The sequence below is a fragment of the Camelus dromedarius genome, chromosome 9 (genome assembly GCF_036321535.1).
Source record: "Camelus dromedarius isolate mCamDro1 chromosome 9, mCamDro1.pat, whole genome shotgun sequence".
NCBI classification, from domain to species: Eukaryota; Metazoa; Chordata; class Mammalia; order Artiodactyla; family Camelidae; genus Camelus; species Camelus dromedarius.
Window position 1 is genome coordinate 24,041,065 of NC_087444.1, and position 286,257 is coordinate 24,327,321.

At 47.4% G+C, this 286,257-nt stretch overlaps 5 protein-coding genes and 1 pseudogene across 13 annotated transcripts; 2 read left to right on the top strand and 4 right to left on the bottom strand.

The window, feature by feature from the left end:
- Window positions 1–8,720: 8,720 nt before the first annotated feature.
- Window positions 8,721–21,491, bottom strand: KLHL36 (kelch like family member 36). 2 transcript variants are annotated; one of them, XM_031457958.2, is made up of 6 exons: window positions 21,365–21,477; window positions 20,897–21,009; window positions 18,845–18,923; window positions 13,568–14,641; window positions 11,880–12,037; window positions 8,721–9,414 (listed from the first exon to the last, which is right to left on the bottom strand). In XM_031457958.2, exons 3-6 carry the CDS (start codon window positions 18,905–18,907, stop codon window positions 8,859–8,861), a joined length of 1,851 nt encoding a protein of 616 aa, XP_031313818.2. In that variant the 5' UTR covers window positions 18,908–18,923; window positions 20,897–21,009; window positions 21,365–21,477; the 3' UTR covers window positions 8,721–8,858. The 2 variants fall into 2 exon arrangements, with proteins under 2 accessions (XP_031313818.2, XP_031313819.1); XM_031457959.2 differs by lacking the exon at window positions 20,897–21,009 and having other exon boundaries at window positions 21,365–21,491.
- A 23,127-nt stretch (window positions 21,492–44,618) lies between these two features.
- COTL1 (coactosin like F-actin binding protein 1) lies at window positions 44,619–86,260 on the top strand. Its single transcript, XM_010980511.3, has 4 exons — window positions 44,619–44,843; window positions 45,105–45,187; window positions 69,415–69,572; window positions 84,987–86,260. Exons 1-4 carry the CDS (start codon window positions 44,767–44,769, stop codon window positions 85,095–85,097), a joined length of 429 nt encoding a protein of 142 aa, XP_010978813.1. The 5' UTR covers window positions 44,619–44,766; the 3' UTR covers window positions 85,098–86,260.
- Window positions 86,261–114,268: 28,008 nt separating this feature from the next.
- Window positions 114,269–114,629, bottom strand: LOC105089460 (large ribosomal subunit protein uL29-like; annotated as a pseudogene).
- A 4,661-nt stretch (window positions 114,630–119,290) lies between these two features.
- On the top strand, window positions 119,291–166,333 carry MEAK7 (MTOR associated protein, eak-7 homolog). Of its 5 annotated transcripts, none has more exons than XM_064488916.1 (8): window positions 119,291–119,440; window positions 151,262–151,439; window positions 153,318–153,548; window positions 153,908–154,052; window positions 156,556–156,981; window positions 161,146–161,264; window positions 162,718–162,897; window positions 163,378–166,333. In XM_064488916.1, exons 2-8 carry the CDS (start codon window positions 151,287–151,289, stop codon window positions 163,492–163,494), a joined length of 1,371 nt encoding a protein of 456 aa, XP_064344986.1. In that variant the 5' UTR covers window positions 119,291–119,440; window positions 151,262–151,286; the 3' UTR covers window positions 163,495–166,333. The 5 variants fall into 5 exon arrangements, with proteins under 5 accessions (XP_064344986.1, XP_010978812.1, XP_064344985.1 ...); XM_010980510.3 differs by lacking the exon at window positions 119,291–119,440 and adding an exon at window positions 143,753–143,835; XM_064488915.1 differs by lacking the exon at window positions 119,291–119,440 and adding an exon at window positions 143,764–143,830.
- An 8,466-nt stretch (window positions 166,334–174,799) lies between these two features.
- On the bottom strand, window positions 174,800–230,412 carry ATP2C2 (ATPase secretory pathway Ca2+ transporting 2). Of its 2 annotated transcripts, XM_064488914.1 has the most exons (28): window positions 230,100–230,412; window positions 212,017–212,127; window positions 209,841–209,957; window positions 206,697–206,786; window positions 205,565–205,600; window positions 205,411–205,472; window positions 201,375–201,483; window positions 197,018–197,167; window positions 196,864–196,932; window positions 196,497–196,572; window positions 195,957–196,023; window positions 189,957–190,081; window positions 189,711–189,808; window positions 189,000–189,101; window positions 187,533–187,622; window positions 185,503–185,604; window positions 183,553–183,709; window positions 182,308–182,478; window positions 181,460–181,557; window positions 181,311–181,361; window positions 180,094–180,260; window positions 179,550–179,618; window positions 179,344–179,460; window positions 178,889–178,942; window positions 178,085–178,232; window positions 176,706–176,804; window positions 176,404–176,545; window positions 174,800–175,046 (listed from the first exon to the last, which is right to left on the bottom strand). In XM_064488914.1, exons 1-28 carry the CDS (start codon window positions 230,196–230,198, stop codon window positions 174,928–174,930), a joined length of 2,895 nt encoding a protein of 964 aa, XP_064344984.1. In that variant the 5' UTR covers window positions 230,199–230,412; the 3' UTR covers window positions 174,800–174,927. The 2 variants fall into 2 exon arrangements, with proteins under 2 accessions (XP_064344984.1, XP_031313822.1); XM_031457962.2 differs by lacking the exon at window positions 178,889–178,942.
- A 14,772-nt stretch (window positions 230,413–245,184) lies between these two features.
- Window positions 245,185–269,066, bottom strand: WFDC1 (WAP four-disulfide core domain 1). Of its 3 annotated transcripts, XM_031457970.2 has the most exons (8): window positions 268,960–269,066; window positions 268,608–268,798; window positions 257,944–258,127; window positions 255,246–255,329; window positions 254,233–254,373; window positions 248,448–248,489; window positions 247,120–247,192; window positions 245,185–245,623 (listed from the first exon to the last, which is right to left on the bottom strand). In XM_031457970.2, exons 2-7 carry the CDS (start codon window positions 268,749–268,751, stop codon window positions 247,134–247,136), a joined length of 654 nt encoding a protein of 217 aa, XP_031313830.2. In that variant the 5' UTR covers window positions 268,752–268,798; window positions 268,960–269,066; the 3' UTR covers window positions 245,185–245,623; window positions 247,120–247,133. The 3 variants fall into 3 exon arrangements, with proteins under 3 accessions (XP_031313830.2, XP_064344989.1, XP_064344990.1); XM_064488919.1 differs by lacking the exon at window positions 268,960–269,066 and having other exon boundaries at window positions 268,608–268,900; XM_064488920.1 differs by lacking the exons at window positions 255,246–255,329; window positions 268,960–269,066 and having other exon boundaries at window positions 268,608–268,900.
- Between the last annotated feature and the right edge of the window lie 17,191 nt (window positions 269,067–286,257).

Below are 286,257 nucleotides of genomic sequence, written 5' to 3' on the forward strand. Positions count from 1 at the left end.
CTGTGACCCCTGGGCAGATGAATCACTGTTGTGGCATGCCTGGTAAAACTGAGCCGAGCATGAAGTCCCAGAGCCAGCAGATGCTGGAGACCATTCAAAGAGCTGGGCTGCACCCCAGGGCTTCCTGCCCCTGTCAACAGGAAGTCCACAAACGAGGTTCACTTTCTCTGGGATGCAGCAGGTGTGTGGCCCTGTTGAGGTTTGCTCCAAGACCTCTCCAGCCTTCTCAAGCCCCAAGCCTCAGCTACCCTGGGGCCGGGTTGTACTTACCCAGAGAGAAGCCCCATGGTTCAGGTTTTGGCCAGGGCAAAACAGGCACAGCTGTTGGTGATCCGACTCAGCTTGGAAAGCCTATGGAGGCAGAAAGGAAGCAGAACCCTCTGGCGAGCAGTAATTCTCAGTCACGAGTTAGACTCCCCAGGAGGGCTCGTGAAAATACAGATTGCTGGGCCCCACCCCAAGCATGGCTGAGTCAGCAGATCTGGGGCAGGGCCTGAGAATCTGCATTCCTGACAAGTTCCCTGTTTGAGGACCACTGCTCTAGAGAGACCTCTGGAGGATGCCCTGAGTTCTGTACACACAGAATTGCTCATAGGCAGGCCCCAAATCAATGCTGTCTCTAGTCTTACCATTTTATCCCCAGCCTTAGGGGGAACCCAAGCAGGGAGGTTTCTATCCTGGCTCTCAACCTGTAGCTCAACACATAAAACTCAGAGGATGGGTTAAATTATTGTTTTAGTGTTGTAAAACAAATTTATTGTGATATAATTCACATATCACACAATTCAATGACTTCATATAGTCACAGATACATGCAACCACAACCACTGTCAATTTGAGGGTGTTTCCATCATGTGTACCCTTTAGCTATTGCATCCCTGTCCTCTTTCACCCCAACCCCAGCCCTAAGCAACCATGAATCTAATTTCTGTCTCTGTAAATTTACCTATTTTGGCCATTGCAAATAAATGGAATCATACAAGACATCATCCTTAGGGTCTGGCTTCTCAACTCAGCATAATATTTTCAAGGTTCATCCATGCGGTACCATGTGTCAGTGCTACATCTCTGTTCCTGGCAGAGTAATATTCCATTGTGTTGCTAGACCACATTCTGTTCAGCCATTCATCCATTGTTGGACTTTAATTTTCACAGGGAATAGTTCATTGGTTGTTTAATTTTGCAGAACTACACACACACAGAGTAAACTACTGGATGTTAATTTTTAGAAAAAGGACGTAGGCAACTTCTACTTCGTGTCTCTTAGAACCAGGTTGCCCTGAGCCCACCAGGTGAGAAAGGCCAGGGGTCCAGTCATCAGTCCCCAGTGAAGCCAGCCTTCCCCTCCAAAGCAGCCACAGGTGAGGCCATAACATGGAGGGACCCTGGCCAATGCCACGTGGACTGGTAGACTCTCCTCACTGAGCCCCACCTCAATTCATATCCAGCAAAATTGGAAGATATAATTAAGTTGTTTTGAACAGCAGCAGGAGGGAACTAGGGCAGCTGTCATGCATTCCCTCCAGAGGTTTACTGGGGAGTCTCTAATCCCAGCCACCACCCACTGCGCGGATGGCAGATGACTACACAGGCCTCTGGAGGGGGTCCCTCCTTCTGCCCTGTCCCTTACTCCCTCCTCTACCACAGGACAGTGCCTGTCAGTCCCTCCCCTCCTCTGCTCAAAGCCTCTGCAATGTGCCCCCAGCCCTCATTCTCACCACTTTCTATGCCTATGTTCCTCTGACCTGCCATGCATACTCCCCAGTGTTTTGTTTTGTTTTTTTAAGTTTTGTTGAGATCTAATTCACACACAGAACATTTGCCCATTTTAAGTGTACAGTTCGGTGCATTTACAGTGTATTGTCACCCTCCCTGCCTGGCCTGGATCTGCTGGTCTGTTTCTTCCACTGGGAAGTAAGGGGTCTTCACTGCTTGTTCACCACTGTCCCCCCCCCAGTGCCTTCAGACTACCTGCCCGGCACGGTGTGGACCTCCTTGAGCACTCAAGAGTTGTCAAGCTCCTCGGAGGATGGGGCGGGTCCTTGAGACAAGAGTCTTGGTCTCAGCCAACTCGAGGTGTGGACCTCACCTGTGCGTGGATCGGAAGAGGAAGGGTCCTCACTCTGCACTCCACCCAGCCCCCAGCAGACTGGCCAGTCCCACACCTGCTGCCTCTCTGTGAGAGGGACAGCAATCTTTGCTGACAGCTGAGTGGAAACTAGCAGCTTCCCTGGTTGGCCCCTCTGCTCTCACGTTTGTATCCCAGCATAACACCCCAGGCAGAGACTTGTTATTTTCTTATAGTTGAAAGAGCAGGTCTGAGCTGGCAGCTCCAGGTGTAACAGGTGCCTCTGGGATCCAATACAGACCCTGTGCCCTCCTCTGACTCTACTGCAGGGTGGCCCCTCATCATACACCGTGCTTCCTGCCCAGGAGTAGAGGTCGTTAGGGCCTCTGGGAGCTGCCCTGACTGGGAGGCAGAGGCCAGTAAGTGTTCCGACCCTCCTTCCTTGAACAGATGTGCAGTTTTCTTTTTTTTTTTTTTTAGTGTAGCATACTTTTCTTTTTTTCAGTGGAGGTACTGGGGATTGAACCCAGGACCTCGTGCATGCTAAGCATGTGCTCTACCACTGAGCTATACCCTCTCCCGATGTGTGGTTTTCAAACAAGGCCACCAATTCACTGATACCTCCCAGCAAGAGGTACCAGCCCTGTCACCTCCCACCTCCAACCAGGGGGGCTTTTGTGATGCCTTCAAGGAGCAGGATGCAGTGACTATTTGGCTGCTGCTAATCACACTTGGGACACTGGCTTTGGGAGACTTTGGCTGTCATGTAAGAGATCTTGGTGGGGCCACCAGGTGAAGAGATGAAGAGAGAGAAAGACCATGGCCAGGGGTGGGGAGTGGTGTGAAGGGGAGCAGAACTGAAGGAAAGGAAGGAGAAAGGAGGACCCCTACTTGGGCCCCATTGCGCAGTGAGCCTTGGGGAGCCACTACCCAGCCGGGCCTGTTGAGACCCAGGTGAGAGCTGCCTACCTGAGCCCAGGCAAACCTCAAGATTTGTTAGCAAAAATAACTGACAGTTACGGCTGTAAGCCACTGCTTGGGGGTGACTTACTCCTTGGCCGTAGATAAAGCACCTTCTAATCAGTTCTTCCTCCTTCCTGGTCTCACTCCAGCTTCCTGAGGACCAGCTCCCCAGATAAGCCACCTGCCTTCAGGTCCTTGTCTATGGTTCTCCATTCAAAAGGACCCAAACCTGCTGGGGAGGTAAGGTCATTCAACTTGGGTAAGATCATTAACCCACGCCTTGGGGGCTTCATCCAGAAAAACGGAAGGAGTATCATTTCTTACCTAAGATTCCTCTTGAAATGAAAAAATCCAGGTGAATTTAGCATCTGGCAGCTGGTGTCTCATTTGGGGCAGCTCACTGGCTGGGAGGCAAATTCTAATCTGGTTTCCAGGTGTGATGGTCATGGCAGGTACCTCCCGCCATCCTCCCAGAATTGAACTGCCAAAGGTTCAAGGAAGAAATGCCCAGCTGTGACTGGGCAGGTCTGCTGGTGGCCTTGCAACACCTTAGCAGTGCCAGGGAGCTATCTTCCTCCTCCAAGGCCCTAAGGGAAGTAAACAGACTCTGTTCTTATAGAAATGTTCCTGTATCTTTCTGATAAAGATAACACATGGCTTGCCTGTTTTTCTTTTCCAGTCAAATTACGCCAAATGACACAAAGTTAAGAAACAGTTCCATTTCAGGTTCCAAGATGTAGGGCTGCAATCAAGGATCTGAATGAAAATTCCTGGCAAAATACAGTAATTAGAATCATAATGTGAACAGAATTGAAATGGCCCAGCCTCCCACAACACTAAAAGACAGTCTGGTTAATTTCCAAATTATATTTGAGCTCAACATGCAATGGGTGCTTTTTCATTTGGGCAGAGAAAATAGGACTGAAGATTATTACAATAACCACACAAGACTAGGAATGTAATTATAAAATAAGCCATACCCTAGCAGGCAAATCAGTTTTAATGTGTTTCAAGAATTGAATACTCTTTATGGAATTAAAAACAAAAGGGGAAAGAAATCAACCTGCAGAAAATTAAGAGGTTAAGACACAGAAAAACTTTGGGAGTCATAAAATCACAAATACAAAAGCAACAAATTAAAAAAACAGCACACACACAATTACAGGTTTCAGTAACATTAGGAACCAGTACATACCCAACAAATTACTTAATCATCAAATAGCTTACTAATTTTGTAAGGGAGCTGGAAGTTGCTTGAAAGGACTTGATTCCTCCTTCCATCACAAGAAAACCTGTAAAGACTGCCCAAGTAACTCTGAAAAGTGGAGCTCCTTTTCTCAAAGAAAACAGAAATGGAAGGGTTTTTCTCCTCCACACACCTCCAACACCAAAATTTGTACATTCATTCAATCCTTTTAACTAAGGCAACCCAAGGACAATTTCTTGAGACCCTAAACACCCTACGAAACCAAATTCTATCCATGTAAAAAGGAAAAAGAAAAAAAGAAATGAACAACCTTCAAAACAAAGGGTGGTAACTCTACAAAGTACAGGATGTTCACCAGTATAGCTTTTGTGGATTTCATGTTAAAATGCCTGTAAAAGCAGGGGTGGCCAGGAGGGGGGTCAAGACCCAGCCAGGCCCTGGGTTGAGAAATGACACGTTGTAGAAAGGTGATACACAGATCAGGCCTCAGATACCTTTTCAACGCTGCATACTGCTGAGGTAGGAGCTTTAGAAGAAATGTAGAACATCTCAGGGAATTGAAGTATCCTCATACCAAACAAAGCACTGCCCTCTTGCTCGACTGGGGGTGTAAGAGGGCCACGTGTGACCTTACACAATTCAAGAGTTTTTGTACCAGATGCAGCCAAAAAGGAGAGAAAGCCCCAAGATACAGCCCCAGGAGGTGGGCAGGACCCTGGTGCTGCCCAAGGGATACCTGCAAACTCAAGGGGATGGGGTGGGAGGGAGGAGGAGAACCCCGACTGGCAACTACAAAACACTTATTAGCAAATGGTATCAAAAAAGTATCAAAACATTTAAAAAAACTTTAAAAACTGCCAGGCATGGTGGACACACAGGGCAGGCTCTCCAAGCACCTGTGAAGCTGCCCTATACTTTAGAGGTTTATCCTGGGGCTCAGGCTATCGCCCCTTCCCTTTTGAAGATGCTCAGAATCCACGGAGATGGTGAGGATATCCAGGCCAAACAGCCAGAACTGCCCCTCCAGGTTTGGGACCAGCGGGCTGAGATTCTAGCCAGAAGTTCTGAGAGCCAAAAGCTCGGTGAGATGCTGGCCAAGCCGCATACCAGGGAGGACCTGGGTAAGGGTGCAGTAGGAGGCTGCTGACTCTAAAAGGGGTGGTGGTGGAGTCCTTCCACTTTCCACGTGGCTGCAAATCACCAAAAGGTCAATCGGGGCTTAGAGGCCAGGCACTCTGGACCACAGGTTAACGCACCTGAACACAGAGGGGACCTTGGAACTGGGAGGGACTCTATTGCCCTTTGGCATTTGGGTTCCCATCCAAAACTGATCACCCTTTAGAGTTGGCTCCTGGGGTCCCTACTAAGTTGCCATGAGGTCAACTTATTCAGGGGAGGGGGAGGGAGGCATTCAGAATATAAACACACACATGAGGTTTTCTACCCAGATCAAGATCTAGAAGCAGTCTTACCTGGTAGTCTAGATTTCTAAAGTGGCAGGATGTTAAAAATACGAATTGAGCCATACGCACAAGCAAGATGCTAAAATAATCTCTGTGTTTATTTTTTTTTTGGAAGGAGGTGGTATTATTAATTTTTAATGGGGTACTGGGGATTGAACCCAGGACCTCGTACATGCTGAGGACCCACTCTCCCACTGAGCAGTATTTTAAACAGCAGGAAGACCACTCGAAGTAACGATTCTTCAGCTTTTCTACCCTGCTTCCCTTCTAACATTACATTAATGTCTTAAGCAAATGGGGTTCCAACTGGGGTGAGGCTCAAACTCCAAAACGACCACTAATGTGCAGTTAAAACTCCAGTTTTCTAAAAAGGAAGAAAAAAAATTAACACCTGAATAAAAGCCCACCCTGCTCATTTTGAAAGATCAAGATGATCCATGTGTTTCCAAAGGTCAAGCAGAGTAGCTCGGAGCAAGGAGGTTGAAGACACAAGGGCAAACGTCACTGTTTCTGTCTCTAGATGGCAGCCATGAGAACCCCAGCTTTGGTCACCAGGGTTTGAAACCACACTATCGCGATTCCTCAGCTCAATGGCCATCCGCCTGAGTACATCCCCAAGCTCTGCCCATCTGGGTTATTAATGATTCTCTTCCTTCTCAGCTGGACTGCACAGAAGGGTGCTTTCCATCTTCAAAACACAGGCAGCAAAAACCTGCCACATTCCAACCTCTCTGCTCTCCCATGTCCAGGCAGACACTGCTCACTGGTTGTGATGCTCCTTTCCACCGACGCTTATGAGCTCAAAAACCTTTCTGGGCACAGCAGAGCCACCACCAATTATCTGAAGTCGGTCTGCAGAAGACGACCTCATCAACCCTACCTTTAAAAGAATGCTCGCCACCTCCACCATATTAGATTCTAAGGCATGTATGTCACAAACATCCTTCATAGCGGCCTAGAGAGACATCACACAATATCAGGGGCAGGACACTGTATGTCACCCACAAGGCACAAGAAAATCAGAATAGAAACCATACTGTACCCTTATTTTGGGAAACATCCTGGTAGTCAAAAATACAACAGCTGGCTTTGGCTAAAAATTCATTGCTGTCCTCTTCCCAAGGTCAAAGCCTTCCTGCTCCCCAAAGCATGCATGCATGGAGTCTTTATACGTGCTCCTCTCAACCTGCCCCTGTATTCTGGTTGAATGACCATTTCTTTGTTTAAGACCTGGGCTGAGCTGGGGAGGACAGACCACAGGTCCTGTGCCTTCTAAAGGGTCTTCAAATGATGAAACCTTTCCTGGAATACGAAAGGGTTAAGCTACCTCACATTTGGCAGTGGCTCCACAAAAATGTGTTTTGTGGAGGGCTGGACTAGGTTTGAGACCAAAAAAACGGTTTCAGGCTCAATGAAGTTTGCAAATGCTGGGTTCATGGAGGGTTAACAGTTAATGCAGGACTTCTCAGAGCCTTTAATACACTGAAGTGTTGTATTAAAGAAAAGATCCAAGAAGAGTGTACAGTTTTTTGGTTTGACTGTTTGTATGCCCTGCAGAGCCCCTCAAGAGTTTGTAAGGCTTTAGCAACTTCCCAGCTAAACTCTGCAGACTGGTTGCCCAACTAGCAAGAAAAGGCAACAACTTGGGTACTGAAGCTTTCAGCTCCCATGTTGCTCTCATCTCTCCTGGTCACTATTGAAACAGGCCAACCAAAAATCACAGTAAACCTTCAAGAGAAAGAAAAGGAAGGGCAGTAAAAAGACAAAAAAAAAAAAAAAAGAAAAAAAGAAAAAAGAAGTATATTAACTGAGATCCTTACTCTAACATCAGTGTTAACAATAAATCTTATATTTTTTAATGGAGGCGCTGAGGATGGAACCCAGGACCTTGTGCGTGCTAGGCACGTGCTCTACCAGTGGGCTCTACACTTCCCCAGACAATAAATCTTGGCATGTTTTCATCTCTGCAATCGGATCTCTGCCGCGGTAGAGATCATTTGTGCCTCCCTAGGCTCACGACTGAAACCCAAGCCCATTCCTATGGTACTTGTATTACACAACGGCTTGGGCAGGAGTCTCAAACCCTCCTTACAGCACATGCACGACTGCTGTCTATTCCAGTAACCAAAGGAACCAGGGCAGGGTGGTCACACATCTCACAAGGAGGTGCTGAATACATTTTAATAGCTTATCCAGGCTGAAAGAGCTTACGCCCCAGAAGGAGCCTGGCCACTCTTTCAGCTAACCCTGTTGTTCAAAGCATGAGGAAACAGCTCCAGACTTGTTGAAGAAGTTGCCCAGCAGCACAAAACTCCTTCAGAGCAGACGGCCTGCCAGGACCAGGATCTGCCGCTGGAGTTGAGGGACAACCTCCTTATTGGGGATCAATGCGCCCTCACTGGTGCAGGAACTTCCTGTGGCTTCTCGAAGCTGCAGTCCAGGAAAACAATGGCAAATCCTAGATGCTCCCTTTTCCTTTCCTGAGAAATAAATGGAGACCTGTGGGGCTCAGTACATCAGTAATATGTGAAACAGTGGGTCCCAGAAAAAAGACACGAAAAAGTAAAGTAAAAAGACAAAAGCACAAATTACAGAATAACGCTTGTAAAGAGCCTCGTGCCCCACTTTTAAAAAGGAACACACTGGATTCCCAAATGTGGCTGAGGCTCAGTCATTCCAAGAACAAGTTAAAACAGTCTGCAGGCACTCCCTCTGCCACTCCTGATAGTTTCAGGTTTGGGAATTCTGTGGGGGGGCCCAGGAATCCATTTTATTTTTTTAAGTTCAGCCAGGTTTGGGGGAGGTGTGGACTAGGGGGTCTGAAATGTCCCATTAGAGCCCTTCGTTTCACTACGAAAACGTCTGCACAACCCCTGACCTGGCTACTCTCAGGAGATGGTCAGGACTGCCTGGGCTCCCTGCCCATCCTGGGGACACATCATGTGGGAAGCAGCCCAGCATGGATCCAGGGACAGTTGTTGCCTGGGCCCAGGTTTAATTATTCAAGCAAGATAATATGTAAATTATATAGAATATTTAATCAGTTACTGTGATACTGTAGAAATGCCAAGAATCATAAAAGTAAAAAAAGCTGCAAAGTTGTACATCACGGTCCAGGACTTGACCCAGGTACTGCTGGTCTCTGGGAGGGGCGGGTTCACTGGCCACGGTCCTGGGGTCTCTTGCCCTTGCCCTTCTTCTTCTTGTCCTCCAGCCGCGGCTTCAGTGCACACACGCAGGCGGACACGCCAGCGATGGCCTTAGGCAGGTCGGTGCCCCGGCTCCACTTGTCCTTCTCAGGGTCGTACACCTGCACCGTCTTGGAGAAGGCCGTGTTCTCCCAGCTGTAGCCGCCCAGGATGTAGATGCGGCCCTGCCACACAGCCACGCCTGACTCGCTATTGGCATGCAGTAGCGGCGCCACGCGTGTCCACTGGTTGCACTGTGGGCTGTAAGCCTCCACACCTAGCACATCGAAGCGCTCCATGGACTCGATGCTGTCGTCACTGCCGCCGATGGAGTAGATGCTGTCCTCCAGGCTGCACATGCTGTGCCAGCCACGCGCTGTGGTCATGGGCCGCCGCTCCTCCCACACGTCTGTCCGGTGGTCGTAGCACAGCAGGTTCTTGCGGTAGGGGCCGATCTGGTAGTCGTGACCCCCCGAGATGTACACGAAGTCTTTGTAGATGGTGCCCGCGTGGCCGTACGTGAACCTGCAGAGAGATAGACGGACAGACAGAGATAGAGCATGCTCAGTGCGGCGCGGGGCTGGGCCTCCGTGAGCTGGGGACCCAGTCTTTTCCTCCACAAAATGCAGACAAGTGCCCTCTGAGGGGGTCACGCGGGGAACAGGCACCCCCACCCCCTGCGCACTTGAGAGCCGCTGGGTGTGGACTAGAAGGGGCAAGCAGGGCAGGTTACACTCAGGCCCCTTTGCAGCCTAACCGCCTGGGCCAGAATCCCAGGTCTGCCCTCTCTGTCCCTGTCTGAGAGGTGGGGGTTATCACTAGAGAGTTACCCTTCTCAGCAGGGCTGGAAATGACCTGCTTCTGAGGCACATGTGTGTACCTGACTCAGGGATGTATCAAATGGGGACTGAAACAGTACAGCCCCAGCTACATGACATTCTGGAAAAGTCAGCACTACAGAGACAATCAATACCGGTGCTGCCAGTGGTTGGGTCGGGGGGGGAGGGATGAAAAGATGGAGCCTGAGAGATTCTTTGGGCACTGAGACTGTTTTGTGGGGTTTTTTTTTGGAGGGGGGTAATTAGGTTTATTCATTTATTTATTATTATAATTTTTCAAAACATTTAACGAAGGTACTGGGGATCGAACCCAGGAGCTCATGCATGTGCTCCACCACCGAGCTACACCATCCTGGCCACGACTGTTCCGCATGACCCTGTAACAGCTGACAACTATCATTACCCAACAAAACCTGCAAAATAACACAACCCAGAGAGCGAACCCTCACGTAAACCAGGGAGCTTCGGTAATGCTAGCATTATCAACTTTGGTGCATCAGCTGTAACAAATGTACTGGTCAGGATACTGCCAGACCAGATGTTAATGACAGGGGACACTGGGTGTGCTCAGGGGAGAGCATGTACTTTCAGTTCAATTTTCTCTAAACCTAAAATGGCTCTAAAAAAATGAAGTCTACTAGAGACAAAAAAAGAAAATAACAACAAAGTGCAAACAAAGGGGAAACGAAAAGGGAATGATGTCAGGACATTCAGGATGATGGTTCCTTAGGGGAGAGGCAGGAGGCTGGTGGATGGGAGGAAAGCACAGGGCAGGACCAGCCCCGGACAGACGGGAGTTACTGTTCAATGTCCTGGTTCTTGGGTTAGGCTGTGGGTTTGCGGAGGTACCACTATACAAGTCAGTCAATGAATGAAAAAATAAATGAGTGAATAAATGAAGTAAATGTGGGGCATATATGCTGTAATGATGACAGCATCATGATTATGTTTATTCCAACTCTGACCACCTGAGGTCCATTAAGGAAAAAAAACATAATAGGGTTATTGTAGTACTTAAGGTACATAAATCGCCCTGGCTGGCCCAGAGAAAGTGACAGCCACAGATATCAGATATTCTTCTCACTATAAATAAGCCTCACTTCTCCACTTGTAAAATGGACAATAAACGAGACCTCTGGGAGAACACAGGTCTTAGTTTGCACAGGACATGGGCAGGACTCACACCATTGCCCTCCCTGGGTTTGGGTGATAGATTACTTGGGCACTACCTCCAGCCCCTGGGTTAGTGTGGACATCAAGGGACTCATCACATCAAGCTCTTGGCCCAGGGTTGGCATGTGGTGATCATGACTGTCATGACTACTATCATGACTGTCAAATCATCTTATTAACAGGTGTCCAGCTGTTACTTCATTGGCTTCTTAGAACCTTTACATGAAGGTGGTAGTTACGAGGGACTGGAGGAGCTGGGAACCATACCCAGACGCCTAACCCATGCACTCTTCTAACTCCCAGGGACAAAGTCCCCAGGACGCCCAGATGTGTTACACAGCAAGACTGGCTCAAAGGTCCAACCACAAAGACCAGCAAAAGAACTGGCAGGCACCTTTGCTAAACCCATGGCAGTAATAAAGCAGTAAATGGACACCTCGATGCCAGGAGACTAGAGAGGCAGATGAGCTCCGACCCCGGGAGCATTTCCTGGGTGCCGGTTGGGAGGGGAGGAGACTCCTTAGCTCTTGTCCCATCCTTGCGACAACTCCACAGGGTTGGTATCATCATCACATCCCCTTTCCAGATGAGGAAACAAAGACAGCCTGGGGTGAAGACACTTGCTTGAGTCAGATCTAGGATAGATAACCTCCCACTTCTTTGAACTCCTCCTGCCCAAAATCAGAGAGATTATCAGGTAAATCTTTCACTCAGCACTCACTCCCCGAAACTCAGGAAGTAAAGAGACTAAAGTCACATTTGTCTCAGCGACAGAGCTGACACTTGCAGTCAAACAGCCTAGAATAGGCTCCCTGGCCCATCACCACCATGCCCTCTGCTCCTCATGGTCTACCCGCTGTTATTTACAAGTCGAGAGACTTTTCCTGGAGATGGAGGCTAAAATATCCAGAAAGGGAGGTGGGTTGACCTGTAACCTGAAAGTTGCCATGTTAGTACAGTCCACAAAACCCTGATCACCTTGGCAGGCCAGCCACGTAGGACCAGGAGTCAGTCTTGGGACTGTAGGTCTCAACCGAAGAGAGAGCTCCGTTCTCATTCCGGCCGCCAACAGCCACCAGCATGTCTTCAATGGAGGCAAGGTAGAAATCCACGCGGCGCTGGTTCATGGAGGCCACCTGTTGAGGCGAGATACCTGTACCTTCCCCTCCCCGACCCAGGTCAGCGTCAACATCCAACAGTGTGTCCCCAAACACATCCCACAGAAGGCACACCTGGGGAAGGTGGCCACATGAATCTGGGGAAGGGAGCCAAACTTGTAGAAAGAGGAGTTCCTTAAGTGGGAATTCTCAGAGCTCCCAGGAGCCTCAAAACATCATGAATCCCCAAGAGGGAAATGGAGAACTCGCTTCCCCAAACTTGTCTGGCCACATAGTTGACCTTGTGGCCTAGAATTCTGCAGGATGCACACAGTTCACAACTGCTGATTTACTGGTTTCCTGAAATAAAAGTTAATCTTTCCCCTCAACACTCCCATCAGATATTTTTAAAATTAATGCTAATCGCCAAACATGTTAACAGGCAGAAAGTGGCACTCAAAAGAAAATTTACAACAGAAGACCTAACTTTTTCTTTCTTTTTCAAATCACCCAAGCAGAACACACAAATGAACACGGTCCCATGGGAGATCATACGTTCAGGCTGCCACTGCTATGAAGGTTTGAGGATGGGCTCTAAAGCTGGGAGCCTCCTTCCAGTGGCAAGACCTATACCTTGGAGGGTGGTTTTAGATTTTTGAGAAAATAGAAAGGTCATCTGAGTCTGTTCAGAGCCTTGAGCTCAGAAAAACACCAAGTTAAGTAAAAAGACTGAGGTGTGAGTATAAAGACTGAGACAGACTTCGCAGGTGGCGGTCCCAGGTCCTCTCCCTGGGAGAAGAGGGGCACACCTGCCAATCAGCGTGAGCTACAACCGCTGACCCTGGAAGGTCAGTGTTCCCCACCCACATCCAGAAGGAGAAACTGGAATTGGGAGAGGGCAGGGAACTAGCCTGAAACACACCCTGGTCTGAAACACAATTAAGCCAAGTTGGGATGTGAACATGGGTCTGATGTCAAGACCCAGGCTCTGCCTGGAATCAGCCGCCACATCTGCCAAAGGGCCACAACTCCCACCAGGGTGAGCCCTCGAGGCCTCCTTAAACCAGCTCCTAACCTTTCCAAAAGAAGAGCTCGGTGGAGGCTCTGAGACAAGGGGAGCCCATTGGGACGTTGGGTCCAATCTCTAAACTGGTGCTATCCAATATGGTAGCCACGAGCCTCGTGTGGCCGTTTACACTCAAATGTACCTCGGTTACAATGAAATAAAATGGAAAACTCAGTTCTTCAGTCCCACAGGCCACACGTGGCAGGTGACTGCAACATCGGACAGCACAGATGTAGAACATTTCTGTTGGTGCAGAAAGTTCGCCCGGACAGCACTGCTCTGGACACTGACTGACCCTGCAGGAGGTGGCCAGTCAGCCCTCACTGCCTACGGCCAGGTGCGGGCGAGGGGCAGTGGGAATGATCTGGCTCATCACTATCACCACACCTCGCTTGGAAGCAGGACAGTGGTCAAGGCCCGCGGTGGGGGGTAGGGAGGGGCAGTCAAGGTTAAGGAGATCAAAAGTCCTCAAGAATAAAGAAATAATCTGGCTTTAATCTCACCTTGATCCACTGTTTACAGCGGGGGTCATACCTATAAAGAAGGTTGGAGGCCGCATCCCCTCCGTTGTCCCGCGAGAAGCTGCCACCAGCGATGAAGATGAATCCCCCCAGCACAGCGACACAGTGGTGGCTCCGCCTGGCTGGCAGGGGTGTCTCCTTGACCCACTGCTCACTCTGGGCGTCCAGGTAGCAGGTGTCATCACTGAGCTCCAGACACCGCTCGGAGACCTCGCCGCCCACAAACAGCAGGCGCTCCTCATTGGTGCGGAGGGCAGTGCGCTTGGTCTGCATGACGGGCTGGGCTGCCAGGCTGTTGTGGTAGCGCACGGCCTCCTCGATGAAGCCCTCGCAGTTGGCCTCCCGGGGCAGCAGTGAGCACACAGCTGGCTTAACACGGTGCAGCAGGTCATTCTTGGGGATGAGTGGGAAGTGGATGTTCTCCAGCACCTGGTAGGCGTGGGCCTCGCGCTCCGGCTGCTGCGTCAGCCACTGCAGGGCAGCCTGCAGCAGGTCGTGCTCACATTCCCGCTGCACCTCGCTGCTGCCCAGGTAGACGCACAGCTTCTGCATGGAGATGTTCTGCAGGAAGTCAGGCGTGAAGGACAGCGTGCCGAAGTGACTAAGGATGAAGCCATCAATGAAGGCATCCAGCCGCTTGAGGCTGTAGATGGAGGCCAGCTCCTGCAGGTACAGGTAATTGTCCTCGCTCACCTCCTGCTCCAGATACTCGCAGCAGAAGTCCACTACCGTCCAAATCTGCAGCAGGTGGGCCGTCTCCAGGATGTAGTCGATGTTGCCGCCGTCCAGCGCCAGCTCACCACCATAGAGGAAGTCTACCACAGCCTTGAGCCCGATGTAGGAAGCACCAATCAGCTCCACCTCCTTCTGGAAGGCCTCGCGCATGCCAATTGTGAACATGGAGTTGAAGTAGTCGCTGCACACGGCCAGCAGGTTGCGGTGGGCCGGCACACGCTGCTCGTCCGCCACCAGGATGACGTCGCAGAAGAGGCCTCGGAGGCGCTGCTCATTCAGCCGCTGCAGCACCGTGGTCGAGTGGTCGGCCCAGCGGTACACCTGTGGCAGAGAGCACAGGTCAGGACAGGGGCAGGGGAGCACGCCAACTTCCCACTCAACAGCTGCAGGGTCCTGGGATCTATCTGGTATGTCATGACCAGCATTTTCAAATACAGTGGAATGAGAGAGAACAGAAAATAAAGTAGCAGCGCGCCTCCCAGAACAGAAGGCTGTTCCTCCACGTGTGTGTCCGTGCATGTGTATTTGTATTATTTCCTTCTTTATAAAAAAATTCTTAACTCAATCTTTTTTGCTTTCTTTCTTCTCTCCTTTCTCTCTCTTTCCCTCTCTCTTCCTCTTCTCTTTTTTAATAAATAGAATTCCTGAAAGTTTTCCTCCTTCCCTCCTTCCCTGGCTGTGTGCAGGTCACGGCACATAGGCTTGAATACACTGTCCCATCAGGACGGTGGAGTCGCCTGGTCGTAGCCTCTAAAGTCAGACAGAAGCTGGTGGAACCCTAGCTCCGCCACTTTGCAGCTGTGTGATCTCAGTGAGTCGCAAGCAGCCGGGCCTCTGTTTCCTGTCTCATGAATGAGGATGAGGGTATTTACCACCCAGGTTTGGGGTTGGGGGGCTCATGAGACAGAACTTGGCACAGAGCCCACCCGAGGAGAGCGAGAGGGATGTCAGCCACTGTGATGGTCAGTTCCAGGGGTATGATGGGTCCAAAGACTTAGCAACAGATCCAGACTAACATGCTCTGGGGAATCTTACTTTCAGAAACACGGCTTCAATATTCAGTGCCCAGGGTTAAAAGATATGTCTACAAAACGCTCTTTTCCCAGGGGCTATATGTGTCACATGTTGTGCTGTGCTCTCATTTGAGTATCATGAGAACCCTCCAAGGGAATGCCAATTACAATCCCTATTTCCCAGATGAGGAAAACTGAGGCTCAGAGAGACTAAGACACTTGCCCAAAGTCCCACAGTGACTGAGGGGCAGGGCTGGGACTAGAACCTAGGCCTGATTCCAGAGCCCAAACCTTTAATCACCACACTGCTGGAATTAACGAATCAATTAATATGAATAATTAATATGAATTAATTCAATACATTCAGGGTGGTGGACATCTATTGACTGTTATCTGCCTGTCCTGGGCTTTTGAAGATATAAAGAAAAATCAGACCTAGACAATAGTTTCTAAATCCTTGGAGGACTAATTATGCTTTGGGCTTTCAGGATATTTCACATTGCTTTATTTATTCCCTACAAAAACAACAAGAAAATTCAACATACGGAAAAAGAGACCATTCGGAAACATCAACTAGGTAGCAGGGTGATTCAAGGCCAACTGAGGAAAAGGGCGAGCTGGGCAGTAAGCCCAAGGTGGGGAACTGGCGGTGGAAAAAAATACAGGTGGGTGAGGGCTCAACAGGTGTGAGCGCCTCGGTGACTGGCTTGCAGGTCCCTACAGGTTACTTCTCAATACATGCCCTCCAGCAGTGAGTTTTTCCTTCCCTTTCAAATCTGTTCTTTGCTGCTGCCAGTGCATCAGTAACTGGGGCCCTTTATTTCCCTGTGGTCATTCTTCATCTTACAACGTCGATCGCTTGGTCTATATGACACTCTCAGGCAACTCCCGCACATTCCAACGAGACCAAACAGATGTGTCCTAAAGCTTCCTTTCCATCCAAGGTTAGAGAGCCAGGCTCCCCTGCCTTACATGACAGGACAGCTTCTTGTAGTCCCATACTCAGACATCTCAGTTTATTCTGGTTATTCATTGAGAGACCCAGGCTGGCTGGGTTTTGGCTTCTAATTAGGCAGGAATCGTCTGGGCTCCAACAGACACTGACTCAGGGACCCTCCTGGGTGTGGACTGAAGAAAGAAAATTAAAAAGCACTGCAGGAGCAGGGTATCGAGTAACAGAGAAGGCAAATGTCCTAGAGATGCAAGTGAGGGGCACCAGGTGGGCTGTCAGCTCACCTGGGGCTTCTGGCTGTCTCAGTGGGGAGGGACGCTGGAACTACCACACTTAGATGGGGGTGTACCCGCCCCAGGCTGCGGTGTGGTAAGGGGAAGAGCCCTGGGGAGGGGCGGAGGCGACAGCTGCGAGGGGAACCATCTGCTCCGTGAGCCAGGCTGGGAGTGGGCAGCTGCTGCTCCTAAAGCTGGGTCTCCATGCTAAGTAGGCACCTTTAATTCTGTACCTGGGTCTCGACTACAGCCCGTTTCTGGTTACTATACTGCAGCAACAGAGATTTAGAGCTAAAAACAGACAGACGTGACTTCCCAATTTCAAAGGGGCAGCAGTAACAGAGTTGCAGCATTTCATGTAATTTAGAAACTCTGACCCTCAGCATTTTCTGATGGTACTAACCCTGTTCATTCTTCATTTCTTATTTCACTGCCTTAGTCAGAGGCTAGGCAAGGTGAGAGAAAACAAGGTACTCAAGATCTAGCCCTGTACAGAATGCAGCAGGTAGTGGGTATTTTATGTTTAAAAAGGATTCAGCATCAAAGGGGATCAACACATTTTAGAGTACCTAAAAGGACAGTGGAAGCCATACAATGGAAGACTCTGCTGTGCTGAGGGCACCACTGATCACCACACACAGCAACTGGGGTGAACTTCAGAAGCAGTGACCACAGCAAGGATCCAGGCACTGGGGGGCTCCATCCTCCTACTCCACTTATGTAAATTTGAGGCCAGGCAAAACTGCAGGGCTGGAAGCTGGGAACGTGGCTATCTTGATTATAGCAGCCAGAGGGGTTTGGTAAGTTTCTTCCATTTATCTGGGTGCTGGCCACGAGGATATATTGAATGTCTAGAAAAATCAAGATTTTTTGATTTGGGCATTTTTTAAATATAAAAAGTTAGGACCATAAATACAATGAACCAAAGGATAGAGAACTCAATTCCTAAAAGCTTTGATTCAGAGAGAAACAAGCTCAGAATCTGGCTTTAAGGGACAAAGATTTCCAGTGCTATCAAACTTAGAAAGCTACACTGTCTCTGCAGCCAAGCTCCATAACAAAGGCCCTTTGAGTCAGCAGCAAGACCTTTCTGGGGTTTCACAGCTGATAACGCCGGGCTTGGCAGGAGCCTTCTCAGTAAACTCAAATGGAAATAGGAGACCATTTCTCAGGAGAACCAACCTCTCCTGAAAATTACACCCTGCTTTTCTTTTACGCACACCTGTCGACCCTCGTTCCCTCTTTTTTTCTCTTCACGTCTGTAGGCTGATCACAACTCCCTTTATCTAAAATGGTATTTCTTAATCTTTTTTTATCTTGTTTTCAATCTTTTAAGATATTCCTCCCAATAGCTCACTATGTAATTTTAACCCCATATATATTCTGTATGTCTGTGCAGGTACTGTATGTATAACCGTGCTTTATATTTTAAAAGAATAAAATCCTTTCCACACTCACAAACACCAATTTCACATCGGGAGGGCAGTACTGGCCCCACTGAGAATGCATGTTCCAACGTAACTATAGCATTCAATCTTCAAAAAAGAATACTTTTAAAGGAAAGAGTATTATTAATATTTATAAAGAGACAGGTGTAAATGGGGACTGTCCCACAAATTGGTCCCCCAAGACTTATCTATAGCAGCTGTAGGGACAGGGGCCACTCCAAGTCACTTGAAGAGTTTGCTAAAACTATAGATTTCCAGGTTCTGCTCTCAAATTTTAATTTACCAGGTCTGGGGTGGGGCTGGGCATATGCAATTCCAATTAGACACCTTCCCCCTCCCCTTCTCCCTGGGTGATTCTGATGCAGCCAGTGTGACAGTGTGACACAGGTAGGTAGCCCCACCCTGGGGAACCCACCCTCACTCACTCCTAGGGTCCCAGAAAGTCATGACCGAGGGAAGGTTCTGGATCCTTAACAACCAGGTATTCAAAGTGTTGCCCTCACCATAAGGCTGGGGGCTGGCTTCTCAATGGATACATTCTTGGAGTTTTTGAGTCCCAAGTGGGGACGGAAATCCCATGGTGTGTACCCTGTCTGGTACACCTCTTAGGGTCGAGGTGTAGCATAAATAAATCAAGCTGTGTTTCTAACATCCCTCGTACCCCCAGCTCTCCCTGATTTTACGATTTTTCCACTCCTTCCACCTCTAGTCATCATTAGGGAGATTAACACCAGCACCAAGAATAGAAAATGTCTGTACAACGAAAATGAGCCCCTCCGAAAAATATAAGGCTTCTTTGGCAATCTGCATAGGTGGTGAGCAACTCATTCACAAACCTTTGAAGATTCACTGATCTTGTATGGCCGAGACACTCGCGTCTGCCGGCTTCCCTCCATCATAAAAGAGATTGCAGCCCTAGGACAAGAACAGAGTTTCTAAGCATGTAGTAGTAACTGGAGGTCATTCATTAATTGCAGGCTCTACTGGCAGGCATCAGTGACAGCAAGAGCAAAACAGTCACATGGAGGAGAGAGGGAGAGAGAACTATGAGCACAAAGAACTCCCCGATGCTGAAAGCTGAAAAAACTAGGTTGTTGGAAGCACACAGAGCATTTCACAAGTGTTCCTTTTTCATCTAAAATCCGAGAGCATCCTATCTCTTAGCCTACCTCCTACAAATGCCTACCTTTTGATGCTCCATCTGAATTAGGCCTTTTCCATAGCTCAAGATTATAATGACAACAGGTATCATTTCAGAGCCCAGACCCTGAACCTAGGGAAGGGATTTACCCGTGCTAGCTCAGTTAACATCCCTAACTATGCAGCCAGGCTGATGTCACTTAACCCATATGACCGATGCAGCTCTTGAGCTCAAGGTCACAAAGCTGGTGAATGGCTGGGAATCACACCACACCTGAATCTGTCCAGCTTCGAAACCAGGATGCTCTGCTGAATGTGGCCCAGTCTTTGAGCATATCATGCTTTAAAAATTTTGTGGAGTTAGGATGTGATGCAGTGATGACTACCAAGTATAAAATATTCTAGACATAGGCACCGTCTTAAGTGCTTTCCAGTGTCTTCACTGATTTAATCTCCACAACAAGTCCATGAGGCCAGCACTATTATTATCCTGTTTATGGAGGAGGAAGCTGAAGGGAAGTAACTTGCCCAGTGAAACACACACAGGAAGAATAAACCAAGGGAGAATTCCATGCTCTTAACCCCTAGGCTTTTCTACCTGGCCATTAAAAAAAAATGTCCACAGGCAGGAAATTTATGCTGGGGCCTATGCCCTGCCTGGAACATCCAAGATAAACTTGAACAAGCAAGTCAACCTCTCTAGGCTTTGTGGTCCCGTCTCTATAGTGGGCTGGTATACCAGGTAATGTTAAGGTTTCTTCTACCTTTGAAACGTCAAGTAAGTCGCTAACAGCACAGAGCCAGGCTTTAGTGGACTTCAGAGGACGGGGGCACACAAAAGGATTAAGCTAGCAATATGGGCACAAGTCACATCCTGCGATGGAGGGTTTAAGTGGGAACTTTTCTCCCTGCTGAGCTGAGAAGAGTCAATTTGGTACCTACTGAACAAACAGCCTTTTGCTAATGAAGAACAATGTGGCAAGCAGTCAGCACTGTGTCAAGATAATCAGGGACACATCCGGGGACCCCAGTGTTCCCATGGGGGCAATAAATTCAGGCAGTCAATCCTGCCAGCTCCCTGGGAAAAGGGACAACTAGATTCCTCTTGGCAAACTAGCAACTTTGTGACAAAGACCCTAACCCCGTGCTTTCTGACTGCCCCTAGGATGCTGGGGGGGCTCAGAGAACGGAGGGAAGGACACCAGCATTCATGCACTGCCAGTGCTCACTCCTGACTCCCGTTTCACCTTCATCCTCCAAGACAGGTGCCACCACCATTTCTGACACCCAGGCTCAGGTGGCCGTGGGGCTTGCCCAAGGTCACACAGCAGAAAGTCTCCACCACCCCAGGCAGCCAGCCAGGGCTCAGGTTTGCCTTCAGTGCTAAAAGCTTTCTTTTCTAGGCCAAGATTTCTAGAGAGAGTTTCCCCTTGCAGAGGCTCTCTTTTGTCTGCGGGCAAGTGGTTTTGGGACGATTCCTACAGGAGTGTTGGGTGTCAGCTGCCTCCTGTGCTTTCTGGAAGCAGGTGAGAGGGTCAAGCCCATCTGCAGGGACAGTGGCATCCCCAGTGAGGCGTAAAAGGTCTTTTAGCAAAAAGGTGAAGAGAGGCCATGTCGGGACGGGAGGGTCCCCAGGGAGCCTCCTCTCCCGGCTCCTTCCCAGGTTTCGACCCTGAAGCTGCCCAACCTTCAGCGGTCGGGGAAACACAGAGTCGTGGAGATGGACACGGATGCCCGCCAGCACTCACCCGTCCCGGGCCTCGCTGGCAGCGTCTCCGAAGACGCCGCTGTCGCTCGCTCCGACCCGGCACCCCCCGGCGGAACTGCCCGCACAACGGCCGCCCAGGCAGGCTCGAGCTGGCTGCGAGGAGGCGGAGGGAGGCGGAGTTGGGTCGGGCCCCGGGCAGGCGCCCGCAGCGAGACAGGGGGACACTCACCTGGGCCGCGCGGGGCCGGCCGCAAAGGCCGCACCTGTCTCACCTGCGGTGGCGGCGGCCCCCTCTCCCCCGCCCCGCCGCTGCCGCCGGCGTCCCGCCCACCCCCGGCGTGCTTGCCCTCCTCCCACCCCACGAGCACAAAGGGATCCCGGAGGCGGGGCGGGGGCGCAGCACGCGAGGCCAGAGACCCTCCTGAGGCAGGCCCGCCCCTCCGCCCCGGCCCCCGGACGGCGCGCGGCTCCCGGCCCGGGCGGGAGCGGAGCGCGCGCTGATGCCCACCTGGAAGGGCTCACTACGGGCGCGACGCAGGGACCCCCGGCGGCGGGGCCGGACGCACGGAGTGGCGGGGCCCGGGCTCGGGAGCCCGTGGTCTGGCCGGGTGCGCAGCCATGGCTCCGCCAGGAAGTGCGAGGCCGAGGGCGGAGGCGCGCGCGGCCAATGGCGGCGGCCGGGAGGAGGTGGGCTCAGGCGGCGCCGGGGCGGGGCCTGCGCGGGTTGGGCGGGGTCTGCGCGGGGCGGGGCAAGGGGGCAAGAGGGACATGCGGTTGGCGCCCTCCCTCCACAAGCTGTACCCCAGGCCACCGGCCTTCGTAGCCGCTCAGGCGGGCCGCACACAGTTACGCATCGCGAAATGCCTACTGAGTGTCGCCTGCTGTCCCAAGCGAGGGGACCCCGCATGGACGGGACAGGCAAGGTCCAAGGTATGGGGGACTGAGCGGTGTACCAAGACCTGAGTGCCGGGAGGGGACATCGCGGTGACAATTTGGCACCTCGGCTCCTTCCAGTCTTAGCTCGATATCCCCTGTGTTCACCCTATGGTGAGACTGACCCTCTGACCTCTGTGTTTCGAATCACACTCCCTCTCTTCATTCCCCTTCCAGCTTTCCACTTCACTTAGGTCGTACCACCATCTAATACTCTAAATCATTTTCTTACTCATTTAAATTCCTGTGTCTCTCCCCCACTAGAAAGAAACCCACCAGGGCAGGATTCACTGTCGGTTATATTCCTGGCTGGGCCCGCAGAGCTGGCATGTATTAGGCCCTCGATAAATATTTGTGGAATGAATTAATTTAACTCTTAGGGATCTATCATGGGCAAACTTATGCCGCAGCATGGATGAACCCTGAAAACATGATGCTAAGTGAAAGAAGTTAGACACAAAAGGATATGTTGTATGATTTCATTTATATGAAGTGTCCAGAAAAGGCAAATTCAGAGACAGAAAGTAGATTAATGGTTGCAGGGGGCTGGGAAGTTGGGGCAAAATGGGGTGCAACTCTGAATATATGAAAAACCACTGAGTTGTGGGAAAAGAGTGACTTTATGGTATGTGAACTGCATCTCAATAAAGCTGTTACAAAACCAAAGCCAAACAAAAAACTTCTCTCTCCCCCTATTTTTCTATTCCCTGCCTCCTCTGGAAAGGATTTTGAGTGTTTTAAAGGGCTGCTGTGTAAAGCATGGTCAGATGCAGCCACTGAAGGGGAACCAGAAAAGAATGAAAAACAAGGATGGAGGGTAGGTGGGACCTGGCGACTCCTGGAGGCCTTTTTTCCTTCTGTTCTAGACAGGACCCTCAACTTGGCTCCTTCCATGAGAAGGTTCCCAGCAAGGCACCACCTGGCCCCATCCACAGCCTTGGCCCCACCCTCACCAAGCCCCTCTTACCAGAGGCTACCTGCTGGGGGTTGGGGGACAGATCTCAGTCACCTCTGGTGCAGAGTAAGGATGTAAGGAGTATTTGTGCAGATCGAATGATTGATTGCCTTCTCCAGCCTACCGGAGGGCAGATTGACATAGGGTGAGCGCCATCCTTTCTCTGGAGTAAGCTGCACCTCCTGAGCCTCAGTTTCCCTGTCTGTGAGTGGGGTCTATAAGTCCACTGCCCACTCCCACCCTGAAAAGCCTTACACTTTTGGGACATTTTTTCTTTTTACCTTTCAATAGTTGAGATTTGTATTTAATATTAATTTGTTCAGAAATAACAGTATAGAAATTCTTTTTAAATTAAAGAGGGTTAGGTTAAAACTACCCCTGGAACCCCTTAGAGAATCCTTTAGATGAAGTTTTCACTGCCTGTATTGCTGTCCTCCATCTCTCTCCCCTTCTCCATGAGGACAAATACACATTCGTCTTTCAGTACTTTCTTCAGGCATCTCTTTACTCCAAAGCCTCACTTGCCCATCTTCAACCCCTCCAAGACCCCTCACTACCTCAACAAAGCTAATCTCACATCTTGTTCTGTGTCTGTATCTTGAGAATCTCCACTCTTACATGAGTTCAGGCACTCATTCATTCATTAATTCATTCTGCAGACATTTAGAGAATTCCTACTATGTGCCAGGCACTGTGGTAGGTGCCAGAGATAGAAAGAAGATGCTTTCAAGGAATTCAGGGAGGGAGGCAAACAAGAGCAATTACTGTATCACAAGCAGTCCTGTGTCAGGCTAACATTCAGAGTGCAATGGATGGGACGTCTTCTTTTTTTACAGGTATAGTTAAAGATTCTCCCTGTACAGACAGACATAGATAAGAACAGACAGATACGGATAAACAAAGATATGTATGGCTCTCTCTGTGTATACATAGATGTATCTCTGCCTCTATCTAGAGAGATTTAACTGTGTATTTTAACAGCCTATAACTTGGCATGGACGTCTGTCTCCCTGGTGTTGGGTTCTATATTAGAACTCATATGAATGAGATATACAACCTGAAAGGGAGGGCCTGGAGGAAGGGCTTGGAACATATTCAGGACTCCCCACGACTTTGACCTGAAAAACGTGCAGACTTGGACAACCTGACTTTATCTCGCTGTCCCCATCACCACTTTGGGAAAAATCCTTTCAGTTTTTTTTTCCTTTAAGTCACATTTTCAAATTAAAAAAGCATTGCACATGTAACTGGGAAAATACAGAAAAGTCTGAAAAGAAAACCACTCACTCCTGCACCATCCAAAAATAATCATCGTTCATATTGTTGTTTCTCCATATCTCACCCCTCCAGAACCACTTTATGTAGTTTCTTCACAATAATAACACAAGCACCACCACCAATCATATACAGCTCACTGTGTGCTAGACATGGCTCTGAGCTCCCTGAATTTATTATCTCTTCAACTCTTTGAGGGAGGTACTGTATTGCAAGTGCTCAAGGCCTGGCAGGTTCACAGATTTGGGCTGACTGAAGAACACTCATGGAGCTGTAGGTATAGCTGACATGCCTTTACTGCGGGCAGAATACACAGGCTTCAACAGCGGCAGCTGCCGGAAGTCCTGTCCGCCTTATATACCAAGGCAAGCAAAGCCGGCATCCCTCCACTATGAGCTTTGGGCTAACCAGTGCACTTGCGCGGCACAAGTCATTACGCAAGAGTACATGGGTACTGCGCATGCGGGATAATATAGCCCAGTCACTGGGCACCGGATGTCTGGCCAAGGAGCCTGACGAACTCCATTTTCCCTACAGGTACTATTACTTTCTCTGTTTCTAGAGGTGGGGAAACTGAGGCCTGGAATAGTTTAATCACTTGCCCAAGGTCACAGAGTGTGTAAGAAGTAGAGCTGGGCTTTGAAGCAAGGCAGTCGGGCCCTACACTCTGCAGGCCTAACCTTGCCCGCTGCACCATCCTGCCTCTGGCGATGCTAAGAGTGAGATCCGCTTGCTGCAGAGAACTTGGAAGACATTATCTACCCGAGGAGGAGAGCTGTCAGTACTCACATATAAATCCAGCCCAGTGTTTTCTCCCTGCCCGTATCCCTGCTCACTTACGCACCTGACACCTGTGGGGCAGGCCCTTTGGAAACCGACTTTCCCCCATCCCTCTTTTGCAAACATCATGAGCTTTTCTCTTGTCCATAAGTTCTCTTCTATTGGATTGTGAAGTTGACCCTCCTGCACTGTTGGGCATCTAGCTGGTTTCACTATTGTAATAATGCAGGTGAACCTTCTAGTAAACACGCCAGATGGTAAAGTGGAGTGGCTGGGTCAGAGAAGCCACCGTTTGTAAAGCTCTGACCTTCCCCCAAAGGCTGTCCTAGTCAGTGGCCCCTGACGGCAGCTCAGCACCTCATCACTGCTGAGGTTCAGGTATCATCAGATGGAACCAGGGCCAGCTATGTAATCTGCAGGATCCAGTACAAAATGAAAACGCAGGCTCTTGTTCACAAATAAGGAAAAAGGCTTTTCCCTTTCTTCTGAAGTCTCTCTCTCTCTGGGCCCGTCGTGGTGCTTTTTATTTGCTGTTTCATGCTGTGCTCTTTTGGACACAGGGGTGCTTATGGGACTCATGCAGACCCTCACAAGCACCGGGGGCAGTGGGATCTGGGGGAGCAGAGCAGAGCCAGCCCTAGGCCTTCCTGCACTGTGCCAGGCCCCCACTGGGTGACAACGATTGCCAGGCAGGGGCAAGGAAGTCTGTGGTCAAAAATGGTCCTGGGGGCAGGGAAGGTGGTGTTGGGATGGTAGGACCACGTGTGAACCTGCAGAGGAAGCTCCAAGTCCCCCAGCACATGCTCCATTGTCCCATCTGGCTTCACTTTCAAAACATGAAGTTAGAAGATAATATTGTTAAGAATGTCAGGACAACAATCCTAGAGTCTTAATCCCCAAGCTCGGGGACTTTCTGCGTGTGGGGCCCTATGTGAACATTGGCCCTAGATGGGACAATTGGAACTATCACCTGGACATGCAGAATGATACAAAAAAGGAGGGGTAGCAGACTAATTGTGTGTGATCCACAGTCCTTGGGCTAAATATTCTCCAGATCTTCTGTGGGGTCCTCTTGGTACCTTGTGGGTCCATGCTACTGTTATCCCCACTTTACAGATGAGGAGACTGAGGTTCTGAGTGATTGGCCAAGGCATCTCATATCACACAGCTGGGAAGTTAAGGAACCAGGATGAGAAACCCAGGCTAGCGCCCAGATAACCAGTTAACCAGCACCGGATGGGCTGCAAGCTGGTTTGCTTTCAGGCTACCTTCTCAGCTTTGACCTTTCTGGTGCCAGGAGGTCACAGCCATTACTAAGGGGAGGCAGGGGGAAGTGTCAGCCAGCTGCCAGCCAGACCCTGGAACAGCTGGGCCTGGCAGGGGTTGAGGGGGAGGCCCATGAGAACTGCTACTTGCAGCTGCAGCCCTGGCCCTCCAGGGAGTTTCCAGGTCCCTGAGTCTTCTGGAGAAGGAAGGAGGGAGGAGGAGGGAGGGCCGGCCCTTGAAACACTGTTCTTCTTACCCAAGTTTTGTCCTTGGCCCAGCTTGCCTCCCAAAGGCTGAGTAATCTAGAAAAATTGCAGCCCAGCATAAATGAGCTGGCCTGGGGGCCAACTTGGATTGCATCGCAAGCAGAATTCTTGGCTGAATCGCTCCTTCTAAGTTTGTAACCATTTAGACCAGAAGATAAGAAGCAACAGACTTGTAGATGGGTGGAGCCACAGCCAGAGTCTGGGCCCAGTCCTTGGTCCTTCCTAGTCTCAGACTAGAGAATAAAGGCCTCCTGTCAGGTGGCACTCGCTGCTTCCTCCTTCCTTTTCCCCAGGGCTTTTCTCCCCAGCTCTGCCTGGAATTGAGCCCTGGCCTGGCTGCTCCCTCACTTTGTGAACTGGACCTCAGCTTCACCTTACCTCCCTTTCCCATCTCCAGTTGGGGTAGCCTTTGTGCCTGTCTTACGGCATTGATGGTGAGTTAAACGAATTAATACATGACGACCACGTCTAACAGTACCCTTTACATAAAGCTCTGTAATTTGAGCTTTTGCTGATGATGCCTGATATTCTACCCACGAGAGAACTGTTCTTTGGCTGATGCCTTTGCTTTCTGTTAAAATAGTCATTGTTTGGAAATTGACTCTTTTCTATTTGTCATTTACACCTTAGTATTTGCTTATCAGCATCAGGCATGTGCTCAAGATCACGTTGTTGTTGTCCTGTGACTGGAGGCAGAGAGGTACAGAGAAGGAGGGAGAGGATGCAGGTACCACACAGGATATGTGGAGGCTCCCTCTATATCATGGTTTATCGTGGAACTGACCCTGTATTGGGGCCTGTCCCAGTCAGAACCGCTTGTCATTTAACCCCTGAGGTTCCTAAATAAGCTGGGATTGCCCACAGCCTGACTCTGCCATGGTCTGCCAGATTGGCCACATGCTTCTCTTTTTACCAACTGTTAAACTGTGGTGCTTGGGATTTCAGGGTTGCAAACCCGGCTGGGTCCAAGGCAAGTAGGTAACCCTGAGTGAGTCATGTCTCCTCTGGAATCTTTAAATCTTTCATGTGTAAAACCAGATGACACAGATAAAAGCCTTTCCAGAATTGTGGCCAAAAGATCACAAATGCAGTTGCTTGCAGGTTCACTCATTGGTTATACGCCCTCTCCTCCTCGATGGAATTATAACTTCAAAAGTCTCCATGTGTCCACTTGTGACTTGGAGAACCTGGGCTGCGTGTTCTCTAAATAGGCATTTGGTATCAGTCTAGGATCAAGCCATCAAGCTCAGATTCGTGCTGGGCAAAATGGTCACCATCAGCCACATGTGGCCATTTCAATTAGTTAAAATTATATGAAATTTACAATTCACTTTCTCTTTTGCCTTAGCCCCATGTTAAGTCCTCAGTAGCCACAAGTAGCTAGGGGTGGCCATATTGGACAGCACAGATTATAGAAGCTTTCTACTGTTGCAGAAGTTTCCAGAGACACTGCCCTAGAGCAGCTCTTACAAACTGCATGACTTTGAGCAAGTTATGTATCTCTCTGGACCTCAGTTTCCTCATCTGCAAAATGGGAGGTAATCTATTCAATAGCCAATACTTACAGAGTGCTGGCCACGTGTCAGGTACTCTTTTAGGCACTGGGGATAATAGCGCTAAACAGATAAATAAAATCATGAGTCACATGGAGCTGACATAGAGGAGGAACAAGAGCATTTGTCTCTGAGAGTTGGCTTGAGGATTAAATGAAATAGAGCAGGAAAATCATCTAACATGGTGCCCAGCACATTCAAAGTGCTTAAGAAATGTTAGCTGCTATTGTTATCAGCAATCTGCCCAATGCCCTTCTCCCACAGCCTTGTTCCCTGGGATGGTAAGCACGTAACATTCATGCCTCCACTTCTCGTCCAGTACCCATTGCAGACATTGCTAATCAATCAGAGTACTTCCCTACTGAGCGCAGAGGTACTGATGGAATTCCAGGAACTGAGAATTAGGCCACACTCTTAGATACATCTTGTCAGAACTCACAATCACCCTCTTCAACATCACCTCTAAATTCCCCTAGTAGCTGCATGGTGCCTACAATCTGGTATGCTGTCTGCCTTAGGTCCTGTCTGCAGAGTTCAAGCTCTGACTCTGACCCCAGGCCTGACCCTTCTTAGGGGAAAGTGCAAGTGCAGATCAGTACCTTGTCAGCTGAGCAGCTGGTCCTGCTTTGACCTCCTGCCAGTAACTGGCTTCTTGTTTCACTGCTTCTTGAAGTGGGGTCTGGCTGTGTTCTCACCAGGGCTGCTGCAGCCTTGAATACCGTTCCTCTTCTTTATTTAAGAAAAATGGATTGTTTCTGGGCTAGACAAGCAGTCCGGTCAAAAAGGCCTGACTGAAACCTGGCTCCGTATCTGAAGTAGGAAAGACAGACACGGGAACATGCACTTGTAACATGGTGAGATAAGGCGGAGAGCAGAGGCTGGCCCTTGCTGTGGGAACCTGGGGGAGGACAACACTGGGTCCCTGGGAATCTGCTTTTGGGGGAGTGCCCTCCTTCTCCTGCATTGGCAGCCAGACCCTTTGAACTGCCTGTCCTAGTCCTACCCTCCCCCACTGCAGGGTCAGACCTGGACCACCCGACCTGACTCAGCAGGGCTGCCCTTTCTCTGGATCGCTATCATTTTGATTCTGCTGGTCACATTCATTCACTCATTCAATTATTCGATCGGCACAGCGTGCTGTAACAACAGGTGTTGTGAAGATGTCTAAATTAAACTCTGGCTTCTGCCACTTACCAGCTGTGTGACCTTGGACAAATTACCTAACCTCTCTTTCCCTTGCTTTCTTCCTCTGTGAAATGAAGTTTACAGTAAAGCCTATCCGCCTCCCCTCTGTGGAGAGGACTTAGGATGATGTCCCCTATGCAGTATTGGCTCACCGCTACTGTCAGTCACATGCACACCTCTAGATCCTTGGAGTTTTATCTTTTACTCTGTTGGCATAGTTAATTGCATGAATGAAAACTTTTTTTCAAATGCTAAATTTTCCTGGCACCAGGGATACAGATTATCTGCTCATGATATATTAACTATTGGGGGAGTGATGTTTGAGCTGTGTTTAAAACGGTAAGTGGGAGTTTCCAGGAGAATGAGAGAGGAGAGGGAATCCCAGGCAGAGAGAACAGCATGTGCGAAGGCCCAGAGGAGTGAAGCAACAGTCAAGGAAGAACCCCAACTGGCTGGAATGTCAGGGTGCTTGCAGGGAACAGCAGGAATGACAGGTGGACAGGGGCGACTGGACTCCACGAGGTCAGAAACCCTTCAGCACTGAGCTGGATGCCTGGCAAGGGTGGTTGAAGTAGCTTTATTATAAATTCCACAAGCACACAATGAATTTTGGGAAGCGAAGCTCTTGGATCCTAACTCTGTTACATTTATATATATTTGTTGTCTGTGTCAAAAATTTCAGCAGCCTTGAGGCTTCTTTTTCCTATATAACCCACAATCCATAAGTAGAGGACGCTGCCCAGGCTGTGCCAGGTCCTGCCTGCTGTGACCATCAGTGCCTTCTCTCCTTGAGTGCCTGGAAGGTTCCAGCCTCCTCCCCTTGAGGACAGCCTGCAGCTAGCCAGTGGCTGACAATAAACAGGTGTGATGATCTGGCTCTTGCCTCAAGGTAGAGAGGACAGTTTTGTGGTTCTGTTCATGCTCCAGAGTTCCTCTGGGGTCAAGTTAAGGCTACTCTCCCGAGAGACCACCCCTTTGCCAGGCTTTCTTACTGCCCTGTGCTGCATCCTCAGCTCCTTAAATTTTCTCCTGAGAGCTGTCTATTAATAAGTCACTGCGTGAGAATCCAGGTGGCAGGTTCTGTGTCTTAGAAACCTGACCTAAGACACCACAGATGAACAAGTGAATGAAAGAGCAGTGATGTGGGTGACAACTGTTGTTTTTTTCTGCTTTTCCTTCTCTCCCAGTCCTGACCTCCCACCCCGTCTTCCCCTCCTTCTTCCACCAATCCTTTTCTCCTTAGTCTGAGTTCTCCCAGAAGCAGCCCCAGAGGCTAGAATTAAGCTTCAAGTAGATACTTTGGAAAGTACAGGAAACACTAATGGAGAGGAGTGTGGGGAGACAGAGAAGGAAAGAGGCCCTAACAGCAGAGGTCAAGCAGCCACTTCTGAGTATGGCTGGAACTTTACAGGGAACTCTGGGAAATATTGGAAAACACACACCTTAGAGCTTTCCCCTCCAAGGGTGGGGCAGATGGGGTACTTGTACAACATTCCTGGTGCGTATTGGCTGACAGCTGCTTGTTAATTAGCCTGCATTTCCAGCCTGCTGGGCCAGTGGGCAGAGCATCTCCTGTGAATTTGGAGCAAAGCCCTCAGACTCAGACCTGCAAATCCTGGCAGCTGGAGAAATAAGGCCCGAGGAATATGGATGGAACACCGACAGTAACAGTTGCACCTTCCTTTAGGGAACCATTCCTCTCCAAAGTCTTTCCAAAAGCTTCTGTTGAAGCTGCCAATCTGAGAACCTCACACAGCCCCAACCACAGGTGTGGTCACATGATTAATGTCTAGCCAATCATGGTAGCCAGTTCCTTGACTACCGTGATTGGCTGAAGGGGTGGACTTGTCATCCAAGCTGGGCCAATCAGAATTGTTCCCTGAGATTTTTATACAGTGTCTGGGAGACAGAAGTTCTCTCTTCTCTCTGTCACTAACTGGGGAGGGTATAAACTCAAATTCTGTACATGGAAGTAGCTCATTTGCAATAGAAGCGAATGTGGCCAACACTCAGAGAAACAGAACTGAGAGATGAGAGAGACAGAGGGAGAGAGAGGGTGAAGATGATGACATTGAATCCCTGGTCCTATTGTACCTCTAGTTTCTATCAGTGGTTACTTGTGCCTGTAAATTCTCCATCATTTTCCCCCATACCATTGGCTTAAGCTGGTGTGATTTCTGTTTCTCTCACTTGCAACAGCTTAGTCCTTACTAATGCAGAGTCTATTCATGTTTTAATCCCTTAGACTCAGAAGTGGCAGCATTTCAGGGGTGAAGACATATTTGTTGACTGAAAATCTTGGATTATGAGTCTATGTACTTGAGGCCAGGCCATTCCCATGCTGTTGGTTCCTGGAAGGCTGAGCTCAACTGGAAAATTTCATATTTTTCTTTTCCAAGTTACATAATACATGTGACTTCAGAAAGCGGAATTCAAGTTGGGGATGTGGGACAGGGAATCAGAGATTGTCGGTCAAGGGATATACCCTTAGGTCATCCAATGCTGGGGTGACTGTGTGGGACCTCTTGCGGAGCCCATGAAATGCATCTCAGAACTGTCCACCCAGGAGATGGAAGGATGGAAGGGGGACATATTTGTTTATTGATTCCTGCACCACCATTGTCAAGTTTAGCAATGGGAGTTAACCCCACCACCAGTTCCTGGGTTGTGCAATGTGATTCCCTAGAGGGCCATCGTGTTGAGAAGTCTGGGGACTGAAGGTGAGATGAAGGTTGGTCCTGGCTGTGAATCCCCATCATTTTGCTTTTGCACAAAATAGGTGAGGCCTAGGCAGAACTGCTAGCTGTAGAAATAGGAGTAAGAAGTGGGGAGAGAGGATCTGAAGCACTGCCCTCCAGCAAGTGACCATTTCTCATCTAGCAGATTGAAGACCACAGTCCACCCTTCCTGGGATTTTCTCAGATCAGGACAAGGACTGTAGAGTTGTCTCTGCCACAAATCTTATCTGATTGTTGAGCTTCAGTCCTTGCCAAGTCCCTTTTCTGGTCTAGGTGTCACCTTCTGGGCATCCAGAGATTTGGCAGGCCAGGGTTTGCATATTGGTTCCCTCCCCCTCCCCACTCCCTCTGACCCTGTTGGTGGACAGGCACCAATACTGACCTGGCAGGCATGTCCTCCCCTGGCCCCTTCTTGGGTCAGTCTCAGAGAATTCTTTTATTTTTTTTAATTGAAGTACAGTTAATTTACAATGTTCTGTTAGTTTCTGGTGTACAGCAAAGTGATTCAGTTCTACATATATGTACATATATTCTTTTTTCAGTTTCTTTTCCATTATAAATATATATGAATATATATATATATAAATATATATAATGAATATGGTTCATTCCCTGTGCTATATATTAGGACCTTGTCTTGAGAATTCTTAACATTGTAAAGGAAAAAGGAATTCTGACCCTATCAATTCTGCCACCCATTGGCAAGCAGGGTGGGCTGGTTATTCCCCATTTGTTTGCTCCCCAGATCCAGTCTCCACTTTCTCTCTCTCCTGGAAGTCTGACCTTGATGGATGGCATCACCTGGGCTCCCTCCCCTATGACTTCTTGTTGGGTTCAGCCAATGGGAGGTACCAGCTGGAGACTGGAGGGTGGGAAGAGAGAGGTTGGGGCATTTTCCCAGCTGCGTATACCCCCTGCTTTGGGCTGAAGCTCTATCAGTGGCTGCAGTGACCACAGCTCCTACCAGGCAATCCTGTTAAAGAGAAATTATTCTGACGCTTGCTAAAGATCCAAGATAGAATTCATTCAAGACTACTGCAACAGGAGAATCTCCGCTCACCTCTGAAAATAGCAGAGACAGCTAAGTTTTTATAGCAGAGTAAGAGGAGCTGTCAAAGGTTGGGAAAGTCTTGCTAAAGGCAGGCCAAGGACTTAGATATCAAAGGTAGGGGGTGAGGAATTTGACCAGTTATCAAGAGTCTGGAGAGTCTCCCTAAACTGACTTAGTGGGTTACTTTGCTAAAACTGGGGTCAGCAAGCCAAAAACAGGAGGGGGCCGTGGTCGAGGCCTTGTTGAGAGCCTGACTAAAGTCTGGCCAAGGAGGAATCTTTGCAATCCCTCCTCCAGGCTCCAGCCCCCCAGGCCCCAGTGATCCTCTTTCCTGCCTCTGTGTCTTCAGGCCCAGGGTGGTGACAGCTCCGTTCTTGCTAGCCCTGGGTACCTCAGTAGCCCTTGCTGGTTCTTTTAATGCAGTTCTGTACATAGTTCTCTTAAGAATTCCATCTGATGTGTTTTCTGTTTGCTGTCAGCACTCTGGCTCCCCCCACTGGGAAGATTTGTCTTTCAATCCAATTATCTGTCATTTTCCCGAAATGACTTGTAGAATTGTCTGCTTTCTCCCTCTTACTGTCAACATGGAGAACCTGAACTTCTGGTGAAAGGGGAAGATAAATATGAATCCACCACTTTATGTCAGGAAGACTGTGAGGATCTATAATCAGGAGAACTGGGTTTGAGGCCTGGCTCTTTTACTTTCCACATGTGTATGACAATGGACAGGTGGCTGAGCCTCAGTCTCCCTGTCAATAAAATGGGCACAATAAAGTGATCCTGCCAATCAGCCTGTGACAAGCATGGTGTCTTGTATTGTGAGGTCACAGAAGGAATATTTATTGAATGTAAGAAAGAGTGGGTGACTGAACAAAACAAACGAACAAAACGAATGCAAAAAATGCACCTCTACCTTCTAATGTCTAAGCAAATTTCAATTTCTTTCTTTTTTTATTGAAATATAGTCAGTTTATAATGTGTTAATTTCTGGTGTACAGCATAGTGATTCACTTATATGTATTGTATATATACTCCTTTTCATATTTTTTTCATTATAGGTTATTACAAGCTATTGAATACAATTCCCTATGCTATACAGTTGGACCCTGTTGTTTATTTTTTTCCAACTTATTTAAAAAAATTTTTAAATTTATATATATATATTTATTGAAGTATAGTCAGTTTACAATGTTGTGTCAATTTCTGGTGGGCAGCACAATGCTTCATTCATAAATGAACATGTATATATTCATTTTCATATTCTTTTTCACCATAAGTTACTCCAAGATGTTGAATATAGTTCTGTTTATCTACTTTATATGTAGTAGTTAGTATCTGCAAATCCCAAGCTCCCAATTTATCCCTCTAAATTTTGATTTAAAAAATTTATTTATTTATTCATTTTTGGGGGGAGGTAAGCAAATTTTAATTTTTCTACATGTATTTTGGAACATGCTCTCTCAACCACCTCCCACTTAACTGACTCACTAGATTAACCCCCTTGTCGCATTTCTTCCGTGAAACACACCAGCACACCTACCCCTCTACCTACATGCGTCCTCCCTACCTGTTGGCCTCTATGCTCAGGTAGAGTCAGTTGTATTTGCTCCCAAACTTGTTTATGGCCATTGTGTTTATTCTTGTCATTGACTTATTTAATTCTGTGTTATAGAAATTGTGGAAACATGAGGGTGAAGAGAAAGAATATTGTCTCTATGAAAACTGAGATGAGACATGGGAAAACTTGAAGCCAGTGGCTAAGGAAATTGATGTCAAATTAGCTGCAGAGACTGAGGAAGATGAGATGGAAGGGAACTGTGAGCCCCAGGAAGAGGGTGTCATTCTGCACCTAGGTGACTTTGAGAGCATCTTTAGGTTCTCCAGCAGCTATAAAGAACAGGAAATTGGAAATTGTGGCAGAAAGGTTGTAGACATCGTCCATGAAAGAAGAAAGACACAGGCCTATGTTAGCATGTGCTCAAAGAAGAGTGTACACTCACATATGTTACGTCAAGTCACATACACACTGTCTGGATGAATTTAAGGTGACTTCCTGGGACAACTGACTTCTTAGATTCACTGTTAGCTGATTGACCAAAGTCCTGATTTTATAGGATAAGAAACTAAGGATAACCTGTCTGTCTGAAGTTCTCTGTCTGCTTTTTTTCCCTTTTCTTCTGTTTTTTCCTTTTCTCTGCTATTTTTCCTCGCCTTTTCTCTGTCTATTATATGTCCAAATATGAAACTGGTTTTTAAATTTACTTAACTTCAATTTTATTTAATATTAAAATTGAAATTTATTTTTAACTTATAATATTTAATGAATTAAATGAAGTATTCTTTGTTAATTAACTTAAATAATATTTCTTTATCCACTGTATGCTGCGGTTATATGGTGCTTAAAGCCAAAGGGATGCTTGTTTTAACAAATACTGCAGACATTTGTGGCTTTTTATTTGCATATTGTTCACATTAATTTCTTCCTCTCTGTAGGCCTCCTCCATATAATAGCTTCCTTTCTCCAGCATAAAATAAACATTTCCAAAAAAAACTTATATGAACCTGAAAGTATATTTTAACCATTCTAGGGAAAATTGTTGTTTAAAAGAATTCAGTGGTAGTTTTTTTTTTTTTTTTGGTTTGTTTTTAGTGAAGCCAAGAACCAAGATTTTCATACACTGTGTTTGCTTAAAGTCAGGCAGATCTACAAACACCTTCCTGTCTGTGAGGAATTATAGCCTGTTAAAGGGAAGTAAGACAGAGGGTTTTTACCAGGCAAGTTTAAAAGTTTAACTGATGATACAAGATCTTCTGTGATACTGAAACTTCTTTGACAGGTCAAAAATCGAAGGTAGTCCAGAATGGTAACAGTCACTAGAACTAACTCATGATTCCTTTGTTGTGATGGGGAACTCACTACCTCACAGAAGAGCTCATTTCATCTCTGTTGGATAGAACTTCTGTATTGACTCCAACTCTGTCTTCCTGTAACTAGTTTTTTTTGTTGTTGTTGTTGTTGTTATTTTGGGGTTTTTTTTGTGGGGGGAGGGAGGTAATTAGGTTTATTTACTTATTTATTTTAGTGGAGATACTGGGGATTGAACTCAGGACCTCGTGCATGCTAAGCACACTCTCTACCACTGAGTTCCATCCTCCCCCTGTAACTGGTTTTAATCTGGTCCTGGAAGAGTCATAGAAGACTATCATAGGCTGCAAGAAAAAACCCCCTCTCAAATGGAGAGGCCATTCTCCTGTCCTCCAGGAAGCTGCTCTCCTGCAGGATGAACTGCATCTGTGTCTTCTCTCCCCTCCCAGTGTCAGCCAGGGTCCTCCGTTAAGCATAATCACCATACCAGAACACAATTTTCAAAGTGTGGTCTGACAGCTCAACCCTGTCTTCTCCTTCCTTGGTTCTGGGCATTAGTGCTGCTCCTCCCACTTGCCCTCCTCTGCTCGGAATGGCTGGAGGTGGCAGTGGAGTACAGGGAGACCCTTCCCTCAGACTGCTTTTCCCAGTTCCTAGTCAGAGGCAACCTATTGGGTCTGACAGTGGGAGACATGAGTGAGTGGAGGGTGGGAGGGAAGAAAAGGCTGGGCTATTTCTACCCCTCTCTGGAGCAAATCTCCAGCAGCCACACCTCCTCTGTGCTGCAGCATCCTCTGAGTGACCTTGGCCCCAGGGATCTAGTGTCCCCCTCTTCCTCTGTCTGTCTCTCTAACCCAGGGCTGGTTGCTAATCTCTGCACTGTGGCTGATTTCTGGTGGTGCTCCATCAATGTGCTCAGCTTCTCAGCTCTGCCATCCCTGCTGCAGCCAATACCCTGCATTCAATTCTTCCCACTTACGTACTTCTCTCTCTCACTCTTTTGATTATTTGTATATATACAGTTTCTGTTTCCCAGTGGACTCGAGTGCAGTGCGCTATTTCTAGGAAGGCAGTTTAAGATTGAATGCAGATTGGTGGGAGGGGGCTGCTGGCACCTAAAATACCAGCTGCTGTTATACCCTTTTACATGCATTTTCCACATGTGATCCTCAAACAGTTCCTCTGTGGGAGGTACCCACTTCATGGAGGAGGAAACTGAGGCTCAGGAAGGGTGTGACCAAGCCAGGATTTGGGTGAGTAGTTGCCTGAACCCTTAGCCATTAAACCATACTGCCCTACTCAGAGACCTAGACCCACCCTGCCCTTACTCACTGGTAGATAAAATCCCTCTTCCACTGTCTTCCTGCTGGATTTCTGGAACCTGACTGTTCTCTCTAAGCAACTCAAAGTTCCTGAGAAAGACCATTCAGGAGGTAGGTATTACACTCCCTTGGTCAATAGCTGAGCATCTTCATTTCCCACACGTTCCTGGGAGCCTCTTTTCAGAGATCTGACAATCAGTGAGCTCAGTGCCTGTTCTATAAATAATCATTTTCTATAAATATCCTTTCTGTGTAAGGCACCTGCTTCAGAATGACAAACACCTTGCTGAGAACAGCAAGTTTCAGGGTTATGTTTTATTCCCATCTCTAATTACAGCTGAGCTGGGATTTCTTTCTTTCTTGAAATTTATAGCACCAAGGAAAGTGTGGCAGCCAGGACACTGACCTTAAACATTCTGCAAGGTTTTTTTTGTTTCATTTTGTCTTAAAAATGTCAGCCCAAATGTTTCTAGTATCTCAGAGCACAGGTAGCTGAGCTACCCTGGGTCAATGTCACAGTCTACTAACTCTGCTTCTTGAAGGAGAGGCTCAGACCCCGGAGGTCACACTGCCTGGGTTCAAGCAGTGTCCCTGCAGTGTTCTTGCTGTGTGACCTTGGGGAGATGGCTCTACCTCTCGGTGCCTCCGCTCCCTCCTTTATGTTGGGGGGTTAGGGACATGGTCTCCTTGGGCTGATGTGAGAATTACCTGAGAAAATAGTTGTAAAGCATTTAGCATGGTGCCTGGCAGAGAGCATACCACCAGAAAACATTGCTGTCACCAGTACTGTATAATATAGTTACTATATCACATATAAGATATGTAATTACTATTATTACTAATGTATCGATATATATTATATAACTTGCCCATCTGCTACTCAAAAGAGGTAATAGTACCCATTGATGGACCTAGATATGATCGTACTAAGTGAAGTAAGTCAGACAGACAAAGGCAAATACATGATATCATTTATGTGTGAAATCTGAAAAAAATGATACAAATAAACTTATTTACAAAACAGAAAGAGACTTCCAGACATAGAAAAAAATTTATGATTACCAAAGGAGAAAGAAGGGAGAGTGATAAATTAGAAGTTTGAGATTAACATATACACACTATTGTAGATAAAATAGATAAACAAGGTCCTGCTCTATAGCACAGGGAACTATATTCAATATCTTGTAATAATACATAATGGAAAAGAATCTGAAAAATATATGTATGTAAATGTATGACTGAATTTCTTTGCTTTACACCTGAATCTAACATTGTAAATTAACTATGCTTTAATAAAAACAAAATTTTAAAAAGTCTTGTAATATCCTATCACAGAAAAGAATCTGAAAAAGGATTTATATGTATTTGTGTATATATATATATATATATATGTAAAACTAAATCACTTTGCTGTATACCTGAAATTAATACAACATTGTCAACTAACTGTATTTAAATGAAAAAAAAAGGTTAAATAGGAAAAAATAACAAATCAAAAAATTTATTTGTTCACTGTCTCACATCCCCTCCCCACTTGCTGCTCCCTTCTTCTCCCCTGCCTAATATTACAGGAATGGGTCCTAGCTTGTCCCATGCTGGTTGCTCCCCCTTTCCTGAAATGCCACCTCTCCTGGGCTTCTTCCTCCCTCTCTGGAAAGCCCTTCTCTACTTCCTAGGCTCCTTTTCCCTTACATGCTGGTGACCCCTGGGGCCCTACCATAGACCTTCTTCTACCTAAGAATCCTCCGCGGGTCCTCTCAAACACCTCCGCCTGATCACTACCGGTAGACCCGAGGTCTCCAGATCTGCATCTCCCACCCAGTCTCTGTTCTGAGTCTTTATCCTATAGCTCTTCTGGATGTCACCACTTTGATGTCCTATGAGCAGTTCAAATGCCACCTGTCTCAAGCCAGACTCATCTTCTCACTCACCCAGATGCTCACACCCCAACTCCAAACCCAGGAGGCTTCCTTCACTCTTTTTTGGGGGGCGGGAGGAGGTAATTAGGTTTATTTATTTTAATGGAGGTACAGGGAGTTGAACCCCGGACTTTGTGCATGCTAGGCATGGGCTCTACCACTGAGCTACACCCTCTCTCCCTTCACTCTTTTTAAAAATTTCATGGAACATTTTTAAATTGAGGTATAGTTGATTACAACATTATATAAGTTTCAGGTGTACAACAGAGGGATTGACATCATTAAACATTTTTGAGGTGTGCAGTTCAGTGGTTTTTCATATATTACAGAGTTGTGTGACCATCTAATTCCAGAATATTTTCATCAACACCCCCACAAAGAAACCCCATAATCATTAGCAGTCACTCACTGTTCCCTCCTCCCTCCAGTCCCAACAACTACTAATCTGCTTTCTGTCTGCATGGATTTACAATTCTGGACATTTCATATAAAAGGAATCTTACACTCTGTGGGCTTTTGTGACTGGCATCTTTCGCTCAGCATAGTGTTTTCAAGGTTTATCTGTGTTGTAGCAGGATCAGTACTTCATTTCGTCTTATGGTCAAATCATGCTCCATTGCATGCATAGACCACATTTTGTTTATCCAATCACCAGCTGATGGACATTTAGATTTTCACTTTTGGGCTACTGTGAATAATACTGCTATGAACACTCACATACAAGTTTTTAAAAAATTTAATTTATTTAAAAAATTTTTTCCACTCAAAATGTAAAAAAATGGAAGTATAGTCAGTTTACAATGTTGTGTCAATTTCTGGTAAAAAACAGCGTAATGTTTCAGTCATACATATACATACATATATTCATTTTCATATTCTTTTTTATAGGTTACTACAAGATATTGAGCAAGATGGACACGGTGCCCTCATGGACTGGATGTTCTTCTGGGAGTAAGCAGACAATATACAAGTGAAGAGAGACATGAAAAAGGTGATTTCAGATCACAATGAGTGCTAAGGAGAACAAAAGGTTATGTGGTAGAGAGTGACCAGGAGAGGTCACAGAAGGGGCTCCTTTATATTGGGATGCTGGGGAATCCTCTTTGAGGGGTAACATTTGAGGTCTCAATGAGAAGTTATCCACACAGAACTGGGGGTAAGGTGTGCAGGCAGAGGGGCAGAATTTGCCTGAAGATGAAACTGGCACAATAAAGAGAGCAAAGGAGAAACATGCAGAAAGATAGAGGCAAAGCCCAGATTAAACCATACCTGAATTCCGTTAGCTCTGGGCTTTCCCATCTTGCAACCATTGCTTTCTCCCCACTGTTTAAGCCTATTTGAACTGAGTTTTCTGCTGTTAACAGTCAAGAGTATTTATACCGAAGTTAACTTTTCTTCCCTTCTTGACTGCAATCCCCAGGACGGCAGGGAGCATATTTGTCTAGTTCAAATTTGCATGCAGGCAACTCTTACATGAAACATTTAAAAATTTTTATTGAAGTAGTTGATTTACAATGTTGTGTTAGTTTCTGGTGTGCAGCATGGTGATTCAGTTATATATACATATATATTCCTTTTCATATTATTTTTCATTATTGGTTTTTATAAGCTATTGAATATAGTTCCCTGTGCTATACAGTAGATCCTTGTTGTTTATCTTACATATAATAGTTTAATCCCAAACTCCTAATTTATTCCTTCCTACCTCCTTTCCCCTTTGGTAACTATAAGTTTGTTTTCTCTGTCTATGAGTCTGTTTCTGTTTTATAAATAAGTTCATTTGTGTCATATGATCTTACCTGCAACATTTTTATTGCCCAAGTTAAAAAAAAGCAAGAGGTTTCACAAACAGATCCAGATTTTTGGCTTTTCTTAGACAATTGGAAGTCTTGGCTCCATTATGCTAAGATTTCTGCATGGCAACCTGGGTGGATCTGAGAACCAGCGGCTCTCTTTAGACATCAGTTCTGAAGATGAAACTGACACCCAGAGGAGGATGACCTTGAGAAAAAATTTTCATAGGAGCAATGTGCTTGGCTCATTTACATTACATGCCTGCCCCCTACAGGCAAATGAGTTTGTGAACCCTTTGGACACTTAAGGGGCCCAGTGCCAGAGATGAATGAATGAATGAATGAATGAATGAATTTGTACACTTCCCCAATTCTTGACATAGTGTATAGCACATAATGTATCAAATATTTTGATATGATTTATCTTCTAAAGAAACATGGACCGAATTAGATTCAGTGTGTGGCTCTCAATTTAAACAAATATTCACACACAGCATTTATTTCTGGTGTGCAGTTTATTTTTCTGCCTTAGGTGAGCATGTTGGCCTCAGGGCACTCAAAATCACAGTTCTCCTTAAAACCAAGCCTTTACATTTTCACTCCAGTAGAGGGCGAAAGCAACCACGATTAAGTGAACGGCGGTTAAAGGTGGAATACCTTCAAGGCACGCCCCACCAAGGAACTGAGGAAGGAGTCATAGTCAGGATGGGAGCCACTTTGTTGCTGTTATTTAATATTCTTTTTTTTCTTTTTTCAACTTTTTCTTATTTTTAGGGTTTTTTGCTTGTTTGTACTTTTTCTTATTTATTTTTTTTGGGGTGGGGTGGGGTAGTAATGAGGCCATTTATTTATTAATGGAGGTACTAGGGATTGAACCCAGGAACTCATGCATGCTAAGCAGGCAGTCTACCACTGAGCTATACCCTCCCCTCCAATAAACCCTCCCCCCACTTTACCCAAAAGGTAGCAACACCAAAAGGTGTTTCAAACATACTGTTCTGTACTTTGCTTTGTTCTCTCATGATGTGTCTTGTAGAACCATCCATATCAGCACATAGAGAGAAGGCTCCCCATTATTGTCTATTCATCTGGCCCCCTAGCAATGGGGGACTTCCGCTACTAGAAATAAAGCTCAATGACCTTGAATATATTTTGCACACACTGGAATGTGTCTATAGCAGTGGCCATCAGCCCCCACTGCACATAAGAATGGCTGAGAAGGCTTTTAAAAAATCCCACCCCCTAAGCCATACCTCAGAATCTCTGATTGTGGGACCTGGGCATGTAAGGTGCCCTATGTGCTCTCAATGTCTAGGGGAAGTTGATTGGTGGCGATCATACAGATTTGTAAATTTGCTAGATATCAACCAATGGTTTCCCATAGCTGGTTGTGCCAACATGCCCTCCCACCGGCTTGGATGAGAAGGCCTGGGTCTTTAACGCCTCGTGCTGGTCAAACTGCTTTTTGCCAACCTGCTAATATCTCAGTCTTGCTCTAGTTTGCATTTCTCTTATTGGGGCTTGAGATTGAGTGTCTTTTCATGCGTTTAAGAGCCTCTTGGAGGTTGGGGGTATAGCTCAGTGGCAGAGTACATGCTTAGCATGCATGAAGTCCTGAGTTCAATCCCTAGTACCTCCATTAAAAAAAAAAACTCAAAAAAATGTTAAATGTTAATCTCATCCAAAATGTACCTTTTTGAAAACATCTAGAATAATGTTTGACCAAATATCTGGGCACCATGGCCTAGTCACATTGACACATTAAAAAACCAGAATATATATGCATATATATATAGCTTCTTGATCTGTCTGGTCATATCCTGTGCCCATTTTTCTTTTCTTATTTTTAGGTTGGCTTCTTCATATGCCAGCAAGACAAATTCTTTGTGATTTGAGTTGTAAATACTTTCCACTGCTTTGTCTTTTTTTTTTTCCCCTTTGAAGAAGACTTTTTATATATTTGAATGTATCCATATGGATTTTGAGTCATGGTTAGAAAGACCTTTTCCATTTCAGACTTATAAAGGAAGCTTCCTACTGTATAGTCCAGGGAACTATATTCAATGGCTTGTAGTAACCTGTAATGAGAAAGAATATGGAAAAGAATATGTGCATATATATATATATCTGAATCACTATGCTGTACACTTGAAACTAATACAACATTTCAAATCAACTATACTTCAATAAAAAAATAATAAAAAAAGAAGCTTCCCATGTTGTCTTCTGGCACTTTTGTGGTTTCCTTTATTTACAGGCAAATCTTTGATCCTTTCGGAATTCACCCTGATCTATGGTGTGAGGGGTGGACCCATCCTTGTTTTCCTCTCTAATGGCCAATTGTCCCACTACCTTTATTTAAGTGTAAGCTAGGAGCTGCTTTGGGCTGGGCTGCATCAAACTGGAATTTCTCTGTTTTTGTCTTTCTATTTATAGCACACCAGCTACTACTTTCCTGAAAATGTGGTCCCATCCACCACCCCCACCCCTACTTTACCTGTCCGTTGCTTGCTTGATTGATTTCCTTTTGTTTGTTACTGTGAATTTTATTATTAATTGGAAATTGTCCCTGACCTTTAGGGTTTCTAGTTAGATCTATTTTAGCTAATAACCAACAACGATGACCTTTTGTTGAATGTCTAGTCTAACATATTTGTTTACAAGTATCTGTTCCATTAAACCATAAAACAAACTTATAATGTCAGTACTATTACTATTCCATTGGAGAAAGTAATCTCAAAGTTTTTGGGACTTGTTCAAGGGCCCACAATTAGAGGCAGAACTGGACACAATTCAAGAGCTGGGTCTCTGGGGTCCAGCCTTTTTACATTGACCCTGTTACTGGTCTTTGTGGAATGACTGCAGGAGGGAATGAATGAGTGAGTCAGTGAGGGATGGAAGAAGATAGAATGAGTCAGCTCCAGCACTCAGAGGAACACAAAGGGGAAGATAAGATGTGAATGCAAATAACCAGAACACAAAGTAAACAGTGATCCCACCAGCGTTTTGGAAGCAGTCCACTTTCTATCCCCTCTTATTTAAAATGCTTAATTCTTTCCAACTCCTCTCCACCTAGAAACCACGGAGCCACACACTGGGGTGGGGGAAGTCCCCTTTGGTTTGATCCATGAAGTCACTCACTCAGAGGTCCCCTGTGAGGTCCCCTGTGGAGCGCAGCAGCCTTGCAGCCTGGGAGCGGAGGGAGGAGGGAGAAGGATATGGAGGAGGGAGACGCAAGGTGGGGGAGGGGAGAGGAAGGGAAGGAGAAGGACGGGAGGATTAGAAGGAGGAGGGGAGGCAGGAGGAGGAAGAGGGGAAAGGAGTGGAGGTGGGAATAGGTAGGAGGGACAAGGGGTCAGGGAAGCGGGAGGAGCGAGGAGGGGAGGCGGGGGTGGGGGGTGGGTACGGAATAAGGAGGAGGGAGAGGGAGTAGAGAAGAGGGAGGGAAAGGAGAAAGAGGGCTTGGGGAGAAGGAAATGGGGGGAGGAGTTGGGGGAGTGGAAGGACGAAGAGAGGGTTGGGGGAGGGAGAAGAGAGGAGATGGATTGACGGGTAGGGAGGAGACAAGGGGAGGGAGTGGGGGAGGAAGGAGGAAAAATCCCTTTCTTCAGCCCCTACTGCAGAGTTGCGCAACTCACCCGGGCCGGAATTGGCTGCAGGCGAGTAAAGACGCTCCGCCCCCGAGGCTCTACTACCAATGGAGAGAGGGGGCGGAGCGGGCTGCGTCCTGGGCGGCCAATGGCCGGAGGGGGGCGGGGTGGCGCAGCCTGAGTCTGGCTCGCGGTCCTTGTGCGCTCAGAGCCATAGCCGCTCTTGCCATCCGCAGACCGGGACCCAGCACCGCCACCGCCGCCGCCGCCGCCGCCGCTGCCGCCGCCGCCGCCGCTGCCGCCGCCGCCACTCGCCCTTGGCGCTTCCCCGCCTCGCTCCGCTCGGATCCCTGCAGCCGGCCCGGAGCGCGATCTTCAGTCGCTCCGGGCAGAGTATCCTCGTTGCAGCCCCGCGGTGATGGCCACCAAGATCGACAAAGAGGCTTGCCGGACAGCGTACAACCTGGTGCGCGACGACGGCTCAGCCGTCATCTGGTGAGGAACTTTCCATTGCTCTCCAAGCCCCACTCCCCGAGCTCGCGAGGGGCCTGGTGCACTGAGCCGTCTTCCAGACGGGGCGGATTAAGGGTCATCCGTGCTGTCTTTTCGCAGCCTTAACCCAGGACAGCGTGGAAAGTCAGCGCTGGCTTCTCCCTAGCCAGAGCATCTTTTAGATTGTCCTGCTGGAAGCTCAGCACCGTGCAGCTACCAACGCTGATATGTGTGTGTGTGTTTTTCTCTTCTCCCAATCCAAAGGGTGACTTTTAAATATGACGGCTCCACCATCGTCCCCGGCGAACAGGGAGCGGAATATCAGGACTTCATCCAACAGTGCACAGGTAGGGAGAAGCGCCTTCTGGGGAAATTCTCCGTCTTTTGGGAAATTGTCAAGGCCAAGGTAGGAGCCTGTGGCCACCCTGGGCTCCTCTGGCGCTGGAGGAACCAGATTTGAGCATATTAAAGCCTCATAGGTCCTTCTCCCCTCTGGACATCTAGAGCAACCACAGGTGACCACCTGGCTTCCTTGCTCCCACAGTACCCTTTAAAGGCACGACAGCTCTTTTGCCCCCTATAAGTCATTAGTTTTCCACCGTTAGCTCACTCAATTCCAAACTCCAGTGTCCAGCCCTCCCCGCTTTCCCTTTTCATTGATCAGTGAGCCAAAATAACAGTCTTGGAGTTTATTGTCGAAAAAAGAGACTGTCAGCTGTACCTTCCTTTCTCCTACAATCATTGTCCATGTGCTGGTGATGTGTTTTTATTCGTAGAATATAGAATCTACAGATATGAAAGTGTACTTAACATATGATTCAATTTACATGAAATTATAGAAAAGGCAAAGGTAATCTGTGGTGTGAAAAGTCAGAGTAGTGGTCACATTTTCCAGTAGATAGCCACTGACTAGGAGCGGGCACATGGAACTTGGGAGTGGGGATGGGTGGGGTTGGAAATGTTCCATATTTTGATCTGGAAGTTGATTACACAGGTGCGAACATACGTAAGAAATCATCAAGCAAAATACTTAATATTTGCAAACTTTGTGCCCTTCCCTGGGATGTGTTGAACCATTAAGGGGAATGAACGCATGGATGTGTAATCACAACCCACAGACAGAAGCAAAAGGTTCAGCATAGTTGGTAGTAGGGCCCCTTAAAGCTGAGATTGGCGAATGATATTTATACTGGTCTCTGGTCTCCAGCTTGGAAATAGATATATTCAGACAAAGGCAGTGAGCCTGGAGGTTAAGGTGAGGACTCAGAGTCAGCAAGGTGGGTTTGAATCCCTGTGTGACCACTTTCTAGTGGTGTGATTTAGGGCAGCTTAACCTCTGGGGGCCTTGGTTTCCTCACCTGTAATCTGAGAGGGCTGTTGTGAGGATGGGTGAGTCAGTGCGTGTAAAATGCTCAGGATAGTGCCTAGGCAAACGACACAGTCGTTTGTGAAATAAAGAAAAAGTACACTCTTGTGCAAAGGATTGTGTGACAGCCCCTTTCCTTTATTCAAGTGATATTTACTCTAATTCAAAGAATATTTATGGGGGGTGGGTATAGCTCAGAGGTAGAGCGCGTTCTTAGCATGTGTGAGGTCCTGGGTTTAGAGCCCAGTACCTCCAAAAAATTTTTTTTTATGAAGTGTCTGCTATGGGCTGGGTGGTACTAAGGTTTCTTTTCTTTTCTTTTCTTTTCTTTTCTTTTCTTTCCTTTCCTTTCCTTTCCTTTCCTTTCCTTTCCTTTCCTTTCCTTTCCTTTTCTTTTCTTTTCTTTTCTTTTCTTTTCTTTTCTTTTCTTTTCTTTTCTTTTCTTTTCAATATTCTCCCAACTAAAACATCTCCCTGAGAACTGCCTCTAGATGTTCACTCATTGCTTTTGTATAGGGTTGTTTAAAATATCAGATGTGTAAAGTACTATAACAACCTGTATTTAATGAGGTGCTCGGGGCTTCTTGTGGAGAGCTGGTGGGGTCAGGATTGGAACCCAGGCCCCTGACTCAGGAGCCCTGTCTCTCCACCACTTCTCTCCTTCCACCACCGTGATGCTTTTGCAAGTGGACTAAGTGTAGACTCCTGACTCTCCCGCGGTTTGGTGCAGAGCTAGGACGTTCAGCAGCTTTTTTTGCCTTGTTGGCGTGAAGCTTTCTCAAAGGCCAGCTTCCTTCCTCTCTCAACAGTAAAGTAGCACTTTCTTTCCTCCAGACTGCTGTTCATCACCCCACCCCCCACCAGACTGGAGTCCCCTGCTTCCCCCAAGCTATTGTTCTCCATGGAATAGTGGTCGAATAGTAGAAGGTGACCCGGGGAAGAAAGAGCATCCTGTCAGTAGATTCCAAACAGATGCTCCTGGCCATCGGGCAGGCAGGGAGGCTTTGGTCAGAGAACACTTCCTCCTTCCCTGGGGCTTTGTGGTTTTCTCCTCTGACCCTTCCCCCAATGACAGGGCCGGCAGTGGGGAGGACCTGGTGGGTGAACTAAAAATGTTTCCCCTGCTGCTCATTGATCTTGTGAATGGGCCTTTGGATCTGAAGGCTCCGTCTGCTTTGGCTGGAAGTCTGCCTTCCTTCCTCAGCCATCTGTTAGACAAATGTATAGGCGAGTGGTGGTTGCCGTGTCTGCTCTTGTTTGTCTTAGAAAAGCTTGTTGTGTCCCACTGCCATGTCCTCATCACCCGGTGACAAAGGATTGTGAATGCTGACTTGTAACTTTCTCTATGCCAGACACTGCCCTTGACAATGCCTTGTCTCCCTTACTGAGCTTGTTTCCCTTCCGTAGGGGAGGCAGCCAAGGCCCAGAGATGTTAAGTGACTTGCCTGAGATCACACAGGTAGGATGTGGCAGAGCTGGGACTCGAACCTGGGCAGGCTGGATCCCAGGCCTGTGATCTCGGCCTCTTCTCTCTAAGGAAGTGGTTTAGATTCTCATCTTCAAGCCAGGAGGCTCCTTCAGGGGTGCAGCAAGTTCTGATTGGGGCTTGGGGGATTGTTAGCAGGTTACAAAAGACACTTTTGCCCATTTGTGTGATGCAGGGAAGGCTCTTTGTGGCCCTAATTCCCAGCCAGATGTCTTGACAGGCCCTTGGGTCCTGAACTCTGAAGACATGCTCCCGCTCTGACACTGCCTTCCTATTTCCAAACATCTTCTCAACAAGACGCACAGTGGATTTGGAAACCTGGAAACAGGACCTGGTCTCTCTTCCATTGGCACTGGGGTGGCAGGGTGAAAGGTTTCTTCGTGGGCTCTCTCTCCTCTCTGACAGCCCCTCCTTGGGCATCTTCTCTCTAAAACCTCCTCCCCCTCTCTCCACCCTCTGGCTACTGTCTTCCTTCTCCTGTCCTTCCCCCAGGTTTTCCAGAAGGGAATCCTCCTGTCCAGCCTCTCCCTGTCATCTCTCCTCAGCCCCCAGGCTGGCCTCTCCTTGTCTGCAGGAGCTGTTTTCTGAAGGTCATGGATCTGGAAGGTTGCTGGGCCCTCACTCTCCTGTTTCTTTCTGCTGGCGGGATTTGGCGCTGTTTGTGCCCTGCACTAGGTCTTCTGGCACTGGGCTCGCCTGTCCCCACTCCTCTTGCACTAATCACTAGGTCACCACCTCTGCTCTTGCTTCTTGTCCCAAACTTCAGTCTGCGTAGGATGGTTGGAGATCTTTCAGGTGCAGTGAAAGAAGACCAGTGCTGTTAGCTTAAGCAAAAAAAAAAAAAAAAAATAGTCTATAGTTGCCTTGGTTGGAAAGTTTGGGGGTACTGCAGGTGAAACTGCCCAAGCTCAGTTCCCGCCTCTCCTCTGACTCCCAGCTCTGCCTTCCTCCTGTATCACCCCTCTTGGGGGCAGGAGGGCACATTCTCCCTAAGTGGTGATGTACACAGCCACTAACCACCCTGGCTTCCAGGCCACAGGCAGAGCCATCCTGATGGGGAGAGAGAGAGATTCCTCTGCCAGTGAATTCAGCAGAAATCTCCCAGACTGGCAGACTCTCTTTGGGCTGCCTGGGTTCATATGCCCATCCTGAACTAATTACTGGGTTTCTGGCTGGCTAGACCTGGGTCAGTGCCCACCCCTGGAGTAGGGAATGGGCAGCCCCACCCAAACCAGGAGACAGAGTAGGGGAGAGTGGTTTCCTAAGGGAAGAGGTAAGGGGGAGGCCATGCTGCTTCCAGAAGAGGGGCAAACCAAAAACAGGTCCATAGCCCCTCCCTCCACCCTGCTTTACTGCAACTGTCTCTTAGTCCTTGGTCTTTCTTGTCTCATATCCATTCCACCCCGCCTTGCTGGAGTAACTCTTCCTAGCGTGCAGCTCTAATCAAGTCACTCATTAACCTTCTATGGCTCCCCTCTACCCATTGCATTAAGCACAGGCTGTCTGCTTGGCATTCCAGTCAGTCTGTTCCCACCCACATCTCCTGCCCAGTAACCCCCCCATGCCCTTCTTTGTGCACCTGCAGCCTGACCCTGTATAACACCCCCAGCCATCAGGCCTGTGATTTTGGAGGTTCCTTCCAGGGGGAATTCCTCTTCCCTGTATCAGTCTGAGATTCAGCCATCAAACCAGCCTCCTGCAGTCTCTTCTGTATTTCAACAACCAGGATCCTTTGGAATCAGAAAAACCCTAGATTCACATCCCAACCCTGCCTCTTGCTGTGTGGCCTTGGGCAAGGATATTTCTTCCTCTGCCACAGTTTTCTGGTCTGTAAAATGGGAATTCTGTTGGTGCCTGCCTGCCTCTGATGGTGACTGGGGGTGTTAATTGAAATTAAATGTCTACAAATAAAAACTACAATGAGATATCACCTCACACTGCAGAAGGCCATCATTCAAAAGTCTATAAATAATAAGTGCTGGAAGGGATGTGGAGAAAAGGGGACCCTCCTATACTGTTGGTGGGAATGTAAATTGGTGAAGCCACTGTGGAGAACAGTATAGCGTTTCCTTAAAAAACTAAAAGTAGACTTAACTATATAATCCAGCAATCCCACTCCTGGGCATATATCTGGAGAAAACTCTAATTGGAAAAGATAAATGCACCCCAGTGTTCATAACAGCACTATTTATAGTAGCCAAGACATGGAAGCAACCTAAATGTCCATATATATATATATATATATATATATATATAAATATTAATCAGCCCTTAAAAATGAAATAATGAAATAGTATGTCTAAAACAAAAGCACAGCGCCCTGATGCACATTGGCTGTTGTTACTATTACTTTTTATATCATTTTTACTCTCATAGTGCTTATGATGACAGTGTGCTTTCTGACCTGAAGCATGCCAGCTCAGCACACAGTAGGCACTCAACTCTGGGTTTGCCCACTGGAGGCGCTTGACCCCAGGCTGGCATGCAGCAGGCATTCGGCCCCACGTGGGCATGCATCAGACCTTTGGCCCTGGGTCTGCATGCAAGAGGTGCTCAATACATGGTAAGAGGGTGGTTAGCACAGAGGTTAAAAGTTTGGGCTGCTTCAGATGGCCTGGGTTCAAGTAGTTGCCAGTCACGTGACCTGGAGCAGGTCATCCTTTTGCTATAATGTGGTCATTAGGAGGATTAAGTAAGTAAGTCCAGGGTGCCAAGGACACAGTAAATGCTCCATCAATGTTAATCACTGTGATTGTCATCTCATTGGTGGAATTTAACTGATGTGATTGTAGAGTATGTTGTCCGAGAGCAGGAAGGTAGGAGGGAGAAGAGATGATCGGGAAGAAATGGGTACTGAGCTGTGCTAGGGAGTCTCTGGTTCCCCTGACAAGAGCCACAGGGAGTTGGGGGAGCCAGGGCTCAGCTGGCAAGGGAAAGGAGCTGTTTGCCAGACTGACTGGCCATGTGATCTCTCTGATCTCATCAGAAAGGGCTCACAGATCACGTATACATATCAGAGCAGCGGCTTGGGCTGTCTATTAAATCGTGTTTTGTTTATGCATCTTCCAAGTAATACATATTCTTTGTAGAATATTGAGAAGACAAGAACAAGCAAAAAGAAGAGACTAAAAGCCAGATATGGTTCAGATATAGTTTTACCACTCAGAAATTTGTTCATTCATTCATTCACTCCCCTTTTCCCTCTCTCTTTGAATGTATATGAGCAGCTATAAATAGGCACTCTTAAGGCACTGAGGATAAATATCAGCAGAGAAAGTCCCTGTCCTCATGGAGCTGATCTTTTATTGTCATCACCCAGCCTTTAAAGTGACTCCAAATGTTCTCCTGTATAAATGTAACATTGTTTAACAGATCTTTTATTGATGGACCCTAAAGTACTCCATTGCAAGCAGTTTTATTTTAGCAAGAATCTAGGCATCTGGGAATGAATCCAGTTTTCTGTTGGTGCAGATTTTAGAGATGACTGGTTATGAGCATTGATGGTGGAGCCAGGATGTCTTGCCTTGACTTGTAGCCTTGCTGCACTGTGTGACCTTGGGCAAGTCTCCCAGATTCTCTGTTTCCTGTAAGATGGGGATAATGATTGCACCTAAGGCACAGGGTTGTTGTGAGGATAACTTGACGTGGTACACATAAAGCTTGCAGGGCAATGCCTGGTATAGAGTCAGTGCTCATAAATGTGGTTATTGTTAATGTAGCAACTTGGAAGGTGGTGCCCATCAATAGGTGGGTTGAAATAAACTTGGTGTGTGGTATGGCTACCAAAAAAGGTGCATGCATGGAGGGCAGTGTCAGCACAAAGCTTGACTTGGGGTGGATACTCTGTGGTATTGGCTGGATGATGGTGTATCAGGGTGCAGATGATATTCCCATGATGCTCTGGTGAGTCTGGAGTGTTAAGCTCAAAACATCACTCACAGAGAGTTGTGGGGTTCCATGTTTTTGTCTGTCCAGCATCCCATCCTTTCACTCTTACTCTCATTTCATAAAAATCCTGCACAGCCAATGTAATTCTGGCGAGGCTGACTCTGCTCCTTCCCACTGGGAGGGCTTATGACCCAGACCTAACCAATCAGAGTCAGCCATCCATCTGTTAACTGATTCGTTCAAAGTTAGGCACATGTGACTCAAGTCAAGCCAATCAGCTCCATCTCTTAGACTTTGGACAGTTATTGGGAAAGTGTCCTTTTGTCATTTTTCTGGGATCAAGCACAGTGAAGACTTGGAGCTTGCAGGGCCCATCAACCATTTGGAGAGAGAACTTGTCTGAGAACTCAGGAATAGAGCCAAAGATGGAGGGTGGACACTCAATAACATGGCTTAAACTCTTGGATCCAGCCATGCCTGAAGCTCTCTCCTTGGGCTTTTTGCTTTCATGAGTCAATTAAGTTTTTTTTTTCCTTAAGCTGGCTTGAGTGGGTTCTTTATCATTTCCCTCTAGAAGTCCTGGTCGTAGTCCCCAGGGTAGATGGCTGGGGCAGGCTAAGAGAGGAGAATCCAGGTTGGGTAAGGAACTCAACACATTTCATGTGAGAAATGACTGAGGAAATTGGGCATATGTAACTTGGAGAGTCACTTCCGTGGGACATGAGTGTTGTCTTTAGATGTTTGAAGGGCTGTCTTGTGAAAGGTGTGGATTTCTTCAGTGTTCCTACCCTTACCCCAACCCCATGTGTTAGGAGACCAAACAGCAGAAATTGCAGGGATAGATTTTGGGTTTGCCTGAAGAATTGGCCTCAAGTTGGAATGTAAGGTAGTGAGACCCCCATAATGGGACGCATGTCACAGGGGGCTGCCTGACCACTTGGCATATAGATGTTTAGGAAAGGGATTGCAAGTGGCCCTTCTTGACCATGCATTCTTCTCTCTCACGGCCCCCTTCTCTGGTCTGTTTGCTCCCGGGAAAAGTGACAAGTGCATTAGCTTAGGCCTGGGCAGTGCCCATTTGGGATGGGGTCAGCTCCATGGGATGGGGACTGAGTGTGGCAGTAGGATGGTTCGTAAGGAAAAAGGGGGTGTTTTTACTGTTGAAGAAAAAACATGCATTTTAACACTTGTTAATGAAGAGAAAGGCGGACTTTGTTCAGGGGGCTGACTGTTGTTACAGGTGGAGGGACCACTACAGGGGTTTTGCAGTAGTGGGGAGAGGTCAGGCTCCACTCTGAATACAACAAGAAAAAGTGGGAATTTATAGTCAAGAAGCAATATGAGGATCAGTGGATGGGAAGTTACCACGAGGAAAGGGCAGTGGGGAGGGGGGGATTCTGGCTAAACTGACCTAACAGGATTCTTGCTGAAGGCAGGCCAGGGATCAGACATCACCTGGGGCATGGTGACAGAGGAGGAGCCCGATGAGATATCGAAGGCAATCAGATATGGAGTATGAGGGACTCTGGCTAAACTGATTTAGCAGGATCCTTGTTAAAACTGGATTCTGCAGAGATGAACACAGAAGTCCAGAAGTTAAAACCTAGTTGCAAAAGAGCTCAGAAGAGCCTGTTTAGGGTTTCGTCAAGGAGAGAATCTTTGCTATTCCTGAAAAAGGGATGGGATGCAAAAGAGACAAAAACGCTTGGTGTGTATGGCTTCTGTATGTGCAGCTGTACCACACACATAGAAGTGGCAGTCTATTTATCCTGCTGTTCCACACTGGGACTTCTTCCTGACTAGTTGCACATACACCTTCCCCTCCCCTCAGCATCACTTATATTTAGAAATTTGAGTGAAAAGGGAAGGAGAGAAATTGTCCAGTGAGGCTAAGGGAATATGAGGTCAAAAGGAAGCTTTCAGTTGGTGACAGTGATCTGGACATTGCAAAGTGCTGAACAGTCTGTCAGTCATGTGTTCAACAAACATTGATTGAAAGATCTTTTCTGTTGCTCCAGAAACAATGTTGGGTGATGATTCTTAAGTGGCACCTGAGGGGCCATTGAGCCATTGCCTCCACAGTTTTTTGCAAAATTCAGTCTCCCACTGCCTTCTTTGTTCACACATCTGTGGCTGGGAGGGCCTGAGGTACTATATACCTTCTTTGTTTCATAAGATGTGTGGGCTTGGTGACAGCTCTTTTGGGGGTTATTTGTGCTTGCTTTTGAGTTTGTGGCTATGGAGATGGTTGCTAGATGTCCATTTTCTTGGGTGTCTCTTGTTTAGAAGAAGTATTTAATTTGTTGAGTTGAACTGAGTTTTTGCTTCTCGAAAATCTCGAGGAGGTAATGCAGAGTTTTTGAAAGCATTGCTTGTGGACTGTATAGATGTTATATCCATGTCCTCATCCCCAATCCTTTCTTCACCTCATTACATCCTGGTGTCCTCCCATAACCGGAGCATGGCGCCCCACGCCTAGGTCCTTAGTAACCTTCTGGTGGCCAAATGCAGTGACCGTTTCTTTGTCTTCATTGCACGTCCCCTCCCTCTAGCATTTGTCAGTGACTGCTGCTTACTGAGAAGATAGTTTTCCCTTCCCTCTGCTGCTGCACAGCAGAGCTCACTGAGTTCCCCTTTTATGTCTCTCATCTCTTGTTCTCATTTCCTTCTGCTGGTTCTCCTTCTTCCCTCCCCTCTAATAAGTGTGGGAGTTTCCTGGGCTCCACCCTTGGCCCTGGTTTTCCTTCTCCAGGACATTCATTGAGCACCAACTGTATCCAAGCCCTTTGCAGTGTGCTGAGTTGGCCCTTTCCCGACACTGGTGAACTCGCAGTCCAGGCTGGGGCGGGGTCGGGTAGGGGTGGGGTGCCTTCTCCACTGCACGTCAGCTGATATCACTTTCTCTCCCCTACACCTTTCATAGCTTTTGCCCATAAGGTCCAAATGCTTAGAGATGACATGAGCTGCCCTTCAGAATGGGATGCTTACCAGCTAACCCCACCAACGCACATCCCCCAAACATGATTCTGACCTCACTGGTACTAAATTCCAGGCGCTGTGGGTGCTTTGCATGTATTAACTCATCTAGTTTTTATTATCCATAAGGGGTATATGTGTAACGAGTACAATGGCACCAAAGTAGGAGTCATCCCCATTTTACTGATGAGGAATATGATAGTTTCCTTGGAGTATCAGAAGTCACTTGCTTGATAGACTCACAGATACAGAAATCATACTAGTGGTTACCAGTGGGGAGAGGGAAATGGGAGGGGCAATATAGGGGAAAAAAGGGGGTTATTATGGGATTATATGAAATCATGCATTTGAAACTGTTGAAAATTGTAAAGCGCTATAGAACTTAAAGAATTTTCCACTCAATTAAAAATTTTTTTTTGAAAGTTACTTGCTTGAGATGGCACAGTAAGTAGAAAAACTGGACTTTGAACCCAGATCTGTATCTGAGACTCCCAGCCTTTCCCCTGCACTGTGCTGCCCTGCCCTCCTCCTTCCTTGTGACCAGTGCACAGTATTCCCTCTTTTGGCCCTGTCCTTGTCCATTTTGCTTTCCTGGAGGACTCCTATACATCTGTCAAGGCCCAGTGCAAAAATCCCCTCCACTCAGATGCCCTCCTTGCTTTTGTGATGCTCCCTACATTGTGCGGAGGTTACGTGTGTGTCTATGTCTTCAATTCCACCGTGAGATCCTGGAAAGAGGCACATTGTCTCTCCGGTGGTGATGTCCTCAGTGGAGCACCTCCACCCTTCTCGGGTAGCTGGTCCCAATCTCTTTTCCCCAGTGGATGCGTCACTTCCTTGTGTGGGCCCAAGTCATGTGCTGTAGCACTTACCAGCTCCCCAAGTGACATCCACACAAGTGTTCATGTAACAGTTGTCTGACTCTCCCGCTGGAATCTGAGATCCTAGGGGCAGCATCCTGGTCTGTTAGGTTTTCTTGCTCTACTGTCAGCAACTAGAACAGCATCTGGCATTCTCCCCTGATGTATGTAGAAATGATGAATGAACAGGCCCCCGAGATACCTGAGAGCTGAGCTCACCCCGGAAGGTCTGCTGTCCCCTCTGCCAGCGTAACAGCCCAGTGACCCTTATGAATGGTCTGCAAGCGCCGAGGCCCCTTGCCTGATGCCCCTGCCTCCAGTGGCTTCTGGCCCAGGTCCCTGCCCTGGAGCCCCTGCATGGCTGCACTCCTCACTGATTTGACTTGATTTTCAGATTCTGCTCAGTGGCCTCAGCAGGGGCAGGTGCCCAGAGGCCAGCATGTGATGGCAGGGCTGTTACCTACACATTTTCTGTATTATTTCATTAGTGCACTTGAAATTAACATGCCTTGTATCCTGTTTTAGTTCTGGACTTAGTTTACAGTCATTCAGCTCTTTTTCTCTCATGCACTTTTTCTTATTTTATCTTCTGTGTATTTGTGTCAGCTTTCATGCAAATAGTAAGTAATAATAAAACTTAAAAAAATATCAGTAAACACTCTACCTTTATTGTGCCCGGAATTGTGCTGAGGTCATTGCATGAGCTTCCTGTGGCTGCTGTAACAAATTATCACAAACTCAGTCACTTAAATTAATACAGTTGTGTCATCCAATAGTTCTGGAGGGCAGAAGTTCAAAATAACCTCCCTGGGCTAAAATCAAGGTGTGGGGAGGGCTGTGTTCCTTCTGGAGGCTTGAAAGGAGGATCCATTTTCTTGCCTTTCTCATCTTTTAGAGGTGCCTGCATCCCTTGGCTCGTGGCCCCTTCCTCCAGCTTCAAGGTGGCAGTGGCTGGTTGAGTCCTCATGCTGCCATCTCTCTGCCCTCCTCTCTTTCCCATTTGAGGACACGTGATGACACTGGGCCCACCCAGATCATCCGGGATAATCTCCCCAAGCTGAGACCCTTAATTTAATCACATGGGCAAAGTCACTTCTGTCATGTTGAATCACATAGTCACGGGGTCTGGAGATTCGGATGCGGACCTCTTTGGGAGCCATTGTTTTGCCAGCCAGAGTCGTCTAGTTCTGATTTCATTTCATTGACACTGTGACTGAATGTGGTGGCCCAGTTGTCATTCCTATTTCACAGGCAGGAAAACCGAGGCTCAGAGCCACAAAGGCACCGGCCCACAGTTGTGCAGGGGCTGAGCTGTGCTCCTTACCCAGTGCCTGCACTCTTGGCCACCACTCTTGACACCCTGCTGCTGCCCAATACTTGCAACTGAAATTCTTTTGAAACAAGGAGGGAGGACCACAGGCGAGCTCTTTTCTTTTCTTCTTTCCTCTTTTTCTCCCCCAGTTTTATTGAGAAATAATTGACATACATCACTGTCTAAGTTTAAGGTGTGCAGCACAATATTTTGGTTTATATATGGTGAAACAATGACCGTAGTAGGTTTAGTGAACATCTATCATCTGATATCGATACAATAAAAAGAAAAGGAAAAAAAATTCTCCTTGTGGTGAGAGCTCTTAGGATCTACGCTCTTAATACGTTGCCGCAAGCTCTTTTCTTGGATGCTCAGGGGCAGACCTGAGGCCCATGCCGCCTGCTAGTGGCACTTCCGTGGGAATGGGCAGCTCAGAGGTACTTTTTCTGCCTTGGTTGAAGTGGAAAACCTGCGATGGTCTCTGGGGAGCAACCCTCCTTAATTCAAACGCCTCCATTCTTTCCGGGGAAGAATTCTGACTCCGATGCTTTTGACTGAAAGGATGTCCCTCGGAGGTTGGAGGTTGTCTGGTCTGACCCGGAAGTAGTTTTCCTCCCTCTTTTGGCTCCCATCTACCCTGCCTCTAGAATGGAGTATACTGTCCGTGGTTCGCAAATAAAGGAACGGGCGGGCCAGGGGCCCCTCTGGGTCACGCTGGGGCTTCTGGGGAGGGGTGAGAAGAGCCAGGCTTTGTGCCACCCCTGTGTTCCCCCCGACCGCTCCTGTCCAGTGGAGGCCTGTGTTCACTCTGGCGAGCTCTGGCAGCCTGGACTGGGATGCCACTTACTCTGTTCTTTTTTTTGCAACATGTAAACTAAAAACATTTTTTTTTTAAATTGAAGTATATATAGTTGATTTACAATGTTAGTTTCAGGTGTACAGCAAAGTGATTCAGTTATACATATACATACATGTATATGTATTTCCAGATACTTTTCCACTATAGCTTATTACAAGAAGTTGAATATAGTTTACTGTGCTATACAGGAGGTCCTCATTGTTTACCTATTTTATTTATAGTAATGTGTGTCTTTTAACCCCAAATTTCTAATTTATCCCTCCCCTCCCCCGCTCTGTTCTTGATTTGGCAAAACCTACTGCTGTGTCTCCGAGTTGGTGAAAGTCACTTATTCTCTTCTTTGGTGCTTTGTAATTACTCATTCATCCAACAACTAGAAATCGAGGACCTACTATGTGCCAGGCACTCTGGATCCTGGGAAGGTCGAATGATCTAGATCACAGAGCTGACTTTCCATTGGGAGTGCAGAGACAGATAAAAGGTAAGCTAGCAGTTCAGATCCTTTCAGAATAGATGAAGGCCAAGAAAATAAAATGAAGCAATGGGCCAGAGACGGACTGGAGGGAGGCCATTGTTAGCCAGGTGGGTCAGGTGAGTCTTAAAGAGGAGGTGACACTGAGGCCAGACCTGGATGAATAGCAGTTGGGCACGTGGGTGTCTGGGTGAGGAGTGGGCCAGCTAAAAGGGAGGTCCTCAAACCATATACTTGGCGATGGTCTGGCTTCCAGAGCATGTAAAGAACTCTTACAACTCAACAGTAACAGGACAACTAAAAGTGGGCAAGGGATTTGAATGAAAAAAAGAAGACATACAAATGGTCAATAAACACATGAACAGATGCTCAACATCATTAGTCATTAGGGAAAGGCAGATCAAACCACAATGAGCTAGCACTTCACACCCACTAGGAGGTTATAATATCAGGTGTGGGGAGGATGTGGAGAGTCAGTACCCTCAGGCCGGGCTGGTGGGAGAGGAAATCTGTGCAGCCACTGTGGGAAACGGTTTGGCAGTTCCTGAAAGGTTAAGCCTAGCGACCCTATGCCTTAATATCTACCCAAGAGAAAGGAAAACCCACAAATACTGGTACATGAATGTTCACAGCAGCATTATTCACAATAATAGCTGAAAAGTGGAAACCACCCAGATGTCCATCAGTTGATGAGTGGATTAGGCAAAACGTGGTCTGCCCATCAGTGGAATATCATTCAGCCATAAAAAGGAATGATACACTGACATGCGCTAAAACAGGGATGAACCTTGAAAACATGATGCTGAGGGAAAGGAGCCAGTCGTGAAAGGCCACATATTGTGCAGTTCCATGTATTTCAGGTTTCCAGAATGAGAAGATCCATGGAGATAGACAGCAGATTTGTTGTCGCCAGGAGTAGGGACTGGGCAATGAGGAGTGACTGTTCATGCGCCCGGGGTCTCTTTTTGGGGTGATGAACATATTCTAAAATAGACAGTGGTGATAGTTGTACAACCTTGTGGATGTACTAAAATCTAGTCAATTGTACACTTACAAGGGGTGAATTCTACAGTACATAAATGATATCCTAAAGAACAAAAGGGATGAGAGAGAGGGCAGAAACTGAGCCAGGTGGTGGCCCCGCCTGTGCAGGATTGTGGGGTCCGTGGTGAGGACTCTGATTTTGCTTGAACAGCATGCATTTTATTCCCACGACCTTTGTCCCACGACCTCCTAGAATTTTGCCATATGCCTTTCTGTGGTTAATTCGCAGGTCAGCATTTTTGGCTCTGCCACTTTTCTCTCCAGTACAGACCTGCCTTTCTCTGGGGTGATGGTCCAAGCCCCAGGGCCCAGACGCACTCAGCCCCACCCGCATGCTCCAGTGTGGACTTGATTTTGCAAGTTCTCCTTTCCTGCCACCTCTGTGTGCTCTGTCCTAATTATCTATGTCCTTGTCAGCATCACTGTCCGGTGTCTTTCGTGCCACTGGCTCTGTGCCAGGCCCAGTTCTGAGCCTTTATCCACAATTCTGATGAGAATTTATAGCCAGACCTGGCATCGGACCCCCCAGACCCACAGCTTGGTTTTCACCTTCCAATCCAGGGCCCGTACAGAGCTGGTGTTTAGGAGATGATTCTTTGCCTGCAGCCCTTGCATAAGAAATGGGTACTTAAAGGAAAGTGGACAGTCTGTCTCAGATATTCATGTGGGTTAAGTAAATGAATCAATAAAAGAGTGGCACGAGTTGGCTGTAAATTTGTGGGTGAACTCGAGGGCAGCGGGTGTCAACAGCCATGGGGATGAAAACCACATGGGTGTCTGTCCCCGCCACCCCAGGGCTCTGAGGCAGGCACAGAGAAGCCACCTCCTGCCTTAGCCCAGAGCACTGGGGATCCAAGGCGGGATGCCGCTGGGCCCTGGTCATACGATGGAAAGAGGCAGAGCTCGGACTCAAACCCGGGTCTCCTTGCTCTCTTAGGTTGTTGAGGGCTAGAGTTTGCTTTGCTTCTCTGGGACACTGTGCTTGGTGATGTGAGCATGGGAGGGAGAGACCCCCCAGGTCATGCAGGCATTGCTAATCCTGGCAATATTATGTTGTTGGGCTTCCCTAACTATGCACTTTTTTTTTTTAACCATTCTTTAAAAACTGAAGTATAGTTAATTTACAATGTTGTGTTGGTTTCAGATATATGGCAAAGTGATTCAGCTATATATACATACTTTTTCAGATTCTTTTCCATTATAGGTTATTATAAGATATTAAATATAGTTCCTTGTGCTATACAGTAGGTCCTTGTTGTTTATTTTATATATAGTAGTATGTATATGTTAATCCCAAACTCCTAATTTATCCTTCCCAGCCCACTCCCTTTCCCCTTTGGTAACCGTAAGTTTGTTTTCTACTTCTGTGAGTCTATTTCTCTTTTGTAAATAATTTCGTTTGTATCTCTTTTTTTGAGATTCCACAAATAAGTGATATTATATGATATTTGTCTTTGTCTCACTTACTCCACTTAATATGATCATCTCTAGGTCCACCCATGTTGCTGCAAATAGCATTATTTCATTCTTTTTCATGGCGGATTAATATCCCACTGTATAAATATACCACATCTCCTTTATCCATTCATCTGTTGATGGACATTTAGGTTGCTTCCATGTCTTGGCTATTGTATATAGTGCTGCTATGAACATTGGGGTGCATGTATCTTTTCCAATTAGAGTTTTCTCCAGATATATGCCCAGGAGTGGGATTGCTGGATCATATGGTAAGTCTATTTCTAGTTTTTAAAGGAACTTCCATACTGTTCTCCACAGTGGCTGTGCCAAATTACATTCCTACCAACAGTGTAGAAGGGTTCCCTTTTCTCCACACCCTCTCCAGCATTTATTATTTGTAGACTTTTGCATGATGGCCACTCTGACTGGTGTGAGGTGATACTTCATTGTGGTTTTGATTTTCATTTTTCTAACAATTAGCAATATTGAGCATCTTTTCATGTGCCTGTTGGCCATCTGGGTGTCCTTTTTGGAAAAATGTCTATGTAAGTCTTCTGACCATTTTATGATTGGGTTATTTGTTTTTTTGATATTCAGTTACATGAACTGTTTGTATATTTTGGAAATTAATCCCTTGTTAGTAGCATTGTTTGCAAATATTTTCTCCTAGTCCATAGGTTGTCTTTCATTTTGTTTATGGTCCATGCACTTTTATTTAAAGGACAAATTTGTCCAGGCCAGTCAATTGCTATCTGTCTGTTCCTATCTGATTATTTCTGCTGGTCTATTCATTTTACTCTCTGGAGGTAGAAACCACACCTTTAAAATCTGGGGAGAGAATTGGTTTTATTCTTAAATAAATAGCAGCCCCCACTGAAGTGACACAACTGAGGATGAGGCACTGAAATGCTTCTAAGCAGCTAGAGATGGGCTCAGGCTCCTCTTTTTTTTTTTTTTTTTTTTAATTGAAGTATAGTCAGTTACAATGTGTCAGTCAGGTTCCTCATTTATTCAAGAAAGATTTATTGAGCGTGAACAGTGTGTCAGGCATCGTTCTGGGCGCTTGAGACGTCATAGGGAGAAAGGTTCCTGTCCTCCTGGTGCAGGGATGAGCAGGCTGTCGGAGCCTTGAGGGATGTCATTCTGAGCCTTTAAACTCTTGTTTTACACAGAGTAATAATAAGCTAATTGTATGCCCCTCTAGCCTGTGGCAAGTCAGAAATAGAGAGGGCCTGGTAGAGGAAAGCATTTTAAATTTGCCTGTAGAAGCTGATGCTTTTGTCTGTAGAGTTCTGTCAGAATCTATCCCTCAAGTTATTAACTGTAGGCCCCCGCCTTCCTTGTTACCCTGTTAGCTGGATGAACTCTAGATCATCCTTCAAGACCCAGATCAAACATCACCTCCTCTGTGAAGCCTGCCCTAATCACCACCCCCCAGGCAGAGTTCATTTCTTTCTTTCATGTTCCCATATGTATTGTGATACCTCATGGCTATGGTACCAACTTCATTGTATTCACACACTGGTGTTTGGTTTTGTTTTTTTTGCCCTGCTAGATTGTGTATTTTTTGAGGGTTGAGATTGTGTCTTATTCAGCAAATTCACGAATTGCAACAAATGTTTGTCAAATAATTAACCAACAGCATTGGAAGAAAGAGCAAAGTTATAAAAAGTGGATACTAGAATGCCAAGCAGTGTACACCAAGGGCATCTAGGGCTCAGGTAATCAGAATACTTCAGTGTCCCCAGAGTGTCTCACTGTCGATGCTGCAGTGATGGCCTCAGAACCTCTAGGAACTGGTTGTAACCATTCTTCTCTAAGTCAGAAGGTGGAGTCTGGTATAACACACTGACTTCCATTTAAGGAAGTAAAAGTAATCGTTAAAAGAAAGGATCTGGTGCTTTGTCACTGGGGGAAAACTTTCACTATATTGATAATCTGGGTCTCCAGATCAGCCCATTCCCTGAAGTAATCATCTTTCTTTACCTCAGGGTATCCTGCACTCCATTTTCTCTTGTTCTCTGTCAGACTAGGGAAGCTGGGTCATTCTGTGTTTATGAAAATTCAGTGAGGAAGGAGTCATCTGGGAAGTCTCCTGCTTTGAGGAAGTGGTGGGACAAAGAAGTAGTCTGGATAGACAGTGTGATCTCACATACAGTGACTCGGTTCATATCCATGTGTACACATGGGCTGTAGATGACATAAGGATATAAAATCTCTCTTCTTCCGTTACAAGGAATAAAGAATGTCTGCTGGTTTTATTCCTAGGATAATGAGTTTTCTTTATTTATTCATTTATTTATTTTTATTTTTTTTTTCTGGGAGGAAGCTAATTAAGTTTATGTATTTATGTATGTATGTATGTATGTATGTATGTATGTATGTATGTATGTATGTATTTATTTATTTATTTATTTATTTATTTATTTATTTATTTATTTATTTTAATGGAGGGACTGGGGATTGAACCCAGGACCTCATGCATGCTAAGCACACGCTCTAGCACTGAGCTATGCCCTCCCCTCACTTACACATTTATTTTTTTAAATTGAAGTATAGTTGCAATTGTGTTAGTTTCAGATGTACAGCAAAATGATTCATTTATACATACATATATATGTATTCTTTTTCAGATTCTTTTCCATTGCAGGTTATTACGAGATATTGCCATTGGATATAGTTCCCTGTGCTATACAGTAGGTTCTTGTTGTTTATCTATTTTATATATAGTAGTGTGTGTCTGTTAATTACAAACTCCTAATTTATTCCTCCTCCCCAAAGTTCTCATTATTTTTTATACTTTTAAATATTTTGTGTAAATTTTTGAGTGGGACAGGAAGATTTTTTTGTTTCACTAATCAGAACAAACAAGAAAAGTCACTTTGAAGAAGAGGGAGAGAGTGACATGGGGCCTTTCAACAATGATAGCCCTCCCTTCAAGGGAAGGACTGGCTCCTTTAAGCCTCAGACCTCAGTCACCTCTGGCCCCCACAAGCCCTCATCCTCTGTGTCTGAGAGAGCGGACATTTTCCGCTTCCCTGGTCCTCATCTGTTGTTGCCTGGGCTCCCCCATCCGCAGCCCACTGGAAGTGAGTGAGGCTGTGACTACTGTCCTGCTGTCCCCATGCCCAAGCGACAGGATGTTTGAATTCTTTCCCATTTCCTTTCATGCCCCCTCCTGGGAGCTCACTTGGTGGAGGCTGACAGCTCAGCTTTTTGGTGTGTGGGTTGTTTTCTTCCTTACTGAACCTTGTTTGCTTAACTTCTCAGGGTGTCTATATAAGGTAAGGTCAGCTGCAGGCGAGCTGCAATCCTGCCCTGTTGTGCTCTGGGGCAATTTCCTGCTGTCTCCTTCCTCGTTTCTTTTGTCTTGCTCTGAAGTTCAGTGTTGGGTGGAAATTATAAAATGATTACTTCTCTCTCTTTTTTTTCTCTCTGTTGGTCAGCAGATATGTATTGGGCACCTCCTGTGTGCCTGGCACTGTGGTTGGTGCTGGGAAAATGTTAAGATCTGGACAGATCTCAGCTAAAAGATCAAAAAGACAGGTACCCAGACCTCCTGTAGAACACAGGGAACTATATTCAATTTCCTGTAATAAGCTATAATGGAAAAGGTTCTTGAAAAAAGATATATCAGTATGTATATATACAACTGAATTGCTTTGCAGTACACCTGAATCTAACATTGTAAATCATCTATACTTCTATGAAAAATAAAATTAAGAAAAAAAAGGACATGCAACCAAAGGTTTACTTAAGTGTTATTAGGGAGTTTACTTAGGTTTATTTAGGTGATGGACGCCCGCCCTCTTATATTTTGCTTGTTTGCACTTCTAATTATTCTACACACAGTATGTGTTCTGTGTGTAATGAAAAAAATTGTTCAAACCATTTGCAAAAGTGTGAGAAAGCCTCACACTGCTTGGCCCATGACAGATCCTCAGTCTCCTCTGGGTTTTGTCCTCCATCCAGTGCCAGCTTTGGGAAAGGGCAGAGGGGAAGACCAGGGTCTTTTAGGGGGCAAAGGCAAGGGTCCTCGATCAGTGTGGATCCTGTGTCGGGGTCACTGTGGTGAGAATACTGAAAGGGACTAGTCAGAATCTGCCCCTTGGTGATTCTGAGCCTCAGGAGACTTCAAGTCTGGGTGGGAGGGGTGGAGGAGAGCAGGAAGTCCTTGAGAATTTGGTAGGGATTATGTGCTGTTCCTAGTTTTTGGGAAAATTATTATTAGAGCAGCTCATCTTGGTGGCCTTGGTGATTCCACAGGAATCTGATTCCCCCTTTCTTCTTCATCCCTATTCTCTTGCCCTTGGGTCATCTCCCAGTCTTTGTGTCATTCTGTTTCTTCCTCCACATCCACTCCCCTACTCTCCCTCCTTACCTCTCTCTGTTTTCCTAAGTTGCTCTCTCCTTTCCAGCCCTAGACAGAGAGCTGGAGGAGGGAAGAGAGGGGTGGTAAAAGCAGTGGATAGGAGCAAGAGAGGAAATGCAAGGATGAGGAGGGGATAGAGGAGGGCCTGGGGAGGAAGGGGCTGCAGAGGAGAAGACACCTGGTGAACAGAGCCGGCATTTTTGAGCGCTAGCTGAGAACTTTACATGCAATGACTTTACACTGCAAATTAACTTCCTAAGTAGATAAAGGCGAGGAGCCTTGAAGAGAAGAACAGGACTTTGAGCCATGTGGTGTCTCTGGGTCCAGGTGGATCCTTAAGGCTGTGGGATTGGTGGGTCCAGGAGCTGTTAGACACTGATAATCAGTCATTGGTCTGTGATGAGGCTTCACAGACCAACCGAAGGGCCAAGTTCTTTTGAGAGTGGACTTATATTAACTCCCTATGAGGACCAACTTTTCATGAACAGGACTCTCATTGGGTGGGAAGGGGAGGGTGTCCACAGCCCTGAACTGGGAGCACCTAGCACCTAACGTGTAGTCAGCCTCAACACTGAGCCCATAGCGGGGGCCAGAAGGAGTGAGCAGTGGTGTTGACCATCCTCGGAGATGGGGTTCCTAACCTCTGTCATTGGTTGATGGCTTCCCCGAGAGGGGGCTCTGTGGTTTTGTGATGCATTTGGGACTCCTTGTTAATGATGGCTTATGTCAATTGAGGGAACAGAAAAACTCCCTGTTATCCAGCAGCTCTTTTTCTAAACACAGCTCTCCTCTGTGGGACTGGGGGAGAGAGAGTCTCTGGGGGGACAATCCCGATGGTCTTTGGCGGTGAGATGCTTAGGAACCACACTTAGATGCTTCAAATTCTGTAAATTTCAATGTTGAGGAAACAGACCATACCGGAAGCTCCTTTAGGCGATCACTTCCTTAAAATAAAACGGTGGGGATGGGGAACTGGGGGTGGGGCTGAACTCTGGGCACTTTAGCCCACAAGACCTTTTGTCTCGCCCACTTTCCTGGCTGCTAGGGAGCAGGTCCTCTGAGCTGAAAGCCCCATCCTCACCTCTTCTCACCGCTTCCGCTAGGTTAGTGGTTCTTGGGTTTTGGAGGCATCAGAATCCCCCCCAACCCCTCCCGCCCCCGCCCGAGGCTCATTCAGACTGACTTCCCACACCCCATTTTCCAGAGTTTCTGAATTCACAATTCAGTGAGTTCCTGGGCAATACTGTTGCTGCTGGTCCAAGGACCATACTTTGACAACTGCTGCTATAGACATAACCAGTTTCCATTGGGCAGGGAACCAGATGTCTGGCTCCAGATCACTTCACCTCTCTGAGCCTCAGTTTCTCCATCTGTAAAATGGGATTGTGAGCCGTGCTGACCTGACACAGAGGTCAGGCTGAGCAAATGGGCAGATTGTAAGTTCTTAGAATGGCGCCTAGCACGTAGGAAGTGCTCAGTGAACAGCCTATTGTCTTCAGGGCCCTCGCTGGTCTTCTCTGTGCCCACCCCAGTGCTTAGCCCTGGGCTTAACACAGAATAGGTCCTCAAGAAATACTCATGGGACCAGCAACTACATGACTGTGTGCACCTAGGAGCGCCCCTACTTTGAGACCCCCGGGGGTGAGCATGGTTTGGAGGGTACAGGAAGGCAGCAGAGAGGCTGGCAGGAAAGACCTCTGAGGGTCGTTTCACCACATGGCTGGGAGAGGAGAACAGTAACCATCCCCATCAGCCAAGCCTTACATGTCAATTTTTTCCCCCGTTTAATTCTCACAGCCTCCTTATGAGGTAGGTATTTGACCCGTTTTGCTAATGAGGAAACTGAGGCTTAGCGACATCTGGGAATTTGGTCTTGCCACAGAGCTGGTACAAAGTGGTGATGAGTATCTCAGGGATTCCAGGACTTGGACTCCACCTGGACGCTGTAGACGGGGGTGTCAGGGTGAACTGTAAAGGGAGCAGCAGGTGTAGGTAGCTGTGCTGAGGGCTCTCACAGAGGGAGCTCAGGGTTTCTGTCCCCTGGTGTGAGTTCTGGGCCCGGCTCCTTTCACTGGCCCGTTGGGGACCAAGTGGCACCACGAGGGTGACAGTAACCTCAAGTACTAACCTTCTTCTGGCCAGTTTTGCCACCGTAGTGTGTGTGCCCCCACACGTACATCCACACACATGCAAGAACATGCACACACATGCACCTGCAGTACAAGTCACCCCCACATACTCATATACACGCATATGATGGAGTTTAGCTCTGCCTTTCAGGTGATACACCCCGTGGACCTCTGCATTCCATCTGCCTCGTTTGTTCAGAGGAGGGAAATTAGCCTCAACCAGCGATTCAACTAGAACTTCCTCCTGCACTGAGCAGTTGGAGGTCAAATGAGTTTAGAACCTGCTTCAGGATGAGCGGTAGAGAGGTCTGTGTGGGCAGCTGTGAAAATGTTACTGAGACGAATACGTTTTTCATCTCAGACCTTCAGCTGACTTTTTGATGTCTTGCCAAATCCTGAGTGGCAAACATTTGTAACCATAACATGACTTGTGGATTTTCAAAAACGTCAGCAATCTTCCTGGCTGGATAATTTAAATGCAGTTCTGGAAGGTCTTAAAAGCCAAGTTGCCCGCATCCTTGAGGGTGGAGGAGAGACTTATGGTGCGTTGTCTTTACCAGGTCCTGGGCTGGTACTTGAAACGCATGGTTTGTAACTTTCCCACATGGAGGCTCTGGCCAGTGATGGGGCAGTTGGGATCCAAGTGTGGTCATGGGAACCCAAACATCCAGGCTGACCAATGAGGAAAAGGGAAATAGAGTGGTTGCCGTGGAAACAGACCAGGGGTTCTTTCCCTTGTATTGTCTCACATTAGCAAGTTGGGAGGCATCTGATGTGTGGCCCGCCTCCCGCTCGGGTCAAGGCTGCAATTTAATTAAACACTTTGGAGCTGGTTCTCCTGTTCCTCCAACAACACTACTCAAAACAGTGCGCTGGCTTCCCAAACACAGCCACGAGTGCCGGGAAATGCTAGGGAACAAAAAGGCTTCTCCCCCACACTCTCTGTCTGCACCAGCCATGCATGGCTGCGTGAATTTCACTTCCTCAGCCCTACCAGGCACATTTCCTGTGTGCACTCCCCACCTGCAGCTCCGCCCTGTGGCTCAGGCTCCAGGGAGAAGGTTCTATCATTTCAGTCCAGGCGGATTTCAAAGCGTCCTACTTAACCTTCATAGTTGACAAATGAGGGAGGTGTAAAATCACCTCAATTTGGAAAAATCCCAACTATCCATCAGTGGTTAAATGGATGAACAGAACAGAATGTGGTCTATCCATACAATGGAATATTATTCAACCCTAAAAGGAATGAAGTACTGATCATGCTACAATGTGGATGGACCTTGAAAATATGCTGAGTGCAAGAAACCAGACACAAAAGACCATATAGTGTAGGATTCCGTCTGTGAGAAATGTCCGGAACAGGCAAATCCAGACAGAAGGCAGATTAGTGGTTGCTTAGGGCTGGAGGGAGCAGGGGTGAAGAGGGACTGCTTGGGGGGGAAGGGATTCTTTCTGGGGTGGTGCAGATGTTCTGGAATTAGAGGTGATGATTGCACAACATTATGAATACACTAAATGCTGCTGAATTGTATGCTTTGAAACAGTTAAGATGGTGAATTTTATGTTGGTTGTGTGACTTTTAGCTCAATAAATTTAAAAAAGGACAAAACTATCACCCCATTTACAGATAAGGCCGCCGAGGCTGAGATGTTTGCGGATTAAGTCAGATTCCCTGGGGAGTAGGAAATGGAGCTGACATGGTCTCTTGTCCCCTGGACTTCTCCTTCCTGACTCCTCGTGGCCTGCCAGTCACCAAGCATGTCAGTTTGGCCTGTGAAGTGTCCCTGAGACCTTTCTTCTCTGTCCTTATGGCCTTATCACTCACTGACCCCTGTGGTCAGGTCCCAGGCTGGGTGCCCATCACACTCCCATGGCTGGGAGGGGGCAGTGCCCCAAGGGAGAGGGGCTTGACAGATATGCCTGAAATGTCCCAGACCTCCTTCTGCTTCAGGCTGGCTTCATTACCTTGGGCACATCACTTGACCTCTAAGCCCCATCTACCAAATGGTTCTTTGGATGTCAATGAAGGTGACAGTGATGTCCCCATGGCCCACCTCCCAGCACCTTTACGAAGACCCAATGAATAGTAAAACACAGACTGAAAGATGCTGTGATTATGATCTGTTTTCTTTAAGAAATGACTGTCATAGAGTCCCTTGGCCTGGATCTAGAGTTTGAATCAGAGTCTGTGGCCTGCCGGGACTGTGACTCAGCTCCCACAGGCCAGATGGTTCCCCATCAGACGGGGTAGCTTGTGGTCCAGGGCACCCTCGTGGCTCAGAGACCCTTCTGGGGATGTGGATCTGGGGTGTTTTAACCGAGCACTGTGCCTTCCTTTTGCCGTTGGTGCAGATGATGTCCGATTATTTGCCTTTGTGCGGGTCACCACTGGGGACGCAATGAGCAAGAGGTCCAAGTTCGCCCTCATTACATGGATCGGCGAGAATGTCAGCGGGCTGCAGCGCGCCAAGACCGGCACGGACAAGACCCTGGTGAAGGAGGTCGTGCAGGTAATTGTCCTTGTGTTCTTTTAGGGCTGGGGTAGGGGGTCATAACCTATAAAGAGTCACCATTCAGCAGGGACACAGCAAGGCTGGGTTTGGCTCCTTGGTCTCTGACTTTGAACATGTGCTAAATCTCTGAACCACTAGCACCGCTGGTGACATGTACCCCAAATTGTTTTCAGGGTGTGGGCTAGGAAGTAGGTTGCTGCATTTGCGATCCTGACCATTGAATACCAGAAATCTGGTGGCTGGAGTCCACCTTTTTGGGTGGGGCAGGAGAGGGTGCTGGAGGGATGACCAAAATGATGCCCCTATCTGACTGGGTGATAGATGACTTCCAATGGTGGCCGTGAAGACCCAATGGGAGAATTCATGAGTGCCCTCTGAATAGTGTCTAGCATGCAGTAGGTGTTCAATAACACTTTTTGAATGAATAAATGTCAACCATATGAACACCAGTAGGGTTTTGATGGCCACAGAATAACAGGCTATATCAACCATGGTGCAGGCTCCTAGCCTGGGTAGCTGGGCCCTGGCCTTGGCTGACTTATACCTGTGTCTCTGTTAGACTGAAAGGAAGAGGAAAAGGTGGGTGTCCCTTTGTGTATGAACAGTTCTGCCTGTAGCAGTCTTTATTTTAAAGTCCCCCCCCCCCCCATTCTGGACATAAAAACTGACACTATCACAAACTTCCAAAGCAATTTATTTGGGGCTAGGACATAGGGTCATGCTAAGGAAAAAAAAGCAAAACCCCTAAATTCCAGAAAGATAAACCATGGAATAGAGGTGAACAGGAGAGTTTTTTCCTTACCAAAGGGTTCTCCATATTGCAAAAGGATTTCCCCAAAGCCAGGAAAGGGAGGTGGTAGTTAACATACATAGCGGTTCTCTTTGAGGTGATGAAAAGATTCTAAAATATTCTAAAATCTGTGGTGATGGTTGCACGTCTGTGAATATACAAAAAGCATTAAACTGTAAGAAATGAAAACAAAATGCACATACACGCAAATCGGCTCTATGCAACATGGTATCCTGGCTTGGCTCCTGGAACATAAAAAATGATGAAATCGGAGTGAAGTCTCTCCTACTTCTGCATGGCTGTGGTCACATCCTGCAAATCATGCCCTAATCAGTTTCTTCCTTTTTTTTTCTTTTCTAACATAATTTCATAATGTATGTGGCTGCAGAGTGTGGGAATGAATGCTCTTCTGGCGGCCGAGTGTCCAATTTCACAAGTGCACTGTGATTCCTGAAATTTCCCCTGGTGTTGGCTTCTTGAGTTGCTTCCAGTTTTTATTGTTATAAATAATGTTCTAACCAACATTTTAATACCCGTAGCTCCTTTCTCTCATCTACTGGATTATTTCTGTAGAATATGTTTTCAGGAGGTGGGGTTCCAGAGTTAATAGGGGTAGCAATCGTTTTAAAAAGGTAGAGATTGTCAGAGAAACTTCTAAGGGTTAGCACTGTGCCTGGGACATAATAGATGCTCAATAAATGTGTATTCCTCTGCCTAATCAGCATTACCAGTGAACACGGCTGTTGGCACCCTTCCTAGCACAGGCATCCTTACTTTGGACGGCCATCCACTTGACCCCATGGGCTGTTTTTCTCCAAGGCAGTTGGGGTTTTAATGGTTAACTGACTTTCAAGGGTCTCCTTTATGGTGGCAGTATGGAAAATGCAGAAGAATTGCATGTTCATGGCCAAAGGTCCCCCGCTGAACTCCACCATCCACACTTAGCCCTCTTGTTGGCCAGCCTGGTGTGGCCAGGGACACAGAGAACACAGGGAGAGACTGTTTGCTGTGGCACATCCAGTGGGGGCAGTCTTTTGAATCCCGCAGAGTGCCTTTTTTCTTTCCATTTTGATGACTGTGGTGAAATACAGCAACATAAAATGTTAGCTGTTTAAAAGTGTATAGTTCAGTGGCGTTAAGTCAATTCACAGTGCAAGCATCACCACTGTCTGAAAGTTCCAGAACTTCTTTATCATCCTCAAGGCAACCCTGTCCCCATTAGCAGTCTGCAGTTCCTTTTAAATCTAGACCTCTTCTCAGTTTGGTTAAGTGGGTTAAGAGGGTGATTTGGAAAGGTAATTCTTTGATAGAAAGACTCCAGTTGTGAGCATTGGTTATAATTCATTTGTTTGCAAGCTTAAATAAAATTGCAGCAAAGAGGGGAATTGCTTAGCTCTCTGACCTGGGAAGTGCAGGGATTGTTGAATCTAAGGCTGAAGCATTATCTTCTTTTCATCTCTCTTTTCTCTTTCCTCTGGGTTTGGCCTCAGATGGGCTCTGTGCAGCAGAAATTGTCCAGGTATAGTGGTTCTTCTGGGTCTTGATCCCAGGGGAAGAGAGAGCCCTCCTCCCTCAATGTCAATCATCCCCTTAAAAGGACCCAATTAGCTCAGGTCACATGTACATCCTGTGGGGCAGGGAGGTGGAGGCCTCATGACTGGCAGCTCCAGATTGATTCCACTTGTTAAAAGAAAGGGATGCTGATAGAAGAAAATCACAGATGTCCGCTTTGGTGGAGAAACTAGGATGCTGTCTTGACCATGTCCACCTCTGCATTTAAAAACGTTTATTACCTGAAGCTATTACAAGACCTCATATTTATCCTCCAGTTGCAGATACAGCCATAAATTTATGTTACAAAGGGTCAGTTTTGCTAGCATAATGGTGTCTTTGGACAGTCACTAAAATCATGCTGGTCCTCGCATGTCAGTTGTTCTCTCTGCTTGGTAGAAACTCAGAACAGATGTCTCTAAGGGGTCTCCAGATGGACCACTCTGGATTCCATGTCTTGGGGACAGGATCACATCCCCAGCTGCCTTTTACCATGATTTCCATGTGAAGAATAAATGGATTGAGTTTTAGTTAAAGATTATTAATAAATCCTGGGGTTTTATCATAATAAAAATATTATACATATGTATAAATACATCCTTATGCTTCATGTGAAACATGGAGAATATAAATTAATGTAGAGACAGTTAAATCAAGAAGGGTGAGTGTTTTTTAGTGAAGTTCAGTTGATTTACAATGTTGTGTTTCTGGTGTATAGCATAGTGATTCAATTATATATATATATATTATTTTCCATTATAGGTTATTATAAGATATTGAATATAGTTCCCTGTGCTATACAGTAGACTTTGTTGGTTATCTATTTTATATATAGTAATGTGTATCTGCTAATCCCAAACTCCCAATTTATCCTTCCCCCTCTTCCCCCTTTGGTAACCATAAGTTTATTTTCTATGTCTGAGTCTGTTTTGTAAATAAGTTCATTTGTATCATTTTTTAGATTCCACATATGAGTGGTATCATTTGATGTTTGTCTTTCTCTGAGAGAAGGGTTGGTCTTTACGCCACCTGCCTGCCTGTGGGCAGATCTCTCTCCCTTCCTGGGCCTCAGTTTCCCCATTTAGAAAATGAGTTGGATGAGTTGATTTGCTGTGTGATATTCTGTTTTGATATATTCTGAAATTTTTTCTTTCTTAAAATGGGGTCCTTTGTTTATGACAGCCCATTAACCTTATTTTTTAATTAAAAGATTTTTTTTCGTGTTACCTTTAAAGGAAGCTTATTTTACTTCATCAGACAAAGAGACGATGCGTAGTGCAGTGGTCCGGGGGGAAGCCTTTTGAGCCAGATGGTGTGAGTTCAGATTTCAGCCCCACCGTTGACTGTGTGACCTTGGGCAAGTTGCTCTCTCTGGGGCTCAGTCTAAAGCAGGGCTAAGCATAGGATCTACCTCTTGTGAGGGGTTTAAGTGAGCAACTCTAAGGCAAGGGCTCAGAACTGTGTCTGTGAAAGACCCAGAAGTAGCTGTCTTTGCTCCCAGCTTTCCTGTTTAGACACCACCAGGATGCACAGCTTTCTGCGCTGTGCCGTGTTTCCCTGGGAGCTGGTCGGTCCACATGCTAAGCGCTGGCACTGGCCTGAATCTTGTGATTGAACCACCCTGCCTAATTGTCTTGCCAATGGCTTGGACCAGAGTCACATCCATCAGCAGCCCTGGAAGGTCCTGGCCTCACCTCCTCTGGCCTCTGCTGACTTCAAACAATCCAAGCCTCCCCTATGACCTGCTGGCTGCATAGGTGCATCAGCCTGTGAGGAAACTGGGGTCCAGAGCCATGACAGGACTTGCCTCAGACCCACAGCTAAAAAGCAGCAAGTCCGGGCCTGGAGCCCAAGGAGTTAAAGTCAGCAGGTTTGACTCTGGGTGTCTTTAGTCTGAATTCAGAGCCAGGCTGAGCAACTGAGCTGCATCTGTGGCTGTGGAAAAACAGAACAAGAACAGCAAGGCACGGGCAGCAGAGGGTTGGACCAAGGCAGGCTGGGCGTTGATGACACCCGGACTTGAGCCCCAGGAATGTGCCGCGTGGACAGGGTGCAGGGAAGTGCCCGGCTGGTGCCGGCGACACAGTCCCATTGTCCTGGCGCCTCGGCAGGATTACAGGGACAATGCAGTTCCCCTCTGTTAGAGACCTGCCCGCGCCGGGCCGGGCTGTCTCGATTTAGAGCAGACTCGGTTGATGAAGCATCGTGCTGGCCTTGCAGAATCGCTTTTTTCACATAATCTTTTCATCTATTTTTTTTTTAAATGGAGGTACTGGGGGTTGAACTCAGGACCTTATGCACGCTAAGTATGCCCTCTGCCACTGAGCTCTACCCACCCCCCATCTATTTTTTATTTTTTAATATCATATGAATGCTCAGGGAGCCAGGTAACCAGAGGTACATCTCAGCTTTCAGCGCTGGGAAAAAGAACAGCAGGGAACGTTTGCTCCAAGGAGATGTGGAGGTGGGGATGAAGGGCTGTCAGTAACCACGTAGAACCATAACTGTAGTCTGTATTCCGATGGCTTTGGACCCCCAGGAGCAGAGGCGGCTTACATTCTGGACCCCCTACCACCCCGAGGGCCGGGACCAGATGTCCTCTCTTCTAGAAGGATCATGTTCGTGTATCAGTGTGGTAATAAGATGAATAATGAGTTTTAGTGTGCCCCTACCACATGCCCAGCACTTTCAGGGACTTGCCACATAGTCAAACCATTTATTTTTGGCAACAAGGCCAGTTCTGTCATTATCTCCATTTTATTGACGAGTTGCTAGGACCTGGGGAAGTTGGGTGAGTTGGTTAAGGTCCTCAGTGCTTGCAGACTGGCCCGAGGGCCCCAACTCAGTCATTTCACCCCTCTTCCTTTTTCCCCAAGTCCTCTAGCACCAAGCAGAATGTTCTGAGGCCACATGCATTTTGGAAGCTCTACTTTCATAGACTCACATGGTGTATTAAAGGCCCTGAGAAGTTCTGCAGGAAACAAACTTTCTACATTTATTTATTTATTTTTAATCTTTTTTGTTTGTTTGGTTGGTTTTGGTTCATTTTATTTTTTGGAGGAGGAGGTAATTAGGTTTGTTTGTTTATTTATTTGTCTTTTTTTTTAATGGAGGCACTGGGGATTGAACCCAGGACCTTGTGCATGCTAAGCACGCACTTTACCATTGAGCTGTATCTTCCCCCTATATTTACTTTTAAATTTACTGATCCGGTGCTCAATCTTCCTTGATAGTAGAACCCCCCTCCCCTCTTTTTTTTTTTTAAACTGGAAACTGAACATCATTGCCCAGTGCTTATTTAAAAAAAAAATGCTGCTGTGTCAAATGGGAAAGATCATGGGCTTAAGGAGTAAAACCCAAGTCGCTATTTCAGCTCTATCAAATTCTCACCCTAGGACCTTGGGCAAATAACTTTATCTCTATACTCTGCTCTCACTTACGAATAAGAGACTGTTCATTTTCATAGAGCTGTTGGAAGGATTAAAGAAAAGCAAAGGATGTGAAAAAGTTTCCCCTTTTGGTGACTGTTGAACTCCTATTCATCCTTCAAAATCCTGATTGTTTACTCCATTCTCCTACCAGCCTCAATCAGAATTAATTGCTCCTTTACGTGTGTTTGTACTATGACCCAAATTTCATGAATTATGGTTGTGACCCTAGAAGGACCATGCCCTCTGTATTTGGTAGTACTCCTCATACTTAGACAAGTACTAAAACTGAAAAAAAATCAAGAAACGAATGTGTTCATGTTTGCGTGTCTTGGCTGTGTTCATGTCATGGCTCTAGTCTGCGTCTTATTCTTTGTATATACCTAGGACAGAAGCTGGTAAATGTCAGTAACTTCTCTTTGGGCTGAATTAAATTGTGGAAGCCATTTACACTCAGGGAGGGATTTGGGGGTGGATTGGAATTTCCAGAGGCTCTGCTTTTGTTTCCACAGAAGGCAGAGGTGAGAGCTGGTTAGGTCAGCAGGGAGAACCCACGCCCCTTGGCCTAATGAGATTTACGGGGCTGCTGCTCCCGCTTGCAAAGCTCTGCTGCTGCCGGGCCCTTGGGGACCAGCTTAGACGCTTCATTCCTCCTTAAAGGGTTTTAGCTGTTTGTTTTTACGGGGAGTTTTATGCTTCTTCAAGCCCATGGTTCATGAAAAGTCCTTTTATTCTTCTCAGAACCAGATAGGGCCAAGGTCCTGGCAGGAGGGCTCCATCGCACATGTCATATATTCAAAATACAAACCACCTGATTCCAAATTCAAAGCTCCCATACAGCCTGTGATGGTAGTGGTGGTGCCGGGGATACTGTGTGGAGGGGCCGGTGCTGTTATTACACCCAATACACAGATGGGGAAACTGAGGCTGAGAGAGATGTGTCCTGAGGCCAAGGTTAGTGTTGAGACAGACTCCAGATGATGGGGATCAGAGATGCCTTTAATGGTGGGGAGGGCAGTGGGGAGCCCTGTGGCCACGTCTGCAGTCCTACTACCAAGTGGTTAAAAGCCCTGGGGAGAAAGAGGAAGATGCCCACACCCTGAGCCCAGAGGGTAAATGGAAACTGCTTTCACAAGCCAAGAGCTCTGCCCAGTGGGCTGTGGTCAGGTGCCCGTCACTAAACCCTAGGTGGGTCCCACCCTGGATCTGCTGGCCCTGGTGTGGTGCCTGCCGGGTCACCCGCCAATGCCCAGCAGTAGTCCTCCTGATGCCCCACGTAGTGATACCTGACACTGTCAACAGCTGACAGTTTCCAGGCTGTGAGGATGCCAGATTAGAACATGTGCAGGTCTTCACAGAAGGAGCCCAAGCAGGAAGTCCAGGCAGGTCCCCATGGGTGACATGCACACCCATGGTGCTTGTGGGGGCTGAAGCCTGTCTGCTCGCTTTACCTCTGGAGTCTTTCACGTTTTCCCTCCCTCCTTCCCACCCCTTCCATTGTCGTGCTCCCACTTTTGTCCTTCTCTTGTCATAGTTTGTCCCTGTACATCCTGCTCATTTAGAGTCCCTCCCAGAACAAGCGACAGGCTCTCTGTTCTCCCCATTCGTTGCTTCTCCCAGGGCGTTGTAGTTTTGACAAACAGTTCAAACAAAATTAAGGAATTAAATGACAATCAGCCACAATCCTCCACCCAACACCGTGATTTTCGTGAATTCCCCTGGAGCCCTGGCCACGTGGTACGTGTTAGGACAAACCTGCTTAATCATAGCAGAGGTACAGTGTGTTTCCTTTCACTTAACATTTCATCAGTGTTTTCAGTTTCCATAATTTCAGTGGCTGAATACTGTTCTGTTCAGTGAATGCAGGATTACATGTGCATGTGTGTGTGTGTGCGTGTGTGTTCACTTTCCTAGTAAAGACCTCTTGTGAAGTTAAATGTGGGTTTTGGTCCCAGCCCCACCACACACTCACCACTGTGTGTGTGACCTTTTGCTGCCTACTTCACTTCTCTGAGCCTCAGCTTTCTCTGAAAATTAGAGATGATGATATCTAACTTCTGGAGTTGTAAAAACTAAATGAAATACTGCATATCATAAGTACCTGCTATATATGAAGTGTTCAAAGTAGACATGATTCACTCATTTACTCATCTTTTGTTGGGAAGTGGAGGTAGTCTGGTATTTACTGACAATGAACATCTGTGAGTATACGTGTTGTAATTGTTAAAAGATTCTGTTGAATTATTTATTTGGGAAAAATTCCCCAAAGTGGGCATCACCAGGGAACAAGAAATGCTATGTACAATTTCCATCAGGCAGAAACTGAAGTCCTAAACCTGGATTTGGTATTGTTTGTCAGTTGAGGGATAGCTGGGACTCTTTGGAGGTCTGGGTTAAGAAGGATTCTGAGGTGAAATCTGGACTCAGTGGGGAAAGTGCCATGATTGATTTGTGATGTCTGCCACAGATACAGGAAGAGAGAATAGAGTTTGTTTCCCACATTCTTACCATCCCTGATCTAGATAGAGCTATAGACAGAAATCAGGCAAAGGGGAGTCAGAGCTTCTGTAAATGTTCGTGGTCAGGAAAGCAGGGGTCAGAATCCAGGCAGTCACCCAAATGCTAAAGAGGTGGGTGGCCCTGCAGGGGTCAAGATTCAAGGCATATGGACAGCTGCCCCATTTGGTTTGGACCTAAACCTACCCCAGCATGCAACAGGACAGCATGCCTTCCCGCCATCCGTCTATGTTGGGCAACTGCCTTGTGTCCACTCAAAATGCCACTGCAGGCCTCTCTCTCATCCTTTGTCTTCTCCCTAGTGAAACATGGTTGTGTCATTTGTGACCTGTGCCGGTGAGGCAGGTGCCTGTGTTCCCAAATCTGTCAAACACTAGGCCATACCATTTTGATCTATTTGTTTTTCCCTTGTCTGTGATGACTCATACCAGTTAAAAGAACCTGTCCTTTCCGAGTAAATTACACCTTGCTGGAAGAATTTTGAAAAGCTTAGTCTCTGAGGTGCTGTAGAGTAGTTGTAGGAGGGAAGGTGTAGGGGGCCCAGGAGGGGCTGGCAGGTTTGCTGCTGTGCATTTTCATCTGGCTCGTGTTTCTTGAAGGGTGCCTTTTCTCCTTGCAAGATGCGGGCTGCTGAGCACTGACTGTGTTTCTTCAGCATGCCAAGGTCTTTGGTTTATAATTAATCTTTGCCCACTTGCGGAAAAGATACATTATCGTGGCCAGCATGTGTCTTGTCCGCCCCTATCCCACCTCACATATGTGGGAGGGGAGAGTCTATCCCCTACTTTTTTGCAGGAATTTGGGACTGGCCTGAAGCTAGCACACAGCCTTTCTTTGGAGAGCCATGCTCTAATCCCAGAGTTGACTTTTCTGTGTCTGATTCCCCATTGCTGCTTGGCTTTGGTGTCCAAGGTGGAACTTTGTCCCACATGATTTGGAGGGTTAAGTGCAAATCTGTGGATGGCTGGTGGGGAAAAGACTGGCAAAACCTGTTGTCAGCCCTTCCCTTACCAAGGTAGAAACCAGGGCCCAGAGCCATTGACTGCTTCCTTCAGGGCATTTTAGAGCCCCCTGCTTCTCTTTTTCTGCCCTTAAACTCTCAGAGGGACCCCTATCGACTGGATTTTCATTTCCCAGGGCCTAGGAGAGTGTCTGGCATATAACAAATGTTCAGCAAGCCTGTATGTATTGGAAGAATGAATTGCATTAGCTCTTACTGTTTTTGGATACAATGAAGGTCAGTCACCTTTCCCCCCTGGCCCCACTTTGTAGAAACGTACATTTCTGGCATCACAAACTCCCCACTTACTTTTTCTTCCCAGACTTCCCTGCACCCATGTTCTCCGCGGAGGGTAGCAACCCACCATAGTCCTAATGTTCTAGGTAGAAGACCAGACACTCCTACCCTGACATCCTCCCTCCCTGTCCTCCCAGGGCTAACCCTGTGCTCAGCTTTTGGGTGGGAAGCTGGATTGCTGTCTCCTTTCTGCATGGGCGAGAGGAGCTGGTGTCACTACCTTGGTTATTCTGAGGAATTCCCCAGATTTCTCTTCTTTAAAAAGTAAACAGCGGGGATGGAGAAATCTGTGGGTGAGAGAAGAGGAACAAGCCACTCCCTGTGCCTTCACTCTGAGTATTTCAGAAAACTTTTTTTGGGGGGTGGGGAGGGGAGGTAATTAAGTTTAATTGTTTATTTATTTATTCATTCGTTCATTCATCTTAATGGAGGCACTGGGAATTGAATCCAGGACCTCGTGCATGCTAAGCACGGCGCTATACTACTGAGCTATACCCTCCCCGCAAAACATCTTTATAGCTCAGACTCCTCTAACACCCCTTTGAGAACAAAGGTAACCCAGGATCATTTAAAAATACTACCTAATCATTCTTGAGCACTTCTTCTGTGCTAAGCACAGTCATCAGATGCTCATAACCAGCCTAGGACATAGGTTCTCTTATTGTCCCCACTTGCAGATGAGGAGACTGAGGCTCAGGGATGGTAAGTTTCTGGGGAGGGTCTGCAAATGGACAGCTGTCCCTACTTATATTCGGCACAAACTACTCCCAGCCTGCTTTGGGACTGAAGCTGGGGTTTAAACCCAGGCAGTTGGGAGCCATCTAAAAATGAGATAATTTAAAACCAAGGGTAGGAAAATACTTACACACTTTTTAAACCAAGCTTGCAAATAAATTCTTCACTATATACAGAGCCCCAGGTCCTAACCCCAGTCCTCCTCTAGAGGCGTCTTCCTTGGAAGCAGACCGATGTCCATTTTATGTCTTTGAGTCATGAGCTGAAATGCAGTTGAGAAAAGTCACAGGGACAGAATGTGTCCTGAACTTGATTGGTATGTGTTTCCAGACCATCTTGGAGTTCTATTTAGCTGGATGGAGACTCTTTGAAAAGTCCTGCCCTGGTGAAAAAGGGAGAGACAGGGTCTGGAGGCAATCAGCCAGGGGCACTGAGTTCCTAGGCATGACAGAGAAGATCTTTCTGGAACCAAAGGTGACAGTGCCCCCAGTCCGGCACATTTTGCTTTGAAGTCTTCGGCATGTGGCTTTGGCAGCATTAAGGGTATGACGGATGCTGGCGTGGGAGGCACAGGCAGCCTGGAGCAGCCCACTGGGTGGGATGCAGAGGATGCTGAGGAGAGAGGACCTGCCCCCAGGGCCCCGCCTTGAGGCTGCTGTGTGTCCTGGGAGGGATTGCCTCCCCTCTCTGGGTCTCTTGCTGCTTCTTTATCAAATGAGAGGGTAGGGGGTGAATGTTGGGGTTTCAAAGGCTCTTTCAGCTCAGTTCCCCACATCCCAACCTTTTTTCTTAGCCAAGGTATAATTTACGCAGAGGAAAACGCACATCTTAGGTGCAGAGCTTGATAAAATTTTTGAATTGTAAAATTTTGAATTTTTGAACATACCTATGAATCTATTGCCCAGATCAAAACATGGAACATTTCCAGCCCCACCTCCCCCACTGAAGACTGCCCCTCCCCGACTCAGATCAGCTCTAATGTTTTGGGATTAATGATTCTCCTTTACCAAGCGCGATATTCTTTCAGACTCTTTCCTGTTCTATCTAGACCTGGGCTGCCACTGGCAACGTGTGGCTGCAGAGTAGAGGAGGTGTGCCTTGTCAACCCTGCTGTGCCCGAGAATAAAATACACACCAGCTTTCTGAGACTCAGTGTGGAGAACACAATGTAGAGATTTTACTAATGGTTTTGTATATTGATTACATGTTAAAATGACAATATTTGGGGTGTAGAGTTCGATGAAATACTATTACAGTGAATGTCATCTGCTTCTTTTTTTCTTTTTTCTTTTTTTTAATTGAAATATAGTCAGTTACTATGTGTCAATTTCTGGTGTACAGCATAATGTTTCAGTCATACATATACATACATTAAATATTTTCGTATTTTTCATTATAGGTCTTTTTTGCTTTTTTCAATGTGGCTACTGAGAAAATTTTAATTTCCCTATGTGTTAGTGTTGTTCTGGGCCCTGACAATCTCCTTTCTTGCTGGAATTCGGCATCTCGCATCTCGTAGCCTTCCGTGTTGCCTGCCTCTGCTCCAGGAGGTGCTGGGTGGTGCGTGAAGGGGGCCAGGGACAGTGACTGAGAGTGTGGAGGTGAGAGTGTGGCGGGGAGGTAACCTGCTGTGTGCAGATGTGTTCTTTGTGGTTTTCTGCACAGGTGAATCCTTGCAGACCCCTCAGGTCCCGGGTGTTGTTCCCAGGTCAAGGTCTTGACTGTCCACAGAGCTGTTTTTGCTCTGCTTCTGCCTATTTTTGAACACTCACATTTAAGCCCACTCCCCAGAGGTGTTGGTTCCTCCTTTGTCATGTGGAAGGCCTACTATGTGAGGACCCTGGAAGGAACAGAGGTGGAGAAGTGTACATGTCATTTTGAGTTGTGTTTAGTTTGACTCAGACCTTTTGGGGACTTTTTTGCAGAGTCCACACCCTGTAGGGAAGCGACATCTCACCTTTGAAGCCTCTGCTCCTCCCCAGCCCCGCATCCTGTGATCGGGGAGGCCCATAGCCAGCCACCTCCTGCCTGCCCTCTGCAGGGCTGGGGCGGGTTCACATAGTGGGGGTGGGTGAGGTTTCTTTTCTGTATACTTCTGTTTCATAGAATCATTTTTTTTGGCAAATCTTTTGGTTTTAAACATGTCTCAGATGTATAGGACTTGGGGCTTTTTTTTTTTTGTACTTTCAGACATAGGTTTTTGTTTTTGTTTTTGTTTTTTTAGCTAATATTGTTCATTTACATTTATTGTTATGTTACATCTTACTGGGTTCTGCTATCCTGATTTGCTCCTTTTGGCTATAATTGAATTTCTCAGCCTTGTGGTTTTCAGGTGGACTGTGCACAGCTCCAAGTGCACTTCGATTATGGATTTCTCAGACCTTATCAAACTTCTTAACCCAAATTGTCTAATGGCTAACAGACACAAACACCACTTGTTTCTCTAGATTGCCTTATATAGCTATCATGGGGCAGAGGAACTTTGGACTTCCTTCTATGGGCATCTTGAGCTGTGGGCCTCCTCTTCCTCCTGGTCTATACTCTTCACTCCTCCCTCTGCAGCTGGGGCTCAGGTTGAGAAGCACGTTACTTCTGGGTTCCCCTTTCTGGCTGTGCCATCCTGCTTGTGTTCACTTGTGTGCTGATGACGTACAGAGACACTCAGTAGCACAGCATGGCAGACTGGGAGTAGAAAGGATTGGAAGGATGCTTAGTCATCTGGGCTACTTACACAATCTCTCCAAGCACAGCCCATGGGTCTTATCTTTGAAAAAAAAAAACTGATAGACTAAGGGAGGATCAAGTAAGAAAATGTGTGAGACTGTACCTGGCACATATTAATTGCTTGATAAATATTAACCCCCCATTTCCTCCTTGTTAGTTTTCTTGATGGCTTGGCATGGTAGAGGTTTTGTCTTAATGCTGTGAAACTTGACCTTGAGAGCTCTCTTGGTTTAGTCATTCTTTTTTTTTTCCCTTAAATTGACGTCAAATTCACATAACATAAAATTAACCACTATTTAAAAATATACAATTCAGTGGCATTTAGTACATTCACTATGTTATGCAGCCAGCCACCCCTATCTAGTTTCAGAATATTTTCATCACCCCTAAAGGAGATGGCGATGCTTTAAAGAAGGCTAGCTTTATTGGGGGAAGGTAGAGCTCAGTGGTAGAGTACATGCTTAGCATGCGTGAGGTCCTGGGTTCAATCCCCAGTACCTCCACTTAAAAAAAAAAAAAAAAAAAACCTAATTACCCCAAAAAGAAAAAAAAAGAGAAGGCCAGCTTTAAAGTCAGCTGGACCTACTAGCTGTATACCCTTGGGCAAGTGTCATAATCTTCAGCATTTATTTTCTCTTTACAATAGAAATAATATTGATCATTTTGCAGGACTTTTAAAAAAAACACAGCAGCTTTATTGAAGTATAATTTACATACCACAAAATTAACTCATCCTAAGTGTACAATTCAGTGATTTTTAGTAAATTTACACAGTTGTAAATCCACAACTTGTGGTGTGCTATCACCACAATCCAATTTTAGAGCATGTCCATCATTTTCTGTTCCCATCTCTAGCTCCTAGAAACCACAAATCTACTTTCTGTCCCTCTGGATTTGCCTTTTCTGGACATTTCCATATAAATGTAATTATGCAATATGTGGTCTTTCATGTCTGGCTTGTTTCACTTAGTATAATGGTTTTGAGGTTTATCCCGGCTGTAGCCTGTGTCAGTACCTCATTCCTTTTTAGGGCAGAATAATATTCCATTGTATGGATAGACAATGTTTGTTTACCCATTCATGTGTTGATGGGCATTTGGAATGTTTACACTTTTTGGCTGTTAGGACTATATGTGTTTACAAGTGTTTGTGTGGACGTATGCTTTCATTTCTCTTGAGTAGATCTCTAGGAGTAGAATTGCTGGGTCATACTAAAAGGTTGGAAGAATTAAGTCTGCTAATGTGTGGCAGTGTCTGGTACACATAGATGCTTAATAAGTGGTGATAAATGTTTACCTTATTTCCTTGTGGTCTTTTTTTTTTTAATGTGGATGATTTTCTGACCTTCTAACTTGTTATTCATATTTTGGCAATTTTTTCTGTATTCTTATCTGTCCCTGTCCTGAAATTTTCCTTGTTTATGGAAGTCTTGTGATGCATGTATTAAAGTAACTCTTGATTCTTCATGGCTTAGGGTTATTTGATAAGTCAGATCACTTGCTTCACTCATTCACGCCACAAGCATTTATGAGAGCCACATGTGTGCCAGGCTGGTGGGGTTTCATGGTTGAAGCTTGTGCACCTGAGAGGGCACAGTGACTTTATCCATTTTGCTAATCTCTATAGCTCCATCACACAGCATGGTGATTGTTGAATGAACACAAACAAATCTCCTGCCTTCTACTAAATGAGTATAGCTGAAGAGCCCAGAACTTATTTCAGTGTGTTCAGTGCCCAGGCTGATCACTCAGACCTGGGACCGGAAGCCCTGCATCTCTACGACTGGGGGACTTGGGGGTGCCTGAACCTAGCACCAGCAGATGACAGCCAGTCATGAAACTTGTTCACCTGTATACAGTGACATCCTATTGGTAGCTTGTAATCAACCACTGTGGGACTATTTACACATGGAAATGGGCAAAAGCTACAAATTAGGGCTCCCCCAACCCCTTTTCTTTTGGACAGCCAGGTGTTAAACATTTATCAGCACACCAGCCTGCCTTTTCAACTTCATCTTCTTTTATTCTACTGACAAGATGAGTTTTCACAGATGAAGAAACTAAGGCACAGAGATTTGAAGCAAGTTGCCCAAGGTCACTCAGCCAGAAAACAACAGAGCCAGAATCTGAACCCAGACCTGACCTTGGCCTATCCTCATGGTCTTGGGACCAGTATATCAACTTTAGTCATTTTCAGATCTCTGGTCATGTTTTTTGTTTTCCTGCCAAACCATTCTGCCACCAGATTTTCATTTTGATCGTTTCTTAGTATTTTAGGTGCCAAAACTTCCCGGTGTGTTGCCTGAGCAACGCTCAGATCCTGCCCCCTCCTCTTTAACGGGAACTCTGTGTTTTATTTTGTTCTTGCAGAATTTCGCTAAAGAGTTTGTGATCAGTGATCGGAAGGAGCTGGAAGAAGATTTCATCAAGAGTGAGCTCAAGAAGGCGGGAGGAGCCAATTATGATGCCCAGACGGAGTAACCCCCCCTTGCCAAAGTCATCCGCCTGCTCCCCAGGGGAGGGGACCACAGCCTCAGCTACCAGCCCACCAGCCCATCAGGGAGAGGAGAAGTGATGAGAGGCAACGCCCACCACCCTGGCCAAAACCCAGCTCCCCTCCCCGCTTCCCTTGTGCACCTGCTGTGTCCTAACCTATGAAGCTCATGGAAGATCTTTCTTTTATCTGTTTTTCTTTTTACCCCGCTTTCTTGTTCTAAAGAAAAATCATTTTGATGCCAAGGTCATGCACTTCATCAGGTTGGAGGCGCCTCCCGTGGTGACCGCGCCTGGCATTTGTCTTACGCACAAGCAGCCTGCTTGGCCTCACCCACCAGCCTCGTGTCACTTCTGGCACCGGGGCCAGGGCCGCTATCTTGGTTTTCTCTGGCGCCTGCCTGCTTCCTGCGGTGGGGGGCAGCTGTGCCAGGAGCTGCACCCTCGACAGCGGCATCTGTAAGCACACCGTGTCCCGCTGGCCAGGTTCACCCCTCCGAGAATTGCTCCACCGCCCCATTCCGAGTTGCCTAAGTTCCACGTCCAACAGAGACGGTGCTTGGTGGAGATACCTGCAGGCCTGACTCAGACCGAACGAGAAGAGAGAAAATTTGCCTTAAATGTTGCCTGGCTTGGCCACTGGTCTGAAGCAACCCATTCCCACCCTTTCGATTGAAATCTCATTATGGCACGGAGTGGGGCCAAGGTCTGAGTCCAGATTTGACAGGAGGAGTCTTTTCAGGGTTCATTTTCCGGGCTCCCCCAGTATTGAGAACATTTGGGAGAGAGGCTCGGGACACGGGATGGGAATCTAGGTCGAACAGGTCCTCTGCCTGATGGCAGGGACAGCCAGGGACAGAGGCCTCCTACTAGGCCACCTCAGCCACGTGTGCAGCAGAGCCCTGCCCTCCTGGGACCAGAAAGTGATTTTCATCTGAGGTTGCACCCCCGCGGGCAAAAGGATTTTCCTTTTTTTATTTTCCTCAAAGATAGATGAGATTGGCTTGGTTCTCCAAGAGCACGTTTGGTGGCATTCTTTTCTCTTTTCCTTGCTCGTTTCATTGGGGGAGGTTTGTGCTGTGTTGGGGTTGTGGAGGGCATGAGCACTCAAATGGTTTACAGAAATAAATGTTTTTTTGTTTTTCAAAAAACGAGGTTGGCTGATGTGTGTCACAAAGCTCCTCTCTTTACTGGAAAAATGACGGTGGTTGTCACATTCAGATGTAATAGGCATTCGTGGAGCTATTGGGGGCTAGGCATATTCAAATACGGTGGCTTATTTAATTTTTAGCAACAACCAGAAGAAATAAGTGCTGTTGGCATCCCCATTTTATGGAAACTGAGGCCACCCTGCTAGAAAGTGGAAGAACTGGGATTCGAACCTGCATCTCTGTTTGGCCCTGGGGCTATAGCTTGGGAGGGGAGGGGAGGAGAGAGACCCCAGGTTTGACAACGGCAGGATTGTCATGTTTCTTATGTGGTCAGAACCCTTCAGACTGTCTATTCAGGGAAAGCTGGGAAAGAGCGTCCTCCTCACTTGGGCTGTGACATCCTTTCTAAGGTTGTCCTGGAGCTTAGAAACGGGACTTCCAGCACGCCAACCCCAGTGGGAGCTCAGAACGAGGCCGGAGATGTTTCAGACACACAAACGGATTTGGAGGAGTTGAGTGTGGTGCGGAGAGGGTGTGGGAGAGGGCAGAAACCAAAATCAGAGCAGGAAGGAATCCTGCAAGATGTGGGTAAGGCCAGAGGTCACCCTGGGCTCACAGCCAGCCATGCTTCTCTGCTCATAGCTGTGTGGCTTTCGTCAAGTTAGTCAACCTCTCTGGGCTTCAGTTTCCTCAACCATGAAATCCTTAAGGAGCAGCAAGGATTTTGAGGGTGTCAGTAAGGCTCAGTTCTCATCCCAGGAGGCCCGCTCTGAGGTCTTCTTAGCTCTCCGTGCCTCAGTTTTTTCCTATACCTAGAACAGAGGGAGCTGACGTAGGTCTCTGGCTTCCTGGCCTAAGGGTTTAGCTCCTGTCAGAGAATTTGGGATGATTACAAATGCGGATAAGCCCCCCTGGGAAGAAAAGCCAGGTTCTATGAGAGAAAATTACAAAGGGATTGGGCCTGGTTAGGGGCATCAAGGAGGGCTTCCCTGAGAAGGTGACATCCACACCAGAAGAGAGGAGTGAAGCAGGACAAGGGGACCAGGCATAAAGGCTTTGCAGAGTGTTTGCCGAGGGGAAGAGCAAAGAGGGTGGAGCCAGGTTTATCTGTCAAAGAGCCTGATTTTAATCGAAAGCTGCAGCTCAGGCCTTGGCTGGGATTTCAGAGGGCGCCTGACGGGATCTCGAGGTCTTCAAGGGCAGAGAGACCTTGCCTTTATCTCTTTATCCCCTGTAACTAGCATCTAGCAGGTGTCCAGTAATGTTGCCTGGAGCTGCCTCCACCTGCTCCTGTCTCTGCCCAAGGCCCGGACTTGGGGGTGGGGTGGAGCTCTGGGTCCTTGAGTCTGCTTGCTTGCATATATTCTGAATTATTTGACACATTGTTCATTCAGCCACTGTCCCAAACTGGATGGTGTAAAACAACCATGTTAACTTGCCCTTGATCTTGTGGAACAGGAATTTAGGAGGGGCCCCACTGGTGATCTTGCTAGCAGGATCTCTCCTCTAGTTGCGGTCAGATCGACTCTGCTGGACATCCAAGCTCACGTGGCTGGCAGCTGATGTCAGTGCTGGTCTGGGAGCTCAGCTGGGCTGTGGATTGGAGCACCCAGCAAGGTCTGTCCCACACGGTAGTGTCAGGGCTGTGGATTTCTTCTCTCAGAGTGGGCATCCCATAGGACCAGGGGAGGCTGCACGGCATTTTCTGACCAAGCCTCTGTTGTTAACAGGGCAGCATTTCTGCTGGACTTTATGGGAGAAAGTGGTCATCAGCCCCCCAAATTCAAGGGGAGGGGACACTGGTCCCTCTTTTCAGTAGAAGGAGTGGCAGTATGTGTGACCTTCTTTAAGCACCATGCTGTGACCAAGCACTGCCCTAGACCTGGGGCGCCTTGAGCTCAGGGGACCTACATGAGGTTGGGGGTGGGGTAGAGGAGATCTACAAGGAAACAAGCCAGTAACTGTAAGCAGCGTGGCGTTTCTGTGCCCTCCCCGGGGTTGCTGCTCCTAGCTGATTGATCCCTGGGGGAGGCTTCTGTTTCTCAACTCTGCCCACCTTCCTGATGGCCATTTACTTTCCAGGAGGCTATCTGAGGCCGAGAAAGGAGGCCAGCCCCTGGATGCCACCCTGGTCTGGGGTGGGGGCCTCCTGCTGCCCCCACCCCCAGGATGAGTTGTCCTGGTTATCAGCTTCCTGCTGCTTCCTGTCCCCGTGTCTTAGTGAGTCACAGAAGAGAGGTTAAAAACAAGAACCAAAAAAGGTCCGCTGTGAGGACATGACTCATCATGGGACTGGAGGCAGCTCTGTACTCAGGTTGTGTCAGGTCGGATGTGGCCAGCCAGGTGGTCTGGACCAGTTCCTTCACCCCTCGGTGCCTCAGTTTTCTCCTGATGGCACGGGGAAGGTAAAAGGTTCAAATTCCAGCTGTACCACCTACAGGCTGTGTGACCTCAGGTAGGAGGCTTGACCTCTCTGAGGAGTAGCCAGGCAAGTCATACAGTCAGGATGAAGTTCAGCGGGGCAGGGATATATCACCAAAGTATTTGTGAACAGAAATAGAGTCCATCACACACACCTAGTAAGTGGCTGAGTCAGGATTTGAACCCAGGCAGCCCTGGGTTCAAGCATCTTTTCATCAGCCTTTTCTGTGGGGTTGCCCCAGGAATGAATGAATGAGCCCACAGGAATGAATGAACAGGTGAGCGCCAACATTCTGTCCAACAGGAAGTGGCTATTTAGCCTCACCTGGGTCCCCAGCTACCCGCTGGCCAGGACAAGTCCCCTTGGTAGGTGGTCCCTCCAAGGTGTAGGCAGGACAGAGCAGGAATTCCAGAAATTGGGCTCCAACCCAAAGAAAGACAGATAAACATCAGGCAGCCAGACACCACGATGACCATGGTGCCATAATGGCCTGAAACCATCCCCTTTTCCCTCCAGTTTGAAACAAGAGTAAAGGAAAACTAAAGGGGTGTCACGGGTACCACATGATGCTTTATCTGGGGGCCAGACAGACATGTGGGACCACCTTATAAGACAGACCCAGAAATGTCACTGGATTGTGTAATCGGTTTCAACTGCTGAAACCCAATGTTGGTTCTCCTCATATTGGTCCAAGTGTCACCACAGACGCCTTAGAAATCCTAACGTAGAGATGTCAAGAATTTCGCTGAAACCCACTTGTAAATCTGGCCAAAGAACAGGTACAATGCGCCCTTCCACGAGAGCACCTAGGTACAACCCGTGACGTCATCAGACAAGGCCCAGCTGTGTCCGACATCTGAGGCATCCTCTGAGAACTCCATTCTGATGCAGGATCAGCTCCATGGGGTGGTAGGTACTGACCCATCTTCCCGCTTCGCTGTGAGTGGATATGTGTCAGAACACCCCCAAATCTCAGGGGGCAGTTCCAGCCTCGTGGGATAGGGAGGACAAAGCGGGAGGCACTTGGGCTACTGGACGCCACAGTATCCGGTAGAGGAGTCCTGTAGCGGCTGCTCTCTCACGAGACTTGGAGGGATAATCCCAAATCAGCGTCGCGGCTTAAGCTCTCCGCTTCTTCTCAGCCTGAGCTCTGGGAGTCTGACCGCCTTGTAGCCTGCAACACGGCTTTTTTTTTTTTTTTTTTTTTTTTTTAATGTAAATTCCTAAGGCAGGAAACTAAGAGAAAAACATTTTCAGAGCTGATTTCTTTTCAAGATGATGCTTTAATTTCCAGCCTTGCCTATCAGAAAAGCTCATCCTAAAATTAGAAGAGAATTTCGCCCCTACCTGCAGCCCAGTCTTCGCCCTTTGCTAACGTCCAGCTATGAGCGCTTTGTTGCCCTGTGATGAAGTTTCAACTTCCGAACGGGGGTCCCGGGGCCCTGTTTGTCTCTCCAGCCGGGACCCTGTCCACTTCCTCCTTGGTCCTGGATCTGGCTGCCTTTCATTCCTTCACTTTCCGGAAGGCCCGCTCCCTCCCTCTGGAGCGAGACTGGTCCCTACTCAGATTCGCTTTTTCAAGAAGGATGTCCCACACCCTGCCTCAAAGATTCATCCAGAACCTGTCCACAGGACCTTACTTAGAAACAGGGTCTGTGTGGATGTCATCAAGTTAAGGATCTCCAGGTGAGAACATTCTGGATTTAGGGTGGGCCCTGAATCCAATGACAGGTGTTTCTTATAAGAGAAAGCAGAGGGAGACTTGAAACAGAGACACAGAGGAGGAGGCTGTGGGAAGATGGAGGCAGAGACTGGAGGGATGCGGCCCCAAGCCAAGGATGCCTGGAATCACAGAAGCTGAAAGGGACAGGAAGGATCTTCCTGAGAACTTCTGACCTCTGGAGGGAGCCCGGCCCCACCATCATCTTGATTTCAGACTTCCAGCCTTCAGAACTGTGAGAGAACACATTTTTGTTGTTTTAAGCCCACCAGTGGTGGTCATTGTTACAGGAGACTTCCCTCTCTCGTTAGCTTCTACCCCTCCCCCACTAACTGTGGCCCTGTCAAGGACAGAGATGGTGTCCCCAGGGCCTCACACACAGTAGGTGCTCAGTAAAGAGTCTGTAAGCAGGGCTCCACTGGAACAGGTGTGCCAGGTCTCCGAGCCCCACTCAGAACCCAAGTCTGCCTAGATTGGGATCAGACCTGGTTTGTGCTTGACTATGCAAAGAGGTCCTGGGGCTTCCCAGCCTCCTCCACCCAGGACCTAGCTTTCACCTCACCTCCCAGAGGGCAGTACATACCTCATGTACCTGTCTACCTCTTTACCTGTCTCATGCACCTGTGGCGCTTCTCCATAGCTGGGGGCTCAAACCCATTATCGTGATTGCTTCTCACTTATAATCATCTCTGGAGGATTCTTTTTTTTTTAATTGAAGTATAGTCAGTTTACAATGTTGTGTCAATTTCTGGTATACAGCACAATACTCCAGTCATATAGGAACATACATATATGTTTTCATATTCCTTTTCACCATAGGTTACTACGAGATATTCAATATAGTTCCCTGTGCTATACAGTATAAGCTTGTTGTTTATCTGTTTTATGTATATTAGTTAGTATCTGCAAATGTAGAACTCCCAACTTATCTCTTCCCACCCGCTTCCCTCCTCCCCCGTAAATATGTTTGTTTTCTATGTCTTTGAGTCTTTCTGTTTTGTAAATAAATTTGTCTCTCTCTCTCTCTTTAAGATTCCACACATAAGTGATATCGTATGGTATTTTTTCTTTCTCTTTCTGGCTTACTTCATTTAGAATGACATTCTCCATGTCCATCCATGTTGCTGCAAATGGCATTTCTGAATATTTTTTATGGCCGTATAGTATTTCATTGTATGAATATACCACAACTTCTTTATCCAGTCATCTGTCAGTGGACATTTAGGTTGTTTCTCTGTCTTGGCTATTGTAAATAGTGGTGCTATGAACATTGGGGTGCATGTGTCTTTTTGAATTACGGTTCCCTCTGGATATATGCCCAGGAGTGGGATTGCTGGATCTATGGTAAGTCTATTTTTAGTCTTTTGAGGAATCTCCATACTATTTTCCATAACAGCTGCACCAAACTAAATTCCCACCAACAGTGTAGGAGGGTTCCCTTTTCTCCACACCCTGTCCAGCTTTTATCGTTCATGGACTTTTCATTGATGGTCATTCTGATTGGTGTGAGGTGACACCTCACTGTAGTTCTGATTTGCATTTCTCCGATAATTAGCCATATTGAGCATTTTTTCATGTGCCTGTTGTCCATTTGTATGTCTTCATTGGAGAATTGCTTGTTTAGGTCTTCTGTCTGTTTTTGGATTGTGTTGTTTGGTTTTTTTTCTTATTAAGTTGTATAAGCTGTTTATATATTCTGGAGATTAAGCCTTTGTCAGTCTCACCTTTTGCAAATATTTTCTCCCATCCCGTAGGTTGTCTTTTTGTTTTGCTTATGGTTTCTGTTGCTGTGCAAAAGCTTGTAAGTTTAATTAGGTCCCATTTGTTTATTTTTGCTTTCATTTCTATTGCTTGGGTAGACTGCCCTAGGAGAACATTGCTGAGATTTATGTCATATAATGTTTTGCCTATGTTTTCTTCTACAAGGTTTATAGTGGCTTATCTTATGTCTAAGTCTTTAAGCCATTTTGAGTTTATTTTTGTGTATGATGTGTAGGAGTGTTTTAACTTTATTGATTTACATGCAGGTGTCCAGTTTTCCCAACACCATTTGCTGAAGAGACTGTCTTTACTTCACTGCATGTTCTTGCCTCCTCTGTCAAAGATTAATTGACCAGAAGTTTGTGGGTTTATTTCTGGGCTCTCTATTCTGTTCCATTGATCCATATGTCTGTTTTTGTACCAATACCATGCTATTTTGATTACTGTAGCTCTGTAGTATTGTCTGAAGTCTGGGAGGGTTATTCCTCCACTTCATTCTTTTTCTTCAGTAATACTTTGGCAATTCTGGGTCTTTTGTGATTCCATATAAATTTTAGGATTATTTATTCTAATTCTGTGAAAAATGTCCTGGGTAATTTGATAGGGATTGCATTAAATCTGTAGATTGCTTTGGGTAGTATGGCCATTTTAACAGTATTAATTCTTCCAATCCAAGATCATGGGCTATCTTTCCATTTCTTAAAGTCATCTTTAATTTCCTTAGTGAATGTTTTGTAGTTCTCCGCACTGAAGGATTCGTAAGATACCATGAGGGAGGCTGCTGCAGAGGCTGGAGTGTGCCCTGGGGCCAGGGCCACTGGGGGACTTTGGCTCCCTCTGAGTGGGACAGAAGGGGCAGTTGTGGCCCTTCAGCCAAGAGCCACACTAGTGAGTCTGGGCCCTGGACAGGATGCAGCCTGAAGAGACTTGCAGGTCTCCTCAGGACCCATGCTACGAGCCAGGGGAGGGAGTGGGTGTTCTGTCTGCTGGTGCCAGGGACCTAGAGAGGGAAGTCTCCAACCCTGGTTGTGTGCCCAGCAGCTGAGGGATAAGGGAGAAAAGAGGCCCCTTTGAACTGAGGGCTAACAGTCTGCCCAGGTTATTTCTGATAAATCCAAAAGAAGTAGTGCAGTCATTGGCATTCCCTGGGCTCATCCCCAGTAGGCCCCAGGACTGATGTCACTGCTGAGGACTTGGGGAGCCCGTGGATGTCACGCACAGGCGTGACAAACTTGTTCTTCCGATAAATCCCCAAACATGAAGGTGGGTGTAAAAGGCAACTTGCGAAACGATGAGGATATAGGATGGTAAGTGTGGAGTTAATTTTCACACAGAGTAACAGGACGTATTGGTTGTACATTGATACCCACGAGCAAAAATATGTCAAATGCTGTGAGAATGAAGGGTGAGCCCCCGGGGAGGGAGGGCAGGAGGGAAAGGTAGTGTCAGAGTGAGAGTCCAGCTGCGTCTGTTTGATTTCATCTATTTTTCAAAGAGCTGAAGGAAATATAGATGATAAAATGTAAGCATCTGTGTCATGGGCAGATGGGCATTTGTTAGATTTCCCCCCCTGTTTGTAATTCAGAAGCTTGGCAGTTTTTAAATAACAGACAAAAGAATTTGCATAGGGCACCCAACAACGCTAGGGAGGAATGTCAGAGTACTCACCTGGACAGGTGATTTTGTTTGAAGTAGAAGTGATGGAAGATGGGGGATAGGGTATAGCTCAGTGATAGAGTGAGTGCTCAGCATGCACAAATCGAGGTTCCCCAGTACCTCCATCCAACGTAAATACATTTAAAAACAAGAGAGAAAACTGATGGAAGAGTCCAGGGAAGCTAAGGGAGAAGCGATGAGTGTTCTCACAGAAGTCCGACCCAGAATGACAGCCTTGTTTGAAGAGTCCAACACCAACCAAAATAAGGCTGGTTGCTGTTGAGAATAATTTGTTGGTCTCAAAGATCAAGAGGAAGAAGAGCACCCTCTTATGCTCCCAGGGCCCTCCTCTAGGCTGCCTCCCTCTAAACCCGAGGCATACATTGCCCAGGCCCCCTGCCTCCTGTATCCCCCGCCCCCATCTCATCAGCCTTCGCAGAAGCCTTCTATTGGGTGCCTGCTGCTTCTGGCTCTGCCCCAGGATCACCCCTGGAGTACAGGGATGTGGCTTATGCATCTGTCCAGCTCCTGGCACGGTGCCTGGCTTACAGTAGGAGCCCACTTAATACTCAATAAATGGATACCACCTCAATGAGCTTGCCCTACACAGAGATGCTGTGCTTCTCAAAAGATGTCCCCAGGTACCCACAGCAAAACCACTTGGCATATTTCCTAACATGCAGATTCCTGGGCCCCAAGCCAGACCCAGTGAGTCATGATCTTTGGGGATCATCCTGGAATCTGCATTTTTCACAAGTTAACCAAGTGGTTCTTAGGCACTCTAATGAGAATGTCTTTTCAGAGGGTAGAGCCTAAAGATGCTTTTCCTCAGTAGTTCTTAGTGTTTATCGTCCAGGGACTGCACCACTGTCACCTGGGAACTGGTGAAAAGCAAATTCCACAAGCCCAGTTGCTGACCTATTGAGTCACAAATTCTGGGGGTGAGCTGGGAAGTCTGCATTTAAACATGCCCTCAGGCCAAATGCTGAGGCATGTTTGAGTTTGGGAACCCCTGTTTTGGACCCCAGCCCTACTTTCCACCCTTTTGCTAGAAGAGAGACTTTGATTCCATTTTAGCAGAATTTTTGAAATGAACTTAAATTTTTTCATTGTCTAAATATTACTTGCCATCATAAAAACGTTGAGAAAACAGAGAAAAAGAAGGTAAAGATTAAAATGATCTGATACTCTTCCTCCCAGGTACAACTCTTGTCCCAATGGGGGTCTGCCCTCCCAGACTTTTTAAAGCAGCATATACATTTTTATTTTCAAAAATTGAAATTATACTCTGTTCATGTTTCTGTAACTTGCTCTTTCCACTTATCAATATAGGATGAACATTCACATCAATAAATACTACTATACTTAGCATATTTTATGGCTTATATTGGATAGTTGGATAGCCATTGATTTAGCCAAACCTCTATGGCTGGATGTTTAGAGAGTTGAAATTGGCACGCTGGTGACCCACAAGGCAGATCTGGCTCCCTGATGGGTTGGGACTGCACATATGTAGCTGTACAGTGTGTCCATGCACAACCCAAGGGGACACTGTTCCCTTGAACTTACATGAGACTAGTGACCCCAGAGTTATGCAGTGTACAGCCTGCACAATAGTACTCAGAAGCTCTACTCCAAATCTTGAATTGGTTGCCAGTGTTTAAAAATGGAAAGTCTTCACATAAAAACCCAGCTCTCAACTTTTCTTGACAAAGTCGAAGATCCAATAACACTGGGATTCTGTTCCAGCAGAGTGAGAAGGGGCTGGGACTGAGACGGCTGCTCTTACAGATGGGGATATGTGTGCACTCTCCAGGGTCCTATAGCCCCCAACTCTCTGGTTAATTCCCCTGCCATTCATTTACATGAATTCCTTTATGTTAACGGTCTTATCCTATAAGTGTTTCAATTTGCCACCCCTGGATGACACTTTTAAATGCTGGTTGAATGAGGGAAGGAATCACTTTTCAAAGCCACAATAGCCTGGAGACAGAAGATTCTTCTTTTATTTCTTTTATTTCATTTAAATAACGCAGATGGGGAGTTGCTATAGCAACTCTGGGACCATGTTGTAGATTACTTCAGGGAAGCTCACAGAGCATCCTCCAAGAAGCAGCATCCTTGTCTCTCCCAGTCCCCGACTCCATGGGTAGTCACTTCCAGCATGGCTATAGTTACAGCTGCTGTTTCACGGTGGAGAAGTAGGTGTGCTTTTAGAACAGAACGTTGGCTCTGGAAGGAACACAGGTACCATTTAGTTACTGTAGATCCTGGTTTCTCCTCCACAAAGGATTCCTTTTATTACTTACCTCCCTGTGCATTCCATGTTTGGGAACAATTGTCTTCCAAACAAACTGCACTTAGGAAGAACAGATTTGTTTTCTTATTTAAAAAGAAAATTAAAGATGAGTAGTGGTAGCCCATGTCAGGTCGTGGTTAAGTCAATAGGTTTTAATCCTGGTTCTGCCATTCACTGGCTATGTGAACTTGGGCAAGTTTCAAAACCCCTTTGAACCTCAGTTTCATTACCTTTTTAATAATAACAATAATAATAACAATAGCCCCCATCTTATAAGGTTGCTGCAGAGGATCTGATACATGGTAATGCATGAAACACTCAGCACAGAGCTTGGCTAAAAATGGTAGCCACTGGACAGAGAATGGCCATGAAAATTTTGATATTAGCAGTAGTCACTGTGTGAGTTTAGCAGTTAATTTGCATAGTCACACAGAGAAACATGGCCCCCATTACTACGGTTAAGGACCACTGGGATCATCCACGAAACCTCAACTAGGGGCCGTATCAAGGCTCTCCTTGCTGCCTTGTGAGTGTGTTATTAGGCCTTGGGACAGGACTCTGCCCTGTCTCACAGGCCCCCATCTGAGTCCTTGACCACCTGTGATGTTGTCCCTCTCCTGGGTAATGACCCTGAGTATTCAATGTTCATTTTACCCCCTTTGAAAAGTTAAAAATGAATTTCCCAAACTCTCTTGGAGCTAGGGTTCTGGGTGTGAATTTGGTTGTACCAATTAGATGTGTTCTCAGAAGATTTGGAAGATGGGAAGGAAATAGAAGCTGTCTCTCTGCATCCAGTTTTCTCTCAGCCAGCAGGGTTGTGGTGATACTGGCATTCAGTCTCCAGCTTTGGGGGTGTCTAGAGGCAGGTGCAGGGCACCACTGGGGGCTCTTACCCCTGGACTGCAGCTCTGAAGGTATGTTCCTGATTCAGCAGTCCCCTTGGCAGCTTTCTGATTCTAGCCCTCCTGATTGTGGCAGCTCCCCTGGTGGGTCAGTTTTGCAGCATCTGGGTGGAATCTGACCGCAGCTGAGCCTGGGGCTGCTCCTCCAGCCAGCCATCAGTTCCGTAAGTATCTAGTACTTTGTACTAAACTTTCTGCTGGAAATGCTTAGAATTGTGTCTGCTTTCTGCATGGGGCCTGACTCATACCCCCACCCATCCAGGTACCCCATCTTTGCTGGCCTGGTGTGTGTGCCTGCCCTGCCCTTCCATCAATAGTTGGGTCTGACTCTAACCCTGACTCAGATCTCAGGGGCTGTGGCTTACCTCCAGTGTAGACTACCCACTCAGACTGTGGCCCAGAGGCATTTGAGCTCCTCCTCAAGAACATTGTATGGGGTGTGGTTCCAGGTTCTCACTCCACTCGGATTCCTGAGAGCTCTCCCTTAGCAGTGAGTAAGTTCAGGAGTCACTAAGGAATATTTCAAAACTAAAAATGATGTGTCTTGCTTGAAAATTACTCCCAGCGACATCACATCTTAAAGGCCTGGGGGCAGGGACGGTGGACTACTTTTCTTTTATGTTTCTTATGATCTCATGACTCCAAGAGTGACTAAATCATGAGCTTTTTCTTTTTAACATTTTAATATTTTTAAACTACGAAAGTAATAGATATTCAGTGTAACTAGTCCTAATAGTAGAGAACTATGTAAAATCAAAATCAGGAAGAATACAGACTATAAATTGTGGGTACCTCAACCATCTGTACTCTTCCAGGCTTTTCTTGTCCTTGTACATATGCAAACACACACGTATATACAGGCATGCATAGATAAAATTTTTTGATAAAATGAAGTTACATATAAGTGAAATTGTACATACATGACAAATTCTACATATACTACATCTGTATGTAGTTTTGCAGTGTTTTTCACTTAACAATGCATAAGGAAGATGTGCTCCATCATTTTATTTCATTCTCTTCAGTTTTGCAGATCATGGAGGTACAAGAGTTTACTGGGCTTAGTCCTCTGTTGATGGACACTGTGGCAGGCTGAATTTTATGATGACCCCCGCAGGGACCTCAGCCCTTATATAGCCCCATTCCCTTGAGTGTGAGAGGAACCTATAAATGTGATGGCATGTCACTCCTGTGACAAGGGTGTGTTGTATGGCACTGTGGATTTTAAGAAAGGGAGATTATTCTCAGTGGGCCTGACCTAATCAGGTGAGTCCTTTAAATGGACAGATATTTCCTGGTGGGGAGATTCTCCACTGCTGAGGGGTAGTGGGCATTTGGAAAGGCCTGAGAGATGTCCCCTGGAGCTGAGAGCCACTCCTGGCTGATGGTCAGCAAGAAAGGGGACCTCAATTATAAAGCCACGAGGCAATGAATTCTGCCAACAAACCAGATATGCTTATAAGAGGACTGTGACCTCCAGGTGAACCTGTAGCTTGCTGACATCTTGATTTTGGTCTTGATACCTTGAGCAGAGAACCCAGCCAAGTCGTGCTAGTATTCCTAACCTTCAGAACCGGGAAGTTCTAATGGGCAGGGGCTTGGAGTTTCCAAGTTGAGGGTAATTTGTTGATGCAACAATAGCAAACTAACGTGGCATTTAGGTTGTTTCCAGCTTTTGTGTGTTTGTTCGTCTTTAATTAACAGCTCTACCTTGAATCTCTTTGCACACACATATTTATTCCACAGAGTTTCTAAAAGATTTTTGGCTAAACCATTGAGATTACGACATGGACCACCAAATTGCCCTCCTGAAGCCCTGGGCTAACTTACACTTAACCCCCTGTCCCCACACCCTCGCCATCACTGGACATTAGCCATCATTTTTATTGTGGTGAAATGCACATAACCTAAAATCTACCTTTTTAACCGTTTTGAAGTGAACAGTTCAGTGGCATTACACACATTCACAACATCATGCAACCATCACCCCATCTAGTTCCAGAACTTCCCATCACCCCCAAAGGACACCTCATACCAGTTAAGCAGTTGCTCCCCAGCCCCACTCCCACCCCACCGGCAGCCACTAATCTGCTTTCTGTCTTATTAGTAATCTTTTTACTTTTTGTCAGTCAGATATGCAGATAGGGGTGTTTATTTCAAACTGCTTTGATGACAGAATAACGCACCCTCTCTCCATTGTGTGTTTCAGTTGGGGCTCAACAGACACCAAATAGACACCTCCTTGCCCTCTGGGTCCTCTCTGTGTTCCCCACCTCTGTCAACCCCATCTTAGCATCAACTCAACCTCCCAGCTTAAGACCTCTGCGTGTCCTCCCTCCTTTCTTTGTCCGAGGGCTGCTGATTCTAACTGGGAAAGCCTCCTGCTCTCTGGGCAGGGAGCGGGGGCAGGGAAGGAGGCTGAGTGCCAGGGAGACCGCAGCGGGAGGCGGGGACTGTGGCTCCAGGGAGGTGGGGGGAGGTCATACCCTTGTAAAGAGGGCAGCTCTTACCCACACTATGGTGGCTGTGTGTTCCCAGGTCTTCTGATTTTCAAAAGAAGCCCCAGAGCTGAGTATTTATATAAAAGGGATTGGTATCTCATTCAGAAAGTATGCTCCCTGTTTCTGGACCACATGGGGAAGCGGGGGTGGTGGGGAGCCCGGAGTCATTTCACCTCACAGACAGCTCCTTTCTCCAAAGGATGAGAAATGTGGGGACAGTGGGTTGCTGGAGGCTTGAAAAGCCCCAGACAGATGCCCTTGGCTCTGTCTCTAGGCCCAGCTCTCTCCTGCCAGGCCCTTTAAAGATTCGGGAACGTTCTTTCTAGCTGCCCTTGTGACTGTTTCCATAGCACTGCAGGGCTCCTATGTGTCACTTTCCCAGAGCAACTCAAGACCCCTCTGGGCCAAGCACCATACCCTGTGTGACATGGAGATGCTAGTCAAGGAGGGGGTGTCCCGGTGGATTTATGAGCAGCTGCTCCAATCTGCCCTGCCTGGTGAATTGTGCTGAGAAAGGTGTTGGGGACTAGGGCCATTCTGGGTTGAGAGAAAGAAAACCCCAACCACAGGCCAGGCTTTGGGAGCAGAGCTAGGGGCACACCAGCTGTTGGGGAGCGGCTCTGGTACCCCAGGTACAGGCGGCCCTCCCAAGGGCTGCTGAGCTAAGGGTGGGCAGGAAATGCTGGCCCCGGCAAGCTGTGGGGGACTTTAGAACCTGGCTCCTGCTTGCAAGTTTTTCTTTCTTTTTTTTTTTTTTTTTTCAATTTTTTAATTGAAGTGTAGTTGATTTACAATGTTAGTTTTAGGTGTACAGCAAAATGATTCAGGTATACATATACATACATGTATATATTTTCTTTTCAGATCTTTTCCATTATATGTTATTATAAGAAATTAAATATAGTTTCTTGTGCTCTATGCTCTCAAATTTTTCTAAAAGGCTCTTCTTGACAACAGCCATTAGGCCCAAAGATCTGCTGTCAGGATCTCAGGTTTCATTGACACATGGGAAGGCATTAGCTCTAGGCTCCCAGGAGACCACCCCCTAAAACCTCTGTATGGAGAAGTCAGCAGAGGAGGTTGGTGGAGGGGAACAAGTGGCCCTCCCTTGAAGGAGGAGCTAGCATTTTCATCGAGGGTCTACCATGGGACAAGGGAGTGTCATTCTCATCTAGAAGGCATGTGATATTGTTAAACCATTTTACAGATGTGGAAGCAGAGGCTCAGAGAGGCCAAGCTACTTGCCTGAGGTCACAGAGCTAGGAAATGGGGATTTGAACCCAAGTCTGTTGGCTCCAAAGTCCATACTTAAGTCTTTCTCTCCTTCCTGCCCTTGCTCTTACTCTCCATCCTTCCTTCCCTCTCTTTCTCTCTTCCTCCCTCCCTCCCCTTCTCCTTCCCCATCCCCTCCAGAACCATCCATCCTCTGGTCTTTCATGCTCCAACTTGGATGTTCCACAGGCTTCTCAAGCTTAGCAGTTGGAGCTGGTCCAAGCTGCCACTGTCCTTCATATGGCTCATCACCACAGTCTCCTGACTCCCCTCCTTGCCTACTGCTGTCTATTCTCAGCCAGCAGCCAAAGTGAGGTTTTCAACATCTAAGCCAGAAAATATCCCTCCTCTGCTCAGGTTCTGCATGGCTCCCCATTCACACAGAGCAAAACCCAAAGTGGTAACAATGGCACCAAGGCCAGATGTGACGGACCCCGATGTCTCACCAACCCCACCGCCTACCCCTTGCCCCACCACCTCTGATCTAGGTGCATGAGCCTCCTCACTGTGTTTCATACTCATGTGATACAGCCTCAGGACATTTGCACAGCTCCCTCCCTGCGCCTGGAGCTCACTTACCCGATTTTCTTGTGCTAGATCCCCCATTCACACAGCTCTCCGCCCAGTGTCACTGTATCAGAGACACCTGCCCTGACCTCTATTCTAAAACAGTACCCTGCATGCTTCTCCAGGCCCTGGGCCTGGCTTATTTTTCTTCAGAGCACCTGTCACCACCTATACCAGATGTTTGTTTGTTTGTTCACTGGCTGCCTTTCCCATCTGGAGTGTCATCCCCAGGGGAGCAGGACTTTATCCCATTCCCTGCTGTTCCCTCAGCACAAAGAACAGTTTCAGGCACAGAGCAGGTACTGGAGAAAACCCATTGAATGAATCTATCTCGGCATCTGTCTGTTTGCATCTATATCTACATCTGCATCTGTAGCTGTTTCTATATCTGTATCTGTATCTCCACCTTATTCATATCTGTCTGCATATCTATCTGTAACTAGAGCTATGTAGATACATAGCTTAGGGGGTTTAAACAAATGCTTGCAGTTCTATGACCTTGTTTCACCTTGTTTTGGTGCCCTTGATACTTCACTGCAGACAGACCAGTGATCGTCAGCCACAGGTGACTTCACCCCCTAGGAAATGTGTTGGCAATGTCTGGAGACATTTTGATGATCTTGACTGGTAAGATTTGGGGGTGGTACTTGGCATCCAGTGGGTCGATGCGGTAAATGTCCTCCATTGCACAGGGAGGCTCCCACCACAAAGCATGACCCTGTCCCAAATGTCACCAGTGCTGAGACTTAGAAAGCCTGGTGTAGACATAGCATTAATTTTTTCTTTTGCGTGTTTGTTCATTGATTCGTGCATTTATTATTATTATTATTTTTTAAATTGAAGTATAGGTGATTTACAATGTTGTGTTTGCTTCTGGTGTACAGCATAGTGATTCAGTTATACATATATATATTCTTTTTCATTGTAGGTTATTGTAAGCTATTGAATATGGTTCCCTGTGCTATACAAGAGAACCTCATTGTTTATCTATTTTACAAATGGTGGTTTGTATCTGCTAATCCCAAACTCCTAATTTATCCTTCCCCTCTTCCCCTTTGGTAGTCATAAGTTTGTTTTCTATGTCTGTGAGTCTGTTTCTGTTTTGTAAATAAGTCCATGTCATTTTTTTAGATTCCACATATAAATGATTTCATATGGTATTTTTCTTTCTCTTCCTGGCTTACTTCACTTAGTGTAATAATTTCTAGGTCCATCCATGTTGCTGCAAATAACATTAATTCATTCTTTTTATGGCTGTATAGTATTCCATTGTGTTTATATATTTACCACATCTTTTTTATCTAATCATCTTTGGATGGACATTTAAGGTGGTTTCCATGTCTTGGCTACTGAAAATACTGCCATAGCATTCTTTTTTTGACAATATATTCCACAGAATAAATATACCATAATTCATTTAACCACTTGCCTATAGGTGAACATTCAGGCTAGTTCCAGTTCTTGACCACTGCACACACTGCTGCGAGGACTGTCCTGGTGTGTGCCTCCTTGGGCCCCTGTGCAGGTATTTTCTGAGGACATGTAGCCAGCAGAGAGTGAAAGGAGGACATGCCCCTTTGAAATGGGGAAGGTCCTGCCTTGTCACCTTCCAAATGGGTTGTACCAACGTCCACCCTGATGCAGCATGGGAGGGCACCCATTCCCTTCGTGCTGTGGGCAATGCTTCCAGACCTTCTCCAGGGGCCACAGCACAGTGCCCCCTAACCAGATGGATAGTGGGGCCGTGGGGGGAGTACGGGCTTGTCCTGAGAACAGAGCAAAGGAAGTCACTTGGGGTCTCTCCCTCTGAGTGCCAGCTCCTCACCACGCCTCTGTGAGTGTTCACATCTTGGCCCTGCCATTTACCAGCTCTGTGACCTGGGTAGGTTGCTACACCTCACTGTGCCTCATCTTCTCCATGAAAGCTAACCAGAGCATCCCAGCTCAAGGGGCGTTGGGGGTTAACTTAATTAATACTGACAAAGCCCTTCAGCCTGCTGAGCACACTGTGCACATGGGCTATTTGTGTCTGACATTCTTCTAAGGCAGCTCTCTGCTTCTATTATATTGTGATTTATAATGCTGACCAATCAAGGCAGCCGGATGTCCCATGGTAAGGGAAATGCCATATGCTTTATGGGACTTCCCCTACGTGGTATGATGGTCAGGCTTTACCAGTGGTTCTGGGACCTAAAGCCAGGGCTCAGTCAGGAGGAGAGGAGAAAGAAAGCAGCCCTGATGAAGTGAAAATCCTGAACTGACTGAGGAGTTGCCCCAAAGAGGCTTTTAAGCCAGAGGGGATATATCTCCTTTCGCTTGGGCCAAATGCCATGGACCAGGGTCTTCAACAACAGACATATATTTTCTCATAGTTCTGGAGGCTCGAAGTCCAAGATCAAGGTTCTGGCTGATTTGGTTTCCCGTGAGAGCCTGCTTCCTGGCTTGCAAACGGCTGCCTTCTCACTGTGTCCTCACGGGTCCTTTTGCCCTGTGTGTGTGTGTGTGTGTGTGTGTGTGTGTGTGTGTGTGTGTGTAGAGAGCTCTCTGGTGTCTCTTCTTATGAGGACACTGATCTCATCAGATCAGGGTCCCACCGTTCAGACCCCATTTAACCTTAGTTACCTCCTTGGAGGCCCTGTCTCCAAATACAGCCACACTGCGGGGTTCGGGCTCAACATACGAATTTGGAGGAGCACAAACGTTCAGCCCATAACAGGGTAAATTATCTTAATGTGCCAAGATTAACAATGTTCTACTCCCGCATAGCAAACTGAGCGCAGTTAGAGAGAGATAAATTTCATTTTTGCACATTAAAAAAACAAGATTCTGGGACTCTGCCAGAGGAAGTGCCTGGAACATGTGACATAGGAGACAGTGGGCATCCCCTAGCCCTGGACCCCAGGCCTGTAAGTCCACCTGTGGGCTTACAGCAGATTATCTCAGGCTGTAATGGGCTGATTTAGTCTCGTGTGTGCCAGGCTGCCCACTGCTTCCCGTCCACTGCGGCTCCATCTGCCCCTTCCTGTCTCTTTTTCTAGCACCTAGGAGGGCGCCTGGGCCATAGTGGGCGCTCAGTAAATGGGGGTTACTGCCTTTGCCCTAAAATGTCAGCAGTGTGACAAGGATGGGGAGGGAACGTGGGAACATTTGTAAACCTTGTGTTGTCTAGGCTTTGTGACATCACATAGGGGGCTAGTTTGTGTATCAGTTTCTCCCAAGGCCAAACATGTGACTTCACTAGTTATTTGTACTGAAGTCAACAGCATCTTTAATAAACCTGAAAGGAGAGGGGGGATGTAGGGGTGAGGACTCTAGGTCAGGAGGAGGATGGTGCCTGTGATAAACTGTCCCCCTAGGGGACCCCTGTGGGTGATGACTGACTCTTGGGGACCCCTGGTAGTAACAAACCACATCCACACATCCTCAAATGCTATGGGAACCCCTGGGAATCTATCCTAAGGATAGGACAAGGCAGCTATTTAATTATCATGATTAGAACTTTTATTTCAGTTAAAAAAAAGAAAAAGTTAATAGCAGAGGCCACCTTCGTGGGGCCCTTGGGTTCCACCCTGACACGCTGCTTCTGAGCTCTGGTTTCAGGGTCTGATTTCAACCCTGGATGATTTGAGCCCCTCTGCCTTCAGGTGCCAGGTGGTGACCCAGCGTCCCCATCTGTCACGCACTGGGAGTGGGAACCTGCATGCCTGGGGTCGTGCAGCCGGCAGTGGTGGAGTCGGCACTTGAATGTCTGACCCCTAAACTGGTGCTTTCTCATGTGAAATTGTGTTCCCTTCATCCGGTGGGCATTTGAGAATAAATGTACCCACCAAGACAAGAGAAGGCAGAATGCCAAAGTCATCAGGTCGACCCCAGGCATCACTGAGCGTGACCCTGGCTAGAGAATGGGTCGGGAGCTAGGGGGCCTGGCTCTGACCCTGGTTGTGCTGTGGATGAGCTGTGTGGCCCTGGTGCAGCCCCTCTGCTTCCATGGCTTTCAGTGTCCCGGAGAGTAGGTAAAACCCTCCCCCCGGATTGCTAGATATGAGACTGGCAATTTGCGTGGTGATTTCAGGGTACCTAGAGGAACTGTCGTTATGTTAATCACCCTATAATTATTGGAATGTATTAAAACATATAATAACAGGAACTAACATTTCCTCCCAATGTTCTGACACCTGGGCATGCACAGATCCCCCGGAGAGTGTGTTAAAATGAAGATCCCTGGGCCCACCCCTGGCGTTTCTGATCCAGTGGGACTGGGCAGGGCCCAAGAATCTGCATTTCTAACAAAGTCCCAGGGGTGCAGATGCTTCTGGTCTGGAAACTCCACACTGAGAATCACTGATTGACATAATGCTCCCTGTATGCCCAGAGGTGCGTTGGCTCTGGCTAGACCTGGTGCTCACCTCTCCCAGCTCCACCTTTGGTGATCTCACATCCATAGATTGAAATTGGCAGTGATGGAAATATTTACACCAGGGAAATTGAAAATCAGCAAACGCTGCAAATCAGGGCTCCCTTCAGAGCCAGTTTTTTTTTTTTTTTTTTTGGAGGGGTGGGATGGAAGGTAATTAGGTTTATTTATTTATTTTAATGGAGGTACTGGGGATTGAACCCAGGACCTTGTGCATGCTAAACACACATAGAGCCAGTTGTCAAACGCCAGCATCCCACTGCCTGTCCAGAGCTGTTCTAAGCACATCACATGGATTAATTCATTCAATCCTTTCAACCACCCCATGCCGTTCAGGCTCTTGTTATTTCCACTCTCCAGATGTGGAAACAGAGGCCTGGGAAGTTTGAGCAACCTGCCCAAGGCCACACAGCTGTAGAGGATCCAGGCTTTTCAACCTAAGCATTCTGGATCCACTGTCTGTATTGTTAATCACTCTACAGTGCACAGAAACCCTGATTTCACAGGGATCACCTAGGGTCAGGCTAAGGAAAAAAGACCACAGTGGGTTGATTTTTTTTTTTTAAATATGAACTAAATACTAGTACTGTTCTGTTGCAGACAGCAGTTATCCCAGATGGCAGGTGGGCTTTCCTAGGTTTCTTTATAAGGAAAATGGGTGCCCTCCTATGGAGGAAAGATTCCAAAGCATGTCCACAGTGAGAGTTGACAGGCTGGGGCAGAGCTGAACAAGTGGGGGACTCTTGGGGAATCAACGTGTTCAGACACTGTTTCTAGATTTTTCTGAGATGCACATGACAGCTTTGAATTTCAAATGGTGACGCCAGCTTGAACTTGTCCTAAAATTTGGGTCTATGCACATTCCTTTGAGATCTTATCAGGACATGAATAGAAAACAAGATTTTATTTATTTATTTTTGTATCTTAATGTACAGGGTATTTATTTGTTAGTTTATTTCTTAAAGTATAGTCAGTTTATAATGTGGTGTTAGTTTCTGGTGTACAGCACAGGGATTCAGTTATACATATATATTCCTTTTCGTATTCTTTTTCATTATTAGGCTATTGCAAGGTATTGAATATAGAAAATCAGATTTTAAAAATCTGCCCTACATAGTGCTGGGACATGAGTAAGTCCATCTAGGTGGCCTTGAATGAAGAAGTCCTTGAGATGCCATGTGCTCTCGTGGGACCAGAACCAGTGTTGACGGCACACCGCAGATGTCCTGAGTGTATTGTGGGTATTAACTGCATACATTACGTTATAAGGACCATCTGCTGACTGAGGCTCAGGGAGGCTAATTATAGAGAACTCCAGAAGTGAAATTCAGGACTCTCCGACCTCATGTTCCTACCCATCGATGGACGCCTGTGCTATCGCAGCGCCTCTCCATCAGCTGAAAACTCTGTAAGTCTGTTTAAAGACGAAGTGCCAAATAGTGTACTGTGCTCATACTACACGCCAGGCTCTGTGCCATTGCTGGGCTAGCAGAAGCAAACGATAGAGACATAGATGGAAAATAAAAAATAGGTAAATACTCCACATCATTGTAGTTAGTGCCCTGAAGGAAATAAGCAAGAGGGCGTGCTCAGGGCATAGTTGTGGGTGGGAGTCGTGCTGGAGCATCTTTAAACAGGGTGACCCTGAAAAGTCCCTGCAGATGCTGAAGTTTAAACTGAAATCAGAAGGCTGAGGAGACATTGTCTGTGGAAGATCCCAGGGTTTGGGGGAGAACTGTGGTAAACTGCATAACAGCCTTCTAGGATGTTCAGATCTTCATCCCCAGAACCTGGGAAATTCGTTATAGCCAGAGGGACTTTGTGGGCGAGATTAAGTTAAGATTCTTGAAATGGGGTGGCAGGGGGCATTATCCTGGATTATCCAGGTGGCCCTATGCAATCATACATGTTCCTCCAAGAGGGAAGCGGAGGGATATTTGACTACAGAAATCAGAGATTGGAGTGACATGGCCATGAGCCAAGGGATGTGAGCATCTCTGGGAGTCAGAAGAGGCCAGAAATGGACTCTCCCCTGGAGCCTCCAGAAGACACTGCTCCTGCTGACACCTTGACTTTAGCCCCGTGAGACTCATTTCAGGATTCTGACCCGCTGAACTGTAACAGAATAACTTGTATTTAAGCCACCGCGTTTGTGATTGTTTGTTACAACAGCGAGTAGTAAAGATTAACGTTGCCCAGTTTGGGAAGGTGACCTTGGAATGCCTGCGTAGCTTTGTTTACCTGGAGCATTAGGCCAGACTGTATCATCTTTGTCACCAGTGTGATCTATGGTGGGGGCGTTGGGCTTGACCTCTGGAGGGGCTGGAGGTTAAGGTCAATCATGTGAATGGTCAGCCAAGTCCACATGACTGAGCTCCAGTAAAAACTGTGGCCATCAAGGCTGGGTGAGCGTCTCTGTTTGGCAGTACTCTGAGTGTGCTGTCACATCAGTGCTGGGAAAAGTAAGTGCTGTCCACACAACTCCTCTGGGAGGGGGCGGTTAGGTGCTCGGGCCTGGTGACCCCTGGACTCTGCCCTTTACGCCTCTGCCCTTGGCTGATTTTCATTTGTATCCCTTCACAGTAGTAAATTGCAATCATGACTGTAATGGCTTTTCTGCGTTCTGTGAGCCTTCTAGTGAATTATCAAACCAAAGGGTGACCTTGGGGACCCCCACTTGCAGGTGGTGTTGGAAGTGAGGTGGTCTTGGGATTCCCAAGCTTTGTGTGCAGCAGTGGGAAACCACTACCACATGCAAAGGTCCTGTGGTAGGAAAGTCACATTATGCACTGGGAGCTTCACTAGAGCCAGTGTAGCCGAGACATAGAGAATGATGGCGGGTGGGGTCTGCCAGCCATGGAGACAAAGGGACAGCATCTCCACCACTGACCACTGCCAGTTTCCCTAGCAGCCATCCCTGCTGGAGAGGGGCCTCCAGAGCTCAACTATTACATGCCAATCCTTCACTTCTCTGCCTGGCTGTATCTGTGAGATCCAGAATCTGTTCTGGGATGTTCCCTGGGCTCCTCTTACATCTCTGCTTCAGCACTGGCTGCAGGGAAACTTCAGACAGTGTGTCCACCAGGCAGGTCTTGCTGTAAAGGAATCTGGATCAGTCTGGTGGATGTGTTTTAGCCCGGTGTGTCCTTGGGTAGCATGAGCCTAGGTTCCCAGGAATCTGTCCCTCAGGATGCTGACAGTTTCATCATGGGACCGCTGGGGGTTCCACGGGTCTGGGTAGATTGAGACATCGGTAATGTCAACAGGAACCACACACAGGACAGCATTTTGGGAGTTCTCACCCTGGGCAGACTGGGCGATGAGCCGCCCAGCCTCGCCCCGTTTGTTGATTATTCCCATTTCACAGGTGAGGGTCCTGAGGCTCAGAGGGGCAGTAACTGACCCTGGGAAGTGGCTCACATGTGACGGGAATCCCAGTCTGATTCCAAAGCCTGGCTCTTAGGCCACGATGTGCAGGGAGGCTTAACAGACCCCAGGAAAACTGTTTCTTCAGTGGTTTGCTCAAAAATGGTTTTGGAGTGCCCCAGCTGCCAGCCTCTGTGCTGGGGATTTCATGGTTGATTAGCTTGGGTTCCCAAAGCAACAGACCTCGAGGCCAGGATTCAAGTGCAAGGGTTTAGTTGATTTTTTTTTTTTTTAAAACAAGGCATTTTGCTGAGGCTATCACAAAGACACAGGGCCATCCATGATGGGGGGTGGGACCATGGGTCACATGCCAGGGACATCCCATCTTCACACACAGTAATGCACACAGGGAGCCTCACGCTTGTCACTTGTGGTCACATGAGCAGGTCACATATACCCTCATTCAACAAGCCTTTATCCACGTGTGACCGCAGTGTGATGGCCTGGACACAGCAGGAACTGAGCCACTGCCTGGGCCACACCCCAGGCCACTGCTCTGGGCAGGGCTGGGAAGCAGCTCCAAAGGGGTTGGTGGGTAGGCAGGATACAGGGGAGCTGGGCACAAATGCTGGTGATACAGTCAGGTCCGGGATACACTGGCAGACCCAGGACCGCAAGGGGTTCATTTGGGAGGTAGTCCTGGATACCGAGCAAGGGGGTGGGAACTGAGACAGAGAGGGAAGGAGCCAGTAACAAGAGGGGTTTTGATTGCTGAAGGCCACCCTGCGGGACACACCTGAGTGTCTTCCCACCCAAGGTCAATGCAGCTGGTGCTGACCCTCCTCTCCAGCAGGCATCGGCTCAGGACTACTCTCAGGAACATCACATCTGGTGGGCCAGCCTCTCAGGTGGGCAAAATGGGCCCCAGCCAAAGAAAGACCCACTGGGCAGAGAAATGCAGGTGCTGGTGGTTGTGGTCAGGTAGGGACATCACTTGATAAAGGCAAAGGGAGTCAGGGGCTGGAGCAGCAAGACAGATGGGGGGCATGCAATCAACATATAATTAACATAATTAACAGGGTCCCAAACTGCGACTCTGGGGCCAGAGGGACCACAGATGAGCAAATGGACTGAGTGGGAACCAGGGTGGCCAACTACCCCGGTTTGCTCCAAGACCGTCCAGTTTTAAAATTGGAAAGCCCACATCCCAGGCAATTCAGAATGGTTGGTCCCCCTACCTCCTGCCCCTTGGGGACTTCAGGGCTGTACAGAGCAGGTGCTCTCTCTGAAGTGACAGCCCCACCTAGCTCAGCAAACTTCAGCGGGTTGGGAGTATGGCACAAGTCTGCCAGATCATCTCATGTTTCAAGAAGAGTCAGAAATCGAGATTTTATGTGATATTTCTCAATTTTAATTGTTTGAAATTAATCCACATTTTAAAAGCTCTAGGTGTGTCTAGGGAGTGATGGGGACAGCTTCCCTGGTAAGCGGTCAGAGGTCGTGGCTTTGGTGAGCAAGGGGCACCAAGGGGGCAGGACCTGGGGCAGAGTGCTTTGTCCTTTGCTCTTCTGTCCTGCAGGCTGCCTGTGTCGGGGGTCATAGCCGCCCACGGGTGCCCAGAAGGGAGCCTGTGGGTGAGGCTGGCCCTCTCTGGGTCTGCGGAGCCCCTCAGAAGGGAGCTGAGTACCTCTGAGTCCAGCTCCTTGTCTCACAAAAGAGGCCCAGAGGCTGAGAATCCTACCCAGAGCACAAGAGCAAACTGTGAACCAGTGTAGTTCACACATCCCTACTTCTCTCTGGCCCCCATCCTCTCCCGCCCAGACACCCCTTTCATGATTTCTTTCACTCCATCTCAGATTCTTCTTGAACGCAAACACCATGGACGAGTAACAAGATCCTTTGGCAAATCGAGAGGGTCGAGGACACAGCTGCTCTTGAGGTTTTATTAGAAAGAGCTGCCCAAGGAAAGGGAGATCTTTCTAATTAATTCTTTCTCATAAAGGAAATTGCTGCTTGACTTTTTTTTTCCAAAACAAGGAAGCTAATAAAACATTATCTTTAGAAGAAGGATAAATATGCCCTTTCCTAGTTTATTTTTCAAGAATCTAACCATGGAGAGAAGCCAGATCTCCTCTGATGTTGCTTTTAACACATGATTACTTTAATTACAGAAGTTTGGGTTTCTATGCAGCCTAGACCATTAGTTCTGAATCCTTTCAAATACAAACCTGCTTCCTGCAAACATGGAAATTGGGGTTGCAGTCGTTAGCGTTGTTGGGAGCCACCTGGGAGAGCTTAAGGGTTGAATGGGGTAATTTATCCAAAGAAATGGGGTTGACTCCTAGTGACCAAGGGTGACAGGGCCTGAGGAGGGAGTGAGAGCCAGAGAGAAGTTCCATCAGACACCCTGGTAGTATCCCTTCTCCATCTTCTCTCCCTGCTAATCTGCTTACTCTCCTTTACCCACGGGGTCTGCCCCCAGCACCTGAAATTACAAATCACAAATCCAGGACACCATGTGGTAGAGGTGTAAGATCAGGGGAAGAACCTGATTGGCCCAGATTGAGTCAGGTGACCAACCCAGGTCCAATCACCTACAGCTAGGGCAGCTGACTCTCAAGGTGCAAATATGGCCACCAGGGTCCGTTCCGGTGCATCTGGAGAGCAGAGTCTCTGGGAGTTGGTGTGGAGGACAGAGGCCCGACCCGTGCTTTCTATCCTCTGGTGCTTCAGAAAATACCCAAGGACAAGAGGCCACAGCAGATTTAAGACACCAAGGGTAAAGGAGCATGTGTTTTATTCCTTTAAACTTCATTTACATAAATTTGTGAAATAACAAATATATATTGGAGCCATTTTAAAATTATGTTCATTAGTGGATTGCAGACCCATTGCAAGGACCCCACCCACAGCCTGAAGTTCAGGAATGGCCTCAGTTACCTTCTTGCAAAAGGGGAATGAACCCTTTGCCAATATCCTATCAGCCTTTCTCCCTCAGGGATACTCCACCTGTTTTGGCCCAGGGAGGGAAGAGTTCCTTCTGTCTGCTTTTTACACTGTCCCTCTGTGCTGCAGTAATTCCCACCAAGCTCGGGTAGGGAGGACCTGCCTGCATGTTTTCTCTGCATCCTTAACTGGGTTGGGGAGCCAGGAATGGGGGCAGGGAGGGGAGGGAGGAAGCCAGAGGCTCAGCAGGGGGGTTTATCAGCTAATCACTCACCTCCGCCTTCACTCTGATTACTCATTCCATTCTCATATTCATTTCTGCCAGTATTGTTGAGCCCACACCCAGCGCTAGGCACTGGGTGGGTGAGAACACATTTTCATGGTGCTGAGAGACCACTCTAATGTAGGGGTGTGAGGGCACAGGAGCTTGGGGAGGGATCTATCAGAGGCTTCAGAGAGGAGACGGCATTTGAGCTGAACTTAAAAGGTGCACTTGTTCATTCACGTATTCATGCAGTCACCAAGTCCCTAGCTGTGTGCAGACATTGTTCTGGATGCTGGGGACACATGGGGGAGATGGACAACAAGATCCCCACCCTTGTTACAGGCCAGGGAATTGATTCCACGAGGTAGGGGCACAGCCAGCTACCAGGGCTTGGGCCCACAATGCTTATAACCCAGCAAAGAGCTCATGGGCCCTGGGTCACAGAAAGCCCAACTGGCAGCAGGAGGTAGCAGCAAAGTAAGGATTTATTGCAGGGCGCCAAGCAAGGGAGTGGGAGACAAGCCTCAGGAGCACTCCAACTTTGTCTTTGAGTTAGGGGTGTTTTCAAGGGCAAGAACAAAGAAGCTGGGGTTAGTCATCGTCTTGTGGCATTCCTGTGACATTTTCTTAATAGTAGTTTCAGGAATCAGAGTATCTCTGGTTTATGATTCTCTGGCCAGGTGGTCCATGGCTAGGGGCGGGGGCGGCAGAGGGTGTAGTCTATGAGCTCATCTTGCCCTGGAGAAACAGCCTGAGTTTGCAGTTAATGATGAGGCCTATAATAGCAGCTTTAGTACATTAACAGTGTTATTGACAACAGCTGTTTTAGAACATTCGTGATGTTATCAACAACAGCAGTTTTAATCATCTGATTCTGGTTGATTAGTGTTCAGTTAGCACAGAATTAAGGCCAAAGGGGACAAGAAAGGGAATACAGTTTCGGGGAGAGAGATTAATCATAAACTGGGGAAGGAAACTGGTTTTAGAAGGACTCGGTTTCATACTCGGCTGGTGAGACTATTGGTGAGAATCCCCAGGCTGGGGTCAGCCCCTTCTCCCCAGCTGGCATTTATCGAGCACCCAGTGCAGGCCAGGCACCGAGCTGACTTTCTCATCCAGTCTTCACGCCTCAGAGGGCACGCATGTAAGCCCCACTTTGCAGATAAGGGAACGAAGGCTTAATGAGGTTAAGCGATTTGAACCCTCTTCCCACCTGTGTGATTTGCTGTGTCCCGTCTGCCGAAAGATGTGTCTGCTACGCTGTTATAGTTGTCCATCCATTCAGGGCTCTCTGGAGGACAAGGACATCCCCTAACATAGGAAGTGCTCATTAGGGTTCGTGGAGGGGACCAGTGCCTCCTTCACCCTCGGATCTCAGGTATCTGGCCCCCCACCTGGGAACACTTGCTCTCAGCTCCTTCCTCCACGGTGAAGGCCAAGGACTGATAGTGGCAAAGCAGCAGCCTTCCAGGAAAAGAGAAACAGGGACATGTATGGAAGCTTTTGTGCTGAAATTTCAGGATCAGGTAGGGGAGAAGATTTTAAGCCCCACTTTCCTTGCTTCCAAAAGTCGCCCCGTGGAATTGGTTGCAGTAAGAGTATACAGGTTAGGGAAGGATCTGAACCCAAGATTTTCCATGTCTGTGAAACTGATTTACTGGCCTGTGGGACCCCTGCCTGCATTGATGCCCACGGGTCTCCTGGATCTTGGGGAGGGTACCCTACGCTCCTGCTCTCCAGAAAGTCTTCCTCAGGTTAGGCAGGCATCACAAGGGAGTCAGTACCTGTTTCTCGGTAGGTCCCATTGCTTCAGTTTACTTTGTTCTTTAAACATTTTTTAATCTTTATGGGGGGGGGCGGAATTAGGTTTGTTGATTGATTGATTATTGCCAGTTTGTGTTATTGATGCCTGGATGCTCAGGCCTTAACCACGTAGCTCTGCAGTGGGTACAGCTGTTCCCACTGCTGCCTCTTGGTCTTCAGGTTGCTGCTCATTGAGCCTGTGGTGCATGGCACATATTTTCTTGGGCCACAGATCCAGGGGCTTGTACTTTTTGCTTTCGTAGAATTTCCTGAGGTTCTTTTTCTGAGTCTGGTTAATGATGGTGAGAACATGAGCAATGGATGTATGAACAACTTGGATCTTGGAGAGCTTAGAAGCCGCGCTGCCTGTCACTTCAGCAACGTGCAGCTGGGACAGGTCCACTTTCAGGTCCTCCAGTTGTTTCAGCAGCTCCTCCTCCTTGATGCAAAGGTCTTGAGCCTTAATCTTGGCCATGGCTGTACAAGCTGCCGCCATGTTTATTTATTTTAATGGAGGTACTGGGGATTGAGCCCAGGACCTCGTGCATGCCAAGCATGAGCTGTACCATTGAGCTATACCCTCCGCCCCACCTAGTTACTTTAAGAATGAGAGAAGAATCGAGAACTGCAGGGCTTGAAGCAACACACTTTTTTGGGCAATCAGTGGATTTCAAATCCAGCGGGGAAGGGCCCCTGGCCTCTGTTCACTGCAGTCATAGCAAGAATGCAGTTTCACCTCAAATGTGACGCTGCCTCCTTCCAGCCCAGATGAAATCACCCTGACTGCACAGGGTGACTCCTGAGGGCCCAGAAACCTGGGTTTCAGCTGTGTCTGTGCTCTGTTGCTGTGTGGCCTCAGGCAATTCACTTCCTCTCTCTGAGTCTCAGCTTCCACGCCTTGCAAGTGAGAGACTGCAGACTCAGGTGCTGCCAGGGGCCAGGGGCTGGATGAAGTAGAGAGTGAGTGAGCCTGGGAGACCCCTGCCCTTCCCATGCGGGGACCAGGGTTCATGTTTCTAGAGCTGCTGATTTTTCAAGAGAAACCAGAACTTTGGAATTTTTCTTTTTTTAATATTAAGGTTTTATCATCCTTGCTTTTGTCATTTTAAAGGTTTTTTAAAAAATTACATTAATTAACAACAGTATCCGTGCCCCCAAAAAGGTATTCAAGTCAAAAGTGTACAGCTATCACATGTTCATAAAACATGAAATTTCCAATCGTTACATCCTTGTGCGTTCATATTTTTTGGATCAAGCATCTTGAGTGAACTACGAGTTATTAAAAATAAAGACATTTTGTTCTTTCATTATTTGATAGGGTCCTAGCTTTACATGCTTATCAGGCTAAGGAGAAGGTAGGGCAAGATGGTTGAATCTATTTTCAGATAACTTATATCTATGAATAAAGTGTCTACATTATAGATCCTATATGTATCCAGCACTAGATACTTGGGTTTAAATGTGGTAATTCTTTCCCAATCCCTTGCCCTGTAGGAGAGAGACAGGTTGGCTGCTCAAACTTCATTTCTTAGGTATCATCAGAGATTGATTGACTGGCTCTGTTGCCTTTTCAGGAATGTGATAATCAGGGCATATTCTGTTGTATGTACCCTTGAGTCTTTGATCCTAAGACCACCCCTGAAATTGTTTAGGTTATTTACATGCACATGATAAACTTCTTGAGATTCTTTTTCCCCCCTTTGGCGGGATGGTGTCTTGCTGCAGGTAACTAATGAAGAAGTGGTCAACCACAGAGTCTTAAAGAAATAAGAAATTCTGTGCCCCCTGAAAGTGGTTCTTATTGGTGCCTTCATTTAGAAGAGCACTCTTTAAGATTAAAGCGAAATGTTTTCTGATAAAATAACAAATTTCATTTAGTACAGGTTCTTAGTAGAAAACAATGACAAATTGAGTATTGTTTGTAAAAGACTAACATCAAATCGGCTAGAGATAAATGTATCATGTTTTAAATTAGGTTTTGTGAGTAGACAGATTAAAATTCTATTTTATTTTTCAGCCGCATAACGATTTATTGAAATTGATGAGTAAACAAATCGTTTTTTAAAATACCTTTATTGTGGTATAATTCCTGTACAGTGAGCTACACATTTCAGATGTACACAAAATTCTATTTTAAATATAATACTTATAAAATAAATACTTTTGTATTCAAAATAAGTGTATAGCTATCAACTACACTTCAATAAAAGACAGATTAAAAAAAAAAAGAAGGAAAAAAGTGCATAGCTAGATGGATTTTTGAAAACTGAACACACAGTTCAGTTCAGCACCCATGTCAAGACACAGAGCACACCTGCCCTGAAATCCCACCTGCCCGCCAACCTCCTCTATCGCTGCCTCAGTGTCTCCCCCATCCCCAGAGGTGACTACTGTCCCAGACCTCTAACACTGGACGTCTGCTTTGTTGGTTTGTACTAGCACTTTACATCTGGGTATATATATATATCTTTTTTTGAGCAAGATTTTTATTAGTGAAGTAAAAAAAATAGTAGAAGATAGTACACTCCTGAGAATTGGGAGCGGGCCAATCCAAGAAAGAAAAAATGGCCCATCTGGGTATACTTCTGTACTGTATTTTGTGGTGTGAATGCACCACACTTGATTGCATCTTTGTACTGTGGTGGGCATTTGGGTGGTTTCATGTGTGGGACTAGAATGAAGAGGCTGCTATGGATATTTTAGACTGCACCTCTTGGTTCACATGCGAATGCATTTCTTTCTAATCCGTTCCAGGGGTGGAATTGCTGGGTCAGAGGAGGGCAAGTGTTCAGAGAAAGATGAATGTGATCTGAATTCTCCCTACTTCCTAGTGACAGAAAGCAATGAATATTTGTTTAAACGAGAATTCAGCCAAGTTAAACATTTTTCAGGCAGATGAGGCCTGCCGGCAGCCACTTCATAAACTCTAGGCTGGCCTGGGCCTGACAGTCTGTGTCACCCCTCCTCGTCTGCAATGAGCTTTCATCTGTGTTTTGTCTTTATTTCCTTTCCCCCCCAACTTATTTATTTAAATGGAGGTCCTGGGGATTGAACCGAGGACCTCATGCATGCTAAGCGCACATTCTACCACTGAGCTCTTACCCGCTCCCCCCTTTGTGTTTCGTCTTGCTTCTTAAATTTGTATAACATTTTTCATTATAAAAGAACTATAACTGCTACAGAAAATTCAGAAAATGGAGAAAAGTAAAAATAAAAAATCCCCAAGAGTTCATTCCTCTAAAGCAAAAAGAGTAGTATAGTTGTATACTGTGTTCTAGTGCTTTTTTCCCCTGTGGATATATGTCTTTTTTTCTTTGAAATTTGCAATATTGCTCTGCCTAAATTATATGGTCTGCCTTCTTAACTCCATCATAAGCATTTGCATGTTATTACAGGGTCTTCCTATCCAACCATGGTTGGTTTTAGATTCATTTAATGTTCTGGGTGGAGAGAAGACAATTCCAGTCTCTATTTTTAGATTTATCATTATATCTATAAATAAAAGGGCTGCTGGTAAGAGAGCTCAGTCTCCTGTAATAACAAGGCTTTATTCCAGGCGCATAGGAAAGTGGTTTTAAGAACGTGAAATCTGCAGCCCTACTACTTGGGTTCAGAATCCTAGTTGTCCTGATCCCCACTACGTGACTGCTCCAGGCCTCAGTTTGCCTTATCTGGAAAATGGGAACAATGACCAGTGTTTGCCTGGTACTTTGGTGTGAGAATTACGTGAGGCACATGCTTAGAACAGGGTTTGGTGCTTTGTAAGCATATAACAAGGGCTAGCTATTTATTCTTTGCTACAAAGAACTGTTTTTTAATGTGTACTTTTCCACATGTAAAACTAATACTTATTCATTATAGAAACTTAGGAATACTTAGAACCCTGCTAGGAACATTTATGTGTATATTTTGCCAGTCTGGTGTTAGTGTTTATGTAACGTGTGCATATCTACTCAAGGTCAAGATCACAACATCAGGGTTGTTTTGTGCCCTGTTTCTCAGTCACCCCATATTTCTTTCTCTGTCATTGCTGGGAGCTGGTTTCCATGGGCCTCTCAGGTTTCTACATGTCTTCAAGCAGAAGCATTGACCCTCTGTTCAGGATGTTTGTATAGCAGTGATCAGACAAGGTGCTTCCCTGCAAGCAAAGGGCAAGTTGTTTTCTGCTCACTATAATAGAGTCTCTTCCAGGACCAGGTCAGGCAGGCTTCCTGCCCAGTGGAAGAGATTTGGGTTCCCTAAGCCCACGGTTTCTCAGGGGAAGATCATGCATTGTGTACAGCTTCACTTCGCCCCGTGACATCTGCAGACTTGAGGCTTATGTCGCCTGCTGTGCTACGAGTGATAAAGTCCTTTGTCTCTGATCCAGGAGTCTCCTGTCTCCTCCAGCAGCTGTGAAACTGGCAGGCCACCTTGTGGGCTTGCACCTTAGGAGCAGTCTCTGCTCATTCACAGGCCTTGAGAGTCATTCCACAGTCTTCTCCAGCTTGATTTCCAGTGGCCACGTGGTAGTCCCTCGTTTTACTTTTCCATCACTCTTTGGACCAGTCTCCCATCACTGGAAAAATAGGTCATTTTACATTTTTTCACTATTTTAAACAATGTTGCAGTCCTGGAGCTAAGCTTTGCTGTCCTGTGACTGTTTCTGTACCATAAATAGAAATTCCGAGGAATGACAGGACACTGAGGTTGGTGTATCATTACACCCTTGGTAGATTGAGACCTAACTGATCCCGAGCCCCTGGGGTTTTCTCTGAACCAGATCCTGAGCTCTTTGAGGGCAGGGACATCCTCATCCTTGAGTCTGTAGTACCAAGCACATAATAGGTGCTCATCCAATATTAGTTGGACCCAAACAGGGAAACAAATAAAATCAAAGAGGATGCCACTGCACCATATTTCATGGCGTTGAACCTGCCGGTTCTTGCTCATCACCACAGCCCTCCAAGAGATTGTCTGAATGTCACAAAATCACATTTAGTGTAAGGAGATAAGAGACAAAGGAAACCTAGGGCTTGGGGGGCGGCACTAAGGGAGGGGCCCGAATCAGCTCCTTAACCCCCTAAATCATCCCCACAGTGAGCTCCTGGGAAAGGTTATTCTAATGTCTTACTTTTACTTTCTATTGAAATACAGTATCTATAGAGAAGTGTACACATTAGAAGTGTACGGCTCCACGTATGCTCACGCCCTGAACACAACCACAGGATCAGCACTGAGCTCAAGAAACCCACCGTGACCAGCCCCCCAGACCCCCTTGTGCCCTGTTGGACTTCCCCCACAAAAGTAAGTACTATCCTGCCTTCTGGCAGCAGAGATGCAGTGTCTTGCTTTTATACGTGGACTCGCACACACCGTGTCTTCCTTTGTGTCTGGTTCCTGTCCCTCAGCGTTATGTCTGTGGGGTCCAGCCCTGCTGTCATGTGTGCTTGCAAGTCATTCTTCTGTGTGGGTCCTGTCATCCAGAAAGACCTCATTTGTTTAAGGATGCTACTGTTGATGGGTACTTGGGTATGATATTTTCAAGGAGGAGTTCTTGTGAGCAGTGTTGCAAAGAATATTCTAGTACAAGTGATTACACAGGTAGGTGATCCTGTTAGGTGTACCACTGAGGAGTGGAATTGCTGGCTTATGGTATACATCTGTGTTCAGCTTTGTCGAAACTCCCAAATGGTTAGAAACTGTTTATTCAATGAATGACTTTGTTAAATCAAAGAATCAGGGTGATGGATAAATCAGACTAATCCTTACCGTCAGGGCTGGCCTCACGGGCAAATGGCTGTGTGCTCAGATGGGCCTGGGCTTGGGATTTAATGCTCTGCAGGAGCCTTCTTGAAATTTAAAAAAAAAATTAAATAAAAAAAATTTTACATGGAAGTATAGTTGATTTACAGTGTTGTGTTAATTTCTGGTGTACAGCATAGAGATTCAGTTACACATTATAGGTGATTACATGTTATTGACTTGAAATTCTTAATTTCTCTCTGCCTTTGTGTTTTGTAAGTGACGTGTGAGGGACAGTGGAGCATATGCTGGGGGCTGGGCGGTCCTGCCTGCTGCCATCTCCCTGCTTCCTGGGATGAGTTTTCAGCCACCTGCTCCATTGCCCTCTCCTTCCCCCTGTAATCACTGCTGTTCTCCACCTACTCGTCCCCAGAGCATCCTGTGTCTGAGGGAGCATGTCATTAAATAACAAATGAAAAACACCGTGACAGGTTGAGAGAGAGAGAGAGAGGAGAGGGAAAGGGAGAAAAAAAAAAAAAGATTTTTCTGCACATTTTCATGTTGCCTGGGCCCACAGATGATATAGCAGCCCCGGTGAGAGTTTTATCTCGTGCTCACTGTGGCCCAGGCCCTCAGTCAGCACTTTTACACACATGGTCACATTTAACCTCTCAGCACCTGTGTGAAATCAGCATTACTGTCATCATCTCCTTTTTGCAGACAAGGACCTTGGAAGGAACCCTCCTGAGTGGGAGCCAGAAAGTGGGCCTTGGGCAGGTTTGAAGGCAACTCTGTCAGCCCCCAAAGCCCATGCTTGTCGACCGCTAGGAACCCAGTCTCCCTGCAGGAGCCTGGAGGGTCCAGGGGAGCTCTGCAGTGTGTGGCCGTGGATGGAGAGTTGCCGTTTCAGAGCGTGGAAGGCTTCATGAAATGATTATGAGGTCGCGATTCATACTGCAAGAGAGGTCGGGTAGGGGCGCCTTGCCAGACACAAGGCTTTTGTTCCCAGTGCGGATTGCGGGGGCACTTTCCTCATAATCGTCTCAGAGAGGAAGGAAGCAAAGATTTATCTCCCAGAGTCTAATTAACTTCCTTTGGGGAGGCCAGTATCTGTCCCACACAGGACTCTGAGTGCCCCCCAGAGAATGCTTTGCAATGATTCACTAAGGGTCAGACTTTGAAGGGCCAAAGATACACAGTTTGCTTACAGAGTCTTCGAAAATATACGTTCTTGTGTGTGTGTGTGTGTGTGTGTGTGTGTGTGTGTGTGTGTGTATGTGTATGTGTATAGCTTCTTTCCAGACCAGCCATTCCCCAGATATCTGTATTGTTTACACTCCCTGCCTCTTTGTGAAGTTTTTTGTTTCGGTTTGTTTTTAAATAGGAGAAGAAATAAAGTGACCAGAGGGGATAGGATTTGCCCAAATCAATAGCTCAGCTGGAAATGGATTCAGGGTCAGAGGTCCCCTAATCAATCACCAGATGGGTTTTGAGGGGCTTCTGCCTAGAAGGGAAGTTCATGGGAGAGTGAGCACGAGGTGGTTAAGCCATAAATTCTGGGCCGCTGCAGCCCGGGGGCTGTTGACCGCGTGTCATGGGAAGTTTCAAGGCAGACTCGTTTCTTGCCAACTGCTGACTCTGTTTTCTGCTTTCTGGAAGCTGTGGGACCCTGCCCCCCTGGGCCAGCACTGATTGCACCAAGGCTGGACACCTGACCCAGGCTGGACCAGTCAGCATCTCTGCCCTGTCAAACTGCTGTCTGGACTGATCCTGAAACAGAGGAGATGAAGTCAGGTGGGGCCGGCAGCCATGATGTCTTGTCCACAGTCTTACCTTTGGGTTCTCTGAGACACCCCCTTGACTTGCCCATAAATCTCCTTTGGTAATTCAAGTTTCTAGAATGGCTTTATGCAGGTCCAGCCACATAAGGCATGGGGCTCAATGCAAATGGAAACCATAGGGCCCCAGGTTCAAACATTTTTAAGAATTTCAAGGTGGTGATAGCAGAGTGTGAAACCAAGTCAGGGCCCTGCTAAGCCAGGTCCTGTGGATGGTAAGGTTGCAGGCCCACGGAGCCGCCCTGGGTCTGTGTTACCTGCAACCTAAAGAGACTTGAGCAAGACAGACAGACCAGGCTGGAAAGGTTGTCTTCTGTCTCCCCATCTGAAGGAAATGTGTTTCAAAATTCTTCCCAGAACCACAGGCCAGGAGACCAGAAAGGACAGAAAAAGTCCAGGAAGACTGAATAAATGCAGGAAAAGCCATTCCCAGGGCAGGCAGAGAGCCCTGGGGTGGGGTGGGACTGGGAGCAGACTCCTTTAAATTCTGGCTGCCAGTCAAGTGCGGACCGAGCCCAGGGTCCAGGGAGGAAGGCTCCGAGGGCAGAGCAGTGCAGCCTAGGTGTTACCTTAGACTCCTTAATCAATAGAAATTGATAAGAGGCCAGGCAAGGAGTTCAGGCAAGGCTTTACTGGGACTTGTGCTGCAAGACAGTGAAAACAAGTAACAGGTTCCCGTGCTCCCTCCCCAAGTGACAGGAGGTGGGGGAGCAAACTGGTTCCTTAAATGGGGTAACAACAGGGGCAGTTGTGTGGGTTGGGCTGGAGTGGGTGCTTAGGTGGTCTTCCCATCCCCTTGGTGGGGCTGTGTGCAGGGATCATGTGCAGTCCCCTGCTTTTGCTCCTGACACCTCAGAAATGGCCATCGATTTGTGGCCTTTTTGTATCTCATTGTTCCTATTGCCCTGACTGTACATGTGTGTAGTTATTTTCAGTCCCTCATAGTTTCTTTGTATAGACATTTGTCCAGGTGCAAGCACTCCAGTAAAGGATCCCAGGTGCCAGCCTGTCTTACCAGGAGCGCCCCAAGGGGAACACCACTGTGCATAACAGTGAAGAAGGGGGTCTGGACCAGATCAGAGCAAAGGGAGAGAATGTTCCCTTTGCCCAGTGCAGCCAAGGGGCCCCATCAGCAGTGCAGACAGTGGGGGCCGCAAAGCACCATGGGCACCTCTCAGTGCACCTGCACATCTGTGCTTCGGTGTCTGTTGTTATGTTTAACTGAGGAATTTACTGAGTTCTCTACTCATTCTCCATGAGTTCAAGTATCCCATCTAAACCCCGCAAAGGCCCATCTCCAAATGCCATCACATTGGACATTAAGGCTTCAACATACAGATTTTGAGGGGACACAAACATTCAGGCCATCACATCCAGCTGTGGATCTTTCTCTTATGATCTGGCTGTGTAGCCTGACTCTGTTGCTGTAAATACATCTTCACCGTGACTGAGACCTGTGAGTTCTTCCAGTGAGTATCTGAACGTTGGTGTGGTCTTGGGAACACTCCCCACTGCAATGAGTGTGTGTGATTTCTTGCTTTTTGTTCCTGGAAGGTAGTTACATTACTTTCCCAAAGAACAAATAAATATGCTTTAAATTTTTGTCAAACGAAGCTGCAGCCATGATGTTTTTTCAGCAGCAAGGTCACGTTGTTGGTGCATCACCTGCAGTGACAGTTTCCAGCAGCTTCTCCGTTGCGTGGCTTCATTCCCACTCCTGGCCCTTGGCTCTGACAAACTTCCCTGATGCTGAGGTTGTCGGAACCTATGCCCACCTCTCTTCTTGCTGCTGCAGCTGGGAAGCGGCAGGGGTGTCCTGGAGTGAGGCCTTGCCTCTCGAAGGGCACCAGTTTGCAGGCAACAAGAAACCAGGACTCCCCAGTATAGGAGGAGGTTGTGAGCAGCCAAGGAGAACACTTCCAGGAACCGCACCATGGTCCTCAGTCGCTCCTGGGGAATTCCTCTCCCGAATGCTGAGGCGACGGGCCATTCTTTTCTGGAAAGGTCACAGTTTGCATTACATTCACTGTCTCATGACTGTCCTGGCTGCGGCAGTGAATGAGAGAATCAAATGGAGTGATTTCAGCAAGCAGAGAGGGCAAAAGGACGCGGAGCCAAAAATGCAAACCCGGCAGCCCAGATTGCTCAGAAATGTGCAAGGTGGTAACATTTCTGTGTCTCTTTGTTCGAGTTCTGGCTTGTCTGCTTGGAGAGCGTGTTTGTCCAGAGTTTCCCAACTGGTCCCCGGGGAGATGCTGCCTCTCCCGGCCTGTGGAAGTGAGAGCAAGCCCAGAGGTGGTTCTTAGAAACACAACCGCACAAGACTAGGATCCCAAACCGTGCAGGTTGAGTGACATGGCAGGGGGGCTGAGTGGTTAGAACATGAGCTGGGGCACCAGACGGACTTAGTCCCCACTGTCTGCCTCGGCCACAGTGAACTAGGACAAATCATGGGACCTCTCTGAACGTCTGTTTCCTCATCTGCAACGTGGTGACAGTAGTTTCTACTTCACTCTGAGGGTCACTGTAAGGATGAGATGCAATTGTGTATATAAGATGCAGATTTGGGGCAACTGTTGTTAATTGCTGTCTTCTCAGGGTGCATGGTGATCACATGTTGGGGGAGGGTGGGGTTCCTACCTTCCTGTGGGCAGAAAAGAAAAGGAACTAACTTTTCTTGAAGTCAATAATGTCATAGAAACTTTACATTTTATTTACTCTAAACGAGAATCCTGAGAGGCAGGGCAGGGCTTTTCAAAATGTACCGTGCGCAGATTCCCTGGAGGGTGTTGTTAGCTGTAGGGTCTGATTCAGCAAGTCTTGGGGTGAGGGCTGAGATGCTGCATTTCTAACAGTCTCAGACCATGCTGCTGTTGGTCCGTGACCACACTTTCCCGCGGCCTGGCCCGATTTCCCCCCTCCCTTCTGTCCATCTCCTTAGGCCCATCTCTCAGGTCTTGGCTTAACTCTGCTTCCTTAGGGAAGCCCCCACCCTCCCTGGCCTTTCCTTCTATGACACTTCCTCCTGGCCCTGTTATAGTCTCCTACATAGCACCTGAGCTTAAGTGATTAAGTATGGGATCCCTGTATGATGGTGTCTGTCCATTTAGAATGTCCTGGTATCAGTAACTATGCTGAATGTCTGCTGGTGCTTAGCAATGTGCCTGGCCTATCATTGGTCCTCCAGAAACATTTGTTGAATAAATGAATGAATGAATTAATGAGAGCTAAGGGGTCTAGCTCTCCTTAGACCCCTTCAGTCTCCAGCTCCTGAACCTTACAACTCACAGTGTGAACCCAGGGAGGAGCTCACTTCTGGGGCTCTGCTGTTGAAATGAGAGAAATTATCCATGGACACAGTTGTGACCCTTTGTGACTTTTTAAAAGTCATAGTCATCATAAGCCCCTTGGTCCACACATGGGCATCACTGAGTCAGCCTGGACAACTCTGATCTGGGGCTGCATTATCCCCTGAAAATTCACTCTGACTTCCAGAGAGTGATGAAGTGCCAGTGGTGGAGGAGGAGGTGGTGGTGGTGTGGTTTGGCGGGAAGTGTGGAATTCAGCAGAAACACAGGAATAATCCAGTTCACCTCTGTTGTGCTTAAGAGGGGCTGAGCGCTGTTCTGAGTGCCCCACTCACTTGGTGCCCATTGTACGAGGGAGGTACTGCCATCCCCACTTTCCAGATGGGGAAACTGAGGCCAGTTAAAGAGCGGACACAGGGCATATGGCTAGTGGATCTGCAGAGCGTGGCTACTTGGCCGCCTCTCTTTAACTGGAAGCTCTGCTGTCTGGTTGACGGTGCATCATAAGAGCTGTTCCATGCTACAGGACAAGGGGACAAGGTCTGTCCTTAAATTCAGTGCATTTGGATCCTGTTCATGAGCCAAACCTGCTTCTCTTTGTGTTTCCTTTCTGTTCTCTGTAGCAGAGGGCAGCAGTTAAGGTGACTGTTTCCAGAATCCAATGCCCGAGTGTAAATCCCAGCTCCGACATCCTTGTGCGATTTTAAGGAAGTCAGTTGCCTTCCTGTGCCTTGGTTTCCTCCGATGTAATACGTGACTAACGCCTGAACCTGCCTCAGAATTGTGCAGATGATCAAATGAATCACTGTCGGTGAAGGGCTCAGAACAGTGCCTGGGAGGTTGTAAGTGTAGTTTGTGTGCTTGGTGTTATTATATTTTAAAATAATGACAAATCTCTATTTGCTCGAAGAACAGATCTTTGTTGGAAAATTCTTTTGATTGGTTTCTGGGTGGCCAGACAAACAGTCCTCTCTGTTTAGAACAAGGGGCCCCGGTCCAGCCCTGGCCCCGGCCTTTTTAGCTGTGTGACGTTGGGCAAGTCCTTAGACCTTTCTGAGTGTCCATTCTCCCAAAAATATAATCAGGGGTCATCCTCCCCATTAGATTCCTGCGAGCAGTCAGAGAAATTCTGGATCAGAAGCCAGGGGCTGGACATGAGGGGCTCTTCCTGGGAACCAGTCATCTAATAAGACAAATACGATATTGGACAGGGACTTGTGTTTCTCTGAGTGGGGCATGTGCACCATTGGAGAGCCCCTGGGTCATTACTCTTACAGCCGCAAAAGCTGCAGCCACTGTCTTTTCCTCTTTTCCACCTCTTGGGTGGCTGAGGGGCTGGAATCCTCATCTCCACAGTGGGGTTGGTGGGTGTTGGAGGACCATCAGGAACCCTAATTCCTGACAACGAAGGCAAAGTCCCCATGGGGCTCCAAGCTGAGGCTTCCACTGCGCATGTGCTGGGGCATGGTCTGCCAGCCTCACCCTGGGTGTCACAAGGCTTTCGTGAGCCAGAGGTGCTGGACTGTCTGGGGCAGCCTCTTGGACTGGAGGGGCTGCTGGGGCTGGCAAGGGTGGCTTGTGCTTTCTGAGGGGGATTTGCATGGAATGTGCTGACCCTCCTAGCTTGGCTGGTGCGGCTGAAGGAAAGATGGAGGTAGGGGCCGCAGGGGTGGCACGTGCCTGCAGGGAGGCGAGGAAGGAGTTTGGGGAGGAGCAGGAGAGGGGAAACTGTCCCCTAACCTGGGGTTGAAACTTACCTGCACACAAGACCAGGGCCTGCCCACCAGCTCCTGTTGTCATTTCCAGTCCAAGGATGGGCTGGGAAGATGGGGTGATGGGGGCCAGAGCTAATCACTCAAGGGGGCACCTCTGAGACAGAGCTCTTCAAAGTGTGATCAGAGAACCACTGTCTGCTCCCGAGGAGCCTTCCTTAGGTTCTTCTGGGCAAATGGTCTGCAATTCTCTGGACTTTCATCTTTATGTAAAGTAGGAGATGCTTAGCTATAACTCAAAAAGCGAGTGTAGTATCATTAAGTTGGTGTCCATGGGCTGGGGAAAATATTAACAGAAAGTATGCACATCCTTCTCCACCCTTCCAAGTGGGACTGGTGGCAGGACAGATTGGCACACTCTCAGATCTTTATGGCTCTGATCAGGGAAGTGGGTAAACATTTATACAAGAAAAGGGCATGGTGAAGAGTTGCAGAAAAGGAGACCATATCTTCAAGGGGAAGGAAGGGTGGGAAAGAGGAGAGAGCAAGGGGTGCCAGGGAGAGAGAGGGATGCAGTCAGATGCTTGGAATGGGACTTTGGAGAGACAGATGAGCACAGAGGACATTTGTTATGTTGTGGCCACTGGTGTCTAGAATCCCATTCCTGGTTGGGGAGACACACCCACCAGATGAGTCCTGAACTAGTAGCCAAGTTGAACTCTGTACCAATTCACATCCCATGGGAAGCAGATGCCTGGTTGGAATTCGATGTGCAAGAGGCCTACTGGGTGGGAAGCCTGTGATGGGTGGGGGAGAGGGAGCAGGAAGGGAGAACCTTCTGCCCACAGTGCGGGTCTGACACCCAGGAAAGGGGAAGCAGAAAGAAGGAGGGTTGGGTGGGAAGAGGTTCAGTCCGCCAGGCAGCAAGGAGGGAGTCTCAGAGGGAAGGTAAGTTGATGGAGGAACCCCACATAGGGCCAGAACAGCCTGTTCCTCCAGCTCTGTCCTTGGTTGGGAGCAGGGAGGCTGCCAGGGTCTCTCTTGGAAGGAGATCTGAGCAATGCAGCCCCCTGGCCACTGCAAACCTGAGAGTATGGACAGAGTAGCCCCAAAGAGGGTGGGTTCTGGAGGCAAAGGTCCACTGCATGAGCCAGGCTTACAAGGTGAGAAGGGGTCTCAGGTTGAGGGCTGCAGGGGGCCCCAAGGGATGGAGGCAGAAGCACAGCTTCTCATGCCACTGTTGTTTCAAATAGGCTGCCACGTGGGCTACCACCTTGCCCTGCAGTTCTTAAAGATGGCTCTGGGTGCCAGAAGGCCTCACATCCTCCTGTAAAGCCCCAGCCAGGACGGCAACAGCTGGTGATGGCATACCTGTGGTTCCAAGGCCGGTGTGCGCTGGAACCCTGGGTACCTGAGCCCATCTCCCCGAGCTTCCTTTCAGGTGACCTCCAGCGCCCAAGCCCTGAGGCCTGGGGACACTTAAATTCAGTGGGTGTCATCAAACCAACTCCCAGATCCTTTAGTGTCGGGTGTTAGATGTTTCAAACAGCACTGCTGGAGGAACATCCTTTTCTTTGGGGCTGGATCGTTCCTTGGTGGCCTCTTTTGGGTATTGGTGCCCCAGTTTATTCCGTGAAATTTGCAGGCTGGTGGGTGGGGCCCCATCTCAAGGCCACACCCTCACCCCTGGGGGAAGAGCGTCACCTGGCAGCCCCTCTCTGGCCCTCGGTTTCCCCGGTAGGCATCAGAAGCCACTGGTGTTGTAACCGAAGCTGTCAGCACCTGCCTGGGTGGACGCAGCCTCCTCCACCAGCTGTCAGGGACTGAAATCTCTTAAAGGAGAACACAGCCTTTTTTCCTCCCAGATGAGAGTGGACACTTAAACATAAAACCTCCAGAGAAGACAGGAGTATATACTCATAGGTGTAAGCCACAAAGCAGACCTGTGGTGGGGGGACCCAAAAAAAAGTTAGGTCTCAGCCCTCATGCCGGACCCCTGTGCACATGATCTGATTTGGAAGTAGAGTCTTTGCAGATGTAATTAAGGATCTCAAGATGAGCTCATCCTGGATTAGGGCCTTAAATCTAATGACTGGTGTCCTGATCAGAGACAGAAGGCACAGCCTCAGAGAAAGCCGGGTGATGACGGAGGCAGAGATGAGTCTATCAGTTCCCTAGTGCCAAGGAGCGCTGGCAGCCACTAGTAGCTAGAGAGGCCTGAGATGGACTGTCCCTCAGCCCAGAGGGAACCCACCCTGCCAACACCTTGGTTTTGGACACTGACCTCTGGGGCTGTGAGAGAAAATGTTGTTTCAGCCTCATCTCCTCCCACCCCACCCCCAGTTTCTGGTGCTTGGTTAGAAAAACACCAGGAAATAATACAAGACCCATTCATGAAAAATCAAGCTCCCACATTGGAGGAGGACAGCTAACACCTGTGTATAACGAGGGTGGGGCAGGGCTGGGAGGCACAAGCCTGAAAGGCCACATGCGTTGACTGTGTCTCTGTGCCTTGCTTTTAAGGGACCAAGTATAGGCTGGACGATACCTAGTCACCTGGGGATCTTGTTAAAATGCAGATCCTGACTCAGTAGTTAGGCAGTGGGTGGCGGGGAGGTGTGCTGGGGGATGAGATCCTGCATTTCTTTTTTTTTTTTTTTAATTTTTTTTTTATTGAGTTATAGTCATTTTATAATGTTGTGTCAAATTCCAGTGTAGAGCACAATTTTTCAGTTATACATGAATATACATACATTCATTGTCACATTCTCTTTTGCTGTGAGCCGCCACAAGATCCTGTATATATTTCCCTGTGCTACACAGTACAATCTTGTTTTGGCAACCACAAGTTTGTATTGTATGTCTGTGAGTCTGTTTCTGTTCTGTATTTATGTTTTATTTTTTTTTAGATTCCACATATGAGTGATCTCATATGGTATTTCTCTTTCTGACTTACTTCACTTAGAATGACATTCTCCAAGAACATCCATGTTGCTGCAAATGGCGTTATGTTGTCAGTTTTTATGGCTGAATAGTATTCCATTGTATAAATATACCACCTCTTCTTTATCCAGTCATCTGTTGATGGACATTTAGGATGTTTCCATGTTTTGGCTATTGTAAATAGTGCTGCTATGAACATTGGGATGCAGGTGTCATTTTGAAGTAGGGTTCCTTCTGGGTATATCCTTAGTAGCGGGATTCCTGGGTCTTATGGTAAGTCTATTCCTAGTCTTTTGAGAAATCTCCATGCTGTTTTCCACAATGGCTGCACCAAACTGCATTCCCACCAGCAATTTAGGAGAGTTCCCTTTTCTCCACAGCCTCTCCAGCATTTGTCATTTGTGGACGTTTGAATGATGGCCATTCTGATTGGTGTGAGGTGATACCTCATTGTAGTTTTGATTTGCATTTCTCTGATAGTGATATTGAGCATTTTTTCATGTGCCTGTTGATCATTTGTATGTCTTCCTTGGAGAATTGCTTGTTTAGATCTTCTGCCCATTTTTGGATTGAGTTATTTGTTTTTTTCTTATTAAGTCGTATGAGCTGCTTATATATTCTGGAGATCAAGTCTTTGTCGGTTTCATTTGCAAAAATTTTCTCCCATTCCGTAGGCTGTCATTTTGTTTTACTTATGGTTTCCTTTGCTGTGCAGAAGTTTGTAAGTTTCATTAGGTCCCATTTGTTTATTCTTGCTTTTATTTCTATTGCTTGGGTAGGCTGTTCTAGGAGAATGTTTTTGAGATGTATGTGAGATAATGTTTTGCCTATATTTTCTTCTAGCAGGTTTATTGTATCTTGTCTTATGTTTAGGTCTTTGATCCATTTTGAGTTTATTTTTGTGTATGGTGTAAGGGAGTGTTCTAGCTTCATTGATTTACATGCAGGTGTCCAGTTTTCCCAACACCATTTACTGAACAGACTGTCTATATTCCATGGTATATTCTTGCCTCCTTTGTCGAAGATTAGTTGATCAGAAGTTTGTGGGTTCATTTCTGGGCTCTCTATTCTGTTCCATTGGTCCATATGTCTGTTTTTGTACCAGTACCATGCTGTCTTGATTACTGTAGCTCTATAGTATTGTCTGAAGTCTGGGAGAGATATTCCTCCTGCCTCTTTCTTTTTCTTCAGTAATGCTTTGGCAAGTCTAGGTCTTTTGTGGTTCCATATAAATTTTATTATGATTTTTTTTCTAGTTTTGTGAAATATGTCCTGGGTAATTTGATAGGGATTGCATTAAATCTGTAGACTGCCTTGGGCAGTATGACCATTTTAACAATATTGATTCTTCCAATCCAGGAGCATGAGATATCTTTCCATTTTTTAAAGTATTCTTTAATTTCCTTAATCAGTGTTTTATAGTTTTCCGTGTATAAGTCTTTCACCTCGTTGGTTAGATTTACTCCTAGGTATTTTATTACTTTGGGTGCTATTTTAAAGAGGATTGTTTCTAAGATCCTGCATTTCTAACAGGCTCCCAGGCAGTGTTGTAGACCTAAGGACCACACTCTGAGCAGTGAGACACAGGATGCTGTGTCTGTGACTGCTCCCTGGACCACATGTGCTGGGGCCTCCTGGAATGCTCAGGAAGAATGGAGGTGTCCCAGGCACCACGCCTGATCTACAGAGTCACTCTCTGGGATCATGGCCTGAACCAGCGTGTCTAACCACTTCCCCAGGAGAGCCTTACAACTGCTGAATTTAAGGTGCACAGGACCATGTGGGTTTCTGGGGTATGCTGGGCTGGGAAGATAGTGGCCCTATGCTGGGGGAGTCTGAGTGTCTTTCTTATTGAGGCAGGGAAAAAAGCATCTGCATTAAAAAAAATTTTATTTTGGTAGGGGGAAGTAATTAGGTTTTTTAATTTACTGGTTTAATGGAGGTACTGGGGATTGAACCCAGGACCTTATACATGCTAAGAATGGGCTTTACCACTGAGATACACCTTCCTCCCTTTCATTCTTTTTTATGGCTGAGTAATATTCCATTGTGTGTACACGTGTGTGTGTGTGTGTGTGTGTGTGTGTACAAATATACATATACAGGCATTACTTTTTTTTTTAAACATCCTTAGTCATTAAATAAGCAGGCAGCTCTTATCAGCCCCTTGGTGTTTTTAATTAGTCCGTGAAATCCACAAATGTGGAGACCTCAGTGTTCGGCCGTTGGTTTAAAGGTATACGCACAAGGATGCTTCATGCCACATCGTACATAAAAGCAAACAATGGGAAGCGAAGGAAGTGCTCACTCACAGGGGATTGGCTTAATCAGTTACATAGTCTCAGACAGCAGCATGTTACCAAAACAGAGGCTGTGCGGCTGCAGGATGGATTAAGTGGAGGAAGAACAGTTGTACAACTGTCGGTGGCTTCTGGAGTGTGTGTTCAAGGGAAATAGATGGATGTGAGGATGGAGTCAGAGCAGAGCACTGGGAAAATCCCCAAGAAGCTTCTGGCCATGGTGGCCTCTGGGGAGCATGGCTGGGAACTGTAGTGAGGAGATTTCCTTCCTCTCTTGGACTGTTCGCAGTTGTTACTGTGTTCATGTATTAGTGTTTCAACCAACAAGTTAATTAACAAGGAAACAAGTTAGGTGGAGATGTTGGTTAGGTCAGGAAGGACCACCCGACTTGTGGCCAGTGATGGATTTGGCTTCTTTATACTGATGATTCTTAAACTCCCCACGGCTGGTCCGGATCGAGGCTGTCAGATACACACACAGATTGGGGCCCACACCTCTCTAAGGCTCTGGTCTCCACTTCAGGCTGAATGGGGATCACCAGGAGAGCTCATTCAAACCCAGCTTTCCGGGCCCCATCCAGAGCCTCTGGGACAGGCCTGCCTGGGGCATCTGTGTTTCTAGCAAGCTCTCAAGTGGTGCTGACCTGCTGGCTGAGGACCTCAGGTGGAGGAGCCCTGCTTTGAGGGCTCCAAGCCTGGTGTTGGGTATTTCTCCCTCCAGATAACTTGCTACCTTTCCCCACAAAGCAGTAGGTAGTAGATGGGGGAGTTGCTGGCTGCTGTTATGGGTAACTGGGGAGGCAGAGTGGTGATTCCAGCCCGGGATGCACCAGGAATCCCTCCAGAGTGTTTAAAAATGCCTGCATCTGAGCCCCCATCCCAGACCGGGTAATGTCAGAACCTTTCCTTGTAGGCTTAGCCAGGGGTTGTTTAAAAAACACCGCAGGGAAGCTTTGATTGCAGGCTGTGTCTGAAGGTCCTAGGGCTGTTGCAGCAAAGTCCACAAACTGTGGCTTAAACAACAGAAATGGAGCCAGAAGTGTGAACTCAAGTTGGCTCTCAGCAGGATTGGTCCTTCTGATGCCGGCTGGGGAGGATCTGAACCAGGGCTTCTTCCTTGAAGCTGTCTTCTCTCTGTCTTTTCGCATCATCCTCTCTTAATGCATGCCTGTCTAATTTTAAAAATAAGAACACCAGTCATATTGGATTAGGGGCCACCCCAGCCATACCAGTGTGACCTCATCTGCACTAATTACCTCTGCAGTGACCCTATTTCCAAATAAGGTCACATTCTGAGGTCCTGGGGGTTAGGACTTCAGCATATGAATTTTGAGGGCCATAATTCAACGATAGACTGGGTGTAAGGCTTCCTTCTCAAACTAATGTGCCCACGAATTCTTGGGGACCTTGTGACGATGCAGACAGAGCAGGTCTGGGGCAAGGCCCAGAACTCTGCATTTCTAATCAGAGTCCAGAGAGTGAGGACCAGGTTGTATTAAGGAATTGATGTTAATGACATTGTGATTGGATAAGAAAGTGTCATTTCTTTTTTACAGGATATGTGGGCAGACATAGTTAAGGTTAACATGTCAGGATGACTATCATTTTCTTTCAAATATTCCCATGAACAATAAAGAGGAAATAGGGGCAAATGTTGACAAGTATTAAATCCAGGTGGTAGGTGTAGGAAGGTTTGTTTTGTTAGCCTGCTTTTCCTCATGTTAGAAATTTTTCATAGTAAGAAATTAAAAAAAAAAAAAGAAAGAAAGAAAAGCTTTCCAGGTAAACCTAAGGAGCACCTGGGGCTGAGTGGATGGTTGGATGGAAAGACAGATGGAGGATGCTTGGGCATCAGGCATTGGGTTCCAGGACTGCTCACTGGGAACAATAACTGTGTGCACCAGCATCCTCTGTGTGCACTTGATTTTTCTACCAACTGTCTCTTTTTCCTGTTTGCCTCCGAGTGAGTTCTGGGAGGTGTCAGGAAGGGGGTGGGGTTCTGGGATTGCTTATCTGGATTGACTGCTCTGGGAGCCGGGGACAATTCAGGTTTCTGGGCAACAGTCTTTGCTTCTGTGTCCCCAGCTCTTAGCATAATGCCCAGCACACAACAGGCACTCAATAAATGCACTGAATAAATGAATGAACGATTGTATACTTCCTCTGAAGGCCCGGTCTACTGCAGAGGAGCCAGGCTCAGGGAGGTCAGGTGACCCATCCTAAGGGCTGCACTGGGTCTGAACTTCTAAGCCTGTGCTGTCCATTGGAAATAAGTGGCAAGTCTCGTACATGATTCTTAATGTTCCATTGGCATGTTTTCAAAGTGAAAAGAAACGGGCGACATTAATCCTGATGATATATTTTGTTTAACCCAATACAGCCAGGATAATATTTCAGCATGTCATCTCTGTTTATGATTACAGAGAGGTAGCACAAGGGGGATCTTTGTGGCGAGGGAAGAGTTCCATATCTTGATTGTGGCAGTGGTTACATGAATATATACATATGATGAGAGGACACAGAATTATACACACATGTCAGTTTCCTGGTTTTGATTCTATACGATAATTATGATAGTTACCTAAGATGTCACTGTCTGAAACTGACTGAAGGGTACCCGGGACCTCTGCTTATCTTTGCAACTTCCTGCGAATCTGTAATTCTTTCAGAGTCAAGCTTAAAGTGTTTGCGGTATTTTACAATCAAAAAGAAATTTTAACTTAACATTAAAAAGTACAGCCAAGTCTCTGAACTCTGGTGTGTGTCCTACACTTAAAGCACATCTCAGTTGGGACCAGTTCAAAGGCTTGATGGCCACACGTGGCCCTGCGGCTGCTGCATTGAACAGCATGGGTGTAGCCTTTGCTTCTTGTCTTCAGCACAGTGCTCCTTCTCACAGGGGGATTCCTGGAGGCCTCTTCTGTGTCTCCTGCTTGCTGATTGTCTGATAGATAAGTTACTTCTCCCTTACATAAGTTAGTGCCTTCTGATAAGCCTCAGTTTTCCTTATCTGTAAGGTGGGACATATCCCATCCCAGCTGTTGTGAGGGTTAAGTGAGATACTGCGTGTTGGGTACTCGGTTAGGACCTGGCCCATCATTCACGGGAAGCCGACATTTACTAGTATTGTCATACTTGCAACCCCAACCTGCATCTTCACCTGGTTCCCCTAATGTTATGATACGCTCCTGCCTCTGTCTGCTGGCCTCCCCAGGCGATGAATGCCCGAGCATCTCCTCTGGTTTCCACTGAGGGGCAGGAGGTAGGATGACATCCCCATGGATCCTTGGCAGCCAGCTCCTGGTTAGATACCCTGTAGTGAGCTGGCTGCGGGCTTGGAGGTCAGACCTTCTGCAAAGATATGTGCAAAGCCTCTTGTGAAACTGAGGACTTCCTCTCTAAGCCCTGGGCTAAACCCACAGCCCAGCCGGCAGGCAGTTGCTTTTTGCCTTATAAGGCAACCCCTCGAAGCCGGTGCACAGGTGAGCAGGCAGCTGCAGGGGCCTTGCTTGGCTCAGCCCCCAAGGCGCTCCCAACTGAGCCTGTGCACAGAGGATCTCAGCAATGAGGGGATTTTGACACCTTTTATGGTTTTAGAGAAGAAGACACAGACCTGTGAACCACAGAGGCAGAAACCCAGAGCTTTATCATGGTGAGAAATGCTGGGGTGACCTCCTCGACACTTTCTGCAAAACCAGGATGTGACTAACCCCGCAGAATGGCTGGCTCACAGAATACCACTTAGGAGACTGTGTGTGCCCCTGGGTTAGCCGGGTGGCAAGAGGCAGTCACAGGAGTCAACTGCAGGATTTAAGCAGGGGATGGTGATGTCATTGGATGGGGTATAAACCCTACCTCCACCCTCCTCCGAGCCTCAGGGCTCGTCCTTGGGGTCTCCCTGGTGGTCAGGTTAGGTTTTCTTACATGGTCCTTGAACCCTGTTCTGTCTTCGCAGGACAGCACCCTCTTTGCTTCTCATTCATCTCGGCATTCACTGGTGGTGGGGATCTCTGGGAGATATGATCTGAGCTGAGGCCCAAATGGGGAGGGAGTGAAGAAAGTGGTACACTGTCCTGGCTGGAGTGGAAGGGCTGGTGTGAAGGCTCTGAGCTAGGGGGTCCATGTGCTCCAGACCCGATGGGTGGAGAGATGGCTGGGCCCAGGGGGCAGCGGTCACATGGTCTGGTCTGGATGGGACGATGGGAAGTCACTGAAGGGTTTTTATGCAGAAAAGTGTGATCTGACTTAGTTGGTGGAACCTCGCTGAGCTGCAAGGAGGACAGAGTAGGGGACAACCAGCCTCCACTGATGCAGTGGCTTTCTCTGTGCCCCCTCTGTGGGTGGGGCTTGGGGGACACACGCGTCACTGTGCTCTTGGGGACACTGCATCCTTGTGCTGCTCACAGGGCAGAGGGACGTGGTCCCCCTCACACTGCTGTCCCTGGCTGCCCTCCCCTGGGTCCTCCTTCCTGTGACCCCTTCATGGATAATGATGAAGTCTTACTTGGCTGATTGGCGAGATGGGAAGAGGCAGGAACCCCAGGTAACTGTCTTAGGCTCCAAACTGTAAACCACTGGGCTTCATGGCTTCAGTTCGTTCTCATGCCATGTCAGGGCCATCCCTGCCCCCAACTTCTCACCCCATCCCCACTGTCCTCACTATACCAGGGGCAACAGGAAATGATTTTGAAAAGGAAATCTTTAAAAAACACATGATCCAAAGATCGCGTGATGGAAAGGAGGAGAAAATGGAGTGGAGAAACTGGACAGAGCCGAGTGCTGAAGGCCAACAGCAGTGGTAAGGAGTGTCGGTGACAGCGTGCGCCTTTGGTGTGCAGCGATGAGAAGGGTGCTTGACCTCCAGGGTCTTCATCCCATCAAATCACAACCCCAGTTTAATCATGAGAAAAAGCTCAGGCAAATCCCGCTGGAGGAGCGACCTTCCAAAGCTGCCCAGGTCATCACTACGCTAGAACTTGTACTGTGAAAACCCTGACCAGAGCGAATGATTTTGCAGCGGTCATGAGCGCCACCTTGTGGGCAAAGGGCTGCAATAACTGTGCTGAGTGTAGGCAGAAACGCAGAGGTGCAGACCTGGCTTGGAACTCGGAAAGGCTTACCATCCTGCGGGGCAGCGGCTGCTCATCCATTGGGGAAAGGGCAAAGCAAATGAGGGATTCCTCGTTTCAGCAATATCTGTTTGCATCTTTACCTTTGGCCGGAGACGGAGCTGATCCAGCCCATTGTCATCAGTCCAAGACAGCCTGGCAGGTGCAGATGAAACCGGCTTTATTAACGGCTGCCCCTCCCACCTGCTCCTGACAATGGGCAGAGAGCCACCTTCTTGTCCTTGGATGAAAAGCCCAGACCTTTCCCTTGATTTTTTTCGCCCTCCATTCTTAGGAAATTAGGTCCTGGGGTCACTTGAGATTGACAATGTTCCCAACTCATTAATTAAACATGTCCAGTCCCAGCTAACAAAGCTTGGAGCTTGACTGAACGTTCAGTTCCTCCCCTCCCGTCTAGCACCTGCTGGGAATCTCTGGGGACAGCAGTTTTGCTCTGACTTGCTCCCTTCTGCCCCTCAGCTGCTGTTTCTGGCTAGGGTTGCCAGGTAAAACCAGAATGTGCAGTCAAATTTGTATTTTAGATGAAAAACAAGTAATTTCTTCGCCATCTAAATATGTCCCATGCAGTATTTGGGACCATTCATACTAGAAATTGCTCATTGTTTATCCAAAATTTGAATTACCTGGGTGACGTGTCATTATTGGCTACACTTGGTGATCCTATTACTGTCCCATCCAGGGTCACAGCATTGTTTCTCATTGCTGCTGGAACAAATTACCACAAATTTAGTGGCTTAAGACAACAGTAATTTATTCTCTTACACCGTTCAGGAGGTCAGAAGTCTGAAATCAGGGTGTCTGCAGGGCTGAGTTCCCTTTGGAGTTTCTAGAGAATTCCTTCCCTTGCTTTTTCCAGGTTCTAGGAGGTCCTTCTTTCATCCTCAAAGCAGCAAATATAGCATTTTCCAGTCCCTCCCTCCCTCCCCTTCCCACTCCTTCCATGATCACATTTCCTTATCTGACTCTGACCGTTCTGCTCTCTGTGATGACACTGGGCCCACCTGGAAAATTCAGGGTGATCTCCCCTCCTGAGGTTCTTACCTTCATCAGGTCACATATCCACAGGTTCTGGGAATGAGGATGTGGGTGTCTCTAGGGCTGTTGTTTGGCCTCCCATAAGGGGCAAGCTGGCTTCAGGTCATCTGGGCCTAGCCCATGTTTCCAGCAGCCTTTGATCTCGTGACCACTTCTGTGCATCCTTGGGAGGCCTCCTTGATCACTGCAACTCCCCTGCCTGGGCAGTGCCTGTCCTTCGGCTCCCAGTCTGCCCTGGGCTGGCTGACCCCCTCCCTGTGGCCTGTCACTGCAGGTCCCTGGGGAGATTCACTGTGACTCCAGGTGGCCATGCCCACTGTGAGTCCTGAATCTTGTCCCAGATCCCGCACCTCTGATGGTCTGCCAGGTGGCAGCAGGGTCACTGCCAGGAGCAGACCCTGCTCTGCTGCCCCCACACTCAGCTATGGCACATGTGACGTGGCCATCGGCTGGAGCTCTTGGAGGGGCACTGTTGTCCCCACCCACTATCGGAGCATCTACACAAATTACTGGGCTTTGTCAGAAAGGGAGGTTTGCCTCCTCTTCCATTTATTTAGTTAATCATGTGTCTATGAACATGTTTTATTAACTCTGCTTCCCAGATGCTTTCTGGGAAGCAACAGCTGTAGGCACAGGGAAAGCCTTAAGCCTAAGGCTATGTTTGACAGAGATTCATACACATTTCGTTACACACTACAGTCCAGAAACCAAAAAACCATTCATGCCTTCATTTCTTTGGGATTTATTCTAGAGGCTTTTAGATTGTTCTGTAGTTGAGAACTTTTAACCACAGAAGTGCCAAGTGGCACTGATGCAGCCCAAGGCCTGTTTCTTGGTCTTTCCAGTCACTGTGCTTCTGATGTTTATTTCAAATCTACACTTTAAAGGCAGGAATACATGTTCCAGGAGGGGCTGGAGGCCCAAACTGCACCCCGAATGAGCTCAGAAAATTCTGGGTATTTCAGACTTACTCTTAAGTCGAGTGTCTGTAGCTGGATCCACGTGTGCTGGGGCCAGATCTATAACTAGGTATTCTCCAAATAAACCTAGTTTATTTAAAAATACATTTATTTTTTATTGAACTATAGTTGATTTACAGTATTGTGTTAGTTTTAGGTATACAACAAAATGATTCAGTTTTATATATATACATGTATATATATAAAATCTTTTTTCAGATTATTTTCCATTATAGGTTATTACAAGATATTCAGTATAGTTCCCTGTGCTCTACAGTAGGACCTTGTCGTTTATCTGTTTTATATATAGTAGTTAGTATCTGATGATCGTAAACTCTTTTCCCTTTAGTAACCGTAAGTTTGTTTTCTATGTTTGAGTGTTTGTTTTGTAAATAAGTTCATTTGTGCTATTTTTTTTAGATTCTACATATAAGTAATATCATATGATATTTGTCTTTCTTTGTTTGACTTAGTTCACTTAGTGTGATAATCTCTAGGTCCATCCATGTTGCTGCAAATGGCATTATTTCATTCGTTTTTATGACTAATATTTCATTATATATACACATGTATAGTATATTTAATATATATTATGTAACATAATACTATTCCATTATATATACATGTATATGTGGTGTATATATATATACATTTATACACACACACACACACACACACTACTTTGTCTTTAGCCAGTCATCTGTCGATGGACATTTAGGTTGCTTCCATGTCTTGGCTGTTGTAAATAGTGCTGCATGTATCTTTTCAAATTAGTTTTTGTCTTTTCCAGATGTATGCCCAGGAGTGGGATTGCTGGATCATATAGTAAGTCTATTTTCAGTTTAAGAAACCTCCATACTGTTCTCCATAGTGATTGCACCAATTTGCACTCCCACCAACAGTGTAGGAGGGCTCCCTTTTCTCCTCACCTTCTCCAAAGTTTATTATTTGTAGACTTTTTGATGATGGCCATTCTGACAGGTATGAGGTAATACCTTATTGTAGTTTTTATTTGTATTTCTCTAATAATTAGCGATGATGAGCATCTTTTCATGTGCCTGTTGGCCATCTGGATGTCTTCTTTGGAGAAATGTTTGTCTAGGTCTTCTGCCCATTTTTGATTGGGTTTGTTTTTTTGTCATTGAGTTGTATGAGCTGTTTGTATATTTCGGAATTTAAGCCCTTGTTGGATGCATCATTTGTAAATATTTTCTCTCAGTCCGTAGGTTTTCTTTTCATTTTGTTTATGGTTTCCTTTACTGTGCAAAAGCCTGTAAGTTTAATTAGGTCCCATTTGTTTATTATTGCTTTTATTTCTATTTCCTGGGTAGACTGATCTAAGAAAATATTGCTACAATTTATGTCAGAGAACATGTCACCTGTGTTGTCTTCTAGGAGTTTTATGATGTCATGTTTTATATTTAAGTTTTTAAGCTATTTTGAGTTTATTTTTGTATATGGTGTAAGGGAATGTTCTAACTTCATTGATTTACATGTAGCTGTCCAACTTTCCCAACATCGCTTGCTGAAGAGACTCTTCTCCTTGGTATATTCTTGCCTCCTTCGTCAAAGATTAATAGGTATGTGTTTATTTCTGGGCTGTCTGTTCTGTTCCATTGATCTTTATGCCTGTTTCTGTACCAGCACCATGTTGTTTTGATTACTGTAACTCTGTAGCATTGTCTGAAGTCTGAGAGGGTTATGCCTCTAGGTTTGTTCTTTTTCCTCTAGATTGCTTTGGCAATTTTGAGTCTTTTGTGTTTTTGTATGAATTTCAGGATTATTTGTCCTAGTTCTGTGAAAAATGTCATGAATAATTTGATACGGATTGCATTAAATCTGTAGATTTCTTTGGATAGTGTGGCCATTTTAACAGTGTTAATTCTTCCAATCCAAGAGCATGGGATATCTTGCCATTTCTTTGAGTCATCTTCGGTTTCCTTTATCAGTGTTTGATAGTTGTCAGCGTATAGGTCTTTGACCTTGTTGGTTAGGTTTATTACTAGGTATTTTATTATTTTTTACTCAATTTTAAACAGGATTGATAGACCCAGTTTTAAAGGTAAACATAATAAAAATATCCACATTTGAAGCTTATATAAATATTATTCAAATGTAACAGTAACTGCAGTCACTGTTAAGAATAGGGGCTAGCACACCATGGCTTGTAAACCAAATCCAGCCACTGCTGCTTTTGGACAGCCAGTGAGCTAAGAATGATTTTCACACTCTAAATGATTGGAAAACAAAATCAAAAGAATAATATTTCATGACATGTGAAAATTCTGTAAAAGTCAAATTTCAGTGCCCATAAATAAAGTCACAGAGGAGCACACAGCCATGCCCAGCTGTCTCTCTGTTGCCTGTGGCTGTTTTTGTGTCCCAACATCTTTGAGTGGCTGTGACAGAGATGGTCTGGCTTGAAAAATCTAAAATATTTGCTACCTGGCCCTGTACAGAAAAAGTCTGCCAACCCCTGGGTTAGCCCAATAAGTGGCTTTTTCAGGGAGGAGAATGATATCACTTGATATTGCTGAGAATTGCCAGTGCTTGATGATAAAAAGCAGGCAGACTTTTAGTTGGTTTAATTGTCGTAATCTCTGCGGCTAGGCAACCCCCGCCCCCAGCCCTTCCATCACCACGCCCCAGTGCCCACATCTAGGACTGTCATCATGGCCCCTGCCCTGGGTGTGCTTTTGCCTATAGGAAATCGCCTTTTTGCATAGAATGCAATCACCCTGGATATTCCTGATTTATACCCCCAACGTTTGTGTGCCTAAGGACAAGGGATCTAATCCTTCTACTCCCTTGGCTGCTGGTGGCAGAAACCTAACTAGAGTGAGCTGAGGTGAAGAGTTGAGGTTACTCAATTCGTGTCCATGACCCACAGGAGGGTGGAGGTGGCTGGGCTTCGGGATGCTTGGCTCTCACAGGACGGCCTCAGTACCCGGACTGACCTCTCCACTAGAAACTGTGCCTTATGTCAGCAGTCAGGCAGCCTCAGGGAGCAGGCGGGAGGGGCTTTGCTTGGTTACAACTTGGAAAGGCATCTGATGAGCAGGGAGGATGGGGATCAGGGTAGACTAAAGAGCTTGGAAGGCAGACCCTTGACACACAAAAGGGAAATGTTCAGATGATCTCAGTTTTTCAGCCTGGAAATCCCTGTGTACGTCTTTCTTTCTTTCTTTTTTTAATATTGCTCATTGCAGTGTTATTTTAATAGCCAAAAGGTAGAAAAAACCTGAACCACCAACAATAGAGAAATAAACAAATAAGTTTATATGTGGTGGTAGCTACCAAAATGTCATGTTTTCCACGTAAATGTAGTAACATGGAAAAAGGATTAAAACATTGTATTTATTTATTTTTTATTGAAGTGAGGTCGATTTACAGTGTTGTTAGTCTCTGGTGTACAGCATAGTGATTCAGTTATACACATAAATATTCTTTTTCATTATAGGTTATTACAAGATATTGAATATAGTTCCCTGTGCTACACAGTAGGACCTATGTTTTCCCTGTGTATTTCTTAATATCCCACCTGCTTTCCCGACATAGCCTCTCACTGTTCTTGTTTTTTCTCTGCTTATCTTCCCCAGGCCTCCCATCCACAGACATATGCCCCCAACCCTCCCTTCCCCTCAGCTTAATCATTCCTCCTTCCCACTTACTCAGTAAGGTGGGACTGAATGATAAAGGATTGTGAGGGTGAGGACTGTGATCCTCCCAGAATAAAGTAAATAGGAGACTTTAGTTTTGGAAGGAAGAGGACTTGTTTGGGTTTGGCTGGGCTGAGGCTGAGGTATAGCCTTTTGGACAAATGGGCTCAGAGTGCAGCCGAGATGACCAGTTTGATGTGCAGGTTTAGGGGTCAGCACAGTAGACAGATGGGAAGTGAAGTCATCAGGAAGGCTGTCAGCAGGAAGGACGTTAGCTCAGAGAGGATGCTTGGGGTGAAAGGAGGGGGCCAGAGGGAAGGCATGAAGAGCTCCCGGAGAACAGAAGGCAGAAAAGACCGAGTGAAAACTACCAGGGAGGGCATGGGAGAAAAGCCAGGGCTGAGTGACCCGGATCCCCAGGAGAGAGAGTCTTAATAAGGAGGCGGGGATGCCGACTGTAGTACATCTGGACTGAAGGTGCCCGACAGTAGAGAGGTGGAGGGATGCCCCAGGAGAGTTGCCTGCGTCTTGAACCAGAGGCCTCAGTAGTGGAGGGTCCCTCGGCTGGGTTACCTGCCTCTCCCTTCTCTCAGTGTGTCTCTATTGGGCCCACGCTCCTCTCTTCCAGCTACGCTCTCATCCCAGCCTCACCCCAGCTACCACAGCCCAGACCGGACACTCTCCCATCCCAGGTGCTCCTCCCTGGCTCCTCCGCGAGTCGTCAGCCACTCTCTTTGGTCTCCAGCTCCTTTCCCAGCTCTTCCCCAGGTCTGGTCTCCAGCCCTTTTCCCAGCTCCTCCCGCAGCTGCGCGCAGGAATCCCACCTCCTTCCTTCCTGCCAGCGGCTGTCCGCGGGCCCCGCCCACAGCCCCGTCCCCATTCGCCTGCGCTGGCCCACGCCCCATGAGGTACATTGCTATTGGCTGGGTCGTTTACGGGGCTCCGCCCCCTAGGCGTTCACTTCTGCGACTGGGGCAGGTAGCCGTCTGTCAGCGCCGTCGCCTGGCAACGGGGTTGAGCCGTTCCGGGGTGGTGGTGGGAAATCTGTGGACCACGACTGGAAAGGCAGGTCAGGTCAGCGCTGGGGTGGAGGGCAAGGGCATCGGTGGGGTAGGGGGGAGGTCACTGGCCCGGGGGCTCTGGAAGGAGCAGCCCGGCTAGGGTAGGGATAGGGGCAATGGTCCTGGTCCCTGGAATGGACCTGGGCCCTGCCCCTCCCTGGCTGCCCGAGATTCTGTGCCCCTTGGTGGGGTTTGGAGTGGTGGGACAGCTCTGAGGAAGGGAGGGAAAGAGGGTCAGTTGGCACAGAAGCACTCCTCACTTTCTGCCTTTCGTGTGGTTGAGATCAGAGGGTTCCTGCAGATGCTTTCCCTAGGGTCTCCAGGGTGGAGGCCAGCTGTCGAGAAGGGGCAGAGAGCGAATGGACGCGGGAAGAACTGGGGAGCATCTGACGGAGGAGGCGAGGCAGGGGTTGTCCTGGAGTGTGTAGTGGGGTGGGTGACCTTCCTTCTTGTCTTCTGACCGCATGCTGCTCTCTGTCCCAGGAGAGTGGAGCTGATGGCTAAACTTAGGGGAGAGGAGAAGAAAGCACTCCCAGGTCAATACCCAGCAGATCAGCCAGTGGGGCCTCTGGAGGGAGGGAAGCCAACCTTGGGCAGGAGGACCAGTCACCTTCTGGCCCACAGGAACTCTGTGCATTGTGGGGCTGGCCCAGGCTCAAGCTGACCCTTCACATAAGGGCTGCTGGTTCTGGGATGTAAACAAAGCTTGAACCAGATAAGGTAGCTGGAGGCTTCCCAGGAAGTGGGTACTGAGGGCCAGGTGACTGCTCCCAGGACAGTGGCCCCTTGGAGATAGGGAGTCTGGGATGTCCTTGGAGGACAGGAGCCATCAGAGATGCTTTGAGAGAGTTGGCTGAGCTGTCCTAGGATGCCAGCAGAAACTGTGGCCCATTCTGCAGAAAAATGGCTCCTGGCTCCCTTTCCAGCACTGAGGGTGTTTGTTCCTTCCAAGCTGGGCTGTTTCCGTTGCTGGAAGTCGAGAACTCTACCTTCTGTTGCCTTGGGCTCAGCTCTCTCTCCTTCTCTGACCTCTAGAAAGCAGAATTAAATGTTCTGTTCCCTCATTTAATCCTTTCCACCTCGTTACAGGGCTGGTGGCCCTTTCCCAATTTTACTAAGTTTCGAAGAGACTTAGTAATTTGTCCCTGGTCATAACATCAACCAATGTCAGAACTTGAACTCAGATCTGCTCATCATGGCTTACACTGTAACTTCAGAGCCTGGGGGCCTCCGTGTGGGAGGCAGGCACTCTGATTATTAGTGCATTTCACTGCCCACCCTCCCGCTCTGCCCCACAGCCCCACATCTTTGGAAGCTCATTTCTCATTCCCAGCCTTACTGACATTTGGGCCAGGTACTTCTTTGTTGCATGGGGCTGTCCTGTGCATTGCAGAGTATTTAGCAGTACCCCTGGTTTCTATCCATTAGAAGCCAGCAGCACCCTCTCTCTGGCTGTGACAGCCAAGCATCATTGCCAAATGTCCCCTGGGGGACAAAACTGTCCCCAGTTGAACCAAGGTAAGCAGTCTGAAAGGAACGTTGAGGTGCGTTCTCCTGAAAGAAGACTTGATAGATGCAAACCTGCGGAAGACTCAGACCAGTGCTGGGTTGTTTTATACACAACTTGCCAGGAAAAAAAAAAGTTTATCCTGCATATGGAGGTGCACCCAGTACAGTCCGTGAGGAAACCATTGTCAGGAATTGAAAGAAAGTTCAGGGATGTGCATTTGGAGAGAAGTAGGAATGCATCATTGGAGGCTTTTGTTTCCTCCCCGAAGTTGGTTACAGAGATTTCTGTCCTGATTAAAGTGAGTCTAGGCTGGAGGAACTTGGAAACGCTGTATTGCTGCCAGTGCTTCCCTCTGCCTTGCGCGGGGTGCTTTAACAGGAAGTGGGGCATCCTTGGAGCTGTTTGGAGATGCTCACCTGTGCCCTGTGGGGGTGCAGGGTTGTGTTCTTAGAGGCTGTGCATCCTCCCACCTGTCATGGACTCCAGTCCTGTGGCTCCTGCTTATGGCTGCGACATCCCGTTCTCCCTTCTCCTTGAAAGAAAAACTGGTGTTTCCAGCTGTCTGGCTGCCTTGCTTCCAGGCCTTTCCCTGATGTCTCCTCCCGATGTTGTCCTGTGCCCACTGCACGCCAATGGTCTGCACCTCTGGCCCTCCCTGTTGGCATCTTTCCCAGCCACCGTTGTTTTTCATGGGCATCTGAGCCCCACGGAGGCTGGCCAGGCTACTGTTTTCAGACAACAGCGGAGGAGCCTGTTTCTGGTGGGACGGGGGTGGGGGTTGGGGAGGGCTGGAAGTGAGGGGCTGGGTGGAGGCAGACGAGTGCCCCCTTGCTCTGTAGCCTGCCTCCGGTACCCTCCCCACATCAGACCTCGCCAGGATGTGGGATGATGTTCCTTTCACCCTGTGCCTTTGTGTGCACTGTCTGACTTCCCAGGTGAACTGCCTGTGGGCACCCGAAGACCCAGCTGGAACCTGTCCCTTGGATGTTTTCTACTCTCAACCTCTGTTCTCTCTTCGCCCCAAGCCTGTTAATCCCCCGAGCACTTCTTGTTGGATGGGACGCCCCTGCAGCTTCTCTGTATGCCTGCCCTCTGCCGGGCATTATCTGGCCCAGGAGATGCTGTGTTACCTGTTGGAAGGAATTAGATGCCTGTGAGGATGTCAGGAAGGCCAATGTCCTGGAGGGGCTGAACCTGTGACCTCTGAGTGACACAAACCCTTGGCTGTGCTGATTCCTCAATTGTTTGACATCTGGGAACTTCTGAGGAGGGCCATTTAAGTGTTGGCAGCCTTTTAACTCCAGACTGCCCCTGAAAGAGGCTGGTATCCCCTTGGTAGAGAGATTCCTCGGTTTTGAGAAAGAAGGAAGCCTTCTCAGGATTTGCGGAATTTGAGGGGTGGCATTTAGATCGCTTCACCGTTAGAGAGGTGGAGGTGGCATTGGCTGGAGACCCTGTCCTTGCTGTCAGGTGCCTCTGGGCTTTTTCCTTCTGGGGAGCCCTTGGAAGCCTGCTTGGGTGGGCATGGCTGTCAGCTGGCCTCAAGGGTCCAGCTTTGATGTGAAGCTGTGCCAATGTCTCAAAAACCTTTCCCTCAAGGTGTCGGGAGGCCACTGTCTCTTCCAGTGTTAGGTGAGTCACAGGGTTGGTTTCTCATGTCACAAACTTTCAGGTGTTCTATAAGAAGTAAAATGTGTGATTGTCTTTGTTAGAAAGACCTGGAGAGTGAAATAGAATTCACTAGGGAGCATCTTCATACGCTGACATTTTCAGGATTTCAGCAGAAACGAGAGGGGCGCAGGGAGTGTTGTGTGATAAGTGTTTTGGTGACTTGATATGTTAACACAGATTTTGAGAGAATCTCAAACCTCCCTGGTTGGGGAGGGTATGAATCTAACCATACTTTTGACTAAAGCTGTCATGATTTACTGGTAACATAAATAAAGCTGGAACCAAGCAAAAGCAAAACCACGCTTCGTAGATGGATCGGGTCACTAGCCAGGGTCCCAGGGTAACCCACAGCCCCTTTCCTGGTCAGTAGAGCAGTGGAGCGTCCCTCCTAATTATTACCCTACCCCCTCTGTTCCTCCCGCATCCTTGATGAAAAGTATTGTCCAGTGCCCCCTCCACGCCAATGGTCACTGACTGAACGGACCCAGTCACTGACTGAACCTTCCCTTCTTTGAGCCTTCCAAGAAGACATCCCCACTCTACGCTCTCACCCAGGTCCCCCCACTTCCTTGCCACAGCTGACTGGAAATACAGCCTGACTACAGCCTCATCCTTAGCCAGTGGGCATCGACCTACTTGCTAGTGTGATTTCTCCTGGGCGTTGCCTTCAGACACTTAATACTTACAGCACAGGTTTGCAATAGGTAGAATATATTAAATTTATGGCAGAATTGATGATGTTCATACCTTCTTTCTGTCTTTGTTTGGCACTCTTTCCTGCTCCTTCCAGAACTGATGAGTATTTAGAAGTCAAACGACAATGGCACATCTCCTCATCAAGTCACAAGTGTTGACTTGTGACAGGTTGTTTCTTGGGACTCTCAGAAGAGTTGATGGAGAGGATGGATCTGCCTTGGCGTAGCTGCTTGAGCTGTACCTGCTGCAGGGGACCAGGCACCAGCTGGTGCCACACCCTGTATCTTAGAGATGAGGAAGGCTTTAATTAGGCTGGACCTTGAGCCCAAGGCTAGAGGTTTTCCTTCTTGACTCTTAATGCAGGTGAGAAACTTGAGAAGTGGAAGCATTTAGATCAGATGGCCCCTGAATGGCAGCCCCAAATGAGGTTGTGTAAGCCCCCATCTTCAGCCCACCTTTATAAGGGTGATATAGCCCCTCTCCAAGGAGCCTTCAGCTGGAGGCTTCCTGTTCAGTGCAGAGGGGTCCCCCAGCCAGAATGGCTCTGATTAAAAAAAAAAGATGGAAACATAACAAGAGTGTTGGAGAGGATGTGGAGAAATTGGAACGCTCATGCTTTGCTGCTGGGAATGTAAAATGGAAAATAGTTTGGCAATTCCTCAAAAATCAAACATCAGGTTATATGACCCAGAAATTCCATTCCTAGGTATATCCCCTTCAAATTTGAAAGCAGGGACTCAAACAAGTACGTGGACATGTATGTACACAGTAGCACTATTCACAACACCCAAAAGAAACAGCCCAGATGTCCATCAACAGGTGAATGGATAAACCAACCGTGGTATCTCCACACACTGGAATATTAGTCAGTCATAAAAGAATGATGTATTGATCATGCTACAGTATGAATGAACCTTTATTATTTTTTAAACATTTTTTATTGATTTATAATCATTTTACAATGTTGTGTCAAATTCCAGTGTAGAGCACAATTTTTCAATTATACATGAACATATATATATATATATTCATTGTCACATTCCTCTCTCTGTGAGCTACCATAAGATCTGGTATATATTTCCCTGTGCTATACAGTATAATCTTGTTTATCTATTCTACAATTTTGAAATCCCAGTCTGTCTCTTCCCACCCCCCACGCCCTTGGCAACCACAAGTCTGTATTCTATGTCTATGAGTCTATTTCTGTTCTGTATTTATGCTTTGTTTGTTTGTTTTTTAGATTCCACATATCATATGGTATTTTTCTTTCTCTTTCTGGCTTACTTCACTTAGAACGACATTCTCCAGGAGCATCCGTGTTGCTGCAAATGGTGTTATGTTGTCGATTTTTATGGCTGAGTACTATTCCATTGTATAAATATACCACATCTTCTTTATCCAGTCATCTGTTGATGGACATTTAGGCTGTTTCCATGTCTTGGCTATTGTAAATAATGCTGCTATGAACATTGGGGTGAGGTGTCATCCTGAAGTAGGGTTCCTTCTGGATATAAGCCCAGGAGTGGGATTCCTGAGTCATATGGTAAGTCTATTCCTAGTCTTTTGAAGAATCTCCATACTGTTTTCCACAGTGGCTGCACCAAACTGCATTGCCACCAGCAGTGTAGGAGGGTTCCCTTTTCTCCACAGCCTCTCCAGCATTTGTCATTTGTGGACTTTTGAATGATGGCCATTCTGACTGGTGTGAGGTGATACCTCATTGTAGTTTTGATTTGCATTTCTCTGATAATTAGTGATATTGAGCATTTTTTCATGTGTCTATTGATCATTTGTATGTCTTCCTTGGAGAATTGCTTGTTTAGGTCTTCTGCCCATTTTTGGATTGGGTTGTTTATTTTCTTCTTCTTGAGTCGTATGAGCTGCTAATATATTCTGGAGATCAAGCCTTTGTTGGTTTCATTTGCAAAAATTTTTTTCCATTCTGTAGGTTGTTTTTTTGTTTTACTTATGGTTTCCTTTGCTGTGCAGAAGTGAATGAACCTTTAAAGTGTTATGCTGAGTGAAAAAATCCAGACCCCAAAGGCCATTTATTGTATGATTTTGTTAATGTGAAATGTTCAGAATAGGCAAATCCCGAGAGACGGCATATTATTGGTTGCAAGGGTCTGGGAGGCCAGGGGACGGAATGGGGATTCAGTGCCAGTGGGTCTGGGGTTTCTTTTGGGGTAATGACAGTGTTTTAGGACTAGATAAACGTGGTAGTCTCACAATGTTGGGAATATACTAAATGCCACTGAGTTGTTCATTGTAAAATGGGTAATGTTATGTTACATGAATCTCAGCTCAGTAAAAAAAAAAGAAAAGAAATGTCCCAGCTGCACCCCATTTTCCCTTGAGGGTTTGAGCAGCCAGGTCTTGCTGGGCCTGTGATCCACGCTCCTCCTGCAGGGATAGCCTCTCCTCACCCACTGCCCCAACCAGCTTGCCCTGGTAGGGGACTGTGGGCTGTTGCTTTGGGGGAAGGTACTTGTCTCACCAGCAATTCCACCAATGCGGGTTCCAGATAAAGTCTAAAGACAGGAATTACGAAGTCACGACACTTTGCCCCTTAGGTGGTTTCATCTCTGACTGTGCTTTTATTATAATCCCTGGATCAGAAGGGACTGCTTTCTGTAATGAGGTCTGTGACCTGAACAGGGCCCCTGGCTGCCTTTGGATACCAGCCTCTGTTCAGACTCCTCCAAGAGACGGGGCACTGGCTGGGATCTCATGGCTCCGTTCTCAGCCCTTTGCTTTGGCCGACGTGTTTCCCAATCACAATGGTCTGAGAGGGGGGCTGTGATTATTCTCATTTTACAAATGAGGAAACTGGGCACAGAGAGTTTCTGTAGCTTGCCTGAGACAGTGTAGCTAGCCAGGTGGAGCCAGCATCACAAAGGAAGAACTTGTCCAACAGCATGTTTGCTCTGAAGGCAATATTTTCAAGGCACTAATTGTATTCACATACCTGTGAACATCCAGCCTTAGAGATCATTTTAACTTAGGTTTTTAAAAAATGAGTATTCAGATTAAAATACTGCTTTTCCTACCTTTTAGTTACATTATCTTAGAACATTTTCAAATAAAGAAATCCACTGTTGCTCGGCAATTAGGAGCAGGCTTACACGAGATGTTAGCCACTATATATAAAAATAGATTTAAAAAAAGTTTCTTCTGTATAGCACAGGGAACTATATTCAATATTTTGTAATAACCTTTAGTGAAAAAGAATGTGAAACATATATGTATATGCATGACTGGGACATTGTGCTGCACACCAGAAATTGACACACTAACTACATAAATAAATAAATTAATTAATTAATTAATTTAAAAAATTAGGAGCAGGCTTCGGGCAGTCAGAGGAGTCAGAATTGGGTTTTCCCACTTTCCTTATGTGGACCATTCATTTTCTGCCACTTTGAAGCAACATTGGTTAGCTCTGCTGTGTTTTAGCTGCATTTTACAACCAAATCAATATGGATTAACTTGACCATTTGTTTCCTAGGGTTGGTACCCTTTGACTTCTCTCTCTAACTGGGTGTTAACTTTTCCTCTGCAGAGAATCCCGCCAGCTAGAAGTACAGATGGGAAACAGCAGGAGTCACCTGGGGCAGGGTCTCAGCTCACAGTTTCTTCCTGAGGAGCAGGCTGAGATTGACAGGTTGTTTGATGCTCTGTCATCGGAGAAACTCAGCTCAAATACGTCACCCAGATCCTTCTCTCTGCAGGCACTGAAGGCAAGAGTTACCCTCGGTGGTTTGTGTTTATTTGGAGCAGGGGTCAGGCCAAAGTTGGCTGTCTGGTCCTGTAAGACAGATGTATGGGGACACTGAGAACCGTGTTTTCTGTAAAGGGACAGATAGTACCTGTTTTCGGTTGTGTGGGCTCTGTGGTCTCTGTTGCACCTACAGCAGTGTTTTGGGAACATTTCCACCCTGAGGTTGACTGGAGGGGCTGGCCTGCTTCCTGTCTCTGGGACCATCGTTTCCTGATTTCCTTGCGGACAGGAGACAGGTTGCCCTAGCTTTATTTGTGGGTCCAATAACTGCAAAGTTTCAAGCCTGCCTTTGCCTTGAGGATTCGTAAGCATTTGATGTCCTGGGAATTTTGTGGTTTTTGTTACAAAATAGCCAAGTTTCAGATTCAAGGGTCATCTGATGAGGAGTTAAAACTGCCCTTTTCCCCATCTTTTGGCCCCATTTCATGGGGCCTTTAACCGCATGTTTGAGTGCTCAGACAGAATGAGGCAATGACAAAGAGATACCATCAGCCCATCTTCCTGGGTGTTGGGGAGGCCACGCAGTGTGGGGAGGCATTTGAGAGGCTCCTCTTTTAGAACGTGCAGAATGGGAGCCGACAGCATTGGGCTGCCCCAACGTCCTCAACTTCCAGTAGAGGAAACTGGCTGAGGAGATTATTGGAGTCATAGATCCGTGTGTGTGTGTGTATCTCCACTAGACCAAAAGCACCCTGGTCTTCTGGGTCACCCCCTAAGCTGGAGCAGACAAAACCAGACAGACCAGTTAGGGACTTGACTGCAGAGTTGGTGACAACCTTCCCAAGTATTTATTAAAATAAATAGAGATGGAGGAGGGACGGTATAGCTCCGTGGTAGAGTGCATGCTTAGCATGCACGAGGTTCTGGGTTCAATCTCCAGTACTGCCAATAAATAATCAAACAAACAAACAAACCTAATTACCTCCTCCTCTCCCCTGTGCACACACAAAAAAAGATGAATAGAGTTAAAAGTTGATCAGAAAAGCTTGGTGACCGAATCTAGGTTCCTTTGGGAAGGAATTAACAGCTACTCTTCAGGAGAACTTTGAAAACACTGACAGAAGTAGGAAGACTCTTATTGAGCAGCGAGCTTGGGAACCGGCTTCCCAAGAACCACAGAATGTTGTCACTGACTGCATAGACATGGTGAAGTTGTTTTGGAAGTGTTCAGTGTTCAGATCCTAATGATTTAGTTCATGATTTACTTTCTCTCACCATGTATTTGCATATCCCTGGACCAAATAAGATTTGATGTTGGAGTCAAAGAGAAAAGGATATTTACAGAATATTACTGCAAGACAGTGAAGAACTAGATTTTAAGTTTAAGGAGAAATTGATGAAAAATGCATATTGAGCATAAAGGACTTGGATAAGAAGCAAAAGCTCACTGATATATTTGGAAGTTCCTAATACAGAGGAGACCAATTTTACCACTACACAGACCATGTGTTCCATGTCGTAATAAATTCAGGCCTGCAAATGACAGATACTAAAATCTAGAATGGAGAAGATGTTGTAAGCAGAGTGAGGAGCAGATAATGTCCAGAGGCAGGAATGACATGGCCCTTCTCGGGAGACTGGTAAGTTTGGAGGGCAGGATGGGAACAGATTATGGAAGAGTCTGATGGCCAAGATGAGCCATAAGCCAGAACATGTTAGGTATGTGTGTCCTGGGGTGGTGTGATGCTCTTAGGTGGGGACAGATGGTGCATGTAGGATTTAGGAAGGTTGTGTGCAGGTAGCAGTGGTTGGTCTTCGTCCCCTAGATATTTTTCCATCATCCCTACTGGGTTTGACTCACACCCTGTCTGGCCTTTTCTCCTGCTTGTCCCCACAGAATCATGTTGGGGAAGCACTCCCCTCGGAGATGGTCACCAGACTATTTGAGGGCATGCGGAGGGTTGACCTGATGGGGAAGGTAAAGGGGCCTAGTGAGAATGTCTCCCAGGAGCAGTTCACAGTGTCCATGTCCCACCTGTTAAAAGGAAACTCTGAGGAGAAGAGTCTCGTGATCATGAAAATGATTTCTGCCACAGAAGGTCCCGTGAAGGCAAGAGAAGTCCAAAAGGTAAGAGGCCCCCTTCGCAGCCATCCCAGGCAGTCTTGGTGTATGCACGTCAGGGACTGAGGATGATTAAACAGCGGATGGAGGCATTGTGGAGAGGTCCACTGCTGGGGGACCCTAGACCACATAACTGGTCAAGGTCCGAACGTCCGAACCCTTGGACAAAGAGGCTTTGGCCAACTAACCAGCCAAGGGTATCGTTAGAATAATGAATAACTACTCAAGTTACATGATCTTTTCCCACATGGTGGCCCATGACAGTTGGTCTTGAAGAGAGATAAAACCCTCTTCCCCACGTTGATATGATATAGGTCACAGGTCACAACAGAAACATGATTAATGGTAAAATTGTGGTTTTCAAGTTTACAGAGGATCTGGTTGGCTCTTTGGTACACGTGCTAAACTACAGACAGGAGCTGAGAGGCTGGACTCAGAAGCAAGCCCTAGGTTCCCTGCCCAGGGTGCAGGTGCTGGCTGCTCAGCTGATCTCCGAGATGAAGCTTCCAGGCAAGTGCCCTGCATCAGACCTTAGACCTTGGCGTCGAAGAGTGGTCCATGCTGTTTCGACTACTGTAGCCTTGTAGTAAAAATTTGAAATCAGCAAGCATGGGTCTTCCAACTTTGGAGGACTATTTAGATTATCTAATCAGTTGACATACAATTGTTCATAGTATTTCCTTATAATCCTTGTTTCTGCAAGGTTGGTAGTGATGTCCCGACTTTCATTTCTGATTTTAGTCATTTGAGTCTTCTCTTTTTCTCTTGGTCATTCTAGCTAAAGATTTGTTCACTTTTTGTCATTCCCAAAGAGCCAACCTTTTTGGTTTTGTGGATTTTCTTTGTTTAATCTATTTCATTTATCATCACCCAAGTCTTTTATTTCCTTTTCTTCTGCTTCTGTTAGATTTAATTTGGTTTTCTTTTTCTAGTTTCTTGAGGTAGAAGGTTAGGTTATTGATGTGAGATCTCCTTTTTCGTATAGGCATTTGTGGCTGTAAATTTCCCTCTAAGCACTGCTTTCACTGAACCCCATAAGTTTTGGTATATTGTGTTTGTTTTCATTCATCTCAGTATTTTCTAACTCCCCTCATGATTTCTTCTTTGGCCTATTGGTTATTAGAGGTATATTCTTTAATTTCTACATGTTTGTGAATTTCCCCACTTGCCTTCTGTTACTGACTTGTAATTTCATTACATTGTGGTTGAAAAAATACGTTATATGATTTTAGTTCTTTTAAATTTATTGGGGCATGTTTTATGGCCTAATGTATTGTCTGTTCTGGAGAATGTTCCATGTACACTTGAGAGGAATATGTATTCTATTGTTGGCTGAGAAACTGTATATTTAAATTTACTTGGGATTTAAAAATACCTTGTGGTGAATCTCTTTATAAAGTAGACTTGTTTTATAAAAGTTTTACTTTACTGTAAAGCTGCATTTTTAAACAGTTTGAAAAACTAAGTGAGGGATTTAGATTTTTTTGGTTTTGTTTTATTTTATTTAAGTATATTTGATTTACAATATTGTGTTAGTTTCTGGGGTACAACAAAGTGATTCAGTTGTACATATACATACATTCTTTTCAATTATGGTTTGTTATAAGATATTGAATATAGTTCCTTGTGCTATACAGTAGGATCTTGTTGTTTATCTATTTTATATATAGTAGTGTGTACCTGTTAATCTCAAACTCCTATTTTATGCCTCCCCCATCCCCTTTCCTCTTTGGTAACCATAAGTTCGTTTCCTATGTCTATGAGTCTATTTCTGTTTCATAAATAAGTTCATTTGTGTCATATTTTAGATTCCACATATAAGTGAAATCATATGGTATTTGCCTTTCTCTTTCTGGCTTACTTCACTTAATATGATAATCTCTAGGCTCATCGATGTTGCTATAAATGACATTATTTCATTCTTTTTATGGCTGAGTAGTATTCCATTGTGTGTGTGTGTGTGTGTGTGTGTGTATACACACACCACATCTTTATCCATTTGTCTGTTGATGGACATTTAAGTTGCTTCCACATCTTGGCTATTGTTCATACTGTTGCTATGAACATGGGGGTGCATATATCTTTTCGAATTACGGTTTTCTGTGGATGTATGCCCAGGAGTGGGATTGCTGGATCATATGGTAACTCTATTTTTAGTTTTTTTATGGAGTCGCCATACTGTTCGCCATAGTGGCTGCACCAATTTACATTCCCTAATGAGGTATTTGAACTTGGAAAGAAAAATAACATAGTATATGATACCCTGATATACATATGAAGTGCCAGTAGTTTGTCTTCTGACATTACGGCTGTTCTTAGTGGGTAAGAGATGGAAAGCAGGATGATGGATGCTCGTTGGAAACAATTAGGCATAATTTGTAGTTAATGAAACCCCTCTTCCCACATAAACTAGAGGGGTTCCCAGAAAGTTACCAACCTCTGCCCTGACTTGGCTGGAGGATAGCATGCTTCTAAATCCTTTCCAGATGACTTTGTTAGGACTAGTGGCTTTTGGTGTAGCTCTCTCAGGAAGGACTACTGGGGAGTTTTGGGGCCCTGGCATAAGGGTGTAGCTATCTCCTGGAGACTCTGAAATGCAGCTTGGAGCAGAGAGAAAAGATAGAACACTGATGTCGAATTGTTCAGATGATCACTGTCCAACAGAGATAGAACGGAAGCACCAAAACATACCACATGTGAAATCGTATTCTAATAACCACATGAAAATAGCAAAAGAAACGCGTGAAATTAATTTTAAGAATATGTCCAAAATATATTTAACATTGGCAATCAATGTAAAAAAATGATCAAGACATTTTACATTCTTTTTTCTTTCCATGCCAAGTCTTTGAAATTGGGTGTGTGTTTTACACTTACCGCGCATCTCAGTTCAGATGAATGGCGCATCTCAGTTCAGGCGAACCGTGCACAGGGCTCCCCTGCTGGACCTGGCAGTTTAGGTAAGTAGATAGGAGATGTAATTGCCCACTTGTACTGTTTTCTCTTCCCCTAGATGGTGAGAAGCTTCTGGGGCCTGAGCAGCTGGCACATGACTGTGACCGAGCAGTGATCGAGGACTGGGTGTTCAGAACCCCCCACGTGGCCGTGTTTCTGAGCGTGGTCATCCACAGAGGCTTTCTGCTGCACTTGTCCCTCGATTTGGCTACCCTGATCCCTGAGCGCCAAGTGGACCTGGGGCGGGAGTTTGCAAGCATCCTGGATGTCCTATCCGTTGTCTACATCAACTCCCACCTGCCCGGGGAGTGGCGGCACCGCTGGCGCCTGCTATTTGCGTCTGAGCTCCACGGGCACAGTTTTGCCCAGCTCTGTGGGCTCATCACACACCGGGGGCCCTGTGTCATGCTGCTGGAGGACCGCGACAGCCATGTGTTTGGTGGCTTTGCCTCCTGCTCCTGGGAGGTCAAGCCTCAGTTTCAAGGTAAGACTTGGCCACCAAAACCCCAAGTGGTAGCATAGTGCTCCTTACAGGATCTGGTCAGATGGCTGCAGCCTGGAGACCTCTGAGCACCGACAAAGGATGCATGTGTTTCTTCCATCTCCTCCCCCAAGTGTTTTCCTAGATGTGTTTGGGAAGCTGGTGACACACAGGGCTTCTGTATGGTGGTTTAACACTTCGTGGATTTCTTTATAGATTCTGGCTGTAGGGTGAGGTAAGCAGGAAAGGGATCCTCACCCCTGGATTTCAGATGAGGAAATGGCGTCTCAGCATCATTAAAGGGTGCCAGGTCCAGGCCACAGGAGAGGCTGGGTTGTGGATGCCGTGTGAGGGACCAGGGAGATGCCAGCTCTTTCAGGTGGAGGTGTGTTTTCCCTTGAGGGACCGTCATCCTTTCCTGGAATCACCTCTGTGTGCGTGCTTTGCTGCTTCTGCCTGCAGTTTTTCTGTTTTGTGCTTTTGCTGGAGATTGGAAGCTCTGTGCCAGACCTTGAATGCCCTGGATGGAAGGCCCTAAGTAAATCCTTCTGCTCCTCAAAGAAGGTGCTCCGATAAACGCTTTTAAAGGGCTCTTTGAAAACACTCACCTCCTGGCAGTGGGCTGTCCTCGTACTCAGAGGTGAACCTTCCTTCGCAAGATTGATGTCACTGCATGTTTCCCAGTGTGTGGCCTGGGCTGCCCGGGTCTGTTCTCACGAGGTCTCCTGGGGGCCAGTGGCTATGAGATGGAGGGCTTTTCCTAGTGACTCTGAGCAGCCAGATCCAGGCCCACCCTCACTGTCCTGGGCCAAATGAGACGGCCTGGCCGTAGCAGTTCGGGGCGGTGGGTGAAGGGATGGGACTAACACCCTCCACGCTGAGTCAGCAGAAGGGAGGACCCAAGGTTCTGAGATGTGAAAGACTGGGTAGAAATGCCCCATGCCCCTCTGGGGCGGGGTCTGCACATCAGAACCACACTGTCATCAGTTGCTGTTTATTCTGCCCGTGCCCCCTCCCTGCCCCTTTTCTCCACCCTGCTCTCCCCTGTGTTATTGCAGGTGCCTTCTAACTGGCCCTCAGCTCTTAGTCTCACCAGTCCAGTCCCTTTGCCACATCCCAGTATACCCAGTGTGGTGCTCTTCCCCTGGTGACCCTCAGACAGTCCCCTCACTGCACTCAGAATGGCACTCCCTTTATCTTCAGCCTCACACCCCTCCTTCTCTCCTGCACTCAGTGCTCAGTCTCACTGAACTACCTGCAGTTTCCAGAATAGGCTGCACTCTCGTCTCAGGACTTGGCACACATCTTTCTCCCTCTTCCACCTGTTTGCACAGCCAGCTCCTTGTCGGGACTCAGTCCAGGGTTACCTCCTCCAGGAAGCCTTCTGGACCGCACGAGGGCCGTGCGCTCCTTGTGGTCCTGTGTCAGATTGCATGCCTCTGGAATTGTTCCCATCTTCCCTGCACTAGAGAGAGCTTCTGTCAGCCGGGGAGCCGTGTCCAGGTGCAGAGGCGCCATTGTGGGAAAGGTTTTAGCAGCAGTGGGTGGCTATTGTCTGGGATGGGTGGAAGGGATCATGAAGTGACTGTTGGGAGCCTCTATCCTTGAGGTCTGGTTGTTTCCAGAATTTGGTTTTCTCTAGGTTTTAATCTAGTTGCTGCTACCAGCCCTCCCCTGCTGTTTCAGGGTCCACAAGACTGCTCACACATCAGTGTTGTACTAGGGGGACTCGGGGACTCAGCACACGGCTGTCATCACAGCGGGTTTATCACAGTGCGAGGATGCAGAGCATGATCCGCCCAGGGGACAGGTGTGAGGGGTGAGGTCCGGGGGAGCCTGGCTCCAGTCTCCAGCTCCTCCCCTGGGGAGTTGCACAGGACACGCTTAACTCCCCCAGCAGCACGTTGTGACAGCACATGTGCGGTGCTGTCCATCAGGGACACATTAGAGATTCAGGGCCCAGTGTTTTTACTGGGGGCTGGTCACGTGAGCACCCTCTTCCCGACATGCACGCAAACCCCAGACTCCCAGCAGGAATCTGGCATGAACCACACTGTTTGTACACACGATTTAGGCACGGGGAGCCACTCGTCAGTCCTGGGAGTGGGGGAGCCGTCCCCAAATCCAAATTCCTGGATACCAGCTGAGGGCTGACCTTGGAAGCAAGCCTTTCTGGGGACCCCAGTCTTAAGCCTGCTGTGGGTGCTTCTGCACACCTACCTCTCCCTGTCACAGTGTCACAGTGAGGGGGAGTCTGGGGAGTGACAAATTGGGGCTCATGTGATTGAAGGTGCTGCATTAGGATGTGGAAAAACTCCGAGAATCATTATTGTAGATAAAACTTCCACTTCTTCCAGCTCCTTTAATATTAACTCAGGGTCAGCTCTGCTGTGTCTTAATATTTTATTAACAAGCAAAATTCATCTTGAAGAACTGTGGAAACCATGCAGTTACCAAGTTTTCAAACTTGAGCTCATTCTGTTATGAAGCATGAGGATGGAATTCCAGCAGAGGGCAACCTAGCTTCACAGATTGTGGTCAAGTTCAGCACGTTCTTGTCCGTTTGTCCAGAAATTGTCACCTTGAATAGTTGAGCCTTGAAGTGATGTGACAGCCACAGGGTCACTTCATTCTCATTTCTGTTGTCCGTGGGACAACTGAAGGCCTGAGGCTCAGGGCTCAGCACACAGCCACTGAGTCCCGCTCTGTCCTGGGCTAGATGCTTAACGTTACTCTCTGGGCCTTGGTTCCTCAGAACCGTGGGGAACTGCAGCTTGTAAACCATCGGGCAGTGCGTGTTGTTGTCATTTTGAGAGTCGGGTGAGGAACCCTTCTGTGGGATTGATGTTTTCGCAGGTTGTGTGACTCCTTTGTCCTTGCCCTGCACCCTAGAGGGTCATCTTCTCCATGTGGCCGTCCCTTCAGAGCATGGACCTAAGGATGGACTAGAGTGGGGTCTTTTGTAGCCAAGGGGCCTACACTCTGTGTCACCTCACTTAGCATCCAGGACCCAGTAAATATTGATCGAAAGTCAGCCTTAGGATTGCAAGGCCAAGTGCCTGGAGCTGCAGGTGGGCCAGACAGTTCCCTGAGTCCAAACCCAACCTTCTAGGGGTGCATGGACTCAAGCCTAAGTCTTTAGCCTGGAGGGAATCCCTGACTCCAGGAACCCTTGAAGGAGCTAAGTCTCTGCAGAGGTCCCCCCAGGGCCCATCTGGATTAGAGGCCTAAGTGTTACTGGTCCTGATTGTCAGTCTAGGCCCATCTCCTGCCGAGGTCTGTCCTCCCCAAGGCCCCTCTGGGATTCCTATCCCCTTTGGTGTCTGCCTTCCACATTTGTGCTCCTGGTCTACTTCATGGAATTCCCTTCCCACCTAATGGATGGGCTGACCCCTAAGTACCTGAGCTCAGTCTTGTGTCAGGTGCCCTCACATTGTCACCATGAGGGGACAGTTCTTCCGGCCAGGATCTCATCACTGAGGGGAGCATCTCTGGTCTGGCTCCTACCTAGCCGGGAACTCCCTGGGTCAGGCTCAACCTGCATCCCTTTCCCTAGTGAGTGAATCAGAGAAGGGAGGAATCTCTGAGACTGAGGATGCTGTTCATTTCCAGAGTTCTGACTGGTACCGCCTTTGAATGGTGGTGTGCCCATGTCTGTGCCTTGGGTGAAGTTCTGATCACCTTTCATTGTGTATCCCCTTCCCTCCCTGGGGGCAACTGTGGTTGCAGGTGTCCTCTCCCCTCTGGATGATGTGCTCTTTTAGGCTGGGGCCAGCCGGACACAGTGTGATGTGCCTACCTGAGGCTGTGTGAACGCTAGGCCAGTACCATTGCCCTTAAGAGGAGACTGCATTTTGTGAGTCTGGGGAGCCACGGGCAGAGCTCCCGACTCCGCTCTCCTGGGTGGCGCTAGCAGGCGACAGCAAGCAGGTGTCACGTTCTTTTTTAGTGGTCACTCTCACGCCGCACCCCAAGTTCATCCTCTGGATCTCCAGGCAGTTACAGGGTCTAGGAACCTGCCCCCAGCGTCTGGGAACCCCATGCACACTGAGGACCTGTGCAGGAAGCCTGTGTGCTCAACCTTCTGAGCTGGGGCCTGTCTCCTGCTTCTTTCTGTGCCTGGCTCCGATGGATGATCCTGCTTCTTTTTGCTCTGGTCACTTTCAGGGGATGACAGGTGCTTCCTGTTCTCCATCTTCCCCCGCATGGCCGTGTATACCTGCACGGGCTACAATGACCACTACATGTACCTGAATCACGGGCAGCAGACCATCCCGAACGGACTGGTAAGGATGGGGTAAGGGCAGGGTATGTCCCCCACTTCATGATGTCCACTGGGATGGAACCGACCCTGACGTGTCCCACAGACACTCCACTGTGCATCAGGGTAGCCGTGTATGTTTGGTTCCATGCACATGCGCAGTCAGTTCCTTCTGCCTGGGGCTCAGGGTGGTGATGCCACGAGTGACAGCTAGGACAGAATTTCTATCAGAAAAACGGGGCCTCTGTTGGAGCGTTTCTGAGGTTTGTGTGCAAAGGACGGATCTGGCCAATTTTCCTGGTCTGTGACCTTCATGGCTGGAGACGCCGCCCTGCCACATGCCTGGGCCATGAGCCAGGGGTGGTGCCACGCTGGGACTGGGCTCCCTGGACCCATCCTGACTTGTCTGCTCCAAGCTCCAGCCTCGATTTGGCCACAGGAAGGAGAGGATGAGGGTGAAGACCAAGGGCGGTAGAGAGGGTGGGGCGAGGGGGACAGGGCTGGGATGGGCGCTCACGTAGTTGCTTAGTTTGGGTGAGAAATGTGTCTGCTGGCAGCATCAGCCTATTTCTTTTCCCTGCTTTGAAACAAAAAGCACCTCTTGGGTTAATCCAGGCCTGTGCCTGGAGAGCCGAGGGTGCAGGAGTCTGGTCCACTTGTCTGCATGCAGAGGGCCCCCTGCTCCTTCCCATGCTCACTGTGCGGCTCCCATGGGGCCGCCTGATGACCCAGATGCCTCCCAGAAAGGGCAGTTGTGTGATGACAGGGGCGAGGGCCTTGGCCTCAGAAGCAGCACCCAGTGGGTCCCCAGTGGTTGTCAGTAATGGACTGAAGGGGAGAAGTGACCCTGAGGTCGGCTGCATTTCCTGCCCTGGTCTCTTGCTCAGTGCTATCTCCTGGCCCCCAGGGCCCCGGGGAGAGGCGGTGGTGGAGGTGGCACCCAGAGCAAGCAATCAGAGAGAATGAACAGCAGTTCTGTTCCTGTTGGCTGCTGGCTTAGAGCCAGCAGTGTGCCGAGTGGTTCCTACCTTCACCAAGGCTGCTTCCTCCTTCCCTCCTTGCTGTGGGCTTCACTGAGTAAGGGACATACCTGCTGGAGCACAGCACCCTGGGTCCTGGTCCTGGCAAGGATCAGCATCCCTGTCTGGGGAGCCTGGACACAGGTTTCCCAGCATCAAGTGCTGCGTAGACTTCTCTTATTTTACTGGTTTAAGTCTGTAGGCCTGATGGTCTGTGTTTTTTTGTCCTTTGCTGTCACCTGTATTTCCTGCCAGTGCAGCCCCATGAGAAAGTGGGAGTCAGGACACCTTGATGAATTCTCTAGGAACTTGTAATGGGATACTTAAATTGCACCAATCTATATATTTCACAGTTAAAAAAAAAAAAAACAAGGAAGAAAACCGCATTCATTCCTTCTCTGCCCCCGTCTCAGCCAGCACGAAGGCCGGTGTGGGCTGAGGATGTCTGATGCTTTGCAGGGCATGGGCGGGCAGCACAGTTACTTCGGGCTGTGGATCGATTTTGATTTCGGGAAAGGACACAGCAAGGCCAAGCCCACTTGCACCACGTACAACAGCCCTCAGCTGTCAGCCCAGGAGGACTTCCGGTTCGAGAGGATGGAGGTGTGGGCGGTGGGAGACGCCTTGGTGACACAGCCGGTAAGTGTGGGGGACATTTCTCCACTTCCTCGACTTTACCTCTTTTCTTCCTCCATCTAGAGATGGTTTATTCCACATTTGTTTCCAGCAGCTGTTCTGGCCAGGGGATGCCAGTGGGTGCAGAACAGAGCTGGGAGTCCTTTCTGGGATCTGTGGGGGTCTAGTAGAAAGACTCACCTAGGGAGGTGGGATCCCGAGTTATGGGGGGCTTGTCTGCAAGAAAAGCAGGGTCTGGGGTTCCCTGTCATTCCAGGGTTCTGTGATGAGGCATTGTTGGGCCCCCGCATCTGCCCCTGCACCTCATCACTTCACCAAGAGGGCGTCCCCGGTTAGGGGGCACTCAGTAGGAGAGCTAGAGCCCCCACCAAGTTTTCCTTATGGCAGCAGTAGGATCCTGATTCCACTCTGATAAGCTTCACACCAGTGGGGCATGACTTACTTTTTGTCATTGAACACACCTACCCTTCCTTTCCTCCCAAGGCCAAGAGCAGCAAGAGCATTCTGGACGTGGACCTTGAGGCCCAGAGCCTGTTGGAGATCAGTGGGCGGAGTCGCCACAGCGAAGGGCTCCGGGAGGTCCCGGAGGAGGACCAGTGATGGGGAGCCCCCAGCGTGGGCCTTCCTTGAGCTGGAGCACAGCGCCCCCAGAGAGCACACAGCCTGAAAACCCTCCCCCACCCCGAGCCGGCTTAACTTTAACATAACGTTTGCTGGTCACGTCCAGGTGGTCCTGGTGTGCTTAATCAGACAAAGTAAAGTTCCTCTGATGCCGTCCATCAATTAGTGGGTGTACCTGCTCCAGAAATCCTTAGTGTCACCTTAGCAACTTGATTCTTACACTTCTCTCATTTCGTATGGATGAACTCAGAAGAAGCTGAGACCTGCTGGGATTAGCTAGCGTGTGTTGGGCATTTGGGTTCTTGCTGTTGGAGGGAGGGGACCCACCCGCCGGGAGTCGCTTGGCCTCTGCTCAGGCCTCCCAGTCCAAAGCCCTGATGTTCCATTTCTACTGGTAGAGGGCAGTGATGTGAATCTGGATGCTTTGGGGAACAGCTTCCTATGACATGGAACTTCTGTATTTTTTAAAAAGCATTAACAGTGTACTAATGGGGGAAATAGCAGAGGGTTTTGAGGATAACAGTAGCATGGGGCTTCAGTAGGTAGTGAATTATCCCTATTGACAGAGCTCTTCAAGAAGCTTTCACATCTGCTTTTTCAGTTTTTAAATGAATCTGTGCTGTGAGTAAAGGGGAAAACTGGGAGAGCTACAGAGAAGCGAAGTTGGGGTGCTCTTACTCATTTAAATATGGGGACATTCGGGGCCCTAAGGCTGAGAGTCCTGTTCGTACGTGTACTGCTGGTCGTAGGAATTAGTGGTCGAGAAACCTGCGTGGGCTCCTGAACTCCTGGCGCTGCCCCCAGAGGGGAGGATGGGTAGTGGATTTGCTTTCAGCAAACCCCAGCGATCCCTAAACGGTAAGGAAGATGGGCCACCTCCTGTCCAGTCCCTCCGAGGCAGTCTGAAGAAACTCCAAGGGCTCATCTTCAAGACGTGTGCCTCTGCCTTTGCCTTTTGCTACACGTTAATCTTCTGCAGATCTGATGAAAATGCTGCATTATTAGAGTTTGCCTCGATTATAAGCCATAGTAAACGGAACTGTTTGCATTTTGCAGGTTCTGCATTTTCTACCAGGAGGCTGATCAAACTTTGCAGTTAACCCTGAGCTGAAGGCCTTGCTAATTAGCCTTCAGAGGAGCCGTGCGAGCTCAGGTGGTGTTCCCAGGGACAGCCACATGATGCCCGCAGACTTGGCCGTGATTGATTTTCCCTGTAAAAAAGCCAGTTTTTTTTAATAGCTTCTCAGGTACATTATGTGACTTCCTAACTGATGGGAAGCAGATATAGCATATTAGGATCCTCGGATATCCTTTCTGTAATCTGGAGAATTAGGTCCTGAGTCTTCAGTTTGTTATGGAATGTTTTTGTCTTTTTTTATAAAAATGCAATGAAATAATACCTCTGTAATAAAAGATCCATTGAATACCACTTACCGCTGCCTCTGTGGCTGTCAGAGGGGCTAGGTGTGTCTGCCGGCCTACTTTCTGCTTTGAGCCTCTTCTAACAAGAGTGCAGGAGAGGGTATAGCTCAGTGGTAGTGTGTGCTTAGTGTGCACGAGGTCCTGGGTTCAATCCCCAGTACTGCCATTAAAAAAAAAAAAAACCTTTTTTAAAAACTTATAAATCTAATTATATTTATAAATACCCCCCCCAAAGTGCAGATCACACATAGAGGCCTGACTGTTTCACTTACACGAGGAAAGGAGGACCTCCAGCCCAGGCTCTTGGTAACCTGGGGGACACTGTCCTTACGGTGGGCGTGGTGTGGCCATGTGACTCCCCATTAGGTGTGGTTCTGAGCACACAAGCCAGTTTGGTGTCAGCCGTGCCTGGGGCCATAGGACCCTAGGACATGAAGAGTTTGTTCTCTGATAAAATGGAAATAAGAATTCAGGTTGTAAGGCTCCATATCCACCCATTTGTTCTCATGGTGTAACATACCACGAGAATAGATGGATGCCCCATCCTTTCTAGGAGCGAGCATCCTGGCTGGGGATGTTCTGTTTGTAGTGAATCGTTGCTGGCGTGGGTATCCTTTGTCTTGTGTGTGTCCTGGTGTGCTTTTGTCTGAGGATAAACTCTTTGAAGCTGAATTATTGGCTCAGAAGTTACAGGCTTTTTAATTTACATATTAACAAACTAACAAACCTCTTTCAACCTCAGTTTATGCTTCCAAATCTTGGAGTGCCCATTTGCCTTGTTTTCACCAACACTATATTAAAATTTAATTTTTGTTTACCTGATACCCAAAACCCATAATTTTATTTTTTATTTCTCTTATGAATGACAGTGAACAGCTTCATCTTTCAAAACCCATCTGCATCATATCCTTCACCTGGTTTTCTAGGGTCTGGGTCTTACTGATTTGCAAGAGTGCTCTTTTGAATGAAGCAAAATAGCATTTGCTGTGTATGGTAAATATTGTTTCCAGTTTGTCTGACTTTATTTTTCTGTACATAAATTTTGCATTTTATGTCATCATATTTGCTAGCATTTTCTCTTAAGTCTCCTGAGATTTGTGATCTGCTGAGGAAGTTTTTCTCCACTCTGAGATTTAAAAAAAAAATCCATCTTTTCTTCTACTACGTCTGTGCTTTCTACTTAGACGTCTAAATCTTTGATCCACTCAAAATGTACTTTAAAATATACCTTTATCTTACCCCCAAATAAATTCCAATACATTTTATATTAAATGGCATGTCTCTTTCCCACCGACTTAAAATGCCGCTTTCTCATAGACTGTATTTCTGTATGAATTTAGATCTCTGTGTCATGTTTTAATTATCGGAGTTTTATGATTAAAAGATGTAAGAGCTAGTCCTCTGTTATTTTTTTTTTGTTTTTAATTTTCCTTCAAATGGTTGCCTGCTTATTTTCTTTGATCTTTGGTAACACTTTGACTACTTCGAAAAAGCTTGATACTGTTTTCGAGATGGCATTAAATGTAGACTAATGTAAGCAGAACTTACATTGGCTAATGCTGATTCTTCCTGTCCAAGAACAGGAGCATCTAAATTTGCTTTCTAAATTTTTCCTGTTGTTGCGGGCACGGTAAGTGGACATTTTCCCCCCTAACTAATGATTGTTTGAACCTAGGAAAGCTCTTGATTTTTCTACATTGTTTGGACTAAATTACCTTTCTGAATTCTGTCTAGTGGTTCTCAACCTTAAGCCTGCATCAGAAACACCTGAGGGCTTCTTAAAGTGCAGACTAGGGGCTTCCACCTACAGGGTTTGATTCATTAGGTCTGGGGAGTGACTTGAGGATTCACAGTGCTAATGAATTCCCAGGTGATGGTGTTATGACTGGTCGGGAAACCTCACACTGAAAAGCCACTGCTATTCATTGTTCTTGATTATCTATGGATTCTCAGGGAGTTTGCAGCTATTAGAATTTTTTTCTAAAAAAAAAACCTTATTTTGCCTTTATTTTCAAAGGATTGCTTTTTCTTTTCTTTTCTTTTCTTTTTTTTAAAGGTATTTTGACATTTTCCTCCTAGCATTTAGAAGCATCTTTCTGTTGTATTTTGGCTTGCATGATTTCTTCTCCTTTTCTCTGGCTTTATTGAGATACAGTTAACACATAAGATTGTGTAGGTTTCAGGGGTGTACTGTGTCAGTTGTGGCTGTTATGATGGTATACCCGGGAATAAGGATCATTTTTCTGCTTTTCTGATTTCTAGACCTTTCATTTCTTTCTCATGATTAATTGTATCAGCAAATACTTTTAGAATTTTAATAATGATGGTGCATCCTTCTCATTCCTGACTTTAATGGAGATGCATCGCCTTTTATCATTAAGCATGATGCCGGCTTTTGTTTTGAGATGTTTCTCATTTATATATTTACTTTTCATCCAAAGAAAGTACCCATTTGTATTTGTTATTAAGAGTGTCTATAAAGAGTAGATGTTGAATTTTATAAAAAGCTTTTTTTGATATTGTTTTTTATATGCATTTTTAAAAGCCTTTTATTCATGTTTTATTTTTTAATTTTTTAGAGGGGAAGGTAATTAGTTTTACTTAATTTTTTTAGAGGCGGTACCCCGGAACCCAGGATCTCGTGTGTGCTAAGCATGCGCTCTACCATTTGAGCTATATACCCTTCCCCCTTTTGTTATTTTTTATTGAAGTGTAGTTGATTTACAGTGTTAGTTTCATGTGTACAGCAAAGTGATTCAGTTATATGTACATATATATATTTTCAGATTCTTTTCCATTATAGCTCATTACAAGAAATTGAATATAGTTTCCTGTGCTATACAGTAGGTCCTTGCTGGTTATCTATTTTATATATAGTAATTTGTATCTATTAATCCCAGAGTCCTACTAATCTGTCCCTCCCCACCCCTTTCCCTCCTGGTAACCACAGTTTGTTTTCTATGTCAGTGAGTTTGTTTCTGGTTTGTAAGTAAAATTTGTATATTTTTTTTAGATTCCACATATAAATGATGTAAATATCATATGATACTTGTCTTTGTGTGATTATGCTTAGTATGGTAATCTCTAGATCCATGCATGTTGCTGTAAGTGGCATGGTTTCATTCTTTTTTATGGCTGAGTACTATTCCATTGTATATACATTCCACAACTTCTTTATCCAGTCATCTACGAATGGGCATTTAGATTGTTTCCATGTCTTGGCTATTGTAAATAGTGCTGATGTGAACATTGGGCTGCATGTGTCTTTTTGAATTACAGTTTTCTCCAGATATATGTCTGGGAGTGGGATTGCTGGATCATATGGTAAGTCTGTTTTTGTTTTTTTAAGGAAGCTCTATACTCTTTTTTTTTTTTTTTAGCATCCATGATTTTCTTCAGTTATTAATAAGAAATACGAAATTAGTAAGGTTCCAAATATTGAGCCATCTTTGTGTTGTAACTATCACTCTCCTAGTGTGTTAATTCAGTTGGCCCATGTTTGCCGCTTTTGTGGCAGTGTGTATAAATGAGTTGGTCTGTGGTTTATTTGTTTTGGCCAGATTTTTTGTTAAGTTATGCTTTAAAGTTGTGCTGGTCTTACAAAAATAACTTAGAATCTTTCCTTTTCCAGTTTCTAGAAAATGCAAGTGGAAAGGAGTTCCTTAAAGTATGGATAAAATTCATCTGGTATTTTTTGGTTTGATGTTCGAGGGAAGGGGTTAACTCTTGATAACCTCATCCGTTTTTTAAAAAAATCATCTGGGTTGTTTGAAATCTCTGCTGGGATCAGTTTTGATGATTTTTAAATTTCTTAGTAAATTTTCTGTTTCATTCAAGTCTTCAAATTAATTTATGTAAGATTGACCAACATATTTGAATTTTTTTTTTTTTTACTGTTGTGGATTTTTTTTTCTTACAGATTCCTTTCCTTTTTTTTTAGATTAGATTCTACCAATTTTGTTTTTAAATTAATCTTGCTTTTATATTATTTCCTCCTGCTTATGTTTGACAAATCAATTTTTAAAATTTGATTATTAACCAACTAAACAAAAAGACTGAAAGTAAATGAATATGGAGCTGCTCTTTTTCCTGTGAGCTCTGCTTTATGGAATAGCCCGGCACAGGCTCTGAGCTTCTGGATTTTCTGCAGTTCTATCTCAATTTCCTCTTGGGTCCCAGAGTTTTAACATATTGGTATGCTAGAGAATTTCCCCACAACTTCTGTTATGTTGTTTTGTTGAATGGCGATTAGAGAATCATCTGTGTTCTGTCTACTTGGAATCAATTGAGATTCCAGCTGTGTCCTTACCTGTGGCAGGTTATTGGTGAGAGAGGTCATCAGTGTCTACATTTTGGAATCAGTTTGTGTCCTTACCTGTGGTCCATTAAGAGTATCCTAAAGAAGTTTCTGTGTCTTTCCTTAATTTCCCATACTGTGCTCTTTGAATTTGGATGTTGGGGCATACACAGGCTTATCAGATTTTTGGTGGTGATTATGTCATTAATTTCCCTTCTTCTCACTGAATGCTTTTGGCCTTGATTTTGATCTTGTCTGACATTTATAGAATCACCCCTGTTGTGTGTGGTATTGTCTGCATTTGCCTAGTATATTTTTGCTCAATTTTTGAGTCTTAATTTTTTCCCTTATAAACTTTATTTTGAAATGATTTTAGATTGACATAGAAGTTATAAAAATAGTAGAGAGGTCCTATGTACACGTCACCCAGCGTCCTCCAGTGAAAACATCTTAAAGAACCATTGCACAATGATCAAAACCAGGAAATGGGTGTTAATGCAATACTATGAACTAAATAGCTCAAACCTTACTTGAATTTCACCAGTTTTTCCATAGTACCTGATTTGAGGCAAACTTGAGACTAAGGGCACAGTCCTCCAGATGGCAAAGTCTGCCCAAGACTTCTGACCCCAACTGGAAATTGAGGGAACTCCTCAAACCACCCTCAGTTTGGATAATTCACTAAAAAGAAAAAACTCACTGAAATCTATCATACTGACAGTCATGTTTATTACAGGGAAAGGATGCAAATTAGAACCAGACAAAGGGAAGAATCTGGGAGGGTTGGAAACACAGAGCCTCTGTCATCCTCTCCCTGGGAGTCCTTCTGGAGAGGCACTGCACCTGAGAGTGGTCTTGGGGACACCTGCCACAGGTTATATGAAATTTTATTCCATGTGTAGAGGAGTGAAACTACCACTGCCATCAGGATAGAGAACTGCCCCATCACCCCCCAAAGTCCTTCATGATCTCCCTTCCCCCCAGTGACCTCAAATACATTCTCCATCATTGTAATTTTGTCATTTTGAGAATCTAATGTCAATGGAACCATGTATTATGTAACCTTTTAAGACTGGATACTGTCACTCAGCATAATGCCCTTGAGATCCATCCAAGTTGTCCTGTGTATGTTCCTTCTCATTATTGGGTAGGATTCCATTGTCTGGATGCAGCTGTTTCTTTATCCATTCACCCTCAAAGGACATTTGGTTTCTAAGGCTTGGCTCTTATAAATAAAACTGCCATGAACTTTCACATACAGATTTTTGTGTGAACGTAAGTCATCTTTAGGATCAGTATCTAGGAGTAGAATTGCTGGGTCATATGCTAAGTGTATGTTAAACTTTACAGGATGTTGCCCAACTGTTCTGCAGAGTGGCTGCAGCATTTACATCCCCATCAACAATATATACAAGTTCCAGATGCTCCACATCCTTGGCAGCACTTAGTATTGTCAGTATTTTATTTTAGCCACTTTAATAGGTGTGTAATCTCATTGTGGGTTAAAGTTGCATTTCCCTACTGGTTAATGATATTGAACATCTTTTCCTATGCTTATTTACCATGTGTATGTCCCCTGTGGTGAAGACTCAATTTAAGATTTTTCCTCTTTTTCTAAATTTTTTTTAACTGTTAAGTTTTGAGTTTTAAAAAATATTCTGGATCTAAGTCCTTTGTTAGATATGTGATCCGAAAAGTGTTTTTCTTTCAGTATGTGGGTTTAAAAAATTCTCTTAATTGTAACTTTCATGAGTAAAATTTGAAAATGTTTGTGAAATTCAATTTATCAATTTTTCTTTTCTTTTATGGATGGTACGTTGGTATCATGTCTAAGAACTCTTTGCCTAACCCTAGATTCCAAAGATTTTCTCTTTTGTTTTCTTCTGTGTTTTGGGCTATGGCCCATTTTCAGTTAATTTTTGTAGAAGGTGTGAGGGGTTCTTTTCTGCTTATGGATGTCTAGTTGTTCCAGCACCCTGAATTGCTGTTGGATTTTTGTCAAAAATAAATGGGTAATGACTTGTGTGGGGCTAATTCTGGCCTCTGTTCTGTGACATTGATCTGTGTGTGTTACTTTACCAGTATTACCTTGTCTTGATTACTGTAGCTAGACAGTAAGTCTTCAAATCAGGAAATACATTTCCTTTTTCAGAAATGTTTTTGTTCCTTTATCTTTACATATAAATTTTAGAATAAGATTGTCTACGTCTTTTAAAAAAAATCCTTCTGAGCTCTTGATGGGAATTGTGTTAAATCTGTGGGCCAATTTAGGGAGAGCTGATACCTTTACTAGATAGTCTTCCATATGAACACAGCATGTCTCCCCATTTTTTAAGGTTTTCTGATTTCTTTCATTGGCATTTTGTAGTCTGTAGCACACAGACAGATCCTAACCATGTTTTGTTAGTTTATACTTCAGTATTTCAATTTGCGTCATTATAAATGGTACTAAACTGTAAATTTCAGTTTCTAATTATTCATTGCCAGTATATAGAAATACAAGTGATTTCTGTTTGTTAACCTTCTATCTGTGACCTTCCTAGATTCATTTACTGGAAAGGTTTTTGTTTCTAGAGTCCTTTGGAATTTCTGCATAGACAGTGCCACTTGTGAATGAGGCAGTTTTATTTTCTCCTTTCAAATCTTGTTTCCAATGCCTTTCAGTTTTCTTTTCTTGCTGGATTGCACTGCCTAGGAATTCAGTCACCATGCCGAGTAGGGGTGGTGAGGCTGGACATCTTTGTTCTTAATCTTCTAGGGAAAGCACTCAGTCTTTCATCAGGAAGTATGATGGTGGCCTTAGGGTTTGTTTGTCTGTTTCTTTTTGTTTTTTGTTTGTTTTTGGAGAACCTCTCTATTAGGTTCAGGAAGTTCTATTCCTAGTTTGCTGAGTTGTTTTGTTTTTTTTTTTTTTATCATGAATGGGGTTTGAATTTCATGAGTGCTTTTCTGCTTCAACTGATATGACTAATTTTCTTTCTCTACATTATTAACATGGTGGATTACGTTGATTTTTAAATATTGAACTAATCCAAGAATATTGAAATCTTGGATTAAACCCACTTAGTCATGGTGTCTTGTACTTTTTACATATGGCTGGATCCAATTTGCTAATATTTCACTGAGGATTCTTGTGTCTCTGTTCATGAGAGTGTTGGTCTGTAGTACTGTGTGTCTGGTTTTGGTATCTGGGTAATGTTGGCTTCATAAAATGAGTTGAGAAGTGTTTCCTCTACTTTTATTTCCTGGAAGGGACTGTGTAGGATTATTATTTCTTTAAATGTTTAGTAAAATTTACCAGTGAAACCGTCTGGTTTTGGAGATTTCCTTTTGGGAAGGGTTTTAATGACAGCTTCAGTGTTTCTGCTAATTGTAAGATTACTCAGATTATCTATTTTATCTTCAGTGAGTTTAGTTTGTGGTTTTCAAGGATTTGGTTTATTTCATTTAACTTGTTTATGTGCATAACATTGTTCTTAATGTTCCCTTATTGTTGGACAATCTTGAGGGGGTCTGTAGTGATACACCATCCCTGGTTCTTAACATGAGTAATTTGTATCTGGTTTCCTTTGATGCTCCTCTGGCAAGACTGACACTTTCATTGGTCTTTTCAAAGAACTAGCTTTTTGTGAGATTGATTTTTTTTCCATTTTTGCCTTTGACATCATTGTTTTTTGCTCTTCACTCTTTATTTTGGTGACCGGTCCTGTTTGGTGCTATTGATGGGTAGAGTTCTATAAATATAAATCAGGCAAAGCTTCTCAGTGGTCTTGTTCCCTCCAGTACATCTTTCATGAGAAGTGGGTCTTCACTTGAGTGTAATCCAGCTGATCCATTATATATTCTGTGGCTAGCACTTTGTGGCTTATTTAGTAAAAATGAGCCTGTCCCCATTTTTCCTTCTGAAAGCTTTACTGTTTTAGCCGTTCCACTTGTAGTGTCCCTTGGCTTGTTCTGTATGGTACAAGTAAGGGTTACGAGTTCTTTTTGTTGTTATTTCAAGTATCAGTCAACCCTAGTTATTTTTATTACTATTATTTTTAAATGAGAAGCATTTTCTTGGGCCAGCAATTTGCTGAAGAATCTTGAAAAGGGAGAGGGGCAGCAGGAAGTGTCCCTGACTCAGAGGGAAGCCGGCTGTGTGTGACGGGAGTTGGCCTTCACATCTGGGCGGTTGCTGAAGGTTGGTAGCTGTGGGCAGGTATCACCCCTGCACCAAAGGTGTCCTCCCCGGCCAGCCTCCTCCATCGTCCTCTTGCGGGGCTGGCACATGTATGTTTCCACATTGAGCTCTGGTGTCACTTAGTGGGTGGAGGAGCATTGTGACCTCCCCCAAGGGTGTGAATTTTACTTTGGAGGAATGTGGATTCTGCCTGGGAGCTGCAGGGACCTTCACCCTGTCTGGTTGTCACCACCCTGGGCAGCTGGGTGTGATGACTACTTTTATGTGTCAATTTGACTAGGCCACAGTGCCAAGATGTTTCTGGGACTTTTTAGATGTGATTAACCTTTAAACCAGTAGACTTTGAATAAAGCAGATAACCTTCAGAATGTGGATGGGCCTTATCCTATCAGCTGAAGGCTTCAGAGAAAAGATTGAGGTCCCCTGAGAAAGAAGGAATTCCATCTCCAGACCTGAGGGCTGCCTCAGACTTGAGCTGCAAAATTCCTTCCTGAGTCTCCAGCCTGCCGGCCTGCCCTGAAGAAGTCAGACTTGCCACGCCCATCAATCAAGTAAGGCAATTCCTTAGAACAAATGTCTTTCTCTCCTCTCCATCCTATTGGTTTCGATTTCCTCTGGACAGCCCTGATTAATAACTGTGGGGCAGGCAGGTAGCAGCTGTGGCCTCATGTGGAAGATGGAGTTGTTTCTAGTTCTCTGTGGTCATTTTTGCCAGGCTGCAGACCCCTCTGCTCTGCCACGTTTCAGCTGGGACAGTGGCCATGTGTTGACAGTCTCGGGGCCAGTGGGAAATGAGGCCCATTCTCAGGCAGGAGAGGACTATTCCAGATCCTGGTTCTGGAGGGAAAGGACATGTACTGTTCAGCTTTAAGAGCTGAGGCTTTCTTTTTTTTCATGGAGGTACTGGGGATTGAACCCAGGACCTCGTGCATGCTAAGCATGTGCTGCACCACTGAGCTATTTTCCTCTCCCCTCTGGCCTTTAGGCCATCCAGGATGTGGCTTCTCGCCACATACATGGTCATGACCATGGGGCTGTGGGTTAAACCTGGCCACTTGTAGGAAAGTGCTAATCAAAATCATCAGGCCCCTGGCACTGCACTTAACAAAAATACCCAAAGCCCCCATTTTAGGGGTAAGGAGATGGGGCCTCAAACGGGCAGAGAGACCAGAAGCCTGGGCCCTGTCCCCAGCCCGCCAGTCTTCCCATTGCACCAGGGTCTGCAGCACATCAAACTATGGGACAATACATAGCTAGATGTGGTTAATAAAAATCATTGTGATTTAATAAATAGCAAGGTGCTCCTGTGCAGCCCAGGGCCCAGCGGGAGAGCGTGATGGATGGACTCCGGACGGGGCCGGATCTTCCTGCTGGTTTCCAGGAACAACCAGGTAAGGACCTGATGTCATGATGTCCTAAAAATACCCCTTGGAAGAGGCAGGGTGAGGGGAGGGCCACAGTTACAAAAAAAAAAAATAGATTTAGGAGATATTATACAGGTCAGGGGCCACTATACATCTTCCTGGTGAATCTGGGCTTTCTTGGCTCTGGAGCAGAATTTTTCACATAGTTTGAGGAGCTCTGACAAAATGAACACAGACGAGGCCAATCCAGTTAAAAGCAATAGATCTGCCAAAAGGGGAAAAGAAAGGTCAGTGCAGGATGTGCCCAGCTGGCCTGGCTGCAGAGTTCAGGTTCCCTATGCTTGGTTCTCAGTTGCAGACAGAGGTCAGGGGCCCAGGACTTTCCCTTCCCCTGATGGGGCAGAGATCTCCCCAACTCAGGATCCAAAAGCCTGCAGAGCCAGCTCCACAAGGACCAACTGGTCTTTCCAGGTGGCTCAGAGCTGGGTGGGGCGGTATTACCAGCGTCAGCTGTAAGAGACGCCAGGCGCCCCGTCCAGCCCCCTGGCTCGCCCCAGCAGACTGAGCCCTAAATTCTCCCTCAACCCCTCTCCTGGCAAACACTGTGCTCAGGCACAGTCCTGGCACTTTCCTTAGATTTCACAAGCTGACATAATCCTCCATGGATGGAAGCACCTGTAAAAACACTTTTTGGGTTTTTTTTGGTCTGTGCCCACAGGGCAACCCCCAGGGACCCTATCTTTTAGATTTTGGGGGAGGAAAAAGCTGAGTTTCCAGTCTCGCCTGCAGGTTTTCAGAGCTCTTGTTTCCACCACCTCAGATGCCACTGATCATTTCGCAATCCTTCTGGATGAGTGGGGACCCCCCCCCCCCCACCAGTCTGCTTGGGAGGCTGCCTCACCAGCCCCCTTGCCCTGTGGCTTCCCAGTGGGATCGGCCAAAGGAAAGCTAGGGCCACAGGAAGGGAGGAGGACGGGGCGGGCAGTTTCCTGATGCTCTGGTCACCCCCTTTCCAGGCGACCCTCTCCCACTTCTGTTACTACTGCTTCAGACACAGGAGGCCAAGCCACCTGGGCAGCTTCCAAAGAATGGGGATCTGCCGGAAGCCTGGTGAAGATGCAGGGGAGTCACTGTAGTTCCGCACATGGCATGTGTGCTTGGGGTCCAGAGAGCTGGTCACTGCATGTGTGTCCCACTCCTGTCCTCCAGGAAAGTGGGGTCCCAGAGACACAGACCCTGTTAAAACCCCTGAAGGGGCAAACTTACCTCTAAGCTGGGGGCTTGCGGCATGTCACAGGCTGAGCCCAGACTGTAGCCCATCCCGGTGCCACCCCTGGGCCTCACTGTACCTGCTGTGAGCTGAGCCTCCTGCCCCAGGGGCAAGGGGTTGGCTAGGATGCTGAACCCCCTCTGCTTTCCTCCGACTCCTAGCTGGTGCCTCCTCCTCCGTGGTTCCCGAGTTCTCCATGCCCCCATTACATCGCCCCCGACCCAGTGCAGATGCCCAGGCATGAGCCTAGTCCTTTGAGGACAGAATGGCCCCACGTAGGGACCGTGGGCCTAGAAAGCTCTGCAGCTGCCCTGTGCAGGTGGCTCTGGTCCCAGTGACCCCTCCCACTCACCGAGCGCTCCCAGGTTCTCTGTCTGGAAGACCTTCTGCAGGGGTGGCACGTAAATCACGGCCATCTGCCCCAGAATGGACCCGAGCACGGAGTAGAGGAACGTGCGGTTCCTGAGGAAACCAATCTCAAATATCAGCTTGGTCTGTGGAGGAGAAGGGCACGGCCATCACATGCCTGGAGGTGCCTCCACGAAGCAGCTCCTCCAAGCAGAACTGTGAGACTCCGGCAGTGAGAACCGGATCCGGTTCTGCTGGGAAGACCAGGGCAGGAGGGGTTGGGGGGGGAATGGAGCGGCATCTCACCTGGGAGCGGCAGGTCAAGGCGTTGAAGAGGTCGAAGAACACAAAACAGGTAAAGGTCATGGTCGTGGTGCGCGGGGTGCTCGCCTTGTCCTCCGGGATCTGGAGAGCGAGGACACAGGCTGAGCCGGCCCTAACCCAGAGCCTGGGGAGGGAGCTGGCATGCGCAGTGCAGGCCTGGTGTTGCTGCTCCTGTCCTGGCCGCAGTGGGTTCAAGTTTTACTAGGACTGGGTCCACTGGTGTAGCCCAAGGGTGTGGCTCCCACCCACCCTGCGCTACCCAGCACTGTAAGGGGCCATCAGCCCTTCCTGAGGGAGTTCAGCTGCCCTTGACATGAGGGGGTGGAAACCTCGCACATGTAAAGTAGGTGATGTTGCCTTCTAGGAGGTGACCCCTCTACAGTGACACCCACTTAGCAGAATGTCACTTCCTACACTGAAAGCAGAAGACGCCGCCCCCACCAAGAGCTAGGGCCTCAGAGGCTGAATGAACCAAGCGGCTCCCCCCACCCAACCCCCCCCAAGTCAGGACTCATTCTGGCTGACATTGTGGCAGTGGGGCTGCAGCCAAGGGTGAGAACGACTCCTGGGGAGAAGGTTCTGGCAGTTCTCACGTGACTACCCCATTGCCAGTGAGATAGCAGTCACACTCCTCCCTGAGTGCATCTGCTGGACCAGAGGTTCTCAGGAGATGCCCCTTGGAGGGGGGTGGTGTTAAAACAGTCTGACTCGAGGGGTCTCGGGTGGGGCCTGGACATCTGCATCTCACAAGCTCCCAGGGATGTGGGGACCTCACTCTGAGGACCACTGTGTTAGAACAGGAAAGCCTGTGCCTCCCCCACCAGCCCAGGGCTGGACAAAGGCAGCGCCTCTACCATCTTCCAGGGTAGGCGAGTTGCAGGAAAGAGCCAAGCCCCTCTGGCAGGGGCGGTGGGGAGTGCTGGAAAAAAACTGGGTGGTTGTCCAGTGTCCCATCTGTCCTGCCCTTGGGTGACCTGGGGTCTTAACTACCTGGACAGATCACCTAATTCTCCCTCTGGGTCACTGACCTCAGCAGCAGAGCTGCCTGCACCTGTAGGTCACGAGATGACCCACAATAAGATCCCCCCCAAATCACCTCCTGGGAGTCAGACACGAGTTGCTTTTAGTAGATTTCAGATTGTTCCTTGGTGACAGTAGAACGTAGGAGAGGCATTTGGACAAAAGTCTGATTTTTTTTCGCTGCCTATGTGGCTTCACCTCCCTTCTGCAGGTCAGCTCCTCATGCCCACCCCACTCCCCCTGAGTATGTCCATTTGTCTCCCCTCCACCCCCTGCCCCATGTTTGCCCCACACAGACGCTCCGAATACCTGCTTGATGGGCCCACAAGGGCATCCCTTACCTCCTTCCAAAAGATAAAGAGGGTCCCACTGATGATGGTGGTGGCTGACAGGAGGATTCTCAGGACAAGGGCTCTGCTGAGAATTGTGTCCTTGATGTTGCGTGGTGGCTGCCGGAGGGTGTCCCTGTCGACCGGCTCTACCCCCAAGCTGCTCAAAACAAAAACCGGACACAAATAAACCACTGAAAAGACGTGCAGTGGTTAAATACACAAGGACACCTGGAGAAGGTCCCTGTCAGAGGCCTGGACAGGCCGTGACAATGTCTCCAGGTCCTCCCCGGCCCCTCCTGTCTCATGTCCTGGGCCGTCTCCCTAACCACCCAGCCCCTTGGCTCCTCTGGGTGCCCCTAACCTGGACCCCACCCTCACCTGTCCCCAAGCCTGGAGACAAAAAACCCACACCCTCTAGCTGACCACGTAGTCCTGAACCACACCTGGTTGTTCCTCAGAGGCAATTTCCATGACCTAGACACCACCCCCACCCCAGGGTGGGTCTGGCCAGGAGAAAGGGGGTCCAGCCCTGCCCACTGAAGAGCTCCCATCAGTGGGAGGAGGCTGAGGCGAGGCCCTCTCTGAGCAGATGTTGCAGAGTCCAGCTTCGCTCGCAGCCCCATCCTGAAGGAGAGCATGTAGGAGAGGGGACCCTTGCGCTGGGCATGGGGGGAAACAGTAGGACCCTCTGGCCAGCTGTCACTTGTGATGATTAATGGTAACAATTCAGCTGCACCGAGAATACCGCCCACTACGTGCTCCAGTGCACTGAAGCACCTCGCTTACTCATGCAGGCTTCCCGAGCACACCCACCTGCAGCATTCAGCCAGCCTCACTCTTCTGTTCACCCAGTCACTTCCTGAGCACCTACTAGGGCCAAGCACCATTGTGGGAGCCAGGAACAAAACAAAACCCTTGCCTCCAAAAGGGAGATGAATTATGATCAGGTAAACCAGGACATATGTTCCCTTCTAGGGAAAAATAAAGCAGGGCAAGGTGACTGGGAGGGAGGAGGCTGCTGCTAGAGCAATAAGGGAGAAATTAACAACGTTGTAAATCAACTATACCTCACTTTAAAAAAGTAATCAGCGAGGACTTCTTGGAGGCAGTGACCCCACATGAAGAGAGGGCTATGCGGGTAGCCCAGGGAGAGCACTCCAGGCACAGGGGCAGAAAGCTCCATCCGCCTGCCTGCCTGCCCACCCAAGCACTGCCTCCTGTGTCCCCCACTCTGCTCTCTCCACGTTCCCATCAGCTGGCTGCCTCACCTCTGTGCCGGCGGCCCGTCCATGATGATGTTGATCCAGAGGATCTGCATGGCATTGAGAGGGCTGGGGAGGTTGCACACAGTAGACAGAGTGATGAGGCTCAAGGCTGAGATGCTTCTGCGGGGCACACACACAGCACCATCACCAGCTGCTCCCAGATGCGCGCACAGCACCAGGCACCCTGGGGTACGCTGGCTTTGACTTACGTGCTCAGCTGAAATCGGACGAAGTTCTTGATGTTATGAAAAATCCCCTTGCCTTCCTCCACTGCATTCCTGCAAGAGAGGAGAAAGCATTTATCACAAAGAGGGCCTGGTGGGAAAGTTCAGCCAGCTCTGGGCAGCTGCTAAAGTGACAGTGTCACCCAGAGGTGATGTCATCCTTGCCCCCCCCTCCATCCCTGTTTCTCCTTGCTGGCATTCTTGGAGACATACCAAGAGAGGATGATGATGTCCTAATAGGTGACATCAGTTCCTGGGGACTGGTCTTCCAAGCCACAATTACCCTTCCGTCCAAAGATTATAGGTCATTCTCTCATCCAAGTCAGGGACCCAGCCCTCGCCCAGGGCTCCTGAAGTGCACGCTGCCCCTTGGGGATTCCCAAGGAGAAAAGGCCCCCATGACCCTGCTTTCAGTAGTGGGTGGCCCCAGGGACACCTTGTATATCCATCAGAGCAGATCCCAGGGCTGCCACCCCAGGCATTTTTGCCACTAAAAAAAAAAAAAAAAAACACCTAAAGAGCAACTTACATGATGGCTGAGAAGTCATCATCCACCAGGATCATGCTGGCGGCCTCCTTGCTGACGTCCGTCCCCATCTGCCCCATGGAGATCCCGATGTCTGCCGACTTCAGAGCGACAGCATCGTTTACTCCATCCCCTGTCATGGCCACGATCGCCCCCGACTCCTGCAAAGCCTTTGCAAAGAGGAAACCAGTGGAGGCAGCATGAGGACCATCCTTTTCCAGAACCTTCCTTGGCATCACCACGCCAACTAATAACTGGCTCGCCATCTGGTCCTACAACAATGAAGTCACCAGCCACTGCAGTCACTGACCTTCGATTCACCCTGGAGGGAGTTCAGGGCAGAGATAGGGAATGAGGTGCTCTGTGCTCTGGGAAAAATTGGCAGAAAGAGCCTTCAGATACTCTCAGGGGGAGATTTTATGAGCCCAATTTTCTTGCATCTTCTCATATCTAGGAAATCTCTAAGATCATTTGTGACTAGCAGCAACCTTCTGCCAAAATGTGTCCTTGATGGCACATACCCTCTTTACTAAGGCTCTCTTCCTGGTTGTAGTCCTCATTTTTCCCCAGATAAAACTTAACTCTCAACTCTCGCGTTGTGCTTTTTTTTTTCAGTCAACAACCCTTAGCAAATCATAATTAACAACTCTTCTCCTGAACCCATGAGGTGCCTAGTAGGCATTAACATTTTCTTTGCAGGATGACTTACATAGAGCTTTATTCTCTAGAACTAAAAATACCCCAAAGTTGCATAAAAGAAAAAACACAAGCCTTAAATAGCAACTTTTCAAAGCACCCGTGTGCAGGAAAACCACACGTTTGCAGGGGTCTCTCATTCCCACACTTTCATTTTATGCACAATCAGAAGGTTAAGTCAACTCTTTACTGGGCACCTGCTTTGGGCGAGGGACCTGCTGAGAGCTTCATGGGCCTGGCTTCATTTCGTCCTCTCCCAACCTTGTGAATCAGCTGGTGTCACTCACATTATCCCCACTTTACAGATGAGGAAACTGAGGCCTGGAGTTGATTAACAACTCCAGGTGCAGCCAAAGGGCACCTGCCCAGTGAAGGCTTGGCCCTGTGTTTCTCCCTTGGCACCACCCAGTTCCTGCTCCCTGCTTTTGGTGTATGTGGCATGGGGTCCCAGTTCTGCCCTCCCCAGAGACTGCTGTGGCCATCCTGGGCTGTGCCCTGAGGGATGAGGGAGGAACACAGCTGACCTTTATGATTTTGAGTTTGTGCTTTGGGCTGGTCCTGAAGAAGACAGACACCTGGATACAGAGACAGGAAAGAGGCGGCCATCAGTGAATGCGGAGGTGGAAACACCGCTCCCCACCCCCTGGCTCCTCTGAACCTGGGAGGACCCCACCTTCCTGACGCGCTCATCCAGCTCGCCCTGCTCCGCACTCTCCACCTCCTCCCCGGACATGGCGTTCAGTTTCCCGTTGCACAGACCGATGCTCCTTCCTGTGGGGTGGGGACAGTCCTTCACTGCTCCGAGGCCCTCGCCCCTTCCTCCACCCACCTGACATCAGGCCCTGCCTTGGCCACCAATAACATGAATGCAGCCACGATGGCCCCAGTCACAGCCCACCTGCTATGGCATGTGATCTTAATTCTAGCCACAGGACGAACTGGCAACAAACGCCTTATGGAAACCGAGAGGGAAGTGACTTTCCCAAGGTCACAGAGCTGGTAAATGCTAGTCCTGGAAACTGACATAGCTCTTTCTGTTTGATTCCAGAGTCTATGATCCTTCCAAGGTGCCAGGCTGCCTCAAGACAGAAGAGGAAGAAAACCAAGGTGTGACAGCCCTCCTAAGAGTAGTAAGTAAAGCAGGAGGAGGAGGGTTGCTAGCCTTCTGCTGATGAAGACCCTGAGGGTCAGAGTGGCTCAGTGATTTGCCAAGGGCACACCGCTAGGGGCAGAAGCCAGACTGGAAACCCTGCACTGGGAATGATGCTGCCTGTGAAGGTGAGATCATGGATGGAAAGGCCTGGCACACAGGAGGTTTTCGGTACGCACAGGTCTTTTCCTCTTTAGGAGCACCTGCCGACATCTTAAAGATGAACACCCCCTCAGAAGGTGGGATGCTGGTCCTTGAACCTCAGAATCTCTTCCAGGCACTTGGAAGGGAGTTGTGAGCTCTCCCGACCAGGACCACCAAGGATTAACCAGTGGTAGCGACCCTCACCCTCCACCCCCTTCCCCAGTTACCTATCGCCAAGGCTGTCTCCAGAGCATCTCCTGTTATCATTTTCACGGACATGCCTGATGCAGAGAGCACTTGTACTGCTTCCTTCACACCAGCCCTCGGGGGGTCGATGATTCCAATGAGACCCAGAAACGTCAGCCTCCCCAGCTCGGGCCCAGAAGCCAGGGCCAGCACTGCAGAAGATGTTTGCCTGCAGTCAGCCCCAGCCCCTCTGTGTCCCAGACCCTCTTCTGTCTACAAGAGGCTTGGGCACTAAGTTCCTGGACCACAAAGGGAAGGCGAAGACCTTTCCAGTGGGTGTCAGGCCCGTGTGGGGCATGGCTGTTGACGGCTTGCCCACAGTGGAAAGCAGAGCTGGAGACAGCTTGCCCGGGGAAACGGGGCTCTGTCCACTGTGGTCTAGTCCCAGACCCCACCCCAGGAGGGGCAGCCATGAGGATACCTGTGGGATGGCATACGAGGGCCACATGGATAGAGAGGTCTCTGGGTCAGTGGCACAGAAGCTTGCCCCGGCTCTTGGGGACAAGTGCTCTGAAAGGGGGTGGCATAAGAAGTGACCTTGCTTTGTCACCTTACTGATGCTGGAGGGAGGCTGTGGCCAAGAAATTCCAACTGCATCCCCCTCAGTCCTTATTTGGTACCAGTGGTGCAAGGGGACACCCTCTTTCCCGAAGTGACCCTCCCCGCCCTGCTAGGCTAGGCTCTGTCCCAGCTCCCATGGCCTCACCTTATACACTTGTCAGCAAGCTGCTAGCAAGTTGTAATTACCATTCCCTGATGGGGAAAACCAAGGCAAGGGAAACCAATGTGGCAATCCAACGCTTCTTACTTTGCCCTGAGGGATTGCACGTGTTCTGGAGTGTTCTTAGACCCTTTTTCTGAAAACGGACAGACACTGTACAAGACACTGACATATGACACTATGTACATTTACGTACAAGAGCTTTGTGTCCTCCTGACAGTGAGCAGTAAGCAAGATGACCAGTCAGGAAAATCAATGTTTCTGGGGCATGCCATTTGTCTGCCTTAGAAAACTCAGGACCTCTTCTCGCACACCTGAGCTGCATCTGGATTAACATCTGGCATCATCTGGCGCCGGGGATGGGTGGGGGCTTCCTGTCTTTCATCTGCCCAGGAAAGTCCATGCTGGCTTTACTTGCATTAGCACCCGCCTGATGCCATTCTGACCAGCACCTTACTGACCAGGAGCCCTGCATATGAAAGCAAACTTAGAGCCCAGCACTGACCGCGCAGGCCAAGCGAGCCCATCCTCTTCTCCTCCTGCTGGCAGAAGGATCTCTGTTGAGGCGTCAGTGGCAGAGGGATGCCCCCGTTGTTGTACATGGTACAGTAATGAATCACTTCCTCAAAGGCCCCCTTCATGAAGTAAATATCTTCCTGCTCCTTGAAAAAAAAAACAAAACAAAACAAAAGGGAAAAAATCCGCTGTCATTGGCTGCTTCAGCTCTTGGTGGCCGTCAGCTCATCCACACAGAGATGTTCACGGAGGGGTTAGTTATCCTGGACCGTCATCGTTCACCAGTACAGGACAGGTTACAGGAAATCCACACGATGGAATGCCATGCAACCCATTAAGGTGCAAGGCTGATCTTTGACCCAAACCACCCCTGCTCTGCATCAGGCCCCCTTGTTCATGTCGCTCAGAGCACCCCCACTTTTCATTAGCTGGTCTTATCCCAGCCAGCACTGTGCCTTTAAGTGTGTGACTGCTAGACGTCAATCTCAGGTAGACTTCGGAGAGAAGAGGCACCATTTCTCTCTTGTCTGCAGCCGCACTTGCCTCCTAAGAGTGAGCCCACGTGAGCAGCTGACCCTTTTCCTGTATATTAGATAAGCTGTATCCCAGAGACCGTGAGCTCCAGGTGGCAGGCGCTGTCACTGGGGGTCACACTGTAACACCAGTCCCAGCACAGCGCCTGCCTGCTTACAGTGGGCAGTGAACAAGCTTGTGTGAACTAACACGGAAAGCTGTCTGAGATAACATTTTAAGGGAAAAGAGCAAATTACATACTCTGTATATAGCGTGACCTTGTTTTGAAACCACCACCTCACGCGTTGCTAGTCACACATTTAGAGCCTGGAACACCATCCCACACTGTTAAGGGGAGTTAGCATGGGTCGGGGGTGGGTAGGGAGGGAAGACGGGCAGAATTATCAGGAGTTTCCATTTTTTAAAGTCACATTTCTATAATTTTTTTCATTGAAAATATATTGCCATTGCCTTTGGGGGAAAATAAGTTTTGAAGGTATTAAAACATTAAAAAAAATCAAGCACTCCTCTTAAACACCCAGAATTTATATGCCTGTCCACTCAAGGCAAAGGCCTGAAATAAGCTGGCTGAGACGTCTACCACCGTGAATGAGATGGAAAGTCTCAGGATGGGTGAGATGTGTTAGATTCCAGAGAGAGCAAGAGAAAACGGAAAGATTGGAGAAAAAGTGGACGGCAATAAAAAATTTTTTTTCATCGTAGAAAATCTTAAAAGCTACAGAAAATTTAAAAAGAAAAAAAAAAAAAAAACGGGAGGAAAAAAGGTCAGCTGAATCCCTACCCAGGGACAGTCATTCATAGTCTGGCATACGTCCCCCTGGTTGCTTATAACACGTGCACACATGCGAGCTCACTGTTCACACCATCTGTGCTGGATGCTGGGATAAGCCTCCCGGATCCCTCTACAGGAATGAAGGATGGTTCCCCTGTTGTGACAGTTAAATGAGCTCCAGTGTGTAAAGAACTCAGCACAGGGATGCGGAAAGAGGATCCCAAGTTCGCAGCGGGGGTCAGTGTTCCCAGCGGGAATATGCAGTTACTCCAGCAGTAATGACTCAGTGATGACATGGTTGGCCAGTGAGTCTCACACTTGAATTTGCATCAGAATCCCCAACAAACACAGATTACTGGGTCCCACCCCTGGAATTTCTGATTCAGTGGGTCTGGGATGGAGCCTGAGGATCTGCATTTCTAACAAATTTCGAGGTACTGCTGGTCCAGTGATTCAGATGACCATCTCCGAAGAGGACCAAGATAATTGAAGGTTTAATTGCTATCAACTGTATTTTCATATATTTGGAAGCTTGTAGGAGTAGCCGGGAACTTAAAAGTCTTCTCTAGATGTCTGCATTTTGCTTTATGGGGGAGGTGAGGGAGCTGCAAAAGGGCAGAGAGGTAAACTCACCTCACTCTTGGGGCTGCACTGTACTGCCATCCACTTCTGCTCGGAACTGAATGGAATCTCTTTTTTTCTCACGTATGAATCTTTAATATCACTTAAGTCCATCTGGGATAATAAAATGGGAGGTTCTCAGTGAGTTAGCCTAAATTAATCTCCATGCAAAAGCTCAGTCCATTTAAATTATTAATTATTCAAACCACCTCAGGCAGATGAGAAATCCAAATGTTAAGCTCAGAGAAACCGGAAAAAATCTCTTTTCTCTTGTCCCAGGGGCGGAACCAGATGTTCTTTGCCACAGATTCTAGCTGAAACCTGTGGGGTTTCTGCTAGGAGGAATGTTTCAGGCTTGAAGATGGAGCAATTCCCCCAGAAGGAGCCCCGGGATAGTGAGTGGCCTGTTGTCACCGCCTCAGGTCCCTGCCAGGCCTGACATTCGCTCGCTCTTTGATGGCTTTCAGACCAGTTACTTGACAGCCCTGAGCCTCAGTTTCCCCAATTGAAAACCAGTCCCAACCTGGGCATCCCATTGCCCCTTAAGGGGTGAAAATGGTTCTTAGGGGGCAAAAAACTACTGCTTTTATGTACCAAGCACAGATATGCCCACAGCACATGAACAGATATAGTATATCTATGGTATTAACATCTCCTGGGAGGAGTGGATAGGGGAAAAAACCATCTAAATAGTCTCCTGAGGGGGGTGTTGTGGTTTGCATTGTGTCCCTCAAAAATGCATTGAAGGTCTAACCCCCCAGTGCCTGGGAATGGGATCTTATTTGGAAATAGTCTTTGGAGGTATAGCAAAGACGAGGTCATCAGCGGGAGCCCACTCCAGTAGGACTGGTGTCCTAAGAAGAGGACAAGGCCACGTGAGGACAGAGATCAGTAATCCATCTGCAAACTAGGGAGCAGCTAGGATCACCATAGTAGCCAGAGGCTGGGGGAGGCTGCCAAGCCCCAGCCACACCTTCATCCAGCTCATACTTCCAGGGCTGTGAGAGAATACGTTTCTGTCATTTTAACCCCCAGCTGGTGGGACTTTATTCCCACAGCCCTAGGAAACTAACAAGGGAGCGTTGGCGGGGAAAAGGTTTGAGGCTGAATGAGGATAAACACAAGTCCGGAGAACTTGCCTGTCACTCAGGAAGCACTGAAGACTTGTCAGCTGTTGTTTATTTGTAAAACCAGGTCCCTTACATGATTTAGACCCAGGAAGGAGTAAAACCATCCCACGGAGAGGAGACAGGGTTCTGGAACCCCTGCCCTGTCTAGGCTGCAGGGTAGCCTTGCAGGGAGGAGGGCAGACTCTGGACACCAGGGTTTTGTTCCTGCTCTGACAGCCAGGCCCGCTGTCCCTTCCCAGCTGGGCAGCGGAGCTGTCGAGTAGGGCTGGCCCAGACTGTTTTAATGGGGCAGGAATTTGCAATTGGTGTTACTGGCACCCAGGAATTTCTTGAGTGGAAGGAAAAGAATCTGGTGTAACGATTTCTGAAAGCACCGTGTTTAGCTTCACAAGGACTAACTGAAAGGTAAACCCTCCGTCCCACCCATCGCCCACCCAGCGTGGCAGTGAGGGGCCCTGGTCTCATGCAGGGGAGGGACAGGCTGACGGATGGATGCATGACAGGGCAGTGCGTGAAGCCAGCACACAGTGGGGAGCATTTCTCAAAGTCACAGAGCTCAGGTCCCACCATGGAGCCCTGGAGCCAACTGAATGTATTAAAAGGAAGGAGACCCTCCTGGATGGGGCTTGGTGAGAGCAGGAACTGTGCTGGGGGCCCCGGGGTGGGGTCTGAGCCCACAGGGTTCTTATGGATTCGCCGGACAGGGCTTAGAAGCCTAAAGAACTTTCCAGCCACGCAGCACCTCTGAGCACATCTCCCTCACAGTTGGGGATGGCCTGAGGATGTCCAGGCTGTTTTCTCCCATCATTGCTAAGCTTCCCCATTCCTGATTCGCTAGACAGGACCTTGAATTCTGCCACTAATTTGGCTCTGAGGGAAGAATTCCCCGCACAGACATCAAGGATTTCCTACCTTCATTGCCAGGGCGATCAAGGCGCCTTCTGTGGGCTGGCCCATGACAGCGTTTTTCCTGATGACAGCGTTGTTGGCAACACAGCCTGCCTGAAAGTGGAGGGGGGTGTTTTCTGAATGTCACTTGTTAATAATTGGAGCTGCACCTGCCGGAGTCCTGGGCTCACTTAGGCACATGAAAAGGTCCAGCACTGAAGGCTTGACCCATTTTCAGAGATGAGGCTGGGGTTGGGGTGAGGGACAAGTTTACTTGTCAGTATACGTCAGAGTCCCCGCTCTTCAAAATAAAAACAGTAAATAATTATTGACTCTGCTGAGTGTTGGTTGTCACAAAGCCTTCGTGAGGAATTACAGTGGGAAGGCAGGCAGAGTTGGTGGTTACCAGTGGGAGTGATGGCAATTGACCTGTAATGGGAACAGGGTTTCTGTTTGGGGTGACAAATGCCCTGGAATCAGATGTGGTGATGCTAAGCAACTTTGTGAATGTACAAAACCCCACTGAACTGCACACTTTAAAAGGGTAAATTCTTGGAGGGTGGGGTGGTAGAGTGCGTACTTAGCATGCATGAAGCCCTGGGTTCAATCCCCAGACCCTTCATTAAAAAAATATATATGGGGGGAGGGTATATATAGTTCAAGTGGTAGAGCACATGCTTAGAATACACAAGGTCCTGGGTTCAATCCCCAGTACCTCCTCTAAAAAGTAAGTAAGTAAACCTAATTACCCCTCCCTAAAATTTTTTTGAATTAAAAATTAAAATATATAAAACAAATAAACTATATAAATATATAAATAATGTAAATAAACATATAAATATACTAAAAACATATAAATTAAAAAATTAAAGGGTGAATTCTGTGCTGTGTGACTTATATTTCCATTTAAAATAATAATTGGAAAAAGGGAAGTAGAAACAAATGGACAAAAAGAACATGGGGGTGAATCGCGGCTCCCTCCCCACCTGCTGTGTGATCTTGGACACTCATGTTACCTCTCTGAGCCCATTTCTTAATCTGCACAACTTAGATAATGGAACAGGCCTTGCAGGGTTGCTGTAATAATTGTCACCATGGAGGTGGGAGCTGTGCAGAGGGGTGCTCACTGATAAAGGAAGACTGGGTTCAGACCTCACGGGGGGATGTGAGCCCCTATGACCCTGGGTACTGCTCATACTACAAACACTGACAATCACAACAGGCACGACTCATCATGTGCTTATTTTCCAGCATTCCTGGAGCCCCGTCCCCTTCCAGCAAGCAGGGATGGGGAAGGGGTTCCTAGCTCTTCTCTTGTCTCCCATGTTCCCTTCTGTATCCCGGCCGCTGTGGCAACCTGACCCCTGGGGTGTGGCCTGGTTGTCACCCGGAACCAGTTGGTCCAACTGCTGTCTCTCTTTCCAGAGAGAATCCCCATCAACTGTGTTTTAAATGCATATCTATTTCCACGATGGCGTTTTGGACACTTACCTCCACTAATTTGCCCACTGAGACGTTGGAAAACTCCTTAATGACTTCCTTTGAGGGTAAAAGACAGACAGTTCCTTTGCCGTTATATCCAACTCCGCTGACCTGCAGGGCGAAGTCACAGAAAAGGGTGTCACTAGGAGTCCAAAATACGCTCCCTTGGGTGACCCTGATCTTCTTTCTGGGGATCCATTACCAAGGACACAGTCCTAGCCATGAGCAAGGCTTCAAGCGTGATGGTGTTCCCTGCAGGATTACATGTTAATCAGGCTCCCTCACCAAGGGCCAGGCTTCCGTAAACTGCAATGGGACATTCTATAGACAGTAAAACTGACGGTTATGAAAGTCAAGTAGTACCAAACCAGAGTGCCTATGTTCTAGAGAAGGGGTGGGCAAGCTCTTCCTTGCAGGGCCAGATAACAAGTGTTTCAGCCTTTGCAGCCCGTGCAGATTGTTGCCATTAATCCGTGGTTGTGGTGTGAAGGCAACCGCGGACAACATACAAAAACATGGGTGCAGCACCGTGCCAACCAAAGGGGGCTACCTTCCACCAGTCGTGTTCTTTGCTGCTATTTGTAGCAAGGAAGTTGTCCACTAACTCCCATTTGTTCCTTCTCTTTTGTTTTTTGGAAGGTTCCATGTGCTTTCTCTGGGTAGGGAAGGTTGGGTGGGAAAGAACTTGGTCTTGAACCTCGTGAATTCATGCGGACTCACCTCGGCGTGGAGCCCATCAGACGTGACGAGCTGGGTGACAGTCATTTCATTGGCAGTCAGAGTCCCTGTCTTATCAGAACAGATGACATTACAGCAACCTGGTGTGGGAAGACATCAGAGTTTAGAGGGAAGAGGAGTGGTCGCCACCAACTCTCAGGCTTCCAAACCACCCAGGTTGAGTTATCATGGCACCAAAACACCCATTCAGGCCAATTTGTAAGACTCCAACCAGATGAAGTCCCTCACCTAAAGTCTCCACGATTGGCAGCTTCTTCACAATGACCCGCTTCCTGGCCATCCGCAGCACTCCCAGGACCAGCGTGACTGTGACGACGATGGGCAGGCCCTCTGGAATGGCGGCCACAGCCAGGCTGGATGGAAAGGCCAGATGGCTCACCTTTAACATACACTTAAGGATGACATGAATCCCAACTGGCATTAACAACATTTTTACCTGGAGGGGCCTGTCTGTGCTTTCCCCAACTTTTCTGTTCTAGTCTCCTTTCCCAGTGCCATGATATACCTGCCTCCTTCATCGGTATCCATTGCTCTGAGCTTCCCCCTGCAAAACCCTGCTCTCCTATCAGACATGCACACTTTAGTGTGAATTAGTCTGTTCGTTGTTTTGCCTGTTTAAGTGCTTTTGAAATAAAATTGTTGTCATCTGTTAGAAAAGTCTTGGGCCCTATGAAAGAAATGTCCAGAATCAGGCAATAAGTGGAAAGTGGAATTTTTTGGTTCAGAGGGTCCTCCCTGGGTCCCTTGACTTTTACTTTAAATTGGTCTAATGGTTTAGACGCTTCCTGTGAGAAAATCAGATAAGGAGATGAATGTTGAAGGAGGGGAAGTGGCACAGCTATGCCTTTACCTAGTGTAGCAGGACGTTTTGGTGTCACTCAGTTCCTTAGGACCCCCTGCCCACTCTTTCTGTACCTTGTGACCCCGCCCTCCCACAACCACAGCTAATTAGATTAGATGAGAGCAAGCTGAACCAGTGAGCTTCTACCTCGGGCATCTGCATGGCGATTGAGCACAGACCCTCTTCCTGTGTCAACACGTAGTGGGCTGTGAAGAGGAGACTATTTCTGCTTCAATTTTGGGCCCAAAACACTGGGGCTGGCTGATTCCCCATCCCTCACTCCCGAGCGGGCCTGACCGAGGCAGAGGGCTGATCTGTGTCTCACCAGTGATGACAGGCTGATAGGGGAGGCTGCAGAGCCGAGGGCAGACGGCGCAGAGCTGCGTGGTGACCATTGCCACACCCCACCCCTCTGCGGTCCACCCTCTGCACTACAAGACCCAGCCGAGCCCCACAGGTATTCAGTAAATACTCACTGAATGAACAAACAGGAGTGAGTGACTATACAGCAAGTGTGAGAGCCCAAACCCAGGCTGGCCTAGCAGGAAGTGAGCGCTCTACACAGGTCAGTTAAGAATCAGAAAGCCCCAGCAACCAAGGCCACAGGCGGCTACCGTATTTCATCAATTCTAAGGCACTGCTAATTGTGAAGGGCACTACTAAGAAAAGGGAAACATACTGCCCATTAATCAATGAAACAGTGCTTTCCTATTGCAACACTTGTAAGAAGCAGTCTGGCTCCAGAGAAGTTAAGATGTGAAGAAGAATGTGCATCTTAGAATCAAAGAAATATGGTATATGAATCTATGAATGGTGAGGGACAATGGAGCATTCAGGGATGAGTTATATAAACCAAGATGACTGAATCTGGTTTCGGGGCTGTGTCCTGTTTCTATGTGACAACAGGAAGGCTTCCTTGGTTTTATGGCACAGGCTGACAAGACGAGTTAGGCAAACATTTGTAAAGGGTTATCATGAGTGCTTTCCTCCAACGTGGCAGGGGAAGGGTGCTGCCTGCACCTGGATGCTTTCAAAATAATAAAACATTAATTGGCCAACTCATAAAGATTAGAGCAGACCAGGAAAAGCAAGTAGACCTTGGGTCATCTTGAATGTCACTCAAGGCAGAGGGAAGTGGGATAAAGTTTTCAAAAGAACGATTCTCATGTTATTTATTTTGGAGGATCTCTTCCTCCCCAGCTAGCCTGCAGTTTCTGCCTAACGATTTAGAGGCTTTGAGTGATTTTAATTCTGCTAAAAACTGAAGAAACCCCGTCCTTTCAAAGTCACAAGGGAAACGAACAGAGTCTATTATCTCTCAATCACAAATGCACCATGGATCGAGTGGGACGAGGAGAAGGAAGGGGAGGTTAAGAAAGCAGAAATGACTTTGGGGAGGTGAGGCTGGGGTGGACACAGGAGCCTTTCTTCCTCTTTACCTGGAAATATTTAATAGTCTTTGTGGCTCTTGGAACTCATCGTGGTTTATAAGACAGAACTGAGCACATCCTTATTTGGGGGAGGTTCTTACACATCATGGCTTCTGAGAGCTCTGCTTTTTCCAGGAGCCCCTCGTGAGCAAGGTTTCACCCTCTGCCATTGCACCTGCCTCTGAAGGCTGAGTAACCTGAATTCCCTTTTTGGGGGCTCAGCCTTCTGCCCTGGAACCCCAACTAGGGGAGTTTCTAGTCATGGCCTCACTGCTCAGAGATACCTCTGGAACCAGCAGCATCAGCACTCCCGGAGCACATTTGGAATGCAGAGTCTCAGGCACCAGCCAGACCCTGAGTCAGAGCACTGGCCAGCTCTCACAGGGATGCTTATGTGGGGAGGTTAGTTAGGCTCATTTCTAAGAACCCCGCTCTCCAGTGTCCGACTCTTCCAAGATGCCCTGCCTCGCCTCAAACTCCACGTTCCACGGCGCAGCCTGCTGCCCACTCCCTCTCCTCATAACAAGCTGGGGTCCACACCTCCCTTCGCCTTCCATCTCTATGTCAGGAATGACCTTCACTTTTCATCTCTCTGCTCCAAAGAATAATAGAGATAGTCTGGTGTGGAGTTTGAGAAGGATTCTGGGGATGTGATGCGAATCCAGAGAAAAGGGGCCGGGGGCTTCCACAGGATCAGTCCTCTAGCTGACACCCCCACCCCCACCCCATCTTGTCTGCTCAGGCTCTGCGTCTCCCAACTCCAACTCCTCAGATACCTCCCCAGCCACCCTTTCAGGGCCCGTCCCTCCCTCCCTTTTAATCTCTCTCTCAGCAGTCGCTTCCTTGGGAGCACTGATCAGAAGTTGTGACTATTTTGCTAGCATTCACTTAAATTGTCCACGTTGACTTTCCCCACCAGCCTGCAGACTCTGGGATTCTGCTCCACCATCACCAGATGATGCAGGCAGAGAGTCAGCAGTTGTTCAGCAAATATTTATAAGGTGAATAAACCGAGTGCCACAGCCCGGAGGACAGGGAGTGGGAGTGGTGGCTCTCCCTGCAGGAGGGTTCCTGCCCCAATGAGAGGTGGCCAGGGGTACTGACAAGGACCCTGGCTTTGGATCAGAAGACATGGGGTTTCGAGCCTGTTTCCTCCACTCCCTGATTCTGTAACCACAGCCAAGTGCATAAGCTTCTCCATCTGTGAAATGGAGATGAGTCTGCCCCATGGAGCTGCGCCATGATGAACAAGGTCATGTGGTCCTCTCGACCCTTCCCCCAACCTTGACCCAGCGTCAGTAGACCCTGGCTATGCCCCCTTCAGTTTCTCGAAGATTCTAGAACCAACATGCCTAGCCTCTCTCAAATCATGTTCTTGGCAACTTCAACATCCACATCCATTTGCTGGTCCTTCCCACCCTGGCTTCCTCAGATTCCTCAACTCTGATGAGTCTGTCCTCCAACCATCCCAGCAGCCCCGCCTCAGTATTACGAGGTGTGTCGTGTCCCTCAAAAAAGACCCGCTGAAGTCCTGATCACCCCCCTCCACAGCCTCTCATGCCCATAAATGTGACCTTCCTTGGAAATAGGGTCTTTGCAGATGGGGACAAGTTAAGGGGAGGTGATTAGGGTGCCCACACTAGTCTGGTATGACTGGTGTCCTTACAAGAGGAGAAGGGACAGAGGGACAGACACACAAGAGGGGCCATGTGACAACAGAGAAAGAGACTGGAGTGAGGCATCTACAAGCCAAGGGACCCAAGGATGGCCGATAACACCAAGAGACGAGAGGAAATCATGAGACAGACTCTCCCCTGGAGCCTTCCGAGGGGGCACAGCCCTGCCAACACCTTGACCTTGGACAGCAACAGCAGCAGGGGTGAGGGGTGGAAATAGGTCACCCTCCGGAAACCATAAGGGGCCTGATGTGGCTCCTTCATGTCCCAGGAGGGTCACCAGCTGCCCTTCCGCTGGGACACGCCCTGTTAGTGACAACCCCCGGCACCCCGTGTCCCTGAGCAGTCATAGAAAATCTGCAGCAGTGTCGCTCACACCCTGCACAGAGCCTGCCTCCCCCGCTCATCTCTGATCCTCCATGGGGACCTGGGGTGGGCTAGTCCCTTATTAGAATCATTACGTGGGGAAACAATAAATGCTCGAGAGGGTGTGGAGAAAAGGGAACCCTCCTACACTGTTGGTGGGAATGCAAATTGGTGCAGCCACTATGGAGAGCAGTATGAAAGTTCCTTAAAAAACTAAAAAGAAATACCATATCATCTAGCAATCCCATTCCTGGGTGTATATCTGCAGAAAACTATAATTCAAAAAGACACATGCACCCCAATGTTTACAGCAGCAGTATATACAATAGCCAAGACATGGAAACAATCTAAATGTCCATCAACAGATGACTGGAGAAAGAAGATGTGGTATATTTATACAATGGAATACTACTCAGCCATAAAAAAGAATAAAATAATGCCATTTGCAGCAACTTGGATGGACCTAGAGATTATCATACAAAGTGAAGTAAGTTAGACAGAGAAAGACAGGTATCATATGATATCACTTGTATGTGGAATCTACATAATAAATGAACTTATTTACAAAACAGACTTACAGACATAGGAAACAAACTAATGGGTATCAAAGGGGAAGGGGGTGGGGGAGGGATAAATTAGGAGTTTGAGATTAGCAGATACACATTACTATCTATAAAATGGATAAACAATAAGGTCCTACTGTGTAGCACAGGGAACTATATTGAGTAGTTTATAATAATCTATAATGAAAAAGAATATGAAAGATTATATATGTATAACTGACTCACTATGCTGTATACCAGAAACTAACACAGCATTATAAATCAACTAAACTTCAATAAAAAAAAAATTAAGATGAAGATCAAACTAGGAAAAAAAAATCACCATGTAGGGGAAAGGTGAGCTCCCTGGGCTTAAAGTCAAGACCTGGATTCCCAGCCCTGCCGTCAGCTGTGTGGCCGCAGCTCTAGTCCTCTGTCCTCTCCTACAGCCGCCTCCGTCAATCAAGGGCCAAGTTCCCAATGAGAATATGCACACACGGTGTTCGGGAGGTGGCTGCAGGCAACTGAGCCAGCAACCCAGAGCATCCTCCCAGCACCCCTAGGAGGGCTGACATCACCCCTGTTGACAGAGGAGCAAACGGAGGTGCAGGAGGTGAAGAAGCTTGCCCAAGGTCGCACGACTGGCCAGTGGCAAAGGCAGAATTTAAACCTGGGCAGGCTGGCTCTGGAGTTTGTGCTCTCTACCAGGGAGACCCAAGCCCATGGGCCAGAGTGACGGAGTGGTAGTGTGTATGTGCTGATTCCAAACTCCTAATCTATCCCTTCCCCTCTTCCCCCTTTAGTAACCATAAGTCTGTCTTATATGTCTATGAGTCTCTTTCTGTTTTATAAATAAGTTCATTTGTGCCATTTTTTAGATTCCACATATAAGTGATCTTATAGGATATTTGTCTTGCTCTGTCTGACTTACTTCACTTTGTATGATCATCTCTAGGTCCATGGACGCTGCTGAATCACCATGCTGTACACCAGAAACTAACACAACACTGTCGGTTGAGGGTAGAGCTCAGTGGGAGAGCGCGTGCTTAGCATGCACGAGGTCCTGGCTTCCAAGCCCAGTACCTCCTCTAAAATAACAACAACAACAAAAACCTCCAAAACACCCACAACATTGTAAATCAACTACACTTCAACTAAACAACAATACGAGTGACAGGAATAGGAACTCCAAATTGCTGGCCTTCATTCATTTTGTAGACAGTAGCTGGATATCCCACCTGGTAGATAATGTGCTATGGGGAGACTGTGGCTTGGGTGGAAGGGGGTACATATGCCCCACACTGTTCCTGTCCCCCAAATCTGCCCACTGTCTCTCACTGCACAGATGGAAGGGGACAGCCCAGCACCCTTACCTGACCCCGATGGTGAACATGCTAAGGAGCTGTTTCCCTTGCAGCCAGCCTGTGAACATGATGAGGCCTGGGGAAGAAATAAACAGATATATGTACATATATCTCTGTGTGTATGTGTGTGTACATACGTACGTACACACACACACACGCACACACACGTTCCCTAACATCTGAAATCATCTTCCTAAAGAGTTTACAGGAATACAGACACAGGGCAATCATGAATAATACAAGTTTTTACAAACTCTCTCCTTTTTCTTTTTAAGGAAGATACCCTCCTACCTACAAAAGAGAATGGTTTTCCTTTTTCAGGGAAGGATCAAGCCAGTTCAAGTAAAAGAAAGAAACAGCCAACCGGTTTATTGTGGGCTGTTTTCAACATTTCTGTATTATTTCCAAATTTCCCATGTGTGGTATGCCCCCAGGACTCCTCACCCAGGTGAGTAGCAAGGCAGGTGAGAAAGCGCTGTGGGTGCTCAGGATGTCTCCCTCCTTGCCTCCCTCCCCTCCAAGACCCAGGGCAGAAACCGTTTTACCCACCAATGATGCCGAATGAGAAAAGTGTCAGCTGCTTCCCCAGCCTGTCCATGCTTTTTTGTAGAGGAGTTTTAGGCGTCTGGAAGGATGAGAACAGTGGGTTTGTTAGATAGGATCCCGGCAGCGTCCCCCAGCTTCTGCTTGGATTTTTTACATCTTGAGCTGAGAGACAATGACATGGGGACACGTATATAAACGTGCATTGCCTGCTACACTTAAGACCTGTGCATGTTGCTGTAAGTTCTCTCTTGACAAAAATCCTCACACTGATCACATTGGCCTCACTCCTAAGGGCTAGGCAGGACTGGTATGACTCACTGAGAGTAACGTCAGAACCCAGCTTATAAGACCAAAACCCCACTGCCCTTACCTCTTCGGCTTGCATCATCTTAAACACTTCTCCGAACTGGGACCTCTCGCCTGTTCCAATCACGACGCCCTGCCCTCAGGGGAGACAAGTGTGAGTCTGAGGCTGAAAGCCTGTGGGTGAGGGAGGTTGAGGTCCCAGGCACCCCGGGGCGTACCTTCCCCTTTCCACACTGCACCAGGGTCCCCATGAAGACAATGTTGCTCAGGGTGGTGAGGTCACCCTCACCCGTCAGCGGGGTGTCCGTCTTACTGCTTGGCTCAGCTTCTCCTGTGAAACTGGACTCGTCCACCAGGAGGTCTGTGACCTGGGGGAGCAAAGGGAGCAGACGTGGCACCAGCCCCTCCCACCTGTGAGCTGGTTTTAAAAGCTGTCATGAGTACATGTGGCTTGTCTGTCACTCTGGGCTATAAACCCACGAGCACAGGCAACAGGTCGGTTTTCTCCCCATCTCCTTGGTACCAAGCACAGTTCCTGGCACAGAGCAGGTGCTCAAGAAATATCTGAGTGATGGGGATTTGGGGAGGGGTTCCCTGACGCAGGAGTGGAGGAGAGAGAGGCTCAGAGGAGGGCTTTGGGTGTGGCGGGCTGAATGATAGCCCCCCATCCCATCCAATCCCCCAAAGACGCCCAAGTCCTAATCCTCGGAACTTGGAAATGTGTTACCTTGATGGCAAAAGAGACTCTGCAGATGTGATTAAGTTAAGGACCTTGAGACTGGGTGAGTGTCCTGGATCCTGGTGGGCCCTAAATGTCATCACAAGGGCCTTATAAGGGGAGGATCAGAGAAGCATCTGAGGGTCAGAAACACAACGACAGAAGCAGCAGTTGGAGTGATCCAGGGCCACAAGCCAAGGAATGTGGGCGGCCTCCGGAAGCTACGAAAGGCAAAGGGAGCAAATTCTCCCCCAAGCTCCTGGAGGGAGCACAGCCCTGCCAGCACCTTGATTTCGATTCAGTGAAACTGAATCTGATTCTGACTTCTAGAACGGTAAGCTAACACATTCGTATTGTTTTAAGCCACTAAATATGTAGTAATTTCTTCAGCAGCTGTAGGAAACTGGTACCCTGAGGAAACCCAGAGGGAGACAGAGAGCCAGGAAAAGAGGCAGAGGAGGAGGTCACAGGGGAAGAGGAGATGGAAGGAATGTTTGCAGCTGAGGTATGGGGAAGTCATCCTGGCTGATGACTTGGCTTGAATTTCATGATCACCAGAACAGCCCGCCTTATGGCCTGGTTAACGTACACGGTACATCTGTTTTAACCATCAAAGGAAGGACTGCATTATCCAGAAGTAAAGAATGCCCACTTTGAAGACAGGGACAAACTCCTCCCTTCCTAGGAAGCCCATACTGGTAATCCACGCTTCTCACTGTCTACATACTAATCTGTCTTTTTTGAAGCCTTGAAGGAATGTGTCCCTGCCATTTTTGATGTATGTTTTTTGTTTTTCTTTGTTCTGACAAGATGCAAAGCTGTGCTGAAAACCATGCTTCTCCGGAGCAGTTTCTCAGAGCTGTGTAGAGGCTGTCTCCTGGGCTACAGTGTCAGTTTGGTGTGAATAAAACTCTTTTCTATTCTTATTACAGATTATTTATTGATTACTTGCAAGGGCCCTGGAACCAGATGACCCGGGTTCAAAGCTCCTCTGCCCCACTTACTGCTGTGTGACCTCAGGTGGCTCCTTAACCTCTCTAGGCTTCCATGTCCTCATTGTAAATGGAGAGTCCTGTTCTCTTAAGGTTGCTGGGAGATGAAGCAAGGCAGTTTTTATACAGTGGCTAGTGAAGACTTGATTTTTCTTATATGGCTGACCCTTGAGTAGCGCTGGGGGGTTAGGGCACAGGTGAAAATCCTCGTACGACTTCAGTCAGCCCTCTGCATCCCAGGCTCACCCAGTGACAGACCGTGCAGTGCTGGAGTATTTACTATTGAAAAAAATCTGCGTCTAAGTGGACCTGCACAGTTCAATCCTGTGTTATTCAAGCGTCGACTGCCTGCACATTATTTCTCTTCACGTGGAGAAAAACAAAGGGAGGCAGAGACGGAGGGGAGCATCTGGACCAATGAGGCACAAAGCTGGTTGTGTGTGTGTGTTTGGGGGTGTGGGGGATTGCTGGTGACCTCTCGGCATCATGTCAGGTGAGGGCAAATCTGAAAAGAGATTCGGGGCACAGAACCCACCAGATGCCAGTGACCACCAAGGAGATGATTTGGCCTAAAGACAGTACAATTGAGGGCCCAGGCAACCCCATCACTTCCTGCTCAGGGGCACACAAAGGCACTTCCTGTCTCCTCACACCTGCCCATGTTTCTACCTCGACAAAGCATCGCCTGGAGTCCTGACAGATCCCATCCAGTCCCTTTTTCATTTTGGATATGATGGGGGAGAAAGAGCAAGCAGTGGGCCCTGCTCCACCAGTATCTCAGGTCAGCCTTTCACCAAGGCCGTGGCCTTGGTTTTAACTCTGGGAAGAGAAAATGTTCTGTGACCTGGACACACTTACAAAATGGGCTAGTATTTGCATTACTTATTTTAAGAGCTTTCTTGAGCCTGCCTTCCTAGGAAGCCCACACTGTTTCCTGGACCTTGATGACTTTGAAATGTATATAAAGTTCTCCTGGATCTCAGAGCTTAATAGCTGAGAAAAATATTCCACCGTGAGTAAGCAAAACAATTTGCTTTTAATGGAGTTGCAAAGGACCAAAAGGAAATCTGTAGGGTGTTCATGGCTGAGAGCCTTGAACAAAGCCCTTGTGGTGTCAAATACCAATGACAATTTAATGTAATAGAAGCATGGTAGGAAGAAAGCCAGCTGAAGTAGTAAAGGAGTTATATGAGGTTTAAAAAATGGTTTCAAAGAACCATTGTAGAGACCAGTAATGATAAATGATAAAACCAACTGCTGGTATTCAGTGACTTTGTCCCCACACCAGGCACTGCAAGAGCAGGTGGCAGGTTTTGGATTGTTTAATCTTCACGATAACCCCATGGGAGAGGAATGAACGTTAACTCCCTTGATAGATGAGGAATAAGAGGTTCAGAGAGGCCAGTCCCTTCCTCCCAGCTGAGAGGTGCTGAGAGGTGCTGGGAGGTGCAGGGCCGGGATTTGAAACCCAGGCTCCTCTGATCTCTACCATGCACCACCACTCACATGTGCTGGGCACTGTTCTGAGCACTTGGCATCTGGGAAGTCATTTAATCCTTATAACCACCCTGTGAGCATTATCATCTCATTTTACAGATGAGGAAAAAGGCACAGAGAGATTAAGTAACTTGCTCAAGGTCACACAGCTTGTGAATGCTAGGACCCCAGCTAATGCACTAACCACCTTAACTGCACTGTCTCTCTCTAGCACCTGGGGGTAGACATGTGTCCTCCTCATTGGCTGCCCAGCATGGGGCCCTGCCCTGGGCATCGGGGAGGTGTGGACAACGTCAGACTGGCTTCCCCAGCCTTCCCTGCAGGTGAGGCTTGGCCACTGGACAATGGCTTCTCTAATGAGACTCACGTGTCCTTGACTGAGAGTCAGAGGCCAAATGCTGGTGCAGGGAGAAGCGGACGGGGAGAGGAATCCATTCTGGGATGGAACACCTCCTGCTCACCCTGCTCCCACCATCTCCCTCGTCCCTAATGGCCTGGATGTCTGAAAGTCAGGGGCAGAGGGGTTTAAAAGCCAGAGTGCCCTCTAGACCCTGCCACCACTTCAAAGGCTGATGAGGAATGCTGTAAACCCAGAGCCCAGGGGCTGGCTCCCGGCCTCTTTGCCTCTCCCCATCCCCCCACCTCCAGGCCACCCTTCAAAAAGCGGACGACTCTTGATCCTGAGAACGCGTCCTCCTTAAATAAATAAATCAGGCAGATAACTTGGGCTTAAACCTTTACCAGTAAAAGCTTTGAACAATTCTTAGGCATTATTGGAAGGAATCATAAAATAGATTACCCCCATCAACAGGTCCTTCTGAACTTGGTTTAACCTTTTCTCGAGAATCCAGGATTATCTGGTGAGACTTGGGAAATGTTCCATGAAGCTGTGACACTCTGCGACCCACCAAGGTGGGAGAAAGAGCTTGCCCCACACCTGGTGTCGCCCACAGCGCTACTGCAAAAGCTTGTGTGACTTTTTCTGGCTTTACTCGTTGTCCCCCTCCTCATCATTAAACAATCTGATAGCACGTTTCTCTGACATCAGTGGGGCCCTTTTCTGGAAGCAACTTTTCCCGCATTCCTCAGCCCCACCCTGGTTTCATTGGCCACTGCAGTTTGCTATCAACTAGACCACATAGCCAAAATTTGTTAGGCTTATACTTATATGAGAATAAATCAATTATGAAATGCAATGGGAGGAGCTTTGTGTTTGAAATTAGCTTGCTTGCTAATTTCCTGTTTGTGGACACGTACATCTGCATGTGCGCACATGTGTACACATGTGTGAGAGACAGAAAGAGGACCCCTGCCTCTGATAAGCTAAGTGTCAGCCTCGCCAGCGGACCAGGGTCTGGGGCCCCTCACCTCTGTGAGACGGATGTCCGCGGGGATCCGGTCTCCGATGGAGAGAGACACAATGTCTCCAGGAACCAGGTCTCGTGCAAGCAGGTGCTGGAGCTTTCCTTCTCTTATGCTGCATTTGAAATGGGAAAAAGCAAGGGGTGAGGGTACAGTTCAGTGGTAGAGCGTGTGCTTAGCATGCATGAGGTCCTGGGTTCAATCCCTAGCACCTCCATTAAAAAATATATATATATATATATGTATGAATTTTTAAAAAAATGAAATGGGAAAAAGCAAAAGAATCCATATTGACATCCCAATTTTATGCAGTTTGATAAATCTGAGTAAAGGTTATACAAACACACTTTCTCTTTCTGTTATGGACAAACCCTTGTGCTTTTGTGGTTTTTTTAAAAATTTTTACGTATCCTGAACGACTTTTGGGAAAGTGTATGGCTTCTGGGAAATCCTGGGCCTCATTTGAAAAGCGGGGCGACTGTTCACCCTGTCGGGAAACAAGGCTGGGCCCCATGGCCTCCAGAAGCTTCTGCAGGTTGAGAGAAGTGGTTCTAGAGCTTCCTTAATGGAGCCAGCAGCTAGTGGCACTTCAGTCCTCAGAGAACACGCCACTCTGGTGTGCAGAGCCCGTCTCAAGACCTCAGGGCCGGCACAGCCTTCTCAGAGCCAGAAGGAGCATCTTAAGTGCCAGAAAAGCCGTTGCTCCAGGCCATCATAAAATAGATTACCCCCATCAACAGGTCCTTCTGAACTTGGTTTAACCTTTCCTTGAGAATCCAGGATTATCTGGAGAGCCTCAGGAAATGTAGAGCCTCGGGATGGGACGTGCTTTGGTGCACAGGCTCTGACTTGAATCCCACCACACTCTGCCCATCGTCCAAACCTCAGTAACCTCTCAACTGGACCCCTGCCTCCTCTCTGGCCTTCTTCAATTCACCCCACATGTGGGAGCCAGAGAGCTCTTAAAACTCAAAATCAGATCAAAATGTCCTCCTGCTCCAAACCCTCTCCAATGACCTTGGAGTCAAACCCAGAGGCCCTGCTAAGGCCTCTCAACATGGGCCAGCCTCTTGCTGCTCCCACCCTCCCACACGCCTTGAACACACCCAGCTCTTTCTAGTCTCAAGGTCTTTGCCAACCTTAAGTGCTGGAGCAGACATTCCCTTCTTCCCAGTTAACAAAATTCAAACTTATTCAGATCCACACCCTTCTCCCCACAGCCAGGTGCTCCAGGAGGTGGGTCCTGACTGACTGAGACCATCAGGGTGATTCCATTCCCTGCCCATGACTGGTGTAGGTATAGGCATGACCTACAACACTAGCCTAGGAGACACTGTAGTAGAGAATAACCTTTGTTTTGTTGGAGGTTTACAGGGACACCATGACTTGGCCCATGGGGACGGCTGCAAGAACAAAGAATGCCTGCACAAGAAGACTGCAACAATCAACCACACCCCCTCCCTTGGTTTTTTTGTTTGTTTGTTTGGTTTTGTATAAAAGGATCCTGTATTCTGACTAGAGCAGGATGGTTCGCCAAGACATTAGTCTGCCATCCTCTCGGTCTGCTGGCTTTCTGAATCGCTATTCCTTGCCCCAACACCTCATCTCCTGATTTATTGGCCTGTTGTGTGGTGAGCAGAACGAGTTTGGACTCGGCAACAACATGAGTGGATATTTGCTGGGGTCTCAAGAGAAAGGTTTTCTCACTCTGTGTATACACACACACACACATGCACATGCACACACTCAGATGGCCTCTTCTTCTGTTGGAACTTTTCATGTCTGGCTGTGATGCCTGGAGCTATGGCAGCCATCTTGGGACCATGAGGGAACCAGGCCTGAGAACAAAGTCAACAAGCTGAGGATAGCAGAGTAAAGAAATAAAAGTACTAGGTCCTCAGTGCCATTTTGAATTAAACACCACTGTCCCCCAACTTCAGATCCCTTGCCATAAGACAATACAATTTCCTTGTGGTTTGTGCAGCTGTATTTTCTATTTTTTTTTTTTTTTTTTTTTTTTTTTTTTGTAGCCAAGAGCATCTATCAGATCTACACCTCTTCTTCCCCAGCTCTTCCCTTGGCTGGCTCCTGCTGTTTCTCAGGCCTCAACTTAAATGTCAGCACCTCCTTAATGTCAGATCAGGGTGGCCTGCCAGCCAGCTATTTAAGGTTGTTCTTATTCCTCCACCAGTCACTAATGCATCTCCTTGAAGTTTTATTTTAATTTTTGTGTGGCCTTGGGTTTTGGGGGTGGGGGTCTTTCTGGCTTTAATACATCTGCCACATTCTAAAATCATCTTGTTCCTTCACTTCATTATCCGCCTCCCCTGTTAGGAATGTGAGTGCTTGGAAGGCCAAGGTCTTCCATCTAGCTCATCAGTATAGCCCTGGGACGATTTCTCCCTGCACACAGTAGGTGCTTAGTAAATATTTAATAAATGCACAAAGGGTGGAGGTAAAGCAGGAAGGGTCTGTACAGCAGGTGTTTCTCCCAAATTGTGCTGTGGGTGGCGGAGACTTGGGGGTGAGGCTATCTATCTTCAAGCCCTCTTTCAACTCTCCCAGGCTGCCTGCCTCTGCTGCTTTTTAAAGTAAAATTGTCTTTCAGAAGTGACTTCCGGGGACATCAATAATGCATACCCCTCACCTGAAAGGCCAAGACTTGATATTTAAACTTAAGAGCAGATCATCAAGTCCCATAAATCATTGATGTCTCCATTTGCTTCTATGATGACATCACATGTCACATGCCTGGATTTTTGACAGCCTTGTTTATCCGATCATTAAGCCCAGACATTTTTACTGCCCCTAGTGAACCTTCTAGGATTGACTCACCCTCTCTCATGCTTCTGCGGCATCCTCTTTTGGTCTCTATTTTGTTATTTACTATTTTCTGCCTTGTATCACACACAGACCCACAGACCCACAGACACACACTTGGCTTGTGGATTCTTTCAGAGGTGGGACTTTATCTCACTTGACCCTTCTCTCCCCCAGCCCTGGGCTCAGTTGTGCCATAAATATATATATCCAAATACACATTATATATTTTATATATATATATGCAAATAAACATTAAGTTTCTTCCTCCCAAATTATCCTTCAGAACACAGAGAGCTACCCCCAAAGTACCTTTTGAAGTGACTCAGATCACAAGATACTTCCAGTTACTTTCTTTTGAGCAGACACACAGCTTTAAAACAACCTCAGTGGATGCCAGCAGGGGTGAGGGAGAAGACTTGGGCCTTTCCTGAGACAGTTTCATGTTTACAAGGAGAGTAACTCATGGATTACCAGTATGCTACAAATTCAACCAAGAAAAAGCCAGGCTAAAACACTCTCCCTGCTGTACCACCTCTGCCTTCACCCACGGCAGCAGCCCCTGTGGATGCTCTAAGCTGAGCTGTCGCAGTCAGCAGCCACTAGCCTGTGAGGCTATTTAAATTCAAATTAAAGAAGAATTCAGTTCCTCGCCTGAAGTCCTCAGGAGCCACATGGGACTAGTGATGCCATCCTGGGCAGTGTAGGTGACAGACCATTCCAGAAAGTTCTGTTGGACAGCACTGTGCTAAGCAGACATGTCCATGAGTTCATTCTCAAGCTGTCCCCCTAACCTGGCTTCAGGCAGATTTCCAGTGCCTCAGCTTGTTACGGCCCTGCCTCTCAGCCTCTTCTGAGCCCACCCTTTGAGAATCCAGTGAAATCTCGGGATGCCTTCCCTAGGAAAAGGGCACTCCATTTTGCACACTTCATCACAGATGGTCCATCCTCTTCCCAAAAGCCATTCCTGCCACCCACAGCCCCCAGGACCAGCACCCTGATTAGACACCAGTGACGGCTGAGGCCCAGAGGGTGAATGACACGCCCAAGGACACACAGTAATTTGTTGGAGGGCAGAGACTGGGTTTCCTAACCCCCAGTAAGACATGGTTCTCCCTTATCACACCACCAAGGATTCATAGTTTGCAAAACTTCTGCCGAAGTCACCAGCCCACTGGCTCCTCTGATGAACCAAAAAGTCCCAGGGGGGTCTTCAACTTACCAGTTACATTCTGGAGGAACCAGCTTGGTCAGCTCTTCCAGAGATTTCTCTGACCTATACTCCTGGTAGGAAGACAGAGAGCATGGGGTTCAAGGGTGGGGCCTCCCGCCAGTCCAGAGTACCCCACCCGGGACCTCAGGACACACATACACACCTGGATGAAGGCAACAGTGACCACGATCAGCACCGCCTAGGGGGCAAAGGAGAGGGGACATTAACATTCAGCTGCCCGACGAGTGGGTGAATGAGCCCATGGAAGGCGAGGAAAGGTCTCGTCTTTTAAAATAGATTTCCTTTCTTCTTGCAAAATAAATGCACTGTGCAGAAATTTAGAAACAGACAAGCCAAAATAAAGCATCCCAAATCCCACCACCCAGAGGTTCACATTTTGGGGTATCCTTTTGGATTTTCCTGCACATATACTTGTAACACAGGATCAGAGAGTGCAGATGTAATCTTTCATCTCAACCACAGATAGCAAACATCACTCCACATCAGAAGGTGTGGATCTAGCCTCAGGCTTTCGAACAGAAGCACTGAATTCCATTGCATGGAAGGAGTGTTTTTGTATTTTAAAGGACAGCACTTGGCAGAAAGAAGGAAGGAGGAATGAAAGTCATCAAAAGGTGTTCAGTGAGAACCAGATATAAAAGGTCACTTATTGTATGATTCTATTTATTTGAACTGTCCAGAATAGGTAAATCTGTAGAAAGCAGGTTGGTGGTTTCCAGAGGCTCGTGGGCAGAGGAATGGGGAGGGACTGTTTAGTGGGTACAGGGTTTCCTTTAAGGGCAATGAAAATATTTTGGAACTAGACTGAGGTGGTGGTTACACAATATCGTGAATGTAGTAAATGACCTTGAATTATTCACTTTAAAATGACAAATTTTAATGTGTTTTTCACCTTAGTAAAAAAACATATTTTTAAAAAGGTGTCCCGTGGTTCTTGCTGGGTAACGATTATGAGAAGTTACTCTTTGTACTGCATGCACAGCCAGGATCCAGAAATTCCACCCTGGATGGGAGAAGAGTTCAGGGCAACGTGGTTTCCAAGCAAAGAACTGGAAGCCACCCAGGTATCCCCCAAGAGAGGGACGCCAAGTAACCCGGACACCCCACATGGGGATAGAGAAGGATGTGGATTTCTTTCTGCTGTATTTTCTATTTTTTAAAAAAATCTACATCCAAACTTTTTTCCTTGCATAACAAAGATAAGCAAAGATTTAGCAAGCCCCTTGGGTAGCCGGGTCTGGGAGCCTGGTGCGTCCCCAGCGTGGCGCACTCACCAAGGCGATGCTGACAGCGTCCTCGTATTCCTTCGTAAGGACACTCACCAAGGCAGAGGCCAGAAGCAGCAGGATCAGGGGGTTCTTAAACTGAAAAATGGAAACAGGGTGGTGGTTCTTTTCTAGGCTTGTGGAGATCAGAGACCTGGCTCCCCCACCAGGTAGCAGCGTCAGCTCTTCACTGAGAGCTGGGCTTCCTGGTCGACCCTACAGTGATCCAAGGGCTAGTAGAGAAGAACCACCACCACTTGATGGGTCTCCTCTGCCTGAAGACCTGCAGGTAAGGGGGGACCATTGTATCTGCCTCCTCATTTCACACATTTTAATTGTTACAGACCAGGGAAAGGAAGCATAAACATAAACACAGAAAAACAGGATCAGAGAGAGCAGACCAAAGGTCAGGATCGGTGTGAGAGTCAGAGTATCAAAAAGAAAATAATGGTTATTTAAATGGGGGCCATATATTTGGCTCTGAGCTTCCCAGCAGCAAAGGCAAAAAGGGAAATGTGATCAGATGTGTGATTTATCAGCATCATGCCAGTGTGGTACATGAAGGGATTTAACACCTCTCACCCCAGAACTGCCATGTTTTAATTTCTCTGAACAAGGGACAGGGCACTTTGTGGTCAGCCCAGCATCAATTTTGAATCTTAAGACTAAGCAACTCAAAGACATTTCACCTTCTTAGCTACAATTTTTCTATGATTGTATCAAATTATCTATTTGTCACTATCCTCTGCTAGAAATTTTCCTAAGGACACAGGCCACATTCATCCTGGTGTCCCCAGTCCTTCCATGTGCCAGAATGGGGCCTGATCACATGGGGTGGCAGGTAAGAGCTCAGGAATCTGACAGAATTCCAGCTCTATCACCACCATTAGCTCACTGAGAAACCTCGAGCAATTTCTCCAAGCCTCCAGGCTCTCTTAGCTGATGGAAGGACTAAAGATGACAATGAGAGGAGAGTAATCTGCCCAGTGGCTGGCACAGAGTAGGATTATAGATTATAGAAGGCACACGATAAACACTAGTCAAAGGGAGGAACTATGGCTGCCCAAGTTCCAGAAAACAGCCCCACTGTCAGGGCTCTTGATCCAAGCTGGCCCTAGGGTAAGCTTTCCCATGGTCCTTGCTGGGGCGGAGCTGGGCTGGAGTTGAGGGGGGCATCATACCTTCAGAAAGAATCGCACCTCAAAGCCAGTGTGCCTGGGAGCCCCAGGGCTCATGTCTGAGACACACTGGTGGGAGTCAACCCCAGGGAACCCACAAAAGAACTTCCCACAAAACCTTGAAACCTGCACCAAAGTTTCTGAGATGGACCGTATTCAATTAGCGACAGGCTTCTCTCCAGGGGAAATGCCAATATGTAAATAAACCATCTGCTCATTTTGGGGGACGGCGTGAGCCGTTGATCATGGACTTGAGTTCACAGGTTAGGAAAAGGGCATCGATTTAAAAATGTAAATGACATGCCATCTGAAAGCAGAGGGTGGACTTCAGGGCTGCCTCATGAAGTTGTGAGCTCCCTGTCACTGCAGGAGACAGACAGGAGAATCACGGCATCTGGCAAGTGGCAGGTGCTCAATGAACAGAAAGAATTAATAAGTGAGCTCATCAGGGGCGGGAACACACGGCCACTGGGCAGTACCTTCCAGTCCCACAAGGACTCCCACAGATGGATTCCTGAACTTATAGGGTTAAGATGAATAAGCTTATTTCCTGTTCTTAGAAACTGAAGAGATTTTATTTCTGGAGAAGACCTGGCCAGAGGCTAGAGGAGGCTAGAGGGTGAGGCTCTGACAGGACAGAGGCAGGAAGGGTCTCCAGGTGAGCAGGTCCCTGTGGAAGGGGCCGCCAGGGCAGAACTGACAAAGGCCCTGCTCCAGAAGGGAGAATGTCCCTTACAGCCTGTGTGTCAGCTCCTTCCCTGAACTCCAACTTCCAGGAGCCTCTGCTGCCTCTTCCCAACACTGAGGTTCCAAGAAGTTTCTGGGTTGGCCAGAGCCACCTGCGTTCCTAGAAGCCTATTTTGGTGCCAAAATGCGTCAATGAATGACATCCCCAGGGCACTGGGAACTGACTAAAGAACAGGGTGGAGACTGGAGGAGACTGGAGGTTGAGGATGCTGCAAGGAGGGGTGTGACTGATCCCTGAACTAACCAATCAAGAAAGCCTTAAACATGAGCCACAGGAAGGCAGCTGAAGCCCAAGGTTGCCCAGGAGTTAGACTGCAAGGGAGGTGTCAGGGATGGGAAGGGTGCAAAAGGCTGGGAGGGGACACTGAGGCAATCTGAATGGCTTCAGATGTCTGGGAAATTCTGCCTGTTAACTGGGGCTTTTTGAGCTGGTACTTGGTCAGTGGTGGGGGTGTTGATTTCTAGATTGGAACTTGCAGCCATGTCTATTTCATTTTTTTCTCCTTCTTTGCAATAGCTTCCAGGCATTTGACTCATGCAACAAGCATTCAGCACTAATGGCAGGGGTAAAAGGGCCAGGGGCTCCAGAGCCAGCTGCCTGGCTTCACTTCCCAGCAGTGCCATTTACTGCCGTGTGACTCTGGGTCCCGGTTGCCAGATAAACTACAGGACATCCAGTTAAATGTGAACTTCAGATAAACATGGAACAATGTTTATTTTATTTTTTTATAAATAAGATAAGTAGGTCCAACCCACCCAGGCAACATTTGGGAGACATTAAAAAACTGCTCTTTGTTTACCTATCTGAAATTCAAATTTAATAGGGCATCCTGTAACTTTATTTTCTAAATCTGGCAACCCTACACAGCCTAGGGACATATTTCAGCTTCTCTGTACTTCACCCTCCTCATCTCAAACAGGGGATTAGGAGGGAGATTAAGTAGGTCAAGACCGACTTATTTACGTATTCAGTTAGCACAATACCTGGCACATGGTAAACCCTCTATGAATGTAACAACTATTATTCAGGGCCAGGGCTGCCTGGCCAGTCAGGGACCCCTCCTGCCGGCTAAATGAATGGGGCAAGCCTTCTTTGACTTTGTAGTATAGCTGCCCCACACCCTGGGACCTGTCCGAGGACACCCTCAATCAATACTTAAACAATGAGCGACCTCCCCACAGCCTCACCTCCCAGGCTGAACGCAAAGAATGACACCTTCAGTCCTACCTGATCGAGGTATTTCTTCCACATGGGTTCCGTGTTATCGGCAACAAACTCATTCCAGCCGTGGACCAGCCTGCGCTGCGTGACGGAGAACTCCGATAGCCCGTTCTGTAAATCCACCTGGAGGAGGAAGTCAAGCACAGGCTCACGATGGGCCAGTCACAGAACTCCCACTCCAGCAGCCAGCCACTTCCATGACGATCGAGGTGGGGGGGGGGGTTGTCCACAGAGGAGAGGGACTGGTTCAAACACCCTGGGTTAACAGGGGCAGAGAGACAGAGAAACCCACAGTCCCATTCTTTTTTAATTAGACCACACTCCTGCCCTCTATGCCCTCAGATACTGCTGAGAAGACAGCCATGGGCCTATGTTTCAATGTGTGCAGTTGTAGTATGGAAACCTGGAGTTGCAGAAACGCACGTTTTCGTCTTTAGAAAAATGGGCCTGGGAATGTAGAGTAGCATAGCTGCTATGGAAAACAGTGTGGAGGTGCCTTGGTAAATTAAAAACAGAACTACCACAGGACCCAGCAAATTGGGTGTATATGCCAAAAGAATCGGAAGTGGATCTCAAAGAGACATTTGTACATCCATGCTTATAGCAGCGTTACCCATGGCAGTCAAAGGTGGCAGCATCCCAAGTGTCCATCGATGGATGAACGGATAAGCAAAGTGTGGTGCGCACACAAACATACACACTCACACACACACACTCACACACATACACACACACTGGAATATTATTCAGCCTTAAAAAGGAAGGAAATTCTGATACCTGCTACAACATGGATGAACCTTGAGGACATGATAGTAAGTGAAATAAGCCAGTTACAAAAAGGCAAATACTGCATGAGTCCACATATGTGAGGGACCCAGAGGAGTTTAATTCACAGGGGTGGGAAATGGAGAGTGGTTGCTAGCAGATGGGGAGGGAAAGAGGGGAGTCAGTGTTTAATGGATATGAAGTTTCATTTTTGCAAGATGGGAAGAGTTCTGGAGATAGGTTGCCCAATGGCCTGCAAAAACTCCACATTTTTTAACTGTACACTTAAAAATGGTTAAGATGGTCATTTTTATGCTGTGTATTTCACCACAGCTGAAAACAAACAGAAAAAAAAAGGCCTACCCTTAGAAACAATGACAGCTAAATGATTATTACATCATACATACATTGGGCCAGATACAATTTCAAGCTGTTTATACAAACGAACATTAAATGTAGCTAACTTTAAGAGTCAATAATTATGTAAGGAAACTCCGTTGTCCTGGTTTTAGCAAAGGCATCCTTGTTTTTCAAAAGGTTGACAAGAAAGCTCTATCAGGCAGTGGAGGTGGTGGGGAAAGCTGGACTGATTTCTAGATTCTTTTGAATAGAGAAAGATAACCAAGCTCTTTTTCTACGCAGGGGAAAATGTCTTGGCAAGGAAAAAGTATTTTCTTTCCCTCTCCAAATACTAAACAAACAGGACTTGACTTTAGACGGACTTTTAGATTATTTCCAAGAAAAGGTTGGCATGGCACACTGCCTTCCAACTTCCTTGAAATTGTGGCATGTGCCCTTTTATCTTAGTAGACGTCTATTTGCTTTTTCCAAAGTGTGGTGGATTTTGAGTACATACACACATCATGCTTGCTCAGGTTTCTAAGTAAAGATGATTAAAAACAGAGCAAGCAAAGACTTTCAGCCTCAGAGGTGAGCCTCAGGGCGTGGGAATGGTTTTTTGGTTTGGGGTTTTGTCTTGTACTGGCCAGGAATTCAAATGCACTTGAGAAACTGTGGAGAATTTGGTTTCAGTAATCGGCAACACCATGGTTTATAAAGGATGAAGGGTGTAAATCATGGATGGTTAAGTGTTTAAGCTTTGATGTCAAAACACCTGGACTCAATGCTGGCGGTGCTGCTGTGGACCAGGTTGGTCCCCACATCAAGAGATTCGGACAGAGTGCTGGGAGGATCCTGGTTCCAAGAAAGGGCTTGGAGGGTTAGCACCATTGACATTAATGTTGATTCCATTCCTGGTGGGAAATCGAAATGGTCCAACATCCACAATATTTTCTAACAGTGATGATAAAAATGTATTATAGGACAGAATTCTAAATTTGTTTTCAGGATGCTGTTGCTTCCTATGTAACCTAAAAACTTTACCACAACTGGAATCACATGCAAATTCAATTCTTACGTAAAATGCTTTGGCCAAATCCTCTCGGTGGCATTTGCTCGCCTCCTTGGGTGGCAGAGCAACCACTGTCTTTTCTTTCTCAATGGCTTTCAACTCACATGGTCCATCAATCTGTGAAAAAAGCAGAAATGCTGTTAGGCAAATTGGTTTTGTATGGATAGGTCTTTTTTAAAGAATAATACACACAGGGAAAGTGGGCAGATCTTAAGTGTACCGCTCAAATTTTCACAAAGTGACCCACATAACCAGCCTGCAAATCAAGGAACAGCCATTAGCAGGAGCTCCCTCGTGCTACCTGCCCATTTGAAGGGTAACAGCTGTCATGATCTCTGTCACCACAGATGTGTTTGGCTGGGGTTTGAAACTTGGGTAAACAGTACCATGTACTATACACACTTTCGTGTCTGGTTTCTTTTACTCCAGCTTGTTAGTGGGATTCATGCATGATATTGTGGGTAGTGATAGTTCGCTAATTTTCATGGCTGCATAGTATTCCACTGAATGAGCATATCACAACTGATTTATCTGTTCTACTGTGATGGATAGTTTCCAGTTGTTGGCTGTAACTGCACCTGTTTTTAAGCAAACTTATTTAATAGAATTGGAACTCACAAAGCTGACAGAGCAGGGCAACAATTGATAGATTTAGAACCCTGGACCTTGAACCTCTGTCATTCTCAGACAAGTATGCACCAGCCTGCGGAGGGTGCCCCTTAATGATGTCAGGTGGTACTGCAGCTTGTTTTATGAGACATTCGCAATAACCTAAGAAAAGAGGGGAACCCAGCCAGGTTCTGGGGGGTCTGGCAGGCCCCAGGAGGGAGCCATATGAAACATCTGGAGGGTGTGGGAGGACATGGTAACACAGAGGAGACCTCAGAATCAAGAAAATGCTAAGTACTTTTGCAAAATTATTCCCAGTATTCTGATATCCAGGACATGATAATCATCTTTGCCTTTTTGCAACATGTTCCTGGGCACTGGGAAGGAGGAAGAGGAGAGGCCTTGAGTAACCTCTTCCTTCAGTGGAACAGAAATGGCAAATTCCCTTTTACTCCTGGCCAGCCCTCCCCCTAACCCCACTCCATCCCCACCAGGATTTCCCAAATGCCTCCTCTGCTTAGAAATGCACTGCCAACCATGCCTGCTTCCTGAGGTTGCTTTTCACTGTGCCAGTGACCAGGAAGTAGGCAATGATTGCACAGATCATTCAACAGACTCCTCCCACCCTCCTGAGTGCTCCTTAAGTCAACGGTACATTCTTCATGGTGGGAGATCCACTTCCAAGAGAAATGGGCATCAAAGCATGAGACAGGATGTTTTTTCCGTTCTTAAGATCTGGCTGAGTCGTACCAAATAAAGTGCTCAGTTCCTGCTCACACCACAGACAGAGGCAGACCGGGGTCATAGGACCTGTCCACCTGGCTGTTCTCCAAGGCTTACCATTTCTTTCCGGCCATGACCACACCCAATTCACTTTTAATGCAGCATCTTGAGTGACCCGGGAAAGTGTAAATCCAGTCTTCCCTTCTTCCCCCGTCTTCTCATCTCTGTCTGTCCCTCTGTCTCTCAAGTGCGCACACACACACACGTACACATACACAAAACGTGCTTAAAACATTTGGTTAGACTCCAGTTGCTCCCAGGATAAAAAACAACTATCTTCAATCTGGCTGCAGCAGACCCCAGCTCACCTCCATGCTCTTGAGCTGGGCAGCAGCATAGCTAGCTAAAAACCTACTGCACAGCGGAGGAGTCATGGGTCCCCCAGGAATGGGTGCTCCAATGCCCCTGCAGAAGCCCAGAGGCACTTTTCCTCAGCTGCCAAATCAAAGTTTTCAATCCAAGGTTCTCAACCAAGGGTAGTTTTGCCCCCAGGGGACTTTGGCAGTGTCTGGAGACATGTTTAGTTGCCATAACCAGGGGTATGCTACTGGCATCTCATGGGGAGAGGCCAGGGATACTGCCAAGCAGCCTATAATGCACGGGACAGCCCACCACCCAACACAACAAGGAATGACTTGGAACAAAAGTGTCCACACTGCTGAGGAAGGAAATTCCTGCTTTTGAGACGGATGATTGTCCTGTCCTGACATCTTCCCAGATGTCAACCTGCTTTGCCCTCTCAGCCCCATGGATGGCTCCTTGGTGGCCTCTACACAACTATCACTCACATAGTTACCAGCAGGTGATTATCACTCAAATGTCTTCCTCTGCTCACCACGCAGCCCCTCCAGAAGGCGGGACCAGGGCTTGGTCCACAGGGGCTGTTCCACCAGTATCTGTGGCTCGGAGCTCAGGCCACCAACCCAAATGCATGTGCACTCAGCTCCACCACATGGACACCCGGATATACGCTCTCGGCCACAAGCCTCAGTTTATTCTCACTGTCAGCGCTGCCAGGGAGACAGCCCAGCTCCACTTGCCAGCGTGTCACCACCGCCAAGTGACAACCTCTCTGATCACAATTTCCTCGTCTGCAAAATGGGGGTGATGATGGCTACCTCGTCCTGCTTTTGTGGAATCAAGCAGGTATGTGCATGGACAGGTCTTGATGCAGCCCCAACCCACTGTGAACTCCCAGTAAATGCTGGCCTGGGACCTGCCGTGGGGACCAGGCCTCTGGCACATGGTTGGAATAACAGTGATGGTGGCATCACTCAGGTAGCTCAGCTCTGTTTGGGATTCTCAAGAGCAGGAAGCACCATGCAACAGAGGGGGCACTGAGGTAGGGATCACACAGACGTGGGTTCAGATCCTGCTCTGTCACTGACCAGCCCTGTTACCAGGGACGATGATCTGTCCCAGGTAGTTTCGAAGATGAAGAAAACAACCAGCTCTGTAACTGTGCCTTGCACGTGGCAGGTGCATTTAGTAAATATTCCAAAAAGGACCAGCAGCCTAAAGAATCCTGGGGACTCAGGAGCTGTGGTGACCCCAACCCCGGAGTCCACGCCTTCTCTCTGTGACTGTCTTGCTGGGGATGATACTCCCTGATGTTCTCTCAGAGGCTGAAGCTTCCACAAGTGGGTCTAAAAGATACATAAATGCTTGAATCTGGGTGGTTTTATTTCTTAATTTTTAAATTTTTAATAATTCATTTTTTGAATCTGTGTTTTTAGTGGACACTGAAACTACAGGGAGGAAACTGAATTCTATTATTTTGAAATCCTCTTTGATCTGCATTTGACACCAGGCTCAAATAATTTCTCCATTCTTCGATTTTTTAAAAAACGGTCCATCAACAGAAAAATGCATAAGCAAAAGGTGGTCTAACCACAGGATGAAATATGACTCAACTTTGAAAAGGAAGGCAATTCTGACACCTGCGACAGCATGGAGGAAGCTTGGGGATAGTATGCTGAGTGAAATACACCATCACAACAGGACAGATACTGGAGTGATATCACTTACATGCGGCACCTAGAACAGACAGATTCAGAGAGACAGGAAGTAGCATGGTGGTCACCAGGGGTGGGGAAGGAGGAGTGAGGAGTCAGTGTTTAATGGGTACAGAGTTTCAGTTGGAGAAGCTGAAAAAGTTTTGGAGATGGATGGTGCTGATGGTTACACAGCAGTATGAATGTAATTAATGCCACTGAACCGTGCACTTAAAAAACCTGAAACTGAATAGAATAAAGTCTATTAAAAAAAGAACAGTACAGATGGTAAATGTTATATACATTTTACCACACACACACATACACATGCATGCAAATCCAGAACAAGAGGAAAAAAAGGATCAAAGGAAGCTGCTCTCCCTGCCTTGTGGGACAAGATTAGCAGGAATTCCCGCCCTTTCTCAGGAACTCCTGGTTTGTCCAAGCTCACGTCCCTGGGAGGCAGCCAAGTGGCTGAAAGAGGCTTGTGTGGGTAAGGGGAGGGGCAGGGTCTGGCGGGAAACTGACACCTCAGTGACTCTGACCATGACCGTGGGGGCAGATCTGAGCCCAGAGTGGGAGGGCCCCCAGTCTCCAACTGCCTTCTGTAAGTGAAAGCCATTTACATACTCCCAGGTATGTGAACAAGAGAACTGAAAATAGCAACTCAAATAAATAACGTGTGCATGGATATTCCCAACAGCTCAAAGGTCCATCAGCAGATTATGGCTAAACAAGACACATGTTTCATCCATACAATGGAATGTGATTCAGCCTCAAAAAAGTGCTAAGATATGCTTTGTTATGGGGTGAATTCTGTCCCTTCAAAAAAGATATCTTAATATGGAAGCAACCTAAGTACCCATCAGTAGATGAATGCGTAAAGAAGATGCGAGATATATATATATATACACACACATACATACGCACACGCACGCACATGCACACACACACACACCCCAATGGAATATTACTCAACCATAAAAAAGAATGAAACCTTGCTATGCAACAACATGGCTGGACCTTGAAGATATTATGCTCAGTGAAATAAGTCAGACAGAAACAAACACTGTATGATTTTGCTTTTATGTGGAACCTAAAAAAGGTAACACATGAACAAACACAACAAAACAGAAACAGAGTCACAGATAAAGAGAACAAATAAGTGGTTGTCAGACAGGAGAAGGCTGGGGGAGAGGAGAGAAATAAGTAAGGGAGATTAAGAGGTACAAACTTCCAGTTGCAAAATGAATGATTCACAAGTGTGAAATGTACAGGGTGAGGAATACATCCAATAATTACGTAATATCTTTGCACAGTGACAGATTGTAACTAGACTTATGCTGGTGATCGTTTTGAAATTTACAGAAATATTGAATCACTGTGTTGTGCACCAGGAACTAACATAGTGTTGTAGGTCAATTAAACTTCAAAGAATATGAAAATGAATATATGTTCATTTATGTATGACTGAAAAATGGTGCTGTACACCAGAAACTGACACAACATTGTAAACTGACTATAACTCAATTTAAAAAAAAAACAACTTCAAAGACAAGTAAAAAACTCATAGAAAAAAAAGACCAGGCTGGGGGTAGGCTGGGGGTGACCAGAAGTGGGAGGTGGGGGGAGGGAGAATTGCATGAAGGCAGTCAAAAGGTGCAAACTTGCAGTTATAAAGTAAGTACTAGGCATGTGATGTACAACATGATAAATACAATTAACACTGCTGTATGTTATATATGAAAGTTGTTAAGAGTAAATCCTAAGAGTTCTCATAACAAGGAAAAAATATGAGATGATGGATATTCACTCAACTTACTGTGGTCATCATTTCATGGTGTGTGTAAGTCAAATCATTATGCTGTACACCTTAAATGTATATGGTGCTGTATGTCAATTACATCTCAATAAAACTGGAAGGAAAAAAATAATATGACTGGTGGCCTTATAAGAAGGGGAGATTTGGACAGAAAGATAGACTCGCACAGAGGGAAGAGATGTGAAGACACATGGAGGAGACAGTGTATGAATGGAGTGATGCCTCTACAGGCCCAGGACACCAGGACCGCCGGCCACGCCAGAGCTAAGGGAACGGCACGGACAGCGTCTCCACTGCAGCCCTTAGGGACAGTCAGGCCCTGCCTTGGTCTTGGGATCATGGCTTCCAGAACTGTGAGAGAGTAAATTTCTGTTTTGTTCTGTTTTTTTTTAAGGATTTCAGGGGTATTTTTTTAAACTGAATTATAGTTGGTTTACAGTGGTGTGTTAATTTCTCACATGCAGCACAGATATTCAATTATATATGTCTACATATATATTCCTTTCATATTCTTTTTCATTACAGGCTATTATAATGTTTTTTTTTTTTCAGTATATGTACTTGGCAAACACTGCATGGGACCCATGACTACTAAGAAGTGATCCAACATTTATCTGAAATGCAAATCCAGCTGGATATCTTCTGGACATCTGCAACACGAGGCAGGAACAAACTGAGAGACAACTGTGACCCACATGACAACGCTAGGACGGGGACACCTCCTCTATAAAGAGAGACAGCCCGGGGCCCAGGGAACCACACAAACTGTACCCTTTGAGGATTTTGTAATCTGGGTGGATGTAGTTCTTGGGATCAGTGAAATGGGAGGGGAATAGTGTAAGGGTCACAGTAACCCAAGAACAATGGGCCAGGTGTCACGAAGGAGGTGATGTTTAAAATGAGGGGCAAACGAGCCTCACTCAATGCAAACACTTCCTCTTTCTGAGACTTCTGTACCAGTCTCTCCCAAGACATGTTTCTACGATTTATTGTTTTACTTTAGTCTGGAGGTTCTCGACATGTGGTTCTCAGCTCAGCCTCACCTGGAGCTCGCTAGAGATGCAGATTCTCAGGCCCCATCCTGGACAGATGGATCAGAATCTCTGGGGTTGGGCCCTGCCATCTGTATTTTAACACGTTCTCCAGGGGATTCTGATGCACCGCAGAGTTAGGGAACCACTGGGGTCGTGTTAGAATACACGTGCCGTGGCCTATCCCCAGGCCAATTGCAGAGTGGGGCCCCAGCCATCAGGATTCCTAAAAGCCCCAGGCGATTCTAATACACAGCAGGAACTGAGCTGAGGATGCCTGGCTGGGAGATGCATTCAAATAACAACCCCCTGGGTCTTGATTTTAAGGGGCCGCCATCTTGGAGGAGAGAAGAGGCCGTGACCAATGGGCCAAGTACCAGGTAGGAAGTATTGGGGCTCCAGGGGAGCTGAGGGAGCCCAAGCAGGGAGGGTCCTTCTGCTTCCTGGAGGAAGGGTGGGGCTGAGGCCCTGAGGCAGCAGGTGCCCCCAGGTCTTTCTAGGAGTCAGGCAGACAAGAGGAGATGGCCAATGATGGGGGGCGCAGAGAGCAGCTAACAGATCATGAGGACAATGAAACACAACCGTGGCTCCAACAATCGATGCTAATGAAGCAGCAGATAGCTAGCTAACATTATGATATCAGACATCCTGCTTAGCATTCAACAGATACAAGCTCATTTCATCATCATAGCAGCACTTTAGGGTGGAGGAGACTTTTATCCCCGTCCTACAGATGAAGAAATGGCTGCACTGGTTGATTCCTGAGCCAGCCCTTTCAGTCTATGTTCTATAAAAACACAAGAACACTTTCTGGTGGGTATTGTGTTGCACAAATGGGAGAAAATAGAAAAACACAACTTTCTGGGTCCTCCAAGTGGCACAGAGAGAGTGGTGAGCGCAGAGGGGAGCGGAGGCTCAGTAATGCCCCCAGAGACACCAGGTCCTAATCCCCGGGACCTGTGAATACGTGACCTGACCTGGTAAAAAGGACTCTGCAGATGTGACAGTTGAGGCTCTGAAGCTGGGGAGACCATCCTGGATTATCCTGGTGGCCCCATGTCATCACAAGGGTCCTTACACATGGGAGGCAGGAGAGGCAGAGAAGGAGACATGACAACAGGTGCAGAGGTTGGAGTAATGTGCTTCCTGGCTCTGAAGGTGGAGGAGGGGGCCCCAAGACAAGGGATGTGGATAGGCTTCAGAACCAGGAAAAAGGCGGGGAAACAGATTCTCCCCTAGAGCCCCCAGAAGGAAAGCTGTCCTGCTGACATTTTGATTTTAACCCCATGAGACACACGCCAGACTTCTGACCTCCAAGACTGCGACAGAACAAAGCTGTGTGTTTTAAGTCACCAACTCTGTGGTCATTTGTTACTGCAGCCCGAGGAAACTGACACATCATCAATCATCCACCGAAAGTCCCAGAAGGAACCTGGCTCTCTGAGCTCCGAGACTCCCTGTCCTCTAATGCCCAGCACACTGTTGACTCACTTGTCCACCTCCAGCACTGGACCGTGAGCTCCACTGGGCAGTGGCTGGTCCTATCCAACTTACACCCAAGTGCCCAGCACAGTGTTTGGGAAGGAAGATGGGTCATGGCACTGAGCACCTGGAAGATCTCAATGCCCTCAGAGGCTGGGAGCCATGCCAGGGCTGGAGGGGGCAGGAGTGGCAGGTGGTTGCCAGGGGCAACAGCAGATGTAGACCGCCTAAGGGGGAAGCAGTAAAAGGAGCAGTGATGGGTTACAGAGGACAGTGCTTCTTAACCTACACCACTTCCCGTGGTGGTGGCTGAGCAAAGCTCAGCGCTGTGGCCAGTGCAGCTGGCCCACATCCTCCAAGAGTCTTCTCTCACCAAATGACCCTTTGTGGGTCCATTCACAAACAGAACTGCCAACAGAACAGAAGGAGATACTCAAGAGTACATACCTTGCTAGGGGGTGGCCCACGCAGGCAGGGGCCAAGAGGGAAGATGGCCAGGCTAGGTGGGGGCCTATGGGATTGGAGGCCAACAGGTGGCTGGCAAGGTCAGGAGTCTGGTTACACAGGAGATTGTGCAATAGGTAAATATACCAAAGATAGTGGGAGCTGGCACCCTCACTGTTGGAGAAGGGAGTTACAAATATACAAAGGGCTGGCGCCAACCCTGTGGTACCTATTGCATTGACATCTGTGGTCAAATATATTAAAAAATATATGTATACACATACACACAGGTGTAAACTACGTATGGATCCACAGTGTACACATCCATGCCTGCTCTGAGAGGACCCAAGGGCCATAATATCCCAGGAGCATAAGCACACATCGCACCAGACCTTGGTTTCTAAATACCAGTCTTCCAGCAAAAAGAGCAAAGACTTCTGGGAGAAATGGCTGATTCCATGGTAGGGATAGGGAAAATAACAAATGAGCCTGGAATTTCTTGTAATGCCAGAAAGTAGGCAAGTGCTCCAAAAATGATGGGAAAATGTCCAGAGGACACAAAAGTCACTGTGAGAAGGGCCTTCTATTGGCCGAATCTAGGACAATCTGAGCCTCAAAATAAAAAATGATGGTAATATACAACTTAATAAGAAAAAAACAAAGAACCCAATCCAAAAATGGGCAGAAGACCTAAACAAGCAATTCTCCAATGAAGATATATGCATGGTCAATAGGCACATGAAGAAATGCTCAATATCACTAATTATCAGAGAAATGCAAATCAAAACTATAATGAGGTATCACCTCACACCAGTCAGAATGGCCCTCATTCAAAAGTCCACAAATGATAAATGCTGGAGAGGGTGTGGAGAAAAGGGAACCCACCTACACTGTTCGTAGGAAATAGTTTGGTGCAGCCATTATGGAAAACAGTGTGGAGATTCCTCAGAAGACTAAAAATAGGGTTACCATATGATCCAGCAATCCTACTCCTGGGCATATATCCAGAGGGAACCTTAATTCAAAAAGATACATGCACCCCAAAAGTTCATAACAGCACTATTTACAATAGCCAGGACATGGAAACAACCTAAATGTCCATTGACAGATGACTGGATAAAGAAGCCGTGGTGTATTTATACAATGGAATACTACTCAGCCATAAAAAAGAATAAAATAATGTCATTTGCAGCAACATGGATGGCCCTGGAGAATGTCATTCTAAATGAAGTAAGCCAGAAAGAGAAAGAAAAATACCGTATGATATCACTCATATGTGGAATCTAAAAAAAAAAAAAAAAAAGACAAATGCCCTTATTTACAAAACAGAAACAGATTTACAGACATGGAAGACAAACTTATGGTTATCAGGGCAGAAAGGGAGCGGGAAGGAGGGATAAATAGGGAGTTTGAGATTTGCAGATACTAACTACTATATATAAAATAAACAAACAAGTTTCTTCTGTATAGCATAGAGAACTATATTCAGTATCTTGTAACTTATGGTGAAAAAGAATATGAAAACAACATATGTATGTTCATGTATGACTGAAGCATTGTGCTGTACACCAGAAATTGACACATCATAAACTGACTATACTTCAATAAAAATATATATATTTTTTAAAAATGATGGTAACAAATCTTAATAACACTAATAAAATAGGAACTCATGAATTCATGGTGATATATGAGTGAATACCTAAATGACTCAATGAAGAGGGCAAAGGGGCAGTGTGTCCTGATACCAGGACATTAATAAATGAGGGAGGAACGATGGAATCAGAAAAATCATCATCGAGCAAACATTGTAAAAGTCGTTGATTCAGGCAAGGATCACCAACAGACACTAAAAACTAAGAGCAAGAAATGGTGTGAGGCTATTAATTGCCATAGCCTCAATATGACTCATCATAAAATACTAATTAATTACAATGGGGAAAACAGTAACATAATAGAAGAGGAACCTGGTCAGTATGAGTGGAGAAACCAAGCACAAAATTCAGGCAGACCTGGGTCCAAATTCCTGGGAGAGCAGCAGGAGGCTAGGTGGATTACATCACTTTCTAAGCTTCAGATTTCTGCAGAGATTTGTGCAAGGATTCAAAATAACGTGGTGCATCCACAGATGTTCAGTGGACCACTGTTCTAAAAGTTAAAGGAAAGAAACTACCTAAATGCCCATCAGTTGGGGAGGAGGATTAAATAAAAATGCCTACACAGCCGTTAGAAAAGAATGTCCTTGCAAAGAAACTTTTGGGGATGGTGAAAGTATTTTATATTTTTATTGTGGTCAGGATTACATGAGCGTATACATCTTTAAAAACGAATAGTACTGTACAAAATTTAAATAGTAGTTAAAGTACTTCCTAAGGGGAAGATAAAAAAGAATGTGCCTGATTTGGATGTGCTGCAGGGAGGTGGGGAGGGCGGAAGGGTTGCAGATGGTATGTGCAGTATGACCCTAAGTATGTTTAAAAATGCAAAGAGACTTAGGTAGTTGTATATCAATAATAATAATCACTGTGATCAGGTCTGCTGTAAGTATTTTATGCATATCGATTCATTCCACCCCACAACAGATCTCTGGCTTGTACACCCATTGTACAGAAGAGAAAAGAGAGGCATGGAAAAACAGAGGAATTTGCTCAAGGTCTTCTGCTGGCAAGTAGCAGAATGAGACTTGATATTAAGGTCGCTGGCACTGCAGACTCTAGTGCTCCTAACCACAGCCTCTCTAGAATTGCCTAGGAAGGGGGCCAGGAACGCCCAAGCAAAGGATAATCTGATTACTGCAAACTGATTAGCTGCGAGACATCCCTCCCTCCACCCCCTACCAAGGAGGAAAGTGAAAGCAAAGAAGTGGGGGGGGGGGGTGAAGGAGGAATTTCATACTGTGCCCATTCTTACTGCGTTTTATGAAAAGAAAGGAAAAAAAACTAAGAGCTTAGAAAGGGAAAAGAAGAAAGGACAAAGAGGGAGAGAAATTAAGAATAGAACACGTATAGTTCCTGGTTCATAAAAGACAGTAGAAAAATAGCAGCTAATATTAGCCTAACTCAACGAACAATGAAGGTGAAACTGTCGCTCAAATTTCAATATGCTGGTAATGGGGATGGGAGGCACAGAGAGAAGGGCAGTCCAGTGGGGTGATTTCTGAAACTGGAGATGAGGTCCTGCCGAAAGAGACTGCAGAATTCACTAGAGGCAGCTCCCAGATTAGAGAAGGGAGGCCACACTCCAGGGTATGTATGAAATGTGGCTGATGTCAAAAAATTAAAACGACAAATTTGGGAGAACGTGTAGCTTGCGTGCAAATCTCAGTGCTCCAAGGATCTGCCACCTCCTCCAGGAAGTCTCCCCAGATTGCTACAGCGGCAGCCCCACCACTCCCCCATACACAGGCTGTCTCCAACTCCTCTGTTATACGTGCTGCTTTCCTTCATGGGGCTCATCTCTGTTTGCAATGATACATCCACTAGTATAATTATTTGATGATTATCTATCTTACCCACCAGACCATCAGCTCTGTTTGGTAAGATAGGTGTTTTGCTTATTAAAAGGGTCCAGCCTCTGGAAAATGGATGCCAGAGGGATAGAGAAGCAGTGGTTCTCAAACTCAAGTGAGCATCAGAACCACCCCAGGACTGGTGACAGCTCAAGAGTGCTGGGTAGCAGACCACACTTGGGGAACAGCTGATCTAAAGAAGCCACAAAGATACGTGAGGGTCAGAAGAATGGTCTGCACAGAGGCTGAACCAACTGGCAGACCTTGCTGGCATCCCTGACTGCGGACCTCATACAATGACCCACCCACTCCAGGGCTGGCTCCGTGGGTGTGCTCAGGAGGGCACGTGCTGCATGCAATGCCCTGCTGGCGCCATCCTGAAATTCTTAGTCATTTTTCAAGGAGGGGCCCCATATTTTCATCTTGCCAATTATGTAGCCAGTTCTGCCCCCACCACTGAGGACTGCCCCCAGTCCCTGAGCATGGAGCTGAGTGCTCGACCCAAGGTTAGAAAAGGAACAAGACAGTTATGATTGATAATAAAAACCACTGCCACTCTTTGAACTAGGCACTGTGCAGGGCTTTAAACACATGCTCTCGCTTATTCTTGTTTTATTACTACATTCACTGAGGAAGGCAGGCCCGTGTAAGTATTTATATACATCACCTAACCTAATCTTCACGAAGAGCCACCTATGAGGAAACCCAAAGCCTCTAAGAGCACGAGCTCACTTGCAGACAAAGACACTGAAGTGGAGAGACAAAGTCTATTTCCCCAAATTCACATAGCCCTGGTGATGGACCTCGGGCTCAAACTCTGGGCTTCTGGCCCCCATCCCTGGCCTAAACCAAGATTTCCTGGTTAGGAGTGGGCTTCCAGGCCAATCTTCTTTCCCCTACACCCAAGAGGTCCCCCAAATTCAGTCTTGCTGGAGAGGCATAGTCAGGAGGATTCTGAGATGTTCTCAGTGGTGATGCCAGCTGTCAGCTGTAAAGTTACCAGACCTGGTTAACCTGGGAGGCTGGTTTCAGTGATTTGAAATATAGAGTAATTACATGTGGCGCCTGACTTTGTTCTAGATGTTTTAAGTCTCTGTTCCTCCAGGGACTCCAGGATCATGAATTCTGAACACTTCTTCCTTGGCGTGGACTTGAATTTCAATTTGGGTCAGACACGTGTTCTGCTGGGCTCCGTTCACCACCCCGGGGGAAGGTTGTGGGGAAGACAGCCCAGCCGGAAAAATACAGTCCATTTCCAGGGATCTGGGGCACATGGTGGAGTTAATAAACACAACTTTAAGAGGGTCTGCAACTTCAGCAGAAGACTACGTATTTCCCCATGGGGGCCCACGGCTCCCCACCCCACCAAGTACCCTTCCAGATATTTTCCACCAGTAACACAGTGTTATGGGCTGGACTGTGTTCTTCCCAAATTTGTATGTTGAAGTCCTAACCCCCAGTACCTCAGACTGTGACTGTATTTGGAGACAGGGCCTTTGAAGATGTGATTAAGTTAAAACGAGTTGATTAGGATGGCCCTGATCTAATCTGACGGGGATCCTGTTAAGAAGAGATCAGGACACAGAGGGAAGACCAGGCGAGGACACAAGAAGACAGCCATCTGCAAGCCTGCTGGTTCCCTCCTCTTAGGGGCTCAGGGGATCTAGGATTCCTTATCCTGAACAAAACAGCTTATGACATTGGATTTGGGGCAAGGTTTCTAAAATGGCATCTTCAGACATATTCTTAAGAGCCCACAAGTTTTCTAAGATCTTCCAAACCGAGAATGTGTATTTTAATAATCAGCCTAATAGAGTATCTGATACAGAACTTCTGGGTGGCCAACTTATAACACAGCACTGTGATGTGACACTAGGGCCACGTTTGCATCTGTGACAACAATCACATGACACACTGAAGGAATGACAGTTTCTCAGTGGCTGAGAACTGGCAGGAGAACGAAGCCATCACGTGGTTCAAAGTAGTGGTCTCGGTGAGTCACCTCTAAAACGTCTCACCCTTGAAGAGCGGAGTTCCAATCCAAGCAAGGTCCGTAAGTGAACCCAGCCTCTGTCAAATCTACTTGCCACAGTTGATGAGCAGCTATTATGGTAATCAAGACAAAGTGAAGAAATATCCTTTCCACAATGCCTGGCGCTCACCTTATCTCCAAGTGAACCAGCCAGTTCCATGATTCTCCAATGACAGCCTTTAAAATCAGCATTTTGGACAGTTAGGGTAAAGTATGAGGCTGGTTGCCCTAATCCAGCAAACAAATTCTGGATGTGTTTAAATGCCATGTTGTACTTACACATGGCATTAGACATTGCCACTATGAGCTTTGTCAAAGTCAAAATTCAAAAGTCTAAAGACAGAACTTAAGACTAATAAAAACACTAACAAAAACAGACAACTAGGGAGCAGACTTTGTGCCACATGGGGTTCTGTTTTTCACGTGAATGATCTCATTTAAGGAACTATTACTTCCTACCACTGTGGCAGGCAGCCTCTAAGATGACCCCTGATCATCCCTGCCTCCCTTACTCACACACTTGTGTAACTCCTCCCCTTGGGAACCAGAGAGACCCAGACTCCTTCTAATGAACAGAACATGGCAGAAGTGATGAGACATCACTTCCAAGACTGGGTGATAAAAGGATCATCCGTCCTCGAGAAGAGAGCGGCCAAGCCAGGGGGCAGCCCTGTGGAAAGGCCCATGCAACTGCAGTCTGAGACCCACAAGCAGCCACAACAGGGAGCTTATAAGTGGATCCTGTCCCCTTCCGCCCTGGGAGCCTTTAGATGAGACCACAACCCTGGTGAGGGCTGGACAGCAACCTCACGAGACACCTGGAGCCACGAGCACCAAGCGCAGCCACCCCCAGGTGCTCGACCCATAGAAACTGGGAGAGAATCAACATTCATTGTTTTCAGCTGCCACATTTTGGAGTGCTTGGTTATATAGTGATCGACAACGAACACAACCAATGTCGCTGCCTGAGTTTTAATAAAACATCAGTCATGTCCAAATGCAGTTGCTACCTTTGTACTTCATAATTATATTATACTTCATAATTTTATTATAAATGTAGTTCTATTTTATCGAGTTGAGTTATAAGCACACACCTACTTTTACTGCAAGTATGAGGCTTATACTTATTTATAAGTCACATTTTGATACGAATAATTTAAGATGGCATTGGGAGCTTACGTTTCTTCAAGAAGATGGCATATATTGCTAAATTTTGAGAAACACCAATGATCTGTGTGCACACACGTGTGTATGTAAAGCCTCAGAACTCCCTCTCATACAATGTCTTCCTGCAACCCAAGTGTGATCTCTTAAAAACACAAATCTCACTGTGTCCCATTTACTGCATTCCTCATGTTTGGTGCATCTGTAAATAAATGAATGAATGTCATGCCCCAGCTTAAAAGTTTCAGTGATTCCCTGTTGCTCTGCGTATGATGCCCAAACTCTTCACCAGGCTCGAAGGCTCTGTGTTGTCCCTGTCTACAGCCTCTTCCTCTCCTCTCCCACTAACCCCTGCCCCTCACTCCCTTCTGCCTAGAACTCTCCATCAACTCTGCCCTTCCCACACCTCCTAGTCTTTGCCATTCTTATGAATCTTAAACATTCCTTCTCATTAAATAGTCAACTAGGATCTGCAGTTTGGGACCCACCTCTGCCACGAGGACAGGGTACCACAAGGGCAGGGAGCCTGTGCACCTTTTCTCCACCCCATCCCTGGCAGGCAGCACTGGCCTAACACACGGTAGGTGCTCTATGAATCTAGACTGAATGAATGGGTGACTACTACACAGGTCTGTTGGAACCCAGTCTTCACCCTGCGGAGCCCCAGGAAGATGAATTAGTTCATCAACTGGGAAGGCAGCTCAGGATGGAGCTGTGAAGAGATGGGAGCCCTGAGGGTCAAAGATAAATTCCCCAGAATTGGCACTGAGTCATCTGGGAAGCAAGAATTTCTGGTTCAATGTTTTCCTTACCCAAAGCTCAGGTCAGCAAAGAGCTTTTTTCCAGTAATGAAAGGGGGGTCTCCTAAACGCTTTTCTTTTCATTATGCTGGAAATGCAGCAAGAATGAGCCAACTTTGGAGCCACAAGATCTGTGCTGATTCAGCCTCGGATGCTCCTGACTCGGGGGTCCTCCCCCATGCCTGTCTCAACCATCTTCCCCCTGCCCAGTCCCTCTGCTTTTTTATTCTCCATCATACCCGAGACCATTGGATTCTGAATTAAACATCTCTTGTTTTCTGTTGACTGCCAGCTGCCCCCGTGAACTTTGTTTTGTACACAGGTGTATCCGTGTATCCTTACCACCTGGCTTGACCTGAGAGCCTCTCCATCCTCATCTGTCTCATGAGTATAATAATAAACCTCACCTAGGGGCAAAAAGACAGAGTTCTCAATAATAATTAGTATTACAACTAGGGTCACCTGGCCAAGTGGTGGGGCAGTTGAGAGTCTGCCTAGGACATCATATACAGTAAGTGCTCATAAAAGAGAGTTCTGACTATTGTGCAAAAGATCACAGTAAGCAAACTTTGCTTCTCTTTCAAACTTTCTTGAGGGGAAAAAAAAAAGAGTTCAAGCTGCAGGATGTAAGTGCGAGAGCCAAGGCTGGGAGCTGAGCTGGCAGGAAGCAATTCACTTGGCCCGGCTGGCCTCCTCCCTCATCACACTCCCCATTTACTTTTCTTGTAATTTCCTGGGATTGCACACACCGCCTTTAGAGACAGGACACTTTGTTTCTCAGCCAGCCTTTGCTGCTGGCTGCCTGGGTCTCCCATCTCACCACCTCTCTGTACCATCACACACCCTTCATGGGACAGCTGAGAACACCTACCTAGTCTATATTCAGTGGGTGACCGCCGCTCCCCACATACCTACAGACAGGTGAAGGAAGACCTGTCCCACCCTCAAGGGCCCCTCTGAAGAGCTTTGGGGACATGAAGCCCACTTTGTTGCAGAGATCAAATTCACCCCGGCATCTCTATTCATATTACATCATCCCCACACCTGGTGCACCTGGCTCACCTGAATACTTGGCAAACCTGGACATCCTATAAAATCCAATCGTAACCAACTACATCAGGAGTGTTTGAAAAATACCCAGTTTGATGCAAAAATCAAAAGATAGGAAGAAAAAAAAAAGGAAAAGTAACACAAAACAGGCAACCATGTTGGCAAACTAACTTCATACTCCTTTAACAGAACAAGTTACACGGCATATAACTCTATATCCAATCTATGTTTAATAAATACGTCGCTTCAGAAAAATAGATTTGAGAACAGCTAGTTACACAGCCCTGTGGTCTAGCACCCTAGCACCAGAATTCTCATGTTAACATCCATTTGTAAAATACTATTTTTTAAGTGCACAAATATTTAAGGTTCATACAACCAACATGTTTTGACTGTTGTCAAGTTTTTCCAGCTGATCTCTTTCATCAAAGAGAAAACTTAACTTTGAGGTTTCCCTTCAGCTGTCTAAAGACCATGAGCACCTCCAGAGCTCATTCCACTTCAGCAAATTTTATTTTTGAATAACTGATTACACTTCAAAGAAAAACAAAGTGCAACCCAGAAACGCTTTTGCAGAAATTCAGTGCTCTCTGCTCTTGTATCCTGCAGTGAGTTCTGCTTAGAAGCTAAGGACAAAGTTGGTGGGTCACCGGTCCTCCCTGCTTCACCTCTGGGTTCTCCATGTGGAAGGGCTTTGGGGGACAGCTTTGTCAGTTTGTCCACTGGCTAAAAATTCCCCTGGCCCTAGAATCCTATTGGTTTATCCTAGAGGGTCCCCTGGAGACTGCAAAGTTAACATACAAATCTGAGTGGCTTTCAAAAAGTGGCTCTGTGGCTCTGCAGTGGTGGGAAGAGAAGCTAGGAGGCAGGGCCACTCTTACCTTGATTCCCATCATTACTGCTACTACTACTGCTCAAACATTTGTGTAACAGTTTTCATTTTTGTTTTTTCCATCTCTTTAATAACCACCTGTGCCCCCCTCCCCCGCCGCCGACTTTGAGTCACTTCAAAAACTCCAGATAGCAGCCGGGGTATGGAGACCCAGGAATTTAAATTCCCCGGAGTCAGAGAAGCCTAGGTTAAGTTCTCAGCTGGGTCGTTTGCTAGCTGTGTGCCCTTTAAGGGACATACTCAACCTGTCTCGGCCTCAGTTTCGCATATGCAAAATGGGCTGGGAAGCGAGGGTTAAACGGCGAGCTCCTGGCCCAGAGCAGAAACGCGAGCTGGCGTTGCTATGAAGACGCCTTTCTAGAGCCACGGGGAGGCAGGATAGCTGAGGGAGCGCAGTCCGCAGCGCGCGGATAGGGTCTTGGGGTGGGGTAGGGTGGGGGTCAGGTCGCACACCCCGCGCCCAGTCGCCCGGACTCACCAAGGTTTCCAATTCGCCCCTCTCCAGCGGCTCGTACTGGTGGCCTGCGCCCGAGAAGGTGAGTTTCTGCAAGAACTTGGAGAAGCGTCCCTCGACCATGGTGAGAGGGCGGAGGCCCCTCTCTCAGCCTCCCGTCACGCCGGCGGCCACCCCTGCCCGAGTCCCTCGGTCCCTGCTGTGCCCGGGGATGGCTGCGTGCGCCCAAGCTTCCCGGGCCAGCTCAGGTTACCAGGTAGCCGCCTACCTGCTCACCGCAGGTGAGGCCCTACCTCCGGGGAGGGGCTGCGCACCAGGCAGCATTCGGCACACCTGGCCCCGCTCCGCCCCGCCCCGCCCCGCGAGCTTGCCCGGGACTTTTCCAATCTTGGGGGCCGCAGCAGCCCAGGAAGCCCCCGCCGCTGCAGCTGCGCATCATAGCTGGGGATGTTTTCCAAACTTGCCAGAACCTAAGAAACAGCTGGAGTCGGGGATAGGGTGGAGGTGGGCGACAAACGCTTGTTTAAAAAGCGGTTTTCCAGATCCCTCCCTATCCTGAGTCCCTGGGTCTGGAGCGGGCCAGGAAGCTGGACTTTTTACCAAGCGTCGAGGTGATCCTCCCTCGAGGGAGTGTGGTCGACTAAGATGCTGAGAGCACGGTGAACAGGAGCTGAGTCCGATTCCTACCGCTGCTGGGAGTGGGAGGCTCCCGACCAGGCACAGGGACTCTCTGAGCCGCGATTCCCAGTTTATTATTTAAGGAGAAGAAAGCTAAGACCTCACCTCCAGATGCGGGAGAGTTTGAGGATTCCACTGCCTTTGGGCTCCTCCCGTGTTGCATGATCTCTGAGCTGTTTATTCTCACCTGCACAACGGGAGCCTGCGCTTGCTAATCGTGGGACCTCCAGCAGGTTTCTTGCATTTTCAGAGCCTCGTTTACTGATCTGTGAAACGCCCACCACGAGAGCACCTCCTTCATAGTGAAGTGGGAACATCTGATGGACCACCTTGGCTAGGAAGAGCTCAGGGTAGGGCTCGACATAGACAGCATCTGTTGGTGCTACGTCAGCATGACCCTCCTCCTCCTCATCACATGGAAGTTGCTGGGCTCAAATGGCTCCCAAGTACCAGTGAATGTGCAGTGTGGATGGTTCCCAGCCTCCAGATGGATGTATTGAGAAGTGTAAGGGTTTTGGCTTTCTGTAGGAATGGAATTCAGAACAAGACCCACCACTTAAGAGAGAGGTGGCTTTGGAGAAGTCTGTGCCCCTCCTCTGTGCCTCAGTTTTCTCATCTGTCAAGTAGGGTTACTTAAGGACCCCACAGGACATATGTGTCCATTAAATTGTGCCATCCCTCCCTGGGGGAGCCCAGCCGCTCCCCCAAGGGATGGCCACCTGAGCTCCATTCAACCTGATTAGCAGTTCTAGCGGTCCTTCTTGTTCCTCCTGCCTTTTCCCTCTTGCTGCAGACACCATGCTGAGCAGCCCCACCAATTTCAGTGAAGGCCCAGAGATCATGGAAAAAGTAAAACTGGTGTGAGTCCAGATTTGCATCCCAGGCCTGTTCCTTTCAAATGTGTGACCTTGCACAACTTTCCTCACCTCTTTCCACCTCAGTTTACTCATCCACAAAATGGGGATGACGCTCCCTATCTGCATGAGTCAGGGTTCCGACAAAAGACAGATGGCGCCTCAAACTGAGTGCTTTGGGGAAAGTTTGATAAACAGACTGTTTGTGAGCAGGGGGTGATGTTTTGGTCAAATGCCTTTCCCTTGAATGCCCTGCCTCTGCTCCAGCTCAGAGTTGTCGAGGCTGGAATCTGTGGATCAGAGACAAGAATGCCCAGGGCACTCAGTAAGTAAATTCTGGGTTGGGGATATTGTGCAACACCCAGACCTGTTGGGACGGAAAGAAAAAAGAACACAAAGAAGAAGAAGGAAAAAAGATGGAGTGGATCACAGAGAAAGCAGTTAAAGAAACCAGCTTTGTGGCTGGAATGGCTGAACAAGCCCTCTTAGGTTTGAATTTGCTTAATTTTTGTTTTTGTTGCATTGTGATCAGAAAATGCAGTCTGCACATGTGTCTACTAACTTTTCTTAATCTATTGAGACTTTGTGCCTGGTTTGTATGCAATTTGTGTATATATTTCAATCCCACTAAAACAAGGGTATTGGTAAGCTCTACTTTTCTTAGTAAATCAGTTTGATATTTATTCATTCCAACTTTCTGGCTATGTTGTTCATGTCTTTATGTATTTTTGACTACTTGATCTGACACAGGAAGACAAGGAAGTGTTCAGAATTACCCAGTTTAATTGTTTTCCTGTCCATTTTTTCCTTTGGCCTTCAGCCTGCCGAATTCTTGAGTCTGCTCTCAAGAAATCCATTCAGACCAGACAGTTTGCTGGGAAACTTTCTAAGGCTGGCAGCTCTGAAGGTGACCCAGGTGCTCTGACCAGTCTTAGAGTCAAGGGCACAACTCAGACCAAAGCATCCAGCCTTTCTTGAAACATCTGCTCTGGGCATGTTGAACAATAAGGTCATACTCTTCAACTCCCATTCACTCTCTCTCTATGAAAGTGGTGTCATTTCATGACCCATAAATTATCTCCCAACAATACACCCTGTTGGGAAGCCGAGATGCTGTCCCAAGGCACTGGAAATTTATTTGGTAATAAACCTCACTGGCAAATTATAAGGTTGGGATTTGAAGGCATCCTTTTCAGAAGGGGTATAGAATACAAAGGAGATATATATATCTACATATATGTAAGATATGTAATTTACATATATGTAGATGCATCTCCTTTGAGATATATATATTTACATATATTAAAATATATCTCTATAAATACATGTAAACATGTAATTTACATATATGTAAATATGCTTACACATATGTCTGGTTATATACATATACACAAATGTATTTATATATATTAAAATATATATTTAGTTTTAGGACTTAGTTTGAAGGGACGGCTCTTTGCATAAACCTCAACTCTGTCTGGCTTTTTTAGTGGCTGGGAATACAAGCAATAATATAATCATTTTATAGATGAAGAAACTAAACTTTAGAGATGTAAAGCCACTTTCATTCATTCCACAAGTATTTTTAAGCACCTGCTATGTGGCCCTGGAGCTGAGCCCCTGCACACGACAGTCTGTCCCCGCTCCCGTGTACCCTCTCTCCCAGTGGGTGTGATAAGCTGCAAATAAATCACCACATGATGTGTTGTCAGGCAGTGAGCGTAGTGGGTTGGGTCATGGGCTCCCCGAAAGCATTTGTCTGTGTCCTCATGCCCAGAAACTGTGAACATAACCTTATTTGGGAGAATAATCTTTGAAGACAGAAGTGAGATAAGGATCTCAAGATGAGATTATCCTGGATTAACTGGGTGGGCCCTAAATCCAATGATGGGTGTCCCTGTAAGAGACAGAAAAGAAGAGACACAGATACAGAGGAGAAGGCCAAGGGGAGATGGGGGCAGAGATGGGAGGGATGCTGCCACAAGCCAAGGCCCACCTGGAGCCCCCCAAAGCTGGAGAGATGAGAAAGGATTCACCCCAGAGCCTTTGGAGGGAGACTGGCCCTGCCGACGACACCTGGATTTCAGACTTCTGGCCTCCAGACTGTGGGAGAATTAATGTCGTTTCATTAATGTTGACCACCTTTGTGGTCACTTGTGGCTGCCCCTGGAAATGAGTAGAGTGAGCACAGTGGGGACTGGAGAGGAAGCGGGGCTGGAGCATGTAGGAGAGGTAACATCTGAGCAGTGGCCTGAATGAGGTTCAAAGTGACGCTTGTGGACATCTGGGGGAACGGTATTCCAGGCGGAGGGAAGGGAAAGGGCCGAGGCCCCAGGCAAAACTATGCTCGGCTCGTGTTCCCACAGTGAGACCTGCAGATATGACACGACTCACACCTTTGCACCAGCACTGTGGCCTCACTTGCCCACACGCAGCCTGAGTCCAGGCACTATTCATGTCATGCTCTGTCCCTTCGTCCACAGTCACTGTTTGATAAATGATGGGGAAATACTGGCTGAATACGTCCCACAGCTCTGGGCATTTCTGGATTTCCAAGGGGGCTTAACTCCACCAGGAGAGACAAGGTACAGCCCTACAGAACTTGCCACCAGGTGCCTTGGGACTTGCTAAATCCTGAAAGGGAAACACCCAGCACAGACACCACCACCACTCCCTCCTCCTACGCCTGTGGCAGACATCACCAGTCAATCACCGGGGACATTTCCCCATTGGCTGGGATGGGCCTGGGAATCCTCCTCATCACTCTTCAAGTAGCTACTGACCACTGTTTCCCCCGGCACGTGAATAAACATCTTTACTGGAAGACTTTCAGAAGAGGAAGGAATGATCTTGGATGGGGGAGGTAAAGAACCTTCTAGAAGGTGGTGGTATGGCTGGAAGGCAAGCTCACCATGTATCAGGTCCATCATTTACAGGACGGTTTACTCTTGCTGTTCTATATTCTGTGGGTTTTGACAAATGTATGATGTCACATGTCTACCGTTACCGTATCACACAGAATAGTTTCACTGCCTCAAAATCTCCTGCCCTCCACCTGTTCATCCCTCTCTCACCCCAAACCCCTGGCAACCACTGACCCTTTTACTCTCTCTATAGTTTTGTCTTTTCCAGAACGTCATAGATAAGTTGGAAGTTCAACTCCCTTTCAATATCTACTTTTGTTTTACTAAACTGCAAAGCATCCAGGCCTGTGGCCCAGAGTCAAGAGAATTCCAATCCAAAAAGGCCCAAGGCCTTCAGATTTAAACTCACCAGTTCATGCTCCCCAGGGTTACTCAGAGGTGACCCACCATCCCGGTTTGGCTGGGATGGTCCCCATTTTAGCCCTAAAAGTCCTGCCCCCTGAAAACTCCCTCCCTCCCAGCACACTTACACCTGCTCCTGTCATCCCCTGGCTATTCCTTTTCCCTCGGTTAAAGTCCAGACTCTTAAAAAGCTGCAGCCAGGCCATGAAGCCCTGCCCTCTGACTCTCTCACCACATACCCTCTCCAGCCACGCCAGACCCCTTCCATTCTCAAAGGTGTGCACTCTCTCCCTCCAGCCTCTGCCCCAGCCACCCCCTCTGCCTGGAACACTCCCCAGTACCCCCTCACCCCAAACTCTTGTCCTGCTAACTCCGGCTCACCTTTCAGGTTTTAACTGAACTGCACTTCTCCTTGTCTCTGGACCAAGGGAGAGGTCCTGCAGGGGATCCCCACCATCCCCATGATTTCCACAAAGTTACGCTATTTCATTACTTTGACAAGTTTAAAAGAAGGCACGGAGTGCAAACAACCCAAATGTCATAGCAGTGAATGGTTGAACAGATGTGGTCCATGCCTGCCACGTGTGTGATTTGACCATAAAAAGGATGGGACTCCGATCACGCTAAAAAGTGGCTGAACCTTGCAAGCTTCATGCTGCGAGAAGGAAGTCGGACCCAAAAGGACCCTTAGTGTAGGAGTCCATCCATATGAAATGTCTGGAGCAGGCCAATCAATCCACAGGGAGGGAGATGAGTGACTGTGGGGGGCTGGGTAGAGAGGGAAGTTCGGAAAGTTATGGAGTTTGTTTTTGGAGTGATGATGACGTTCTAGAGTTAGACAGAGGGGATGGTTGCAGGACGTCGTGAATATACTAAAACCCACAGAACTGCAGGCTTTAAAATGGTCAAAATGGTGGATTTTATGTGATGTGCACTTTATCTCAATGAAGGTGTTATATTTTAAAAGGAGGCTCTGAATTCTTATTTGTTGAATGGAAAAATGGAAAAGGAATGTGTTTATATGTAGTTAAACTGGGAAGCCAGATGGGGAGTTACATGTACAATTTCTATTGGCTTTCTGATATAATAAAGTGTTCAAAGTTCTCAGTGACTCCCTTTGAAAGTTTGGAGAGCCTGAGGGTTCCCCAGATAGGTGGTGCCCAACGGGTGGGGCTAGCGCTCAGAGAAGCAGCTGTTAGAATGGCCCTCCTGTCAACCCCGCTCCTCCCTGCACCCCCCGCACCCCAGCCTCCTGGCTGTTGGTCAAACAAGCTGAGCTCAGTCCAGCCTCCTGCCTTTGAACGTCACAGGGCCCTCACCAGACGTGTTCTCCCCTCAGCGAGTCACAAGGCCCAGCCCTCCTCCCTTCAGGCCTGGGCTTAAGTGTCCGGATGTTGCCTTTGTAACAGCCCACTGAGCAGAATTCACATTTTGTGTATCTTTCTGTAGGTAAATTTTGCTTCCATAAAAACTTCTGATAACGTTTAAAAAAGAAAGCAGATGGAAGGTTAATGAGAAAACAGGGTACTTACCCCATTGCGAGTGTGTCTCCATGAGAAAGTTATGAATTACAAAGTGGAACAGTCACGTGATGGTGCAGAAACCCGCAGACCTCACCTGGACCAAAGGAGCAGGGTCGCCAGGACCACCGATGGGACAAAGGACATCGTGTGTCCTGCCTCCTGTGCACTGAGGGAACAGAGCCTCACTTTAGGGGATCTCCGGCAAAGTGCTGAACCCAAGCACCACCAGGAGGAAACAGCACTCCCACTAGGAGTGGCAGCCCAGCAAACAGCTGGCTTGTGCTCTTCAGAAGTGTCAGGAAAGGCAATGGACAGCCATGGAATGTTCCAGATGAGAAGAGACTACTGAAGAGTCATAATGATCAAATGCAACTTGTGATCCTGGATCAGCTCCTGGATCTGGGGGAAATGTCTTTACTGTTTGCTAGAAAGGACATCAGTGGGACAACTGGTGAATCAGATAATAGCCTTGTCTAGACGTGAACTTCTGATTTCTGGCACTACCTTCGTTACGTAAGAGAATGTACCTTTTGGACGTGCTCCCTGAAGTTTTTTGGGGTAAAGAAAGTTGCAGGGAGCAGGCACACAGACGTGGATAATCTGTGAAGAATATATGCAAACCTGAAAAGGTCCCATATTGTATGACTCCACTTACAGAACATTCTTGACATGACAAAATTAGAGCGATGGAGAGCAAATTCAAGGTTGGCAGGGGTTAGAGATGGTGGGACTATATGATGACAGAGCAATTCTGTCTCCTGATAGAGCTGGTCCTTACACGGGTCTGTACCTGAGACCCCATACATGGAAACAACACATCCACACTGTAGCGGCCCGGCTTCCATCCGGCATGGCGGTTATGTAACGTGTGACACTGGAGGATCTCAGTGAAGGGTATGCAGGGTCTCTCTGTGTCACCTGTGCAGCTTCCTGCCAACCTGTAATGATTTCAGAATAAGATGTTAAAAAAGAAAGAGATGTGTCCCCTCACCTCTGTCACCCTGCCCTCCCCTATCCTGATTTATTTTCCTCCATAGCTTTTATTCACTGACTTCATTGATGTGTTCACGTTCACCATCAGGCCCCCCCTCTCCCCACCGGACTGTCAGTGGGTCGAGCAGGGAATTTGTTCCTATGACTCTTGTCTTATTCCCAATCCCCGGAGGAGTGCCTGGTGCATAGTAGGTGCTTAACATTGTGACGAAGTGATAAACAAGTAAGAGAGGCAACCGAGGGCTTTGGCCACAGTGAAACTGAAGAGGCAAGACCCAGGGACAATGACATCGTGGAGCACGGCCCACCCCCTGGGAAGGCGGGCGCTCCCAGGGTTGCTGGACTAGATACTCCAGCTGCACCTACATGATCAGTGTTCCCCAGGCTTTGGGTTTCGCTGCCGTCTGTAGCAGCCAGCCTGGACACAAAGAGACTTCTGACAGTCAGCTTGTGGGGTGAAGGGGCGGCCGCAGTGAACCTGGTTTAACCAGTAGGTAGGTGAGCTGGTTCGTTCATTCCACAAATACCTAAGAGCCTGCGGAGGAGGAGACAGGCTGCTTGGATCAGGCGACAACACCGCCAGGAGATAGCACCTCTCACACGGGAACCCAACCTGGGAGGCACAGAGTGGTTGAGTAACTTGACCTAAGCCACACAGCCAAGAGAAGAGGGTGAGCCAGAAGTCGTGTCCCTGGAGCCGACACCGGGACCTGCAAGCCTGATCATCGTGCTACATTCAGGGAGCCCCTTCTCAGAAGCTCTCGGCCTATTGGGGAAGGCAGACGCAACCTCACCCATTTGCTCACTCACTGATTCAACAATCCTGTGTTTAGAGCCTACCATGCACCTGCACAGAGCTGGATATTGGGAGAGAGATGAGCTGGACATGGTCCCTACCCTCCAAGAGCTCTGGCTGGAGAAGGAGCAAACCACATGGCATGTGTTGCAATGTCACCTCGGGCAGGACCCAGTGGGAGCACGAGGGGGCACATGTGAGGCTTCCCTGGGCGGCTCGGGGAAGACTCCCAAAGAGGTGATGGAGAACCAGGACTGTAGGATACAGAGGAGCCCAGTGCATGGGAGGAGGGTGGAGACGGACAGTCTAGAAGAGGAGCACTTGCACAACATCCAGGCGGGGACGGGAGGGGAAAGATTTCAATGCACAGAACGGTTGGTGCAGAGACTTGGGGAAAGCAATCCACTCTGACAATTTCTACTCTACCACCAGTTTCCAGGACCCCTGGAGAAATGGACCTGTTTTCTGAACCTCGTTTCTTACAAGTTAGAACAGAAGAAGACTGCCCACCTCCTCCGGGGCTGTTCAGGGCTAACCCATTCTCAAGACCCTTAACTCAATCACATCTGCAAAGTCCCTTTTGCCACGTCACGTCACACATACATCTCCAGGTTCTGGGGACTGGGATGGACACCTCTGAGGCCGTTACTCTGCCCACCGCCTCATCCATCTCCCCGCCCCACCAACCCCTTACATTTTATCTCTTGAAAGACTCAGGCAGTCTGACCTCTAGCATTCCCCTCAGTCTGGATTTTGCTGATTGCACACTCCAGTGCAGTGCTGTGGGTCCCTCCGTCCTGGGAATTTCCTGAGAACTGGCAGTGGGATCTGGAGGCTGGATCAGGCTCCAGCTTCATCTCCTTGGTCCTCTGTTCTTCCATCAGGAGGCTCCTCGTGGCTTGTGGTCTTTTTGTGACATTAGTACTGTTGATGCTCATGTCCAGATCCCTGCAGTCTGGGGATGTGATATTCTAATCCTGTCTTTGCCTTTTCGTGTATTTGTTGGGACATTTTATCAAGAGATGCTCCCCCCTCCACCCATGATTTGTTACCAAGGGGACCAGGAAAGGCAGAGTCACTCCTGGATACCTTCCCTTTCCGGGTTTTCAAGATAACAAACTGGTTCCCATCAGCCTCTGAAGGGTACCCACTCATTTTCTTTTTTTTTTTAAATTGAAGTATAGTTGATTTACAATGTTGTGTTAGTTTGTGTGCCCACTAGATTTTAAAAACACTTTTGTGAACTCATGAATTTAAACCTAGATGGGTTTCAATCCATTGCAATTTTATCCTTACTGAGGCTCCGACGGTCATGTCTTCGGCCCCAGGGAGCCTTTTCAAGCTGGCTTTTGGGTTCTTGTGGCATAATCCAAAGAGTCTCTTTTTGATAGTCCTCTTGCCATTTGGGAAAACAAAATATTCCAGCCTTCTTTTGTACATTTTCAGCCTTAGAATCAGCTATTTCTCCAAGAAACCCTGCTTTTTAATTTTCAAAAAATGGGAAATGGCATTTCGAGACCAGAACCTGTGTGTTAGGCTACAGAAGTGACCGCTTTTTCTAGAATTTTTAAGGGGGCAGGACTCGTTAATATAAGCATATTTTTCAAATGAAATACCTTGGGAGTTCACACCGGGAGCCTCTCCAATGTCTACAGGTGGATCGGGGTCTCACTTCCTAACTTGCTGTCCTGATCACACTGTATGATTGGCAGCTCTATCCTCTCAAAGGTTAATCCTGTGACTCCTCTCTCACATGCCTGCAGGCAAAAGAAACAAGATTTCTATCAATCTGTTAGTTTTTTTTAACATCTAAAATGTTAGATTTTTTTCATTTAAATTAAGGGTTTGAGAGGTTGTGTCCTATTTAAACTAACAACACTTAACTCGTGATTCAGAGCCTTGGGGACAACCAAACCCGGGGCAACTGTCACACAGTGTTAGCTCAGAATCCAGCCCCAACCTCCTGCTACCCCTAGCCTTCCTGGTGTCCAGGGTCCCCCATACTCTTTGACTGTTCCTGCCTCCTGTCTCCCCACTGGGCCCCAAGGGAGAGGAACCTTCTTCAGGCTCCCAGGGGCATCACAGCTCTTGAAGCTGGGAGGCCCCTCTCCTATCTTCTCCCTGGGACTTTGGGGAGCCCATCACCCTGGGCAACCATGAGCTCCTCCCTTACTATCTCTTGCCACATCAGTGCCTGCAGCCTCCCTGCCCCAGGGGAACTCCCTGCTCTTCCCAGCAGTCCCAAAATCTCCTTCCCACTCTCTCCTGGGAGGCCCCTCCTCCCAGCCCTGCCTGTGAGAGTCAGGTTCCTGGTAACATGTTTCAAGCTCACACCCAAGCATCCTATGATGGCATGCAGATGAGGCCACCTACCTCAGCCCTGTCACCCGTTTGGTAAGAACAGCAAGTCCTTCCAAAACACCTGCTATGCACCAGGAACCACTCTAAGCACTTAGTAGTTTCACTGCACAGCTGGCCTAGGAGGCTGGCGCTGTCATCGTGTATTTTATGGAATAGGAGACTGGCTCAAGGCCATCTCGGGAGTGGCAGGAGGAGCCAGGACTCACCGACTGACCACTGGGCTCCTCAGTCAGCTGGAAGACAATACCACTTAAGGCCAACCGCCCAGCATCCTTTGGTGAAGAGACAGAATGTGTATAAATAATAAATCAACTGAATGTAAGAAGTGAATCACGTCCCTGTGCCGCTGTCTTCCTCGAGAGTGGCAGTTCTGGAGCCTGAGCCGACCTCAGAGTCACCGGGAGGGTGTGCTACATCACAGGCTGCCTGAGACAAACCCAGAGCCCCTCATTCAGTAGGGCTGGGGTGGCCTGAGAATCTGCATCTCTGAGTTCCCCGGTGATGCTGATGCTGGCTGCTGCTGGTCTGAGGATCCCACTTTGGGAGCTGCTACTCTAGTAACCTTGCCTGTTCTTGTCCTGGAAGAACAGGACTTGCCTGGGGCTGTGCTCCCTCCCAGGGCACATAGTGTGGCAGTTCCGACTTGAACTTTTCCATCCAGGTAATCTTGTGATAATAATGACCTTAAGGCTATGTTCCCCCAAATCCTCATCTGTTAGAGATGCATGCTGAAGTGCTCCCAGGTGATGTATATGATGTCAGGGGATTACTTTAAAATATTGCAGACTCTCCTCTTGCAAAATTTGAGGGTATTGATGAGACAATGGCAGCTAGCTGATCAGTCCAGAGAGGTTCATTCTACCACTTTCTATGCCTTGTTTATATTTGAAAGTGTTCATAATAAGACTTGATTTCAGGTGGGGAAAAAACTGTCCCCTACGACTCAGTAACTGGGTGACCTTGAGCTAGAAACTTGCACTATCTAAGCCTCAATTCTTTCTGCTGTCAACATAGGTGATGATATCTTTCCAACTGGGTTGTTGAGGCCACAGTGGATGTTAGACGTTAGCACACACTTCAGCACATAACCTGTGAGATTTTAATTCCCCCAATTTACTCAGCTCTCACACCTTCTCCAGCCCCGGTCTGGCCAGGGTAACACCTAATGGGCAAGGATTCATCGCACCTGTTCAACAAGTTCCCGAGTTGTGTGGAACTTTCCAGAAGCCTTCCCATCTGGGAGCAGGAGGCGTGGGAGCAGGAGGCGTGGGCACGGAATGTGGGGCGGGGAGGCCGTGCATGTGTTCCCCAGGCTTGAGGCCTCTGGGCAGTCACAGGCAGGATGGCCGCTTAGGAGTCTCGGCAGCTGCCTCACACTGTAGCTCGAACCTGCTGGGAGCTTCTTCACGTGGTCACCGGGTCTGAGGCAGGAAAACCGTGGCATCCAGTTCAAAGGTGGTTCCAGTGGATTCCATGGGGACTTCAGCTCGCCAAACTGTCTCAATCAAGGCATTTTGGGGGTGGCGTTCTGTATTGTTTGGGTTGGGTTTGGTTCTGATTGCAAATAACAAAACCCCCTTTGTGTGCTAGCCTAGGGCTAAGTCAGGGGAGGCCAGCGAGTGGGGACCACGGAGCCGTTTCCTTGAACCTCAGTACAAGGAGGGCAGCCAAGTCTACTATCAGTTGGAAGCAAGTCCTGGAAAGCTGTCAAGACCCAGTGACTTCTCCTCCTCTCTCCGGCTCCTTCTCCCTGTCCCCCTTCCTCCGGAACAAGGCAGGAGGTGGCCTCCACATAGCTCCAAGTCCCACCCCTCTGTCCACCACCAGCCGAGCCAGCCGAGGTTTGCCCAGCATTTGCTGTGTGCCAGGTCTTGGGCAAAAACTTCACCCGAAATTCACATAATCCTACAATAGCCATGCAGGAAAGTGCTGTTTTCATCCTTCCGACTTCCAGAGAAGGACACCGATGCTTGGAGAGGTTCAAGAAGTTGCCTAAGGCCACACTGTTGAGCGAGGAGGCTCCTTAGCCAGCTTCCTGGTCGCCGCCATGCTACCTTCCAGCGTCAAGAAGACGCAAGGGCGTGTTCTTTGGGGGAGGAACCTGATTGGCTTAGCTTGAGTCAGGTGACCAGGCTCTCTACCAATCAGCTGTGGCCAAGGAGACTGATAACTCAGAGTACCAACATGGCAGCCCGCAGGCCCCGCCTTAGAAAACTGTTCTCAGGCGGAGCGGTGAGGTTGGGACCTGATCGCGCTTCTGTTGCTTTTCTCCTTCCCGAGTAGCCTTTAAATCCCTGCAGCATTTGTTTCCAATCATGGAGTTAGATGAGGCTTGAGTTCAAATCCTGCATCTGCCGTTTTCCTGATGGTCTGCTCTTGGGCATACAACATCACCACTCTAAGCCTCAGTGTTTTCATCTGTAAATGGGGATCATCAGACTGGCCTCTCAGAGATGTAGGGAGAAGCAAATGAGATAATAACCCAGGAAAACCCTTCAGTGGTTTCCTGTAATTTTCACGGTCAAGTTCAAATTCAAGATGTGAACTGGCGAGCACCTTCTTAACCTACACTGTATCCTCCCACTTCCAGAGTTCCCCTTCCTCCAGCCATGTCCAACTGTGCCTCTGCACATACTGTTCCCTCTACCTGGAATGTCTTTCCTCTTCTTCCCCAGTCTAAGTTAGCTGACTTTTCCCCCTGTAAGTTGTGTCCATATCTTAACCCCCAGGACCCCAGAACCTGTGAATGCAACCTTATTTGGAAATGCAGTCTTTGCCAGTGTACTTAAGAATCTTGAGAAGAGATGATCCTGGATTTAGGGTCCTTATAAATGAACACACAGGGAAATTTGGGACACAGAGACGTGGAGGGGAAGGCCATGGGATGATGGAGGCACAGATTGGAGTGATGTTTCTACGGAGGAATGGCATGGATTACCGGCCACGGCCAGAAGCTGGGAGAGGGGCATGGAATAGATTGTCCCTCAGAGCCTCAGGAAGGAGCCAGCTCTGCTGACACCCTGATGTGGCCCTCTGGTCTCCAGAGCTGTGAGAGGATACATTTCTGTCATCGATGGTAATTTGTACAGTGACAGAAAACTTGTACTCAGGAACTTAGCTCAGACATGCCCTCCTCTGGGAAGCCCTTCCTGACTTCTCACCTGGCACAGATGCCCAGAGATGACATAAACTTTATCCTAGCACTTGCCCACCAGGCTTGTGATCACCCACACACCCACACACCCACACACCGGTGTCTCCCCCTCCAGCTTCTTCCAGAGGAATCCACACTCCAGCAGGCCTCGAAGCCATCAACAGATGATGCTCTGATGGTGGAATTTCAGGCGGCAGCCCACAGGCGCCTGCAGGGAGAAATCTGTCCGGAGCTGGGTGCCTCTCTCTTTACTGTCTGCTAGTTCTGACCTGTCAAAGCACATTCCCTCCAGCCACTGAGGCCCAGGAGGAGACACTGCTGGTGTGAAGACCAGCAGAGTGCCCTGGGGACAGGGCCTGAGCTCATCCCAGCTTCTGGGGGGCTTCCCACTAGATGGGACTGGATGGGGTGGAGAGAGGAGAGGCTGGCTGGTCAACCTAGTTTCTGATCCTGGGCAAGGTACTTAGCCCCTCTGCACCTCAGTTTCTCCCTCTGGGAAATGGGTGTGATAAGAGTAACTGCCTTTGAGTTGCCAGGGAGGATTATGTGAGATGATGTACAGTGAGTGCTCAGCGGGTATGGTTATAATTCCTTATCATTATTACTTTGGCACAGTGGTCTCCTGGAGGTGCATCGGCCCCCAGCTGAAAACCTCTGGTTAAGCCTAAATACTGAGACTCTAATTTGTTTTACTTCATCTATCAATAAGTTTCATTGGTGCATTTCCCTTAGGTTCAGGGTAACTAATTACCTTTCCCACTCACTCATCATGTTCTCATTCACTCATTCATACATTCCTTCTATCAAGTAATATTTACCAAGCACTAATCACCTTTTCCTTGGCAAATCCAAAATGCATTTTTTTTTCACCCTTCCACGTCCCTGAAGCTGGGAGGTGTCCTAGTGGTGACCACCAAGCAGCAGGCATCATTGTCTGCACATGAGTACATCGAAACATGCACATTGGGTGTCAGCATCTTGGTGGAAACTTCCAGGAAAAACCGAGGAACTGCCTTCCGGGAAATTCTGCATCATCAGAATTTCAGAGATTCAGAGGCCACGTTGACAGAAAAACTCGGATACTGGCCACTCTCAGTGGAAAAGTGATTCAGAAGGGTTGGATCCAAATGTGATGATCTTGTGGGAAAGACCTTATCCCATGTATTTCACTTATATTTTCTTTTTGATGTATGTGTAAGAATGGTGTAAAGGGGGAGGCAGGGGACTCCCTTCCAGGAGATTTAGCACAGAACCAACGTTATCTTCTGATCCCAGGCAAGGCCTCCTCATGCTTCCACTTGGGAAGAGGCAAGCAGGCCCTCAGCTCTGCTTCTTAAACCCTGGACTCTCTGGGCAGAACTGAGCTGACACCTCATCCCAGTAACACCCCTCTCCCCACCCTCCCACCCCTAGGATTCAATGGCTTCAGCACATCCAATTTAAGATCACCAGGTGGTTAAAACTATGAATCAAGCATGAGTAGGTAAGTTCATTTCCATTTTATGATGAGCAAACTTATCTTGAGAACATGTGGGATGGGTACTTGCCTCCTGGAGTCAAACCTGGAAGAACCAGTACCAAGCAAGACATGGAACTCTATCTTAGAAATGGGCTTCACACAGCTCACAAAGGCAGTGACTTCTTCCCACGGACGATCCAGGGAGCTACAAGGTCAAGGGGACTGCTTGGTGTGCCTCCTTTCCAGGGTCATAAAACAGGGACCAGGCGCTGGTGAGTGGCTCCCACAAAGTCACCCAGCCAGGCAGGGCCCGACGGGGGTTGAGAGCCAGGTGTCCTGTCTCCAAGCATCTCTGGGGTCATGCTCTGTTGAGCTGGGCATGACCTCTAGGGGTTGAAAAACATTTTTTTACCCAACTGTTTCCAAGGCTTAGCAGAAAGTGGAGGAATGTTCTTGTGCACTGGCTGAAAGGAAAGCAAAGAAGGAATGGATATGAACCTCTGCTTCGGCAGAACGTGGGGTCACAAATGCGTGTCATCCACAACCTTCTCACCCACCAGAAACACCAGAAAGATGCCAGTTTCCTCTGAGATTAAATTCTTAACTCGCTGTTCAGTCTCTCTGGGTACTATCTGCCTCTGCCCTTCCTACCGAGTTCCTGTGGGTCTTTCTTACAGCCTCGGTTGTACGAGAGTCTTTTTGCTAGTCTCCAGTTTGTTTTTGGTGAGAGTGGCTCCACCTGTAGATTTAATTTTGATGTATTCGTGGGGAGATGTGAGCTCCACTGTCTGGATCTCCCTCTTCTATAGGTATCATCTTCCTTAGATCCTAATACATCCCTCCTCATCACTCCCATTCTATAGGTGTGGAAACTGAGGCTTGGAGGACTGAAGTCATTTGCCTAAGGTCACCCAGCAGTGGAGCAGGAATTTAAACCCAGTTCTGGCCAGCTGGCTCCTGAGAGCCATCCTCAATTGTCTCCCTCAGTCCTGCTCTCCCCAGTGGCCCCAGCACTTCTCCGTTTAAGGTTCACAGACTCAGGTGGGTCAGACCCATTCTAAGGACTGTTCCTGTCATCAGCAGGTAATAGACATCAATCCCCACAGCTCTAGATTTTCCAGGAGGACTCACACCTGAATATTCTGGAATCTGAAACGTGGGGTATGCCTTGCAAGGACATTCGGGGGAAGTCGCCTGCTGTCAAGGGCTTTCATTTACTGGGTGGGTGTTCAGTTGTACCCTGGTCCTTTGCATCTCACCTCTGGCACCGGCCTCCCCCACCATCATTCTGTTCCTGCTCCAGTGGTTCCTTGAAGCCAAGATCTTTCCTGCCTTGGGACCTTTGCCTTCCCACTCCTTCTGCCTGAGCACCGTGTCAGATCTTGGCTCAGATGTCACCTGCTCCCAGCTCCCTGACCCCCCTCTGAAGCAGCTCCCCCACCACCCAGCTATGCTGCATCACATGGCCTGTCTGTCGGGCTTCCTTCCCGCCACTGCAGTCTTTGCCTTTCTTACTGATTTGCTGACTGACTGGCTTAGTCTCCTCCTAGGAAATAAACCCCGAGAAGAGGAGCCCTGATATATCCACGGTGTCCCCCCCAGCACCAGGTGGGCTTGCCCACTGGGTATTTCCACCATCACCACTTAGCACCTGGTTCCTGCCCATCAGAGTTGGCCCCTGACAGGATCGTGTGACAGAGGGAGGGAGGCAGAGGGCCCGCCTTCACAGGACAGAGAGGATGTGTCTGCCTGTTCATGGAACCATTAAGGCAAAGGGATGGAAAATAAGTTGCAACTTAGTCTAGCCTTAGGATTTAGGGCCACAAGCTATAGAAACTTCCCCTTCTGATCACACTCAAAGCTCTCACATAATTTCACTTTACAATTATACAGGAATTTGAAAATCCTACCCACAGGTAAAGCCCCACTCCTGCCCTGACTCATCAGGCCTCCCACTCACCTGCTGCCGTTGCTTTATTGAAAGTGCCTCTGTTGTCCTTTCCCAGGTTCGGCCACATTCTTGAAGGCACCCTCTGTGAAAAGAACTGGGCTCTATCAGGGCAGGTGTGCCCATTCCTGCTCAAATGCTCACGGCTCACCAGCCAAACTAAGTCCAAACACCTCAGCCTGGCCCAGCACTCTGGCCCTGCCCCCTTTTGTCCCCCAAATGAGGTCACCCAGTCCCCACTCCAGCATCCCCTCCCCCTCCCCATGGTCCCTGGCCTCATCTGGCTTCATCTCCAGCTGTCTCCTGCCTTGCTCACCACCCACCCTGGCTGCTGTGATGGCCAAGCTGCTTCAACCCCAGGATTTTCACACCTGCTGTTCTTCCGTCCACTATTTCTTATTTAAACTGGGCTTCAATGTCCCCTCCTCAGAGAGCCTTCCTTGACATCCTAGTCTAAGGTGTCCTTTTCAGAGCATCTTGTATGTGACTTCAGTGGTCCTGATCACTGTTATCATGAAATAACCACTTGGGCCTTATTTATGTTTTAATTTTCTGCTTGATATCAGCTGCATGATGACAGGGACTAGGTCTGCCATGTCACAAATGTAGCCTCAATCTCCAGCACAAGATGAAAAGCAATGTTTGATAAATACATATTGTCAATTCTTAAAAAAGATATAGTGGATGAATGGAACAATGGATGGATGGATGGAAGATTGGATGGATGGATGGAAGACTGGATGGATGGGTAGATGGGTGGATAGATGGATGGGTGGATGGATAGATGAGAGGATGGATGGATGGATGGATGAATGGATAATGGATAGATGATAGGATGAAAGAATGGTGTCAGCCATATTTTCCAATTCCTTGAATGAAAGTAGGAGGAACTTTTGCATGTCTAGTCCCAGGTTCTGATGTTTAGCGTGAAACTATGTTTGCTGTAAGCCCTTCTTTTGCCCACCAACAGACAACAGGCCTTCTGTTTTATTTCCCAATCCTAGTTCCCACTTTATCCCCTATAAGACACCTCTAAGCTGCAGCCTCAGTCCCAGCCTGCAGCCTAGAATGGCTCCTGCCCACATCAGATGCCACCTGGAGGACTGCTCAGGCAGAGGAGAAATTTTCACAACAGAAGCATCTTGGCATCCCACCACCTCACCCCTAAAGTGCCGTCTGACAGTGTAAAAGCCACCAGGGAGAACACACTCATTTTCCTTCACAGCAACTTCAAACTGTGGCTTTCTTAACAGTCCATGGGGTTTTCCTTCTCTTCTTCACCCCAGAAATGCCCATGGCCCTTTTGAGTACCCTCTGCAAGGAAGGAATGCCTCTCTTACCTGGATATTCTTTGTAAAATTTGTGTCGGAAGAATCGTCCATCTGGAAAACAAGTGACAGGATTAAACTTCTTCTGGGGAGTTTCCAAGGCCACACTATTTTCCTAATCATACTAAGGAATTATTTGTGTTTTCCATTCTCATTCTCTCACGCGCGTACAGTGTGACATCACAGCTGATCGAATGCAGAAGCTGATGTGAAGACCCAGTGCTGTGAATCCACATATTACAATTGCAAACATGGGAAACAATAACACACGTCTCACTCTGCACATGGGTTGGAAAGTATAGCTATTTTTAAGAAAAAAATATTATTCCTGTTTTACTCCATAGTGAGTTTATCATCATTTTTAATGAATTAACACATAAATATTTGGGATGTCTCTGCTTTCCTTTCAAATATAGCAAATACCCACAACCAGAGCCCACACAAAGGAGGGCTCTTTGGAGTTCTCAGTATTTTTGAGTCTAAAGAGGTCCTGAGACCAAAAAAGCTTGTGAATCACTCTCTTATGAACTAGAAGCCAATTCCAACATATGGTTCAGCAAATGTCATGACAAAATATGTTCCCATGGGGGACAAATAGCAGTTTTTTGAGTGTTCAAAAGAGACTCGAGGGATGGAGCATATATCTCAGTGGTAGAGCACACGCTTGGCGTGCACAAAGTCCTGGGTTCAAACCCCAATGCCTCCATTAAGGGGGGAAAGAAGAGACTTGAATCTCATTACCACAAACAAAACAACTAGCCTATGACTCTTCACCCTGCTGCTTCACTATCCTCTCTGAGCCTCAGTTTTCCCACCTGGAAATGGGCATACAATGAATACCTCAAGTTATTTTGAGGGATTAAAAGAAAGAATTTCATTTAAAACATGTATATGCAAATATTAGAAGGAAACACATGAAACTGCCACTTCTGTGTATAAAAAGCGGTCAACTCTTGGCAGTTCCCTGAGTCTCAAATTACTAAGAATTCCCACCACATAATTTCCACAGCTATCATTAATCCCAACCCCCTCCTCCGCCCTGACCCGATCACAGCAGTAAAATATTTTGTGGAGGGAGCTGGGGAAATTTAACATGGGAGAGTGGAGAAATCTGGCCGATCACATAGACATTTCACTTGGCAATGCCTCAAACAGTCAACTCCACGCATCAGCCTGGTCTGATTGCTGTAATGTCAATACATCACATTTGCACACTTGAAACTAATACTGTATGTCAATTACAGCTCAATAAAAAATCGTATTTATGCAATCAGTGGGCATTTTGTTCTCCTTCTGTTGTGTGGCCATCCTAAAAATCACCAGGGTGTCCAGGACCAGCACTGCCATTTACTGTACAAGCACTAACAGGGGCCAGTCCACACCCTTGGGCAGAGAACTTATCAGCAACCTCAGTGACAACTATTTCTGATTATTTTCTGAAGCAAATAGCAAGATTTTTCTAGGCCGGAGGCTCTCTGAAACATTCCTGCTCCTCCCTTCTCCCTGGGGATGGATTCCATCCCTGAATCTCCCAGAAAGGAGATGGTGGTCTTTGCAGAACTGGGCTCCCTTATCACACCTGATGTGAATCCCTTTTACAAAATAAATCCACTGATTGGAGCCCCTGCTCCATTTGGCTGTGTGACCGCATTATCCTCATGCAGCAGCCAGTGAAGTCACTTTGTCAGAGGTGAGTGCGGGCCCCTGTGTCTCCCCTATCTTGGATGCTCAGGCTTGGAGAGTCATCGAACTCACTCAGGAGGTACACCGAGGACCCCAACCTTGCTCTCTGAGAAACAAGATCAACCTTGTGTGTCAATGTTCATTTTCCTCTTGAGAGAGACATGAACACCTCAAATGTCAGGGTCCAGGCAGACAGGCTGTAAAATCTGAATGCTCCTCAGCACCCTTGAGCAGCCGGCTCTCTGGGGAGACTTGCATCTGAGGCATGTGCATAAGATCTGCAACTTACTTTCAAGTAGTCCCCCAAATAAATAAGTAGATTTAGAGAGAGAGTATGGGGTGGGGGAGAGAGAGAGAATGAGAGAGCATGACAGAGGAAACAGGATTTTAACAACTGATGAATCAGGGTGGAGGGTCCAAGGGACTCTTCTCGCCCCTTTTCTGTAAGTCAGAAATTATTTCAAATATGCAGTTAATTTTTTTTTAAATAAAAGCCTTCTTCCTTGGTTACCCCGAGACAAGAGTGCCCCTTTCTTCCCTTAGACCAAGGCTCCAAGGGAAGTGGTTAGAATTTAAGATGTTTGCAAATTCCTGTACAATCATCAACAATTATTGCTAAGTGACAGCCTGTGGGGACAAGGCTTGGGGAAATGTTATTCACATTTCCATCTGGAAGGCTCAGATCATTCCTGAGGGGTGGGGGAAGACATGCGCACATGTCCAGGCTTCGGAGCAGGTGGACGGGCTTGGAATTCCCACTCTGCTCCTCGTTAGGCGGGTGCGTTGTCTGGGCCAGTTTCTGATCTCACGTCCTCCCTCTCCCCTAACACAGGTGATGGCAGTGCACATTTCTTGAGGAACTACTCTGTGTCAGGGGCTGCTCTAAGCACTTTATAAGTGTTCTCTCATCCAAACCACATAACTACCCCAAGAAGCCTTTACACTTGTGACTCTTGTGACTCTCACCAGCTCCATTTTACAAATGAAGAAACTGAGGCTAAGAAAGGTTAGCTGCCCAAGGTCATCTGGGAAGGAAATTGCAGGATTTGAATCTGTCTCAGTGGTTCTGAGGCTGCGCTCTTTTTTTTTAAATTGAAGTATAGTTGATTTACAATGTTGTGTTAGTTCTTGGTGTACAGCATAGTGATTCAGTTATACATATGTTCTTTTTCATTATAGGTTATTACAAGATATTGAATGTAGTTCCCTGAGCTATACAGCAGGTCCTTGTTGTTTATCTATTTTATGTATAGTAGTGTGTATCTGCAAATCTCAAACTCCTAATTTATCCCTCTCTCATCCCCTTTCCCCTTTGGTAACCATAAATTTGTTTTCTATGTCTGTGAGTCTCTTTCTGTTTTATAAATCAATTCATTTGTACAATTTTTTTTAGAATCCACATATATGTGATATCACATGATATTTGTTTTTCTCTGTCTGACTTACTTCACTTAGTATGATAATCTCTAGGTCTATCCATATTGCTGCAAATGGCACTATTTCATTCTTTTTTATGGCTGAGTAATATTCCATTGTATAAATATAACACATCTTCTTTATCCAGACATCTGTCAATGGACATTTAGATTGTTTCCATGTCTTGGCTATTGTAAATAGTGCTGCTATGAATATTGAGGTGCGTGTATCTTTTTGAATTAGAGCTCCCTCTGGATATATGCTCAGGAGTGGGATTGCTGGATCATAGGCTAAGTCTATTTTCAGTTTTCAAAGGAACCTCCATACTGTCCTCCATAGTGGCTACACCAAACCACGAAGGTTACACTATTTTTTTTTTTCTGGGTTATGATTTAGGCTTTATTTTGCTTTTAAAAGGCTTGTTAAATTTGTACCTTACTGTAGAGGAAGTAGAAAGAAAAAAGAAAGGAAAGGTGTGGTTTAAAACTGATAGAGGTCCTTTAGGATCTTTAAACTTCTTTTTTTTTTTTAATTAAAAAATTAAGCAGAGAATGAAAGCAGGTTTAGAAATCCAAGGATTTTCCATACTGCTTTTCGTTCCAGATTTTCAGTTTTTTCAAAACACATTTTTTTAACTTAAAATTTAATTGTCATAGATTCTGGGTGTGTGATTTGCTTTCCCCCCCACTTACAAGTTAATAAGTTAGTCTGTTACTATTTCATGGATGTTGGCAAGAAAACAGAATCCTACCAGGTCAGAGATAAGGACTTTATTGCTCCCGGTACAGCAAGCAGCAGGAGCTTCAGTATACTTGCCAAGGCTACACTCTCAATCACACTGGCCGCTGTTCCTGGTTATACTTCTTTTGCAGGCTTGCACTGAAGCTTAGGGACAGCACCACGAGGTCCTCAATCTTCCAGAGGCATCATCAGTGCAGTCACCTGACTATCCACTCTTTCTGTTTATCTCCATCCTGGTAGTGAGTCTTTTTTGAACTGGTTTGGTCCCTCGAGAATTGGTTTGAACATGTCTAGCTTATGCTGATCTTGGAGGTCATCTAACTGAACAAGCAAATCAGCTGAGAAAGATGCAGTAATTCCAGGCCCTTCCAGTTATAATAGTGACATTTCAGTCCAGAAAAGTCCTGACTTGCCCTGCAGCTCTTTTGGAAAAGCCTATTCCATCCATATTCCAGCAGGTTCCTACAGGCTGGCCTGCCCTCGGGAGGTACATCCAAGGGACTGCACACCTCGGCCACCTGCAGTGTGATGTGGTGTAAACAGCAGTGGTGTAAACAGAAGGGATTCTGCTCTGTGCTTGAGAAGCGACAGGCCTGTTTACCTGGATTAAGTCATTTATTCCTCAAAGAGTCCGTTGCTTAACTACTGTTAGCCCAGTTTACAGATAAGGAAAGTGAGGCCTGACAAGGTTGGGCTATTCACCACATTCAGCAGTGAGAGGCCAAGGGGCCACTGGAACTGTGGCTGTCTGACTGGAGAACCCACTTGTGATTCCCAAGAGCAAGGGGGATGTAGAAGAAACCGCAGATTCCTGGGTGATTCCAATCCTTTTATATGTAATTTTCTTTCAAAGCTCAGAATTCCAGGAACTAGGATTCTCGAGACAGTTCAATGTCTCACAATTCTATTATTTGCAAAGATAACGATGCTAAATGTATAACAGATTTAATGTCTATATTGTTCTTGAAATACCTTAGAGAAAGAAATTCTCAAGTCAGGGGAAAATGCTTTGGGACAATGCACTGGGTTCTTTTGGCCAATAGGTCTGCTGCACTTACCCTCAGTCTTGACTGAGGTGCTGCCCTCAGCTGTGAGGGCTCAGAGATGCTGATCTGGGGACACGGGCCCCGGACTATGTGGTCTCAAAGTTCCCATGAGCTCGTCTTTGACAAGTCACCCAAAGTCTCCCCAAAGTGCTGGATTCTTTGCTTGCCACCCATTTCTGCCAAATTCCATACCAAACCTCTCCCCCTTATGCCTTGCGAGGCAGGAGTGGTCCCCGCAACACCCCGCCCCCCACAGTCCTGGCTCTGTTGTCCTTGCCCTCCTGTGGAAAGTATACAAACTATAGCAAAGCTCTTTGCGCCCTTCACTCTATTTACTTATTGCCTTGTCTCCAAAGACAAATAATAAAGTCACACTGAGTGGTCCCAGCAGAGGTCCTTGTGGAGCCCACTGGCACTCTTTGAAGCCACTCTGAAGTTCATGAAAACCTCCACTCCTGGGCTCTCTGTGTGCCTGGCACCTCCTGACACCTTAACCCTACTCCCCACTGTGGGACCACTCCACATACCTGCATTTCTGCAAGATAGAAAACATCTTCTTTTGATGTGTGTTTACTGCAACAAAAGTCATCTACGCAGGAGAGAGCCTGGCTCACGATACTCCAGGTGGACAGGTCTCACATCCCGCCCTCATCAAAGTCATAAAACCTATTTCAGAGAAGTCCCTGCCAGGTCTTACAGCCAGCAGGTACCTGTGCTCTAACTGATCATGCAGCAAGGTCAGCGGAGGGGGTTGGCCCACGTCCTGTGCAGATGAGGAGGGTGAGGAGCAGGGAAGAGGTGGGACTGGAGGAGGGTGGCTCCAGGCTCAGGGGTCTGGGAGCTTCCTCAGGACAGGTCTCCCAGGGGAGGTTCCAGGGAGAGGTAGGTGGGGTTTGGGTGTCCAAACTCACCTGCTGGCCGGCGCTGCTTGACACACTGCCCACGGTTGGGGATGCCCTCAGCCACGTCACCTGGGCTCAGGATGTGGCACTCGTAGCCCGAGGGGCAGAGGAGCGGCTCTGCCCCGTCCTCTGTGGTGCTGCAGGCCTCTGCTGTAGGAGGGACACACACCAGGCTCTCAGGGACAGCTCCCCACGTGGCTCTGCACCCCAGATTCCAGGCTGTACCTTGGGTTTCACTCACAGTGGCATGTGTGCACCAATGCGCCCTCACATGCATCATGATTTACGTACATGTAAGTTCACCCCCACATGATGAAACATACATGCTCTTGCTTACGATCACACGTATGCACATGTTCACGCACCAAAATTCTGATACACACGCACATTTTTCACATCTCACAAGTCCTAACACATACATGCAGCCAGCCACACCCATGTCCACATGCACACAAATCCTGCACACACACACACACACTCATACCTACAGCTACATACATGCACGAACATGGATGCACAAATACTCAGACACACAGCTACAAGGACAGCCACACGGTTCCATGCAGAGCCACATGTCCTACAGACACAGTCATGCACACAGATGTGCGCAGAGTCACGAGCCCAGCTGCTCAGACGCAAAGGTCATACCCGCACCCCTACAGTGGTCCAGGCTCCTGGGCCTGTCTGCTGCTCATTTCAGAAACTGCTCTCCACCCACCCCAGAAGGAGGCCACTTTGGCAGGGAACAGTGAAGCACTATGGTGACTTTAGGGATCTGAAAACCAACACCAAGCCCCCTCCTTCTCAATTCTCCACCCAGGGAGGAGGCCCCATTCCAAGGGACAGTCACACCCCACACTGTTCTGGGGATTCTGAGAGCCTGGCCATGCCCCAGCCATCCCCTCCCGTGTTGGGGTGGGTATTTGAGCACAGGCAGCCTGCGGGAGGACGGGCAGCCCCTGGTTATGTTTCCTGGGGTCAGCCTGGCTTTGCTGTAGGGCTGGACTTCACCCTGCAGGTACCTTGCAACACCTCCTCCGGGCCATCCAGAAGCCAGCCGTTGCCCCCAAGCCATCGAGGTTTCGGCTGCACTAGCCAGTCTAAAACTAACAAGATAATTCATGGTTAAACCGAGGCCTTCCTCAGGCAGCTGAGAAATGCCCCAGCCTCTGGAGGTGGGGGAGCCTACATCTCATGATGAAACACAGAGTCTCCCTGCAGGAGAAACAACTCAGTCCTCCAGCAAAAGTTCTTCTTTTTAGTAACAGAACTTAATTTTTTTTAAATAGGAAATTTATTAATATTTCCTGTATAGGGAAATGTACACCTTTTGCTATACTTCCTGGAATACTTAAATTCGGTCAAAGCCTCCTATCAATTTGCAGACCTTAAAGACCTGGAGGCCCAGGGTCTCGCCTCTCTGCTCCTCCACTAGAACTTTCTGGGATCACCTACTACATAAGCTCCCTGCATCCTAGACCTTATCTCGGGGTCTGCTTTGGAGGGAACCCACACACAGATTGCAAGTGTGTAAGCTGCTTAGCACAAGGCCTGGTGCATTTCAAGTCATGTTAGATCAGCGGTTCTCAATTTTGGGGAGCAACTGTGTCCCCCAGGGAAACATCTAGCAAAGTCTAGAGATATTTTTAGTTGTGACAGTGTGGGATGGGGTACTGCGGGCATCTAGTGGGTAGAGGCTAGGGATACAACTCAACATGCTGTAATGCCAAGGTCAGCCCCCCAGCCCCATCCCGACTAGAATTAAACAACCCCAAATGTCAGGAGTGCCAAGGGTGAGAAACCTTGTGCTATACACTATTATTATAATTCTTACTGTAACTAATTAGTATTCTGACAGCCCTTCCTGCTGGCCAGTGAAAGCTAGGCCTTCATTGATTCATTCAGTACTCACTGAGTAGCTTTTATGTGCTTAGAGACTATTAGGAGGTGGGGGTTTTGCAGTGAATGAAACAGACCAAACTTCCTATTTCATGGGGCCAACCTTCAGGTGAAGGGAACAGTCAGTAAACATACAAAACACAATATTCCAAACTGAGCTATAAAGAAAGCTGTAGCAGGGAAGGCAGTACGGAATGGCCAGAAGAAAGACTGCCATTTAGAGAGAGAAATCTTCCCAGAGAAAGTGACCACCTCTAAGATTTGAAGTTGGTGAGGAAGTGAGCTGTGTGGGTATCTGGGGGAAGGATGTTCTGGGCTGGGACGGATCCCGCAGATGGGCCCAGAGGCCTCACATCCCTACACTCAGAGCATAAGGCAGTGAACATTTCTCCATAGACAGAAAACTGGGTTGAAACTCCAGGTCTGCCTGCTGTGACCTGGGGTAAGGGATTCAGCTTCTCGGAGCTTCAATGTCTTCAGCTGTAAAATAGGGCAGATAGCAGGCTCTTCACCCCATGGGACTGTGTGAGCATGAATTGAGAATGATGTAAGGAAAGGCTATTTGGAATGTCATGGACAGTTGTACATTTTGTGCACTGCTCAAAAACACCTGTTCTAGGCGGCAAGTGAGGCTGGAATCCCTATGCTCTCAGTCCAAAGCAAGGGGCACTTTTTTGACCTGTCCAACCAAATAGGAGTACTTTTCTATGCTTCCTCCACCAGGAGGGGGCGCCAATTTGTTTTTCTTATAAAAGGCCCTGTAGGAGCCAGCCTGGCCAAGAGGCTGTGCTCGAAGACTGTCATTATAAGCATTATGAAGCGGTGCTGAGTCCCTTGTCATCGCTGTGACCTCACCACAAAGAAAACAAAATGTGTTCATTGTTGCCTCGGCCTCAGGGGGACCACACCTCTCGCTGAAAGTACAGTCCAAAGCAGGCTGCTGTCTATCAAAGACTCAGCCCAGAGCAGAACCGAGAGTGGAGGAAACTTTACTGCCCACCCACTGCAAGCATTTAGGGGCACAGATTCTCCCTCAAGGGGGAGGTAGCTGCCTGTAACCACCCCACCCCCACAATATTCTCCCGGGGCTCCCTTCCCTCCCCTCCCAAACCTCTCCAGAAACTCCTTCCCTCCAAAGATGAACCTCTGAGGACTGTTTCTCCCAAAGAGATTCACGTTGAGATTCAACAAGCAACCTATGGATTCTCTGCCCCTCCTAGCACTTCCGGTGGTCTGTGCCTTCTCATTTCAGTCCTGCTTTACAGGTGGGGATTTAAGGAGGTGCCCAGCTAGCTAGTGGATTTGAATCTTCCATCCTCTCTGGGGCGCACCCCACCTGGATGACTAAGGTGTCTGGTCTCCATCTCAAACATCCCCGGGGCAGGGCATCGTGAGTGAAGTGGGCCTGGTGGGGTTCCTGGAAAATTGGAGGGGCCCCCTGACACCTAGGGGCACCTGAGGCTCCAGCAGACAGTGGCCCAGGGAATGCAGTCTAGGATTTTTAAGGAAAGCTGGAAATCTGGATTGTTTATAAAATAGCTCCCCCATCTTCATAGGAACAGGTGTTCCGGGAAACAGGCGTCTCCTGGACGGTAGCGCCCTGAGGGCAATGGCGAGCCCCGCATACAGCACGTGCTCCGTTCATCCGGCTGGACGCTTGCTCAAGGAGCTCTGTGTTCCCATTTCACAGATGGGTCCCCCTAGGTGGCTCAGGTTTAATTAAGCCCAGCTGTTTCTCCAGTCGCGCAAAGCCGGGCAGGGCGGTTCACCTCTGGTGCCCCCCCGCCCCGTCCCATATCCACCTGACCGGGGGAAGCCTACCTGGCGGGGGCGGCACGGCCTCCAGGCAGGCGTAGGCGCAGCCGTTGTAGCAGCAGCGTCGGTGCCGCGGGCACTCGGAGTCGGCCTGGCAGCGCGCGGCCTGGCAGGCGCCGGGGGGCAGCGAGCGCGGGGGCGGCGGGCAGCGGTCTGCGCGGGGCTGCCGGGGGCCGCCTGCCTCCTCGGCCTGCGGGAAGAGGGCGGTGTCAGCGGGGCGGTGGCAGCGGATCCCAGCGCCTCCGTGAGCTGTGCGCCGCGGGCCAGTCGCTGGGCCTCTCTGAACCGCCGCGTCCTTGTGTAATCACAGCAGAGCCAGGCTCAGCGGGTTGCTCTGAGGATGAAAAGATGCTGTTTCTCTCTGTAATAGCCCCAAACTGAACGAACTATAAGACCATCAGCAGCAAATATGAATCTGGAAAAGAATTGTAAAGTATCTATCCTGTTATATATACGTACGTACATATATATATGTTACACACACAAACACATAGATACTTATGTATATTTCTTTACATACATATATCTTTCTTATAATGCATATGTTTATATAGAGCTTTGAGAATTTACAAATCACCCACAAAATGAATAAATGCACACAATAAACTTGAACCAACCTCAGAAACATAATATTGAGGGGGAAAAATGCTGGCTCACAGGAGAACACAGTGTGAATCCATTTATACTTTGATTTCAAAAACAGGCAAAGCTGATGTCAGGTGTGAGAAGTCAGGAGAATGGTCACCTGGTGAGTGGTGACCTTAAGGGGGCCTGGGGGGTCCCTGGGGGCTGGCCTTGTTCTGTTTCTTAATCTGAGTGATGGTTACATGGTGTGTTTGCTTTGTGGGTATTCATGGAGCTGGATTCAGGATTTTTGCACTTTTTGGTACAATGTTTCAATATAAAATTTAAAAATATGATCAACTACTTAACATATAGGAAGTATGGATGAATGACCAATAAAATAAGCATCTTAGAGGTGGGATTGGGAGAGTTTAAGTCACAGCAGGGAACCCAGCCTGGGTCCCTCTGACATCAGACCCCATCCATGCCGGGACTGTTCTGCTTCTGGATTTGAAGGTGTGGTGAATGGAGGGCAGCTCTTATATCTCCCTACACACACACACACACACTCACACAGAGTTAGACACAGAGTCGGTTCATTGGGGAAAAAAACATCCTGGCTTGCTCTGTCTCCTACTTATGCCTAAGCTGCTACTCCCATCTAAAATGCTTTACCTACTTACCCCCCACCCCCCAATATATACATAGTTCAAAATCCTGCCTGTTGTACTGTCCAAGTAAATAATGCATGTCTGCAGACTGGAATAGCATGCAGCCTTTAAAACCTGCTTCTTAGCACAGGGAACCATATTCACTATCATGTAGTAACCTATAATGAAAAAGAATATGAAAAAGAATATATATGTGTGTGTGTGTGTGTGTGTGTGTGTGTATAACTGAATCACTATGCTGTACATCAGAGACTAACACAACATTGTAAATCGACTGTGCTTCAACTAAAAAAAAAAAAAACCTGCTTATGAGGGATCCCCAAGAGATGGTGGTTTGGGAAGAAAATTAAGGTGTAAACAATCTGTATGCTCTGCACCTAACTATGTCTTAAAATATCCATAGGCACACACATGTAATATGCATGTATTTATACGGGCCTAGAACCCATTTTTGGAAGGATATACAAGAATCTACAAGAAGCCGTTGTCAAAGGTTGCCTCTGGAGAGAAGTATTAAGTTCTGAAGCCAAGGGAGATTTCTCCTTATTTACTGAACACTCTTTTCTTCTCATTACATGCTCTTCTGCGTGGTTTATATATATACACACATATATATACACATATATATATACACACACACACATACATACACACATTTTTTTTGCCATGAACACATTTTTTTTCATTTTAAAGAAGACAATTAAAACATTTAAAAAGTATAAGTACTTATTAAGAATTATTAATGACAGGAAAAGCCCTTATGATATGTTGGTAAAAAATTTAAAAGGCAAGCTACAAAATTACAGATGCCTTCAACCGCCAAAGATGCTTGAACGTCCTTCCTGCCCATCTACTGCAGTGGCTGCAAACTCCATGCGCTGCTCCCAATCCCCTGTAGGGGGCGTCAGGTCACTGAGAACAGGTCCCCTCCAAGCACATCTGCCAGCCGGTGCAACTGCCAGGACCAGCGGTTTTCAAACTACCTCCCAGGGGCCCCCAAGGGCTAAGACTGAGGGCCAGGGGATAAGGAAACAGTGACTAAATGGGGCTCAGGGAGGCGGGGTTGGGGGAGACAGCCGGGGTAGGGTGGGGTTCCTGGCCCCACCCAAGCTTCACCCAGAGAATTCACCTTTTTTGAGAAATAGAAGTATAGTTGATTTTCAATATTGTGTTAGTTTCAGGTGATCAGCAAAGTGATTCAGTTATATATATATTTTTTTCAGATTATTTTTCGTTATAGGTTATTACAAGATACTGTGTATAATTCCCAATGCTATACTGTAAACCCTTGTTGCTGATCTAGTTTGTGTATAGTAGTTTGTACCCAGAAAATTCTTTTCTCCCTTATATAAATTATTTAATTTATGAAAAGTAAAAATGAATATAAAGCCAGTATTTGGTGGATAAGGAAACGAAGCCAAAACAAAGAGGAGACCTTGTAACTCCTGGATCTTCTAACCTCCAGTTCAACCTTTTCGGTCTCTCTGATTCCTGTAGCCTCATGAATAATTTCCAAGCTGCAAGCAGGGCACATAATCCCACACCATTAACTCTCAGTTTGTTTCTTCAGAATTAATGACATCGGACCCATGTTGGGGCCCCAGCATTTTAATCCTAATCGAAGGTGACAGCTGCCCTGGCCTCCTTCAGAGGCTGGTGGAGGATGCCTTGGCGTGGCCGGGAAGGGATGGCTGGTTTTTCTGCCCAGCCTGTTTTTATATCAAGCCTCATTTATGAAATTTAATGCAACCTGGAGATCAGACGGGAAATGCTTTCCACTCCATCTCCAATGCCTCCTGTCCAGTGACTTCCTAATGGCAGACCCCAGCAGGGGGGGCGTGTGGATAGAAAGCAATTTTAGATGCTCCATGACTCTCTGGGGAAAATTCAAACGTCGTTTCTCAGAATTTGGAGAGAACAAAGGAGATAAGCGCCTTAGAAGTCAAATCGCCCCAGTGATTTATGGTGCCGCCGAAACAACAGATGGTTCTGGGTGATAAAGGACCAATTTCACCGAGGGGCCCAGATTAAAGGATTAAATGTTTTGAAAAATATTTCATGTCATACAAGGTGATGCTCACAGAAGGTCCTAAACAAAGGCTGTTCCTGGAGTTCTGAGAAAGAACAGACTTCTAGCAAAGAAATAAATAGATCACCCTTCAATGACTTTCGAGCCCAGGGGGTCAAAAGTTAAAGGCAGAAGTCCTCAGACTAAAGGTCAGACCCCAGCTGGCCCCACACCCTGGCCCCTCCACTGCTCTGATCTCCCTCCCTGCCTCCCATCACTTTCCTCTCCCTCATTACTGGTCAGTGGTCAGGCCTCTCTGAGGTCCTACCTCTGGGCCTTTGCACGGGCTGTGCCTCCCTCTGGAGATGCCCACCTGGCTCCGGCCCTCACTTCCTCCAGGACTCTGCTCACATGTGCCCTTATCTGGTGCTCCTTGTTCCCCTCTGCCTGCTTCATGTAGCTCCAAAGCCTGATCACCCTCGGGAGGTCCGTGTGTTGGCACACTATTTAGTTTATTGTTTTTCTCCTGCTACAGCTTGCTCTCCTGAGGACTTGGTTTTCTTCCCACCTGTGTCCCCAGCACCTACGACCATGCCTGGCATATAGCAGGTGCTCAGATCCTCTTTGTTGTGGTTGAAAGAAAGCTGTGATGATGAAGATGTGACAAGGATGGGCAGCACCTGCTGGCGGTGATCCACATGCCGGGCGTCCTTCTAGGCATTTATGTGTATGAACTGATGAATTCGCACACCGTCCCTGTGTGGTTGGCTCTGCACACCAAGTGGCCTGCAGTGACGTGGGTCTGTCCCTTCATGCCCATTTCATACTCGACCTTACCCACAGTGTCATGCTGCCAGCCAGCAACAGAGGCAGGATTCAAACCTGGGTTTGTCTGACTCTGGCAATTTCCTGTCCCTGGAACCTGGATCTCACCTTTGAGAGCCTTCTTACCTTGTGGGCTCAGGGTCCCTTTCTCTCACATGCCCCTGCCTCCTGCCTATGGACCAGCCCCAGCTCAGGATGTAGCCACTTAGCTGACTCCCGCAGGTATACTTTCTGGTAAGAACCCGTCTCTGCAGCCCCTGCCAGCCGTCCCCTCCATTGCCACTCAGCTGAAAAGAAAATAATGGCACATCAGATCTCTCTGAGAAAGGAGGCAGCTCACCCCAGACTGACGACGTCCTCCATGAAAATCCCAGACAACCCACGATCTCCATCTTTTCTTGTCATTCCTGCTAAGGGATTGTATAGCAAGCTTGCTTCAGCACAGCTGCTGAACATACATTTCTAGTGCAACTGAGACAAGAATGTCTCAGGGCTGCGTGCCTTTCTTGGATAAAAATGGTTGTTCCCTTAAGGTGTCAACCTGGTGGCTATTTTTTCCCCTTCCTAGGGGGGATATTTTTGGAAGCCTCCATAGATTTGCAGAGCCATTCTTCTGCTGAGAGCGTCAGGAAGCAGGTAGGGAAATACTAATTCTGGGCTGTTTCAGTGGGAAGCCCATTTCCACAAGTCCAAGTCCAGATGCCACTGAAGCAAATGGGTGGATGTCCAACCAGAGGAGGCTGGATGAATAAATAATGGCACATCCGTACCTCGGAACACCACAGACGCCTTTGAAAAGAGGACACAGATCTATCATATTAATGTATTCACCACGTATTGTTCAGTGAAAAAGGCAAGATGCAACACAGTGTGAGTAATAAGCCAGACACAAATTCTGTGTATTATAGGAAATGCCCAGAATAGGGAAATTCATGGAGACAGGAAGCAGATCGGTGGCTGCCAGGGGCGGGGGTTGGGGGGTTAGGGGGAGAGGGGTGGGGAGCAGCTGCTTAATGGGCGCAGGGTCTCCTTTTGGGGTGATGGAAATATTTTGGAACTAAACAGAGGTGGTGATTGTGCAACATTGCAAATGTACTAAATGCCACTGAAGTGTTCACTTGAAAATGGTTAATTTTATATTTTGTGAATTTCATCACAATAAAAAGTTTAAACACTATGAGCAAATACCACTAAGAAGACAATGTGTGCTGCTCAAAAATGTCTGGGTGCACACACACACACCAGAATGTCGACAGAGCTAATGTTTTAGAGGGAGAATTTAGATCATTTTTACTTACTTATGACTGTATTGTCTGAATGTCTTTCTCAGTAAACATCATTGTTTTTATAATCAGGAAAAATATTTAAACCATTTCCATTTAAGGAGAAAGAATCCAATCTGCAAAGCTGCCCCAGTTACCCCAGGTCTCTCCCTCAGCTTTCCCACCCCTTCATTCTCGTGCAAGAGCTTTACCCTCCTTTGGAATGTTCCAGCGACTTAATGGCCTGACCAAGAAAAATGCAGTCTAGGACTGGTTTGCTTGGGTGCAGGAAGAAAGCCAATTTTCCTCTAAGCTTTCCTTGCTCTTCCTCTGGAATTCGGACGTCAAAGATCTAAAAATATGTCTCTCCCTGGAACAGAGGGTTTAAGAGTTCAGTGTGCGGTGACGAATGCCATTTCCTGACCTCGACACTGGCCTCTGGGACTTCCTCAGAGAGGTACTCAGAAACCCTGGATCTCACACCCAGACAAACCGTCTCAGTGCATGTTGAGAGCAAGACTGCGAACTCAGCCACCTCCTTCAGCTGGTGTCCATTGAGCCCTGTTGCACATCTGGAAGTCTCCTAGAATTTCCATCTTTTCTCTTCCATTCTAGAAGGCTTTAATGTAATTTATTCCTTCATTTCATGGTAAAGTCAAAGTTTCCAGTCTTATGCCACACCAGGCACTGGCTGCAGAGCTGAGCTGAACCAGAAGACACTGCCCCTGCCTTCATGTGGTTCAGCTCCAGGACATGGGTCATCTGCGAAAGTAGGTAATGAAAAACTAAACAAACCATGCAGATCATAATGATGGAGCTAAATGTTAAGAAGGAGAAATGGAGAAGCTATGAAAACTTTGAAGGGATTGCTAAGTGGGATGGCAGGGGATTCGGGAACAGCCCTCTGAGGAGGAGACCATGAGGCTTAGACAAGCCTGACCAGGACTCTGCTGGGGAACCAATGCCCTGAGGGCCGCCCAGGCTGCTGGGGACCTGCTCCCCCGACCACGTGGATCCTGGGGACCTTCACAGCATCCCTAAGAGGGACCTCAAGTTCCCACTGTTTGTTTATTTAATTATCATGGTAAAATACTTATAACCTAAAATTTCCCATTTTTACGTGTTCAATTCTATGGCACTGATGAACTTCACAATAATGTGCAATCACCACTTCTGTCTGTTTCTAAAACATCACCTCATCCCACCCCCAGCCCCTGGCATCCTCTGATCTACTTTCTGTCCTTATGAATGGCCTCTTCTGGACATTTTGTACAAATAGATCCCATGATATGGCCTTCTCTGACTGGCACCTTATACGGAGCATCATGTTTCCAGGGTTCATCCACACTGTAGCGTGTCTCAGACCCTTTAATGGCTGAATACTATTCCACTGTGTGGATACACCCCTCTTTGTTCATCCATTCAGAGCATATGGGCATCTGGACTGTTTCCACTTTGTCCACTGTCGTGACCAGTGCCGCTCTGGACGGTCAGGTAAGCTTCCCTCTGCTTTCCCTCTCGAACATGCCCTCCCAGATTATCACGACACAGGCCCTGCAGGCTTTTTCCCTTGCTCATTTCCCCCTGGAATTAATTTCAAGCCTGAAACCTCAGAAGACAAAGAAGCCAAGTTCAGAGAGCAGAAAGTCACCTCCAAGGTCACACTATTCATTTATTTCTCCTTCCTTCCATCGATCCGCCCGCCCATCTATCCAGCTCACCCCCCAATTCTTAAAATGTTTCTGAGTGCCTGTGATGTGTCAGGCTCTAGGCTGGGTCCCCGGGTATGACCGAGCCTACCATGAGGGGCTTCACCATGGCACGCCACTTCCCCTCTCTCCTGCCCCTGGGAAGGACCTGCGGGCTCTTGGCCGTGAAGACTCCAGGGCCCACAGATCAGCCCCTCCCCTCCAGACGGATGCATCTTAGTGGTCCTGATGTTGAGGTCCTACCAGAGTGCATTCTCACATCTCTCAAGGAGTGAGGAAAGTCTCCAGGCTCTGAGGGCACAGTGATAGCTTCACTTGTCCATGGCCAAAACAGTGTGGGGTGAGTCACCCCCCACTTTGGCCTTGATTTCATCTGGGAAATGTCCACCATCAGGGCTGCTGCATGCAAGCAACGCAACTTCCAGTTCCTGGAAGCCGACCTTATGCATGTCCTAGGGCCGCCATAACAAAGCACTGCAGACTGAGTGGTTTAAAACAGCAGAAAGGTGTTCTATCCCAGCTCTGGGGGCCAGAAGTCCAAAGTCAAGGTGTCAGCAGAGCTGATTCCTTCTGGAGGCTGTGAGGGAGAATCTGTTCTGCATTTCTCTCCCAGTTTCCCATGGTTCCTGGACGTCCTTGGGAGTTCCTTTGCTTGCAGTTGTGTCACTGTAATCTCTGCCTCTGTCTTCAGACTGGCTTCTCCCCATCAGTCTCTGTTTCTGTGTCTCTCGTCTTATAACCTCACCAGCCACATCAGCCTACCTTATTTCAATATGCCCTCATCTTAATTAATTACATTCTGATGACTCTATTTCCAAATAAAGTCACATTCACAGGTACTAGAGGTTAGGACTTGAACAAATCTTTTTTTGGGGGGGTGGAGGAAGGGACAAAATTAAACCCACAACACAGATCTGAGACTAGGGTTTTAGTGCAGGTAGTATATTTGGGTGAGGGAGGGTCCCAGGCAGCTCCTCGGAAGAATGAGGATGCGAGGCAAGGAAGGAAGGGGACATATGGGGACCATGAATGCATAGGTGACTGCTCTGGGCCCCTAGAGCTCAAACCCAAGGGGAACTTCTGAGAAATTATCCAGATCATTCTTGAGAGGTGTCCCATCCTGGGCTGAGGAAGCTGGACCATGGTCCATCCTCAGCAACCATCGTCCCCAATCTTCCAGGCCTCCTCATTCCTCCTCGTGAGATGTCACAGCACCCGATCCTGTGACACTCCAGGATGAGGGGGAGATCAGGCCTGATGATGTACTGGAAATCTCTCTGTGGTCCTAGAACCAAAGTGCTGGATATTTTGAGGCCTAAATAGTCCTGTTGGGCCAGCAACGCGCACACAGGAGTCCAACCAGAAAAGAGTCTCTCCCTCTGTGCACACGAGCCCTCTCCTAGAGCAAGGACTGCCCTCTCGATGGCTGCAGATGCAGCCCTTCTGCTGCTGTGCCTCAGCCATGCTGAGTCTTCTTCCAGGAACGTCCTTCCTCCTTCTAATTGCTAATAGCTCTTCAAGATCTGGCCAGAGTCCACCTCCTCCAGGAAGCCCTCCATGACTACAGTATCTCACAAACCGTCTCCCCCTTCCACACACCTACCACCATTTCACTTGCTACTAGGACTTTCTCCACCTGTGTGACTTCCTGCTTAATCTGTAGAGTGTGAGTCCTGGAGACTGAGATTAGCCTTAATACAGTTTCATAGATCACACGGTGCCTGGGGTCATTAAACATCCCCTCTCCTTCTTCTCCACCTGGCAAACTCCTATTCATCCTTCAAAGCCCTAGGTTGAATGTCCCCAATGCTGGGGCAGAGCTGCACACCTTCTTCTGTGATTCCATTGTATTTGCCCATAATTTACCCACAAGAATGTATTGGGTGCCAACTTAATGGCAGATACCTGGCAATGCACCAGGAACACTGCACCAAATGAGACAGAATCAGGTCCCACAGTGAGGAACCTGCCTTCCACCTGGGGAAGCAAACACCATCCAGTTTCATAATTATTTGAGTAAAAGTCACTAAGATGCATTGACCACTCACTATGCACCAAGAGCTCAATGCGTATGGAGTCATTTAGTCCTCATATACATGCTAAGAGTGCTAGTATCATCTTCTTGAAACTTCTGTGCCTCTGTGCTCCCTTTTGGGGTTGGGGAGCTAAAATGCCACCCTCCCCCACCCCTACTCTCTCTCCTAGTCCCCTTCCTGCTTTCTTTCTTTCCTTGACACTTGCCACCGAACACGCTACCAGCAGACCTCGGACATACAGTGGGTTTGGTTCCAGATCACCACAATAAAGCAAGTCACACAATGTTTTTGGTTTCCCAGTGCATCTATGTTTACATTATACTGTAGCATATCAAGTGTATAACGGCATTACATCTAAAGAAACAATGTACACACCTTAATTTAAAAATACTTTCCCTATGTATCTGTGTAACTGAATCACTTTGCTGTACACCTAAAACTAACACAACGTTGCAAATCAACTATATTTAAATTTTTAAAAGTGAATAAAAAATACTCTATGGCTGAAAAGTGCTAGTCTCCCTCTGAGCCTTTAATGGTCACATCAAAGATCACCGATCACAGATCAATATAACAAGTAAAGGAATAATGAAAAAGTTTGAAATGGTGTGTGAATCACCAAAATGTGACACAGAGACACGATGTGAGCAAATGCTGTTGGAAACATGGTGTCAATAGACTTGCTCAGCACAGGGTTGCCACAAACCTGCAATGTGTAAAAAAGCAGTATCTGCGAAGTGCAATAGAACGAGGTGTACTTGTGAATGTTTTCCTTTCACTTTTCATTCATTCTCGGCAACCCCATGCCCATGGGGGTAACGTGAGTTCCCCAGGGCAGGGATCTGATGTCTGTTTCCCCGCAGCCTAAGACAACAGTGGCCTAGGAAAACAGTTGCGATCAAACTTACGTATTTGTTGAAAGGAGCTGAAAGAAACACTTCAATTTGTCCTTTTCAGATGAGTTCATTGGTGCTCAGAGAGGTCAAATGACTTTCCTGATGTTACACAGCATGTGAGCAGCAGAACCCAGATTCAAACTTGGACAGGGCTGCAGGGCGCATGTTTCTCACCTCTCGCCAGATCATGCCATCCCTTTGTATTGCTGTCACATGTCACTCAAGGCCTCCCCCACTCGACTATGCCACCCTCAAGGATGGGAGCTGGTGTGTGCACAGGACTGCACACAGCGCCTGGCCCGGAGCAGTTTCCACTAAATGTTTACTGAATGAGTCACTAACTGCACGGATGCACGACTGCATCCTATTGACATTTGGTTATTGATTGTTAAGACACAACACTCAGTTTTTAAGTCCCTGGACTTTTAAATCAGATGCTGTTTGTCAGGAGAAAGTAAACTTTGGTAGGCAAAAGCACATCCCTATCCCCTGTGCGTTTCTAGATGTCCCTTGCTACTTTACTTCCAGGCACAGAGCTTTTTGAGGACTGTGCGTTCCATCCACTCCCCACCCGACTTTGGCACAGCTCAGAGAAAGAAAGACTCCTGCCCTGTCCAGCCCATGTTTGGGGGGTACTTGCATGCCATCCAGCATGGGGATCGCCCATCTCCTCCCAGCACCCCCAGCCCGGGTACTTACTCGGGACTTCTCTGCCAGCCTCGCATGCAATGCCCGTTTCCAGATATTCTTGGCAGAACCGGCTTCAAGGAGCAGAAGCAGGAAGCACAGAGCCCAGATGACCTTCCTTCGGCTGCTGCCTGTCCTGTGGCTGGTCAAAGGCATTTCCTCTCGGATGGTCAGAGGAGAGGGGCCCTCTTGCCGGGTGGGTCCTGGAAGCAGGGAGCAGAAGTGTGCTCAGGCTGCCGGATGGTCTCAGCTCCACTCAGCCAGGTCCCTGGGATCATGTGTCTGCGCCCAGCACAGGCCCCCACCCCCACCCCCACTCCCGGTGGTGGCCGCCCGCCTGGTTATTTTTAGCTTGCCCTATTACATCTGGTCCCAGAGACTCCAACCAAGACCAAGACGTCTGCAGCCCTGGCAGCTCAGAAGGCAGAGGCAGCAGGCAGGAGCACCAGGCTGGCTTGGAGACGTGGCCGGGAGTGGCCCTGTCACTCTGGGATAATAAGCACTTCCTTGCGGGCTGGGTGGTCTCCTCCCAAGGAGATGTGCTGGCTTTAGGGGGGTGGCCAGGGCTGGATGGGGGTGAGCACAGGGGGGAACCAGCTGGCAGGATGTGTGGGGGCTTGTGGCTGCTACCTCGTCCAAGTTTTATGCTGGCCTAACAAACTCTTCTGCCCACAAAAACTTCTTTGGAAGACTTGTCACTGAATGGGGACTGGTGGAGGTAGTGACTGTGGGAGGGGAACTCATGTCATTGAACCCTGGTGATCTCCTCTCTGATGTGGGCATCTTGTATTTCTTGGGAGAGTTCTATGCAACTGTGCATGTAAAGCGTTTCATATACAAGTGCACTATGAAGGTTGGCTTGTGTGTGTTTTATCCCAGGATCCATATTTCACAAATTTTACATTCTATCCTCTGCTCTCGGCAACCCCTCGGCAAAGACAGGCACGGTTTTGATGTCCATTTCAGAGATGGGGAGACAGAAGTACAATATTTGCAGAGGTCAGGCAGCAGGGAGCAGAGCTGGGGCTCCACCCCAGCCCTGTCTGACTACTGTGACATGCCACCAGGTGATTCGGAAGGGACCCATGCTGCAGACTTAGACACCCCTGGGCAGAGTCCCAGTTCAGCCTCTTTGTCTGTGGGATGTTGCCGTTCCCAGTTCTTTCATCTGAGACACTAAGTTGGTGGTCATTCACGACAGTGACACAAGGAAGTTCCTACGCCCTGGATGTGGATGTAGGCACTCAAGGTCAAGTCCCCACGCCTCTCACTTCTGCACCCCCATGCCTTGCACAGCGCCTGGCCATCATCAGCATTCAGTAGGTACTGGCTGGATGCACAGAATAAATTTAATCATCGTGGTGCCCCTACAAGGGTGTGTCCCCCAGTCTACAGGGAAGAGATGGTCACAGCAGTCATGTGTGTTTGCCAAAGTCCCCATTAATGGCCCACCTCCAAACATTTTCCTTAGTACATGGCTTGGCACACAGCAGGTGCTCGATAAGTGTTCTTCAATTGAGCTATCAGCTCCTAAGCTGTATTCAGACTATAGGGGCACAGGGCACCCAGCTGTGACCGTATCCTTTCTTGCAAATGTCAACTTATTAAAATGGCCTTCCCAAGTCTTTAAGACAAGGAGTGACCACTCTGGGAACACAGCAGGCCCTCAGGTTTCATGTGGAAGGAGAAAAAGCCCTGAGACGAGAAATAAACAAGGTCCAAATCTACCCAGGAAAGCGGCTGCTTTCCTTTGATCAGGATGAGGCAGGATCCCAGCCTGACAGCTAGCCTGGACACTCCCAGCTGGGGCCCAGGGGCCAGCCAGAGCCTGGGGTCCATCATGATTCCAGGGCAGGCGACTCCTCCCCAGTTCCTGCCAAGCCTAAGAACTTCATGTTCCAAGTGGCAGAGGTCCTTCTAGTTTATCTGAGCTTTGGAGACCTGGACTTGATCCCAAGCTTAGTGGGCTGTCCTCCTGGGACTCATCAAGCCTGAGTGTGACTTCCTGCAGCTCTGTGAGCGAGGCTTCCTCTGGGAAAGCCTTGGACTGGCGAGGCCTTTTATCTTCTCGGCTGCCAGGGGCCAGCTAGCCAGGCGTGCATGCCAGGATCTGACAGCCACTGCCTGCTAGTGGTTTTGCTCCCTCCAGAAAGGGAGGAAAATGTTTCCTTTAAAAATATAAAGGGCACAAGTGCCTAGGGCCTCACGCTAAGGAGCAGGGGACATGGCTCACAGTTACAGGGTCTCAAAAGAAATTGTGCCCTTTCGACCCCAATAAAACTCCCCTACCTGATCACTGAGGTGTCATATTCCTTCCCCAGGGAGGCAGAAAATTTCTTCCATGGTGGTCAGATCAGGCAAATTAGTGCTCTAGGAAAGGGGACAGGGTGGCATTAATTCATACTAAAGTGTGAGTGACTTCCAGAAGAAAGAATTATAGAGGCACAAGAATGAGGAACAGAGAACATTCATTCATTCATTCATTCAAACTTTTGACTACCTACTATGTACCATGCCTGGGGACACCAGGGAGAGTAAAACCAGGCCGAGTCCTTGCCCTTATGGGGCTTAACAACAAGTAGAGGAGACAGAGATTAATCAGTGTTCTTAATAAACATTTAGATGGCACTTTTTGGTGCCAGGCATGGTTTCAAGTGCTTTAAAAATACTAAGTCACTTAATCTATCATAATTCTTCTAGATAGTTACTATCATCATCCCATTTTACAGATAAGGAGACTGAGTCTCAGACTCATATTATCAATGGAGTGCTTTAAAAATATTCACTCATTTAATCTATCAAAACTCTGTTAGGTAGGAACTCTTACTATCCCCATTTACAGACAGGGGAACTGAGGGTCAGAGATATGAACAACTTGCCCAACTATGCATCTCTGACAACTGGCAGAACTGGCATTGAAACTCAGACACTGGTTTTCAGAGTCTGGGCTCAAAACCATTACACCATGTGTCCACAGGAGTCGAACTGCAACAATGGCCTATTGGTGTGGGGTGACCTAGTCCCAGAAGCCAGCAGAGTTCCCCTGGGGAAGTGGCCACGTACCTGAGAAGTGAAGGATGAGGCCAGACAGAGAGCCGACTTGAGATGCAGATGGACAGGACTGGAATCCACCGCTGCTGGGGAGGAGAGGGAGGCGGGAAGCTAAGCCTGGGTTGCGCCTAACCTGAGTGGCAGGCGGTACCACCATCCAAATAGAGCCAAGATATTTCCCAGGCCCTCTGTGCTTTTGCCTTCCTGGGCCCTGTCGACGAAAATCATCAATAAACAATTAATAGTAAGAAAGGAAAAGAGTTTTATTTGAGCCCAACTGAGGACTATAGCCCAGAAGCCTGTTTCCCAAATGACTCTGAGACACTGTTTCGGAAAAGCAGGGTTTCCAGTGAGAACAAAGAACATTAAACAAGTCAGGGATATACTTCTTCAAGGTTTAAAAAATCAAAAAACAAAAACCAAAAACAACAACAAAAAAAGCCCAGAACAGCCCATACACAGTGAGTCAGTATGGCCTTGGCACCTGGGAAGGGAGTCTTATCCAAGGAGGACCAGGATGGGTGTCTCAGGAAGGGAGGCATTTCATCTTTATTTTTAATGTGGACATTTTTTATTCCTGGTCAAGGTGCCCTTTTCTTTAATAATTAAAGGAGATACGTAATGTATGTCTGATAGGCCACACACAGGCTATTTTAGTTAGCGTCAAATTCAAGTTCACACATGTAAACGCCAGAATGACTTCCCTGTACCCTAAATGTGAACATTTTTTTTATCAGGCCCTTCCTCAATTAAAAATAATTAACAATTGTCTGTTACTACTGCTTTGATAAGACAAATATAATCCAAGCTGGAAAATAATCTTTTCATTTCTTTTAAGAGAATTTAAAAGTCTCATGGGCCCGTGGCTATGTGCCTGAACATGGCCCTGGGTCTAAATATGGTTGTGTGACCTCAGGCAAGCCTTTGCATTCTCTGGGCCAGGGAGCTGGGAGGATTAAATGGATAAGCCATGGAGGTGTCCAGTTCTCGGCAGTTCCCTGCTGGCCATGTCCTCTACAAGAGCAGGGAGGGCAGATGGGAAAGGCCCTCAAATTGCACAATTTGCCTGCAGAACTGCACCCCGCCCCCAGCTCTGCTTCAGGCTGTGTGTGAAAGCAGATGTTCTCTCGGCTGCCCCGCCAGTTCTTGGAGAGCCAGCTCCTGGCCTCTGTTCACCCTGCTGCCCTGTCACTGACCTCTGCTCAGTGTCCCTCTCCCCTCTTAAGTCACAATGGATGCCCCCCGCAACCAGGGAACTCCCCACTTCTCTCCACCTGCTTCCCACCTCCCGCGCCCCACTGACCAGTCCAGGACCAGAGCCCCTGGGAACTGACCCCTCCGCTCTGGCCAATGTGACCTCCCACACTTCCTTTTGACATCTGGAATTGCTGCAGGAAAAGGTCCCCTTTCAAGCAGTCATGAAACCAATGGACACGGGTGGAAAGGTCAGGTGGGAAGGGTACCTGCCTCTCGGCCCCTCCCTCCCGCAGCTGAGGTACCGATCTGGTTAGCAGACTCAGCAACTCTCTAGCTGCTGGGCCAGGTCACTACTGGGCTCCTCTTGTTTCCACAGGACCTGGACCCAACCCCAAAGCAGAGTTTACCTCTTGCCGCTGGTTTTTATTTCTCCCCTGAAGTAAATCTGATTGTGAAACCCCTCCCCATCCTGCCTCCCCAGCTGAAGACCTTGCCACAGCCCTGTTAGGACATGGATAAAAACACACACCACACAGGTCTTTCTCTACCTGGCTGCACCAGAACATCCCCCCTTGGAGGGGGTTTCAATCACATCCATACTCTAATCCAGCCCAGACCAAGTGAATCAGAACCTGGATCAAGGAAATCAAAACTGGTGGTTTCCAACGTTCCCCAGCTCATTCTAATGACCAGCCAGGGCCAGGAGCCCTGACAAAGCTAGCCTCTCCCACAGCAGCCCTCGCCCTGACTTCGGCGCAGCATGTCCCACCACAGTCCCTCCAGGTTCTCCCTGCTGCTGCCTACCAGTCTTCTCTCCAATGCACACTCACTGTGTGCCTTAGCCACAGGGCCTTTGCATTTGCTGTTCCTCTTCCCTGATATGCTTCCCTGTATTCTTCCCTGAGTAAACTTGTTAAGGTCTCCTCATATCTCAGCTCTCAGCAAAAGTCAGTCCCTTCCTTCTAGAAACATTCCCTGATCTCCAGACCAGCTCAGGTCCCCTAAAACAAGCTTTCACGGCCCCATGTATCTCTGCTTGATAAGCTCCACACAATCGGATGGTAGAAGTAACAATTCTTTCTTACCATGACTGACTCTCCTGATAGATTGTAAACACCCTAAGGGCAGGGATTATGATCTTACTATTTTTGTTTTTTTTCTTTCTCACCTACTGTGCACCTGGCACATATAAGGGCTTGGTAAACATTCACTGAATAGCTAATGGCATGCTCACACACTCCCCACCCAGGGCTCCTGCCCAGATGGCTTTGCTGGGCCATCCTAATGCCAGCCAGTGATCCAAGTAACCTGGAGCCAAGTCCCCTGACCTGGTTGGATAGACTTGAGCCTCTGCAGCAGCACCTGCCCCCGAGGTGTCATCATCACACAGTCAGCCCCGTGCCAGACCGTATCCTAGGAGCTAGGGACACACTACCCCTCTCTCTGCCAGCACACTGTATCCCAGGGCTTCTGCTCGGCACTCTGGACACCTGGGCCAGATCACCCTCTGTTGTGGGGGCTGCCCTGTGTGTTTAGGATACAGCATCCATGTCTCTACCCACCAGATGCTAGCAGGATTCTCCTGACACTCTCCACCAGTTGTGACAACCAAACATGTCTCCAGACACCACCAAATGCCCCTTCGTCACAAACGTTCGCAGCAACACTACTTACAATAACCAGAAAGTGGAAATTACCAAACAGCCGTCAGAAGATGAATGGATAAACAGATTCTGACATATCCATTGGATGGAGCGCTATTCGGCCATAAAAGGGAATGAAGTAGTGATTCACACCACCATGTGGATGAACCACAAAAACATGCGAAATGAAAGAAGTCAGACTCCTATGAAATGTGCGGAACGGGCAAATCCATAAAGGCAGAAAGTAGATGAGTGGTTTCCAGGGCTAGAGGGATAAGGGGACAGGGAGTGACTGCTAATGGGGATGGGGTTTCTGTTTGGGGTGATGAAAATGTTTTGGAACTAGATAGAGGTGATAGTTGCACAACCATGTGAATGTACTAAATGCCACTAAGCTGAACATTTAAAATGGTTAAATTTTTCTGTGAATTTTACCTTAATAAAAATAAAGTAGAAAAAAATGAAAAGGACTAGAGCAGAAACGGATTGGAGTTCTCTGCACCCACATCCTACATCAGGGCAGGGATGCTCAACTGCCAAGACTAGCATGTAGCTGCTCATTTTGGCCAGTAGCTTGGCCCTCTCTATTAACCACTCCCTCATGCCCTCCTGCCTTTGTGGTCCTGATGGGGGCTCAAGGTCAACCTCATGGGGGTCAAAGTCAGACAATTGAGGGAGCTGCTGATGTGGGCGCCACAAAACCCAAGCCGGTGAAGTCATCCAAGATGTTGTTTGCCAAGGATGGTATTGGAAAAAGAAGTTATCTGACTGCAGAAAAGCTGGATGTCAGAACATTCCCCTTTGCTGATACATGGCCTGGGAGGTTAGCTGGAGGTTTTGCAATCCTTTCCCAAAGGAAACACTTAACTTTTCAGGGAAGCAGTTGTTTCCCACGTTCCTCCACACCAATCTCATCTTGTGCTTTCCTGGGATGCCCAGGACTGTGGGAAGGCCCTGGCGTGGGTCCTGTGACTCAGTGGGACCTGGATAAAATGTAGGAGATCCTCCCTGTCATGAAGGGGGTGGTCCAGGGGGAGACACAGACCAAGAAAGCAGGTAATTGCGCTAAGTGCTGAAATGACACAGAAGTCTGAGAAAGTGACTACGGGGTGCCACAGGGGATGGGCAACTCTCTTTAGAGCAGGTGGCAAGAAGTAGAGCTCAGGGGGTAACGTCTAAACCCAGAGATGGAAGTTTTACTTCGAAGGAATATTTTAGAATTCATTTTCATAAAACAATTTTTCAGAAAGAAGCCAACATGCCCTTGATTCTACTTGCTTTATTTAGCTGGCATCACTGAAGACAAGTAGAGAAGCTAAAACTATCATTGTACACACAAAACGCTATAAATTCAGCATTTTTAGTACAACTTTGTACTTATTCCAATCCATCTAAAAATTAAAGACTTTATACTCGGGGGCGGGAGGTAGGAAGAATCTTCCAGGCAGGCCACCTACCGCTGACCCCAATCCTGCAGGATTGTAAAGTCATGAAGGTCTTTAGGGGTGAGAAGGCTCTTGTGTATCCAGAGATGAGGGGGAGGAGTCAGAGAACAGGCTGGTGGGAGCAAGAATTTAAAGAACATTCACCTAGTGATGAGGGTAGGGTGGCTGATTTCCCCACAGCCCTCCCACCCCCACCCCCCACTGGTGATTGGCTCAGGAATGAGTCTGTCATCTGATCTGGACCAATGAGGTGTGAGGGGAAGCTAGGGGCGGTGCTTCGGGGAAAGCGGTCTTCACACCCCAGAGATCTGCAGGAAAGTGATGGTTGCTCTGTGCATCTGGACTTTACCCAGTCAGGATGAAATGCCAGGATCTGCAGCAGTCACTTTGCCACAGTGAAGGGAGCCGATCGGATAGTGAGGCCAACACTGAAGTGACAGCATGGGGAAAAAAAAGCCAAACCCTGAGTTCTTGGTGAAATTGCTGAGCTGCTGAATTTAGTCAATCCTGGAGCCGTCCTACCGCTGGGCTTCTTATTACATGGGACAAACTAATCTTCCTTTGTGTTAAGCCAGTAGAGTGGGAGCTTTATGTTACTGACTGCCAGATACATCTCGACTTATACAAACCAAGTTTTCATCCAGACTGGCTGAAGAGCGTCCATGAAAGCAGAGGCTAAGGAGAAAGAGGGCAGGGACTCCCATTTCTTGAGCACCTACTACCTGCTGCGGTCCTTAATCCTCAGTCCTTTGAGGCATCTTCTACCACATTACCCAACTTAACAGAAGAGGAAACTGAGGCTGTGAGGTGAGGACACTTGCCAGATTCCAAGTGGCACTGGGAGCAGAATGTGAACCCAGGCCTGCCTTGGCACTTGGCCAGCCTGCTTTCCAGAGGTGTGGTGACACTGCCCTGGGAGGGGAGGAGCCCCAGTTTGGGCTGAGCCATGGTTTTCTGCAGACATCCATGTCTTCCCAGAGCTGAGGATGCCGATCTGCCCGTGGTCAGCAGCCCCCAGAGCCAGGAGCCCATCCTAGAGAGACTGGGAACTTGATTGGGTTCCATTCAACCTCAGGACACCATTGTCGAAACCCATGTGATGACCCCACAAACCTTCCTGTTTCCTCCTTCCTAGGGGTCAGTGATTCAGTCCACTTGGCTGGGAGTGGTCACTGGGGACCGGAGGACACCCTGAGCTTCCTGCTGCCCATCCCCGCAGGGACCTTGGAGAGCCCTTTAGCTTGGCAGGAGTTAAAAAAAAGAAGGAAGAGAAAGACTCTTTGACAATTACTAGGCAATGCCTGGTGCACATAAATCTATCACTTGGAAAAAACAAGCTGTCCCATCACAAATCACCATGTGATAGGTGTATACATTCAGAAAGCAATTTCTGCCTGGCTGGTCGGGCAGGTCCCCAGCCCTCATGGGAGTGGGGAGAGGTGGCAGCCCTGCTTGGGGCCCCACCCTAGCCTCCTCTGCCTCCATTCCTCAAAAATCAGCCCCAACTACTTTTCTGGCTTTTATTTATCGATTTTTCATCTTTTAGAGGCACAGGGCTGGTATCACAGGAAAATGGAAGCAATGATGGGGCATTGAAAGCAGAGGATTACTGCAGGGACTTGGCTGCACAGGCTACAGAAAAGAGTTGGGAGACCAAGCAAGGGACAGAAGGGCAGCCAGAGACAAACATTAGTAAGATGCCGCTGCCCTGCCCCACCTGGGGTAGAGGGGAGACGAAGAGAGGGGCTGGTACTTCTCAGGCCCAAGATCTGGGGTCACCTGGAAGAAGATGGGCCCTAGGAAGATGATGCCTGGTGACACTAGAACAACCAAGGAGACACAGCCACTGCTCAGGGCCCTGTCCCAGTGCTGAGATGGGGAGACCTCCTGGCTTCTCCCCTTCTCCCACCTTCCCACCTCCCATCGAGGCCTCCCATTGGCTGAGCCCAGTGACAGCAGAGCTGCTGCCCACCAGAGCCAATCCCCTTGTAAATTCCCCCAGGGTGGGAGAGGAGAGTGGATCCTCTCCCAACAGGCCCAGGCCCAGAACAGAGAGACAGTTACTGTAAGACAGCTCCCCACGCCTGCCTCCACACACACACACATCTGTGACTGCTTCATTTTCCCCCTTCCCTTCCTCCTCTTTTCCTTCCTCTAACTGGATCAAAAGCTGATAGAACCCAGGTGACAGCAGAAACTTTCCATCCATTTGTTAAACACGTTCACTGAGCATCTGCTATGTGCTGGGCATTCCTGTAGGCCTGGGGAGAGAGCAATGTTGCTCCCACTATGAGAACAAGAAACATGAATGAACAAGATGATCCCAAGTTGGCGGGTGCTGTGAAGAAAATAAAACAGTGATGAGCTGGGAGAATGAGCTGGATAGGGTGGACGGCAGGGAAGGCCTCTCTGAGCAGGTAACATTCCAGTGTAATGTAGATGAGAGTGATGAAAAGGAGTCACCTGCATGAAGAGAAGGTCAAGGCATTTTCCAGGCAGAGAGCAAAGCAGGTGCAAGGGTCCTGAGGTGAGCACCAGCTTGGCTTGTTGCAAGACTCATCATGTAATTGACAGGCCAAAGGGGCTTGACTCTGTGGTGCCAAACAAGAAACAGCTTCTTAACCGCACTATCTGAGATCTCCTGGCTCCACCCTGCACATCAGGACACTTTGTTATGAAATCCTGTCCAGCTGTGCAAACTCCTAGCTCCTGTGTAGTTCAGAGTTCTCTTGGAGAGGAGGCTCCAGAGGACCACACACCAGGCTTGTTCCTCCTTGACCCCCCCCCCCCAGGCAACTCAAGCTCTTTGTCCTCTGGGGTAGCTCTTCCTCCCAAAGACTCTTGTCCCACTTCTTACAACCAAAATAGCAAAGCTTTCCCAGGCATATTAACAAATGCAAACAGATAAGGGTGGGTTTGAGACTCATGGTGTTGGGGGCACCCATCTCCACCAGCCACGATGACCTGGGACACATTAGTGGTCAGGAAGCAGGTCCTGTGCCAAGATGAGTGGAAGACCCATTTACACCCTTGGTTCTCCCATCACAAATGGTCATGGTGCAGAGGGCAGGGTATAGCTCAGTGGTAGAGCGTGTGCTCAGCATGCATGAGGTCCTGAGTTTAATCCCTACTACCTCCATTAAAAAAAAAAAAGATTAAAAAAACAATGCTCCTGATGGCTTTCTCTGGATGGTAGAATTTGGATAGATTTAATTTTAGCCCCCTTTTTACTCATCTATAGTTTCTAATTTGTCTATAATTATCGCATATTACTGACAGCATGGTCCTGGGTTCAAACCCACCTATGCTACTTCCCAGCAATGTCCCCTGTGACATAAATGCCTATGGTCTCTGACCCTCACATCCCCCTCCATCAAGTGGCATAATATTAGCACTTTCTCCATAGGGCTGTTGTGCAAATTTAAAAAAAATTTAAAAAAAACATAAAAATACTTTGTATAGAATGCAGCTCATAATCAGTGCTTTTATTAAACGTAAATCATGTGTTCTCATGATAGAAAACTCAAAAGTCAATCTAAATAACTAACTTTGTGGGGCACCACAAAGCGACATCACAAAAGGCACTGGGAAAAAGACAAGGCTGAGGAATGATCTTATGCCAGCAGATCAGCCAGGAGGACTGGAAATCAGATGGGACTGGATGAATGATGAGCACGTCAGGGACACAAAGAGCCATGTGTCAATGTCAAAGGGACCAGCAGCGCTCTTGACTGAGCTTTCTACATGAAGGGGGCTGGGCAAAGGGTGCCCAACACCCATCCCAACCAGGGGGTGCAGGCAGCAGCCAGGATCCCATGGGCTTCTGGGGGTGACAGAGAAACTTACCCACTGCTACCCACACCCCTTAGTCCTGGCAGTTTCACCCTCTTGGATGGGGACGTTGTGAATTTTGTGTACATGGGGAGGGGCAGGGCATAGGATGATGATAACTAATAATAACTAATTCTAGTAATAAAAATAACAATAAGCACATTTACATAGTCCTATTCTAAGCCAAGAACTTCGCATACTCAACCCATACGATGACTCTATGAGGCAGGTACTATTGTTATCCTCGTTGCACTGATGGGAAAACTGAGGCTCAGAGATATCTTGCCCCTGATCATCTAGCCAGTCAGTGGCTGAGATGACACCTTTATCATCATTTGCTGCCCTGACATCTCACCATGGAGATGGGTCCCAAGTAGCCTGATGGTCCAAGACATGGATTCCTTCTGCCCTGCCCCCAACACCCACACTTGTATTCACATGGACCTCAGCTTCCCTGACCCCAGGATTCCACTTTGAAACAATGCCCAGCTCCTGCACCCTGGCATCAGCCTGGCCCAGCCGAGGAGAACCTTCTTTCCCAGGGGCTGGCAGATGTGTCTGCACACCCTTCTCTGTTCTGCAGGGATTGCGTAGAAATCTGGATGCTCCCTGAGCATCTTGTCGGTAGTGAAGCCCCAGAGTGTCATGTGTCTGACATCCAAGCAGCCAGGGCACCCTCACGGCAACTTGCCTTCATTGGTGCCTTTCCCTCCTCACCAAATGCCCTTCCCTGCTACTAGCTAAATCTTACCCTCCAGGGTCACAGCCCAGAACCTCTTGAGATTGGGGAAAGGAGGAAGTGGCAAGTCCTTGGAGGGCAAATGGGTAAGGCTCTGAGCCCCACTGGGAGCCATGAACTCCCCTTTCTTTGATCTGTCATGCCTCCGATGTCGTCTGCTTACTGAACGAGGACAACTGCGGGGACAAGCACCAAGCAATCTGCTTCCAGCAGTTCCCCTTCATACTTGCTGTCTCAGTTTCCTCTCCCCACCCCTCAATAAAATGTGGCAGTTTTCATAACTTGGGCGGGGGGGTTCACTGTTAGTAACCGAAAAAAACAGCCTCACATGTACTTTTCTAGCTTGTCCTAGCCCTCTAGCGATCAAGGAGTGACATCTCCAATTCTTGATAAATGTGTCTGACAGATGCATCTAGAAAAGCTGGTCCAAGATGGGGAGAGTAAGTGAGCACAATTAAATCTTCAGAAAGAATAAGGAAGAGAGACAGAGGAAGGAAGGGAGGGAGGAAGGAAGAGATGGAGAGGGACAGAGGGATGGAGGGAGGGAGGGACGAAAGGAGGGAGATTTATCAGAAATCTCCAACAGATTTCAGAGTTGCCAACAGACACCAAGAAAGCTAGGGGCCCCAGGCAATACCCAGGATGTAATACCTGGTAGGTACTGGAACCTACCATTAATTATGAAGAGGGTGCCTGGTGTCAAGGAGGGAAGTAGGACTGGCTCACGACACCCCCTGCTGGAAGCAGCTCGCCACTGCTGACGAAAGAGGTTGGGTATTTGCAGCAGAGAAACACTGTCTGGTTCCAAGCTAGCTGGCCTTGTTGACCAATTTCCTGCCGTATTAAAATGAAATTTGTCATACTTTGGCTATAGCTGGTCCGACTTTATCACCTCCACCTGATTTGCTTAGCAAATAGCAACAAAGACGACTTGGGGAAGATGCCTGTTCAAGGAAGCCCATCACCGACATTGTGCTGTACACCAGAAATTGACAAATTGTAACTGACTGTACTTCAATATAAATAGATAAATAAATAAATAAATAAATAAATAAATAAATAAATAAATAAATAAATAAATAAATAAATAAATAAAGTAAAATTCATCTGAAAAATAGAAATGCAGAATCTCACGCCATACTCCATACCTACTAAATCAAGATTTGCATTGTTAACAAGATCCCTGGGTGTTCCATTTGTACAATAAAATTGGAGAAGGGAAAAAAAAAAGGAACCCATCACTGCCTTGTGTCTCATTGGAAAACATGGGAATGCAGGGAGGGGGCAAATGTCCATGTGTAAGGACTCAGCTAAAAGAATTAGATACGTTTAGGCACTGAAATTCCATGCCCCTATTGAAATAGTGTATAACTCTATTTATTGCCTTGGGAAAATGTTCATACAGTAAAAATGAATTCTCAACCAAATGTAGAGTACATTTCCTTTTTTTTTTTTTTTTTGCGGAAAAGTGTATTTTACGCATGTGTGCACAGAAAAATGTGGAAGAACGCACATTAATATAGTAACATTGTTATCTCTGGGGGGCACTGTAAATCCTCCTTCTTTGCTCTCCTGTGCATTCTTATTTTTCTACAAATGACACAGGCTGTGTACATAAAACATTAAAGTGACTCTTTGGGATTGAAAAGGGAAGCGTGTTTGACTTTTCAAAAGGAATGTTTTCCAAGGTTTTGTCAAATTCTTTGCTTTGGGGCAGTTCAGTTATCCACATTTATTTAGCTCCAGGTAGGTCAGGGTCTAGAATCAGATCCCCATGGGGCTGGCCACCTGACCGAAGCCACGCCCAACCTGCTGCCTCTTAAAGACTCGCTTTCTCTTAGGCAGAGGAAACCCAGAGTGAGGGCGGGCGGGCGAGACCCCCTCCTTGTCCTGGGGAGGGAGCAATGTCATGCACCCACACACGCATCCACCTGCACCTACACATACAACACACATGTAAGCACACACACCTGAACAGGTGAGCCAGGTGCCACCTTCTGCCCTAAAGGTCAGGGATGCACCATTCAGTTTGCGTGCCAGTGTCTGGCACATCACAGGAACACAGTAAGAACTGAAAATATGGGCTTAATTCAATAAAAACATAGGAATGGAGCAAACACCTGGACTAGCAGAGAACAGGGAGTGAATGAATGAAGTGGAGCAGGATGCACAAGATGAAGCAGAGTGGACTGGCATGACTGCGTGAAGGGGATGATGGAATCCAATGCATGGACCAGAGTGAACAAATAGAATGGAGTGAATGAATGAATGAGCTATGATGAATGAATGGGAGGTGGGAATGGATGAATGAATGAAAAGGAAGATGTGGCGGCTGACCTCAAGGGGATTCTGGTCTAGGGGGATGAAGACACACAAGCCAAGATGTACAGGAGCGTTGGACGGTCCTTTCCCACTGACAGGCCACTTATCAAGTAAAGAGTACTTGATCTTGTGGGTTTCATGCAGAGTCTCAATTACCCCTAGCAGTGGATGGTTCTGTGAGCCTCCTTCACTTGTTCTGCTTTACAAACTAAGCAACAAAGACAGGGAAAGTTTAGTCACATACTGAGAAAGCAGCTGTTCAGGACCACTTTTGGGAAGCAGACTGTGATGGAGCTTCTGAGCCCGAGGTTCTTCAGGGAGAGCTCGGAGGTGCCACTCCCGTGAAGGGAGAGATAGGAGCCCAGCTGGGCAGAGGGGCACGGGGGTGCGGGTACAGTCTCAGCAAAGGCCTCATCCCACCCCACAGGGAGCCCTGAAGCCGAGAGATATCCTGGGTTAGGGTAAGGGGACCCTTCCCCACTCACCAATCCAAGATCCGGGCTATTTTGTTCTCTTAGAGTCATGGAGGCCAGAAGCCTGTAATCAAGATGCCTGTGGGGTTGGTTCCTTCTGAGTGTTCTGGGGGAGAATCCGTTCTGTGGACCAGAGTGTGATGGCAGAAGGTGGGTAGGACTAGCTGTGAGGGGGACTCCAACTGGGCCTGGCAGAATAACGGACCCCAAAGACATCTGCATCTTGACCTCCAGAACCTGTGAGTATGTGACCTTACGTGGCAAAAGGGACTTTGCAGATGTGATTCAGCTGAGTATCTCGAGATAGGGAGATTATTCTGGATTATCTGGGTGAGCCCAATATAATCATAAGGGTCCTTGTAAGAGGGAGGCAGAAGGGCCAGGGTCAGAGAAGGAGATCTGACAGTGAAACAGAAAGAGAGAGAAAGAGAAAGCTTTGAAAATACTGTGCTGCTGGCTTTGAAGATAGAGGAAGGGGCATGAGCACGGAATGCAGGCGCTCCTGGAAACTCAAAGAGGCAAAGAAACAGATTTTCCCTTAGAGCCTCCAGAAGGAATGCGGCCCAGCAGACATTTTGTTAACCCAGTAAAACCCTTTGCAGATTTGTGATCTCCAGAACTAATAAATAAAATAATAAATGTGTATTGTTTTAAGCCACTACATTCGTGGTAATTTGTTACAGCAGCCATGAGGAAATATATATGACCAAGGCAGGAAAGATGGGCTTGGAGACACTCATCTGGTCCAATCACATCACTCTGTGTATTTGTTAGCTTGGCTTTTAGGGCCCTCAGACCTGGCTCCAACCTCTCGTAGCTTATCACCCACCACCCTTTTCCACCCTCTCCCTTCCCAGCCTCACTGGCCATGCTGTCCCTCAAACACACCAAACTCACTCCTGGACCAAGCCTTTTCACTCGCTAATCCCTCCATTCTGGAATGCTCTGCTCTCACTACCAATAAAAATGTGTGCTTGTTTGTCCCCTTACCATTTAAGTTTTAGCTCAAATATCATCTCCTCAGAGAGAGAGAGGTGTTTCTTCCCAACTACTCGAGCTAAGGCAGCCCTCCAGTCAATCTCACTGCCCTAGTTTAATTCTCTCTCCAGCATCCATCACTCTATTTTCTTGTTTACTTGGTTTATTGCCTGTCTCTGGCTCAAGAAGGTCAGCTGCATGAGAGATGAGACCTTGCCTATCTTGTGCACTGGTGACTCCCCAGTGCCTGGAACAGAACCTGAAATACAGTAGGCATTCAAATACTTATGGATGGAGATGGACTGATGGATGGATGGATAGGTGGAGGGGTGGATGGATGGATTGAAGACTGGTGGCTAAAAGAGATACAAGGATGGTGGGTGGAAAAAGGATAGATGGAGAAATGGAAAGAAAGATGGAAGCATGGATGGGTGGGAAACTGGTAGATGGAAGGAAAAAGGGAAGGGTTGATGAACGGAAGGATAGGTGGTGGTAAAGACTGGTAGATGGATGAAAAAAATGTGTAGATGGAAAAATATCCATTTGGGTGGGAAGAATGGGTGCATGGAAGGAAAGGAAAGATGGAAGGATGAATGGATAAGATAATGAATGGGTAAAGGGAAGGATAGGAGGATGAAAAGATGCATGGATGCATAGATGGATGGAAGGATGATGGATGATGGATGGATGGATGGAAGATTGGATGGATGGATGGATGAAGACTGGAGAGGTGAATAGACAGATGAATGGGTGGATAGATGGATGGACAGATGGGAGGATCGATAGATGGATGAATGGATGGATGGATGGGAGAAAGGATGGGTTGATGTGAGGATATAGATAGAAGGAAAGATAGAAGGAAGAATGGACAGAATAATGGATGGATGAGTGGAGGATAAAAGATGGACAGAAGGAAAGATAGATGTAAAATCTTCATGAGGTGGCTGCCAGATTAAGCTGGATAGATATTGCTGATGCTAAATACCTCCCATCTGTGTCTGAAAGGGCCTCGCGCTCTACACCTTTCTAACGAGGACTTTTGTTGCCAAGTGACAGAAGTCAACAGACTGTTTGCACCTCTAATCCTTGGAAACAGACTCCATAATCGTCTTAACTCATCAGCAAAAATCTATATTTAATGAATTCCCCACCTGATGCCTGGCTCCCCACACCCAGCTATTGACTTAGCGGCTTTATCACAGGGCTTGGTAATCCCGGTTCAAAGCATTAGCATTAACTTCTCCCACCACCAGAGTGGTCCCTCTGTGCTCTGGCCTCTTTCCAAATAGAAAAAAGATTTTCTCACATCACTTCTCTGCTTAAAACCCTTGGGGAGCAATCTGTGGCTTGCAGGACAGGTGCAAATTCCCAGGCCCTGCAAGTCCTTCCCCTCATGGCCCTGACCTAACTTGCCGCCTCATTCCTCATTCTCCTCTAGCTCCTGTCACTTAACCCTCCCCTACCCCCGTGCTGCCATCATATGAAAATCCCCTCCGGTCTGAGAACAGACCTTGTTCTTCTGCCTCCAAGTCCTGTACAGGCTGTTCTCTTGTTCCTGCACATGGGTGTCCCTTCTCTCCATCCACAGAATGTCCTTCCTTTGAGAAACTCACTTGTCATGGCAGAGAAGCTCCACTGGTCCCTCAAACACAGTTATCTTCACAACTGCAGACCCACAGTCATCTCCTGCCAAAGCTGGTCTTTTATATTGTTCATGTCCTGAAAGCATCCTCCCAGTCCTCTAGACCAGAGATTCAGGAGGCATCCGGGATGCAGCTCTCTCCTCCATCCTTCACATCCCATGAAATGCCAAGTGTCAGCAACTCCTGCTCCTGCATTCCAGCCCTCCCAGCCCACCATCCTCTCTGCCACCACCAGGTCCCAGCCCCCTTCCCTCTGCCGTGGTTGAGGAAGAGACCCCCACACTCACTGCCCCACCCCCATCCCTTCTCCCTCCGCTCACCCCCCACTATGGCCAGCTAG

Excerpts from the sequence above, each read along its gene's own strand:
- ATP2C2 (XM_064488914.1), bottom strand. The coding sequence starts at position 230,198 with ATGGTCGAGGGACGCTTCTCCAAGTTCTTGCAGAAACTCACCTTCTCG. Across the intron at positions 190,082-195,956 it reads ATGTTCACCATCGGGGTCAG|CCTGGCTGTGGCCGCCATTC; the intron begins GTAAGGGTGCTG and ends CTTTCCATCCAG. Across the intron at positions 181,558-182,307 it reads GGAGACAGCCTTGGCGATAG|GAAGGAGCATCGGTCTGTGC; the intron begins GTAACTGGGGAA and ends CCCACCCCACAG.
- MEAK7 (XM_064488916.1), top strand. The coding sequence starts at position 151,287 with ATGGGAAACAGCAGGAGTCACCTGGGGCAGGGTCTCAGCTCACAGTTT. Across the intron at positions 154,053-156,555 it reads CTCCGAGATGAAGCTTCCAG|ATGGTGAGAAGCTTCTGGGG; the intron begins GCAAGTGCCCTG and ends CTCTTCCCCTAG. Across the intron at positions 156,982-161,145 it reads GGTCAAGCCTCAGTTTCAAG|GGGATGACAGGTGCTTCCTG; the intron begins GTAAGACTTGGC and ends GGTCACTTTCAG.
- COTL1 (XM_010980511.3), top strand. The coding sequence starts at position 44,767 with ATGGCCACCAAGATCGACAAAGAGGCTTGCCGGACAGCGTACAACCTG. Across the intron at positions 45,188-69,414 it reads CTTCATCCAACAGTGCACAG|ATGATGTCCGATTATTTGCC; the intron begins GTAGGGAGAAGC and ends CCGTTGGTGCAG. Across the intron at positions 69,573-84,986 it reads TGGTGAAGGAGGTCGTGCAG|AATTTCGCTAAAGAGTTTGT; the intron begins GTAATTGTCCTT and ends TTGTTCTTGCAG.
- KLHL36 (XM_031457959.2), bottom strand. The coding sequence starts at position 18,907 with ATGATGGAGGGAAGCCGGCAGACGCGAGTGTCTCGGCCATACAAGATC. Across the intron at positions 14,642-18,844 it reads AGATCAGTGAATCTTCAAAG|GTGTACCGCTGGGCCGACCA; the intron begins GTTTGTGAATGA and ends TCTCTGCCACAG. Across the intron at positions 12,038-13,567 it reads GCTGTAAACAGTGGATCAAG|GTGGCCTCCATGAACCAGCG; the intron begins GTGAGATTAAAG and ends TCGCCTCAACAG.
- WFDC1 (XM_031457970.2), bottom strand. The coding sequence starts at position 268,751 with ATGCCTTTGACCAGCCACAGGACAGGCAGCAGCCGAAGGAAGGTCATC. Across the intron at positions 258,128-268,607 it reads GGCTGGCAGAGAAGTCCCGA|GCCGAGGAGGCAGGCGGCCC; the intron begins GTAAGTACCCGG and ends CTCTTCCCGCAG. Across the intron at positions 254,374-255,245 it reads CCCGGAGGAGGTGTTGCAAG|CAGAGGCCTGCAGCACCACA; the intron begins GTACCTGCAGGG and ends TCCCTCCTACAG.